This window comes from Nyctibius grandis, chromosome 32, assembly GCF_013368605.1.
Source record: "Nyctibius grandis isolate bNycGra1 chromosome 32, bNycGra1.pri, whole genome shotgun sequence".
NCBI classification, from domain to species: Eukaryota; Metazoa; Chordata; class Aves; order Nyctibiiformes; family Nyctibiidae; genus Nyctibius; species Nyctibius grandis.
Window position 1 is genome coordinate 3,438,182 of NC_090689.1, and position 244,358 is coordinate 3,682,539.

Sequence of the window (244,358 nt, forward strand, 5' to 3'; positions counted from 1 at the left end):
CAGGGCAGCGCTGCTGCCTCCAAGGCACACGCACCAGCTGCCTCATAGAGCCCAGGCGGCTGGGGAGCAGTGCCAGCACTGTGCACCCCAGGGCCCCGTGTGCCCAGTGTGCTCGCTCGCTTCCCACCAGCATTAACAACTGGAGCCCCAGACAGATGTTTCCAGCCTGCAGCCCCATGTGAGCCTGGTCAGAGGTAAGTCGGGGGGCTGCAGCCAGCCAAGTGCTGCCAGATGCCAGCCTGGGCTTGCAGCTCTTTTCCCTGCTGTGCTCCCCCCTGACTGGGGCAGCTCTTTCCCAGGTGAGTGCGAACTGGGCTGCGAGGTTGCCCACCAGCCCCAGTACTTACCAGGTGCCCAAACCCAGTGGGGCTGAGCCTGGTGCGCTCCACCGGGTTATTACATGTCTCTGCCTAGCGCTGGGTGCGTGTTTCGGGTGCTGCCATCTGAAGCTGTAACTGACCCTTCCTTTGCTCAAGTATCAGAATGTTTCGCTCTGGTGTGGAAAACACACAGTGAGTTAGGACAAGCAGAAGGTCAGTCGTTGAGTATTTTATTAAAGAGGAAATATACACACCTCTCCCTGGCAGAGCAGAGCAACGAGCCCGGGGCACGTCTCTTACAGCGTGACTGCACCGGCGTTTGTGCAAAGGAAAGGAACCGCGTTTCTGCGAGGAGCGTGTTTGTGAGCTGGGGCACGCGATGGGAGCGCAGCGAGGAGCCTGCTGCTGCGCTGGCTGCCAAAACGCTCTCCCCAGCTAGCCCTGTCCCACGCCAGGCTGCTCCGCCACCGCTTCACGGGTACTACGCCAGAAGGAAGAGGCACCTTATTGTGCTTAAGACATCTGAACAAATCCTGGGTAGGAGACACTCACAGCTTGTGAATATTGCTAATTACTTACAGTTAAGAAAGAACGTATCCTGACGACAGTGATATGAACCTGCAAGACCACAGGACCTCACGGTAAGCCTTGGCCATAAACACCCAACTGAATTTCACTGCACTCATGGCTGGCGTCCCCACGCAGCCGGAGGCAGCACCTCCCGCCTGCTTGCCAACAAGGTGAGCTCGTGCCAAGTCAGAGGGTCCTGATGACCTTCCCTGGCTGGGGGAAAGGCCCCGGTGCCACGTGTCCCTGGGGAGGATGTGGCTGCCAGCCCACCCCGTCCTCCCGGGAAGGAGAAGCCGCCCCTGGGAAGCGAGCTCAGGCAGGGCAGGCACCGGCGTGAGCTGTTTCAGCTCTCCCCGCAGATTACAATTGAAAGGTTAAATATGAATAAATGCTTGTAGGTTTATACATAATGCTTCCTTCTACCTATGGAATGTGTCTGAATGGTTGAGAGACACTAAAACGTTGTTAGAAACCTTAGTTAACCAAGAAAGACAACCCCACCCTTAAAAAATAAATAAATCCTATTTAGTTTTACTACGGCCTTTTTAAATGCCCTCAGAAACCCAGAGTATTTTCAGGTGCCTTGTGAGAGGGTATCTCTTCATGCAATGGCCCAGGTTCCTCATTTAACAAGCATTGCGCTTCATGTAAGTCATCAAAACTATAAAACCTAGTATTTGTGTCTGAAAGTGTTAGTCTAAAAAGTACAGCGTTACTTTATAACCACGTAGGGTAAACTCCTAGCACACGCGCATGTGCACACACACACACACACTGCTGCCTAAACGCTTCCTAAAGATACCGATTACAAAGTGTATAAAATCAGTAACACATTGTCAGGGTACAGTGAGAGGGATGAGCCACCCCATAACACGGACTAGAACCTAGTACCAACCACTAAACTGTACACGTTTATACCGCCGTAGAGTCACCGACGACTTGTGGAACGTAAACAGCAAATACACAAAGAAATTCAGTAACGCTGTTGGAAACACAGTTATTACTGACTCCAACTGGCTCGAGCCGACTGAAATCTTCTGAGAACGACACTTGTGCTCCGTCAAGCAGGGCTGAAACCAAACCACCGGCGAGACGGCTCGCTCTGCCCAGCTCTTCGAGGAACCCCCTGGTCCGAACCCGCCCTCCAGCTGGGTGCGAAGGAGCAGGAGCCGCAGCTTCCCCTCTCCAAGAATGACCTCGGGCTGGATTTTAACAAGCACACGCACTAGCGAGCCCGTGGGCCACCTCCCACCGGTACCTCCGCGCTATCCCCAAGCTCTGCTGACACAGTGGTGTGGCTGATGAACTTTTTTTTTTTAATTTTGTTATTCTTCAGGCAAATGCAGGCCCTGAGGCCGTTTGGTCCTGAGTGCGTGTGTCCGGCACCAGACAACCCGGGAGGAAGCAGCAGGCAAAGCCGAGGGTGGATTTCGTGTGCTTGGAGGTAGTCGCTTCCTTCACCTATCGCTTTACACCCCAGTCTAGTGTGGTATTGGTTAGATGGCTGTGCTTCATCTCTGCCTGCTCCCCCTCCTGCCGAGCTGCAAAAGCCAGATCCCCTTCCCAAGATCCACGTAAAGAAAAAGGACCAGCTGGATCCAGGTGACCGATCCCCCTCCGGAGCAGCAGTCGCCTTCTCAGGAGATCTCAGAGCCTGACCTCACTCAGCAGACGCTTGGTGCATAGCCTGGAGAAAAGTTGGAGGCACTTTGTGCATTCTCTAGCCTGCCCTACCAACCCGCTGGAAGAGAGGTGCCAAGAGCCTTCGAGAAGGGTCGCACCGGCGCTAGAGAAAAGGATGGACAACGCGCAAGGACAGAGACGGGAAGAGCCTCTTGTCGCCGCGCCTCACGTAGCTGTTTGAGAAAGAATAAGGGCAACTCGGTTTTGGTGCCGCACCAGCTCACCCTCTGTGCTTTGAAGGCCCGCTGCGGTCGTCCTGACAGATGGAACCATCTCGAGTGGCACATCCTTGTACGAGAAGTAGTATGTGATGTAACCCAGACCGAGAAAAGGGCCTATTTCAGCTATAAAAGTCTTAAGATTTATCACTACCTTACGTGCAGACGTGGGAGATCTGATCAGGCTGAGAACACGTTAAAATTGCTCAGGCTGCTGCTAGTTCACCAGTATGCCAGTCCTGTGACCGTGCTCCCATAAGGAATCTGAAATATCAAGTGCACTGGAAAAAAGGGATTGTCAGAAAAAAAACAGAAAATATAAATACTACAAAAGCAACATTACTGGACTGATCTGATACCAGCTGGTCGGATCACACAGTGGTTTCTATAGTCTCAATCACTTCCATTTCGCACTGCGAGGGTGACAAGAGCGGGCATTCGTCTGGTTCCCAGCTGCTATCCGGGCTGTAATCTTCCTCTGAACTTAGCTCGGCCACCCCCTCCGTGTCCTCGTCACACGACTCCACGTAGTGAACCCCCACCGCATTGATCCCGGAGTCCTCGGAGCTGGAAGGGGACGAGCAGTGCTCTGGTTTTGGTGTATTGCTCTCTTTCGTGATTAAGGCGTTGCGAACGGGGGCTTCCTCGGGCTTCGCCTTGTGGGGCGCGGGGGGAGGCTGCCTCTGCACGTAGCACATCTTCCCATTGATGCATTTCACGCGGTAGTTGTCAATGAAGAGGTCTGCGATGGTGCAGAACTGCGGGGAGTCGGGGGGCAGAGGGGGCTGGAAGACGGGCGCGAACTTGAGGAAGTGTTCGGTGAGCGAAACGGAGATCTGGATGGTGTTGGGGGCCTCCCGCGGGCGGACGGGTATTTCGGTGCTGGGAAGCTGCTCCACGGGCGTCATGGGCTGATAGACGTATTTACCTGGGGGGCAAACACAAAAGCGGCGTTTAAAGGTGGTTATCGTTAAGTTAGATACAAGCTGATGACACAACACTTGTCCTTGGCCGTTGGCAATACCCAACGGTTCCCTGTGGTCAGCAGCCGCTCTGTCTGCAGTGGCCTCAAGGTGTTCGGTCCCCTCCTGGTACGGACTCTCTGATGCTCCATACGGTAGGTAAGCATCACCTTCCCTCCCCAGTCCTGCTCCTCTCCCTGCCCCTGCTTGAAGGCAGCTGTAGGACGTCGCTAACTCGAGAAAATTAACTCCAGGGGCACAACTCCATAGCTGATAAGGGGGACAGACAGCACGCCTGCCTGCACCCCTTGCTAGGGGCAAGAAAACCAAAAAGATGCTCTGACACTTCTTTTTTTTCCACTAAACAGAGCAGTTCTAGCTTACATCTTCACTACAATGATCTAAATTTTATTGAATTATTATTATTATTCCAAATTACAATGTCTCCCTGCATGCGTTTCCACGTTCTTTTTTTTTTCTGGGGACTAAATCGTGTTTTTCTCTATTACAAACCAGAGGTTCATACATGACTGCAATTAGAATTTTAAGGCAGAAAATAAGGGAAATCCCAAGCCATAAAAATGCTTGTGGCATCTTGATTATCTGGTTAAGTAGTAAGAAAATAGGATTATGTTGGTTATATAGAGCTGAACCAAGTGTGAACTGAAAATCTTGACTAAAAGAAATAAATAAAAGGGCAGAAAATCAGTACTTTGTTAGGGAAAACTGAGAAACCTGAGGCTATGCCTAAGCCTGTAAAATGCTGCATTTTATCTGCATGAAGCCTCTGAAAGATTCATGTCTCCCCAGGGGTTCATACGCTACGAAAGCACAAATTGCCAGAAGAGTCGTGAGTAGCGGGGCTCTCTGAAGGGTTTCGACGCGTGCGTTGCAAGTGCTGCTTTGCGAAGGCAGGCAAGGTACCGAGGCGCTGAAGGGCTGTTTTGCTGCCCATCCTCAGCCTGGGGATCCCTCCCTGCCGCAGGATGAGCTCTGACTGCGATGGGAAGGGCTGAGAGATCCCAGCTCTGGGGTGTTCGGGGGCTCTGAACCCCAGACCCACGCACGGGCTGTCACCGGGGGAACTCTCGAGCGCTGGGGAAGGCTCTTCGTGCTGTGGGTGTCGGATGGGAAACGGCTCGTGGGGAATGAGGCCACGCTCCTCTGCCGGGACTTTGAGGCCCCATCGCCACAGGACAGGGAGAACGGAGCCGAAAGAAGAGCCGAGGGGAGCGCTGGAGCGTGGGAGAGGCACAGCGCGAGGCTAGTGGACGCAGAAAGTGGGCTCAGAGGAGCGAGCACCAGGCACACAGAAGAGAAAAGCCATGGGAGAGAACAGCCAGCCGAGGCAGAGCGAGAGCAGCCAGGGAAAAGAACGTTTTGTGCCTAGACCTGACCAGCTCCCCTCCAATACCTCACCAAGCACTTTTCTCCTACGATCTGTGGAAGGGTTAACAGAGCCCCTGGAATAGCTCAGTGGCAATAAAACAAGCTCTTTTCCCTCCTGTTTGATCACGGCTGGATGGCAGAAAATGCGAAGACATCCTCTCCACTTGCCATCTTTTTAATGTACCGTGGTCTACTTTCTAACCTTGCTGTGCCTCAGAGGAATTAAGCACTAGCAGCAAACAACTGAACACTTCAACCGCAGGCAGAGCAGAGCTCTGACTCCTCCGGTGCCCTTTGAGCAGCAGCACGGATATTTCGGCTCTGGCAGTCGCTGAGGGATGGGGTTTCTCTGGCATTTTTCAGGTCTTGCTGACACGACTTCCCCGGGGCAGGTGGGCAGACCGTACCTTCACAGCCCGTGGCTTCCTGCCATCCGCTCTTCTCCAGAAATCCTTCTTTCAAATTAGTGAACGTTAAACATGCTGCTGCCTTGCAAGGTGATGCAGATGCGCTCATCAAGCAGATGACCAATTAGCATGCTGCTGGTGGGGATAGTGTCTGCTAAAATTCAGCTCACAAACTGAAACGCAGCCTACTTGGGATCAACCCACCCTTGCCTGAAACCCCAACGCTGTATTTATCCATATATTTGGGATGCTTCTGTGTGGGGTCCTATTCCGTACCATTGACAACCACTGACAAAAAACAGATCCTAGTGAAAAAAATTTTTTCAACTCTTATTTTGTGCCACTTCTATTTGAAGTGTCCAGTGAAGGCCCTGGTGAAGATTTAATGGGATCAACAAAAAAGGGTATCTGCACAACAGGACTGTATTTTTCCACTTAATAGCCACCACGTGCTGGCAGAAGGCTGAGGGACATCGGGAGAGGAAAAGCAGGGCATTTAAGCCAAGGTAGCTTATACCACGGACATTGAAAGGAATCAAAGATTCATCAGTTTGCCTTTTTTTTTTTTCCCAAAAGTGGTGGCACGGGGAGATGAGGTGTTACCTGGGAGCTCAGCGGGTTGTTCTGCCATTGCAGCAGCACGTGGTAATTCTCTGCGCGTTTCAAAACTGCCCCGCTGGCACTAATTTCAGGGTAGGAGGAAACAGCGGCTGTTCTATTAACAGAGGGTTTCAGATCTGTTTGTGTGACCCTACATTGGCTGAAAGCATCTCCTCACGTCCCAAGGACAAGCGCTGCCAGGGCAAAGCAGGAATCGCCCAACAGAAAAAAAAAAAAAAAGAGAGTTTTCTACATGAACTCATTTCTACATCTCTTTAGATTTCTGGTACAAATGTGTTAAGTTTCAGCTAATTTCAGGGCCGGGTTTGTTTGTTTTTGATAGATTAAACTTCTGTTTTACAGCCATGATCAGGTCCCTCTGTAAGGGATGCTGGGACTGTCGGAGAGGCTCCTGGACAAAGCTGTGCTTACAGCCTCAGTCACAGCTCCTTACCCTACGTAACGCATGGCAACGCATCCGAGGTGATGCAGCCTATGAAAACAAAATGCAGGAATTGAAAAATAAGATTGCACCTCCCCAGTGCAGCTTGCAGGATCAGCAGGGATGTCTTTTTCACAGAAAGTTACCCCAAAAGCACAAGTCCTGAAGTTCTCTTACACTACATCTCGGTCTGATCGAACTCCCACTGAAATAAACAGCAATATTTTTGCTGACTTTAAACAGCTGGCAAGAGCCTATGATAAAATAGTGTTTTGAGCACCTATTCTGATACATTCCTTTTAATACTCTAGCACGTAATTTATTGCCTATTTATGTCGACCAAGTCAGCTGAAGAACTCTGCAACTGAGCTGCGGTGATGGATGCTCCTGTAAATTACCCTGTTTTGCACAAATACAGATGCCAGACTAGACACTGCAGCGCAAGCTGTTTCCTGGGTCGCTTGCCACCGCTGCCTACGCAGAAGACAGTAATTCAGGGAAGGAAAAATACTGCACGTGCCCTAACGCGTGGGGTTTTGTCCAAAAAACCCAACTGCAGCAGAAGTTTGGGAAGCTCTTGAGCACTGTAATAGCCGCTGTGGAGAAGCGTCGCAGTTCTGGCTCTGCCGTTCCACCGCCGCGGCAAAAGGGCTTGGGGGAAGCAAGAGCCTGCTCCTCTCCTGGGTGTTGAACAGGAAATGTGTGAAACTGGGCTCTGCCAAAATTATTCTCATGATAAGTCCCAATTACCCCTGACAGCCATATGCTAAGAGATGATACGATGAAATGCGAGACAACGAGCGACTTCAGCCGTAGGGACGTGGGCCACACGTCACTGTGTGCCACAGCTGAGAGCCTGCACCCGTACCCACCCTGCCTGCTGCTACGTGTTCTCCGCCACGAACACTGCGCCTCTTTGATCCAGTCACACAGTGACAGCAGTTTGTGCACAGCTAAAAGGACCGATTGTTTTTCCATTTCTTCATTATCCAACTTGTGAAAGCCTAAAAAACAAATCCTCCAGAGAATCAGCGCATCGCAAAGCCCACGCTCATCTATCTGCAAAACAGCTATTCCAAACGCGTCCAAGGAGGTGAGGGCTGGGCAGTGCTCACCTCCCTGCTGCTCTGCTCACAGAAATGTGATTTTTAGTGCCAAATCGGATGTGTGCTGTTCACAATGCCTTGGCTCCACACCACCTCCCGGCAGGTGAAGGCAGAACCCAGCAGAGCAGTGAGCTAGATCATGACCTGCAGATCTCCAGCAAACTCATGCAACTTGGAAAATTTTTTATCCGCAAAAGTAGATGCACACTTCCATATAATATATAATATAAAGTCTGTTTGTGACATTGATTACCAGAACTATGTGCTCGATTGATGGGAAGCTGTATTATGGTGTCTCCTGCTTACAAAAACCAAAGATAAGCCTTTAGAAGCAAGCTGCGACGTGATTTCTTTTTGATTTTTTGCTAATTGAGCAGTCTGCATGCATCCTCAGCAGAGAGACACACAGCAGTAATTTCCATGGCTAACACAAAATAACTTAACCATGAAATAAGCAGAGGTGCTGCTTAAACATTTTATTCTCCACTTCCCTTTGTCCTCGCATTCTAGTTTACCTCTGACACTCATTAGCGTGCTTGGCACATTAAAAAAAAAAAAGGATAAATCCATCTTTCAGCAGTGAGGTTTCTCATAACAAGTTCTCAAGTTTTACTGTCTCAAAACGCTACCTTGAAGGTTTTTTTCTAACAAACAGCAACAAGAATTGCAACGCACTTCAGAAAACAATAGGAGATTGCTGTGGCTCTTCAGTTGTGGCTCTTACGAGTCTTAAGTCAGTGGTAAATACTGTGTAATATTTGCTTGCATGCAAGGCATCTAGACTTGTTTTAATTGAAACATAAAAGCTTTTTTCCTATGTATTCTTCCCCCTGCAGCTGCTTGGGCAAAGATTTCCACACCCTCCAATCTGCCATCTACTCTCCAAAAACCAGCAAGGTTAACGCAGCCCTGCCGGCCGTACGCTGTTTCACCATAACCTGGCCCAGCTGAACCGGTACAGCCCAGGAGCTGCTCCCACGCCCCCGAGCTGGCTGAACGCCTGCGGTGGGAGCACCGAGCCGAGGTGTGCCGGAGGGGAACCGGCTCCGATCTCACCGGAGACATCAGAGCCTTTGGCTGTGCCGTACGGTTCAGAGAGGCTGAAGCAGTGACCGCAGTGGTAAGGCAAAGCACGGGAGCTGCCGTGGAGGCAGCTGGGTGTTCCCTGGGAACAGGGGGATGCAGAGGGTGTGTGCAGTCGGTGTCCGTGGTTTAACAGCACAGAGCTGCTTGTTAAGGGCTGGTGACTTGTTTCTGCTTGAACCTACACCTTTGTAACGGCACCAGTGATCTTTGGTGGCAAAGTCAGCCGGGATTCTCGCTCCAGCCATGCAAGACTCTCTTATTGCCACACACAACCCTGCCAAAAATAATCAGCTTACATGGGAGGGAAATCGGTCCCACTATGAAGAACATTTACAAAAAAATTCTAATTAAATACTGCACAGCTTTGAAGAGTTGAAGGCAAAGCAAGTATTCACAATGCGTGTGTAACAGGAGACAGCATTATCTTGGAGGGATTCGGCATTAGTCCAGGGAGAGTTCACAACAACACGGGGGCTCTTCCATATCTCTCTGTGTCGGGAAACCTTGGAGATCAGCTTCTCAAGCACTGCCTTTCTCCGTAGCAAAAGATGGAGAACTACTAAGCGTTCTTCTAGCAGGACTTGTTTCGTATCTCACCAGCGTGGCCGGAGAGCCAGGCCTGTCTCTTTAGGGAGAGCCGACTGGATGCACACCCCTCTGACGTCTAGATGAAGCTGTCGCACAGGTGATGGCAGCTACAACTTGGAGTAGCGTGTTGCTGCCTGGACTGTCACAGTAGCCAAGGACCATGTATTAACTGTCGAACACCCAGCTCGTTTCCAAGACCCCCGGGCGGTGGGTGCCACAGGCAGCAGACACCTCTGCCGTACCAGCCTGGCCCGTGCTCGGTCCCAGCCCGTGCACGGGAAGGAACCGTGTGTCGTTTCACCACGGCCAAAGCAGAACGCTGGGGCAGACAGAGGGTTTTCCTCCTTTACAGACTAAAGCAAAGCTCGCTGCGCACAGTCTGGAGGTGTATATTGAAGGGCCCTCAGCACCCTAAGCCTGCTTGAGGTACTCACCACACTTTTTTTGAGAAGCATTCAGCAGAGTAGAAGGGTCACCTGAAAGCGTGATGCTGGTCTGAGCCCCTACACGGGGACACTGCCTTCCAACCCCACAAGCTGCAACAGCAGGCAAAGTGATTGCCTCTGGCCTTCCTCCTCCTTCCTCGCTCCGGTTCCATGCACAGCTTGCGACGACAAACCCTTGCAAACAAAGCCTGGCCTAACCATAAATATTCACTAAGGACTATAATAGCCTCAAATTACACTTTGCTCAGAGCACAGTAATAGCTTTTGCAGAGGGGCGAGAACAAATGGAAGGAGAAACACTGAGTATATTTGCAGATGGCACATGTAAAGAAACCACTGCTGACCCAGTTCCCATTTCTTTGTATCGGACGGAACAGTCATCGTGTCGTAGCAAAACACCCTGGGCTGTGCCGGGAACGTGAGACACGGAAAAATCCACTAGAGGAAAAGAAAATCATTTCAGGACACTGAGGCACCATCAGCTTTACAGTACAAGCTCGAGTAGAGCTGGACTGTGACATTGGTGGCTATAACGAAGCATAGCCAAAATGCTTGTCATCGTTGAAGAAGCCTCATGAAGATATGCAACACCTTAATGCAAGTGATGTTTTCGCCCTGTGCTTCTTCCAAAGAACTATGAAAAGCCCTGAGATTGTTCAAACAAATTTCTAGTGCTAGAAATGCAAACAGAGCATCCAGCACACCTCTCGGCATAGATAGAAAGCACACTAAGGGGTGGAAAAAGAGACTCTAAAGTGAACAGGGCAACTGTGCAAAGGAACACCAGTTACCCCAACACCACCAGGAAAGAAAAAGAAGTCATGCAACAGGCCCTTGGCAGTCTGGACGTGAACCAGGAACTGTGTGCAGGCTCCGACCTAACTGAAGGGTGTCATCACAGACAGCACCTTCTCACAGAAGCACCCACACCACAGCACTAACAAAGCCGTCCCATTCCCGACCTCATCCGAGCACAGGACAGACCTGCTCTAGCAAGGTTTCTACAGTGGCTCCCCCAGCAGGGATTTCGTACAGCTGCCGATTCTCTTCTCACGTGAAGGAGAGGTGGTCCCTCGCATCGCTGTATAGGGACAGACAGCCGTGACAGCCCTGACGATGAGCCATAAGCTTTTCCCAGGAAACCAAGAGAGGGGAAAAAAAAATCAGAAAGTTTTTCTTCATCAGATTTGTATTTTAATGCCCATTTGTCTTGATTTTTTTTAAATACAAAAAGGATCGCGATTGCACAAGCTGTGAGCTGTCTAAGCCTTTCAGGGCATGTCCACTGAAGAGCAGGTAACTCTCAAATGCAAACAGACCCTGGAGCTTCCTCCTGTCATCGCTGCTCTTTCCTCTCATTTCTTACATGGATTTACCAGCCTTAAAGAAAAAGCAACCCTGGAGGCTTGAGAAATGTTTCATGCAGCCATAAAACCTCTTAAAAGGGCCAAATTTGCTTACTGACCGTGGTAAGGGAACAGAACATCGACACCCAAAAAAGCAATGAACATCTCTGAAAGGAGCTCCTTACCTGTGAGAAATGCCACTCGTATCACAGTACTACTAACCCCAGCCCTGGCACAGCCCCACGCGGGGTTACAAGAGAACCCATCACAGTGCAGGCATGAAAAGTGTGATGGTCTCGGGTTCCTCCACCAGCCCGGCTTAGCACGAGCACAGCAGCTAAGCGCTGGCATCATGACCCGAGCTCTGAACCCAAGGGTATTTGCCTTCCAACATCCCTTGACAAAGCTACCCCCAAAGGGGCGGAACAGCCACTCTTTGCACATTACCCTGAAAAACTCTATCCCTGACTTCCACTAGATGTTTTTTAAATTCAGTACAGAAAAATAGCAAAAAATGGCTTAGTGCTAAATATTTATTCTATAAACTCATCCCTGTGCACCATCTGCTCAAGCTTCAGCATCCCATCGTCTTCATGCAGCCCGTCAGCGTGCTGATACGGTAACACAGAAGGATAAGCACAGAGCAGTGTCAGAAAACCTAGAAAACGAAGGACTTTCCTGGTATGGAGAAACCAGAGGCACTAGAGAGGCAGGGTACAGTCGCCTTCCAGGTGCGTGGTACATGCTGCAGGGCAGCACCCATCAGCCCCTCTATGCAATGGGAATGTTCTCCTGTGAATTCTCAAATAAGCAGAACAGCTCGTGTGCCTATCTACACACATTTCCATTCATGCTTCATACCAACCCATCTTCGTATTTCTATGACAAGCCTCTACAGAGCCCATTTCTGGAGAACTTAAAGGACAGCTCTCCCTGCTTACACCCAAAATATGTCACCGTGCGGAGCTGATGTGCGCAGGTGTGGGTACCACCCCTTCACTTGGAGGGCTGGGGGATCAGTAATGCTCTGCATGAAAGAATAAAAGACCAAACACCACATCAGAGGCGGAGGACGTGGGCCACCACGTCACACAGTGCCACGGCGGACAAACAGCTCAGAGCAGCTGGACAAGGCAGGTGGGAGCAAACTCAGCGCTTGCTGCTGGGGCACGGTAAGCGAATGCTGGCAGAGAGGTAAAAGCATCGCCCTGGGTTTCACACCAAGAGAGCCGAGATCCCACAGCAGCAGCTGGGGATCGCTGAGGTCTAGTGGCACAGGGTAGGAAAAACAAAGGAAAAGGTGAGTGTCCCCTTTTGCCTGCCCTGCCTACAGCTGGGGTCATGCTGGTGGGCTGCCAAAGACTGCGAGAGCTGCTCAGGCCACCCTGGGACACCTGAAGGTATCCAAGCCTTTCCCCAGGGACAAGTGGCACTTGTGAGTGAGTACAAACACCTGGAATGTGGCTCAGGATCAGCAAGGCACTGAAAACCAACCACCACAGGAGGAAGCGTGAAGCAGCCAAGCACCCTCCCTGAAACGGCCGCAGGTGTCCTCCAGCCCCGGCATCACGTGTCCAGCAGCGAGACGGACGACAGCAGAGCTGGGCACAGCAGGGAGAACCTTCAGGGCTGGGTGCGAGCACACCAGCAAAACAAGCAGTGTTGAGAGCACACGTGTGGGCTCTCAAGCTCCGCAGCCACCCGTGAGAACAAGAATACAAATGTATGCCTCTCGTTGAAACTGTTTTACAACATAGGTTATATATAAATTCCAACTGTTACGTTGCCTAAATTAAAGTATGGGTAGATTAAAAACAAGGCCCAGTTGCCAAGCAATCAGATTTTACTTTCCCAGTAGGTTTTTGACTTTCATCTATGTGAAGATACTCAACTATTGGCAAAAACCTCTCTAAATTGCACCAACTGCGCTTCTTGAATTCTGTGATCCGGCACTACATAAAAATTGATTAGTGGAAGAATCAAAGCCATTATGAAAACATTCTCTGTATCTTGTGGACAGATAAATTCATGAAAGTGCTGGAATAAAAACCACAACGCACTAAACCAGGGTCACTTTATCTGCAGAGAGAGAGAGAGAGAGATATACATATATATACACACTACCTGGAATCCAGTCTCCTGTCAGCCAGCTTTTCACATTAGTATAAGCTCGTGCAATGCATCAACAGCTAAGCCCACACTGTCACAGCTATCACTTGGGAACATCTTACAGGGTTTGTGAGTAAAGCATTTTGCTTTTTGTCCTTTACAGAAACAAAAATTTCTGGTCTAGCCTTATCAATGTGCAGAACTAAGTTACCAAGGCTTGGAGTGAGTCATGAAGTGTAAAGCAGCGTTGGCTAAATTGAGAGCCATTACATAAACCCCCCCGACATGTCCCTTCTCTGCAAGCCCAGCTCTGCTTGTTGCATCAACATGAGCAGTGACAAACCCTACGCTTGATGAGCACAGAACTGTGAGGTCCTGTGCCAACCACCTGAAAGCCCTCTTCAGTGCTCCCAGCAAACCTGAGCACGCAGCTCTGCGGACCTGCAGGATGGAAACCATGAAGGTGACAATCTCGTGACTCGGTTTGTCATAGGGAAATGCATGGATGTGACCATGGGCTGAGGTTTAAGACACATGAAACATCCATCAGCCCCCCCCAGAGTAAGGATAATGTATTAGAGGGCAGTGCAGTCATACACTTCTGCATTTAGGCACTCGGAGTAAGCACGTTTGGAGAATCAAACAGGTTTCCTGACTTGCAGAGTCCAGGAAGGAAGCCACAGCCACTGTAGCTCCAGTGAAGATTTTATCTTCGAGCTGTTACTCTGCAGTGAGATAAGTGCCTGAAGCCTTTTACCAGGAGGGGGACCTCTGAGCAGGGGCAGAAGCTCAGCCTTCACCACGAAGCCATTCAGAATGTCCTGAACTCACAGACATCTGCGCCAAAAGCTGACGGGACCCTTCGGAAGTCCTCGCTTCCGGTAGGAAACATCCACAGCCTCTCATTTCAGGCTGGTCCCGAGCAGGCTTCATGGAAACAGCACGTTAACCCTTCCAGCAGCTACAGAGGTGAGGTGTTGTTTATCTGTGGCTCTCAGAGGCTCCTTCCAGCAGATCACTGGGTTCTGGGCAAGCAGATGTAATCCTTTGTGAATCACGCTCCTCAGACGGACGGACAGATTACAAAACACAGGCTCACTGTCATGCATGACAAAGAATGAGTTTTTGGCTGGCAGAAAACGTTTTGGTGCACAAGGCCTCTTTTTCTCAGGACTTTGGGAGAAAGAAGTGCAGTGGTTTCTATTCAATCCTGTACGAGGTATAGAAGAGTTAGTCCTACAAGATGTACTTACAGTGAGTAACTTGAATTCAAAGCTTTTCCCATGGTCTGATCCTGTGAAGTGGTATCAGGGGTTTGTGCATAATAATAATAACAGAACATGCATGTCTCTAAACATAAGTCTGTGTTGCAGTAAGGATTTGAAAATGAATGCTAGCAGGGTCTTTCAAAGGCGCTGATGTTCCCACGGGGTTTGGGGAATCTACCCAGGTGGGTTCTCTTTCTGAAACGCAGCAGCAATAGTACATTCATACTGTGATTTACAGATTAGAACTAAAACCAGAGCAAAAAACTGCAATCCAGGTCCAGAAGGGTGCACTCATAAAAACTGGTTTTCCCTTGGAGTTACACTTCAGAATATATTATGCTGACATTCTTCCTTTCATTGTGTACAGCTTAGTGAAATGAAGCTCGAACATCACAGCTCTTCAAAACACAGGTGAAGAGGAGATCTTGCACAGCCACAGGCAGCAAATCCTCATTAAAAGTGTTTTCCAAGCTGAAAAATGCACCTTTCTGTGGCTCTTGCCTGGTGCTCAGCATAATGCCTTGCTTCTGCGCAAACATTTTTGTCCACATACGTGGCCTTAAACTGGATGGATGTTCAAATCCTTTTCACAGCAAAAGCAAACAAAAAAATGCCTATTTCTCCTAGGATTTTAATCATCCTCCCACCAAGACAAGCCGTGTTTTCAGAGAACACCCAGCCCCAGAGCTCCTAGCCCACTGCTCCACTCCTCTTCAGAGTTTTCCACAAAGAAAAATGGGCGAGCTACTCCAAATATTGAGTGTCAGAATGTAAAACATAAGCATGTCACAGCTCCCTTTTCACGTTTATCCAAGAAATCAGCCCTCACGATGCAGTTTTGCCCTGTGGAGCAGCACTGCTGGAAATTCAAGTTGCCATCACTGGTGCCTGGCTGGGTCCTTCCAGTAAGCTCTGGTCTGCCACACCTTTCGCAGGCACAGGGTAACTCAAGATAACACATAAAGCGCTGGCACACTGCTGCCCTTGTGCTCTCTCCTGGATGCGGCAGTTTCCTGGCCACTAAAACCAGCGCAAAGAAAGCCCAGCAGAAGGAAAGCGAGGCTTTTGGAGATCTACGATGTACGCAACGCTGCAGAGCACCCCGGGGCTTATTTTGGGATCCCCTCCAGGGCTGCAGCCGCTTCCCTAACATGGAGGGACCAAAGGAAGCAGGTGGGCAGGGGGACACAGCTCCTCTTTAGACCCCTAAGCTCTGTCACAGCGCCCTTGAATACCTTCAGTGGCCATCGAGCTCCCTTACCAGGGGTCTGGTACAGGAAAGGAAGGCTGCTGATTCCCTGCTGACGGCGCTCACAGGCAGACTGGAGTGTGCATAATTACCCGGGCTCCAAAGATTGTCAGAGCCCCTGCTGATAGCTTCTGTCGCTCGAGAGGAGACACCACGGAAATGCTACTCGTGTGCACGGAGCTACTTATATGCTGCACACATCACTGCGCAGCCAGGGAAGATACCAGCACCTGGGGCGCGGGGCCGGGGTGGGTACGCTGCCGGGGGCCAGGCAGGAGATGCCACACGACACACGCCACCACATCTTTCACTCTGGAAGAGGTATAATCAAGGGTGGCCTTGACAGAGAGCTTTCACCACTTTTGTGGGACAGAAAGCAAATGTTTTTATTTAAAAATGATATAGAACACTGGCATTTCACCTAGAGAAAAATGTAAGAAGCAAGTATCTGCTCAGAGTACACACAGGTGCAAGTGATGTACTGATCTGCTCCATTCCCTGGCAGCAGCTGTGGGAGATGGATGATCGCCCCTCCCCGCCCAAGCACCCAGCAGAGACCGACCGCAGAGCCAGAGCTGCGACCGGCTGGCCCACCGCCGGGGACCAGACACCCGCAGGACAGATACAGCGACGAGGCGACGGAGCGGAGAGAAACCCTGGTCTCTGCTCAGCAGGCAGACGAACAAGAAGTGTAAATATACTCTGACTCCGCGTCCCCAGAACATGTGCTGGCACGGCCAAAATCAGAGAAGTCCTTCTCCCCAAAACGACCCAGAAAACACGTGCCCTTCCTGGCGTGCCACCCACCATATCAACCCATTTTCTCCTCTTGGCCGAGGAACGAGAGTTTCTTGGGTTTCCTGCCAAGCTTGCCCGAGCTCGTGCAGAAACTGCCAGGTCTGGATCCAAACTCAGGTACCAGTCCCACGACTACGTGATGCACACCGGGGAGCAGGAAGCTATTTCAAGGCACACCTGCAAGGGTTCCACACCACTCACCAACACGCAAGGGCGGTGGAGCATTTGTGTTTTTAAAGCCAATCCTGCCCCCACAATCTTTTTACTTATGTGAGCCTGGCAACTGGTTTCCCTTTCTGACCACCAAAGGAGGCCTCACAGCTTCCACCATGCTCGGTTTGTTTCCTTGCAAACGGTCCAAACAGCTGCATCTCGCCAAAGTGGGAGAACTGAAATTTATTTGCCGCATCAGTTCTTCAATGTAAGGTAGGCAAGAGGCTTTAAGTAACTAAAAGCTTGCTTTTTTGATGCTGCACTGGGGCAAAAAAATAAATCCTAGAAAGGCTGGTACAAGGTGGCACAGTTACTCTGCATTGATACAACCGCTGTGAAACTGTTATAAGGTATTTTTGATAACTGCAACATAATGTACTGAGAACTTTGCAAGGTGTTTAACATAACGCAAGATATTCAGATTAAAAAATGAACAGAGTTGCAACAGAATACCCTATTTTTGCACTGTCCAGGGATGAAGCCAGTCTTGTATCAAGTGTGGTGCTTTCCCCAGTGAGTTAATTCTTAGGAAGTAAAATTAGTAAACCACAGTTGAAGTGCTGCTGCCTGGCCAGACGTAACCCCCAGGATCTGATCCCTTCTGACAGAGGCAGGTACCACCCCGCAGCCTCACAGACAGCGTCAGCGCAAATCAGAGCGGCGGCGGAAATCCCGAGGTGAGGAAAGGAAGGCGGGCACCGTGCTGCAGACCTGCCTCTGGTACGTGTTTTCTCTGACTCTGGAAAAAGCTGATCTGAGCAATTTAAGGCTCTTGACCTGCATCTAATAACAGAATCCCACAAGGCTGTTGGAGGGGAGGATAGTGAACAGGGGGCTGTCACCCTGGCAAGGGGAATGCCCGCAGGGGTAGACTGAAAGGGTGCAACACAAGCGAGAGAAATGGGTTACGGGACAAACATAGGGGCTGAGGTCACAACACCTCTTGGGCCAACACCTTCTTCCCTGCAGGGAAGAGGACTCCAAAGGCTTGAGCCCTCATCCCGCTCCCACGTGCAGGCGCACAGATGTGTGGCAGCATGCAGGGGAAGGGTGTTGTGGGCATCTACGGCTGCAGGCTACGAGGTGCTGCCTGCTCCCCCGGACCCCCGATGCCCACAGAGCCAGGCGTCTCCAGTGGCACCCAAGGCACCCCACCAGCCCTCCCATCTGCACCCTCCCCAAGCCCATTGGTGCTGCACGTTTTGCATGCGCCTGCTTACGGAGGTTTGATTTGGGTTCAGAGCTCCCCAGGCACAGGGGCACGTTAGAGAACCACCTCCCATCTCACAGGGAAATCTGCTCCCCACCAAACCCAAAGCAGACTGAAAATGACCCGAAATAAACTCTCAGGCTTAGACACAGAAGTCGTACAGAGGTTCTCAGAGCTGTCTGGGTACGCTAAACAGTCTCTGTGATCGCGCCTGCCAGCTATTATTGCCATTTTACGGACAGAGAAACATCGGAGGTAAAGAGAGCGCTTAAATACTACTCACTTCAGAGCGTGCCAACAGAAATGGCTTTGGGGAATTCAGACTAGGTTCTTGCTCAATTATTACTTCTATAGCCAAGTGGCTCTGCAACGCTAAATTGCTTCTGTCACCGAAGTAAGCAGATGTGATCCTGAATACACATGAGGAGACAATCTACTCATTGTAGCGGTGGGGAGGTTTTTGTCATTTTTCAGTGTAAGTGCACTTTAACCGAGTTGACATTCTCCAGGACCTTGGACTGATGGAAAATAACACTTCAAAGGCCATTTTAATTGACGGAGAGCTTCCTGTACCCCCCTACAGCTCTTAACAGTCACAGAAAAACACTTTCAAGAACCCTCTGAGGATTCCCAACTCAGTATTTTGCAGCACTGCGTTTACGGAAGATAATTCCAACACTGTTTAATTACATCTCTGACCTCTGCACAATTTTCCATTATAGGCCTCATTCTTACCCCTTTTAAGTCCAACTCAACTCATTCTGCAGGAGCAGGATACAAAGAGATCGTTAGCGCTGCAATTTGCATTAGGAAATAAGGGAGCAAGAAGGGAGCGCGCTTCTTCACGGCTTCCAGAAGATTAAACAAGAAAATGAGGTACGTGACTTCCTGCATTTAAAATCATAGTTGCATGGGGCAAATATATCTCAAAGTTTCCTTGGCTGTTAAGGGGGAATTAAGAAGAAAATTTGTGCTTCTTACAAAAGCTATAATTATTTTTAAATCCTATGATTGCTACAGGGAAGCTAAGGATGAGATCTCAAGTGGTCCTTCCAAGAGGGAATCAGCTCTGTGTCACTCCTAAGAGACACCAGCCTAAGCCTTCCCTAAAGGCCTTCAGGGAACGTGATCCCTCACCTTCTCAAGTACCTGCTCCCTCACTTCATTTCTCTTCCTAGTTAAAATGTTTTCTAACATCCAAACCTCAACTTCCCTTGCTCCAGGTCAGTGGTAACTGGTTATCCTCCAAGTCTGTGTGGAGGAGTAGAACACAGCTTTCTGTGCAAGGCACTTTGCAAAGCTCCTCTCCCCTCCCTCCATCGATCTTCTACAGCCCAAGCAACCCCTTTGCTTTTGCACCCCCTGTACATCATATTTCCTAAGCCAACCACTGTGACCTCCTGCAGAACCTCCCCGATTCTCCTCCGGCTTTTTAAAGCGCAACGCTCAAAACTAAGCCCCTCAGTCTGGTTGCATCGTTACTGAGCTGAAGGGACTAATTAAATTGCACGCTTGCAAAGCTCCTGTTAATGCATCCCCAAGTGAAGGCGCGGGTTCTGGGTTTGGATTTTCTGCCGCAAAGGCCTCCCGCCGCTGACGCACGCTCGGTTTGCCATCCGTCCGCATCCCCCGATCCTTCTCCACAATGTCACTTCTCCAGGTGTTCCCTGCCCTGCATTCGACTCCCCCTTCCCGGGACCAGCCCCAGCTGATTTCAGGTGACGTCCCCAGTTTATAGACACCATTTTGAGCTCTGACCCTCTCCTCCAGAATGTTTATAAGCTCATGTATCTTGATGCCAGCCACAAATAACTGAGGCCACAGAAATTTTGGAAAAGCAGCATATATGTAGGTCATAACTTGAGGGCCTTTGTGTCATTGATGAAAAGCCAATGGGACATCCCTGTCGCTGTGCAGCAGGTGACCGTGGCACCTTCTCCTGTAGCCTGTTGTGCCACCACACAGTACTCGTGTCAGGGCACAGGCAGGAAAACAACATTGTTCTGAACTGATTTCAAACAAACCCCAAATCAAAGCGAAACTCCTAAAATGAGTGTTTAATTCACATAGAAGCTCTCACCCAAATAAAAGGTGGCTTTCTAGGCACAGCCTTTCTCCCATTAAGCAAAATGTGCAAAAAGTGTGTGCGTGGGGGAATCCACACAGGAGTTTAAATTACAAGGGGAGACGGCGACAGACTGAAAAGGAGAATGGGAGGTCAGGAGTCGAGGGACATCAGCAGCAGCACCAAGCAACCCTCACACAAGTGTCCAGCTTTAACCCCGACCATCCAGGCTTTAAGATCTCCAAAACGCAACACGACCTAAGTACCCATCTCCATCCCCATTTCCTGACCTCCTGCTGACACGCTGTTTGAAACGCCTGCTCTTCAAGGCTCTACGTGATTAATTATTCATCAAACTGTGTTTGGACAACCACAGTTCAATCCCAGCCTCCATGATTATACACATCAGTATCTTGAACACAGATATTAAAGTCGTCGGGCACCTCTGCAACAGAGTTGGATCAACACTGGATTTTGGCACAGTAATATCTGCTAGGGATATCCTAAAGCGGTTACTTCTCTACTCAGAAGATTTTAAGACGGAATGGATGCCTGCAAGAAGAAAATCATTAGAACTGAGAATGAAGTAGCCGGGGAACGCTTCCTCCGGGGAAAAGGACCAGCGGCAGCGGGGTGCGAAGGCAGCAGCCAGCGCCCCGAGCAGCCCACCCACCCTTCGCCTGTCCCCCGGCTCCGAGGGGTGCGTGGCCCCCAGCCCGCCCCCCCCCCCCTCCCCAGCACCGCCCGCCCCTCCGGGAGCAGCCCTCAGGTGCGGGGTCCCACCGCGGCACCTCGGCCCCGGGGCTCGTCCGGAGCGGCTCGCTCACTCACAGTGGCACCATCCCAGGTGGCAGCACCAGTGGAGGCGGAAGCAGCGGCCGTGGCTGTGGGTGGCACAGAGGGAGAGCCCGTCGCAGGGCTGGAAGTCGGGTCTGCCCGCGCAGCTGCGGGCCAGCGCCTGAGCCTCGTCCAGCTTCTCGCTCTTCGCCGCCGCCGCCGCCCCGCTCATGGCGCCGCCGCTCCGCCCGCAGCCCCCGCGCCGCAGCGGCCAGGAGGAGGAGGTGATGGAGGAGGAGGAGATGGAGGAGGAGGAGGAGAAGGCGCCCAGCCGCAGCGGGGAGCGCCCGCCCGCCCAGCGCCGCGGGGGGCAGCGCCGCGGGCAGGGCCCGGCCGCCCGCCCCGCCGGCTCCTCCCCGCTGCCGCCCGGCCCTAGCACCGCCCGCCGCCCGGAGCCGGGGGTGCGGGGGGAGCCGGGGGCAGAGCCGCTTCGGTGGCGGAGGCGGCGTGCCGAGGGCGGGTGGCCGGGGTCGGGTCCCCTCCGGGGACCCCCTGCGCGGCGGTGCTGCGCTGGGCACAGCCGCTCTGCCGCGGGGCGCCTGCCCTAAGTGACCCGTTATGAGATTTAACTCATTTTCAAAGGCATCTCGCAGCGGCAGGAGCTCACGTGCGTGACCAGTCACCGGTCCTGGCTCCCAGCAGTGATGAGCGATGCCAGCGGGCCACGGTGCCAGGCGCTCCTGGGCCAGCCAGCTCCCCGGAGCATCCCCCTCATGCCTCTGCCTCCTCCGTGGACCCCACCAGGCTTGTTAAGTGGGATCCAGGCACCCTCGCATCTGGACGGCAGCCTTCAAGGTGTGCAAGCTGGAGACACGCAGGCTCGATTACGTGATCAGGTGCCAGTGCTCTGGAGCACGCCACGTCTGTGGCTCTTGGCTGTTTTATGAGACAGGTGGACACAGATTGTCCCTGCAGCACCAAAGTCGATGGAGCAGGAGACTGAGCTGCTTGCAGTGTGGTGGCCCGTGGCACAGGCAGTTCTTGTTTAGTGCTCATTTCTTCATGCTACTTATTCTTAGTTGTCTCATCAGCTAAAAACACTTCTGAGTATGCAGCGATTTTAAAAACACCAATAAACTTTGTCTTCCAATCTGTAAAACAATCAGTAGATATAATTTTGGTTAATAATTATATGAAAGCGTGGTGTTATTTTCCAACAATTGTATCTTTAGGCCAAAGTTAAAGTTTGGATTTATCTTGAGCTCTGGCTACATTATTTGGTTTTGTAAGTGTAGTGGTGGGCTTGTTTCCCTGTTTGGAAGTAAATTGTGTTTTTATTGCCCCTCTGCTCAGTCCTAAGAGAGCTGAAGTCAGCTTTCTGTTAGAACAGAAATCAAACTGGTTGTTTTCATAGTCACTTATCTCTGTACAATATTCAATAGCTCTTTGTCAGAAGTCATCAAATACTCCTCGTTTTTCTGTGTTCTCCAGAATATTCCCAGACAGTTCCTTTGGGGTCTGTCCTTGGGAGAGATCCCAGAGGGGTCCCCATGCTGTACACCCTCATTTGCTTCTTGCCAACAAAAAGAGCTTCAGACCAAGCCAGATGCAGGTGTATGGCTGTGATCAGCTATGTGCTTTGTGGGTCAAAACAAGGGTTGTGGGGCATAACTGCAGAGCAGAGAGTTGCACTGAGACTCTGAACCACCTCTGACCATCATCCCTGGCTTGCAGCACAGACCAGCTCCCTGCAGCGCTGCTGGCCCCAGGACGCTTCACTGCTCACACTGAGCCAGGCACAAGGCTGAGACCCACCAAAACACCCGTACAGGTGAGCAGCTCCCACCCCGTGCACTGCCCTGTCCCCTGGTCAGGCAGCCAAACCCATTTGCCATATGCATTTACACAACACTCCCCACCTGCACACCCACAGCCCCCTGCCCCGCAAAGGCGCTGGAGGATGGAGTTTAACCGGCAGGATGGTGCAGGGCTCGTTGGGGAAACCTCTGGCCTGTGTTATGATGGAGGCTGAATAAAATGGTCCTGCTGGTCCCTTCTGAACTGCACCCTCCCCTGTTGCTCGGAGCAGGGATGAGCGCTTTGCCTGGCGGATGGGGAGGGCTGGATGCTCACCCGCGGGACACCCGGCTCCTTTCAATGCAACGCACATGCCTGCGCTGCTGCTGCCCTTCCTGTCCTTACGTGGGCCCGGGCAGTCTTTCACTCCCTCTTGCAGCATCCCAGTGCCAGGTGAGCCCCGGGCACACACGGCTGCGTGCCAGCTTATGCCCTTGCCTCCTGGGATGTGCAAGCAGGGGCTACAAGTTCTCCCCCTCAGCAGGTGGGTTGCCCACGGCTTGAGGAAGAGCTTTTCACCAGGCTGAAGGGATGTTTCTGGGGCTGGTTTTGATCGCTGGGACAAAAGCTAGCAGAGCTGGCTGAGGGTGGCAGGGAGGTTTACACCATGTCTCAAGGACAGGGCCCTTCAAACTCAGCCTAACTGGGCAGGAGGTGGGTGCCCGGCTGCGTCAAGCAGGTGGCTTTGAGCCTTCCTGGGCACTGGTCATCAGGACTGAGGGAGCTTCACAGGCCTGGAGATTTTAACTGCCTCCAGGGTTAACTGCACTGGGAAGTGAGCTTTCTGAGCCCCTGCTCAAGGCTTACCTGCCTGTGGTTTGCCGAAATCCCACTGAATTCTGCAGACATTCAGGACCTTGGTCAGTTGTTTGCAAGCAGAGGAGAAACTGACTGCAAAATCAGGTGTTTCTTTGACACTGTCCTGGTGTCCTCCTGTTCCCTGGAGCCCACCAGCAGCAAACAGGACATGCAGCTCAGCTCCCACGAGACCCCTGGCCCAAGGAGAACTGCTGCTTCTACCTGCTGGCACGAAGCCCGCCCTCTCCACTGCTGTTTCACCTCCAGAGCTGCTCTCAGCCCCAGCCTGGGCTGTAACTTTCTGTTAAAAAGAAGGAAAGGGAAGGGAGGTGAACTATGGGTTACAGAAAGGGGTGTAGGTGCTTCTGACAAGACTCCAGTGCCCCGTGCAATTCGGACACGCGCTGCAGGACAGCGCTTCTCAGCACGCCATAAGGCAGGGAGCTTTTTGCCTCCCTTTGAAGGCCCAGTGCTGCCGGGGATGCTGATCAAAGCTAAAGCAATTCTCTCCTTTGGTGCACTCCCATTCTTTACTGTTTTGCAAAATGCCTGTGGCTGAGCAGTTAATGGAGGCATCTGCTGCACTGGCAGAGTTCACGGACTTAATTAAAGACTTCTAACAATTCTGCTGCTGCATGCGAGAGAGTACGCGTCCTCGCAGGGCTGAAACCGAATATCCTCAGCGCTGAAAGCAGGAGTCCCCACTGTGCAGAAAGCACAGATCTGCAGCCAGACACTCACATGAAAGTAGAAGCAGGGCCCAAAGATTAAGGATGGACTCGAGCCAGCTTGCAATGTGTGTCGCCAAGGCCTCACTGTGCTGGAGAACTGTACAGCCGCAGCTCACGCTCACATAGCTTAGAAGGGTCAGACTTGCAACAAGTGAGCAGAGCCGGGGACGTTCCTCGCCAGTAGGGATGGTTTTACCTGGAAAACAGTTTTAACAGATATTTTCTGACTGAGTGAAAGTAGTTAGCTGGTTTAAAAAGACAGGTGGGAAAACTAATCCTGTACCAAGTGGTTATCGAGTTCTCCTCTGTGTGGGGCCATGTTCTCTCCCTGTTAAAGGAAGAAACGTTTCACTCCTGGGCATATTTCTGGTATCAATGCATTTTTGAGCTGATCAGGGACGTTGCAAGGCTGTTATTTTAACAACTTACCAAAGAGGCTCACAGAACAGGCTGGTGCTCTCTGATGAGCTGCGTGTCAGCAGACACCAAGGGCTTCGCATGAGGCTGCCGAGCAGGGGCCGCTGCCCTGCGGGGCTGGGGGCCTGCGGCTGCCCTGCGGGGAGCAGAGCAGGCGGGAGGCAGGGACTCCCACGCACCCCGGCCAGCTGCGGGGAGCCTCACGCCCGCCCTCTCGGAGTGTGAGTGCAACCTCTCAGCGCCAGCAATGTCACTGCTGGCTGGGACGTAAAGCAGACAGATCAATGCTGTGCTGCCTTGGTCGATATGAATTTACAAATGAACTTCTGTGAGGACAGACATGCCTAGTGTGGACAGCCTCTGTCCTCTGTCGTTTCTATGAGGGGAGATGAGAAGGGGAATGGGCACGTCAAATGCACCAGCACAAAAGTGCTGCAGGTGAGGAGAGGCATTTTGGCTACAGGGTAGACGCTGGTGGGTCTCGATACCCTGAGACCAGCATCCCTCCCACAGAGGAGGGGCATGCCCTCTCCTCCGCAGCCCGCTCCCGCTGCAAGGGGAATTGCCCTTTCCCAACTCATCTCCAGTACGGGTGAACCCCACGGCGCGAGGCACGGGAGAGGGGATGTTAGCCCTGGAGCGCATCATGTCCAGAGCTGTCCTGCGGCTGACACGACAGCCGCCAGCACCAGCCCGGGCTGTTGTGTAACGTGTCACGCGGAGTCTGCTCGCGTGGAAGCAGAGCTTCACCTCCGAGCAACGATGGAGTGCTCTGCTGTGGCACACAAGTGATTCGGGGGAAACTGCAGCAGTTTGCCGGGCCTAGAGTTAGCTCGTTCTCTGGTCCTGGAGGAACATCCTCCCTGGAACCAGGCACTTGGGTTGGCTTGTGACTTCTGCAGGGTTTCCTGCCCTTGGTTTTGCACCCTCACCCACTGAAGGACGGGGGTAGGTAAAGGGCAAAATAAGATATATTTAGAAAAAAGAAGCATGCAGCCTTTTCAAACACAAACCCCTCCACAAACAGGAAAATGATCTAATTCTGCTGTGTAGAGAAGCGATGGAGGTAGGTACAAAGAAAGAACAAGCACATTTTCCTTTTTCTGCTCTCCATATGATATCCCATAATCTGTCATTAGATAATCCAAGCACTTTTATTAAACAAAAAGCAAAAGTTAGACATCCAATGGTAATCTTCCTGAGAAGGGAACCCAGAACAACCTATTCCCCACACCAGACTGGAAGATACATGCACTAGACATAAGAAATGGGAGACTTTGTCCCAAAGCATCAAGCCTGGAGCAAGTTTGGCTCACTCTCCCCCCCAGCTCCACTCTCTGCTAGCGATCTGCTGCCTCCCTGCCTGCTTGCAGCAACGTTCCTGCCTTCAACATCAACTCAGTGTGCCCTCTGCCCATGTGAAAACCCGGTAAGTGCCAGGCCAGGCTTCAATCTGGTCAATTAGAGCACGCTGAGCCCCAAGACCTGGTAGCTGTTGGCAGGCAAAATAGGGAGAGTGATGGCAACACGTATCCACACTTAAGAGATGCCAGAAGATGTTTCTGCTTGGACAAAGCCATGTGGGAATAATGATGCTGGAGCCTGGATGCAGATGGCCTGTCGTGAGCCAACACCACAGGGCAGGTTAGTCAGGTCAGCGCATTTGTGGCTTTTCTGTCATTTATTAGAATTTCTTCTGCAGCAGGGAGGAGGGGCGGTACCAGCCCTGCCCCTTGCTCTCTGCCCAAACCTGCTCTCTCCAATCCATTCAGCACCTCTGAAAGGTGCTGTGCTCCTTGCGCCATCCCTTCCCAGCAGCGGGAAGGCAGCAGGCTGCAGCTGGCTGTCCTGGGGAGGGCCAGGGAATCCAGTGGAGGTGGGCTGCACAGGAAAGACCTGACCAAACTGGGAAATAGGGCAGGATCTGGTAGATCCAGTCAGTCTCAGGTGAATTGTGACCATCTCTCTCTTGCCTCCTACCCTGATTTGCTTTGGGGGCTGTGGATGCTGCTCCCTCTGTTCCACAAAGACAGACTGGAAGAGATGGACAGCTGTGAAGAGCTGAAGGCAGATAAAAATGAGACGAGCCTTTACACAGCAATGTCCAAAGCAGGTGGGTAAAGCTGGTGGTGGGAAGGAAGGGTGGGTGATGGCAGTGGTTACCTGCACCAAGAGGGAGATTCAGATCACTCTTTGCCCAAAGTTATTCTCTGCAAAGGCCCAGGAAGGTCAGTGACATTGCATCCTGGCTTGTATCAGCACTAGTGTGGCCAGCAGGACCAGGCAAGTGATCGTTCCCCTGTACTTGGCACTGGTGAGGCCACACCTCGAATCCTGGGTGCAGTTTTGGGCCCCTCACTACAAGAAAGACCTTGAGGTGCTGGAGCAAGTCCAGAGAAGGGCAACAGAGCTGGTGAAGGGGCTGGAGAACAAGTGTGATGAGGAGCAGCTGAGAGACCTGGGGGTGTTTAGCCTGGAGAAAAGGAGGCTGAGGGGAGACCTTATCGTGCTCTGCAACCACCTGAAAGGAGGGTGTAGCGAGGGGGGGTGTTGGTCTCTTCTCCCAAGTAACAAATGATAGGACGAGAGGAAATGGCCTCAAGTTGTGCCAGGGGAGGTTTAGATTGGAGATCAGGGACAATTTCTTCACCAAAAGGGTTGTCAAGCACTGGCACAGGCTGCCCAGGGCAGTGGTGGAGTCCCCATCCCTGGAGGGATTTAAAAGCCGTGTAGATGTGGTGCTGAGGGACATGGGTTAGTGGTGGGCTTGGCAGTGCTGGGTTAATGGTTGGACTTGATGGTCTTAAAGGTCCTTCCCAACCTAAATGATCCTGTGATTTTATGATTGTTTACGAGCCTGTAGCACTTCGGTTTTGATTGGAAAAGCCAGTGCAATTACAGCACCTCTTTCATGAGATCAGCCTCCATTGAATGCACATGGCAGGCATCAAGGAAATCACAGCTTGTTGCTCTGCCGGCTGAGGCAGGACATCCACTCTTTGAGGGGAGGGCTCCCCATAGCCACCAGCTTTTTCAGAAAGGCACTGGGCCGTAGCCGAGGAACATCAGGATGGGCCTCGGAGTATTTCTGCAGTTTAGCCAGAACATGAGGGAGCCCGACGGTGGAAGCATAGAACATGGGGCCACCCCTGTGCTTTGGCCACCCATAGCCATTGATATAAATGACATCCAGGTGTTCTGGGGCAGATGCTATTCCCTCAGCCAGGATGTCAAACCCTTCATTGATGAGGGAAAACAAACACCGCTCCAGGATTTCCTCCTGGTCTATAAAGCGGGTCTTGATGCGATGGGTGTCTCTGTACTGGGCCAGAAAGTTGTGAAGCCACGGATCTGGCTTGGCTGCCCTGCCCCCAGCCTTCTCGTACTGATACCAGCCTTTCCCAGTTTTCTGGCCGAACCTGCCACTCTCACACAGAAGATCAGGCAGTGGGCTGTAGCGATGGCCATGCCGCTGGCGGGCAGGTGTGCCTGGAGGTAGTGAGGCCCCAGTGAGGCCCTGGTCCTTTCGAGACCTCCAGCCTACATCCAGCCCAGCAAGATCAGACATTCGGAAAGGTCCTATCTTAAACCCAAAATCTTCAAGAACCTGATCTACGGCTTCTGGTCTGCTTCCTTCCTCTAAAAGGAAAACCGCCTGTTGTGCGTACGGAAACATCATTCGATTCCCAACAAACCCAAAACAATTCCCTACCACCACTCCAACTTTCTTCAGCGCTTTGGCTAGCTGCATAGCAGTGGCAATGGCGGTGGGGGATGTGTGGTGGCCATAGATTATTTCTAATAGCCTCATCACATGAGCAGGGGAGAAGAAGTGTGTGCCAATGACCTGCTGTGGGCGGCTCGTGGCAGAAGCTATTTCATCGATGTTCAGGGCTGATGTGTTTGTACACAGAAAGGCTTCTGGCTTGCAGGTTCTTGATAGCTTGTCGAATATTTCCTTCTTTAGTGCCATGTTCTCAAACACAGCCTCAATAACTAGATCTACATCCCGCAACACATCAAAGTCCACAGCGAACTGGAGACGTGCAGGGTTATGAAAATCCAGGGTTTGGGCACCCTGCTCCATTTTCATAGCCTCACGTTCCAAAAGGAGCATCACAGCTTTTCTTCCCGTGTTCAGATACTCCAGATTCTGCTCCAGGGCTACCACAGGTATGTTGGCCTTAACCAGAGAAGTCACAATGCCTCGGCCCATTGTTCCCAGCCCTAGGGATAAAAGTGAGACAGAATCAGAGACTATGAATAGAAATGTTACAATTAATCACTTGACAGTAGCACTTCCTTTGTATCTCCAGGATAAAAAGCGGAAGCCTATGCAAAATGAGTGGTGCATAGGCAGAAAAAAAGAATTGCAGGCTAGGAAAAAGGAAGGTGAATTCTCCCTTTCAGTGAGCCTAAATGTCTGAAAAGCAGTAGCATAAAGGCAAGTTAATGTCCTCTCAAGCTTACAAAATATCAGTGGGATTCACTCCAGTGTGTGCTGACCACGTGATTCATGTCTTCGCCCTGCAAAGTTTTATACCTATGGAGACCAGCATCACTTAAGAGTTAGAACCTGGGGATCAAAGCCAGGAGAGCTGAGTTTCAGCTTCAACCCTGGTAACTACTTGTAGCAGGCAGTTTCATAACCAGACTTCACCCTGAGGATACCAGTGCCTCGCTGTTCCTGTGAGATGGTCCTTTGTGGGCACTCATAGAAGAATATTAGTGTAAGCAAACACACTGCATGCAGAGATTTTAACACTAGCAAAGCTCAGAGAATTGGTTTCTCCCTCCTTCCAACCTTCCTCTTTGTCCCCTTCCTCTTCTCCCTCCACACTTGACTGTGTAATCTTTGAAGCAAACAAAATTCAGCTGATCTTGGACACTGATCTTCTCTAAACTTTGTCTCTAATGTCTTGTATGTCTCTTGTCACCAGGTCAAACAGGATGGAACTAACACAGTGTCCTTAATCCCGTTTTCACAATCTTCTGTCTCCTTTTTAATCACTCTGAAACATCAGTAGCCTTTTGCTTGCTGTTCGCACTTTACATCAGGCATCTCTGCCCACTGGGAACTCTCCAAGCCCTCCAACACAGGCCATTCCTAACTTCTGAAGGTTCTCGAAGACACAGTCTTCCTTGTCCAACCATACAGTTAAAACGCTTGCCCAGAATTCCTGTAACAATACATTCAAGCTGTATTTTTTTTCTCCCAGATCCATAAATGCGTTACTACCAGCTCATACCCCCAGCAACACCAGTGTAGAGATTACTGGCTTGATCCCTTCGCTCTTCTGAGCCCTTCCACCGGCTCTGCCCTCTATCACATTAAACGAAGCTGCACGCTTACGCTTTCCTGTGACACAAAACCCCACACTATTCATCCTGCTCTCCCACGATGGACACTTTTTGGACTAAGTTAATACAAACTAGTAAGAGAAGGCCAGCACAATTTTACCAGCTTTAAAGGTGCGAAGCATCTGAATGGGAGGATTATTAATATCCTAAATGAAGCAACAACCAGATGAAGGTACAGGTTTGTTATAATTCTGTAAAAATGATTTTTTTAATCCCAGGTTTACAAATGAAAGCTAAACAAATAAACAGAAACTAAGGGATTAAAAAATTTGTCTAAAGCAGCTTTGTAAAGGAGAGCTGAAATTATGTCATCAGTTAAACAGGTTTCAACAATCAAGGTCAAACAAGGTAGTATGTTTTTCCTGCAAGATATACACCCATGGTTTAGTTCTGTCCACCCTCAGCTTGTGTGCACACAAGACATTTAAAACATTCCCTGCTTAGCCACAAGAAGATAGTTTTTACAGCCATGACTATCTGGCAGCCTGCTTATAAACCATTACACTCCCAAATGCTGAATTTCCTTTCTAGGAAATTAGATTGCTGCTTTGTAATCAAGTACTGCTCTAAACTAATTTGAAAATAAAACTAGAATAACATGAATCAGTTCTTAGTATTTCAGTGTCCATGGTTTGCTGACTGAAAAAACCCAAATACAACCAGCTCACCCCGCTGTGCTCAGTACTCAGGAGCTTGGATGTGGTAGCAGGGACAGTTTTTTCACTGTCTTTGGTGAGCTACATGGACTGCTTTCTTCTCGGACAGCTCAGGAGGGTAACTCACCCCCTCATGCATACCCACCAAACCCAGCCCCATCTTTAAGGCTCTCTTTAGACATCAAGGGTTTGCAGTTCCACATCTGGGTTCTTCATGGCTCTCTCTTGAAGTCTCTTCTTTCTTTCCAGAAGAATTCTGAATTCTAATTTCTAGAATTCTCCCTAGAATTTCCAAGCTCTACTAAAGAAATAACGCTCACATCCTGGGCTTTATGAACTCCTGTTCCTCTCAGCTTCAGGCTCATGACTGAAATTTTATCAGTTCTCTCACAATATGAACACGCTGCTTCTTCCTGAATCAAAACCTCTTCCACGAGCAGAGGTTCTCCAGCCTGCTTTTCAAGGGACGTTCTGCTGTGGTGTTAGCTGGGTCCCCTGTTTGCTTTTGTCCACATGTAGTATGAGTTCCCCATCTAGGTGTTAGCCATCCCATGACAGACAGGCACGCATGCTTGCAGTACTTCACTTTCTAGGCCACAGGAATAGGCTTATAGATAAGATATGAGCTTGCCAAGTTTGTTTCTGACCTAGAAAAGCTGTCTCTCAACTCACTACATAACTCTTCAGTGGCCTGTATGAAATGATGTTTAATGAAGCTGGCAGAGAGAGTAATGAAAGCCCCAAGGGTTTCGTTACATTAGAGCTCACACAGCATGACTCCCCTGGAAATATTTTATAAAATTGGGCTATAAACCCAAAGAGAGATTTGGCTATCTAGCAGGGAAAGAAGCATTTCCGAGGACTCCTCTTTTAATAGAGCCTAGTGATCTTGGGGAGGAATATATTAGAGCTGAAAAAAATGGTAGGGAGTCATTGGGCCTTACATGTGTAGAAGGCTGTGGAAGAAAGAGAAAGGGAAATGTCGCACGCTCAGCTCAGCGCATACAGACCAAAACACGGCTAGGAACTACTCCAGAATTTCTACTGTGTGTTCCATTTTCTTTCTCAATAATGCTCTCACTTTCCCCAAACCATGAAAAAAACCCCTTACATTCTTTTTTTCCATGCAGGGGACTGTTTTCAGAGCTGTGTTACCGCCCAAGGCACATCTTTCAAAAGAAGACTGAAATCTGCTTCAGGAAAAAGAACAGTGTCTAGCCATCTTGCTTCTGGTCTTTTGTTGTGAAATGTAGCTTTGACATATAAATAAAATGACACTTGAACCCATGTAATTTCAGGCCAAGTATGGATATGACAAATCCATTTGCTGGGCAAGCTGAGTGAATAATGGCTGTTAATTATTGATCTGTCACACGAGGTACTTAGAATATGAAAAATCATGCAAAATTAATTGAAGGACTTTAAAAACAAATTTCAAAACAAATGAACTCGAAATATGTACAAAGCAACTTATGTACAGTCACACACACTGGAGAAATACAGATCAGTGGAAAATATTCTGAACTGTAATGAATATTTGGACTTATAAATGCCAGGCAATGGAAATAATACTTTATAGATAGCTAAAAATATGCAAAGACTGTTCCAGTTTTCCTGTTAAAAACAACAATGAGCAATGGGCAGTGGTGGACTGCTGCAGACTGGAGCTGCTTCTTTCCCTGTTTCAAGGTATTAATTTCAAGCAGAAATAATGTGATATTCAAGGCAAGTGGGGAGCTATGGAAAGATTGCAGAAGGGACAGAAGTTTCTGCATGACGAGGAACCAGAGAAAGTGGAAAGAGATGGCAGCCAAGAGTTCAGAACAAGCAGAAACAAATGAAATAGGTGATAGTGCATGTGGCTGAAGACAGGCAAGGAGAGCTAGGCCAAGAGCAGGAGGGATCCCACATAGCTGGGTGTTACCCACTTATCGGTCGTTCAGCCAGCAAACTGCAGACAAAAGCAGCTGATGGGAAGCCAGTACTGCACAGGAATGGTTGCCAGTTCATCAGCAATGCTACCTGTCAAGAGGGCCCACAAAAATGATAGATCATCCTTGATGCTGAATCTACATTAAGACATGGTCAGGAAGCGATGTGCCAGCTCCAGCAAGTTCCTGCTAATATGGGACAGAGAGGGGAGCCACAAAGCCAGGCTCCTCTAGCATTCGTGGCACTGCTTTCACACTCTAAAGGTCCTCTGTGCCTACGGAAAAGGCACTGAAGGAGGAGGAAGTCAGAGGGATCTTCTCAGTTGCTTCCCATCGTGCAGCAAAGAGGGAAGCAGCAGCAAAATGCAACATGGTTTTAGTGTGTGAAACAGCACAGCACTGTCTATTGGAAAATAGGGTCTGCGTGATTTCTGACCATCCAAAATGGTTGCAACATCCTGCTCTGACTGCCCTCCTCTCTGCAGTGAAAACAGAGAGACCCCAGATCACCTAGGTAGACTCAATACTTACATGGATGAGCAGCACTTTTTTAAAAGGTGTCAGTCTCTCAAAAATCATCCCTAAGATTTTGATTTCTGGTGCTGCAAGAATGTAGTTAAGATCAATAATGAGAAATTATGAGATACTGTACAGCATGGTACTGGCTGGAGAATGCCTTTTTGTTACAGCAGCCTGAAAGAAAGAATACAATTGTGTTGGCATGTTCTACGCCTGTCTCTAACGGACTTGCAGTTTCACTGATATCAAAAGGCAAAATAGGAGGCAAACCTTCCAGAGGAAGGAGAAAAAGCACAGTGGGGTGGCAGAAAGAAGCAATGGAAAGCGGTGACACTTAATATAGTGTGGGAATCAGAGTTAAAAGGAGATGATCAATAACCTCCAAAATAGGACACGTCACTTATCGAATGTATAACATGAACAACTCGCGTAAACAAAGCGGCTGTAATTGTGGGCTGTGGGGGCTGTGTTGATAGAAGTGGTGATTCAGAAAAAGCCTTAGGAGTCTTGTAAGCATCAAGGCCCTGAGTGCACTGATAAGCTTTAATGACCCTGACCAGCTACACCTGGAGCCTCCACCCACACGCACTGCCCATGGGCCTCTGAGCCCTATTTAAGCTCAGACCTGGGTCTTCAGTCCCTTCCTAAGCTATGTTGGAGGAGTTCTGGTGTCTTACTGTGGCTGTGCCAGGCTATGGACACTGTTGATCCAGACCTCAGCCTGCAGACTGGCTTCCCAACTTTACCTCAGACCTGCATCATCATGTGGACTTTGCCTGATCATCTGTACTTCTAGAAGATCCTGGCCATGATCTCTGGGTCTGCCCTGCTTGCCTTGCTCAGGTACTGTAAATGATTGATACAGCAATAGGTTGTGCTGCCATCCAGGGGGAGAAATGGGTTGATAGGAACTTCATGAAGTTCAGCAAGGGGAAGTGCAAAATCCTGCACTTGGGGAGGAACAGCGTATGCACCAGTATATGCTGGTGGCTGGCTGGCTGGAAAGTAGCCCTGCAGAGAAGGATATGGGCGTTCTGGTGGACACCAAGTTGACTATGAGCAGCAATATGACCTTGTGGTGAAGAAGGCTAATGGTATACTGGGCTGCATTAGGAGGAGTCTTGCTGGCAGGTTGAGGGAGGTGATCCTTCCCCCCTACTTAGAGTATGGTCTCTTAGATGAGACCATACCTGGAGTACTGTGTCAAGTTCTGGGCTCCCCAGCACAAGAGTGATATTGAGCTATTGGAGTGAGTTCAGTGAAGGGGTGACTGACCACTGGCACAGGTTGCCCAGAGAGGTTGTAGAGTCTTCATCCTTGGAGATATTCAAAAGCTGTCTGAGTGCGGTCCTGGGCAACTGGCTCTAGGTGGCCCTGTTTGAGCAGGGGGCTTGGACAAGATGACATTCCGAGGTCCCTTCCAGCCTCAAAGATTCTGTTGTTCTGTCCCCCTGGGAAGTGTTATTGCCATTGGCTCCCCATCCCCGGGGTGCAGCTGCTCCCTGCCAGCAGATGATTAACAGGATGTGTTGAACATGGCTAATAGGAAAGTTGTCTGTTACCTTGAGCATACTAAGTAGGAGCAAGGAAGAAATATCTCGGTACCTGGTCTTAGCATAATTACTCCTAGAATACTGTTCCCACTTCAGCTGTGCATGCTTTATGAAGTGTTGGAAAATTAGGGGAAGTTTAGAGTCATGAAAAGGAGCGGAGTGTGACAGACTGTGCTCTGCAGCAGAAGTATCTTAAAAGCATTTAGTTTATTTATTCTGCAAAAAGTATGTGTGAACTTCAGCATTGTCTGTAACCAGCTATGAAAACCACTGAAACTCGGGGGTAGAGGTTGGGGCGATTTCAGACCAGAATTCAGAAACCTGTCTGGAGATGAGATGCAAATACTTAACCCAATGGATGGGAGATGTAGCCCAGCCAGTTCAGTTTGCAAATAAGATACAGATTATGTTTCTACTAGAAACTTTCAAATACAGATTGCATTTGTTGTTAGAATTCCCTCTAGCTCAGTTACAGCACCAAAATAAGCAGATCAGATCTAAACAGCCCTTCTGGCTAAACCGTCGTTGCGATTGGGACTTTGCAAATGTATTATTTATTCTGGCATAATTTATCAGTATGTAGCAAAGACTGCCCATTCTAGTCACTTTATTATTCCTACAACACTTCCACACAAGCCCTTCCTGCCAAAGCACACATTGCAGGACTGACCTGTCAGGGATTGCATGTGTACAAAGCACTGTGTTCCTCAAGTCACATGAGAAACTGGGCAATAATTCACGCCTCTTTACCTGACTGCTGTAACAGCCACAGATTCTTCTCACAAGGTTTGTGGACCAATGTTTAAAACCCATTTTCATTAAAAATATGGCATGGCAGCTAAGGAAGAGAAGGAAACTTCCACAAAAAAAGTGTTTCTGTGGCCTGAAATGAGCTTTCAGAGAGCTCGTATTGCAGAGCACAAGAGGCCTGAGCAGTACCCAGGAAAGAGCAGTGTTGATCTGGTGAGCTTTCTCTGAAACACAATGGATATTTCCCAAGTGCTCCATTACTTGTCTAACCATTTTCTGAGTGCTACTATCAACAGGCAGAGCTGAAAGATACTTTTTTTTTAAATCTCAGCAGTGCATCAAAGGTTTTATTTAAATTGCTCTTATAAAAAATTAATGAAGGCATTATCTTGCTGGGCTACAAAATAGCAGGAGTGGATCCCAGTGAGATGAAATCTTCTTAAAATACAGCTGTCAAAACATTTGTGTATTAATGTATCCCTGAGTGATGCTGTGCACATGCACTTGCAGTACAGAACTAGACCAGGAGGAGGAGAATTTCGTGCAAACCTGCTTATAACATGGAACAAAGCCAGGACTCAACATAGCAGTATTTAAAAGGGAGCAGGCTGCTCATGGGCCATAGATGAAGCTGTCTCCAAAGTGAGAGGAAGTTATTCTTCTGAAGAAAGAGGTGGCATCAGGTGACAATCTAGTGGGATGTGACTTATCTGAATTTCTGAGCTTACTGATGCAGTGACAACTTCCTTCCTCACGTCACCTGTGGGTGTGGAGTGTCTTTGCACCGCCATGGGTACCAGCGACTTTGGTGAGTGATGGCTAGGGAATCCCACTTCAGCCTTCTGCCATGAGTAAAGCCTGATCATACCTGATTATACTCATCCCACTCCCTTTCAGCTCTGCTATTAGCTGCACAGTCAGCAACCACAACAGCTTTTTCATTCCCTTACCTATCACAGCGGCTTTGCGGATGGGCTGAGGGGAAGCACTTTTCCACGAAGCTCCACTGGGTGTTGTCCACTTCTGCACCGCTCTCTCTGCGAAGAAAGCGTACTGCAGTGCTTGGGCCTGGCCTGAAGTCAGCAGGACGTTAAACAGCTCTCGCTCCTTCCGGATTCCATCTGCAAAGGGCTGCTCTGTGGCGGCTTTGACTGCCTGGAAGCACAGCTCTGGAGCCAGGAACCCACGGGCCTGTTTCTTTATCTTCACAAGAGCCTCGCTGAGAAATGCTTCTGTGTTGGGCAGTTTTGGAACTGGCTTCAGGCTGAGCCTGCGGGGTTCCAATGGCTGGCCTGGGGGTAGAAAAACAGAGTTGCAGAACAAAGCATCTACATCTGGAAAACTACAGATTTTTACCCCTTTCTACGTAGACTGGAACTACAGTCTACCTCTTTTCCTCCTAAGCTCAGTGCATTAGGGCTTGCATGGCACAGTGATCTGGGTCTAGAACTAAAGTGTCTGACATTTCTCTTTAGCTTTGTTTGCTCTGACAATTACAGTTTTTCAAGTCAAGTCCTTTCTCAGACTTGAAAAAGGCAAGATTTCAATTTCAAAGAAGTAATTCTCTCCTTCCTTTTCTCAGCTACACAGTGCCTTGACTTCTCCAGTTCTTACTCTCCAGTCCCAGTGGCCACATTCATATGGCTCTTTCTATAAGCTTCAGTACTAAAGTTTTCCTCCAGTGTTGTTTAGTACTCAGTGCCAATCAACTTTGCCAGCCAGATGCATTCCAGCCAAGGTCCTGACCCAAGCATTTGTAAGAGAGACAGAGAAAATATACCCTGACTTCAATTCTAGTTGACCAAGGGAAGCCAGTCGATGTAATCCTTTTGGATTTCAGTAAAGCTTTTGAATGCTGTCTCTCACAGTATCCTCCTGGGCAAAATGTCCAGCATGCAGCTGGATAAACACCTAATGCAATGGGTGAACAGTTGGCTGATGGGTAGGGCTCAAAGAGTTACAGTAAATGGGGTTTATCGGGCTGGTGACTGGTCACTAGTGGGGTTCCCCAGGGATCCATCTTGGGGCCAGTGCTCTTCAATATCTTCATTAATGATTTGGACGCAGGACTTGAAGGACTGCTATCCAAGTTCGCTGATGACACAAAATTGGGAGGAGCTGTTGACACCCCTGAGGGCAGAGAGGCCCTGCAGAGAGACCTAGATAAATTAAAAAGGTGGGAGAACACCAACTGCATGAAGTTTAACAAGGGCAAGTGCCAGATTTTGCACCTGGGACAGGGCAACCCTAGATGTACATACAGACTGGGGAACGAGAGGCTGGAGAGCAGCCCTCCAGAAAGGGATCTGGGGGTTCTGGTCGATGGCAGGTTGAGCATGAGCCAACAGCATGCCCTGGCAGCCAAGAGGGCCAACTATGTCCTGGGGTGCATCAAGCATAGTATTGCTAGCCGGTTGAGGGAGGTGATTGTCGCACTCTGCTCTGCCCTGGTGTGGCCTCACCTGGAGTACTGCCTGCAGTTTTGGGCGCCACAGGATAAAAAGGATATGAAGATACTAGAGAGTGTCCAGAAGAGAGCCACAAAGATGGTGAAGGGTTTAGAGGGGAAGCTGTATGAGGAGCGGCTGAAGTCACTAGGTCTGTTCAGCTTGGAGAAGAGAAGACTGAGGGGAGACCTCATTGCGGTCTATAACTTCCTCAGAAGGGGAAGTGGAGGAGTAGGTGTTGACCTCTTCACCCTGGTGACCAGTGACAGAACTTGAGGGAACGGCAGGAAGATATGCCAGGGGAGGTTTAGATTGGATATTAGGAAAAGGTTCTTCACCCAGAGGGTGGTGGAGCACTGGAACAGGCTCCCCAGGGAAGCAGTCATGGCACCAAGCCTGACAGCATTCAAGAAGCATTTGGACAATGCCCTCAGACACATGGTGTGAATTCTAGGGTTGTCCTATGCTGGGAGAGGCGTTGGAGTCGATGATCGCTGTGGGTCCCTTCCAACGCAGGACATTCTGTGATTCTACCCTGACAGCAGGAGTCCTTATGTTCACTTTGGGACTAACCAAGAGGACAGCTCACACAGCATGAGCTGGGGAGCAAATGAATAACAAGGGAGAGTTCATGGTTTTGTGTCAGCAAGGGGTGAATCAAGCAGACACACAAATACCTGAGGCTCATTACAGACAGAGGTTGCTATGGTGATACCTAGAAAGGATTTTAATTGAGAGAAGTTAGTTACATTTCACAGGCCCAAATCCTCTCCATCTTCTTCAGAAGATCAAACCTGGGTGCCTGCTGGGAGACCTCTGATCTGTCCATACTCAGGCTGTTCCTATGCTCTTACTGGCAACTTGCCTCAGTAAAGACCATGGAGGAACAAGATCAGAAATTCAGGATGCATCCCCTTAATATTCCAACATTTTCACAAAGACCCTTTTGTCATCATAGCCACATCCAGATCGTTAACTGTGTAGCAATGTTACTGCACTGACTGCTGCAGTGCTGTTCCCTGAAGCACCCAGGACTGCCACCAAAGCAGGGTGGTGGGTGGGCCCCCTCTAATGAGAACCTTATGCTGAGCAGCTCTCTGCCATACAGTCTCATTGCCCTAGCTTCTCTTACATGAACTCTGCCATAGGAGCACACTTCCTTCAGAGGTGGCATAGTGCATCCAGCTCCCCTTTTTCTTTCTGTTGTCTGAGATGGGAAAGCGCCAGTGCATCAGCAGAAGACTCAAGGAGCAGGAAATCATACACAGGATGCTGAAGAGCAGGAGTAACGGCAGCACTGCAATCATGGTTGCCCAAAGCACATGTCCTGACTCTCGCTGTTCCTTCAAGACTGAGGAATGTTTAAGAGAAATAGGAGTTTGGAGGATGAGTTAAGATACTGATTTCCTGAAATAATGGTCTTCAGAGCCCAGGCTTTTTAATTAAGCCTTTTAGGGAACACAAAAAGATGAACACTTGCTGTGTAAGTAGCTTCCCTTGTAATCAGTTCATAAAAATAATGTTTTCACATTGACAGTGAATATAATTTGTATCTGCCAGTATTGTAGGATTTAGTCAGGATAATGTTCCTCTATTTTGAAATCCTTTGTTTCTTCCCTAAATACATTTGTGTTTAATCCAGAAATGCTCTTTATCCATAGCCCTTTGTTTAGGACTTAAATAGTGGGTTTCATTTCATCACTAGAGGGGAACCTGAGGATTGTCCCAGAAAGCAGCTCTGATGGCTGAAAGGCCACTTAAGACTGGGCAGATCAAGGGACTTCATATGACATCTCTGATGCGGAAAGGAGTGGTAAAAAAAGAATGCTACTGGGAGCCCTTAAGCACGGTCTTCAGATAGCAAGCAGTACTTGTAAGCACAAATACTGATGGGGAACATGAGACAGTCCCTCAGAGTAAAAAAGAAAAGTAACTCTCCTCAGGGTCCTGTAATAAAACTGTTATTTAGCTGTAAGCTAAATAGGTTTTGCTAAGTGTTTCTGCAGCATCTCCATGCAGTGTCTTTGCTTCTGCAATGCTAATAAGAATCAAAGGCGTATTTATGAACAGGAAAAAATGATCTGAATCCAAATCTGGGAAGAAGGGATCAGTGTGGCACACTTGCGGCTTGATTTCTGAAATCAAAGCAGCAGGAACATGATGAACAGTATCAGACATCAGTGCTGTAGGGAGACGTGTCATCCATGTACAGGAGCTAGCACAGATACCTGCTTTGGTGTACTAGGGTTTGTAGTCCAGCTGGCACAAAGGACAGATCAAGTCTGTAAAATTTCTATCAGCAAAAGCAACATGCAAGCATGCAGTACCAAATATTGTGCTACTTAAAGCCATGAAAAAAAAAAATCATCCCAGAGTTGTAACCCCTTGGGATATTACAGGTCTCCCCATGCAAGAGGCAGGGCTAGCCCAACAGTCTTCCTGGTGCAGTGAACTGCTTGTGAATATCTGAGAAACAAAGCTGAAACTGGACCCCTGCTCCTCAGGCTTGCAGTGGTCTCAGGCCTGCCAGAGGCCAGTCCAGCTTATGGCAGACCTTCCCCAAACTCTGGTTGTGTCAAAGGGGCCCTTTGCTAGACCTTCTGCCTAAAGAAGGCGGCAGCCAGAATCACGAGCCCTGGAGAGAGATTAAAATGTCTTTATATTGTACATTTTCCCAGAGATGACGCACTAAAGGCTCTTGCAGCTGTAACTAAAAGCCTTTCTCCATCAGTCTCCATTTCAAGCATGCAATTACCCAACAGCAGTATCTGTTACTCCTTTGGGTTTTATGAGACTCAGAAGAAACATGTTCCCCCCGCAGTAACTCCTAGCAGCTTACAGTCAGAAACTCACCACCATCTTTCCACGCAGAGTTTAATACCTGCGGGGCCTGAGCTAATCTAAATTGAACTGATTTTGCTTGGCTTTTTGGTGCAAGCCATTGACACTTTTGTGCTCTGAGAAGATGATAAAGGTCAATCAGCAGATGTGGTCAGAAAGCAAGGGATGATTACGTACGGAGGGAGAGCTTCAAAGAAGTCTGCTGTGCAGAGGATCAGCAGCCATCTCCTCCAGCCGAGGAAGACTACAGCAGACCAGCAAGAGGTGGGCAGGAGAAACTGCAAGCTACTGCTGGCCACAAGCAATTACAGCAATTTTTCAATTTTGTGATGCCATCAGGTGGACAAATTATGTAACGCAGCTTTGAATTAGTGCAGTGATTATCAAGCACATTCAATGAAAGAACATTCTTCTTGTCTCCAAGGATTTAGCTCCTGTCTATTCCTTCTAAAAAATGCCTTCAAAAGTGAAGATACTTTCTTTTGCTTGAAGAGGCCAGGAACATCTACTCACTTCCTATCTGCGATATATAATTACTGTTTTTCAATGAAAAATTTAACTTAGAATCAACAATTGTCTCTGTGTATTCCTACAGCCACTTATTCAGGACTGTTTCAGAAGTCCTTTTGAATCAGGAATAATCCATAAAAATGTATGGATGAAGAAGCTTTCCAACATACCTACCATAAAGATAGCTCTGTCAACTGCATATCGAAACAACAATCAAGGACCCTTGCTTCTGTAAGGCCAGTCATTTGAGACTGATCTCTTGCCATGAGATACTGCAGCTCTAGCGCTGAGAAAGCTTTAGAAGATAATTTCTGAATTGATTCTTTGAGACTTATCTCACAGTACAGCCTTCCCAGGAACAGAAATTCCAGCAGTGACAAAACTAGTTATTTAGGCAAACTGCTCTGTAAGAAGCCAACAGTTGTTAGCCTCATGTTCTTTAATCTCATCAGAAACAAAATGCTGTGTGCCATACAAAGATGGTAGACTTCTGTGATGGCATTTTTTTTGTGCAGCTCTGCCTCTGGTTTTATTAAGATTATCTGCAAAATGTTCACTGAAAATAGAACTCAATGCGAACAAAAACCAGACCAGCTATGCAAGTCTGTCATCTCTTCTGCAGCCCTGAGTTAGTGCTTGATGTAGAGAAATAAAAGTGCTGGTTTGCCTTTGGCAGGAGAATTATATTAACTTCAGGCAAAGGCCAAAGCCAGGAATGACTCAAAAGGAACGTATGGACTCTGGGTACAGCATTCTTTCAAATTATCAGGTAACCTGAGGTTAAATGGTACATCAAAACTTTTCATGGTCTTCTGCAAGGTCTAATGAGAAATTTTCCAAGCAGGAAATAAATAAAGATTAGCATGACTTGACAGTACTTTCACTGTTAAAGCGCAAACTGTAAATGCCAGTAAAGCTGTTGGAAAGAGCCCGAAAGCATTTTTAAAGTCCTGTTGGAGTTGGTGTATAGTGTGATGTGAAAGACCTTCAATGACATTACTCATTTTTGCTGTGGTAACTCAAACCAGCAATAAACAGAAAATCTACCACTAATCATGAGTAAGACCGGGACAGGTTACCTGCTGAACACCCAGCTAGGATCCTTGTACGCTTATACAATTCTCAAAAAAAATTTTCTTGGAGGTAACAATTTCCAATGAAGATGAAGCTACAGAAGAGGAATTTGCCAGTAGTGATAGTGGACTTAAGTTCCAGAAAGCAAGTTACACCAAGGAATAGTGTGCTCAATGATTCATTTCTGAGGTTCTCCTCTAAGGTCAAGCTGACTTTCACAACTGTCAACCACTGCACAATGTCTGTCACAGAAGAAATAAGCATACAAATATCTAAATTTCACCCAATTTCACACAGCATTTGTTGACATCCAGAATGCTTGCTGGTTTGCCAGTTCTAGCAATGTTCTCTATTACTCATTTTATGATGCACTGCTGCTGCCATCAATACTGGTATAGATCTTATGCAGGGCATCACTCAGAAGCCCAGAGGGTACATCAAAGGGAACACTGCTGGGTTAATTTGCCTAGAAGAGTAGGAATATTTCACTGCTCTCCCAGCAGATGAAGAAACAGAGTTCTCTTTCAAACCAGACAAAATGGGTGAGCCAAAGTATCTTTGTTTTTCTTGGAAGCCATAGTACATCACCCATCTATTTCTAAAGAATTATAAATGGTCTGATTACATATAGGGAAAGAGAAAAGAGGACTGCTTATGTCATCAATTCTGCACTAAAAGCAAAGTCCCAAAATACCATACAGGGAAGGAAGGGCATCTCTCACAGAAAACCTAGCCAAAGAACACCCTTTTGCACATATCTGGTAAATCTCAAGTTGTAGGGAAGTAAAAGAGACACTGATCTTTAAGAATAGCCCATTCATTGAACTAGCTTAAAAATACAGTGCACTGTCATCTAGGACAAAGCTTAGGCTGCTTCAACTTCCAGCCCAGGAGAAGTGCTCCTGCAGAGAAGAAAGGGCCTTGTTTGTAGTGGAGAGAACTGCAGGAACAAAAGCAGCACCCCAGCCTGGAAAAGTATTGCCTATGAAGGCCATGGGATCAAAGCAGAAAGGGTTTTTTGTGTCCTTGCATGCATCTCATCATGACAGAGCTCCAGATGAAATCCTGATGGAAGTCAATGGTCTGTTTCCAAAGGTACAAGAAGGTTAATAGTGGGAAAATACCCCGTTTTCTCTCAAGGTGATGCTCCTCATGCTGCACAAGGAATGTTCCTCTTTGTGTGTAACTCCAGTGAATTTGATTTTATTATTTCTAAGGTGGGGAAAAAAAAGTCTCTCCACATCCCTCCCATCTCCATAGGCCATTTTCTTACATAGCAGCTAAAGGATTAGGGACAGAGTCACTTCCAGACTCATGGAACATTAAGTTGGGCGGAGGTTGCGCCAGCCCCTCCACTATGTGAAAGCTATTTTTGATGGGCCTTTATTGATGGTGCAACCAGAATACTTGCAGTACCAGCTGTGATCCAAAACTATATTTGGGAAGAGCACACACTCCCCAATATCAGTGGAGTGCAGCAGCCCAGAGTAATCTGTGAGTTGGGATATATAATTAAGAAGCAGGAGGACTTGATATGTATTTATTCCTCAAATCCTCACTTGAATTTCTGCAGCTCTCCAGCATCTGAATTTTTCACTTCAGACAACAGAAAACAAATTCTGCAATTAATTCTATCTTATATGGATGCCAAAACCCAATGAATGGAGCATACAAATTGGAACAAACTGTTGGGCTTTGTTCTGACTCTCTCCAGCCCTGAAACATCACCAATTATTTCTCGGCACTGCTACAATTCTTTCCTCACCAATCACTTTGTTTGCCAAGCGAATTGCTGCCTCAACTGTGTTTTCTTCCACAACTTCATCAACCAAGCCCAGCTTCAGCGCTTCAGTTGCTGAAACGTGTCTTCCTGTGATAAAAAGAGAAATAAGGTGACTACAGTGAGGCATGATGGGCAATTTCATTCTTTTCAATCTGGTGAAATGACTTGTGTGTAGCTATAGCTTCAAATATGAGACAAAGGAACGTAAAATGCATTACTAACTACATGCCTCAGAAGCAATATGTCCCTTTCTTAGCCCATCATTAGTGGAAGCAAGCTGAATTTCAACCCAAGCAGCTACAGAGGTCAAAGAAATGAATGTTTCTTGGGCCAAGCTGGTGGTATGACTCAATGCCCCATTCCTATGTACAGAGCAATGCCAAGGCACAGTACTTTACCTGTAGTGATTATATCCAGAGCAGCTGGTACCCCAACCAGTCGGGGTAGTCGCTGAGTGCCTTCAGCACCTGGAAGTAACCCAATGGTGACTTCTGGAAAACCCATCCGTGCCTAAAATGAAGTCAGATTCAACAACAAATCTGATTAGAAAGAGTGATAATTACAAACCGAGCAGAACAGAGGAAAGACAAGCAGACCTAATTCAGGCATTGCTCCTCTAAGAAGCCTCAAAACTTCTACCTAGAAACTTCATCCTTGTTTTTTGCCACGTAAGACATTTAAGACAAAAGCCCACTCAACCATTTCAAGAGCTTGTGTACAAATGCACAGGAACAACATCACCTTTCAGTGGATGTATGTGTGCTAGCACAGCACTGGAGGAGAGCTGTGGGGCCAACAGCATCCCCCAGACTGACATATGTAAACTAATGCTTTCAAGCAGTTGTTACCAAATGCTGGAGGGCACTCTGTGACCTGTTACCTCCCTGCTCTAATTGTTGGAAGTTTAGTAAAGGAGAATTGGTACTGAACTCTTCCCTAATCTTCTTTCAAAGGTGCTTCCTTCAAATGGCTCTTGGTGCACTTGACATTTAGTAGGGTTATGGCAGAGAAGCCTGGGGCAGCAGGAAGGGGAGTCCTGTCTTCTCTTAAAAATCTATCTAGATTTTGTTGCCTTGTTTTAAAAAAAAATAGTTTGCACATTTCTCATTGAGCTCTTGAAGAGATCTGGAGTCATTTTAAGACCACTACTTATGGTACCCACCTTAGGTGGCATATAGGGTGATGTAGAATACCTCTTTGTGCTGTTACAGCAACCCACACTGTCATGGAGAAACAGTGATTCTATAAGGAGATGAGGTACTGCTAAAAGGCGGCTCAGCATTCCTGAGTCTTGAAGGAAGGGGTTCAAGACAAAACCTGATCACTCCTTAAAAGACTCTTAAAGCTGTCTTTTGGTCAGAGTGCTCCCTGAGGAACCAGAGCTCATGGGGAATCAAACTGTAAATGCTCCATGCTAGCTGAGTTTCAACTGCCTGTTGAAACTAGGCCACTACCAGAAAGAAATGGAAAATTCACAGGGCTGGGAAAACAAATAAGAGAAAATCATGCTGTGTGAGCCAGTAAGATAGAGCCATCTACATCAGAATATCAATAATGACTACTGAGACCTAGGGCAAATTAACACTGGGTTACTGAAGTTTCTGTGCAGCCATCTTATTCTACTAATTACATATCAATTTTATATTTAGAAATGACTAGACATTAGTTATTTAATAAGCCTTATGAAAGCATGTCAAGGGTGGTGTTGCAGGTGAAGAATGTCTGAGCATACATACCTGTACCCTGTAGCTGTAAAGCCCCCCTCCTCCTTTGTGCAGATGATCCCAGGAAAGGCATGCTGTCCCACTGCTCTGCAGGAGCAGCCTCCCGCCCTGCCCATGGCCATATGTACACGGCTTGTGATGCCTTCACCAGCCTCTCTAGTTCACAGCATGTGTTACCTTCACATGTGCAATCCGATAGTGACAGCCAAGTGCCACCTCCAGGCCTCCTCCCAAGGCAATGCCCTCAATGGCAGCCACCACAGGCTTCTCGCTCCTTTCTATGAGAGAGACGATGGGGCCCAAGGCAATTCCACGTCTCTTCGGAGAAGAAAACCCTCGAATGTCAGCTCCTGAGTTAGCACAAAGAGATGAAAAGGAATTAGTGGGCAAGGCAGTGATTGGAATGATCCTTCCCTCTGTGCCATTGAATGTAGCTGCTCACGGATGATCAAGTTGCGCACAGCGTGCTGCTGGCAGGAGAGTGGTTAACAGGAATCAACTCCTTTTGGGACCACCTTCAAGAGACCCTGGCTCCTTGAGCCTATTCAGAGAGCTCAGGGGAAGGCAAACTGTAATGGTTGTGGATTTACTACAGAAATCTGCAGACACCTGTAGTTTAATAAGAAAAAGTTGTGCTTTCAATAGTTAAGTGCAAGTTACTACTAACAAGTAATGTAGAGCTCCACAGAAATTCCCTGGCTTCCCAGGCTTCTCCAACTGCAGCAGATCTGTTATTCACCACTGCCTCACCTCAGGCACATTCCATACACTGGACCAGTTGATGGTCCAGAGATTTTATACAAACAAAACCATGAAGAGTAAGGAGGCACCAGTACATTAGGGAGATGAGCAGATGTCCCTCATTTCAGCATGAACATACCAGCTTATTTCTGGCCTGGACAGTCCAACTTGTCATGTGCCCTACGTCAATTGTGGCACAGCAGAACAGCAAAACCTCACTGTCTTGTGGCCATTTTCAGCCAAATCAGGATTTTTATCAGCAGCGTTACAAGGCAGAGAATCTTCAGACATGGTGGGTGGAGAGAGTTTCCTCTTTTTCTTGGGCTGTTTGATGAAAAATGTCTTACCTGCACTGAATTTCCCATTTTCGCCACAAATCATAACAGCTTTCACTGAAGGATCTGCATCTGCTCTCTTCAGTCCATCCTCTAATGCCTGGAGAACTGTCAAACTGAAATAAATTAGAGATTCAGTGAGTAACAATCAACTACATTACCATTCCAAGAGGTCTGTGTTATAAACAGCAAGCGTCCCAGTGAAAATGAGCAGTGTGTCCAAGCAGGTCTCTCCCCCAGCCTGTCTTCTGCCACAGCCTCTCCAGGTGAAACCTTTTGTTAGTCTCCCTCTTACTTCAAGGGCAAGTGCCAAAATCCAACAAGCTTATGAGCGCTGACCTGTCATTCACTCACTGGAGAGTCTTCTTGTGGCTATGACATTGCTGTTTCCAAAGCAAGCAGCTCTTTGGAAAATGCCTCTATGAATTAAACATCCAGATTTTTCAGGAAAACAGTTTAGCATAATTTCAAAGTAATTAATGCTAAACCACTGACAATCTAAGAACTTCTTAGAAGGGAAAGGAGCTCCAGGGATAAAAAGCTATCTTTCAAACACCTGCCACAGTGTTGGAGCTGTGCTGATAATTATAATACTTCTTGCGAAAATCTGTATATAGGTCCAGACTTAAACTCGTGTGGGATCGTGTCAAAGTAAATTGGGGCCTAAAACACTAAGCAGAATTTCTTCTTTTGTCTCATCTGAATATATTTCCACAGATACAAGCAGTAAATATGGCCAGCAAAGAATTAACAAAGAATTTCAAAACAGAACAGTAAAAGTATAAATAGTGGTTTTACAAAGCAGATATTGAAAAAAATCTGGCCTGACTGTATGTGTACTTGGCATTTGAGGCTTAGAAGCTAATTATATATATACACATGTGTGTGTGTGTGTGGATGGACATGGAGACTATAGTCTGGTTTAGAAGACAGTGACAATAAAGAAGATGGTAGGTAAAAATAGAAGCATTAACACCTAACACTTTATTAACAGAAATATTAATACAAATTGTGTGTATATGTATGTTAGATACTAAAATATATTCATATACACACACTTGCAAGTATGTAAGTGTATATATAGCTTGTGAGAGACACTTTTTTGTGTGCACGTATGTATACATACTGCATGTGTAGATAATGGCTCTAATTCAGAAACTCTGAGCCCCGAGTGGTTGGAGGCTGGAGGAATACTCAAAGGAGTATCATCTATGCTCGCCCAGTCCTTTATAAATACGGTTTCTGTTCCTAGACCTTCTCCAAACTGGAAGCTCAGTTTCACGTGTAAGCTCAGTGGCTGATGAAAAGGGAGCAGAGCTCTGTTGATGCCCAGTGGAGAGGAGGAGTGTGAATTAAAAAGAATGGTTAAAAGGGCTGATGCGTGCTCCATTTGTGCATGTTTTTCAATGTATCTGAGGGCATTTCACTTAAAAAGGAAGCTTGTCATAAAATAGATGAAAAATGTATCACTGTTCTCGTGTAACGGTTCTCGGTGTGTCCAGGGCGGGTGATCACGTACTTCGATAAGGCAGCAGCTTGGAGCAATAAAGTGGAAATCCAAAGACTGAAAAGGAAAACCAGAGGAGTGCAAGAAGTTTGCTGTAAGCCAGCTGTGTGAAGCCCTGCCAGCCAAGCTCTGCATATTCCTCCTTCAAAATATGCAATTAAGAGAAGCTATTAGCAAAGTCTTATTAATCAGGGCTGTTGTACTGAGTGGAGAGTTGGGGGGCTGCCTAGGGGGGGTCTCCAGGATCAGCTGCTGCCTGGATAAGGCTGTGCTACACAGCAGGATCAGTGAGAGCCCTGAGACCTGCCAACCAGAGCCGAGAGAAAGGTTATTTTTGGAGAGAGAACTGCCAGTTATGTACCAATTGCCTCATCCAGACATCAAAGACAGCTCTGAAGTCTGACATTAGTAATGGTTCTGGAAGCTGAAACTTAAAATGAGAATAATTTGGCCATGACAAAGAAAAACTATTAGGTGACCCTGTAAAGGCCCTTCCAGTGCATAAAGTTCCATGCAGCAGAATACGAAAGCCTTTTCAATTTTAATAAATTGTTTCATATTATGTAGGAAAAAATACATATTAAAAATTTGGTTTTTATGTCACTCCTTCTGGACTATCAAGTGCTGTTTGAGGAGGACCCACAGGCTGCACGAAATGCTCGCTGTTCTTAGTGCTCTGGTTTTGCATCAGTGGAGAGCCAGGCCACAGAAATACCAAATTTACCCAGCGGCTGGAAGATTAAAGGGAAAACCATGATGAAATGTCATTATACTTTGCAAACCATGGTGCAAAGAGGGGGGGTAAAAATACATACCAGGATTCTGAACAAATGTTAAATGACTAATTTAAAAATATTGTATAGAGAAATGGCACAATTCTGCCAGGAACAAAGAAGCAATCAAAGCATTTCCGTGTCTCTTGCAGGCACAAGACCTGCAGATGCAAAACGCCCATGTAAAAGGTTTGTCTGCATTAAATGGAAAGGTTCAGGATTTTATGTAGGAAATTAGTTACAAGCCCTTAGCTCTTACAACAACATACTCCTACCAGAAGAAAAATTAGTCATCAAGGCTGCCACAAAATAACAGTTCAATACCTACAAGACCTGTATTAACCCAACAGAACTAGTTTTGCCAGAGAATAACTTGACCTTGTACTTGCATAAATATTTCTTCTCCCTCTGTACGACTTTTTCCCAGTGGGAATTTTTTTGTGGGACAAAAAGGAAGAAAGATCAGACTTTTTGCAGTTTCTTATTCTCCAACACACAGGCTGCACTGCTTTGTAACTCACATATTATAACTGGTACTAAAGGATGTAATTTTCGATGAAAGCGTCGTAGTAAAATGTATGACAATACAACTATGAAAATACTCAAGAGTACCACAACTCCAAACAGCTAGAGCATTAAAGAAGCAAAAAGTCACCATAATTTGCATAAGGATTTCATTACTGTGACAGTGTCATTCATTTAACAGCAACAATGCAAAAATGCACTCCAGGCATTCCAGTCGACACTTCATCCCACCCTACATAGTCAGCTCCACCATGTATACTATTTTGACTGCAAGAAAAGTGATTCTGCCAAGATGATTCAGCGTTACGGGTTTCAGAAACGCAGCACAGGTGTTGTTAAAGAGTTCGTGCACACCAGGGTAAGAGAATATTCTTGTAGGTGACCACACCAGGTTATTTTTATTTTGTATAAAACTCATTGCAGCGATGATGTGCTGGATTTGTAACAAGGTTTTACTATTTACCTTAAGAATCACAGGTTTTAGCAAGGGTTTGTGAATGTGAACTTCTTTCATTTAAAAAAAAAGTGATTTAAGGGAATCCTGAAAATTTACTTAGTCACCTTTAAAGAAGTGAGACAGGAATCCAACAATAGAAAGTGCTGTTTATGGAAACATGCGGGTCTGGTCCTTGCACTTCCCCCAACATCCACAATCCCCACATTGGGGATGTTGCTGTGTACGTTTACACACATTCTTTTTGGCATCCCTTACACACCTGCTGTCTGTGAATTTGCCTAATCCCTTTCTGATTCTGCTGATCCATCTGCCTCCACAGGCTCCTGTGGCAGCAAGCTCGGTATTATCTGTTTTAAACCAATCTCCTACTAGTTTAATCAAATGCCCCTAGTTCAACTGTTCCAGGATTTGGTAAAGGGTTTAATTTATTTACTTTATTTAGTCTTTTAGCCATGCAGGGCTTTTACTGGATCACTTGCTGGCTGAGCAGTTTACCTGGGTTTCTAATGAACTTAAAAAGTCAAAAACCTCAAACCCAAACAACAACAATCCAGCCTCCACCCTTGTTGCAGGCTTCTTGCCTTTGGATAGCTTCTTGCAGTGTTTTTGTTTGAACTAACTGCTGGGTATTTACATAATTCCCTTCTTGAAACTGAGTGCTCGTGTGCTGGATTTACCTGGTCTGCTCTCTCTTGCCTCGGTGTCAGATCCAGCTGTGCAGTAGTTGCTGTCACACAACAGCTAATACAGCTTGAACAGAGTCATGCACCTAAATTAAGGCCAAACCAGGACGGGCATCCTTTCTGTGGGGTTTTAGAATAGCTGTTTTAGGAAGCAGACACATTGCATCCAGAATTTTCTCTCTGCTTCTCATCCTGACGAGGTGCTGATCCAGTCCAACACAGGTAATCACACTCTCCTGTCATTGCTACCTATCCGAAGTTGCACCCGCTCTAATCTCCTTTACATTTTCTGATCATTGTGCTGATCTGGGGTCAGAAGGACAATCCCAGCAGCTCGGGAGAGCCTTTTCCAGTCACGACTGTTACACTGTTGAACTTCATACAATCCCACGCTTACTTATATGTTGCAACAAAAGAGTGAGCATTGCAGTGTTAGTGCAGGGCAATGTACCTTGCTACAGAAGAACAGCAGGTTACATTTTCTATCCATGCTCTTACTTGCCTCTTTCAGCTTCTTTTTAACAAATGTTCTGGTTTACAAGGCGAGCGTAACTGCAGTGGATTTTTTGGCTTGTGAATATATACTGAATAGACACTATGGTCACTGTTACAGAACAGCTCTTCAACTACAGCTGCTGAAAAAGGGTCTATGTGCAACTCACAACTAAAGGAACTGAAGTACACATAACAGATTATGTAGAGCCAAAAAGGATGTATGTCTGTCTCAAAACACATGAACAACTAAAATTTCAGGGGCTCCTACAGATTAGTGTTTGCCTTTGTTTTTCACTGGCTCCTGCTGGAGATCACCTGGGGCCCTTCTGGACCAAGATCAGTATTTACAGGTCAATTCCTTAATCACTGTTAAAAGGCAAACGAACTGCCTTTGCTTCAGACAGCCCTGGCTGTGGTTCCATCCTGGTGCCAGCTCCTCTTGTTTGCTATCTGCAAAGCCCTTTGCCCTAAGCCCTGCGCTCACTTGGAGAGCACAGGGACTCACCAAGCCAGCACTGCGGAGTGCACGGAGCAGGCAGCTAAACCAGTAGCAGATCTGAGAGGAAAAGCTGGTTTTCACCTAGAGCTCTGGCGCTGCAGGAACTCCAGGGTGAAATGGCTGAACTGCTAAGGACAATTTCTTGCTGGAAGCAGCATCTTGATGCTTAAAGACTGGAAGGTGACAAGAAACACACAAAGTTTTTAAACGGCTTCCAGAGGAGATGACAGAAAGTACAGACTGAGAAGCCTGATACCTCTCCTGTGGAAAAAAAAACACTAGAAATTACAGTAAAGAGCAGAAGGCATGGAAAGGATTAGCACGTTTTTTGCCGAGGCTGGTGCAGGTGCAGGAGCGGCGTTTGGAGAGGTCCCTCGGCAGAGGCTCTTACCGGGCAGCCTGCCCTGGGACCAGGAGCGGCCTCACCCGGGCACGGCGGCGAGAATGAGGTGCAAGGGAAGGCAAGCAGAGACCCCCCGTGCCGCTCACCAAGGGAGGGCCAGCGCCGGGGACCGAGCCGCGGGGGGGCCCCGGCCGCGCCCGGCGTTACCTCAGCGCGTTGACGGGCGGGTTGCGGAGCCGGATGACGGCCACGGCGGCGGCGCCCCTCGCGTAGTGCGCCATGCCCAGCGCCTGCTGCTCTGCACGGTACGGCACGGCACGGCCCCCGCGCCGCCCCGCCCGCAGCGCGGGGGCTGGCCCCGGCCTGCCTGGGCCTTAACGTGCGCTCCCCGCCCTATGCCCTCTGTCTCCTGGGGTGTTACTCACCCCTTAGCTCAGCGCTGCGGTACCGAGGGTAGCCCCTGCTCGGGAAGGGTGGGGGGCGACGTGCTCCTGGGGTGTGAATGGAAAACATCTCCCAAGGGCTGTCCTGCTTAAAGGCTGCAGGAGGCTCAGGCTCAGGGTTTTTTAAATTACCCCAGGGAAGCTGGCGAGGTGAGGACGTGGTAAGCTTTGCCACACTGTACGATCCTACGTAGAAAATTATCAGTGTAAAAAAAAAGCTAAATGGTAGACATAAAAAAGAAAGTAATTTCTAATATTACAAAATGTCTCCTTTGCGCTAAAATGTGATTCAAAGGAAAGAAAAGGTTCTTCAGAGGGGAAGTTCCTGGACGCTGAAGAACTGATGACTCCTTACGTGGATGTGTTGGTGCCTGCCACCGGCCCTGGTGCAGCTATTCAAGCAGCAACGCAGAAAACACCACGAGGATGCTTCAGGGGCATCGCCTCGCAGCGCCGGGTAAGACATGGCAGAGCTGACCCCCAGACCAGGGTGACCGACCCCCCGGTAACTCTGGCAGAATAAAACCCAGCGACCACCCATGCTTCTCCCAGGTACCGGTGTTTAACGAGGCCTGGCTTTCTCTGGGGGTGTCGGGTGTTGGTTTCACCTATGGGATGAGGTAGTTTCTCCTAATTAGCTCACTGTGGAAAGTTAACTTTGCTCGAGATGTTTTTGTATCTCTATAATCTTTATATCTCTTGGCCTTTGAAAGTCAGCCGCTGGGCAGAATGGCTGCAGCTCCTTCCCCTGGTCTGGAACAGGTACAGATAATTTTATAACGTGATACATGTGTACAGAAAGGTCTGTGCACAGACTGCTGCCAGCACTGTTATTGCTGTTGTGGTGGATCACTACAGCTCTTCTGTCATTTGGTAAGTAATGTAAAAAATAAAAACCATGAAACCAAGGGTAACACTCTGCAATTTGCTTGTAAAACAGTGTGTTTTGGGAGTTTATAAAAATGCTGTAAACTATGCCTTGGAGGGCTAACTGATCAGTTGTGTTTTTATTAACCAGAATGAAACCAAAGATCACTCTGAGTTGTACTTTCTGTTTATAATTTACAGGTCTAGTTTACCTGTCCTAACGTAAACTGCTGTAGTTGTGACAAAACAGGCCGCTCCTGAGCATGAATGGACACTGAAGAAAACAGTTCTCAGGAAAAGAAAGCTCAGTGACTCTACAGAGTCATGGAAAGGCTCCAGTAAATGTTTAAGGTTTATTGTTGTAAGCTTTATGTTTGTCTTTTTTTTTTTTCCCCTCCTTAAAGATAAATAGAGTTTGGTAGTGAGAAGAGGAAGCGCATGTAAGTGTATAAGCCAGAGGAAATTAAAGTCTTCGGAGCTTTGTTTTGCTCTGAGTTGTACAAGGACCAAGCACAAAGGCCTGAGCTTAAATGCAGCTCCCAAACCAGTGGAGGAAGACGAGTGCATGGGCATGGGCCCTACATGAGGCTTCTTGCTGTTTTTTTTCTCTCGCAGCTTAGCTGTTCTCACACAGTCTGCTCCAAGGCAGAGCTGATGGAGGCAGCTGTGGGAGGGGCTCGAGGCTGCAGAGCCTGTTGGTGCACTTGACCTTGACAAAATGTAATCAAGATGCTCCAGTCGCATTCTGGAAGCTTTTGAGAAATTCACCAAAAGCCTGTACAGGTCTCCAGCGCTTCTGTTTCTAAGGCTGTTCGGCGAGGAGCAGGGCTCTTCCCTGCAGACTGCCTGGCAGTTTATACTTTGATGAAAACCAGTTGTTGACTATGAACCCACAAGACCCCGTGGCAGCTTTCTCTAGCCCTAGGCCTGCCAAAAGAAAAGACACCTTGCTGTACGAAGAGAAATACAGCTAAAATTGCATACCTAAAATTGCTCATGTCTTCATCCTCTGCTAGGGGACAGCTCTACTCTTGGTTGTCTGTGGCACCCGATGCCATTTCAGAAGTAAACTATGATTATGGTAGAGGCTTAACTTTGTGTAAGAAAGTTGGAGTCATAATGGAAGGTTTTCTTTCACCAGGACAAGGCAGGCAGTGAGGTCGGTTGTAGATATTCCTCTGGGTGTTGTTAAGTTTTGTCATCGCTTTGATTACTGGTCTTTTGACTACATAGTAGAGGATAATGCTCAGAAAATACAGCTGGCGCCCATTCCAGCTCTGGAGAAAGGAAAGGCTTCTGGAAATGGGAATATTAAATCCTTAGAGACTCCATTACTAGAAATGGAGGGGAGGGCTGTTCACCAAAGGATGGATTTCAGTGAATGTGAATGCTGTGCTTTGTCTTCCAACCCCACAGCGTGTGCTGTGGTAAAAGAAAAAGAATGCTGTTTTTTCCCAAGCCAGAGCAACATGAATCTGTCAAGTCTCCTACAACCTCCTGGGATCATCAGCCTTGTTCAGGAAGTGCTGAGTGATACAAACAAGTGTGTTATTTATAGGAGGCTCGGGTTAAGTTTTCTTCCAGTATATCATTAATGCAAGGTACTTCAGAAGATGCAGCTTGATTTGCTATAAACTTATTCCCACAGAACAAAAATTCCTGGAAAATTATTATTTGACTAGTTGCACAAACCATGTCCGTTTCTGACCCCAGAGGTGTTTGAAAAGGAGGGTCTGCAGAGGTGTTCCAGCTGCAGGAGTAGAGTATTTCCACTGAAACTACCTCTGAGGAATATGGAAGCTCCAACAAGCTGTATTGTACAATCTGAGCTGAGGTTTTGTGGTAAAACCCGTGGTCACAGTGCTGAAGAGGGGTAAGAGCTCTGAAAACTTACTTGTTCTTGACAGTAGCTGGTCTAAACATCAGGCTTGAATTACACCCTGGTGTTGAAAAGACGGCTCAGGGGACAGCTAAATTCACCAACTGTTCTCTGCTTTCCCTTTTACAGCTGCTGCTTTTCCAAAGGTTTTTTTGGCTTTAAAAAAAATTACTTGGTGTAAAAAGAGCTGTTGATCTCCTCAACTTTATAATCTTTTGTCTGGTACACTGTTCTCTGATCCTGGCTAATACCTTCATCTCTGGTAAAAACCAATATTGGTAAACATCTGATCATAACACAGTTTTCAGAGGTTCCTTTGGTTATTCACACCCTTAGGTGACCTCCTTGGCTAACTGTGAGGTCCTTTTCTAAACTGCCTCCAAAAACAGCCTTCCAGAGCCTCAGTGAGCTGTTTATTGCCCCAGGGCTGGTATATATAGCTCTTTGAAAGGCACAGCTGGAGTAAGTGTGGTAACTACAGCTACACCAGGCATATTGTGGGCTCTGAAGTATCAGCCTAGTCTAGGGTTTAAATTTCTGCTGAAGAGCCTCAGCTTGTTTTAGCAATGGAGGTTGTTTTAGCTTGATGTGATAGAGACATATTTAAAAACTTTTCCTCCTTGCTGGGTATCGTTTGAGGCGTTTTTTCCTTTAGCAAAAACGGTTTTAAATGTCTTGGAAACTTTGCCTCCTGTTTTGTCTTCTAGACCAAGGCTGGGCATAATTAAATGCATAATTAAATTTGTCACTGTTAATATGTATTTAAAAACAGGGCTGTAGGTGGAGAACAGTTGTATACCCAACACTGCGCTCCCCCTTAGAAACAGCTCAGCTTCTTTTAAAATGTCTGTGTGCAGGTGTGGGGAGCACAGCGACACAGCTCTCCGAGCAGGACAGCTGTTTGTCTTACTGAGGCTTCACTCTGCTCCTTGGCTTCTTGAAACCAAGAGTTAGCCCTCTAAAATGCCCCACTGCATCAGGGCTGTAATGTATATGTATATATATGTGTATATATATATATATATATTTTTTTTTTAACATCCAGACCTGCAAAGACAAACCCATTGACAATATTGCACACATAAAGCTGGTCTAACATATATGTTAGCAATATACAAACAGTATTTCCCATCGAGTGAGTCCCTGTTCAGCATTTATTTCCCTCTGTACTAGTCTGCGCATTTCAGATTTAAATGGTCTTAAACAAACTTACCATTTCAAATGGAGGATCTTGAGTTCTCCCTGCCAGAACAAAGTATCTGTCAGTTATTTTTAATAGTCCAAGCCTAGTTCTTGATTTTTAAGCTCTGATATTTGCGTGGTTTCAAAGCAACACCTCCTGGCAAGCCGTGGTATTGCTTGTGCAAGCAGAGTGGCCTTCCTCTTGGATTGATACATGAGAAAACAGCAAGACAGAAGAGTGCTCTTCAGCCATAGTCCCTTGTTGCTCAGCGTGCAGATCACAGCGTGAGTGATGTGGCTGTCACTTCCACTGGGGGAGAAATAAAAATGGGGAGCATATCTCAGAATTTTTTAAAATGAGAGCAAACACAAGCGCTTAGTGCTGTCCTACAGGATTTGCTGCCTTTTTTTTTTTTTGTTATTTATACTGAGGTGCCAGTTTACAGTGGACAATAGCACCAAAAGCAATGCAGGACTTTATCTGAAAACCCGTGAAGCCTGCGAACAAAGGGTGCTTGCTATCATCCCCGTAAACGGTAATATGGACATTAGTGTTCATCTTTTCCCTCTTATTTTACTCCCTTCTCCAGCAGAGTGTAAATCTGACTGGCAGAAAACAGAAGTGTGGAAATTCAGAAGTTTCAGAAAGCTTCATTAATGTTCGAAGCATCACATTTCCTTAGCGCCGAAGCAATGAGGCTGTCCTTATGAGCAAACAAAAATGCTACGAAAGACGTGGAAGCATCACAGAAAACCACTAAAGAACAAGAATACAGTCCCCTGATTCACAGCATCTACGCGTAGTTTAAGGTAATATTGTGCTGTATTAGCGTCACCACGGAACAATCCAACACACTGGGACAACTTGAGGAATCGGACGTGAAGAACACCAGGCAATTTATACAGCAGACTGAGATACGATGTAAATGTTCATATAATGAATAAAAGCAACACAAACCATTGTAAAGGGCCATTTCTTGAAGGAGACAGTATAAAAAGATGCATGTAGCCAGTGTTTCTGCTCTCCATTCCAGATTGCTGGTTGATTTCTTGATGTCCCACTCATGAAACTCTTTTCTGTCCGGTAGTAAAATACGATGTTAAAAGCGTCTGGCAAAGTTTGGCATGTGAATATCCAGTTTGGCTGTGGAAGCTGCATCCTAGGGATGGTTTTTTTTGAGAGAACTAGTGGAAAAACTCCTTAAGAGCCGAGGTGCCCCGGGGATGCCGGTGGCCACCTCAGCCTTCCCGCCCAAGCCTTCCCGCCTCAGCGGCCCCCTCAGCCTTCCCGCCCAAGCCTTCCCGCCCAAGCTTTCCCGCCCAAGCGCCGCCCGCGCGCCTCTGCGCCTGCGCGCCCCCCTACCCGCGGAGGGAGGGAGGGAGCGCGGCCGCGGAAGTGACGCGCAGGAGGCGGTGCCGGTGCCGAGCGGGGCGGTGCTGCCGGCGGCGGACGCGGTGCCCAGGTAACGCGGCGGGGGCTGCCGGGCCGCGGCCCCCCGGGCTTTCAGCGGCCGAGGGTGGGCGCGGGCAGGGCCCCTGCTCCGGGGGTGGGGGCGCGCCTGAGGTGAGCGGCTCCGGCGGCCCCTCAGCGCCCGGGCGCTGTCCGAGCCTCGGGACGGCCGGCGGTGCTTCCCGGGGAGCCCCGGGCGCGCAGGGGTGCGAGCTGCCGCCCGCCGCCTTGCTGAGCGCGTCCCGGTGCTCCCTGGTGCCGCTTATGCTTTGCACGGGCCGGGGCAGGATTTCTCCGCTCCTGTTTTGAGGCGCGTAGCTTGACGCTTGCGTATTTTTTTAAAAAAGGGAGTTTTATGTATTTTTTTTAAAAAAAGAAATTAGAGTTGTATCCGTGGCTCTGGCTGTTTCTCAGCCCTCTGACGAAGCCAGGTGTTGGTAATACCTATTTTGAGGCAGATGAACCATCGCAGGGTATTATCTCCCCTTCCCGGGAAGGAGGAAGCGTTTAAGTAAATCTCCAGACAGGCTCTGAAGCAGCTCATTCCTGGGCTAAGGCTGTGCTGTCTGTCCTGATCCTGTCTGGCAAAACGTACCAGAGGCTCTTGACATGAAAAAAAATGAGCACAGGCTTCTGTGGTTTTGTGCCCTATTCAGTAAAATGAAGGAAAGTGTAGTAATTTTGGTGCTTCTCTCATCTGACAGAAGTTTGGAGGAGTGAAAGGGATGGCTTTAGCAGAGACTTCGCTTGGACTATCTTTGGCTTAGCCCAATAAAGTGAAACAAGGTGGCAGCTGGTAAGAAATGCAGCATTTAAAATGGTGAAGGAAAACAGCATCTTGCCTCCTAATAGGGAAAGGCAGTTCCCAGGGCAGAATCTAGTACCTCTATCTTATTTTTGCTAAATGGATAGAGAGGGATATAGGTAACACTTGCAAGCACAGTACAATGAAAGTAAAACCTTTAGAGAAAATGGGTAGGAACCTGTCAGCCTCCTTTCTCATCTGGGCTTTGTGGGAGTCTTGCTGCTGGAAACAGTCGACTAAGACGTTGTGACTTCATTTGCAGTTGTTCTTTATGCTCCAGTTTTGCTAGTTCAGAGAGAGACTGGTCTTAACATACTGATCTCATTCTCAAAGCAGAGTGAAAAAACAAAGATATACTTTCTGCATTCACTCTGAGATGGATTTGATTCTTGATCTGATTGCTCCTAGCAGGCATTTGGGTTGTGAAAGGTGACGTTTCTGGTAAGCGTGGAATTTCAAGAGAGCAGGTTTAAGATGATGTTACTGCTGAAAAGGGTGGCCCTGTGCACCTCTTCTCCATCCCTCTGACTGTCCGTTTTCATTGCCTCTCGTGTGCAGGTGTAAGTGGTTGTGTGGTCAGCTGGATTCATCTGCCAAACCCACGAGCAGTTAGCACCACACGGGAAGTGAGCTGACGAGCTGGCTGGGTGTCTGTACTAACGCTAGTTAGTACACCAGGGAGTGTACTAACCAGTTAGTACACCAGGGAGAGGCAGGGCCGCCCTTTAGGCAGTGTGGTGGATCAGAATCAGTTAAGCTGCTTGTGAAAGTGTTCCCTGAGGCTGCACTTCCCCGGACAGGTGAGCTGGCCTAGTGTTTGTGGTTTGTTTTTTTTTGTTTGGTTTGTTTTGGTGTTTTTTTAGGTGAAAGCTGTGCAATACTGTCTGTCTCCTTATTTCATGATGTGGCTAATATTTTCAGCCCCCTCCCTCCATTCTTTCACAGTAGAAATATTTTTTTTGTTATTTCCTGAAAAAGTTGTCATTTGGGTGATGACCAAACTGGTACATGTGGAGGGTTAGAAATGTAGAACTGGAGAATTTTCAGAAATTTACCTGTGGTGATTATCACTGCTGGAATCATTGCTAAAACAGATGTTCAGTTTTAGAGAACAAACACAGTTTCTGCTAATGTAAAGATGGGAGTACTAAGAGTAAATAAAGGAATCGCATTTAGACACAGAAAACATGTGGGTAAAGAGTTGAAACAGATGTAGTAAACAAGAAATTACTCTCAGTTGCTCAGTTTTGGTCTGAGCTGTATTTTAACAGCTGTTTCTGACGTCAGAAATATCTCTGTCCAAAAAGATGATAAAAGATGAGACTGTTAGCAAAACTCTACATCAGAGGCATGCAAAGAATTTTTTTGGGATATAAACAATTTGATTAGCTTCACTAAGACTAAGAACAATCGACCTGAAAAAAAAATCAGTCTTTTGTTTATGGTTTTATTTTAAAGTCTGTGTTAGTACAGCAGCTCATAGATTTTATTCAGCTATTTAGTGGAGAATATACTTTTCCTTGTGATGTCCAAGAGCTTATATAAGCCTTTGTGGCATAGTTTAATGGCTTAAGTGGAATGTTAAAATACTACTTCTTGAAAAAGTGCTGAATTTCCATAACTTGGTGTGGTTTGGTTTTAAATGATTTTTGCCCTGTGGCTCCTTGAACCTGTTCTGTGGCGTACACGTCGTATTGCTTAGATCTCCTTTCATGGAAACATTTTCTTTTAGATCTCTTATTAAAATTATTAAAGCTGAATCTAACTGCTGTCCTTGTAGAATTTATCTTTACAACTTCTCATAAAGAAGATAAATTGCACTTTAGTATTCTTTGTTAGAATGATAGTGTAAGATTTAATAAGTTACTATATCAAGTACTCTAGGTGGGTCTCAACAGTACAGTGCTTAAGTTAAATATTGACTTGCTGTATAGGACTTTGGTCTTGTGTAACCCTTGCTGAAGCTGCAGCCAGGAGAAAGGTATCGTGGCAAAGATAATGACAACTTAAAATTACCCCCTACCAAACTGAAGCCAGTCTAGCTGTGCACAGAAGCAGCTAATGATCGCAGAGGAGGCTCAGCTCAGTGATGCTTGTAACCAGTTAAATGTAGAGTTAATTCCTCTGTCTCTTTCTCCTCTCTGTGGAAGATAAAAATTAATTAAAACACCATTTAAAGAAAAATGTGAAATAAGGATGTAAATAATGTGTTTTTTGCAGTGTAGTCTTTAACTACATAAACAGAAACCTTCCTGTAGCACACTCATGCCCAGCGTTGGTAGTCTCTGCTGCATGATGTGAGTAGGTAATTAAGCTTGTACCTGGGGGTGGTGACAGTCCTTCTCTGTCTCTCCGTAGATAGTGAAATGACTAGAATTTGGGGTCTCATCGCTGGTGCCAAGTCTGGTGGTCCTTTCTAATCTTGCTCTTATTTATACTTAAACAAACCTTCAGCTGGAAGAAATTCTGTGTGCCAGCTGTCAGGCGGTCTGGTCTTCGGGGCCGTGCCTCCCCGTATAGAAGGCTCTTTGTGTTTTATATGCACGTGATCACTTGAAAAAATAAACATTTCTCATTCTTGCAAAGATTCACGTTCAAATATGAACTAAGCGTAACTGGCTCAGTATTTCCAGCCTGCTCCATGCCTCTTTCCTTGCTGTTGTGGGCTTTCTTACAAAGGTCTAAAATCTGATTGCTAAACTGCATTGAAAATAGAAGAATTCCTCTGGAACTGATGAGAAGATTTTTTTTTTTTCCTTGGTGATGTGGTGTGTAACATTCTTGAATGCTTTGCTGTGCGGAGCTCAGCGTGCAGTACAGAGCTGTATATTGAAGAAAACCCGTTTTTCTCGAGCTAAGAGGCTTTGTAGGTGGGAGGCATCTTAGACTTTCTTATTTGCCAGTGGGGAATAGAAGTTTCAAGCTAATCAGCAGGTTGTTAGCAAAAAAAAAAAAAGAGCCGGTCATCTAAGGTGCTTTAGGTGAAGGAATTTATGCATCCTTTAATAGTAAGATATTTTGAGCTGTTTATTCGTGGGTGGGGGAATAAGTTATTTTATATGTTTGGTAAGTCTGGTTTATTGTCAGAATCTGGTTCTAGGAAGATCTTCCTCCTGTGTTATTGGAAGAAGGTTGGGTATGTCATGTGTCAACTTTATTTGCTATAAACTCAGGTTTATATGGAGGAAACATTTTGTTTTAGATGTAGGATCAGGTTGATAAATCCTGCCTTTTTACTTACTCATTTTGAAACCATTTCCCTAACTGCGACGGGCATGAATTGCTCCTTGCTCACTCTCTGGATATTCTGGAACGTGCATTTATAGAGCTGTCTGTGAAGAGCCTGTGGAGTAAAAGGTGGTTCAGGTTTTTAGCATTCCTGTCAACGTTTTCCACTTTGTGAATTTGTGATTCATTTTCAGGTGTGTTTCAAAGATGCATGGGTGTTTGGTGTGACTGAGGTGAAGATTTAGGCTGAACTCCAGATGGTGGTCAGGGATTACTTCGAGAGCTAATTACGAGTGTTCTTTGTATAAGTCTGAATAGTTACATCACAAAGATTTTTAATGATTCATCGGGCAATTTAGTGGGGAAAAAAACCCCAACCTTTCTAACTTTCTGGTGAAGTGTGTTTTTCCCTTAGCCCATCTGGCTCATATTGAGCTGTACCCCAGCACTTGCAGGCTATTTTAATGGGTGTTCATTTCTTGACTCTGAAAATGAGATCTGTGATGTCTTTGAAGTCTGGATATCTCTTTTTCTCTGCAGGCATGGCCTACATTTCTTCTTGCATCCATCTACTGAGTAAGCGTTCTGCGGTGGTGTGAGCTGTGAACAAAGACCTCTGCCCGTGGTGTGTTCAGGCGTAGACTCCATTGAGTTAGTGTGCGCTATTTTTGGAGTTCCCTCGGGGAGGAGATGGTCAGCCCATCTAGAACCTCAGAGCCAAGCAGCAATGTCAGCTTTGGTGTCACTGTGCTGGATCAGCTGTTGGTGGCAGTTCTGTCAGAGAGGATCCTGTCTCCTGTAAAGGGGTGTTAGCGGGGTCGTTCAGCAGCAAGTTGGTGAGAAAACATTCATTTTACTCCGTTGCTTTGTTATTGTTGCCAGGAAGCACCTTGTCCACCTTTCAGAGATTTGTGAGCTGTGTCAGCTCCTATCTTAGCTCGACAGATTGGCCCTGCGACTCATAAAGGTCAATGCCCCTGACATCTGCAGCTCCAGATCACTGTGCCAGCCTGTCTTGTCAGGTTGCATTGTCACTGTTTTGTTTGGTGCCTGGTGCTTTGGCCACTACAGTTTTGGCCTTTGGTCTGTGACAGGACAGCTTAGTGCTAAAGGGGATGAAATTCCTCTCAATTATATACCTCCCTATTTGCAGAATCCCAGCCTGGTTGGGGTTGGAAGGGACCTCTGGAGATCACCCAGCCCAACCCCTGCCCAACCAGGGTCACCCAGAGCACGTTGCACAGGGTCGTGTCCAGGCGGGTTTGAATATCTCCAGAGAAGGAGACTCCCCCCCCTCCCTGGGCAGCCTGTGCCAGTGCTCTGGCACCCTCACAGCAAAGAAGTTTTTCCTCATGTTTAGATGGAACTTCCTGCGTTTCAGTTTGTGCTGTTGCCCCTTGTCCTGTCGCTGGGCACCACTGAGAAGAGTCTGGCCCCATCCTCTTGACAGCCGCCCCTAAGGTATTTGTAAGTGTTGATAAGATCCCTGCTCAGTCTGCTCTTCTCTAGACTAAACAGACCCAGCTCCCTCAGCCTCTCCTCATAAGGGAGATGCTCCAGGCCTCTAATCATCTTTGTAGCACTCCGCTGGACCTCTCTCATAGTTCCTTATCTTTCTTGAACTGGACTGAACTACTTGAGTATCCCTCGAAGAGCAGTTTCCCACTGGTGCTGTGTATCCAGCGCTGCTGCTGGCTTCAGGTCAGCCAAGCACCTGAATGTTGGTGGAGATGGAGAAAACTTAGTGCTGGGGTCTCATGCTGGTGGTGCCGTGGACCTCAGCAGGTACCAGATTGGTTTCTGAGTTTTCCTTAATATCATTTGTTTTCTGCCTGTTTTCCTTATAACAACCTGAAAGCTGAAGTGTGCGGTGTTGCTCGGTGGCATTAGGACACCCCTTTGGGAACGAGAATGTTTAAAAGCTGCGTTAGTCATGGGATTGCTGGGAGGGCTTCTCTGTCTTTGTATCTTCTGAAGTGAAGCTTAGTATGTCATACAGCTGACACAGAGTACTTTGACCTTCCTGGTTCACTTACAAATAGAGCGCTCTTTTAATGGGTTATTTACATTCCTGAAGGTACAGTGTCGTGTAGTTTCGATGCACCTGCCTGTCTGTAATGGAGGAAATACTGGTGCTGGTTAACTGATTTGTTGTGTTCTCGTGATTAGTGCAGTCAAGTTCAGGAGCTCAGTAAGATGACCAGGCAGGGAGTCAACTGAGGAGATACCTGCATCAGAGCCATAGAGAATGTTTGCAGAGTCATTTTTTCCCCTGTATGTAGGACCAGAACGTACGAGTTGCAACAGAAAGAGTCGTCATGATGTCCCTAAGAGATGAAAGGATTTGCACGGGTTTTCCTTTGCTGTGTCAGGGAACAGTTGATCTTGGGACCAGTGCCTTGAGCTTGCTGGTGAGCTGACTGCTTCCCTGTGGTTCTGAACCCACTGAAGCAACAAAGATCGGTCCCCAGACTCTGAGTATGAGATTTGGTCAGTGCCCTCTTCAGAAACTGGATTACCTTGAAGGTGATCTCTTTGCCTTCATTTCTAACAGAAACTGTCAGTTCTCTTTTAAAAAATCTAAATCTAAGCCCAGTCTTCCTGATTCATGGAGCGGGAGGCCGTTGTGTGTCTGACCCCAAATTGGCTGCTACTCAAGGTTCTGCAGCACGTGATGCCTCGTGTTGCATCACATGATGGATGGGTAATTTTGTTGATTCCCTCTTGGCCAAGGCAGCCTTGAACCTTCTGTCTGTTTTGTGGGAGGCCCTTATGGTTGCAGGACCGAAACAAAACTTCAGATTTGTGTTGCATCGCACAGGTTGGGTGCTGGGTAGTTCTTGACACAACAACCCGCTCTTCTCCACTATGAGACTGCCATAAGTACCAGGGAAGATGGTAGTAAAGAGCCTGCTCAGCCAAATGGCCAGTTTCACCTCTCTGTGCTCAATGAGTTGTTTTCTTTGGAGGTCACAGTACTTTGTACTCCTTAATTTCTCTTCTTTCCTGGTAAGTCATGCTTTTTCTTTCCTGGTGAGTCATGCTTTTTCCAGGTTGCTCCCTAAGATTTAATTTCAATCTTTTTTTCTGAAAACTCACATCTCCAAGGCAGAGGTGCTACACTACACTTGTGTGTTGAGAAGACTTTTTTTTTTTGCATAATTAGAGGATTAAATCTTCCAGATGTTGTTTGAAGCTGCTACTGAGAGAGCAAGGCTATTGCCAGAGTCACTTGGATGTGCATTAGAGACTCTTAGGAGCTTGTTTATGCTTTGTGTGATGAGAGATATTCCTCATCCTCTTTTCCCCCTGGGCTAGCTCAGATTATGCTGATAGTATTAGTGAAGAACACTTCCAAGTCTGATGTCACTCTACAGCAAAAACCTGGAGGTTTGTGGAGATACTCACCAAGCACTGGGACTTTGCAGAGTCATCCAGGAATGAAACTCTATCTTGTGGAGCAAAACGTACCAAGATTGCTGTTTGCGTGGAGGACTCTGATGCCTGTTTTCAGATAGCTGCGAAAGAGTAGCTCCAAGCAGAGCTCTACACGCACGTTGTGCATGCACAAAGTTACCTGAAGTGACAGGGGAGTTGCTTTTAAGTGGCTGGTGTTCTTTAATTTATATTGTCTGTATTACACTCTACTCCTCCTCTCTTTGTAGTTCTTTCAAACTCCAGCAGCAAGTTGACAAGAACCATGAGTTTGGGATATAGGCAAAACCTCTATACCCGTGAGCCTGCAAAGAGATGTGGGACTTGCCCTGCAGATATGGGCAAAGGGGGGAAAAAAGTCTTAGGGAGACTCTGCGCCTCAAGCAGTTGAGTGTGAAAGCAAAAATGGATAATATAGACTGAGCTGTAATTACTGGGAAGTAGCTGTGTTTTCGTAGACCTCCTGCCTAGTGGGAACCTTGAGAGTGTGACCTGAGTAACCTGAAAGAGGTGGAGGGTTTCACTGCCTTGAGTAGCATTGTGACTCTTTCACAGACACTTCCAGAAGGACAGAATATTGGTAACAAGAACTGCAGGACATGCTGCGTTGAAATTTTATCTGCCTAAGTAGCTGCTAGTCCAATTCCATTAATGTTTGCATATTTAATAAACTTTTAATGTTGGATTTTAATGAGTTGGCAGTTATCTCTGAACATCCAGCAGCAACAGTCAGAGTCTAGGTGGCTCTCAAATGCGGATTTCTCTCACTTAGACGGCGTGTGGCCTTTCGTTGGGCAGTCACCACTTGAGAGGCTATAGCATGCTTTGATTCAGCTTGTACTGATGTACGTCAACGATGAAGTCTTAATTTGGATGGAGCACTAGGGTTAAGATTTTAGGGGAGGAATTTTTTTAAAAAGCTCAATATAAGAGAACATGACCTTGGTTAATCTCGTAACACACCACTTATCTGCTTGGGATGATTCTTGCTAGTGATCTAATTATTTTGGCTGCAAAATGGGCCTCCTAGGGACTTTGTTTCTAATGTGGCATTTGCTCATTTACAATCCCAGTGCTTTTGCTTTGCCTTATTTTCCAAACCTATATCAAACTCCTCAGAATCCCAAGCAGGCCAAGAAGTGCCCTGGTTGTGCTGCATGGTTGGAACCAAATGTCTCTAATGAGGCTAAGGAAGCTAATTATTATTGAGGGAACCTTGGCAAAATTCAGCAGAAAAGTTCAGTGTTTGTGCTTTTGAGATAAACCTAAGTGTAGTAAATGTATGTCAGTATGTAAAATGTGAAAAGGGACTTTTGGTAACACAGTGTAGTTCTCAGTTCCTGCACCAGTGTGACTTTAAATGTCACTTCCCCATTCCCAGCCTTTAGGATAAATTCTCAATATGCTACTGTAGTGTAGAGAGTAAATAGCTAAGATAGTAATGTAGATATAATTAGTAGATAGATAGCTGTGAGGGTCACAGGGGTGAAGAAAGAAGCCCTTACCGCTGCCTTCGAGATAAGACAACGTAGTAACTCAGTGACTGGACCCATCAGATTGGCTTCAGGTGACCTTTCCGTGTGCCTGGTAAAAAGCAGGAAAAATGTAATGTTCATGTAACATAGTATCTTTATCAGAGAGAGCTGTATTTTAAATTGGAGTTCTTTTTGTATCTCCAGAATACCACTTTCTGAGAGGAAGAGCAGAGAGTTAACGACAAAAGCTGATGGACCATTGCATCTTCCAAAATGAGCCTATTCACACTTTTCTACTGGAAACTAACGTGTCTTGAAGGTGAGTAGGTTTTGTACGTGACAGATGAGCTGCCCGATGTGTTGGGCCTTGACCATCTGTCTTCTCAAAGATAGATCTGTCCTCATCTCAGCTTAGTGTCCAGCTGCCCTTCTGGGCTGGCACAGCCCATAGAAGCAAGCTTGTGAAAATATGGATTTTATCACTGGGAGAACTATGTAGGAAGTAGGTAATATTTTCCACTATATCAATTAATTATTAATTTGGAAGTTCTTGAAAAAGCTAGAGTGCTTAGTGAAAGAGGTGAGCCAATGGGAACACGGATATTTTTTGATGAGTGGAGGAAATGCAGGTGGTTTTTTTTGCAGGATAAAAAACTAAACTTTTGTTTAGTTTGGTCAATGTATTAAATTAGGGAAGGAATTTTCAAGTTCTGTTCTCGTTGTACCTCAAATGATTATCAGCATTCAGAGCAGCTGAAGAAGAATGATTGCTATCAAAGATGGTAAATTGATTTCCCCAAAGTAAAGAATATAATGCTTGAATGAAATTAAATCAAAATTATATTTTGTAGAGTTTGTGATATCTTTTATGCTATTTTTATACTCAGCCCCTTAGGACTGTAGGCAGTGACTATACAGTATTGTTTTAAAATCCTTTAATAACAGAAATCAAAATGGGAAATGTCATGTAGGCCCTGCACTCAACATTGAAATAAAACCAGAATTTCTGAGACAAACAGTTAAGGTTTAAAATATGTTGTAGACTTTACTTTCACTATAATAAATAACATATAAGGAAGCCATGAGCCTATGTAAGCCTAAGTTTGCCTGCTTAGCAGCATTAATTCTGAATTTTAGTTAGGCTAAGAAATTTGCTTTTGTGTTGGTTACTTTATTGATAATTTTTCTATTTTTTGGTATGAGCAACCTAGCATCTATGAACTCAAAGCTAATAGTGGAGTGTAAGAGGTGAAAAGTAGGTCTAGCTGGTTGTCAATTGTCATTCTGTCTGCACAGAAATCGTTCTCAAGTGTTCAGCATTGGAGTCACAGGCCTCTTGTGCATAAATGCTTTTCGGTGTGAGGAAAAAGGCCTGGTGGAAATTCAGCCTACACTGAACTTGGTTTTCCTGTGTTTTTGCAGATTTGAAGCTGTGTCTTATTATCCATGTGAGTTTCTTAAATATTTGTATATTTGGTAGTGCTGATGAGCCTCTCATGAGCGTAGTGCTTGACAGAGGTAGGAGGGGATGCAGTGTCGGGGGGCCTTACTACTCGAAGAAAAGGCTTGTAGCTGGAGAGAGAAATATTGTTCACATTAATTTGTGCTAGTTGATCTCTGGTATAATCTGCACAATTCTGCACAAAAGGGTGGAAACCTGAAACCCCCAAACCAAAAGGTATTACCAAATTCTAAAAGGTTCTCTTGTATTAACTAGTTGCCTGTGTTTTGCAAGCGTCCACTTCGGAGTCAAGGATGAGCTGTGGAAAGTTTTGGGAACATGTATGAGTAACTTAATTTATATACATTAGAGCCATGGGACTTTGTATGGAAGATTAGTCCTGGAGGAAAGTGATTTGCAGTACTGGGTGCATGTTCCTGAATCAGCAGCTTTGATTCTGATCCGTTTTTCATTAATTGTGTGTTGCCCTGGGTGTTCCTTGTAGCTACGTGTGGGGAAAAGTAATATTGAAGTGCTCAAAAGTACAAACTGAGGTCAACTGAGTATTTTTTTGTCAGCTGGGACAACTGGAGTTTGAGTTTCTTTTGTTATATGTAATTAGACACTGAGAACTCCTGGAAGACTTTAAATAGGAACTTGCTATTGATGTTTCACACTTTCTACCTAATAATGTGGAAGCTAATCTAATGCTATGGAAAAGTAGGATGTGTTCCAGGATCTGTAAGTAAGTGTTTTGCATGTATATGGAAAAAATAACAATTTTTAGCTGTACAGTGTTTGCAGTCTAAACATTCAAAACGTGTGTAGATCTTGGAGTGCCATAGTTTTTTCTACATTATGCATTCCTTACACGTAAAGAGGCTGTGAATGGTTACATATTTGTATAATGATTTTCAGTTGTGTTTTGAGGGAAGGATATTTCAAGTGCAGTCCATGAATTCTGCACAAACAACTATCTGTACAATAATCTCCAATATTAAAAAGTTCTTATGATGTTTGAGTGATTGCAGAAGTCTGCAGTTATACCACGTGCTGTTCATGTGTGGATGAAGGATGTTTTGAAGGTAAAGGTGTTATCTGTGAATCCTTTTGCCAAAAAAAATCTTGATAACTAGGGAAACGCACTTGGAAATATTTATTCTGGTGTAGTCTGTGCTTTTCATTGGTGTGGATGAACAGAAATACCTCTTTTTCCTTTTGCTCTCTCCTCTTTCTTCTGCTTTCGTATCTTGTGAAAAGTCTGGCTTTAGTCTGTGGAGAAAGGTTGGGCAACAGGATAAACAGAGAGTGAAAAGAGGATATTTTGCTGTTATAAGGCTTCTTTGTTCTCTGAGGTCAGGAAGAGCTGAGCTCACATGATTTCATAAGCTCTTCTATTACTTGTTCACGTACTGGCCGGTAAGCCTAAACGGATGGATCCTCCTCGGTGTGAGTCATTAAGTAAATATCAGGCAGTGCTGGTATTCCTGATACTGTCTGCTCCGAGTACTCGCTCCTATTTCTTGCTTATTGTTGACTTGCTAATTTCTTAGCTGCTATCACAACCCCAGCAGATTTTGTCAGCACAAGATCTCACAGTGTGCAGTTGTAGAGAGACACCTCCATTGGAGCTAGTAGCTGTTCCAGCCTTGTTAGAGGATGTATTTTCAACGGTAGCTGGAAAATATTTGGAGATGTTTCCAGTAAAACAGTTGGTAGTGATTCTTGGCTCAAAGCCTCCCCTTGATCAGAGGCGGCGGCGTGGTTTGCCAGATGGCCTGCAAGCTGGATCTGGTGCTGCTCTGATTGCATCCCTCCTGCAGGACAGGGCGCCGGAGGAAGTGCATCGCTGGCCTCCCGTGGGAGCACCGGAGCACGCTGCGTTCAGGGCTGTTGCTGGAGCAGGAGGTGTCAGCAGTTCATTCCTGCTTGGCTTGCCTTTAAGGACAGCTGGCTGCTGCAGATAGGGCTCCAGGACTGGAGGGCTGTGCTTCTCCAGCAGCTGCTGCAGCCAAAGGGTGGCTGAGTAACGATGGTGGGTTGCTGGCTCCTTGAAGAGGTGATTTGCAGCGTAGATGGGGGGACAGGGCACTTCAAGTATTTGTGCCCACTGGGGAGCTCTACTAGGGAGGGAATAGGGCATGTTATCCACTGGCCCACCCAGGTACTGTAAGACTGGCTTCCAGTGTGCACACAGTCTGGTACTGGATAACCACTGGGTTCTACCAAGACTCTGGATTTGTGTCTGTTTTTCGTATGGATGAGACTGTAGCAGGCTTTTATCCTAAGTGTCAGACCTTGGATAGGTATAGGGGTCCCTGTTAGCTTTTCTCCCTTGCCTGTCTGTCTCTGCTATGTCATCACTTGTGGCCTTATGGGATTTGAAAATGCCTCAGTGTTTCTGGATTAAATTCTCATCTCGTCAGGAGAAAAATTTGCCACCAATTTAACCTGAATCCTGACGAAAGAGGGACAGTTTGAACCTTGGGTGAAGATTCACAAACTGGGTGATGCTGCCCAACCAGAATCAGTTGCCTTCCTTACTTTCTCTGGGAGAGGGAACGTTTCCAGTGCTGGAAGGCTGAGACCATTTTGGGGGAGCTATCCAGGCCACTAGAGACAAGAGCTGTGGAGGAGAACTGCATAAACTTCTAGATACTCCTTTGCTTTTACTGGTGCTGTCTTCAGGGCATTGCTTATCCCCTTCTGCCCAGGGGAGCTCTTCCAGCCATCTCTAGAGATGCTTAAAGAAGTCCAGCTAATCATGGGGTTATCTCGTTTTTTCTGGAGATCTTGAGGGTTTCACATTATAAACTGAAAGCACAATAGATGCAACTCAGTTTTGGTACAAGTAGTGTAAGCAGCCTTAGACACCCCAAGTTTCTTAGAGGAAGATCCATCACATTCATCCCCACATTGAATTTGTAGCTGTTGTCAGTGTTTCAGCGGTGGATTTGACAGCTTGGTTGCTAGATGTACCTAGGCTTTTTTGGGTGTTTCATTTGCTGTGTTGGGAACCGTTTGTTTTGCTTCAACTGGACATGAAATATTACCACTGGGGACTGATAGGCTTCACTTAATGGCAAAGGAGGCTGTACTATCAACATCAGCTTTGGGCTGTCTGTTCTTAGACCTGTTTTACACAGCCGCTGCACTGTGATTAACTTTCCATGACCAAAACTTCAGGAATTCCTAATCTGGGACCTCACTGTGGCAGGAGGAGTCTGCAGCCCAGTTTAGTTAGAGAATAAGTGTCCAGACTGAAAGCCACAGCATGCCTTTCTTTTATTGAGATCTGATATTAAGAAAATCAGTTTTGGTAAGCAGAGCACATTAAGCTGTCATTTAGTTAAGGGAATAAATTGTAAAAATCTTTTATCACACTGGAGGGGAAAAGGACGTATTGCTTCAGATTCCTGTGGTGTTTCTTCCAGCTTCCTGAGTAAAACAATTCTCTTTTTCTGGTATATCCTACATTTAAATATTGTGTGGATGTATTTAAAAATGTTTGATTACATTATGATCATGTGTAATAATTAGATACTGATGAGTATGAAAGAGGTTCAGCATTCAGTTCATTGTAAATTTGCCAGGTAGCGTTACCCGTCTGCGTGTTGCCTTATCAAATAAGAAGATATTGTTTCTCGAGCACATTGTACTTGCCATCTGGAAAGAGAATTACATTTCTATTAAAATAATGTTTGCTCAGTGCTCCCAATTAAAGGAGAAGTTTAGAATTACTGATAAGGTCGACGGTAAACTTTTAGGTAGTTCATTTAGCACGTGGTCTCCATTCTCTGGTGCGTGAGCGTTGCATTGTCTGTTATTCTGAAATAGCTCTGTTGGGAAAGGTGCTCGACTCGTGTGTTCAGGTGTCAACACAATTTATTGTTCCTTGAAATCTAAACGCTGTCTTTGAGCTGATGCATCTTTTTAATCTCAAGCAAAGTGGAGCACTGGTTTTATCTTCTTAATTTACGCAACCTTGATAAGAGTGGCCAGGTTATGCTGGAGTCAATTTGATGGTAATAAATTCCTTCTGTTCTGCCTTAAGCCACAGTGAAAATGAAATAAGCTAAATTTACTGGCTGTTCTTCATGCCGTTTTGTCCAGTGCAGAAGAAAATTAAGCTGTTTTGACCTTTCTCTGACATGTGTAGTGAGTGAAGATGAGGGCAGAGAAAGGCTTTGTAAGAATAAATGAGGGTGATATTGGTCTTTCTAAAATGGTTATTAATGCAGTCCTGTGTGCTCCAACGAAGGTCACAGCCTGTGAAGGCAAGTGCAGGCAATCTCAGCTGCTGTTTCATCTACCAACACGTTACTTGGTTCAAGTTTTTGTTCCTGTCTTTGAAGCTCTCTGTCACAGTGGGTTTGAGGTGGTGCCGTGCACCTGATGGTGAGCTCTGTGTTGCACTTCACCGAGAACATCCTTGCACTGCCAGAAAACTGCCTTTGACTGGCTGTGCCGAGTCTGACCAGGGCTGGCTGAAACCAGGAGCATAACGCTGCCAGTGATATACATGCATGGATCAAAAAAAGGCTTGCGGTAAACCGGAGGGTTTCAGACTTCAACACTGTGTATGTACCTTTGCAAATACAGTTGTGTACCTTTTTTGCAAGGGGATATAATTCTCTGTGAAAGTGGAGAGAAATGACGTCTCCTGTAAACATTACTAGACACAATGCTGCTGAGATTAAAAAAGAAAAAAAAAAAGCCAACCCCCCTCACACAAACCCCAAACCCACTTGCTGATCCAATGGAGGTACCAGTGTGTTTTGCTGTGTGTTTGCTAAAGGCAAGGGAGGCTGGGGAGAGCTTCAGCTGCCAGTTCTCCTCTGTGTTTAAGTTGTGCTGACCTGGTCTTTATTGCAGCAAAGGCTGCGAATTTGTTCTCCCAAAGGGGTTTTGTAGAGGAGGTGATGGGTATGGCAGCTCACGGTGCTGGGGACTGTTTCAGTAGCTCCTGACAGGGATCTGCACGCAAAGCCTGCTGCTGGCCGGTACCTAAGAGTGTTGCTCTGTTCCTGTGCTGATGCTGGGGGAGTTGGGAGAGATGCAGGTGCATCAAATGGATTGTGCATTTGCTTTCTCCATCGTAGCTGTAACGTATGAAGTAAAAGCTGAGTGCACAGAGTTTAACACCCAAAACCTGATAGCGCGTGCTGCTGCTTTGTAGTGGTTCTGTTGTAGTTGAACTGAGCTGGGTGCTTTTAAATTGGTTGTGTTTTCTCCCGAGATGGCAATTAGGAGGATGCTTTAATGTTTGCTTGGCAAAACGTGGCGGCAGTAGCAGAGGATATTGTATTCTCAGTCCGTGTAATTTCAGGTCTAACAGAACTCCTACTTATGCTTTGGTACATTCCTGCTTCTTTGCTATATATTTTCTAGACAGCTGTGCTTGCACTGGCTGACTTATCGAAAAAATTATTATACTGGTATCTTTATTTGCTCTGCCCTGTGCTGATATCAGCCTTCAGCCAGCGCTCTCCATTTCCAGCGTCAGGATGGGGAAAGTGGAGATGGCAAAATGAGCTGGTGCTTAATTCCTTGCTTGTGGATGGGGGAGTATTGTACACACAGAACCTGAACAGCATAACTTAGTGGTGAATTCAAATCGTAGTGGGTTGTTTCAGGCATAGACTCCACGAAACTGAAACCAGCCCTGATTTTGTCTGATAGAAGAGTTTCAAAACTTGGGTAATGTGACTCAAAGGAAAGGTTTTTCTGGATGCACTTTTCTTCTAGAAAGTTGTGGTACTTTTATCTAGCATGCTGTTTCTTGCGTTTAAAATGTTTGGCCGTTCATGGGAAGTGCCATCTGAAAAACCAAGGGATTTGCTTTCTCACAGTCTATAAAAGAAAGCTTCACTTTGTTGTTTCTGCACCAGAAATGGCAAGGCTCTGTAACAGAGTTTACGATTTCTGCCATTGCAGGTTTTCGTTTTGATTTGCTCTGAAAAGAGCTCATATATTCAGGGGTACACTTGTAGTTTGAAAATTGCTACTGCTATAGATGAGCCAAACCCAATTCTTAATTACATCGCTGTGAAAAATGGGGTTGTACAGAAACACTTTGCATCCCTTAAAAACAAATCAGTGTTGGCACAGTGGTATTGATATTGGGCATTGGATGATACAAAACTAAGGTCAGAGTTTGAGAAGAGTATACCCTGCCTACTTAAAAATTCCTTCCCTCCATTTCTGGGGAGCTGGATGTCCTAGCCTAGATGAAACCAGGCCGAGGGAGCAGCAGCATAGTCAGCTTGTGAAAGTCAGGTCTTTCAGCTGCATGCCTAAACTAGTGGATACAATTCTACGTTTTGTTAGTGTGTAATATTTACTAACACTTCGGTTCTTAAGTATTACAAAGGCTTCTGTATGTTGCTTAAAAAGATGAGAATAAACCACCTTGCCTAAGCAATAGCTATGTTTTAACGTTGGGTAGAAATTTAGCTTATTAAAACCTCTTGGAATGACCTTTGCTATGTGTAGCAGTGAAGAGAATTTTCTGAATTTTATTAGCACTGAAGGATTTTCATGCAAAAAGAAAGTACATCTATATATGGCTATAGACATGTCCAGTAAAATGGGCAATGTTATTAAACCATGAATTTAAGGGACTGTTAGAATGGTTGCCTGGGGCTTCCAGTATGATTTTGCAGTGCTCTGGATGGTTAATACAGAATAGCCTAACTGCTAGGGCAGAGAAGCCCAGAATAATTTTCCTTGTCCCAGTTAAGTCAAGAACTATTAGAGCAGTGGAAATAAGGTTTCAACAAGAGGGGGGAAAAAAGGGTGAGGGAAGTGTCAGCTCTCACTCTTGCTAGTGAGAGGGGAGAGTATGCAAATATACCAGAAGTTGGAACGGAAGAAGAGTGAGTAGCAGTTACCAGTGAGAACAGGAAATAGGCTGATGTTGCCAAAGCATGGAGGTGGATAGGGAATGATTTTTACTCTTCCTGGTGCTTTTTTTTTTAAAAAAAAAAAGGCAAACTGCATGAGTGTTTGCAGTAAGACGTGCAGGTCAAAGGAATATGTGATTTTCTTTGACCTGCATGTTTGTCAAGAAAGGCTGCTTCTCTGTTATCAAGCCTGATGCTTGAGCCATTACGAGTCATTTTTCTCCAACCTAATACCACCGAATCGCACTACACTGGCTACACAGGAGACCTGCCGTGATCCCATGGCTTTGCTTCCCCTGATGCTGGGAGCAGGGAAGGCACAGCAGCTAAGAAACTCTAGTAAACCCCTTTCCCTGTCCAGCTGATATTTCAATGTTTCGAGGAGTGATATCAAGTGCTTCTTAACGTACTTTCTTACCTCCTTTTCGTAAGGTATTATATTTTTCTCCTGCCATGTCTTGAGATACTTGATTATGGTACTGCAATAGAAGTAACATTTCTGAGCAGCATATTCAAGGACCAGGAGCTTGAAAGGTGGGCTTGTGTGAGAGGTGTCTTTAACTTTCTCATTGCAACAACTTCTAGTGACTTACTGGGAGTTATTCAGTAAGCAGAATTTCTAGTCTCTTTTTGAAGTGTGAGTGTAACAAGACAACTGGAAGGAATGAAAGGGTGTGATGTAGAAGGCCAGGTATTAGACAACAGCCCCACATGCGACTGCGTATGTGAAGGCTGTTTGCTTAGTAGCCATGACCAGTCACCATTACACTTCTTGGCTGTCAGCCTTCTAGTCCAAGTCAACAATCAATAGACTACCTGTTAGAAGAAATGATGGGGCTCTTTGCTAAAGGAAAAGATGTTCTGCTCTACTCTTCTTTGCAAGGAACTCAGCATTGTGCTTGAGGATTTATCTTCAGGAATCATTTCTGATAGTGATGTGTCTGTATTTTCCCATCAGCAGTCTGCTGATATTTGAAGCCATGATTTTGAAAAAAAATCACTAAATCCTGGCATGGCTTCATGGGTAATCAGTAGCAATACCTTCACAGCTAGCTCTTGTCTCTTACCTGTGCAGACTGTTGATGTGGCAGGATCCACACAAAGAGGGATGAGGAACTCAACTGCCGTCTTCAGAAACCACCATGCCTCATCCCATCATTTGGTGGTTCCCTTTGGCAAATGGATTTTCAATGTAATAGTCCTGAGCGACTCATTGGCTTGTTCTGTCCTGCTCTTAGCCCATTTTAGGGATTTTCTGTGTCATGCTCTTACCAGAACAAGAAGATGCACCAGTGTGTTTAGGCTTGCAGGAGGTATTACAGGGCCTAGGGAACAGACTTCCACTGCCTGTGTTCCCTCGCTCTGAACTGGTGATCTGTCTGGCCGTGAGAGACTGCTCTCACACTTGGGTAAAGATACAGTCCTCTCTCTCACTCTCCCTGGTCTACATTTTTCAGCATCAAGGTTAGTTTCTATGGTTCTCAGATTAAAATACGTGTCTTCCTGTGTAGTTGAGATTAATTATCTGTACAACACATTTGCTCTGGAAACGTTCAGAACAATGAGGCTATTTCTGTAATGCATCCCAATGAAGCATGTGGGAAGGAAGAAGTTTGATCAACCTCTTTCTAACACAGAAGATACAAGGCAAGCCCAAAGGGGAGGCAGAAGTGAGCGTTAAGTGTTCTTTTCTTCTCAGCAAGCTCGTCTAATGTGCTGAAGAAAGTTGTCTTTCATGTCATCTCAGATGATTATATTCATAAAAGCCAACCTAGAAAAATCATACCTGTATTAGGCACTAACCATCTACAGTCAAAGTCCTGTTTTGTGCCTTTATCTTGATTACCTTTGTTACCTTGGGCACTTGGCAGGAGAAAAAACTGCATCATTCTGTTTGCTTCCCATTTTCAAGATGTTTTTTGAGAGAAAATGTTTCCTGAGCTTCATTCAATCTCTGAAGTAGCATTTGGTCTTTCTGGGAATCATGTGAGATCAGGTGATTGCCTAGAGCAAGAGAATATGTACTGAAGCTGCAATAGCAAAGACCTCGATAGCAAAGGCTACCTGCTATTGCTCTCTATCTCTTCAGCCTTAAAGTTGTACCAGGTTATAAATTCAGCTTGTTGTCTTCCTGGATAATGGCTAGCAGTTCTTCAGCAGATGAACAGGACAGTGTCTCAAGGATTATTTCATATTTATATCCCAGCCAGAAATCTCCTTCTGTGGAAACCTCAGTGTAGTCTTCACAAGGTGGACTGAGTTGTCTTTCAGCCTTCTTTCTGGATGCTCCTTTTGCTATTTTCTTGGTCTTCCTGAGGACAGTCAACAAATCCATGTCAGCATGTAGCTTTGACCTTCAGATTTGCAACCCAGCTTACACAGATACCTGATAGGAGTAGAAAAAATGTTCCACAATAGAACTTTAATATTTTTTTTTTCCAAAAATTGCTTTATATCGATGAGCTCGTGTGAAGAATTTCTTATGAAAAACTTAAACAAATTCATGAGCGCTTTGTGGTTGAAGAAAATGGGGAAAAATATCTAACAGTCCATATTGATGTGGCTGAACTTCACACACACACAGAGCATTGTTTAACCTGTATTTCCTGTTCATGGTGTGTATTTTATTAAGTGTCAGTCAGAAATACATTTCTAGCATCTGGGATTGTAGTTACGGAGTGAACTTTGAGTGTTGTAAAACTGATAGAAAAAATCTGGGCTAGGATTGCTGTCCATGTGCAGGTCTGCAGGCCTGCGGTTCACCTCTGATGTGTTGGTCACATACCCTTATGTGGTATTTCCTCACCCTTGAATCTGTGACATAAAATACCGAGCATCTTTTCAGCCATTTTCCTTTTAAGTGGCTTTGGTAGTTGAGTATAGCTGTTCTGCAACATTTTCTCCCTTTCAGCCTATTTTCTTCAGCCTAAACACAAACCCAGTGGCCCCTTCAAGGCTATGTAGATTCAGGTATTGTGGTATATGCAAGGTGCAATCATTTTTTAATTTGTTTTGTTTTGTCTGCTGTTTGGCACAAGAGAGACTCCCCTGGCCCCCAAGTGCTGCCAACAATTAAAGACAGTTACCAGTCCGCAGCGGGAATAAATGTTTCCAGCCAATATTTACAGCCAGTTCTGTCCTGGAAGAATGGAGCTACTGCTGCTATTGTCAGCTGGAGATGTAAGGAGGCTTCCTTCTGGCTCTTCAGTGAGAAATAAGATGTAAAATATAGCTCTGGTGGTGGCTGTTAGCTTCACTGGTTGCCCAAGAAACACTGCAGACGGTTTTCTGTCCTTTCTTTCATGGCAGAGGGTCCTGATCTGGGGAGTAACTGCAGTCACCTTGATCTGAGTAAGGAGGGATCCTCTCTGTAGTTAAATGTCACAAAGTATGACTAAGGCTGAGTCTCCTGGAGGTGTTTTGTGAGTGTCCATGGACTGCTTCCATGGAGGGCTCTCCCTTCTGCAGCTTCTGTATGTGAGTGAGGTCGTCAACCAGTGTTTGACAAGACACAGGACAACTGTTTTGCTTACTCGCTACCATCTACTATTCAGAGTAAAAGAGAGTTTCTTATAAGAAAAAATAGCATGATTGTGTCACAGGAGATTGCAATTCCAGTAGAATCATATCATAACGTATCAATGTAAATATTTAATGTTTTCTGTCATTTGAGTAGTGTGGCACACAAGCATTTTGGTTGTCATCTGTATCTTTTTAATATTGGATTTGGCTTCTTTCTCCAGAGGCCTGCAAAGGCTGCTGTTCAGCAAGGAGAAATGCCATGTGACATCAGCTTTCAGGAAGCTGAAAATTCAAAGCAGCCAGCAGTGAAAATTGAGATCCTGCTTTATCAGTAGTGATTCGTTCCTACCAAAGGTGTGTGTAGAAGAGCCCAAGGTGCTGTCTTGGCTTTGCAAGTTTGTTGCTAGCAGCTAATTGCAGTGAGAAAGAGGCTTCTGATGTGGGTGTACTTGCAACATTTAATTGTGTCCTTGTAGGTTAATTGAGGCTGTGCTGGGGCTTTCTGTTCTTTCTTCATTTTTTTTACACCTGAGGAGAGAAGAAAACCACTTGTTGAAACTGCTTCTGAAACTCATGGTCACTTTCTAAAATATACTCCCAACCTTGAGCATATTTCTAAAATATACTCTCCTTGAGGAGAGCGCAAAATATGAGAATATCAGTGTATGTGTGTTTAAATCTGTTCGTACTTTTAAGAGAAAACCTGTAGTCATTGATGAGCTACATTGGAGACAGGGAGGAAGAACAGATATGCTGGTGGAGATGGCAGAGGAGAGAGAGGTAGCTGTATGAATTTCAGCAGGTGGACACAGAAGCAGGAAAAAGAATTAAGTTTGAGACGAGAAAGATATAAACAGGGAAAGGAAATGGGCTCCTCTGTGAAGCTGGAGGGGAAAGAAGCAGATAATGGTGATCAGGTGACAGTCTGGGGGAGGTAAAGAGCAGGAAAGGGAAGAAAAATGGAGGTGCAGATCTCATAGGGGTCATGGAATGCATTAAGTTCTTTTTTAGGATCTTCTTGCATTTTAGGCAGGAAGAAACAGGAATTAGCAACTTTTCTTCTTTCTAAATAAAGAAATTTATTTAACCAGTCTGAGCTTGCTGTTTAGAGTGGGATGGGAGTAACTCAAGGAAATGATGGGGAAGGAGTGATCCTTGCTGATGGGTTTTATTTGCAAGGGAAACAGCACAGAGAGAAAACCAACCCTTCTTTTAGGGGAAGTGTTGCAAGAGGAACAGTTCCAGGTGGGTCCCTTTTCTGCTCCCAGGGCTCTATGGATTCATTTTCTTCGGTATTTCCACATGCATCTTCATTCACTGGTTCTACAGTTTCACAGTTTTCTTAGCAGGCAACATGCTGCCTTCAGTCAGAGGTTTGCAGCACACACAGTTTCCTAAGGTGCGGCGCAATAGCTCTTGTTCTCAGGTGATGTTATCCCCAGCACCGTGTCGAAGTGTCAGAGCTGTGAAAATGAGGTACCTACTCCAGAGCTCTGTGTATGTTGCTACCCCTTGTGCTGCTGCCTTGTGCAGTAGTGAAGGGAGAGAGCTGAGTAGGTTACTGGCTTGTGCACGCTGCATCTGTAGTGCCAGGTATAAAAATCTCGCTGTTCTTTTTCTCCTGTTTTATTTTTATACTTATGTTTTCACTTTGTGTCATTTAGAAATCAAAGCAGGAGTGTGCGGTTCAGCAGCAGCAGAACTATGCTTGCTACAAATCTGCTGCTTTGCTCAAATTAAACATTTATGGGGCCAGGGACGACTCAGTGCTCCATCTCAAGCCTTTCAGCCTCCTACAGTGTGATGATTTTTTTCTTTGCACTTTGACACAGCTCCTGCAAGAAACACAGCAAAATTATCCTCCCTTGGCCTCTCTTCCTTCCAGCCCGTCTTTCCTTTGTGTGTCCAGTTTGTTTTTTCCTTAACCATAGCTTATGGGGAGCAGCTGTCGGTATAAGCGATGCTTAATGTTCCCTGTGAGTTGGAATATTTCATCCTAGTCTGATGGGCAGAGATCTGGCCTCAGTTATTTGTACGTTATTCTGCTTTCAGCAGGTCTGTACAGAGGTGGTGTAATTGGGTGGGAGCTCATTATTCATCAAACCAGGTAACACAATGCTGCAGCATATTACCTGCTGACGCTGTAAGCTGTGTTGAGTGGCTTGGTTTCTGCAGAGAGAAGTCGGGTACCTTCAAAGGCCTGGACCTTATCTGCAGGCTCTTCTGTGGCCTGAAGCCTGGAGCGAAACCTGGGCAACGGTTCTGTTTCTTGGTCACGCTGGGAGCGAAGATAACTTTTCCAGAAGAGAGGGTTGTTTTTGAGCCTAGTCAGACTTTTACAGGACCTAAAGGATGTTGCAAATGCTCAATCTTCCCTGCAAGAGCATGGTCTGCTTCTTTGGTTTAACTTTTTTAGCTTAAAACAGTACTACAGGGATGCTAAAAGCCCACGCTCCTAAAATAGATCGAGTAGAACAAGCACTTATGACTCCTCTTCAGGAGAGGAGAGAAGGTAACAATGAACAGATGGCAGGTATTAGTCATGTCACCTAATATATCTGAAGACCTCAGACACTGTCGGCACAAAGGTGGTGAAGGAACCTAGAAGGAATGAGTCCTCCTAACAAACCAGACTGGATATTAGTGTTGCACAGGATGCAGATAGAGGGGACTTGAGAGAATGAGGGGGCGCTTGCAGCCAAATGAGCCAGACCAAGAAGAGTGTGCTCGCAGAGGCTCAGAAAGTCCTGGCCAGATCCTGAGCCGACTTTTACCTGCCCAGTTTGCAAAGCCATTCCCTTGTATGGTTGACATGGCCCTCAGAGCATCACTCCTTGGAGCTCTCATGCTTATAATGCAGTTGCCTCTGCAGAAGGACTAGTGTAAAGGGCCAATACCTCAGAAATAACTGAGTTCTTCCAATTTCAATGTCAGTTTGAATGGCATTATTCTAGCTTTTGCTATAATAAATGCAGTACAGAAGCTGCTTGATCTTTTCACATAGTATCTAAATTGCCAGTGTGCACCTTGCAGTCTAATTTAACTGGCTCAGCATCCCTTGTCTTCTCCAGGTCGCTGGTACCTACACATTGGCCCTGGCCCAGCTGGCAGTAAGCTCACAGGAGAGCCTCTGAGATGCTGTGCCTGCTGATTTGCTGGGAACACGTCGTGTAAATGAAATATAAAATGTGTACGATCATTTGTACGTAAGTGGCTTCCAGCAAACTTGACACCACAGAGCAAGGAGGCCACTGAAGTACCTGCGGAGGCACTGTGGGAGAAGCGCATCGTTCCCAGTTGCTTGCTCTGGTTGCATTGTTGGTATAATCATTTGCTTTAAAACCCTTCTGTCCAAAAGGCAGCGTGGCTGTGGGCACACGAGAGGGTAGGAAGGCAGGGTGCAAATGTGGGCTCTTGTCTTCCCTGCACAGAGATGGGGTCATCAGGAATCACAGCATCGGACTGATCTTCCTGCAGAATGGCTGTATCTTGATTTTTTTTTTTTTCATTTGTTTTGTGTTTTTTTGTTTTAAAATCTTCAGCAACGGAGGCTGAATGTGTGGTCTCCTCCTTTCTCTCCTCTTTTGTTTCATCTTTTTGGCATTCATTTATGAAGAGAGCTGCTCTGCTGGAGATACTCCCATCATTTTTCACACTCGTGCTCAGCCCTCTGCGGAAGCCAAGCACCCTGTGGGCCTCTGGATTACAAGTACTGTTTTTGGTGGCACCTTGCATCTATGGGCTTCAGTGATTGCCAAACACCTAATGAACGTGTGAAGTGAGTAAAGTACTTCTGCTGTGAACTCTGCTGATACGTAAGGGGTTAAACGAAGCTCTGTTTATTAATGTTGCTGCTTTAAATTGTGCCAGAACGCTTTGAAAATGTGACAGCGGACAGGGCAGCAGGCAGTAAACACCGTTAAATGACAATACTGTTCAATATTTGCTGTTAATTGAGAGGCAGCAGCTGCTGGTATGCAGCTTCAGCCAGGATGAATTAGTAATGAGTCTGTAACTTTGGATTTTTTTCTGGTTTAAAGTTGCATCAGCCCTTTATGGTTCAGTAGTGTGTTTGGGATAGAAATAAAAAATCATAGCAGGCCCTAAACTGATTTTATTTTGTTTTCGTTTTCCAGTGAGTTGTCATGGAGCTGTGGTGTCAGTGATAAATTTGGTAACAGTAATAAAATTGCCTTGTATTTAAGGACCAAACTTAAAGATTTTGGGTTAGCTTTTCCATCTGTGTGGCAGACAAAGCAAGCTCCTCCTTTGAAAGAAAGCACTTTTGTTGCTCTCTCACTGGCTTCCAAAGATGTTTTCAGTTACAGTTTCTCTGAACAGGAGTTTTGGTTTAACTTTCTTTGCTGGCCTGCACTGCAGGTTGTGGTGTACGAGAGAGTTCTGGCCTTGCTGGAGGGACCCGCCGCAGCAGGAGAGAGAACACTAATTCAACATTTTCCTTGTGCCTTCTTTGCACTTTTGCCGTGCGAGTGTGTTGAGTTTAACCTTTGAAAACTTGCTGATAAGCTGTTATCAGCCAACAGTTAAAATAACAAACCCTCCCACCTTGCTGAGTTGGGATAGGAACTTCCCAAGGCTTCGAGGCCGGGGTATGGTACAGGAACAGCATTAATCCAGGCAGAGCAGCCAGCCTGGGGACAAAGTTTGCTCTCGGAAGGAATCAGCCCCAGCTGCTAGTTTCATGCCGTTCATGCAACCTTCCCTGTAAGTATTTATTTTGCACCAAACATTGTATTTTGAACTATAGGTGTGATCATGAGAGTGCAAACCCGTGTTATGGTGGTTAGCAGCATCTTTAACAGATCTGAAGTTAAATCTGAAACTCTAGCTCTGTTGAAAACAATGCTAACAGGGCTATTGATTTCAGTGCAGCTCGGCTTTCACCACAAGTAGAAGAATTTCGAAGCAAATAATGTTTTGTTTGTTCAGTTCTTTAAACAAAATCCGTCTGCAGGGGTTAGCGTTCGAATCCAAATACTCAGAATTCTGCTGATATTTTGTTAGGATGAGAAATACTAGATTGGAAAAATTCCTTAGGTCCATGATGATTATGTTAAAGAGGAAAAAAAAATCCAATCAGCAGGTACGTTTTGTAACCCTGCTTCCAGTTTGGATGATTTCTGTATTACGTACCTTTGGGTTTTGTATTTGTTCTATTCACATTAATAGTATTTACCAAGTGGGTAAGTGCATTTATGCATTTTTAAGAGCTTAAATCTGCGATACACCACGCTGTCTTCTATATTGGCTTATAGATCCATAAAATCTTTCAGGTTGAATCTGGAAAGCAAGTGTTAAAAGCCAATAGAATATTATAAAAGGTGGTGGTAAATGGAAGTGCAGAAAGAGCTAAACTCGTCTGGTGATAGAAGTTCTTCGGCCCTAGAAGCTCCTTCTTGTCCAGGGTACTGACAATTCCTACCTTTGCCAGTGGTTATCAAATGATGTTTTAATAGCTGTCCTTAGAAGACAGTATTTTCTTCATGTGAAATTCAATAATTTATTCCAGTGGCATTCTGCCAATGTTTGGGCATTCAGTGTCTGATGAGAAGGTGACTTAGGGGAGACCCTATCACCATGTTCCAGTGTTTAAAGGATGGCTACAAAGAAGATGGGAGACTCCCTTTTTACAAGGAGTCACATGGAAAAGACGAGGGGTAATGGGTACAAGTTACTCCTGGGGAGATTCCAGTTGGACACAAGAGGAAAATTTTTCACGACAAGAACAATCAGCCGCTGGAATAACCTCCCCAGTGCAGTGGTGGATTCCCCAACACCGGACACTTTTTTAAGGGTGCTGGACCCTCTTGTCTAGACCATGCTTTTGCCAAGAAGGGTTGGACCAGTTGATCCTTGAGGTCCCTGCCAACCTGGGATTCTATGGTTCTATGAACATCTCTCCAATTTTATGTGCTGTTTTCTATATATGTGAATTGTGATTAAAACTGTGATGTTATCAAATACAATCTTTCCATTTTTGTGTGGTTTTGATTCTCTCAAGTCTGTATTATTGTTTCATCTGCAGTATCTACTTACGATGTTTAGTTTTTTTTTAAGCAAGAAAATAAACCTTGCTGTGTTTACACGCACCATTTCTGTCTTAAAAATTGTAATTACTAGCTTTTGGGGCTTTTTTTCATTGATTTAATAGAACCACCATGTAATTTTCTTGTAAAGAAAGGCTAATATTTACATTTTTAATATACACAAAAATATAAACTCTAAAGTTTGTCTAATAAACCTGTTAAAATGTATGTGTATTTACTCTAGTTTTTATCTTAAAGTATCCTTCCTTACCTCTGTTGGAAGGAGTTATTAACTACTTAATAAACATTGTTCTCAGCAGTGTGCTAATTAGGAATTAAACTATCTATCTATGTGGTATGTTCCCAGTTTCTAGAAGGGTTTTTGCTGGGTGTTTGACATGGTCTGTAACAAGGTGTGTACACGTTCATCCGCTTTGGAGTGGTCAAATGTCTGCGTTTTAAGGAATTTGGATGCCGTGTCTCACTCTTGCTTGTGTTGTGTCCCCACCTCGCTCTCAGGACTTGCCCGTGTGGCCGCTGTACTGGTGCCAGTGAGTTGCTGACTGGGTGCATTTGTAAAACTACTCAGGCACCAGCTCCTACTAGAATAATGCTGGTATTGGTGACCAGTTGCTTTAACTTGAGGTAGCGTACAGCAGGGCTCTGCTGACTTATCTGATTTGGGGGTTTATTTTTCTCTGCAAACTGTTGAGTGAAGCCCTCCGTGAGGAGCGTTGGCACTTGCTTAAATAACACAACGTGAAAGCACAGCAAGAGGCTTTGGTGCAGTGGTAGAATGACCTGCTGCTGCTGAGGGTGGGGGGGTGTAAATGGATGAACAGATTCACTACAGTTGTGTGTCTGTCATTGCCAATATCTTCGTACTGCCTCCAGGAAGGTGGTTGACCTGGGAATTATTCTGTAAATAAATGGTTAATACAGGGCTGGTACAGGGCAGAAGTAGTGGAAAATTGGTACTTCCTTGTGCAAGAACATTGCTGTATTATCATTCGTCTGTCTATTAACCTAATATAGTCTCTGAACGTAGCCTAACCTTGACTTCACAAGCTTTCTCGTGTTAGAATGTGGAATTACCTCTCCTGGTTTTACGGCAAATTAGAGGAGATAAGGAGAGAGCTGATACAGAGCTAAAATGAAATGACAGTGGCGGCAAGACTTACAGTGGTGTTGGTGAAAGACCAGTTGAGCTATCAGCGCTGGGCATTTGTTTTGCAGGACTTGTTTTTGCTACTCCTTGGTCAGTAGGTTTTAAGGCATATGCAATAGAAATTATTCAGCTTCTCTAATTGTGAACTGTTTCTCTCAAAGACAAGATTTTCATGTTTCTTTCCTGTAACACAGCGTAACCATTATTCTCAAGTTGTATGTGTATTTGTAATGACCAATTCACCACTGTCCTTCTGAGATTGTTTGTCTGATGTTACCATCGAAAGTGACTGTTTCAGAATATGCGACTGCCAGGAACTAAGTGGGTGAGAATATCAATGTCCAACTAGCAGAAAAGGTTGTGAACAGTGTGGGGTGAATTGCTCTGGGGGGGGACACCCCTAGAAAACAAACAGCTCCTGCTGATAGTCATCACTGTCTCCTGTACAAGGGTGCTGGTGGCACCTTCCTTCTCTCTAAGGGTGGTTGTTATAGATCTCATTATTGTGTTTCCTACATAATTTTTAAAATAATCATGAAAGTTCATCTTGGGTTAAATTGAAGTATGCAGGTTTGACATGGGAGGGGAATACTTGATGCTTACTCCTACTTCTGCAAAAAAATTAGGAATATGCTGAACTTCCCAAACTTTGGGAGTGGTCTTGAGACCAGCTGAATCACACGTGGTGCATCACATGAGGCAGATGGTGCCTATGTTTTTGCAAGGCCAGCTAGCTTTTGTGGTCTAAAGTCTCTTAATTCTGGCAAAACAGTTGTGCTGGTATTATTGAATCCCTTCTTCAGTGTTGTAGTAGCCTTGTTGTGTCGGCGATGATTAAGGATAGAAGGAAAACCATGTTTGCAGCTAGCGCTAATCTCTTTTTTAGACCAGTTAGTTTAGTCTTTGCATTAAAGGCTCAGTTCTGTAATCAAGGGACTGATTATTTTTAATTTTATGAAGAAGTGGGCTAAGTTTTGCAGCCTTTTACATTTTTGTGGGGTGGGAAGAAGATGCAGTAGGCTCAGGGTTGAAAGCCTCAGTATTTGTTGTCTCTTTGCTTGTATGTTTCTGATAGCAAGAGGAACAATTATATTATGAGTTGTATATCTGTAGGAGGACTGTAACAATTGATGTTTCTACTAAAGTTTTCTTAAAATTAGAAAACAAATATCTTGGAGTTTAGGTATAAAATTAAGTGTAAAAAGTTATTAATAGATTCTCTTGAAGTACGTGATTTTAAAATCTAATCCAATCCTGAATTATGTAATTTTGTAATATGGAAAGCTGTGAGCTCTTTTACTGGAGCTGCTTGCTTAATTTAGATTAAAATTGTACCGTAAAAGGATTATAGAGTGTATGCCTGTGCTAAGAAAGGATGTACTAAATGCGCTGAGGTCTTTTTCTACTCCCAGCCTCTTTTGGAAAGTGCATGCTTAATTTTGGATGTTTTCTGCTGCATTTGAATGTGCGATGTAACCTCAGGATGTGCTAACGGGATGTTTCGGATGGATCGTGGGAGCATTTATTTAAATACATTTTTGTTCAGTAGTGTTCTGAGTTTTCTTCTTCTTCATTCTAGAGAGAAGAATTCAGTGCTGGGTTGTCCTAAACATTACTCGTGGTGCAACTTCAGAGAACAGCTTGATTCATCTGACTTGAAGAGGAGGCGCATGTGCAGTAAGCCAAGAGGACATGGGCTTTCAGTGCGTCTGCAAAAATGATCAGGTATCAGCAGTTGTTGATGTTTCAACCGTAGTAACTAGTCAGAAACTTGAGAAGACGTGAAGCAATAACACACTGCAGTTGTCCTTAAATTTTAGGTGTGTTTTCCTTTCAGTGGTAGGGATGAGGTAAGTTTACCATCTTATTTTATATTGTGTCCGTAGCCGTTTCACTGCTGGACTTGCTCAGCTGCAGACACCTAATGGGATCCAGTTCAGATGTGGGTGAACAGGAAGGGACAGCTGCCAAAGGGGTGTTTGCATAGACTGAGTTAAGTTAATCTCACAGTGTTTAGATTTTTCCAATATAACTTGAACTCTGAAAGCATTTGAATCTATTAATTCAGGTTTATTGATTTTGTGAGGGGATAACTTTGATATAGTATTTTTCTATTGTTATAAGTTCTTTTTCATTGTACTTCCTCTGGTGATTGGTTGGAGAATGCAGATGTCCTCACAGGGATCCAGGCTGCTGTAAGTGGGGTTAGAGACACCAGCAGAGTTCCAGAAAACGCAGAGAGTGGTGGTTCACTTTGAAATCTGAGCAGGATATAGGCTCAATAATGTAAGAACCTATGTTTTTAGCTATCTATTTGTTTTCAAGCAGCTGTTCATCAGTTCTAAAATAATGTCAAATGTCTAAAGTAGTGTCAAACTTTACTATTGGAGGTAACTGCTCTGCAGAGGTACTTGGAGGAGCTGGCTCACTCGTTGCTGTCTAACGTCCGTTGCCGTAGGTAGTGCAGAGCTTGTGCACCTCTCATGTCCTGCCTCTGATACTTCCCTTTGGCAAGTATCAGCCATGATCAGGGACTTGCTTTAGCAAGCTCACAGCCCATTGTGTTACAGTGAAGGGGGATTGATTAAAAAGTAACTTGTCACTTCTGCAGTAGACAGCACTTGTTTGTTTTGTACTTGTGTTCACAGTTGTGCTGCGTGTCTTTGAGAAGGCAGAGCCTGCACCACGGAGGAGGTGACTGCTGTCTGGGGACAGCCGGGTTCAGCTCAGGGAGAGAAGCTTTGGGAGGCTGAGCAGGGCAGGGGAGGAGGGAGTGAGAGATGCAGCAGGCAGCCAGGAGCCTGCAGCTCGTGCAGGGAGAATAAGGTACCACCAAGAAGCAGATGGTCCTCGGAGGTGATGAGAAACTTCCCTAGGGACCAGACAGCACTGTGCAGAGTTTGCTGCAGTTTGGGCATTGAGGGCTGAAGGGCAGCCTGGAAACAAGGCAGAGCAGGCAGGGAAGGGCTGTACATAAACCATTCCTATTGCTAGTCCAACTGACCTGGTCTCTCCGAGTTTCCCTTACTGAAAACCTTCTAGTTCATATTCTAAGAAAACGGCTTTTTTCTTCAGGGAGCTCCCTGCGAGGCAAAGGTCTCTGCGTAGTTGGCAAAGAGCTCTGGCTGACAAGGAGTCCAGTCTCAGACAGGCTGGTCCCATTGACTAATTACAATTAATTTTCTGAGGAGTGGCCAGCCATGTAAGAACACCTTTGGACACGATAGAGACCACTTAGGACCCAGGGTTAGGAGCTTTAAGATGGCTTTTGGTCTTCAAGTGTACTATTCTTCCCCTCTGTCCTCAAAGTGAGTCTTTAGGTCTGCTGTCACCTTTGAAATGTGACGTAAGTGGCAGGAGGTTTCTTTGTTTGCGTCTTATATTCTCTAATCTTCTAATGCATCTGTGTGAGCTTGCGATGTTTTTTGTAATGTATCTCCCCTTTGATGTGAAGAACTGAAAGGGAGCAAATTGTATAAAAATTCAGTAATCTTTTGGGAATTAAGTTGAGAGGAATGTTTTTTAAATTGTTTCTTGTTTTCTTTATAGATGCTAGCTGAAAAAAATAACTTATTATTGTCTCTAGCTGTAAAATTATCTAAAGTTTTCTTCGATTAGTGGACGGATATATGCATAATGCAAGAAAACGTGTAGTTGCTTCACTCAAGGAGACTGAAAATGGTCTTGCTCTGTACATTTTCTTTACGTTTGTATGCTCTTTGTCACAAGGAGATACTTCATGCAGAGCAAGCTACAGATATGTAAGTTTTAGGAGGTGCCTGAGCCACCTCTGAGTGGGATTGCAGGAAGATGTGAGATGGAGCTACATTTTGGGATTAGTTTCTTAATATGAAAGCTGTCAGTGTTTACCTGTTCTATGAGGAATGGTGGGTACCGTAAAGGCAGAGCATCCATATATTTAGACTCTAGCTGTCTCTTGTTACGAGTTATAATTAAGGTCAAGTATTTTACTGAAGAATTAAATTCTCTCTTGATTTGAACCTGTTTTCATCTCAATGAAAGCAATTAGTTGCGTGAACTACCCTGTCCTTGCTTCATCAACAATTCATCAGTTGCTTCATCAACATTGTTGCTTCTTCTTTATCTTATTTTTTGCAGTTAATAGCCAAGGCAGTCTGTATTGGAGTGCTGTGTGGTAGTAGTGGCTTAAGGATAGAAAGTACGGCTCGTAAGGGGGACTGTGATATTTAGTAGATGGCAAGTAATGGGGGAGCAAGTGAGCCAGGCAAGCTTCTAATCGTGTAGTTTGTCTTGGTTTTTTCCTCAGGTATATTATATCATTTATGAAAAGTATACAAGCACTTCCTGTAAACCTTTCCTTATTAATAAGGGGAAAACTGGAGTTTGAGCAGGCTCAGATCTCTCTGCTTGAAGGGAAGTGCAGTCACCTTTTTTACTCTGCTTGTTGGAGGACTGTGGGTTATAAAACACTCTTGTGAAAGCGTTGTCCTGGAAGGGCCCAGGGTTAATGCTTCAGCTGACGTGTTTTTGAACATGGCTGTCGTTCTTTCTCTCTTAGTCATGACTTGAATTTACTAACGTGCTACTTATTTGACCTGGATGGGCAAATCCTGTGCAATATCAAGCTGATGGTTTGATAGAATTGGAGTATTAGGACATTGGCTAACTTTTATGTGCCCTTATGGTGAAGGCTGTTTAATTTTTGGTTGTCCCTTAAAGGCAGCTCTATGACTTAATTCAGAAAGCAACGATTTGGTATGACATACAGCATCTCCTGAGAGTGTCCTGCTTTGGGTGCCTTCTACATCATACTGCGTTGTCCAACACTGTGCTTGAAAACAAGGATCAAAATCACGACTGCTGACGAGTTTAGTGCTCTCAATCCAGATATTCTGGATCAAAAATCTGGTAATGATTGTAACTGTTTAAAGTATTGTCATAACTCTTCATGAAGTGAGTAACTCATGTCGTGATACTTCAGACAAATCAAGAGGACTCTTCTAGGGTCTGCGTTTAGCAGCGGGGGAACAGAAGAAGTCTCTTGGGAGAGCAGGAAAAAAAAGCAGTAAGCTCTGGAGCAAAAGCTACTGGTAGCTTAATGACTGATGCTAGTCTGGGAGGAAGATGCTGAGCAGGTTTTATTTGGCTTGAGAGTATTTACATAGGGCTGATCCACTGTTCCTGAAGGAACCTTATCACAGTACTACAGAGAAAACTGTTAGTACTAAATATAGTGCCTTATTCTGCCAGTCTCTGACTTATAAATGCTTGAATTCTGCTGTCTTAATGGGCTTTTAGCAGTTCTTGTAGTTTCTTTTGGTAGAAATTTGAATAATATTCCTCAGAGAGGTTGTATAACAGTAGCAAGGATGGAAGGATTTAATTTGGCAATTCCTCGTGCTGCAAAAGATCAGATTAATTTTTTAGCTTCTGGTCTTGCTGCAAAGCTTTCAGTACTTCGATATCTTCGTGTGAGAAGAGGCCTGAAAGGTTCCAAAAGATGATCGTGTCCCTTTGCATCAAAGCATTATCACTATTGCTGGACAGTTCTTCTGAGACAATTTTTTTTTCCTTTACCTCCTAATATAGGAGGCAACATGAGTTCCTTGGGCTGATGCTTCACTATGTGTCTACCATTTAGAAAAATTCTTCTAATGGCCTAAGTATCTTAATCTTACCTTCTCTTTTTACTCTGTTTGGATTGAGCAACCTCAATGAGTTAGCTCACTCAGCCCTCGTAGCCCACCTTATTAAATGTCTTTTCGTGTAGTTCTGTCATGGTTTCTCTCCTTCTTGACAAGCCTGACCCAAAAACGGACTTTACCAACGGCTTTATCAAAACTGAATAGATTGGAGATTTGTGCTGCTGTCAATGGACAGAAGTTGCCTTGTTTGTGACAACTTGACATTTATAATTTGTGCTCAGTCTGTGATCCTCTCTGTCCCCAATCCTTATCTACAGAACAGCTGCTCAGCAGTTGTTTCTATATTTGTGCAGGTGATTTTTTTCCTCTGAACAACACTTGACCTTGGGGAATTATACTGCATTTTTTAATCACCTCTCCAGTTTCGTTAGTTTGTCCCCCCAGTAGCTCCCATTTGTGCATGCCTTTTGGTGGGAATATGCCTTTTTGTGGAAATAACATAAGTTATAGGACTTTTCTTTCCACATGGCACTAATACTGAGGTTTCATTGTCAGGTCTCTCATATCTTTTGCAGGCTCCTAACCTAGGAGAGGAAAGGTGCCTGTAGCTCAGTTGGCTTTAAAAGTGTCCCTTATAACTGCTAATTAGAAAGACTTATTTTTACTTCTTTTTGCAGTATTTCTCACCGCTGGCAATTCTGTTAGAGTTAATTATTGTTATGGAAGGCTTCATTTTGGCATGTTCCCTGGGAGGAACGTTATTTTGTGACTGTTTCCCTGAATAAATAGATCTTCTTTTCACACAGGGCCTCTGCTAAGGGTTTCAGCAAATGATTTCTAGGGGAAAAAATGAGCAAATAAACACATTTTCACCTCTTCAGTTGTATTACCCCACTCCTGACTATCTGTATTTAGGCTGACTTCCTGTTTGTTCATCCTCTCCTTGATAATTTTACAACCCATTGTCTGATTTCAACCACATGTTAGAGATGGAGGTTTTAAGATAACGAAATTCCTACAGGTTTTGTACAAACAGATGGGCAGCTTGGAAAGAGATAACCGTAAGTGCCCTCACATACCCCTGACCAAGGGAAAGGACGTGGCCTGAGTCCACGTAGTTTCAGGTGTCAGAGAGTTCCCCCAAGGAGGAAGACCTTAGTTAGCAGCTTTCCCAGCCACAGGAGTGGTGTCTATGTGCACGTTCTGCTTCACGTGTCTCCTCTGCGCTTCCTGCCAGCTGGCCACGACCACTGTAAATCTGGGAAAACCGTTGTTCGCTTGTTGTCTCATATGTAGCAGTGTTTTCTTTCCTGGTGGAGTTCCAGAGCTTCTTGTTATGTCTGAGGAACTGGGCAGTCTTCCTTCAGGAAGATAAAAATCTGCAAAGGTAATCTTTTGAACTTCCCCACCCTCATCAGTGCATGTTCTTAGCATTGGAGTGGTATGCCTTCTCCTAAAACAACACAGGCTTTATCATGGTGAGGAACGTGAAAGGCAGGGCTCATCTGGAAAGAGCAGGCTTCCTGGGAGAACCACCCAGAAACTCCTTTAAAAAGAATCCATACCAGCCTCAGCCTTAAACAAGGGAAGACATAATGCATTTTGTCTTGTCCTTGTCTTTCAGTGCCTTTAGTGTCTTATTTGTTGTGGTTTTTTGTTTTGTTTTGTTTTTTTTAGTTCCTGGAGTATTGCTAAACGCAATACAAGGTTAAAGGAAGTAATCATATAGTCTTATGTATTCCCACTCATCATATCCTGCAGAGTACTCTCAGTCAAAAAAACAACTGTCAACTGTATGGAAGATGGTTTTGCTGTAAGAAACCTCACTTTGGTAACAGAAGCTGGTAGCACTTTCGTTTGAAGACTGTACGGTGGTGGTACAAGTGTCCGTGAGTTTGAATAGCTTTTGTGTAGACACTTGACGATATGAGTAGCTTCTCTCAGGGTCTTGCGTGTCTATGAGTTTGTTGCCATCTCCAGCTCTCTGCTTTCATTTTTAAGCAAGACTTTAACGTCTCACCGTGGCTCACTAATGAGGCTGTTTTTTTGAGCAGAAGCAGCTCTGATCTGAAAGGGTCCGAGCCTTGTTCCAGGGATAGCCCTATTGCCTGTGTAGCAGAAATGTGGTCAGCGAAATGTACACCCTAGCTTCATCCTACCCCAAAGGCAACCCCTTAATCGGTGTGGGGCTCATCTTCCAGCTGCAGACTGGGCTGCGGTGGCTCAGCAGCTGCCCCAAGAGCAGCGAGGCAGGAGTGGGGTCTGAGATCCCTGTGGATGTCCCGTTGTAAACAGGCTCCCTTTCAAAACAGAGCTTGTAATTAGGGCCCCGACTCAAATTGCAGCTCACCTGTTCTCATGGCATTGCACGTGTCCCACTTTGGGGCTTTTTCTCTTTGAGTGACTGTTGTTCTTTTGGTCATGCTTCTTGGCCCCTTAGCTCTTGGCTCGACTCCTGTCAAATTGCAGTCCTGTTCACCTGCCTCTGCAGGAAGGACTTCTCAAAGTCTCAGACCTGGGGAGATTCTGGTTAAAAGCCTGAAGATCTGATGGTTTAAGTATGATTTTTTTTCCCTCTTTCCTGTCACCCACGCCACTGCTGAAGACTGGGACATTCAGAAGAGGAATGTATGCCTACAGGGTTGGAAGAGTGGATCAAAGATTTCACAGATCTTAGAACTTGACAATAAAATGTCCCTCTGACCATCTTATTTATGCAAATATTTACCTAGGCTCCTGTTAGAGAATCATTTGCTGTTTCACTTCGCCTATTTATTCATCCAGGTAGAAAGTTTTCACAGTGGAGTCTGTCTTCTATCTCCAAGCGTGTACTGAGTGGTTTTATAAAGAGCTTTATTGATGTATAATTATGAAATTAGCCTTTAGGTCACTTTCATCTCTTTTCTAATTTTCTGCTTTTGTTAGTGGAATATGTCACAAGAAGTGTTAGGCATTTGCTTTCATTTTCTGCCTCCCTGGGTGTCTGTTGCTGGCCACGGTCAGAGGTGGGACACTGGGATGAACGGGCCCTTGGTCTGATGCAGCAGAACCATCCTTTCCAATCAAAGGTTGCATTAGGATTTTTGCCCAAGACCAGCGTCGTGTTACCAAGGCCTATAAATAACAAGTGTAAGCTATTTTTGAGTATTGGCATAATATTGTTATTCTCAGTCTTCTGCAATTTTAGTAGTTTTCCAATTTATTAAAAGTGAAGGTCACAGGATTGGAGAACTTGTTAAATGATTATTTTAGGACCGGGCTCAAATTAATACGATGTGCCAACTTGAAATGTTATGCCTAGCAGATGCTGTGGAACATTCCTATTAGTTACTAATTGGCTTGAAAGTACTTAATTATCGTGTCTCTTTCAAATATGGCGAACAGATTTTTTTAGATATTTGTAGCTTTCCTTTCTGCACCCGTTACCACCAGTTTTGCCTGCTCTGTCTCCTAACTGTCTAGGTACTTGGTTACTCACATATCCTTTCAGAAATCCTGCTGCCTGTGAACTTTTCACTAGCACATGCTCCCTTATGAACATTGGTTTTTAAATATCTTATGCCCTTGGTGTACTTTGTACATTTTGGTTTTTTTCTATTTTCACATTAATACTGAACTAAACTGATCTGTAGAATCGTGTTTGGGCAGCTGATGTTTTGCAGAGTTCCCTGATTTTACCAGTGTTTTTGTCTGAATGAGAAGGAGGAAAATAATTTCTCTTTCTAATATTGATCAACATAGGTCCTCACCACTGATGCATCAGTAGAGCTGTGCAATGGGTACTATTAAAGCAGGTAACTGGTTGCACCCATCCTCCTTTCTAATGCTGTTATTTGGCTACCAACACAATCTTGTTACAGCCATCAATTTTAGGCTGATGATTGTTTTTTCTTTTTCATAATGAGTTAAGGTAGTTGTCTTGCATTACATTCAGGACCTTTCTGTTCGAAAATTTTAGCCTGAGCTTTTGAGATGTAGATGAAGCTGCGTGTTGGTGTGCTGAACCAAGTCACCATGGAGAAGAAAATCTGAAGTTGTATGTGCAAGCTCTTTTCCCCTACTGGACTCTTCCTGGGGTTTTGTTCCCACTTATTTTCCCTGCTGGGTGTTTTTTTTTTAAATGTCACTGCAATTAGCCCTTGGAAACCTCTGAATTTCCCTTTCTATTTTTATTCTGACTTTTCTCATGCTATAGCAATATTTCTCCTTTTCTTCTGCTTCTTGCATGTGGTACTGTGCTCCCCCTCCTAGTTCCTGATTTTATTCCTTTTTGCTTTAGCCTAAGAGAGTAAATTAACAGTTTTGTTTCCATTTTGAAAATGCCAGGGGAATCTGGAAGCTGTTGTTTTCGTACCATGGTGGCGAGGTCGGCTGTAAAGCAGAGTGTTGGGCTCTGAAGGGGAAGGGAGGGCAGGGAGTCAGAGCAGGTCTAAGTATTAAGTAACTTGATGCAACTGGGGTTTGAAATCGTGACACGAAATGATCCCTTTGAAGCAGAGATGTCTCTCACCATACCCCTGCTCCTGCTCCTCCTGTGTCCTTGCTCAGTCTGCAGCGGTTGCATTGTCTGGGTAGAAATCTCATGCTTTGTGTTTTGTAACTTTTAGCTCTTAAAGAATAGATATTTCTTCAGCAAAAGTTAACTTGCGCTTTCTTTGATCTTGAAAGTAGGTAACAAGAAATTTGCATTCATTATAATTTTCTCTGGCCAGCTTTCTAAAGCTCAATTCAAAGACCGAAGTCCAAAATCAAAGCTCAATTTATTGTGGCTGCTGTTGAACTCAGAGCATACTAATACATTCCTATCATTGCAACTCTTTGGTGGAGTGGGAGTGATAGTATCTAATAATACACTGTGGTACAGCTAAGAGATGAAGATGTGCTGAGAAGCAGATGTAGAAGTCCAGTGGCTCCCAAACAGTGTGTTTTGGCATAACAGAACTGGAGAAGAGAAGAACTGGATGTACTGCCCTGGCTGTTCGTTCCTTGCTCCGTATCAAAGATGCATAAAAAAATAAACTACTGTCTTAATACATGCAAAAACCTACCTATTCCCTCATAAAAGTTCATTTTTAGAGAAGTTGTCCTTGTAGGTGTGGCTGTATTAGCCTCCAGGAGGGCTGTTGCATCCTGCCCTTCTCCTCCCTCCACACAAGCTGGTGTCGGTGGTGCTGGCTCACATGATATCAAGTGGCACAAAATCCTTGTTTTCTAAACCCTGATCTGCATTGTTGTTACATCCAGTCCTGGTTTGTTTGGGGATGTTACTCAGTCTCCATAAGGAAAGGTGAGATTCTCTCAGACATTCTCTTAAGATGTGCTCCACCAGAGTAAGTTTTGGGACATCCTATTTTGGCATAATTGCTTCCTACTTGCTAGGAAAAGGAGTGGTGAAAATATGGAAGTTCTGGCTCTTAATCATTTGGAGGCTAAAATTGTTTAGAATGAGTTTTAGAGACCAAACTGATAAGTTCTGGTAAACCCTGAGATGTATTGCTGTGCTAATTGCATAGCTCACAGCCTAGGTATTCCCTCAAACCTTGACCTTAACTCCTGGTTAGGCACATCCCTCCACTCTTTGATATTTTAAAGATACAAAAATAAACCAAAACCTGTGCTCTTCCCATGTCCAGATCCAAGTTGATCTCAGCTGCCCTTGCGGGCGTTCACCAGGACATTGCCATCTATTTGGGCATCCAAAATGACGCGCCCTGGCATCTGGTATGCAGAATTAAGTGTGATCATTGGCATGGAATTGAAAACGAAACGAAAATGGCTGGTGGGCTGTGATAGGTGGATGTGGTGCCCCCCATTCGTTAGGTAGCCTCAAGTGTGAAACTCTGCACGCTCCGATTTTTGTTTCTGAACGTTTCTGACGCTGTGAGCTTGGCTGCCCGCTGTTGGGAATGGTTGGTGAGAGCTGAATGCGTGATGTTGTTAGAGCTCCTATTTTTATTTTTTTGGTGCTTTTGCATCACTAATCAAATACAAGCCTCCTATTGTTCTCCCTGCAGCTTCCCTCCAGCACGGGCTTATATTTAGTTATTTTAATAATAATACTCTGGCTTCTTTCAGGATTACAAATCCAGAGAGATGATAAACTCCTTTTCTGATTACTGAATACGTTTGATTCGTATGACAGATGGCTGTTATTTGATACGCTGTTGTTATCCAAGCTGCACGGAGGGGCAGAGACTCGCCGGAGCGATGACTTGAAGGCATTAGAGGATGTCCTCGCCCGCTCCTCTCCGCGCAATGGCAGCAGCGATGCCATTTTACCCAACAGCTTCGCTTCAGTCACGAACAAACTGTTGTCGTGTCCTCTCCCCTCCTCGCACCCGCAGGACAGAGGGGCGCAGCCCTCCCCGCTGCCGGGCAGCCCCGCGGTTCGGTGCCCAGATCTGTGCTGGCAGGAGGCGGCCGTGCCGGCGCGGATTGGCTGCCCCCCTGCTCCCCTCTGCCTCTCGCAGCCCCAGCCAGCGCCGCCGAAGCTCGAACCAGCCCGATTTCCATCCATTCATGAATCCGTGACGTCAGCACGCTTCTGTGCTTCTTTGCAGCAGGCTGCAGGATTGTGTGGGTGGAATTTCCTTTTATTTTGCAACACTTCCTTTTTTTTTTTTATTTTTTTTGCCTTCCATCTTTTTAAAACCAGAAAATGGAGCATCACATAGGAAATCTTAATCCTTGTAAGTATGTACTAGAAAATGTCTTTTCTGAAGCCTCTGTGTTTGTGTGTGTGTGTAATGGTCAGCGTTACCCTTTCGCCATTTATTTCAGGACAGATGGATGTTGCATTTGTGATGTGAAAGGGCTGAAAAAAAAATGATGCTGAGAGAAGGGAAGAGGAAACGTGAAACCTTAATTTATCCATCACTGCACATAAATCTGGTAGCTGGCCTGTCCTTTTGCTTGTCGGTGTGCTAGACATTTTTCAGTTGCAATTTTGCACGTTATCTTCTTGTGCCCCCCTTTTAAAGGGGAAGGGAATGGCAGCGGAGGATGGATAGATATGGAATATACAGGGAATGACCTAAGAATTACTAGAGATAGTACAAAGAAGCACAATTGTATTTTTTGCCTTCTAGGCAACTGTCTTTTTTTTTTTTTCCTTGTGGGCTAATCAAACAATTCTTCTGTTGTGTTACAGTAATAAATAATTCAATTTTATTTTTGAGATGAAGAGATGTGTTTTTCTTTCTATCAGCCGGGTAGGAATTTTCTCCTTTATTATTGAAAATAGTAGTTTGAACTGTCTCTGTTGTGCTGAACACAAGATTTTTACCCCTCATTTACCTAATAAATGAGGAAGCTGGGAGTACCGTTGCAGTTAACGATACTATTCACTGGGGCAAGATCTGTCATATTCTTGCTTACCTGAATGGGGCATGATGTCATGTTTCCTCCCAATGAAATGAGTGGAGCTGCTCTTTATTTTTGTTTGGGGGAGGTGGTTTAGGTTCTGCAATAGCTTAATCATATCAAGCTACGTGTCTCAAGTAAATGAGAAATCGGGTGTTTTAAGTTGGTCTGGAGAAAGATGACATCAGGCCCGTGTGTTTGGATATACTGATTTTATCACTAGGCAGTCTGTTCAGTAGAAGAAACTGAAGGAATGTATTTCGAGGGAGAAAATATTAAAATTGAAATAAAAACCAAAGGGATGAGTGAAATGAGAGAGAGATTGAGCCGGTCGGACTCGCAGATGTGGGCACTCTTCACAGCAAGCGCTGTGCGTGCAGCCACAGACACCTTGGGGTATCCTGGAAGGCGGAGGTTAAAGTTGTCATGGCTTTAAAAGTTTTTGTTACGATCCTTTTTGTTGCATCCCCAAATGTGTGCAGGTTTTTATTTCTAGAGAGAGACAACCCTTTGAACCTCTGTTTCCGTAACAGACTCGGCTGTGAAAAACAAATAAATCCTTATTTTGATGTAGTGGGGTTGGTTTGTTTGTTTTGCTTTAACACCAGTTTTGTTGCCTGTATTTTGGGCCTCGGGTCTGATTCTTTGCACTAGAATGGTCCTGTCATTCCGATTTGTCTTTGTCCCCTGCTGTGCCTGATAGTTAAATTTATAGCTGGCATTCATTTTGACCCCTGTGCCTGGAATTAGCAAATAACTTCTGGCACAGAATATATGGTAGGGACTCTTACTGCTTCTCAGCTATATGTGAACTTGTCTTTAAAAGTGTGTGGGTGGTTGGTTGTTTTTTTTCCTGGTTGCATTACTAACCTTCCTCTTTTGTCCCCTGTTGTAAAGAGTTGGTAAGTGGCTTATCTCCAGTGGATCAGAAAATTGACTAATGATTTATTTGAAAGTCTCTTCATGGGTAAGCTGTTTCACAATTAGTAGTTATTAAAATATGGTTCTGCTCTAAGCAGAGGCAGGATAAGAAAGGTTTTACAGTATTCCCTGTTTTCTTATGACTTTTTTACAGCAAACATGAGATGGTGACTGATTAGACTGGAGCTGTTCATATCTGGTACCTGTTCCAGGCTTTCTACAGTCGAGATGTGTGGAGTGGATTTCAAATAGTAGGACTTCTCAAAATGGCAGAGTCTGTAAATAAAGCTTTCATACATAAAAAATAAAAGAAGTCTGACATTAGTCGTGTGAACAGATGTAAAATCAGTGCAGGTTCCTCTCCAGCTCTGGTCCTTGGGGCCAGGGTGGGCAGGGGAAGGCACCTGAACCTTGCCGTGCACAGAGCATTTTAGCCAAGCTCTCACCTGAGATCCTGTGTTTGGAGGCAGGCAGCAGCAGACTTCTTGCTTTTACAACTTCAGGGAGTTCCTTAGCCATAACTGAATGAAAATGAGTCAACTGAGGCAAATGTTACCTCTGCAGCTGCAGAGGAGGCTGAAGCTCTCAGGGGTTTGGCACTTCAGCCAGCCCTGGCCAGCTTATGGGACTTTCATCCCTGCTTGGCAAATATGTCCCGTGCATGGGCTTTAGTCTTTGTAAGCTGCTGTTTCTGTGATATTACAGTAAATCGCTCTTGCTTCTTGGGGAAGAGGGAGTAAATATTTCACCTAAACCACATACTCCTTTGGATTGAACAGCAATTTGGCAGCTGCGGCAGAAATACCGAGGTGGGCCGGGAGCAGAAACACTGTGTGTACTTACTCCCACCCCTATAAATACTCAACGTGTATTTTGACCTCTGTCCTCTTTCCCTGTTTACAACTTCAACTGTCGTCGGTCGTTGGAGTGGGTTCAAAGGCGTTCGCAACAGTTGGGTGTAGGCCAGGGTGAAGAGCAGATTTTTCTGGGTAAAGTACGCGGGTTTTATAACCCTCCAGTGAACCTGTAATTGTTTGTGCTGTTTCTTCTGGAGCAGTCGCTGGCTCAGCGTGAGAGGTGGTGTAGGGGAAGGAAGGAGAAAGTCCTGGCTGGGTGTGGGTGGGAGGCTGGACTTTTTCCAGCGTAGTGGGCTTGAGGAATGGAGGTCTCTCTGTGTGGACATTTTCTTCATTCCGAGGATGTTTGTCCTTTCCTGCCCCCAACCCGTTACTCTGTTACCTTCTGGAGGATGCCAAACTCAGTAATGCAGCTGTACAACCGTGGCTCTGAAACACAGAAAACCTAACCTCACCATACTTACGTGCCTGAGGAGATTCTCAAATGTTGGTTTATCAGCTGTAGCCCAGAAGTGATGTGGTAGGGATGAGCCAAGGGGTCAAGTGCTGCTTTGGAAGGTCTCTGCAGGGTGTTAGGTGGCATGTGTCTTGTCAGGCCTCTGGAGGCTCCTCTGTGGTTCTTCAGTCCGTGATTGTGTGTTGTGCGTGCTGTCTTGATCGCGTTACCATCACGTAAGGCTCTAGTGGCCTAAGAATAGGATCACACCTCTCAGATGTTTCTCTAACCCCTTACGCTGTGTTGGTAATACAGGCTTAATAGAGGCTCTCGAGCAAGTCATTCTGCTTGCTTCTCTGTCAAGGAGTAATCCTCTTTGCTCGTGGAAGTGTTATGGTGCTTACTAAATACAACTCAGTACTACTGTCATTTCTCATCTGAGACGTGTACCAGCTGAATTTCAAGTGTCCCCATCCCCTTCCCATCAGGTGCACACGCTCTGGTACCTATTGTAGTGTTGGTGGAGGCCAGAGCATTGCACGTTACCCCAGTAATTTTTGTACTTTCATGAGTAGTTGTTTAGTTACTTTAATACTGGGTATGAAGCATGTAAGCTGTTAGTTCTGAGAAGTTTGAGTGTAGAGCTTTTACATGTCCAATGTGCTTTGCGAATATTGAATAATTCATATCTACTACAAAAATACAAACAAGTGTGGGAGTGAATTTACCTGAGACCAGTCTGATGCCTCACACGAATTAAAGTGAGAATTTGATTCATTCACTGAATTTCTGAAAATAGCACTTTGGTCTTGATCTTCATCCTTAAAGATCTTTCAGACAGTAATTAATCTTAATGCTACTTCTTAGAGGAAAATATGATGTTTCAGTTCTGCAAGTGGGGGAAATTACAAGATACTGTTTGTTGGTAGTACTGGAACATTTTAATAGCTTTGTGTGGCAACGTCAAGGTGTCTGTGAACTGAACTTTAGGTTGTCCTGGTTTTTGTAGTTGTAAAATATTTGAATTTAAATCCGTTAATCTCTTATTGTTATTTAGTAATATAACCTGGATCTTTAATTAGGTAAGAAAAAAGTGCAGTATTCTGAAGGATGAGGAGAGAAAAGGAGTAGAGAAACGCCTGAAGTCTGTGACTGGGTTTTAAAAGTTGTTTCGTACTATGCAGAGAGCTGGAAAGATGAAAGAGAAGAGTGTAACTTAAGGTCACTTCTAAATTTTGATCTAAGACAGATTCCAATAGTAATTCAGTAGTATAAAAGGCTAATCAGCGTTTAGTCTGTGCTTTATACCAGCTAAATGTTTTACAATAGTATTGATGAGCCTGCGATGGAGGGTAGCAATGGTCAATTAGACATCAGAACGTTGTATGTGAAACTGCTGGTGTTTGGTGTACGCACGTAGCTCAAGACACGCGAACCACCAGAGTGAGGGAACACAGGAGTAGCAAATGGGCCTACAAAGTGAAAACTGCTTGTTGTGAAGTGCAATTCTTGTACAAGTACGGTACAAGATGGTGCCTGGTTTGTTCCCCCCCGCCCCTACTCCCCAAAGGCAGGGGGCTGATAGATCATCCTTCCAAGGACCTCAATGCCGAAGCACGGAGAAGGGCTGCTTTGCACCAGAAACGTGGAGTACCCAAATCCTGCAAAAATCATTATGCAACATCGCTTATTTCCTATGGCATCAGATTATGCAATTTCTGAGCAGAAGAATGCAAAGCCCTGGAAGAACAGAGTAGCATTTGAGCAGATCCAAAAATACCTTATAGAGGCTAGAGGAAGCGTTTATGTATGTAGTGCTGAAAATACGCAGTTATGTAAGCTGCTTATTTCACCAACCGCGCTCTGCAAAGCTGGCTGGCAGGTGGAACAGGAATCAATCTCGCTTTCATGGAAATCAGCTGAAGAGGTCTCCCTGAATACAAGGGGGGGTGGATTGGCTCTTTGTCTGCCCCGTTCGCAAAGATGATTTATTATTGTTTTGCTTTGTTTGTTCCTCGTGCCAAAAAACAAGCAGTGGATGCTTGATTTCTTTTTCCAAATCAAGCACTTCTTCTCCACCCCCAACAAATTTGTGACCTTATGTTGAAGGAGTTCCTAGTTAAATATTTGTCTAGTGTTTGTGGAGGTGGAAATTCATTCCTAAGCTGGGATCCAGGGCAGATGCACAAATTTCAGGTTGGGATAAGGGTCAACACGGTTCTTTTAAGGTGAAGTAGCGCCTTGGGAATCTGTTAAATTTCTTTGGAGGAGTCAAGAGCATGTCAGAAAAAGGGATCTGGTTGGTAGAATCTGTTGGGATTTTTGCAAGAATATTTACCGGAGACTCTTAAAGAAACTAAACAGCTATAAAATAACAGGGATGCCCATCTCACAGACAATGATTTGTTAAATGATATGAAATAAGAGCAGGATAAAGAGATAGTAATGTTGAAACATTTTCCTCTAAAAGGAGTTGTCATATGACTCTGCTTTGGAGATTGCACTACTCATACTTTCCACCCTTTCTTCCTTTATCCAGATCATTTAGGAATACTCTGAAGCAAGAGAATTTAGGCTGTGAGACTACAGAAGATAGATGTTCAGGACAATAAACATGTAAGCTCATTGTAGAGAGTACTGGAAGGCTCTTGTGAACTTGGATGATCAGAAGTCAGTCAAATTTAGTGTTGATTAAATACAATTTAATCTTAACATCTTGTACCTAGGAATTAGGCTCTGACCTAGCTTTTACTGCTCAAGAATGAGATCTTAAGGATGTAAGAGACCCATGGAAGTTAGCTCAGCATCCTGAAGCATGCTTAGACACTGGGTAGCGTGAGAGGAATAGTTAGGAAAGCAACAAAGAACAAAAATGGCCATTTTGCCTTTGTACATTTCTGTGGTGTGCCCACACAGGGGATTCTGTCTGTGGTCTTATTCCCCCAGCTCTGAGGTGATACAGGAGAAATGGAAAAGATGTAGAGAGGTGATCAAAGGTACAGAGCAGCTTTCATACAGTCGGTGAGAAGGTAGAGTGGGAATTTTTAGACTTGAAAGGAGATGTTGGAGTAAAGGGTGAGAGAGTTCATAAAATTACAGCTGGCATTAAGCAGATAAATAGGGTTCAGGTGTCACTGGAACAGTGAATAACGGGTTGTTCGGAGAAAGGAATTAGATAAGAGATGCAAAGAATAGTTTGTGTTACCTTATGCACCATACAGTTAAGCTACAAAACTTGCCACAGCATAGTGGTTGCCAAAGTCTTCTGGATAAAAAGATTATTTGACACATTTGCAGAGGAAAAATACTTTGTGGGTTATGGAATAGAAAATACTGCTGTGTGCTGCTGATGGAGACAGTCAGTGAGCTGCAGGCCACGGGGAGCTGGGTGGCACTGCACTGGGAGGTTTCGCTGCCTGCAGATCCTTTTCTGGGGTTTTCTGGAATAGATGAACCTGTCATTCTGGTGTGCTATGGTTTCTTCTTATGCTGTAGTCTAGGTGCCACTAATTTCTCCCCTGACAGGCTTAGTTGGAATCTATGAGGTGCACAGCAGACCTCCAGCTGGCTCTCTGCACAGAGCTTGAATTCAGCCATTATGAATGTCTCTTGGCTGGTACACTGTACTATTTTTGTCATTGTCAGAAAGGGTTCAGACCAGAAAGCCAGACAGAGTTCTCTTTCTCACCAATGCAGTGACAGACAAAAGTATATTACAACTGTAAAATCACCTTTGCCAAAAATGATGCGTCCCTGTTTTAGGATAGACTGAATATATTGAATAAAGGCTAACTAAAATCAGCGGACACGTGAGTTCAAGCTTCTGTTGTGACAATATGGACATAGCTACGTACAACATAATTATATGTGTGTGGTCTCAGGTGCTTGATGCCCACGGCTGTGTTAACATATTCTGTTAACATTTTACAAAGATCATGAGAGTTGTGAACCCTGAGCAATTGCTGCCATATAGCTCAGGTGATGATTATGGTGTCTGCAAAAGTCAGTTGTCTTATGTTGAGGTGGCATCCAACTATTTACTGGAGAGTGGAATTAAAAGTACCTACTCCAGTCAGTATTCTGCAGGAGGTACAGAAGTAGTGTAGTATTTATCTGACAACTGGAAAGAACACAGCAAAGCACATAAAAGCCAGTGTTACAACACTTGTTTCCCCAGATAAATCTGCTGTTTTCTTGTAGAGAAGTTAGGGTACATGCATCAAGGTGTTCAGAGCTGCCACAGTGGCAGTCAGAAAATCTCAGGTGGGTCAGATGAAGAATTTTCAACTGTTTTATCAGCAATTAATTATGTTTTGCCAATGTCATAATTATAATATTTAAAAACAAGGCTGGATTGTGGCTGAGCATTCATGCGGGTGTGTGTGAGGTGGGACGTATGTTGTGATGTGGAAGAAACGTGATTCCTTGAAGGAGCAGCATGTCTGGAGAAAGAGATTGATTGCTTAAAAAACCCAGCTTTTGCCTTGGGCTGCTCCGTAGTTAGCGTTAAGATTTGCCCATGATGTGGGCTAGACTGCACCAAGTTAATATGGGCTAGCTTAAAAGTGTATTTTTTTTTTTGAATACCTAACAAAAAAGAGCCTGGGTTTTTTTTTTCCTTCTCCTGGAGAAGGGAAAGAAAGGCAGAACAATTCTGGATGAAGCTTCAGGATATGTTCGTTTGCAATTCCTTCTTCTGAATAATGTGACTTCAGAAAAACCACCCGAACCCAAACCCTGAAATCGAAGAGGTTGCACTTTGATGTGTAACTCATTCTCTATTAATACACCTGCTATTACAGCTTGTGTTCAAAACAACCATACAAAACACAACCATATATTCCAAGTAAGGTAAAACCATAAAAGTGCAGCCTAAGAGGAGCATCTGATCCACTCATACAGCATTTTCCTCACCAGGAGACCAGGAAAAGAAAGTTTGTTGGAATCCTGAATAATACAATCATGTGATTTCAAACCCCAAAGGTCAGAAGTGACAGCCAAAGCTCTGGTACTTGCCAGCTCAGCAGCCCTTAGTGCTTTCCTGTGCTGAAGTTGTACAGTGTGGAAGGTCAGGAGATGGGAGAGGACTGTGTATCAACCTGTTGTAAAAATGCCATGTAGAAATTGAGAGATAATCAAAAGGGGCAGGATAACTCAGCTGCAAGATATGTGTAGTGAGATAACTCTACTTTATAAGCATGCTTTTTGTGGGTTTGTTAGATTTTAGAACATTTTAAAGTATTGTCCCAAACCAGGAGTATTGCACTAGTCTTGAGATGGCACACACATAAATTGTAGTCGTGTTACCAGTGCAGAAAGGTGTTACCTTGCTGTACCTAATGTAGCCAGAAGGGAATCACACTGAGTACCAGGAAGATGCAAGAGAACTCCAGGGCTTGAGTGTAAGTAGTGACATGGTCAGGAATCTCTTCTGTCCTTGATATTTGCCGTGTATCAGCCGGCTGGTTTCTGCCAGCTGCTCTTTTTCAGCCTGTGAACGTGGATCAGACAGTTGCTTTTATTTCCTTTGTGTATTGGAAGTGCAAGCACAGAATGTGCTTGAGTGGGTAATATAAGAAATAGCGCTTCAAGGAAACTAACTTAATATTACTGGATGTTTGTCTTGTACTTATGCAACCTTTACAAAACCTAACGTTTTGTTTGTGTGCTCTATCTGGAGTTGTGATTTGCTGCTCTATTTTTAGCACAGCTCTTTACAGGAGAAACTTCCATTGTGGTCTGTGCAAGGCGTTTGTGTAACTCTGCTCTCTCTTCAAACCTGACCGTTGCTTTGACACTCTCATAAATATCAGGCTTGTACGGGTGGCCACGTGCTTTGGCTGCTCGGTGTGTGTGAGAACACTTACTGGAGGGGTGTTTCCAGGAGCAGACACAGTGTTGGGCAACGTGAGAGTGTGCCTTGTGATAACCAATTCAGCCACTCCGGTGCTGCTTCGGGTGAACTGTCGCTTTTCTAATAGCTGTAAACCCCAGTTTGGGCTGTCTGACGTGTCGCAGGGCAGTCTCGCTCTTCCCAGAAGAGGTGCAATTTGTGCTCCTTTTGTCTGGGCAAGGTGGGATTTTGCCTGGAAAAAATGCTTTGCCTGGAAATGGCATCATTTCCAAGAAGCTGTGATGGTACGAAATTACACTGAGCCTCAAATTTCCTTCTAGACGTGAAATAAATTTTGTTAGCTGCAGAGCGCATGAGCTCATCAAAATAGTTCAAATCAGGGTCTGCCTTGAAGTCTGCTTCTGCAGCAGCACTTTATGAAATCTGAATATCTTAAATGTGCACACAGTCCTCCTACACACACAGCTTTCAGCTCTGGACTTGAACGCTGCTACAGCAGAAGCATCGCTAAGAGAGAAACAGAGCACTGCTTGACTGTGCTCTTCACTGGAAAAGTTAAGGAGGCACATACAGATCAGAAACATCCCAAATGGCAAATAGTCTCTGTATCATGAAACTTTAAAATGTCAAGAAATTGTTTTTTTTTGCATTGAAGGAAACTAAGATTTCTTTTATTGGGAAGAGTTCAACAGCAACAATCTCAGCCATATCTTTGGTACTCTGACCAAAAGAATAGGGGAGGCATGATGATAAAGCTTGAAAAATGCTCTTCATCCCTTGTTTGAAGAGATGGCAAGGTCAAAGACAACCTGATTTATCTGTGTTAAATCAAATTTTTCTAAGGAAAGAGGTTGCACATTGCAGAATTTACTGTAATATAAAATAATTTTAAAAACTCATTTCCCCAACAAGTCAGGATTGACGCATTGTGGCATAAACTGCCTTCTGCCCCCCACCAATGTATCTGGACCACTTCAAGTTGACTTGATACAGAGTTGTTTTAAAATAAATGCTGCTGTCTCGTGCTCTCAAAACAGTGAGTTCACTAAACCTCTGAAAAATCAGGCTGCTTATGTAAGTACCTAAATCAGGCTGTATCATGCCAGTTGGAAAATAATTTTGTAACTTTTGCATGCCTCCTCTCCCCAGGAAGCAGATACAGTGGCATGAAGATGGCAGGGCACTGTGCTTGAAGGCTTTTTTTTTTTTTATTTGAAAGAGCTAAGCCTTCAAGAAGGTGATTTGCTCTGCTAAGACAGACCTGATGTCCCCAAGTCTGGGGGTTTGTTCTTGGCTGGGTTATTGTAGCCATGGCTGAGCTGTGCTGTGATAGCCCTGCTGCAGGTAGGAGAGAGGTTGAATGTGGTAACTTCCAGGGGTCCTCTCCAGCCAACACGCCTGTGATTCCGTGATCAGCCTACTGTACAGCACAGAAAATGCACAGGACTTGCCTAAACTCTGTCTTTTTATTGAGATCCAAACCTGGATTCCCTGGGTACACTTGTGCTGTCTGCTGTATTGAGTCCTGGTCTCGGTGGGAGGCTGCACGTGTCTGTAGGACAAATAATACCAGAGTGGAAGTGACCTGAGGGTCGGGGCGGTCTGGTAGCTACTAGCAGCATAATCACAGAATCAGAATCACAGAATTGACTAGGTTGGAAGAGACCTCTGGGATCATCAAGTCCAACCATTGATAATGTTGTGGTGCTTCAGCAGCAGGATGGAAGAGAGAGGCTTAACTTCCCAAGCAATACTGAGAAATACATGGAGGGAGGAGGAGGCACATCCATTGGTAATCCATTTAAAAACTAAGAAAATATGAAATATGTGCAGGAAAAGCAGTTCTTTCTCTGTTCAGTCTTACACGATCATACATTGTGAAGTCAGAAAGCTACATAGAAAGGTAAAAGCAAAATCTTAGGCTTGATTAGATAATGTATTTTGAGAGTCATCTACCAGCAAGACAATTTTGTCCTCCAAGTGTGATTTAATCCTTAATGCACTTCCCAGTGTTTAAATCTGAGGTACTTTTGGGATGTGCTTACCCCAAATTCTTGTTTTGGCTCTTACTCTAGGGTTTCTTGCAGGGGAAGCTGACTGATGTTTTATTTACATTGCTTAATATGCTGTGTTATGAAAAGCAGATTCCTCTGTAGGAACACTGCTCACATTTTGCTTTCTCTTAAAGCATCCCTTGTCTCTCTCAGACCTTTGGACATGAGCAGGGGCAGTGCCCAGGAGCGCTGAACTGGAGTCGTTTTGGTATTTTTCTGAAATTCTGTTCAGGTCTGAAACTTTTCCCCTTTCTTCTTTATATTGACAACAAAAGCTGTGATCATATACCAACTACTACTAGTAGTAAACATACTACTGCAGTCACCCTACAGCTTCAGTCATTGTAACGCCGGTCGCAGGGGGGTCAGGGATAACCAACTCTTGAGCTTCCCGTACAAGTCTAATTCAGCTCCTTTACTGGTATGGGCTGTGCTGCAATTTCTGCCTCACTTGCTGTTTTGCTTTCTTCTAAAGAACAAAGTTTACAACCAAAATGATGTTCTCCTAATAAAGCTTTTCTGCACACCCCGTGTGATCAGGCAGAAACATGGGATTGTAGAGCAGGCTCCTGGCTGTTCCCACGTGCTGCTTCTGCTGTTGGAGAGGGACTGAAGCCCAGGGCAGGAGCTTCTCCTACACCAAGGTGAAGGTCTTATCTCTGATCTCTGTGATGACCTCGTCTTGAGACGTTCTGGGACTGAGCTGTTCCCTTTCAATTGGCTGTGTGCTACCTCACCACCTCTCTCTTCCTTTCAGTGGCTGTTTGCAGAGCCCGGGACTTTGCACCCAGTTTAACTGATCTTACTTTTTAACAAAATAGTTTCTGTTAATGCCATTTCCCCCCCCCCTCCCCCCCCACTTCCTATGGAATTTAAAATCAGACTTTGTTCTGTGTTACAGCCTGAATGTGCTTAATTACTTCAAGTTAGAGACTCTTGTTTCTGAAGTGGCTCTACCCCAGGGAAGTGCTGTGGCAGTGGGCAGCTAATGGCAGCGCGACCCACGGCTATCGGCCCGGCTCTGTAGAAGGGTGGCACTGCCCTGGGCTGTGGCAAAAGGGTCTTTCAGTGGAGCATGGAGCAAGAGATGGGGGGTACTTTTTAAATGGGACACCAGCTCTGGATTTGTATGCAACCTACCAGGAACTTTGTGCAGGGAGAAAGCAGAGAGCGGTGGGAGGAGGTACTCTTCAGGCTTGTGGAAGGAGGGAGATCAGAGAGGAGGGTCTACTGTTCCCCTGAAGCTCTCTAAGTCTTAGTTGTTTATGAGGGTGACACCTACATGGTTAAAGAATGCAACATATATTGCTACATTGAACTGGAAAGGATTAAACTAAAGGTCCAGGATGATCCTAACGAGGTGGAGCTCTGAGGGAGCAGCTACAAACCACCCCTTGGTGGATGTATCACTGTGCTTTGTTTCTCCAACGCCTTGTCTCAAGGGATTGCAGAGGAGTCCTGAGCTTGTGAGTGTGCCAGACCCAGAAGCAGTGACTGACCTCAAACCGTACCTGAGCTGGGAAACACCTGGGGGTCAGCTTCAGCCTGGCAAATGCTGGAGTAACAGCTCTTTGCTGCAAAGTCTTTCACGGTTTTGACCTTTAGGCTTTTGTTTAAAACTTGTGGTGTTTGTTTACTGGGGAATTCCTGCAGTAGGTCACCGAGAGTACTCTGTGAGTGGAGTTTCTGTTGGAATAAGTTCTTTGCTTCTTTTAGGGCAGTAATTATTTACGAAGTATCAGCACTTGTCTGGAATGGCTAGTTAATGATCAGCTCGCCTGTGTGAAAGTGTAGGTAGTGAAAATACTTAAATAAAAATTTGAAAGTTGTTCTTTTTCCTCTCGTTTCAGGTACTGGGCCCATGTGTCACATCTGATTTGTGTTGTTCTAATTCTCTAAGTACCAACTCAGACCATCTCCTTGATGCACACTCACGGCATCATGGCCAGTACTCAGGAGCGCCTGAGCTTGTCTTCCTCTCCAAACTCGATGGGCAAAGCTTTCTGTGAAGATAAAGACTTTAGTAGGTTACATGATGAACACGCACCTACTGGAAACCACCCGTCCCCCGAGCTCATAGAGGACGTGCGTGAAAAGGGCTTGCTGCAGGCAGACCTCATCGAGAACATGAGCAGCCCGGTCACTGCAGCGGTGCTGACCACCATCAGCGAGGACTCTAGGGACCAATTTGAGAACAGCGTGCTACAGCTGCGAGAGCAGGATGAGTCTGAAACAGCCATTCCTCAGGGCAACAGGAACACTATGGACGGAGAGAGCAACAGTGGAGCGGATGATGTTAAAGTCCAGTTCAACAGATCGGGCAGTGGGAGCGGTGGGTTTCTTGAGGGACTTTTCGGTTGTCTGAGGCCCGTGTGGAACATCATAGGCAAGGCATATTCCACAGACTACAAACTGCAACAGCAAGGTAAGTAGGGAAGCAAACCTTTATTGCTTCTGGGGGAATGTGTGAAGATGAGGAAAGCAACCCAGGGCTTTTCCCCAGCTTTCCATGTGACCACTTCTGTCTCATGCAGCCCTACTGTGGGTTTGCAAAGAGAAATCCTGCCCTGTACAGCCAACAGCTAGCATTTGTAGAGAAGGCAGCTCGTGATGGAGTCAAACAATTGTCTGTTCTGACACATGCCTTGGACTGTTGTGACAAGGTCTGAATCTGAACCGAGTATTTGTGTAAGTGAGGGTCAGAAAGAATTGTGTTGAACACAGGGATTGTACCAACTACTTCATTTCTGCAGTTTTTTCATGCCAGATGGAAAACACAGGCCAGGTGAAAAGCGTTGACACAGGCATTTCTGCTCCTGTATGTGTATGTGAAGGCTGTCTCCTGTTGACCACCAAATAGCAGAAGTATTGCTTCTCTGTGGGGATATTACATGAACTTTTATGCCTTTTTGTTCAGGAGTGATTTTACCCTTTAAAATATCATTCAGTACTTATCTTTCCAGAAATATGTCCTTTACTGTTTATACCTTTTTTGTTTAGATGTATAAATGTAAGAGTGTGTGTGAGTATAAATATATATATAAAAAATACGTAGTTTGGGAATAAGTAATGTCCCAGTCAGTCACATACACGTATCTTTAGGGGTTACTGAGAGCTAAAGAGCAGAGTATGCTCTGCCTTTGGTGTCTGATTTCTCCCCCAGCACAGGGGGAGGGAGTGGCAGATGGCAAAAGAACAAGCTGTCATTAGAATTAAGGAGCTGCCATGGTTGAGGCTTATCGAAAATGGGAACAGCCTGGCCACCACAGCGTACCGTGGGGTAGAAGGCTTCTGTGTTGCTGTGATCGTGACTCAGTATTCATCAAAAGGTTTTCTGGCACAGACAAATTATAAGATAAGTGGTCAGAAAACCCATCTGGGTGGTTCATATCTAAACCCCAGAGGTGGGTTGGGCAACAGCTCCTAATATGAGGGAACAGAGCTGTTAAATAACATGTTGGGTGAATCTGCCTTGAAATAAACTTACTCCTTCTTCCTGGAGTCAATCGTTTCCAGTTCATAACTCTGAGCAGGGAGATGCACCTTTGCTTTACAGAGTGGCAGGTGCCTCCTAAGCAGCAGCCTCTTGTCTGTCAGACCTACGTGCTCAGCAAGAGTTGTTTTTGAAATCCTTTGGCCAAGTTGGTTCTAAGTTTTGTCTGTGTGTTGTAAACTCAGTGTATCACACATGGTTGAGTCTATAAATAAAAAGGGGACTGAAAATCCCTTGGGGAATTAGCGCTGTGGGGGTGATTGCACAATACGTGGAGTGGGATGTGGTGAGGTTTGGAAGAGGCTGCGTCTGTCTGGGCAAACTCCCTTGGGAAGGAAAATAAGCTTTGGAGCAGTGGGGTAACATCCAGAGGAGGCCTGGTGGCAGTGTGTCCGTGTTGTGCTGCTTTGGTTCGTACGCTCGGGTTTTTTCAAGAGAAACTGAAACTTTCCAGGGAAAGGACGGAGATGCGGAGTTACATGGGCTGCTTCAGCAATTCTGTGACTGTCCCATGCAAGTGCTCTCTCACCGGGTCAGGCTTCTCCCATCACCGAGAGCCGCTGAGCCATCACGGGCGTGCCTGTAAGCTCGGACGGGAAGCGTCAGGAGAGCTACCGGTGAGACGAAGAGGTCGCATTTCGCGTATAATTGGGACAGCAGATGCGCTGGAGACCACAGTTTAATATGTGCTTTGATGGCCCACAGGGACACTTTCTTTTGTGTGAAAGTCACTAATAAAAAAGATTGAAGCGCTAACTAATGAAAATGAGCAGCTGAGCGCGGTGTTGTGTTTGGGGGGTGCACGCAGAGCTCCTCGTCGTACGCACAGAAGGCTCTTGCTGTTCTCAGGGTCATGGGCACGTTCAGAGCCATAGATTCACGGACGCTTTGCAGTTTGCTGTTGGCATTAGGGCCCTTCCTAAAAGGGCAGTTTTGAAATGGCTGCAGATGTGGTAAGGCTGAAGATGAACTGGGATCTGCTGTATGTGGCCTGTGTGGTTTAGTTGCATCTTCAATCTCTTTACTGTCATAAATGAGCGAAAAGGGGTTTTTTTTTAATTTTTTTTTCCTCTGAAGCTGATCCGATGGTAGTAATATGGTTCTGTTATCCAAGGATAGCTCTTTTTAAACTGCTCTGTGCTAAAACTTGAGGATTTTGTCAGAATATTCATGTTCTGGTTTCCAGATGAGATCATTCTTGCTTCTTGCCACCAGAAAAATCTTCTTTGTCTGCCTTTCATCAGCTACATACAAGCCAGCAGTTTAGTAACTGATGTATGTGATTGCTTTTATTTTTTGCTGTCTTTTAGCAAGAGCGCAGAGGATGGAAGGTTTGTGTTTCTGCAAGTGTTACACGTTTGGAGAAGGCAGGCTGAGGAAATGTCTCTGGCCCTTCCAGCAGTAGAGAGGCTTGTGGTGGCCTTTCATTCCCCTGGGAGCTTATTTACAGCTTTGGGCTGGTGCCACAGATCTGTGCAAATGATCTTCCCCCTCTTCATGACACAACTGCTTTAATCCAGAGGAGTATTTGGTCGCTAATCCAGGAGCAATCCTTTGTGTTGGGTGGAGTCAACAACCGGGGTGGGGGTCTGGTTTGGACCTGCACCCACAGGGGACTCCATGTTGCCTGCAGAAGCTGCATAGTACTTTTGGCCACTCATCAGTATCCCTGCCTGCCCGCTTTGGGTCTTCTTCAGGCAACTGCTCCTCTTCTATGAACAAAAGTTGCCCAAACACACACAGTGGTGGTGGTGTGATGTGGTTGCAAGTAGTAAAATATCAAGAGGTTTCACGCCCTTTGCAAATGCCTGATACTTGAGTCCTTATTGCCTACGAAGGCTGGGCTGGTGACTTGGTGAACGGGGAAAAAGATGAGAACAACTTTTACGTGAATCCACATTATCTTGGCAGTTCTAGATTAATGGTTAGACTTGCTGATCTTAAAGGTCCTTTCCCACCAAAACGATTCTATGATTAATTCTGTGATGATCTTGTTGAAATTACTCCTTGAGTTTCCTTCTCAGCACCTGAGATGGTCATCAAGAGGAGTGCGTTTCTGTGCTTCCCTTGAGGACCCATGCTGGGCAGAGCTTCAGTCAGCTGGAAGTCGCTCTAGAGTAGTCTGCTGGTTGACTAAGCAGTGTCAATTGCTGTTGTTAAATCCTGTACCTGCTTGGTGAATAGTCCTTCCTCCAGGAAGCATCTGCTTTTGTATTGTTCAGTGGCTGCTAGTTGGTTATCTGAGGTTGAAGTATTTTGGGTTTGACCCATAAAATCACTCCTCACTCTTTTTCCAGTTGTTTGCCCTGGTTTCTAAAGGCTGTTGGTGACTGCTTTCAGCGAGATATACTTAGTTCTTTAATTTGTGTCTACCAGTTATTTAATTTGGATCACTGGGACTCTAGCACTTCGTAGTAAGGCTCGCTTGTGTTTTCTACAGACTCATTAGACTTACGAGCCATTTCCTTTGGATTGTCTTCAGGAGTTGCTTTCACCTTCCCTTTCACAAGTTGTGTTTATTGTCATCGTGCGCATTTTTGTGTAAACCTGGAGAGCAAGGTGCTTCATGAAGCGTGCTTGTGTTTGTAGGTTTTTTTTCTCTAGCAACCTAGAGATGTTTCTTGTCATAATGCCAATGCTGGCGAGCAGCCGGCGCTGGCAAACGGCAAAAATTTGTTTCAAATAGATTGACTCAATGGCTGAGACTGCTCCTGCCTTTCTTCCCCATGGGAAACAGCTTCCCATCATTCTGCTCAAATGGTTCTTAATCACCTTAGAAACTCAAGCTCTTGCGTAATTCCTGCTGCTATTACACTTTAATTTATTTAGGGGAAGTATCCCACAGGTTTCTTTAGGCCCAGAAGAGTCTGGAATAAAAACTGCTCCATCCTGGTTGGAGATCACAGAATCGCAGAATCAATCAGGTTGGAAGAGCCCTCTGGGATCATCAAGTCCAACCATTGCCCTGACACCACCATGGCAACTAGACCGTGGCACTAAGTACCATGTCCAGTCTTTTCTTAAACCCCTCCAGAGATGGTGACTCCACCACCTCCCTGAGCAGCCCCTTCCAATGGCTAATGACCCTTGCTGAGAAGAAATGCTTCCTAATGTCCAACCTGAACCTCCCCTGGTGAAGCTTGAGGCTGTGTCCTCTTGTCTATCGCTGGTTGCCTGGGAGAAGAGGCCGACTCCCACTCCACTGCAACCTCCCTTCAGGTAGGTGATATCCTCATCTCTCTTCAGCTGGAGGAGTGGGGAGTGCTAGGAGAGCTGTAGCAAGCCCTGAAGTGTGGGCAATCTCAAGGGATGTTTAGCTGAGCAGTGTTAGTGGACTTGTTGAGCCAGACCTGCAGTACAGTCTAGTCTTGTTTAGTGTGTCCAGATGTGTTTTCTAGCCACACTGCTGATCATCTGAGGTGTTACTCTTCTGGACAGGCACTTTGACTTAACTATGGTTAATCACAGCCACGCACCCAAGTTCTTGCAGCTGGTTTGTTCAAGCCCTTTTCTCTTTCAAGCTGTTGGTTGAGATGACAGAGATCTCGGCATCACCTCTTGCGTGCTGTGTTTCTCACTGTACCTGCTGTGTAGGTGTGCCGTAGCTGGGACAGCCGTAATTCACCGCTCTGTGCTTCAAGGTGTTGTGGGCTGTTGAGGATGGGTCTGTGGGGAGAGCTTTACAACCTGCTGTCGGGGTGACGTGCACGGTCTCAGCTTTCAGCTGTATTCAGCTGGCGCTGTGCTGAGTCCTCCCCTTTCCAGCCTTGCCCATTGCCCCTCTGCAGAACTGATCAGACTAACCTTGTACTACGGACCCTTGTCAGCCTGTTGGCCTCGAGGTGCTCCCAGGGAGCCCTGGGGAGCACTTACACAGGGTAATTTAGATGTATTTTTTACTCGGTGGGTTTGGGTTGTAGTAGAAGATGCAGGTTTGCACCACTAATGCCAGCAAATGCTGGTTTTCAACTGAGTGTAGTCCAGTGCTTTTTTCCACCAGCATCACTTGCTTTGGGAAGCTTTTCAGCTTTTGAAATGTTATGGGAGCCAGCTGAATTGTAGCATGTGTAAAGGGGATTTGGGCATTTTTATCTTCCTGTTGCATTATACGTTATCTATGGTTTGGCTCTTCACTCTTCTTGAAATTCCCAAAGATGCAGGATGTTTCGCTGATTGTTGCTGCGCTGAAGCCTCTTCCCTGAATCGTGCCCTTGGTGGTCAGGGTGCAAGTGGGCTATGGGAAAGGACAGATCTTCCCAAATAAACACGAGATGACTTTGCAGGAGGAAGGTTAATGCCTTTGCCATCGCGGAGGTTAATGAGTAATATTAAGAGCAAATTAGGGCTCCTAGGTGTTGGCAATATGGTTACCCATTACTGCTCACAAACCTGGGGTGCTTCAGGGAAATAAAGGACGACGTTGCGTGCCTTGTACAGAACAGGTGGGCTTCTCACGTGTAAAGAAACAGCCATTTCAGTACAACGGAATAGTTTCGGTGTTGCCCACGTAAAAATACTGTTCGTCAAGACAAAAATCAACCTTCTTTCAGAAACAATGCATTTGTGGATTCAGTAGAAACACAGATCTTCTCAATTTATTTATGTATTTCCGTATTTTAATTTCCTTATTTAAAGAGATGTCTTTAAATATCTCAAGAATTAAATACTGATTATAAGTATTTGGTGAAGAAGAACACTTCTTATTTTAAAATACTTGAATGTCCTGTGGTCAAGATAGTGGTCACAGCACGTTTCACGCCTCTATTTCTGTTAGGTTCTTACACAGACAGGCGTTTCTTGCTTCGATACCACAGGACACAGTCGCTGGTAGGTGATACCACCTTCACAGTGTCACAGCATTCTTGAAAATCGAGGGCAGGGATTGTCTGCTGCAAAGCCATGGTTCCTGGGCTTCCCTCGTTATAACGCACTTCAGTTGAGAGCTGCGTGCGCTGTCTTAGTATTTTTGTACAGCGTGAGGTTGCAAGTGGATGTATCGGTATGAAAAATATGAAAAATAGACTTGTGTCCATGAAGAAACATGAGCTGAGGATTGGACTTTGCCCTGCCAAGTCGAAGGAAATTTTTGCTGCAGATTAACAGGGTTTTTTTTTTTCTAGTTCAGTGAGCAGAAGGAGCGCTGGGGTCTGGCTCGGGGTGGGAGCTGGCTTTCCTTGGCCGCGCCTGGAGAGCAGTCATTGGGCAGGGGACATCCAGCTAGTGCCTGACCATCGCAGGAATGATTTGAGGGAAGGATTTGAATCAGGATCAGTCCAGAGGCAGTTTGGGTATATAAGTTTCCCTTCAGTGGTGACAGTATCTAAAATGAACAGTTTTGCATAATCCCAGTTGCAGCTCTGGGAACACCCCAGCGGCTCGGAGGCTGGGTGACAGCAGACACATCTTTGTAATGATCTGTAATAGGGATCTGTACAGGCTTGAGTTTCTTCTATTTCAGAAATCAGTGGGTTTCTTGTTGGTTTTGCCGCTAAATAATTTATCTTCTAAACTTACACATTTATCGAGTTACAGTAAATAAATTATTGCCTGCTGTTATCTTGCTGTTTGTGGGATGTTAAGGTAGTTTCAAGGTGACTCACAGACAACAAGGCTTTTTGTTCTGATGGGCACAACTGCCTTGAAACAGTTTGTACAATGCTACTGGACCTCTCTGGCAGCGTCCCTACGAGATGCCTGCAGGTACCTAAGAGGAGGAATCACTTAAGATTTTTGTGCCTGTTTTTGTGGCTGCTGGTGGTGGTGAATGTGCTTCGTGTTGGGTAACTTGGTGGTTGCTAGTCTGCGTTTTACAACCTGCCACCTCTGACTTACCCTTTTCTTCCCTATTTTTGCCCTGTTTTGGGAGAAAAAACCCTCAATTTTTTTTGGCAGTTGTCAATGTTAAATGTTTTTTTTCTCATCTGTGCTTTTTGGTGGAGTCATGTACTTTATAAGAGATACCATCATCATTCAGTTTTGGAGTACAGGGCCTGCTCCTGAAATTTCCAATGCAGTGTCCCTGGTATGTGAAACTGCAGCCTGCCAAGCCGAAGCGGCTCACCCGAGTGGGTAGCAGTGGTGGTGAGCTCTGCTGAAGAAGCAGCTGGGAGGATGAGAAGGAACAGGGTGGAGGCGACTGTGATGGGGGAGAGGAGCTGGATGAAAGGGAAGCTGGGGCTGAGCATGTGTGCTGTGTGCCTCAGCTGTGCCTGTGCTGGGAGGAGATGCCATCGACCACCCCCAGAAAAGTCCACCTCGAGACAGAGCAAGGGAGATGGCAGTGCTGTCCTGGTGTGACCTTGCAGCAGAACATTTTTGTGGGCTTGATCTTTGATGTTGTTTCCTTTGCTTGCCTGTGCCTAGACACCTGGGAGGTCCCGTTCGAGGAGATCTCGGAGCTGCAGTGGCTGGGCAGCGGCGCGCAGGGAGCCGTCTTCCTGGGCAAATTCCGGGCGGAGGAGGTGGCCATCAAGAAAGTGAGAGATCAGAACGAAACGGATATCAAGCACTTGCGGAAACTCAAACATCCTAACATCATTGCGTTCAAGTAGGTTGTGAAACTTGTTAGAAACATACCTGTGTCCAGGGGAGAGCCATTCACATATGTACCCTGGCCAAGTTTTTAAAATCCAGGGACTAAGCTGTCTGTAGGACAAAAGGGGTGGTCATCCTTCCTCTCAAATTGTCACGTTCTTGTGAAAACAAAGCTCTGGACGCCATTCCCAGCCAGTGCTGCACTTTGCAGGCAGGCTCACAAAACGCCTGCTGTGAACCCTGCAGGTGTGGAAGTTGAAGGAAACCCACCCCTGTGCAGGGAGGTTCCTCCTGTGCAAAGCATGCAGGAAACATCCCCTTCCTGCTCAGTAAGGTGGCATTAGCAGGGGCTTGCCCAGGCAGAGTAAACAGGTACTCTCCCACCCCTTGATTGCCACCTTTGAGAGTTGCTCTGGGACTTTCCCTCTCCTGATCCTCACTAGCTGTGTGTTTTCTTTGACAGGGGAGTTTGCACTCAAGCCCCGTGCTACTGTATTATCATGGAGTACTGTGCGCACGGGCAGCTCTACGAAGTCCTGCGAGCGGGGCGGAAGGTCACCCCTCGGCTGCTCGTGGATTGGTCCACGGGGATTGCGAGTGGGATGAATTATCTGCACCTTCACAAGATCATCCATCGAGACCTCAAGTCACCAAAGTGAGTCTCTAGCTACTTAAACAGCCCCCAGTTGTGATTGTCTTTTTTTTATTCCTTGAGGAATAGTTTAAAGTTAGGTCAAAAGCCCTATTTTTTTCCATGTTGACTCAAAACTAATGAGAATGAAACTAATGAAACTTATTGGCAGTCCCCTCCTGTGCTGCAATTTAACAAGACTGGAAGTTTTACCAGCATCTTACATGATCAATAGCAGTCAGGAAGTATTTCTAATGATTTGATGGTGTCTTGTCCTTTTTGAAAGTGGGATATTCTCCTGCCTTCTGCTTTTTTTTTTATTTTTCCTCCTTATTTGTTCTTTTGTTACTTCCCTGGTTTTCTGGAATGTGCCTTTCTCATTTCTCCGTTGCTTTCTGACTAAAACTATTTGGCTGCACTCCTTTAGCCTGTGACATGACTGTGACAGTGCATTAAGATAATACTTTTAGATGGTTTGCAGATGGTTTAGATTGAGTTTTGACTTGTAACATTTAGAAATGCAGTTGAGGCACAAAACACAAGCACCCCAAAGAAAGGGAGTGCTTTCATTGATGAAAATGTGTCATCTTTTTTCTTGCACTGCAGTTGTGAACAGCGTGGCCTCATCAAGTGCTTGTGTTGATTAAGGGATTAACTCCCAGTGGCTGTTGTGGTACAAGAAAAATTGCAAAATGCTGATTTCTTTCTTTTGTTTTTTTCCTCCAGTGTTTTAGTTACACACACAGATGCAGTAAAAATTTCAGATTTTGGTACATCTAAAGAACTCAGTGATAAAAGTACCAAAATGTCTTTTGCGGGAACTGTGGCTTGGATGGCCCCAGAGGTGATACGCAACGAGCCTGTCTCTGAAAAGGTGGATATCTGGTGAGTAGCATTAATGTTTAAGTATCTCCACCTTCTGTTTAGCCACTTGGTTTCCCAGCACTTTACAAACTAAGCACTCTTTTTGCATCCTAGGCATGGGGATAGTTTGCTCTGTGGTGGACTATTCCTTTCTCCATCTGCCTAGTGCCCTGAACTTTGTTACTGAACTGTGGGCTGTAGTGGAAAGAGAAATGACATACATGTTTAGAAGTTGTGTGTTGAGATCTGAAGGGACCTAATGAGACTCGGTGCAGAATATCAGTGTCTTGCAGTAAGCAAATGCAACAGTTCTTCCCTGTGTCATTATTCAGGGCAGAGCTTTCTTCCACTCCTGGTGCTCAGGGCCCCCTCAGCAACTTCTGCAGCCAGGGTATTCTCTTCAGAGCCACGCTTGAGCTGTAGGGAGGCCTCTGCTCTGCTGGCTTGAAGGGTCTGACCACCTTTTGCTTTCTGCATGCTGGGCTTGGCTGTGAACAGCCACAGGATTATAGTCCAGTGAATCTAACCCCGGATCCAAGAGGTTTGAATGCCTGTTTCCATCCCGTGTGAAATGTACTCTGTGTCCAAAGGAACACAGGCAAAGGTTCAGATCTCTGTGCTATTAAAAATGCCTGAGAGAGGACTCAGCCTTGGAGCTCCTTTGGGATGCCTCTCCACAGGTTTCAGGGTCCTCAAGGGAACCGCATCTCTGTTTCTGCCTTGTTATTTCTGCACATTAAATGTCAGGAGCCAGGAGAGGTGCCCTTCTCCCTGCTTTACAGCCAGGATGAGTTTTCCTTCTTGTATTTTTTCAGCTTCCAATGCTGTCACCTCCCTTAGGCAGTGTGAAGCTGCAGGTCAGAGCTGCGGGTGGTTCAGAGTGCGAGTGGAGTCAGCCAGCAGCCTGCTGCTGGTGTTTTAGCTCGGAGCTGGGTCATGACTTTAAGTCAAGATTTCCTGCAGGGAAAGGGAAAGTCTTGTAACGTGTGGTGTACAGCTCTCCTTGTGCCTGCAGTGTTTTGCATGTTCATTTTGTGTGGATGTAGCAGGCCGTGGCACAGCCAGCTCTTCTGGGAGAAACTCTTGGGTTGTTTTGGAAAGGAAATACACTCACCGTTTGTCTTCTGAGCTCCTCCCTTTGAGTCACACGTTCATGAGGAGGAACGGTGCTGGATTTCCACCCTCAGCTTTCTGTCATGTAGAGGGGCTTAGGTTCAGGAATATTGTGTGGAGCATCATGTCCAACAAAAACTAGCTGCTAGCTCTGCTGAGATCTGTGGGCACTCCTTTACTCCTTTCCTCCGTGACTTAAGAGATGTTGCTCTTTGGTGCAAACCTAGAGGTGCCTTTGGTGCAAGTTTCTCTTCACTCTGCTGCAGTGGTGATTGCTCAAACTCCTCCTTGACATCCATTCCTCCCCTAGAGGAGTAAAAGCGATGTTCATGACAACAAATGAGAACAGTTCCTAAGCTGCTTATATGTCTGCTCTCTGTCATCTTTAACAGCATGCTAAAAAAAAAATCTATAATCTTATCAGGAGTCTTGAAAATCCTTTGTCAGTTCTTAACCATAACCAAGCTGAAACCAGATGAGGTTTCCTGGTAGTTTGTCCAACCACCTGGATCCCTGCTTTCCTGCAGCCCACACAAAAAAATTACGAGAGAAAAAATGTTTAAATGCTGCTTGTTTTGTTTCTTTTGTTTTTTTCCCCCACGTGATTTGAAGCCAGTGGGCTTTAAACTTTTTCACATGAAGTTCTGTTTCCTGACTGATGGTTGTTCAGACCCAGGTAGTTTGTCCCTTAGATGTTCTTCTGTACTTGATAAAAGCAACTTGATCCTAGTACAAGCCAGAAGCACGCTTCTCACTTTTCACCTGGTTTGACTTGCCAGCAGCTTGGCAGGGTCAGTGTCCCAGATGGGATGGGGCGTGCGAGTAAGGCGATACGTCTGGGGTTGAAATGGAGATGGTTGTACCTCACCTCATATCACAGCCTGGTTGTAACGGGCAGTAAGAGCAGTGTTGGTTCTCAGCAGAGTTTGGTTTACCTCTGTATTGACTGGTTTGGTGTTTCATTGGGTGAAGATTGTAAATAAAACAAGTAGCTGTTTGCTGTTTAAAGTTAAGGTTTTGGTCCTTACTGAGCATTTCACTAAGGAAGAGAAGCAAAGTGAGTTTTCTTACTCCTATTTTTCAGTTCTTGTAATAGGAGGTTCTTTTCCAGGCAAAGTTCTCTTAATTTTTTCTTTCCTTTGCCTTCCTTTCTTCAGCACAAAAGAGATCTCGGATGAGACTGCCTGTACTTTTCATACTAACATTTCTGCATGTTGCATTTCTTTCTTCATTTCTGTGTTGCAGCAGTTGTAGCAATGAGTCTCAGACCTATGAAACTCTTACCTAGGAGTACACGGAACAGCAGAGGGAGCTTTTGGCTAGAGGAAAAAAAAAGAAAGTGAAATGAAATGTAAAACCTGACCCCCGAAACACAACCTTTGTTCTGTTGTCTCTAAGACACTAACCAGTTCAGTCTGTCCTGTAGACTTTTGACTGTTCTTATTGGTCAAAACAGATCATCTGCTATCTCAGAAAAGCTCTTTCCTCTTCATTTAACAGGAGTAAGAGTTCATCTATACAGAAAAGCTTCTAATGTGCCTTCAGGATTTTTGAAATCTCACAAAAAAATAGGGAAGGGTGGGTGAAAACCAGTGTGGCTTGGTGTTCAGCTCAGTGCTGGGGTAGAGAAGTTATCTCGTGTATGAAATAGTTATTCTTGGTTAAAAACTAGTATGTAAACACTGTTGCACCTACTTGGAATTTCAGATCAGACATACCTGACAAGAACAGTGATTATTTTTTTTTTTTTTTTCCAAGCTTCAGATGTTCCTGTTAAATTGAATTCACACAGAAGTTTGTCTCCTGCTTTATTTCTTTATCAGGTCGTTTGGGGTAGTTTTGTGGGAGCTGCTTACAGGAGAGATTCCCTACAAGGATGTGGACTCTTCGGCCATCATTTGGGGAGTGGGCAGTAACAGCCTGCACCTTCCTGTCCCTTCCACGTGCCCAGATGGCTTCAAAATCCTCATGAAGCAGACTTGGTAAGAGCCTGAACCCCTGCACTGCACAGACCTAGGGCTGGCTCCCAGCTCTTGCCAGACTCCCAGTAAAACCAACAAAACCAGAGTCAGGGTGAGATCATTGAGCCCAGAGCAGAGAGCTCTTAAATACTCTCACACTCATCACGAGAGCAATAAGTTTTAACAGTTTGGATTCTGCTTCCTTGTGGCAGCAGGCCCAGGCCCCAGAAGGTTGTTTGGAGCTTAGAGGAAGTCAGAAGGGACCTGTCTGGTTTGCTGGGTGGATGGGGCAGGGGAGGGACCGGGCGGACACTGTTGAGACGGGCTAGTGAGGGGGAAGGAGTTGAGCAGAAGTGGGGGAGTAGAGCTTGATGGCAGCCCCAGCAGGGTGACAGTTACCCGTGAGTTGCCTGTCCAGTGTGAGTCAGGAACGGGCAGCATGAAGGTCATCTTCAGTAGCCTTCACAGAGGTGGTTGCTTTGGTGTAGCAAAGTAGGTGATAAAAGGTAGCTCTGTGGGAAGAGAAAAGAAGCTGGAAGGAAAGTAGGGGTAAAATTTCTTGAGGCTGGCTCCAGAGTGGAAAAAAAAAAGATTTTTCACTCTGAAACTTCCTTGTAAGTGACTGACTTTTGAGCTGGACAAAGAGAAATAGGAGCTTTCTGTGTGAAACCTGGATTTTACAGATATAGCTATGGCAAATGCTTTCGGTTTCCTCCACATGCCAGATTAGAGTTGGAATTCTTTGTCCTGGGTTATGCATTAATGCTTTGTCTTTGTAATTACATCTTGACACAGAGTGTAAGTGGTCTTCCAGCATTTTCCCACCCCACGAGTTTTGCCAGCCATCCTCCTGATGGCACAAAGGGCAAAACAGGCCAGAGCATCTATGGATCTTTTCAAGTGGCTGTTTACCCCCCTGACCCTGAGCTCCATCAGTCTCTGTGCTGAGGTGTGCTCTGCCTGGCTGTGCTTCTACACATGGCTTCAAGAGGCAGGGAGCAGTTTGTGCAGCTCTGAACACCAGTACGCACACTTGCATCCCCACCTAGTGGAAGGAGGTGCTTTGTAGGGGAGAGGGGGCTGAAGAAGCTGTTTCTTGGCCTGAGCACTGCATCCATGCAGCGAGTCTGGTGGGTTCAGTCCTGAAGCTCGAGTGCTGGTGTGTTTTCTCAGAGATACAAATGGTTTTGTACTTGAGCGTGATCTTAGGGAGATGTTCAGTGCATTACAAGACTGTGTAGGCTCAGGCATGTACTATGTGGCAACTTAGATACGTTTGGTGTTTATAGACAACCTGTTTTGCTGAATGTAAATTAGCATTTCTGCTAGATTATTTTCCTATTTTAAATGGTTTTAATGTCTTTTTGTTTCTTCAGAATAAATCATCACAAACCAAAAACTGAACACAAAACAACTCTAGCACAATAAACTCATATTCAGCAAAAGAGAAAACCAGAAAAGCTCCTTTTCTCTCATCTACACGTGTCAGCTACATGATTCAGAGAGTAGGTTCTAGTGAGAAACCCTTTCAGAAGGGGAGGAGAAGCTAGCAGTGGTAACCTCATCTCATGCTTGGGTATTTGTCTGTTTTGCTCCAGGCAGAGCAAGCCCCGGAATCGTCCCTCCTTCCGGCAGACACTGATGCACCTGGACATTGCATCTGCTGACGTGCTGGCTACTCCTCAGGAAACCTATTTCAAATCACAGGTAACTGGAGAGTGGCTGTAGCCCGTGAGTACTAGAGTTAGCTCCGAGGATCTGATTTCAGAGGCTGCATCGAGTACAGCAGCAAAAGTCTGGATCCATGGTTTCAGTTTGATTCCTGGGGAGAAGCAAAGTGATGGGTATTTGTAAATGTTTTACCCACGCTTTCACAAACTGAGACATCTGCTGACTTTAGTCAGAAACTCAGCGTTGTCTCATTCACTTCTCCCTGAGACTGCTGACTTCAGATGTTCTGCTCCCAGCTGTTCTCCCAGTGCTGTTGTACGGGAGACCATGAGACTGCTGAGAGCGGAACCATTGCATTTATAGTGAAGATGAGCAGGGCAGCCAGTGGGACGAAGAGCCTTTCTGTTTACTTTAAATGGCAAAAGGGAAGAAAATGTTGTCTTAGGACGAAAAGAGCTTTAGGAGTTTTCAAAAGTATTTTTTAGAAAACACAGATATGTTTTAAATTATCTAATCAGAGCACAAAATTGGAAATAGCATTTGAAAATGCTTAAACTAAACATGCTATCACCCAAAATAACTCAGCTAGCAGAAACACGTTTTCAACCCACACCTGTAATTTTCTGCAGACACAAAGAATTTTGCCCAAGTGTTTTTCTTTGGTGCAACTAGGGATTCCAATTCTTTGTAAATACTGAAAAGTAAATTGCTTTCCTAGGCTGAATGGAGAGAAGAAGTGAAGAAACATTTTGAGAAAATTAAAAGTGAAGGAACTTGTATCCACCGGCTAGATGAAGAATTGATTCGTCGTCGAAGAGAAGAACTGAGGTCTGTTGACAGTCTTTTATGTTTACTGCTCACTTTCCCCACCCAGCCTTCTCTTCTCCAGCTAAATGAGCCCAGCTCCCTCAGCTTCTCTTCACAGGGCATGTGCTCCAGCCTCTGTTTTCTTGCTGCTCTTGTACTGAGGACCCCAAAACAGCACTCAGTATTCCTGGTGGCGTAGATTTCGGCAGCCTAAATTCCTTGTGAGTCCAGAAACTGCAGTTTCCACAGGCATGCCCTAGGGCTTGAGCGCTGCTTGGCTGAGGGAAAGCTGTAGAGAGAGAAACAGTGGAAACTCTCCCTGCTGTTGGGCAGTCTGGACAGTTTGCTCCAGGCAAGAGGGGCACAGGCTTGTGTGTTTACCAGGGAATATTTCTGCCTGAGTTTTGGTGTTTGTGATAACAGCACTGAAGCAGGTACATCCATCTCAGCTGGAAAATGCGTCTTGCAGTTTGCTGTGAGCTTTCGGTGCCCTGATACTTTCTTTGGATTAGTTATTTCCAGAGAAGTGAACATGCTCCCAGCCCACTGGGAGCAAACACACTATCAGCCCACTGAAATTCATTTTGAATTTTAGACCAACTTAAAAATGAAAACAGAATGTTTATTTAGAAAGGAAAGTGCTACCTTCTGTGATACAAATTTGCAAATATAGTTATGACGGAGAAACATCAAGCAGCAAGTAGCAGTTCTGTGTCAAACCTGAGAAACCTTGTTCAGCCAGTCTGATGTAGCTGTTGATCAGTGTTCCCTAGCCCCAGGGAGCTTTTGATGGTCACATCTTTCAGCTGTGGTTCAAGATGTCTTCTGCAACTATACTGTAGCTGGAGGGGCATATTGCTCTTTATGAGATACAAACAGATGACTTTTTTCCCTGTTTTTTTGGAAGCTGACGTAGCCCCTTCTCTGTGCAAACAGGATGATCAGGGCTTGGCCAGAGGGCTTGTGGATGCATGTGAGGCATTTGCAGCTTCTCTAGTGAGATGCATTGCCACTCTTTCAAGACTATTAAACGCCTTCTAAATCATATCATGATTCATTGCTGTATCAAGCTCTTAATCATCGTTCACTGTTAGCTCTGTCTGGGATTCAGTGCAATACAACTGGCAAAATTGACTTTTAGAAGGCCTTTTCCTAAAGCTTTCCTTATTCTCCTCTCATGGTCCACAGACATCAGACTGGAGTAATGACTTTCCTGTTTTTCAGACACGCATTGGACATCCGCGAACACTACGAGAGGAAGCTGGAGCGAGCCAATAACTTATACATGGAGCTCAGTGCTATCATGCTGCAGCTGGAGGTCCGTGAGAAGGAGCTCATAAAGTATGTATCTCAGGGCACACTGGCATGCCATGCATGTGGCAATATGCATATAGGAGGGGAAAAAAACCCCACAGCGCTTCATTTCTCAACAGCAGAGTGGTACCTGTAGATTTAGTGTCCCCTGACAAACTTCCAGGGTAAAGAAAAAGCTGGCAAGCAGAGAGAGGCCCCTTCAGAGTAGATTGCTGCGGACCACTTAGTGCTCATATCTTTGCCCAGTGTTTACTGACTGGGAGAAAGGCACCTTTCCCATTTGGCGTTGGCATCCTTTGGCCCTTTGTAAAGAGAAGAGCAGTGCTGCTTCTGGACTGTGCACCAGGGCCCTGCTCCAACTGCCTGATCTCTGCAGAGGGGATTTAGAAAATGACTATGTCTTTTCCCAGAACAGCACGTTGTGTTGCCCCCAGCCATAGCTGAGGCACAGGCACGCAGTGAGCTCGCAGTGGAGCTGTGCTTCTGTCCAACAGGAGCTGCAGTTGGATAAAGAAAGAACTGATCTGGGTTTTGCTTTTTCTTCCCCAATGTTTCAGGAGGGAACAAGCAGTGGAAAAGAAATACCCTGGGACTTACAAACGCCACCCAGTCAGACCAATAATCCACCCCAATACAGTGGAGAAGCTCATGAAGCGGAAAGGGGTCTCCCATAAACCAGGCAGCCAGACTAAACGGTAAGAAGTAACAACCTAGTTCTGTGCCAGGAACCAGTGGCAGATCCCCATTGAAATGAGCAGGCAGCTTGCTTCCCTCTGAGTCTGATGACAACACAATTGTTTAATTATCTTAAGGTAAAAGGGATGAATCCTGCCATCCCTTCTACCTGGGCAGCTCTCTGGAACTGTTTGGTCCATATGATTTTTTCACAGATGATGGTGCTTTAATAGGAGGTATCTAATGTGTGTTTCGAACTCCTAACTGCCCAAGCAGAGAGCAGTTAGATCATCCTTGACTTGAATGGTAACAAGCAGGGTGAGGGATTGTGGAAATCAGCCAGTCCTCAGGGAGGATGTATTCATTGTCGAGGAATTAAATTGGGATTTGAGATTTGGGAATTCATGCTGTCCTTTCAGTTCTTTCTCTTCTGCATGACTTTCAGAAAGTGAGATTTTTTTTTTTCAGAGAAGTTGTCTATTTTATTCTTCACTTTTCTGGAATTTCCAGGAGTTAGAGAGTCCTGATAAACAGTGAATAATCACTTCTGAATTAATATCCACATATGCTTCTGAAATGGGCAGGCTGATAACCTGCAGCAAATTGGGACCCTCTTGTGCTGAGCATTGTATATGCACGTAGTAAGAGACATGCCTTACACCAAGGTCTTAGGAGGGAGCTGTTTTGGGAGCAGAACATCAAAACAAGAGAGGAAAAAGGAGGGTGAGTGGCAGATATTGGAAAAAAACAGCAAGAAAGGAGTGTAGAGCATGATGGGCTGAAAGGAAAGGACATTGAGTGGGAGAATCAAAGGAAACTAAATGCAGAAGTCAAACAGCTGAAGGGGAGGGAAGCCTGGAGATTTTAGAAAGCAGAGTGTGCTTATGGCTGCAGCTGCCTCTTCATCCTTGCTCTGGGCCGGCGTCAGTTCTTAGTTTGGGGTTTAATGTGTAACTTCTGCTGACTGTCTCTCAGGCCAGATCTACTGAAGTCAGAGGGCATACCCAGCACAGAAGCAGCATCTAATGGCTCACCAGTCTCAGGAAGTCCCAAAATGTCAACACCGAGTGGCAAAAGCCGCTACCGCTGCAAGCCACGTCACCGCCGAGGGAACAGCAAAGGCAGCTACAACGATTTTGCAGGGATCTTGAAAAACCAGCCCGTGCAAGATGATGCACCCCCACCTCCACCTCCTAATCATTCTCATCATCCCGGCCTACCGCAGCAACCCGGCCACAGCCATCCCCATGGCCATCACTCACGGCTTCATGCCCACGGACAAGATATTGCCAACTGCGCAAACAACCTGAGGTACTTTGGCCCTGCAGCGGCGCTGCGGAGCCCTCTCAGCAACCACGCGCAGAGGCGGATGTCTGGGTCCAGCCCCGACCTCATCTCCGCTGCCATGGAAGCAGATTCCCGAAGGAACCTGGAGAGCAAAGAAGGCAAAGCTGATCATTGGGAGTGTTGCAAAACAGATCCCTATAATTCCTGTCTTCAGTGCAGGGAAGAGGACAGTGGTCAGGTGCAGATGTCATCTGTTGAGACAGGGATGAGCCGTTCTCAATCACCAACGTCTGCTTCCCTGTACGAAAACGCGCAGTTCATGGAGAACATGGAGGAAGAGGGCTTCAGCAACGGTCAGTCAGCGTCCGCCCGCGGCACTCCCCAGCACATGGCTTCCTCAGTGCTACCTTGCAAAGCAAGACCCCTTCAGAAGGTAAGGAGAGAGCACAGTGATCTGAAAAAAAACAAAGCTTGCTCCTCTCTTCCCTCTCCACCGAAAGAAGGTGTGTAGCACAGGCTAGTGTCTGGATACAGGACAGCAGCAAAGCCATATTTCCCACACACGTAGCAGTAGAGTTATATGTACAACTTTATCTTAAAGATATCATGCCTGTCTGAACTTTGCTTCGTGATCTGGACGTACTTTTAGAATCGATTTTATTGAGAAGTACTGTGGGCATATTGGAGCACGCTGCTAATAATGAGGGCTGTCAGGTGTGGTTTTGCTAGGGCCTAGCTCTGTTACTTGCAATTCAGCCAGTTTTTGTTTGCGCTGAAACTTGGTCTACTGAATTTTTGTTGTTGAAACAGTCTCAAAATGTTTTCAAGCCTTTCTCAAAACAAAGGAAGGGGTAAATGCATTCTTTTGGTGATGTGAAATATCATGTAACGGTTTCATTGAGAATCTGTAGCGCTGCTGTGCCTCGGAACAGAAATTCAACGTTTGCCATGGTCTTGGGGACGTGCCTTTTGCTGCACCGGCCAGAACCTGGTCCCCTTGACTGAAAGTCATAGTTCTCACGTATTTTGTGAAGATTTTGCAAGAGTCAAAAAGATGTTACGCCACAGTTGTACAGAAACAGTTTATCTTCATTCCTCCTGCTTCCATCCAGGTGGTGAGGGAAGTAGGAACCAGTCTGAGGGGAGTTCAATGAGTAAGAAAACTGGGCCAGGGTGGAACAGTGAAGGAGAAGAGGATGAGTACCAGACCAAGAGTGTGGTTTGGGCCCAGAATGAAGGGAGGAGGAAGACCTCATGTAACAAGGGGATGGGATGAGATAGAAGCTGAGTCTGAACCAGGGGTTGGCAGGTTGGATGGGATAGAAAGAGGCTGTAAAAAACAAGAGTGCAGGGGATGGATTTGGACGGAAAAAGGAGGATAAAAGGCTCTGTGCTCACTGAGGTAGAGAATGGAACAAAACTCAAGTTTTCCTAGTTGGTGAAACCCACAGCAAAGGCTGTGTCATCCCCCATCCTGCTCTGTGATGGGCTTGTGTCAAAGAGAGTCGAAGTCATAAAGCCAAGAGTGCCAGATCAGCTCAATAATTTATGAGGATTTCAGTGTAATACTAATTACTTGATTTGCTTCTGTAAAAATCCAGAACGTTGTGTACTCAGTGCCTCTAAAGTACTGCAGTGTATTTCAGAGTCAGTCACTCCAAATTCAGAAACGGCAGCATTAAGACTGCCTGAGATCATCTCCTGGTAAGATGTCCGAGTTGGTTTTCACTGTCAGTTTTCTTTTCATGTCAAGATTGTTGCAGCCCATTGACATAGTGACTTTGTCCTGGAGGAGCAAGGGACAACACTGTAGTTGCATGTTTGTTCTTTCACAAATGTGACACCATTCTTGTCCTTGTTTCCTGCCAGAGCGGTGATGACTCTTCGGAAGAGGAAGAGGGTGAAGTAGACAGTGAAGTGGAGTTTCCTCGTAGGCAAAGGTAAAAGGTGAATTCACTCTAATCTCTCTTTGATGGGACAAAACTCAGGAGGAGAACTGTCATAGCAGCTGCACACCAGCATTGACACTGTGGAAGGTGCTGGCAAAAGAACAGAATCGCATTCAGTGCTTCCCATCCACCCTCAGCTGATCCTTCATGTTCACTCACTGTTTTCAGCCTGTCTGAGATGTTATAATAGAATCACAGACTGGTTTGGGTTGGAAGGGACCTTAAAGACCATCCAGTTCCAACCCCCCTGCCACGGGCAGGGACACCTTCCACCAGGCCAGGTTGCTCCAAGCCCCATCCAGCCTGGCCTTGAACACTGCCAGGGAGGGGGCAGCCACAGCTGCTCTGGGCAACCTGGGCCAGTGTCCAGTTATCTCCAGCATGGCTTTCTGTTGCATGCTGTTTGTAGCACAACTTGATCACACTTGATAACATTATTCAGCCTATAAAAATAAGCTGCTGCATGTTTCACCAGAATCAGACTTAGTGGATGTTGGGACCCTTTGTGAACTCTTTCAAATGTTGTTTATTAATTGTTGCTGCAGTGGGGCTGAGTCCAGCACCTTTGTAGTTTAATTCAAATAGGATTGAAGGACTAGGTGACAACACGGCAGATCAAATTTGATGGTGTTGCCTCTAAAATAAGACTGGAGGGGGCGTTCCTGCCTCAGCCTGTGTGATAGAGGGCTTTACAGTCCTGTGCTCAGGAAGGAGATCATGGAATTGGAGCCGCAGCTTTATGAAGTGCAGAAGTGATCCAGTGGGCACATAGGTTAAAGGTTGTTAGGAAAGGAGCAGGGAAGAAAATAAAAGCTTGTCTGCTGTTGTATACATCCACGGCACACCTGCAGCTTGAATCCTAAATGCCACCTTCATTGCCCCAGCTCAAAGACCGTGGTAAAATTTGAAAAGGTGCTGAGAAGTGTGACAAGAATGGTTAGAGATGGTTTCTGTAGAAGAAGAGATTAAATCCATGAGAAATGTTTGTCTAGCAGGAGGAGAGGTGATATTGGAGGTGCATGAAATTGTGGAGAAAATAGACAAGGAATGATTCCTCCCATTCATGGTAGGACACCTAGTGAAGCAAATGGGGTTTAAAACGAACAAAAGGAAGTGCTTTTTCCATCCAAACCATTTTCAGATGCGGAGCTCATTGTCAAGGTATGCTGTGGAAATCAAAGCATAAACAAGTCCTAAGTGTTAAAATGCTGGAGTGCAGATCCATCAGTGGCTGTGAAGCCCTGCCATCCAGGTGTGATCTTCAGCTCAGAAGGCTGATTGGTGAATGGTCCAAACCAGGGAGGTACGCCAGGAGAAAGCAGGCTCTGTCTGCACACCCTGTTCTCGTACTTCTCCCAGATTATCTCTTCCTGCCTAGGGCTGGAGACAGAACGCTGGGCTAGATGAGTTTTCTGACTCATCCTTTTCTTGTGTGTGTGATTGTTGCTTCTCCTGTGATTTACTAACTTGGAAGACAAATTGCCTTCCCTGAATTCGGTGTGATGACCTGTTGTGGGTCTCCTGGCACGTTCAGTCAACTGATATTTTTTATCATTACTGTTGAATCCTGGCATGAGGCCATTTCCACATTCAAGTAACCGTGAGCTTATTTTGAGCACACATACCTAAAATCCTAGCCTGGCTGTTGGGATCACTGCCAGGTGATGCAGATATTCCCAGTTGAATTAGCTTGAACCCTACAGTACAGCCTTTCTTAAGGAAAAAAGGACTGTTAAAGAGAAGTATGTTCCAGGGCAGATCAGCTAATGTGAACATGTAGCAGACAAGACCAAATAACAACAGATGAATTTAAAGATGCAGATCTTGAACTAAATCATTCAGAAGGTGGTAGATTTCCATGGCTCTGAGATGTGACAGGCAGCCCGACGCTTTGCAGAGCTCTTGCTGCCAGCCTTGCAGAGCAGTTATGACTCAGCTGGAGATGTGTTCTCAGGGTGGGAAGAGCTGATGTAAAGCCTTTTCTAGGGATAGTACCTGGTTTGCTCAAAGACGTTTTTGGAAGGATCAGGCCGTTAGCCCAGTGTGGAGAAGGAACCAGGCAGTATGGAGTGCGCTGTACCTGGGTGGTGTCTGCCAGGGAGAGCAGGACTGAGCGGCCTGGGCTGCCTGCTACGGTGAGCGAGCCCTGTTCTTGTTGTGCTGAAGATGCCAGTTGAAAGTACAGATGCAAAAACCCGCTCTGCGTTGCGTGCTTTGGAAAGAAAGATGAGGGGTTTGCTGGGGAGACCTGGGTAAGGATGTGGCAGCCGCTCTGCATTCACCGCACTACTGATGTTGTGAGGGTTTTGATTGTGATCTCATTTTGTTAATGTACCCTTGCTACACGTCAGAAACAAGAGTTCCTTGTGTTCAACCTGTAACACTCGCTGGCTCGCCAGCCTGTTCTTACTCTGTCCACTGAGAGGCTGTACCTTCTCTAGCTGGCAGTGGGCTCAGGACTGAGTGCGGTCTGTCAAGGCCAGTTGTAGCCAGGTAGCCGAACACAGCCCCCAGAAAATTGCTTTTCCTCTGCAATTCGAGGCACTGTGATACAAGCTGAACTACTCTCCTGGTTTGCAGGCCTCACCGCTGCATTAGTAGCTGCCAGTCCTACTCAACCTTCAGCTCGGAGAACTTCTCTGTGTCAGATGGAGAGGAAGGGAACACGAGCGATCATTCGAACAGCCCGGATGAGCTGGCCACCAAGCTGGAGGATGAGCTGGCTGAGAAGCTGGAGGACATGTTGTCCCAGACTCCAGAGATCCCCATTGAAATCTCCACCCAGTCTGACGGGCTTTCAGACAAAGAGTGTGCTGTGCGGAGGGTCAAGACTCAGATGTCTCTGGGCAAACTTTGTGCGGATGAACACAGCTGTGAGGTGAGTTGTAAGTTTAGCAATCCCCTCTTCTATTGAGTAAAAAAAATACTGTTACAGAAAGGAATCCAAGGGTCAGAGGTTGGATGACTCCTAGGATATGCTGTGGTGGAGGTACTACAGCAAAGCAACTCCTTAAAGACCCAGTCTTTCTCATACTGGGCCAGATGAGTAGATGGGGGTAAACAGCACGAACAAAGCTGAATATAATTTGCCTGTCAAGATGAGTGTGATATTGGGAGGCCATCGGATTTGCAGTTGTATTAAATGGGATGAAGAATAGCACAAGGGATATAAACTGTCTGCCTCAAACTTATCCATTGGCAGCCTTGCTGACGAAGCTGGAATGATTTTCTTCCTTTTACTGTCTTTCAAGTGTTTGGGAGGGGTACGGCAGAGCCTGCTGCACCACCTTCTCATAACTCCATCTGTGTTTGTGGTGCTCTGACCAGATATTTTTCTGCTGTCCCCTCGTTGAGGGGAGACGAGTGACCTTTGGTAGGGTGCTTGTGTATTGTTGCTATCTCCTGTGTGCTGCCAGTCTCTCCTTCTCTGCTGGTGGCGACTTTGCCTGTCTGCTGTCACAGACTGGGATGGGGTGGGGTGGATCTCCACTGCAGGAACGTTGCTCAAGTCTCCCCCTTTCCTTTTGCTTTGCAGAACCCAGCACAGTTTGGAGAATCAGACTGTGACTCTTCTGAAGGGGAGTGTTCTGATGCCACGGTCAGGACCAATAAGCCCTGCAGCTCTGCTACTTGGTAATACAGATCTCCCAAGAAGCTTCCTGATACTGGCATTTTGATTTCCCCGAGATTCCACTTCATTCCCCTTCATCACACTTTACAGGAAGAGAAGATGCTTCTCCTTCCCACCCCAGGAGTGATTTGCAATAACCCGAATCTCTGGAAAATGTCCAAATGAAATTAATTCTCTTTGAGCATTTCAATCAAGAATGGCAGGGATGTATTTTATTGAATAATCTAGTTACTGTAACATGGATATTTATTTTTTTGACATTTTAACACTTTTTACTGTAAAGAGTGGATTGTATTTATAGACACACAGACTTGTTGCAAAAAAAAAACGTTCAGAAAGCAAGCACATGTCAGAGAAACATCCTGGGAGTCCTGCCTGGACAGCTTTGTGTACAAACACAGGGGGATTCTCTTGCTGCTTTCACAGGGGACCAGGCCTCGTGGCCCTGAAGATTGGAGAACAGATCAAGCAAACTAAACCACTCAGTCTTATCAAGTGAGGAAGCATAAAAAGACCTTACTATAGGGTAACCTGTGAACAAAGCGTATTCAGTATAACCAGCTGGGTCATTTTTAATCAGAAGGTGGACACGTTCCTGGAAAAAATTGGTACCGAGGTGCTAACATCCAGGGTCTTCTGAGTCGATACATCCCCAGGAATGTAATAGTGGGTTTTATTTTACGGATTTTTAGTTTCTTTTTTTAATCAGCATTTTGTTGTGAGATCCTGCAAATGTATTCTAACCTCGTCCTCTCGAGAATTGGTATAAGAGCACTTCTTAATGTCATCCTTGCTTCACTCTGGCAGTGTCGATCTCCAGTTGAGCAGGGAAACCTCTTTCAGATGCAGTGTGCCATTTCCCAGTTTACTTCCTCCTCTTACCTCCTGTCTGTTTCAGTCAGTCAAAGAAATCAATCAAAATCAGTGTTGGAAAAGCAAGAACTTGCAAAGCGTGGAAAGCACATTCTGCAGAGCCTGAGCACTCGTCTGGGGAGGAAACTGGAGATGCCTGGACTGGACTTGGAGAAGCAGTCTCTCACCTACAACGGCACTGGTAACCAGCAGAGAGCTGTCTGTTGAGGGGGAAGACTGGGAATCGCTGGCCTAGACAAGAGCATCAGCCCTGCTCTGTCTCCTTGTTCACTGTACGTTCTTGAAAGCATTAGCAGCTGCCTGCCCTTCACGTCAGGCTTTGTGCAAAACAGGTTGCACAAGGACTCTTGATGGTGGCTGTGGCACAACTGGGTCTCGGGTGTACCCTGAGGCCTCTGTTTCTCCTTCAAGCTGAAACTCTGCAGGTGAAAGTGAGGATAGTACTGGTAGGTGACAGGCCGAGGCATTGGCAGATGAGAAAAATTTGTTTTCTGATAGAACTCATAGTGCCTTCCCTTCAAACACTACTCTTCTAAATCAATATTTAAAGAGAACAAAACGATAGAGCACGTTCCCCCCCCTCCTTAGTTGATGTCCCCCTGCAAGAGCTTTCGCTCTGCCCTTCCTAGCGTGCTGGCTGGCGCGGCTGTGCCACGTGAGCGTGGGTGCTGCCCTGCAGACTGGCACGCAGCCTGAGATGAAGGGCAGGAATGGACCATGGACAGGTACTTCTGTTGCTTTGTTTGTTTACATTTTATGTTAAAATATTGGTTTGAATTGAACTGTGGTAATTTATAGCCTCATGGCAAAATGAAGGAAAATGTCTTACTTATACAGAGAGCAGTATTGTATGAGTTAAATTATCCCATATTTTTAAATTTTTGTAGCTGGACTACACACAGATCTTAAGTTATGATGTTATTTTATTATTTATTATCATTTCTGTAGATCAGAAGGTTGGCTTCACCGCTAGCACAACTGTAATCTGTTTGCGTGATGTTCCCTTCTCCCCGGTCGCTGGTGGGGATGGGAGCAGAGCTGGGCTCAGCAGCCGGCAGTAGTTGCTGCCTCTCGTGGTCTCCAAGGATGATGTTATACCGGGGCAGAGAACCTGTCAGGGCTGGTCCGAGAGGGATGGATGCAGTCAGCCCCGTGGGCCCTGTGATATTCCTCGTGGTCGATGCTGCAATTTGCTCGCGTCGCTGGTTGAGCTGGCAGCCCCTGAGCTGGTGGGGAATGGTGATCGGGGAGCGAGTGGCTTTTGAATTGATCATGAAGGGAATAACCATCACAAGATCCCCTGGTAGGAGCATCCAAAAGGACAAGCAGAGAGGAGGGCGACTGCTCCGGGCAGCGGGTAGGAGATCAGGAGTGAGTGGCCAGCAGTGGATCCACGTGGTGGATCGCCCGTGCAGGACCAAACAGGCTGCTGGAGACGCAGCGACCGGCTCGCCCCTGCCTGCAGCAGCAATACTCAGCTCTGGGTGGAGGCAGAACGCCGTGGGCAGTGAAGCTCTTTCCTGGCTTGTTTCTTGTTTCCTCTCTCTTCCCAGCCCTCATTTCTCCTCCCAAATGTTCTCTGTCTCTTGGCCGGTGGCAGGGCCAGAGCTGGCTTTGCTGTTGTGGCGTGAGAGGGGTTTTGGTGTGAAAGAGGTGGTGCAGATGGTTACTCAGGAGACTGGGGTGCAGGAATTTAGCAGTGGAGAACTGTGTGCGCGTAACATACGCACATGAAGAGGAAGAGCAAACTATTCCATGAAGAGAGGTTGAGAACTACCATCAGGTGTACCTGTGGTCTCTGCTTAGAGCTCCTCCACCATGTGATGAAGCTTGTCTGGGCTTGCAGAGAAGTGTAGAAGCTTTGATGTGTGGGATTTTGGGACCCTTCTGGGCCAGCTGTCCCGGGTGTGTGCTGATTCCTCCCCATCCTTGCCCAGGGACACGCAGGCCCATTCTGCAGCCTGGAGAAGCAGAGCTGAACCCTTCAGGCTGTCCGCTGCCACACTCAGCTCTGCTTTCTTTACACGCCCGGGTCATTGCACTGTTGCGGTCCAGCGTCACCCCTCCTAACCGCTGCCTACTATGCAGCATCCCTCTGGGACTGCCCGCCCTTGCCTAACGCGTATCCCTGTAGCCATGGAGGTGTCGTCCCCGCCTCCTCCTGCACACACGCCCTGTGCCCTCGGCTGTGTGCAGGCAGGGGTGGCTCAGCAGCCCCCCGCGCTCCCGGGACGGTCGCTGTCAGTTCTGCAGGGGGTTATATAGGCATTTTCCTTAGTGAACCCTCCCCAGAAATGCACACAGACGTGATCTCCTCATTGCTGTGTGGGCACTTTCTCTCCTAGCAGGGTGTGGGGCTGAGAGGCGTAAACCCACCTGCTTCCTCCTCGCAGCAACGCCGCACTTGCAGAACAGCAGCAAACCGCGGGCTCCCTCCTCAGCATCCCCACTGCCCCGATCCAGTTCTCACGGCTGCTGACAGCTCCTGAACACTAGCCTAGATTTTTCTCCCAGAGCTGAATGTTGCCTTCCCCACTGTCGTGTTAAGTAACCATTTCATCTTGGCCCTGTCCAGTAGTGTTCATCTCTCTCCTCCCTGCTCGGTGGATTCCTGATACAAACTTGATTTTTTTTTTTGGTTTTTTTTTGTATTGAACAGTGTACAGTGATGGAAACAAGAATGACTATCAAAGCAAACAATGCATGGAATAAAAAGCCAGTGTACTTCAATGCTTCTCAGGCTGGTCTGGTGATCTGGGAATGGTTTCTTTGGGATAATGTCATGAAGCCTTTTAATAACTAACACAGTGTTAGCGAGCAGCTGCTTGTTACCTGTCTCTGAACGCAGCTGAACTGGAGCTACTGGGAGCTCCAAGTAGCAGGGCAGAGGCTTGGTCAGACACTTGTGGTATACCAAGCACCCAGGTGGCCCTGAGCATTGGCTTTTGCTCTGGTCAAATGAGTGGTTTTTGCAATGTGAGCTGGGGGCTTGAATCTGCAACCATGACACCCTGGGAACCTTACTGTCCCCCTCGGTTCCAAGCCTGCTGGTGGGGAAGGTGCTAACATGGATGAAGCATTCACTCTGTCAGCTTCCTGACTGCTCCAGGGTCTCCCATCTGCCCCCTTCCAGGCCAGAAATTTTCCTTTATCCTCTGAGTGGAGGGCAAACTCGTGGAGAGTAGAGCAAGGAGGTGCAAATACCAAAAACCCAGGAGCATAGAATCATCGCTGGGGGCTACTGCTCTCTAGCAACTGGGACAGAGCCTACCTGCTTATTTGGAAACCTTGCAGTTATACAGGAGCAAATGTGTAGGGTTAAAGGTGCTTCTCAAGGACAAATCACTGCAGCCAGGCACATCCATTCCTTCCCCCCACTCCCCTTTAGTCTTTGTGGGGAGCAGCAAGCCACTGACAGACCTTGGAAGCGATCTCAGCGTGTGCTGACATAGGAATGATAAATACAGGCAGCTCATAGCTGGCCCCAAAACCTGAATGATTGCACTGCAGGGTGTGCCTGCTTAACATCTGAATGGCAGAGTCTTCTCCATCTATGCCAGCAGCGCTCCTACAGAAGGCGCAGGGACCCTGAAAGATCATTATTTTTTTCTCAACTTGGTACTGGCACTACTGCACCTGACAGTACAGAAATGTGTGGTTTGTCATTTTAGGCCAAAACTGCTCAGTATGGGTTTGGAGAGGGCAGGGGGAGGGTGAAATGCTGCTGCTGGAGTGGTGGTGACAAATAGCTGCTCAGCCCAGCCCCGTGTGCTGTGGACTCCGTGGTGCCAAGGGATGAGGCTGGGCAGCAAACCAGCCTGCCTCGCCCTCAGAGCAGGCAGCACCTGTCTGCTGCCACCTCAGTCACACCATCGAGACTAGCTGGGCTCGCAGAGCTGGCCTTGGTGGGAACTGCGGGAGCCCACGGGAAGCTGGTGACTTGGGCTGGGGGGAGAGACCCCGGGGAGTGTGGTGCTTGGCCCCCATGTTCAAGAGCTGGGAGGGACTAAGGGGTTCTGATTTTCCTTCCTCATGGGATGCTAATACTCCTGATTTGTTTTTTCCATTTGCCGTGGGCTGGCAGCACCCTCAGGCACACGAGAGTCACAGGCTGATGTAAAGGAAACAGGCAAGTGAAGGAGGTGTTCACAAAGCCCCTGTATAGTGCTCTCCATGCAGATACATGCACAGTTAAACATTCATTAAAAAGAAGAACCTTACACCTCCTCTTAGATGAGAAGAACGATTAAAAACTGCAATTGTCCTTGGTCCACGGTGGCACAGAGCATGCAGAACATAACCCACAGGAACAGAGACCTGCAGTCCCCCAGCCTCTGGGGCACCTGAGCCATCACAAGCTCTTTCTGCCATTGAGTAACTGCATGTGCTTGTCTTCACCCAGCTTCAAGTGCTTCTTGCTGTATTTCTTGATGAGGGTCCCTGGTATCAGTGCTGCCACAGCCATCGCAAGCAGTTCGAGCAGCGTGTCCCAGGAGAAGATGGCATCCAAAGAGGTGATTTGTGACAGAATGGCTCCTGTCTGCACACAGATGAAATTATATGGTGTAAGACCTAAAAGAATCAGAGCAAAAAAAAGCCTGTTAGCATCCCCTCCATGTAAAATTAGCTCAAGTATGTCCTTGCCCAAGGCCAGATGCAGGGGTCTGCATTTGTAATGGGAAGGACGGGGTGTGATTCAAAACTTGGCTGCATTGGTGACACACACGTATTTGCAAAGTGCTCCGAGACCTCTGAGTGTAAGGGCAGCACAAAGGCAAACGGTTAAATGGGGCACAGCCACGACCCTGCCGCGCTGCCTTCTGCAGCTCAGCACGCTACCCAAGGCTCGGTGATGAGAGAGGCAATGTCACACTGCCCCCTCAGACAGTCTCCCTAGGCCTTACCGATGAGAACGGAGAAGAAGAACTGGGACACAGGGATGTTTAAAATGGGAGCCGAGAGATTCAGGAACCAGTTTGGCGTCATGGGGAACAGCCTCAGGAACAACAAGAAGAAAAACAAGCAGCTCCTGTTCTCTTCTACCTGCCAAGATAAATGTTCCAAATTACTTCTGCTCTTCAGACAGCAGGAACATCTAATGGCCACGGTACTAAAGTGAAGGTAAGTTTTATTCTAACATGCCGCAACGTCACATCAGTCCAGAACTGATGAAAAGCGGCAGCTTTATGTATGTATGGGAGCCTAAGGGTGAGCCAGCCCCTTCCCTGCGAGCAGTGAAAATGGGATCTAACCTGAATGAGAGTTTGGGAAGTCAACAGCAGAACCTGTTCCAGCTGTACAGCGCAGCACAGGATGGGTGGAGGCAGTTCTGGAGCACAGGGGTTTCCCAATCAACCCACTATCTTCCTTCTGATTTTCCTTGGGATCGGGGATTTTCCATGCACCCCCTTTGCAAACAGGCTTGCTCCCAAGACAGCAGTCTGCTTGTGTCAGAGGCGGCCCTGAACTGACCCCATGCATCCCCTGCACATGTTCTTTTTTTAACTAAAGTCATCCCAAAAGGCAGCCTCATCCAGGGAGTGTCCTGGGTGTCTCCAGGACCACAGCTGCTTACCTTTCTTTGCAGCAGAGCCACTTTATCCGGAAAGTAGTGGATGACGAACTGCTTTCCGAACGCGCCAGACAGCAGGTAGCAGAAGGTCGCTCCCACCGACGTCAGGGCCGAGCACAGCACCAGCCCCATCCACGGCCCAAAGAGGGCTCCAGCCAGCACGTTCTGCCAGGGCACAGCACCCGGTGAGAGCTCGGGGGACACAGGCCTGTCCCCTCGGTCCCTCTGCCTGCTCCAGGGCAGGGCACAGGCCCGTCTCCTCCTGGCAGAGCCGGGACTCGCCCAGCAAGGCACCGACCTTGCACCTTGCCCCAGGAGGCAGCGCCTGGGCCGGGGCTGGGGGCAAAGGGCCGCCCTGAGGGGTTCGTACCAGCTCCCGCCCTGCCTCCCCCAGCCCGGCCCGGCCCCGCCGCCCCCGCCCGTACCAGGAGGCTGGAGCCGGGGATGGCGAAGCTCTGCTTGTAGAGGTACGCGGCGCAGAAGAGGGCCAGCGCCGCGCCCCGGTGCTGCCGCTCGTAGTCCCGCAGCGCCTCGGCCAGCTCCCGCAGCTCCTCCAGGTCCGACGGGAACCGCAGCGGCCTGCGGAGGGGGGTGTGTGTGTGGGGGGGAAGCACACGGGGAGCGCCGGAGCGCCGGCCCGCCTCACCCCCCGCCACAGCCCCCCGCGCCCGCACCCACCTGCGCGCCTGCCCCGCGCTCAGCCGGGCCGACAGCAGCCAGAGGGCGGCCGTGGCGGCCGCGAAGACGAGCAGGAGCCCGGGCAGCCGCCGCCACATCCCGCGATGGGGCCGATGGGGCCGCCGCCCCCGCTGCCCGGCGCAGCGCAGGCGCGGGGCCGTGAGGGCGGGACGCGATCGTGAGGGCGGGATGGGGCCGGGCCGTGAGGGCCGGGCGGAGCCGCTCCCCTCAGCCCGGGCGGGCCCCGCCGCCGCAGCGTGCCCCGCACACACCCAACACCATCGGGTTTGTGTCACTCCCGAAGCCCCTTTATAACTCGGCGTTGACAAGACGGCCCCGCCGCGCTGCCGCTTGGCCTCCACGGAAGGTGCTGAGGAGCTTTCAGGTGAGTCCCCGTACGGCTGTGACAACGTCTGCCGTGTTCAGAGGGATCGTTGAGGAACAACACATGCGGGCCTTAGCTCCTGCTCTAACACGGGATGGGCTTGAAGGTTGTTTTGGTGTCCTCCATCAGGACGAGGTCGTATCTGCACAGCTGCGGTCTGCGTAAAAACAGCACAAACCAAAAGTGAAAAACCTGCCTTTTGTGTCATCCCCCCAGTCCAGTCTCCCAGCGCGCTGGAGGCTTACATAAAATAACTCATGTTTACAAGACAACTGGTTTGAAGTCGCCCTAAAGTGAGGTGAACTTCAAGTGTTACCGAGGTCGGGGATACCTTGAGCGTATTTTCATTCTGGTCTAGATTATCTTCTGCTTTGCCTTGTGGAAAAACAAAGCAGCAAGCAAACTGAGGTGTTGTCTACAGAGTTCATGGTTCCCTTTAAGCCAGTCTACACCTGAATGGGGTGGTTCTTCCACCTCACCCGTGTATTCCTGCTGTCAGCATTAGGGATTGTGCCACCTCTCTGAGCTGGGCCCAGGCTAGAGCTGGCCCAGCTGGAGAACAGAGAGAATGCTTAATCTTTCACCTGGGGCCAGGTGAGCCTTGGAACAGGGAAGGAGAGAGGGCAGGACATCCCTCCCTGTGGCAGATTACTGAATGGTGTTAAAATAGTCATGAACAACTCGTAGCCTCTAGCAGACCCTCCTAGGGGAGGGTGGACAGCCTCTGGTGAAGTGTTTGGGCATTTGCATCTGCTTTTTAAAAGACTGAATGTGGATCTGGGGCTGGAAGTGACTGTGGAGATGTAGGACAGGAGAAAGGGAGTGTCAGCGAGTGGGAGCTGCAGAAGGACTTTGCTTATTAGACATACAGAATCTTTTCCTTATTCCAAGGCTAAGATAAGGGTAGCAGACCTTCACAAACTGCAAAGAAACCGGTTCTGCAGCTCGGGCCTTCTTTTCCTTCACCCTTCTCCCTCTGTGGCATGCAATTCTTGTTTTAACCCACATTTAAAGCATGATGTGGCTTGATGTCCACATTCTGTCTTTGCACACAAGGTCAGCCTAAGAGACTCTGTACTCACTGAGCTCAGGCAGAGATCCCGTCCTCCAAAGGTGCCCTAAAAATCGGGGAAGCTTAAGGGTAGGACCGCAGAGCGGACAGAGCTTAACAAGGTGGGTGAAATGGCTGTAGAAATCTCATCAGCAAATGACCTGGTAGGCACACCATGATGTTGTGGGCAGGAGTCAGTGCTTTGGGGCATGGCGGCCAGCAGCTCCCAGTTACTGGAATTCCAAGAGTAAATTAATCTCCCTACTTGACTGCACATAGAAATTGACTGGGATAGACTGTGTATTTGGGGCTGGACATCCGTATTTCCCTGAGAGATGCATTTACCTTCAGCACAGAGTTCAGGCCTGGGCAGCTTCTCAAAGGTAATTTTCCTGGCCAAAGTTACAATGTGAGACCACATCAAGAGTCAGACCACTAACTACATGCTTTCAGTGCAATAAGACAACATCTGTGTTCAAGTAGGTATTCAGCTGTGGGATTTGCGTGCACTAAAGGCAGCATTTATTCCCAAGATATGTGTACAAGGATTATTAAATGTGAAATAAATCTAATTCTTCTGGACAAACTCAGCCAGGCCAGGAATGTGGGAGATTCATTTACATCTGTCCTGTCTGCAACAATAGAAGTGGTTTGTAAACCTCTGCTTACCTTTCTGGATTTGTAAGTGACCGGAACCTCATTTGGAGAATCCTGAGTTTGAATTTTGGGCCAATGACAGATCCTGTGGAAAATGTCAAGGAAATTTTTTCTACGTTTTCAAAATCCTGGTCGAATCCAATTAGCAAAGTGATTTGGTTGTACTGCTGAAAGGCTGCAGCTTCTCTAAAGATAAAGCAGACAAGGTGTCAGAGAGTCACCGAGGGAATAGCTCTGGTTTTAATATATTCAGTACAATATTAGAAACAGTGCTGGGGGAGGAGGACTGAATTTAGGATTAGTTTCTGATTTACAGAAAATGGGTATGGATTCGGGTCTCCAGGTGTGAACCTGCTCAGCCACTTTAGCACTCAGTTACTTGGGGTGGGAGCCGGGACACAGAGGCCTGATGCCGTTTGCTCTGGTCCCAAACCAGAGTCCTCACTGTGATTCTGCTTTGAACCTGACTGGACTAGACCCAAATGATGTTCGTACATGGCTGGCTGTGCCGACCTGAGCACCGGGTCGTCCGTGGAGTTTGCAGAATATGGTGCTGTGTATAAAAATCTGGTTGTAACAGCGCTGTAAGGCTGAGGTAGCTCTGCAAGAGCGTACCTTGGGGGTGTTAATGCCCCTAACTAAACTTCTGGTAGTTCTCTTCTGGCAAACGCAGCAGAAGTGTCTGTGAAACAAGTGCTGGAACAGAACACTCCCAGGAAAGGGAAGGAAAGAGAGGGAGACGTGTTTTCACTCCTGCTTTAGTGGGAGCCTAGGACAGCTGTGCCGCTGGCTGAGATTGTCCGCTTCAGGCCTTAAGATGACTGAGAAGGGTCCAAACCAAAGGCCGGGCTGTCAGCTGGTGTGCACTGGGGCAGTCTGTGAAAATCACATAGGGCCAGGAAAGCCTGAAGGCACGTAGGCTATCAAGTACCAGTAGAGAAATGAGAGGAGGATATCTTGCCTCCTCCCAGATCCAGTTGTACCAAGTGATTTGCTAACATTCACAGATCATCACATCGGTAAGACTTACGGATTAACTTTAGATTCTGCCTTCTTCCCAGTTTCATCAGCTAATACAATGCTGAAGGTGCCTCTTCTGGTGTCTTTGTTCCATGTAATAATATCCACAAAGTAGTGATAAACTGAGGTGAGAGAAAGTGAGCGGGGTTAGACTCTGCACACTCGCTCTGCTTTCCAGCCCAGCCGTGTGCCTGGCTGGGAGCTGAGCTGCAGGTGGAGCACGTCTTTCTCCCATTTGCTTGTTTGACACAACCCGTTCAATTTAACTCTTAACATTTTGTTCCCCTTCCTGCTTGCCATCTTCCTTTGCAGAGATATCTAGTAGAAATATTAACTGGGAAAGCACTGGAGCCAGGGTTACACCAGTGGCATGCAAGATGGTCTCTCTGTACAGCTTTCAGCACATTGCCTTTCACCATTCGTTTTCAGATTGCCTTTTCTTTCCCCTGTCCGCCTCTCATCCCCTTCATTTCTGTTCTCAGCATCTTTCATTTGTCTTCTCTGTCACGGAGCACAATCAGCTGCTCTTTACTCTGATCTGTAAGTCACTGAATTCACTTGCTGAGCAGCCCTGGATGGAGCTCAGGCCATAATCCTGGCCCATGGCTTGGTATGTTGCTGGTCATGAGGGTGACACCTTTTTACACCGATTCCCCCTCGCCTGGGCCCTTCCCCTGTGCCTTTCACTTTTGTCCAGGGTGGCTTTTTTTACCTGTTGACCTCAGAGCACATCTTTGACTCTCATCGTTCCCACACACCTCTTACTTGTACAAGAGTGGTGCCTTGTTTTGAAACACAGTTTAGGAACTACCCTTTTATGCTTCGTTTGCATGTTCTCCACACCTTTCCTAGCACTGTGAGCAAGGTGAGCCTGTTCTTGCACATCTCCAGTGAGTAGTTGGCTTTCCCAGCACCAGGCAGGTTTGCAGGTAAGGAATGCAACGGCCAGACTGCAGATGGACACGATTCTATCCAGCAGCCACTGGCTTTGTTTCCAGAACGCTGGCTATAATAGTGATAGCAACTAACCATCTCTGCTTGGCTGTTGCTGGAGGAGGCAAGACACAAAGAAAAATAATCTCAGAAATCTTAGTCACTTACTACAAAACGGCTCTTTGTCTGCTGTGTCAAAAAACATCGTTGTCACTGGATGGCTCTGTTGTGTTAAATAGCTTTTCCACTTATGGGCATCATAACCTGTAGATGACAGTTTGAAAATGAAACAGAGGGTTACTGCACAGGTATGTAAGCAACTAAATTGCTGCAAATAACAAAGCAAGTATTTAAGAAATAATAGATTGCTTTCCAGCTGCAAGGTGTTACTGAGACACATGCTCCCCTTCTCTGTAGACTCGTACCAGGGCTTAATTTTACCTGTGTAACTAAAGCCAGCTGGGTGTCTAAATACGCCTGGTTACTGTTCAGCACTTAAGATCGATCTTTCTCCACATCTCGTAGCCATGGTCAAAAAGGATTTCATTTTGCAGTGCAGAATGAAAGTCGTCCCCTCAGCTTTGAAAGCTCATTTCTGGAAGTGTCAAAGCATTGGAATTTCAGAAGTGGCAGCCTGAAGCCGGGTGTCACATCCAGGCTGGGACATCTCTGTGGGTCAGTTACAAGAAAGCAGAATACCCTTTGTTCACCCCTCTGCCACTCCTTTTAGAGTCAAAAGGGCTTGTGGTGCTCCAAGTTTCTTATAAAAGATTCTGTTTCAGCAACACCTTGCCCCTATCCCTCAATCTCCACAGCTCATGGACTTTAATTCATTGTTTCTCTGCCTTCAGTGTGAACATCCCAAGCCTTGTTTTGGCTTTTCTAGCTCTGGATCCTTTACATGTGGATTTCTGTTCTAGATCATAACATGATGTGACCATGCAAAGGGCGGGGAAATTTCTTGGGCCTCTTTTTGCCTGCAGCAGAGGCTTGTACCTCTGCAGAAGTCAAGGAGAGACCATCTCAAAAACCTCAGTGGAAATAACTTATGTGCTTTTGCAAAGCACCGTGCTGTGTTAGTCCTTCAGCAAACCGTTTGTCATGCACAAAGTTACAGTAACGATGGGCAGCTCTGTCAGACACGTGTGTTCAGGATGTATTTATGTTCCCTGGATCCTTACCTAGGATGGGGCATGGCATAGGCCGGAAAGTTTCGCAGCTGGTGCACTTGCCATTCCTGTAATTCCTGTAGGAGTCGCAGGGGTACGCCGTGATATTGCAGCTCCGTTGCAGGGATGCCATGAACAGGAGAACAGATCTCTGGTGGTCACATTTAAAATACTGCAGTCCTTGATCACACACAGGGAAGAAATATTTTGTTAGCAGTCCTCGTGCTGCAGGAAAACAGTATTAATGCCCTAGCAAAAAAGGGGAGCACTGGGCCGTGGCAGAACAGTAAGTGGGCACTAGCCTTTGAGTGCCCTCAGCTCTGCCTATGTCTGCTTTACTTTTCTTCTTGTCTTTTTTAGTTTTAAAAACATATTCGTTTGTGTTGTTACTGCAGTTCCAGAGCATCCAGCTATGGATCCTATTCCGGCTCAGGTGTTCTCCTTTTCTCCCTGAGCTCAGGCCTGACAGCTGAATATTGCATTTTTTTGCACATGGCTTTACCATTTTAGTTTAAAAAACTCTTTAAAAAAGACGTAACTACTAAAATGAGTTGTTGCATGAGCAGCAAAATGAGTGAAGCTTCATTTCCTATGGATTTTTGTTTCAGGCTGGTTTCCGATGTAGATTCCCTTGGGTCCGATAAGGGTTGAGTTCACATTACTGCCGTTCCTCCTGTAAGGTATCTTCTTCCCCCAACTTTCACAAAACCAGTGCTGCTGCTGGGCTGGAAAGGAAAAAAGCTTTCTTGCATTCAAGACTAGGGCTCTACCTGCCAGAGTGTGCTGTCTGTCACTGCCAAGAAAGGCACGTTGGATTCGGTGTAACAGCCTACCCCACATTCGTCTTGAACCTGTTTTCTGGACAGGTTCTTGCCATTGCTACTCCTTGTGTGTGTTCTAAGTAATTTTAAAAAAAAAAAACAAATCCCACCAGTTTTCTAAATGTAGTCACAAAATGAAGGCACAAATCTACCTGATGTCATTTTGCTTGGAAATTTAATCCCGTCTGCATTTGTGACGGGGAGCAGAAGGATCACCCCTGACTCCTGTGTCTGCCTGGTACCCATCAGCTAGACTCCTGTTACACCAGTGTGCCACACCAGTGCTGGGGAAGAGGTTGCTTTCAGGGCTTTCCCACAATATGGTGGTCGTGGATTTTCTAAGCAGTGGTGATGTTTCTCTGGCCTTCTCCTCTTTTCTGCTTGGAAACGTTTTGTCGGTGTTTGTGCAATTCAAGGCAGAATTAATTACCAGAAAATATTGTCAGTGGACAGCCAGGCTGGTCGGTCCCACCGTTGGGGTAGAAGTCTATGTGACCTAATGCTTCTCTGTAACCTAGTCCTGACAAGAGAAAATATCGAGGGTGAGGGGGGGGAATATTAAATCGTAAAATGCAGAAGAAGGAAACATAAGAAAAATAGTTATTTAGTTCTAGGATGCCTGCCTGTGCAGGAATATTAATGTCATTCATCTATTTAGGCAGCAGGCCAAACAGTTGTGACCCAGCTGTGTCATTTTAGCAAATTTAGGTATGAAATACCTAAAATAAGTCTGTGCGTGTGACACTACAACATCTGGCTTTTTGTGTCACTGCCTGGGGGAGAGGAAGAGGGCTGTGAAACACTGGGTATTGCTGTACTGCTGAAGTCCGAGTTCTTGGAAGGGCTGGGAGAAGACGAGAGGCAGCAATGAGGTGGGAAAGCCGAGTGCTGGGGGTCGGGTGCTAGCGGGATCAGAGTGGGGAGGGTTTGCATCACGCTGCCAGCCTGGCTGGCGGACATGAAGACGTGCTGGGAAAGGAGAGCGCCGAGGGAGATGCCAGGTTTGTCCCAGGGGAAGGTTTAGCCCACAGGAGGTGGGATGAAGACTGGCAGCATCATGCAAGGAGTCACGGGGTTGGGGGTAACTGATCTGCTGTGCAAGGCCTTGAGCTGTGTGACTAGCTTTGGAGGTGCTGCAGGCATGGCGCAGCCTGACCCCGCAGTGCGGCGTTGGGGTGGAACTGCTGTGGCAGCAACAGGGCCCTCCTGCACCAGTGCCTCAGCCCTCGTACTTCATGGGCCACGAGGCTATAATTGCTATAAAACAGCATCATGCTTTGAAATGCAAATAAACCAGCAGCTCCCGAGGGAGTGCTGATGACAGCATGGGCCACGCAGGACCACAGAGCCCTTCGCAGCACCAGTGAAGGAGACTGCTGTCCTCCTGGGCCATAGGAGCGAGGATCCCCCCAGCACTGCTGCCTGCCAGAGCCCCTGCTTCCTTTGCTCCCCATCAGTCTCTAGGTTTCCTTGTAATGGAAAAGAGGAGAAATGTCACGTACCGTCGGTGTCCGAATGAATGACGTCAACAAACTGTGCATCTGTAGGGTCCAGCCTCTCGCTTGACGGCTGTCCTCTGTACAAGGGGCCTGCGGGGTCAAGGCCTGCAACGCAAAACCACGTGCGTGGGGTCACTGCAGCAGTGTGCGGCTCGTGGTGAACAGCTGCCCTCGAAGCACAAGGCCTGGCGGGAGGAAGGGCTTACCTGTGATTCTTCCAAGCGTCCCATCAAACATCTGTCCCACAAAGCCAGAGATGTGTGCTCCCAGGCTCACTCCTATCATGTGCAAGGAGTCAAGGGATGCTCCATCAATCTGAGATTTAAAAGTACTCGTGGTCACAGATTTGAGGCACACGAAAGGCATAAAAAATATCAGGAGGAGGAATGTAAATGCATCTCCCTACTTTTCCCACATTTTCCCTTGGTGTGTCCCACTCTGTGTAAATATTCCCCCTTTGATAGTCCCACAGTACAACCAGCACTCCTGTTAAAGGCTCATATCTGAGAGCTGCCATGAGAACAGTTCAGGCAATGGTTGTATTTTCCTGGGGCAGTGACTACAAGTGTGGACAGGAATGAGTATTCCTGGGCCCCATGAGTACAGCTCCAGTTGCCCACATGTGGTTCCTGCAAGGCGTTAGCAGACACAGCCATCCTAATGACCCAGTGTCATCATGGATTGTGCCTGTGCAACAGTTTAGAGGAGCTGCAGACTGTAGTTGATCCCCAGAAGCTGACTTTTGGATATCCAGAAAGTGGAAATAGATTTTCTGTGTATGGGAAAACATATCTATAGCATTTTGTATCCAGAAATGTAGAAGCTTAGAGTGTAAACTGAGTATTGCAACAAAATACCATCATACCAAGTCCCAGGGTAGAATTTGGCACTGTGGTATAGCTGCACTTCCAAAAATGAATGCATTCTGTTTTAGGAGTTTCTTTTCCCAGACATCCTGCTGTGTTTAAACAGTTCCTTTGTGCCCTTTACATACTGTGCATTAATGACTATATCGTAGTGTGAACGTTCAACTTACCAGCATTTCATCAATAAGTTTCTTCAGGATCTCAGCAACTTTCTTGCAGTTTCTGGAAGCATTACTGTAGATGAGAGTTGTTGCCCCCCGGTTCCAGTCCACAAGGATGATGTTCATGTCTTCTACAGAAAGCAGAAGATGTACCAAGTCAGGGAGCCAGACTGGGGCAGAGCCTGTGAGTCGGTACCCGTGGATGATGAAGGTGATTTTCTTTGTCACATCTAGATACTTGGAGGCTGTTGAATCGAGCTCTTCAGCACAGTCTGGGTTCTGTCTGGTGTAGAGCAGCAGCTTCACTTTCAGGTCTGTCCCTATCAGAGCGTTGCCGATGCTGAGCGCTGTGAATGCAGGGCATGTCTCCCTGGGATCTGAAAAGAGCACAGTGTGGCCATCCTGAGGTTAGCACCAATGTGTTTGCTTTGACCTTTTCTACCTGCCAGCCCTGCGCAGGCACAGGAACTTATGTTGTGAGCTGTTGTGAGCTGGGGCTGCTCCTTTCCTCTCCATCATGGTCGTGACTGGAGTTACCCTGAAACGTAGGTTTTCTTGCTATGTTGGAACAAAGACAGCAAGTGTACCTTCTGGGAGCAGCGTTCCCTGAAACGGCACAGTCCTGCTCCCACTAGCAGCTGGGAGGTGGCATGGACTCTCTCCAAAATGCCCCTAGTGTGAGGGAGGTATTAGAGACTGAAACTAGGATGGCTGCTGTATTGGTTTGAGAGCACACCCAGATGCTCCGGGCGGGTTCTAGGGTGAGGAGATATCCCCGTGGTTTGTTTGTAACTCCAGGCTGGAGCTGACAAGCTGCAGAGGATCTTGCTGTTGTGAGGGGCAACTCAGCGCTTCATTTGTATTGGCAGATGCAGCCTGCTATTTCAGACTGCAAAATGGGACACCCTTTGACTGCATGAGATGTGTTACTGATACTGCTTTATACACAGCAGAAGAGGAACTGAATTTTATGTAAGTGCTGCTTTCTGGGATGGTCTCTGCTGTTTGAAAGCCTTTGTTCCTCCCTTTTCCAGCAGAACACAGGCTGAGCCTTCAGAGTCCAATACAATCTCCAACAGGGCGCTGGCAGGGAATGGAATAACTGTCTCCAGACAGGCACTGATTATGAAGGCCCTCCCTGGTTTTGTAGCCTCTTCCTGGCTCACAATCCCTTTCCCCAAATCCCCTTAATCCTATTGAAGAACCGTGTGGGAGAGAGTGTCTCTCACACACATACGCCCTGGGCTGCAATAATTGTTCAGGCTGCAGTTGCTAGAGAAATCTTCCTGATCTTTGTTGCTTATAGGCCTGGGCAGTAGGTAGAAGGGTTTGGAAAACCTGCAGCTGTAAGCTAATTGTGCTCTAGCAATTCTCCAATACTCTGTGCATTTTAATTTCTAAATGATGAAACTCTCAGTTTCTGTGAGCAACTTTGCCTTTTCTCCTCCTATGGAAATCAGCAGCATGAGGGTGATATAAATGCTATGCACATAAAATAATCTGCTCAGTTGCCATAGTTGTGCTAATTAGTTTGTAGAAGCCCCAGGAGCTCCAGAAATAAAAGTTAATAGGCTAAAAGGATGTTGCAGTTAAGTCCAACTGGATATTTTAAATTGCTACCATAAATTCAGAAATAAATTTTAACATTTGAAATCCATGGAGTCCTTCCTGTGTAAAGCCTATGGTAAAATACAAATAGCAGAACAGGAGCAGTGGAAAATGAGCCCTCAGCCAGGCCCAGTGAACGCTGGTTGAAATCAGTGGCCTTTGAATCGAGGGTGTTCTGCCTCTGTAAGGCTTCCATCAGGGCTCCCAGGGGTGGTGCGACTCTGGGCCCTGCTTACAAGAGTGAAGGTGACGTGGGTGGCTGTCTCCTGACCAGCTTGCTCTTACCGCCTTGTTACAGTGCCAAGATGCTCCAGAGAAACAGCAGCAAGAGTTCTCCTACGACACTGCTCATGTGGAGATGTCAAAGTAACGAGCAGAGAAAAGTTACCATTTTTTTGTTGATATACCCCAGCATACACAGTGATACTTAAGGACTGTCCTCTAGGTGCTACTGCAACATAAAAAAATACAACTATATTTATTTTTTGCTAATAACTAGAAATTGGTTTAGTTATTGTATAGTCTTACATAGTATCATTAATCATCTTTACTGCCACTGAAGCTGTAATAATAGAGGCAGAAGTGCCAGGCAAGAATTACTTCTATACGGTGCAAGATTGCATTGATTGCTTAATTTATTTCTGTATCTCCTGCATTGTGCTGAGACTTGCCTAGAGGAGCACCGTGTTTGTCACCAGATCAGCCCAAACCCTCTCGTAAAGAAGAGCTTTTAAAGAGCTGATCGGCATTTGCTAATACCTAACACAGGAACTGTTTACAAAGCCTTGGTATATCTGCACCAAGTCTGTTAGGTTTGTTCTGTTTTGATTAACAAAATCAGATCAGTGCTAATAGTGGGGGGAAACCTGCCAGCTTCTCTTCTGGCAGGCTGGTGCACATCCCAGCCTCATCCACCGTGTGTTACAAAAGCTGACACAGGAGGACAGCCGGTTATCCTGGCTTTGCTCTTCATTCTGATAAGCACAGCGAATCCTACCCAAAGGGCTGGAAGTGTCCTTGAAACTCCAACGTGGTCTCTCTGATGGGGAAAGAGGCTTAATGAGATTAACTCTGCAAGCAAATAAGTGAGGTGGAAACTCGCACCCTGGCACTGTACTTAACCCGTGTCCAGCAGACCGCTTCCCTCCAGGAAAGGTGAATAAATGTGGCAATTAACCCAGCGTCCCATGAACTTGCTCCCAGCCCTGTCTTGGCCATTAGCTTGCTGAACAACCACGGGCAATTCACTTTTCTCCCTCTGCTCCGTTTTCTGACATGTAAAACAGGAGGGGAAACAGCAGTTTCCTGGGCAAGGCCTCTGACAGCTCAGCCCCTCTAGCAGGGGCCATACCAATCTGTTACACCCAGTTCCCACGTGGGAGCTGGATGGCTTTTGTCTTGAGCTGGAGATCGGCCTCTGAGGTGCAATAGCAGCAGGAGGGGCACCTCCAGAATAACTTGGTTCTGAAGTTATATATGGAGATATTTTCTGAAGTTATATACTGCCAGGTGGGAGCATTGCAGTCGTGAGAATAGTCCCAGGCAGACTCCGTGGTATTTACTGCAGTCAGTGCTACTGAAGGCCTGCCTTCCCCTCTTCTCTCTCATTCTTTTCTTGGCCACAGTGTTCGGAGGCTTTGTCTTCCTTCAGTCCTGGATGTTCATCCTATGGACAAGCAGGGTTTGCAACAGTGGCTGTGATCTTGAGGCTGTCTGCGTGAACAGAATAGCAGCTGAGTGTTTTAACTCCACCGCTCTGTCCTCTTGCAAAGTGAGGTTCCAACAGAACTTCACTTCAATGGTCAGTGGTCGCTTGGTCAGGTTGGTAGTTGTCCTAGCTGTGGCCCTCAGGCTACTCACCTGGTCAACACCTCATGTGGACCTCAGATAACTGTGTTGCTGCTTCTGCGTCTGTCTGCAGTTTCACTGACACTCCAAACACTGTCACCTTGCCTGGGCTTTTTACAGCGTGTTTCAACAGACTGGTCTTACGTGTCAAGAATGAGTCTTCAGCTTTAAAGCTTCCACCCAGCAAATCTGAGTAGCATTTTCGAAGAATCCCATCACTTTTCCACAGCGAGCGTGCCCTCTACCTCTTAAACTCTCTTCAATATCTCACTGCCTTTCCTTGGTGCCTTTTCACACAATTCTCTTTTTCTACTTCTTACAACTACGTTTCCTACAGCATATTTACAGACTAAGCAAAATGCCACCCCAAGATTACTCCAGAGAACCTGATGAAATACAACTTAGTATTTATAAGAATACTTTTTTTTAAAAAAAAATCCTATTTGTTTTCCCTACAAAGCAGAGAGCCATAACTCGACTTGCTCCCTTGTGTATGCTAACACGAGGCAGTACATTTGTTTATCGTTACACAGGTTGATTCTTGATAGGGCTGTGAGGATATCAAATGCAGTTTATTGTTCATAAATGGTAATTCATCCTTTGCGTCTGTCATATCAGACACTGCGGAAAAGACATCATTCTTCTCTGAAGATTTCAAATGACATTTTCAGTGTCGATGGGTAGTACTTATGTAAGAGAAATGTTCGCAAAGTGAGGAAAAGATACTAAAAATGACTTCTGGGTTTACATTTGGAACTCTTGGAGCTGACTACATTCACATAACCAGGATAATTTGCTTTGCCAAAATAAATAATGCCAGTGAAAAACCCTACGCAGTAGCTATGATGGAGAGGGTAGATATATATTCATGTTTCTGCAAAGCAGAGAAAGCCTGTTATATTTGACAAAAACATGCAGAACAAAGGGTTGATTTCTTACCTGTTTTCACCCCGTACAAAAGGCAGATGAACACGACGCACAGCCTCAGCATATGGACTTCCACATGGAACTTGTACAGGTAAAAGATTTTAGGGATCCCACAATTTCTTTGGCATGTATCTGCTGTCTCTGACAACAGTTTGCTCTCTCTTTCTGCCAGTAACAGTAGGTGTGGTGAAAGGAGGAAGTTACCAGCCAAGAAATTAAGACCAGGCTTCAGTTATACAACTAAAGCTGCTTCTTAAAAGGTGGGGCACCTTCTATTCTACCAGGTTCCCTTATTTTAAATGTAGTTTGCCCTGGGGAATGACTAATCAAAGACACAAATGGTTTGGTATCACGCTGTGAGCAGCAGTTTGACTACACCTGTTGAAACTAAGGAAATTATTGCATGTTTATTTGCCTTTTGCAAAGAATGTCAAAAGGCAGCAAAGAACGTAGGTGTCACTGCAAGTCTGATAAGCATCTGGGCAGGGCCTGCACTTGGTTTCACAGGGAATGCTGGTAGCATTCATGAGGATCCCGACTCTCCCACGTCCCAGCATCCCTTCTAACCTAGGAGACCCTGTCAGCACAGGCAGGAGGCGGATGCACAGCACTGTGTTGTGACAAAGGGAAGGTACCTGTTCGAGTCAGGCTGGGTCTCCATTGCGTGGCCAAGCAACTGCTGTCTTGGATGACACTCGTACGTCTGGTGTCCCCACCGCGCTTTCTTGCAGACCTGCTGGAACCTCATGAATTCTGCTCTAATTCAAATAAAAAGCTTCCCCCCGCCTCCCCGCCGCTGGATGGAAGGAAGAAGATGGCAGATGCAAAGGCAACTGTCAGGGGCATGAAAGGAAGTCTGAAATCAGAGTTGGAAGATCTAGTGGGAAAATTGGAAAGATGAGAGTGGTGGGTGGGGAGTGTGTAAAGGAGTGAGAGAGGGGAGGGGAAGAGAGAACAGGAAGCTGTGGTAGCTTTGCCTAATGGTTTCTTAGCAAATTCTTCTAATGTAGGTCAGGGAAAATGAACGTGGGGAAGATCAGAAACACCTCATCGAGTGCAGGCTCCGTTTTTTCCCCCTGGTGATGATCCAATGAGGAGCTGAACTGTTACAGTTCCCAGCTGCACAGCTCTTTCTTTGGTCCATGCTGTAGCTATTAAGCTTTTTGACTTTGCTAATTCTTGGGTTAATCCTTAACTCTGCCTGCTGGCTGTCTGCAGCTCCTTCTTGTTCAGACAAGTGCGTGCTGCTTGTCTGGTGCAGGCAGGGCTGACACCTCAGACAGAGGAGCGCACCCAGCAACATGGGGGCTTTTTTTCACAAGCACCTTGAGCTCTCCATCCTCACGCAGCTCAGCAATCAGTCTCACAAGACACGTGCCATGCTGCGATTCCACTCAGTAATCACAGAGGCAAAAGCTGGGTTTTGTTATTTTGAGGAGGATAAACATTGAGAAAAGACACCAAAAAACTTCTGTGGAGTCTGGAAGCTGCAAGCTCCAGGAAAGTGCTTTTTCTGATGCACTGGCAAAAGAAAATCATCTGAAACATTGTTTTCCTTCCAGTTCCTTTCTCACCTCTACCAGTAATCCTAAACTCTGTCAAAATATTTTCTCCTTAGCAAATTCTGCCAATGGTGCGAAGGAATCGGTCCAACAGTGAAACATGCAAGATGAACAGAAGGCTTTTACCTATTGCAAAAGACATTTGAGAATCAGAGATAAAATGAGATAAAGACATCAAGAGGGCCTTGCCTGTCTTCTCGGCACAACAAGAGGTAATGATTTATTGCCTGCAGCTAAGCCCCACTCGTTTCTTCTCCCCATCCCTCTCCTCAGATTTCCCTTTCCCACCTGAGACAGCTCACCCAAGTGGCTCTCAGTTCAACAGGTGGTACCCTGGGACTGGCAGGCTCTTCCTTGTCACTCTGTCATCCCTCAAAAGACAATGATTTTGAGTAACCACCATTTTAGCATAAATTAGACTGTTTACAGTACACGTATTGGCGAACATACCCAGCATGTCAGCACTGGAAATGCTGCCCACCGCCACCATCAAGTCCTGAGATGAGGAGTTCAAATAACCACCTGTGTTTATGGATTACTTGAATCCCAGTGACCAGTCTTTCACTCCTGCCCCACACAACCTTCCTCAGCCACACACCAGTTAAAGGTGGTAACAACTGACTTAACGGTTTTTTGATTTTTGGGCACTGAACTCTAACCACGGAATACACAGGAATACTTCTTGGCACATAAGCCTTCAGAGTCAGAAATGATCCCATCATGAGCTTTGAAATCAGTAACAACTTGAGACAGTAAAAACTACTTCTTTTATCACAGGTAGAAAACATTTAAGATCACAATGGGCACCAACTTAAGAACAATTTAACAGAAGATGTGAAATAATTTTACATAAGAGAAACATTCTGCTATTAGCTCTGAGGTATCAGACAGCCATTGTTATTTCACACTCATTACAGAAGCATTTTAAACTGTGTTTGGTCACTGTGAGATTGTTTGAATCAGAGTTTGAATTTTCAGAAATGTTGTTTTCTCCTTAGAGAAGCTTATGACAGTGACAGTCAGCTGAAAAATATTTTTTTATATTGCATTTAAGCATCCGCTGCATGAAGTTTCACTGATTCACTAGTTTCCAGTGGGTGGAACGTTTTCGTGGAGATACTGGAGAGCCAAATCTGTCCACTTCATTTCTTGCTCTTTCACAGACTCTGTTGTGCCACCGTTGTCTTGCTCTGGTTCAGGAAGCTCATTCTGAGAACAAAACAGAGGTACAATGCATTCCACATGTAATATGCTTCCTGCAAGGAGCAGGTTACTAAGACTTCATAGGGATAAATACAAAAATCCACAAACAAGACCGGCAGGTGCGTCTGAACAATACAGATCACACGTACTGATCCACTTAAAACTAGTACTAAGCTCAGTTATGAACAATATTCTTTTCACATGAATGTCGTGCTTAATCTGAAAGGTAAATTGGTTTTCCAGGATCCTGGGGCCTTGCTATACACTCCGACTGCACATGCAGTGAAGAAGAAGAATACATAGCAAATGTGAAATAAGTAAATCATAGTATGATGCAATTATTCCGTTGCTTGTTTGCAATGTGTTTCTTTTGCTGTTGCCAAGAATACAGATACTGCATTCATGATAGCTGTCAGTAAGACAACTGGTTCTGTAACATGTTACTTTCCTCTGGCAGGTGAGAAATCCCTCCTCTTGCTACATGCTGAACTCAGGTGTGGCTGTGCAGTATCAACAGGAGAAGTCAGAAACCTCCACCAGGTGCAACGTAGAGCTGCTCACGACACAGTAAGGAGGAAGTATAGTTTAACTGAGATCTCATTTTCTCTCCTTACATTATTTCTTCTCTGTGTTGCTGCATTGGTGCAGTCACAGAGAGTGTGTGTTATTCTGCCAGAAACCACTTGGGCAAGAATTCTGAGTTCTGCATCTATGGAAATCCCAGCATGAGCTAAATAAAATTTTTCAGCTTTGAAAACAGCCTATGATTTGAGCCCATTTGAGTTCACAGGAACGTCTCGAGTGAGCACTGGATCAGCTGCTCAGGACAGGCTCAAATACCACTTTACAGCCATTCTGTTTGCTCCTTCACAATGCCGCTGAGTAAGCCTCCTGTGAACTTGGGCTGGTTTTTCTGTGTGATCAGAGCCAATCCCATCCCTGGGGATCTTTATAGCCACAGCCAGGCCTTTCTTTCTGTTAGTTGATGAGGCTTCCTGCTCTGTGGCTCCCATCTGTATGTGACTGTAAGTAGCTCAAGAGATGGCTGCAAGGCAAGAAACAGTAATGTTTCTTGACTTGGACACAGGGTAAAGGGAAATGTCAGCAAGGAACTAGTTTATAATATTTGACCTGCCTAGTAAAGGTTATCCCAAGGAAAGCGGGGTTTGGGCTCTCATATCTGAGAATCACAGTTCTGCAAAATCATTGCCTCAAGCCCAGATCTTGTCAGGAAAACTTGTGTGCCGCATATATGGATTTTGGAGGTGTGTAGCTGCTCCTTGCCCGCTCTGAAAAGACAGTGGTGTGAGGGCTAAAGCTTGAGCCACGTCACTGGCACTTTGGGAATGTCTCTGTGCTAAAAGAAGCTAGCAGCCTATCAGTCCCTGCTTTGTCAGTACCAGCCAGGGTGAAGCTTGTGTACCAGAGAGAACAAGGAAAGGGAAAATCCTCAGATACCTCTCACTTCCCTGGTAGCTTCAGAATGGCAAAGGAAGGCATCAGCGTGTGAGATGTGAAGCTTCAACTCTGGCCTTTGTGGCTGCATCTCTCTGGGCTCACAGCCGTACACCAAGTTGTACGTGGCATGAGAAGATCGCTCTCATGTGCTGGGTGCAGCGCTACGAGCAAGAGTCCCACTGCAGATGCCAGTTTGTTCACTGCTGTCCTTGAACTGGCAACAGCAACAGTGTACTTGGAAAAGACTGATTAGGAAGAGATTTGAAAAATTTTCAGCTTCTTTTAATGGCATTTCAGAAAGTGGAAATAAAGTATAACCAAGACTGCAACTGTCAGCATGAGACTGATCCTCTCCATTCTACAAATGAACTGGGAAACCCCTTCAAATACCAATAACATGAAAGGGAAGCACAGAGAAAGGACGGTTCTACTTCTCCCTGCTGGCAGACCCAGAACTGTGCAATGGGAAGGGCACTCCAGTTCTGAGGAGATCTGGCACCTGGTCAGGGGAAGGGGGAGAGAAACATCCACGTCCTTGTATGCACGCAGGAACGACTGGCATATAGGGCAGAAAAAGAGTGAGCTGGATCCATCCAAGGAACCTTTTGTACAAATTAGCTGCACCACAAGCCATACTGTCTGGGAAGGGGCTGTGATAAACACACCAGTCTTAGCTCAGATTGATAAGTAGCAATTCACCTACCAGAGGGATAGCCACATCCTCATACGGCAATTTATCTTCCCTCCATGCATCATCGATCAGATCCAGGATTCTGCCATCCCTTTGCACTTCGCTGTCCATCGTTGTAGCAGGCGAGTACAGCTAAACCTGTGACACAAAGCAGATCCTGGCTCTAACATCCACGTCCCCGACCACGCAGCTGGAGTTTGGACTACGGGCTTGCTCTGGTATTGATCCAATTCCTATTAAGCTTAAACTTTTATGGAAAACCTTGATGTCCCTAATCCACTAAAAAAAGGGTTATAACCACGGAAGAACTACTTCATCTGAAAAGAACGCTATCAAACTGAATTGCAGATTGATGAACGTGTAAAACTAGCCTGTTATTACTAATTATAGAGATTTATATGTGTTTATAGCTACTGACCTTTAGAAATCTCTTGAGATGAGCTTGTGACCTACAGCTCCCCCGTCCCCTCTACCTCTGCACTGAACTGTTGCTCACTGTTTGCTGCCTACTCGCTTCCACCCCCCTGATCAGTGCCGTGACTCGCCCACACCTTCACGCCTCTGGGAAAAAAGTCAGAACAAAGCATTTAATGGCATGCAACAGGCTGCCACAACCTGGAGTCCAGGAAACTGGTGAAAGAGGAGAAAAATAAGACCTGTCTTCCACTCTCAGCTACTGTGTGCATCCCAGGGGTTTCCTGTGATCGTTTGAGGAGTACTCTGCCCTCCTTGAAATGAAATGTCACCTCAGGAACTCAGTCACCGTGTGACTCCCACAGGACAGCAGCCAGCGGCTCGGTTGTGCCAGGGTTGGAGACTACCGGTATTTATTTAAAACCAAACCGGCCTTGGGACTGTCGGGAGGGTGCAGGAGCCAGCTGGCCACGCCTGGCTCGGGAGCTACACGGCGGACAGGCCTAGCCTTTCCCCCCCGAGCTGTGGAGCGCTCCCGCCGAACCCCGCAGGCGGCCCTGCGGCGGGGGTCGGGCCTAGGCGCACCCCAGCCCCGCTAACCGGGGCGCTGCGGCCCGGTGCTCCCCCCCCCCCGGCCCACGCAGCCCCGCGGCCCCGCCGGTGCCCGCCCCGGGGGCCGCGGCCCGCTCCCCGCGCCCTACCCTGCCCATCGCCGGGAGGCAGCCTCGGTGCCCGCGGTGCGCAGGCGCGGTGCGTGCGCAGGCGCAGCGCGCTCCCGCTATGGCGGGCCCGGTCGTGCTGCGCCGGTAGGTTGGCAGCGGCGGGGGGCGGGAGGAAGGACCGACTGAGCGAGCGGTGGCGGGGGGTGTTCGGGGGGAGCCGAGGGGGGCCCGGCCCGGCCCGGTCCGGTCCGGTCGCTGCTGGCCTTCTGCCGCGGGGAGCTCGGAGCGCAGGTCGGCCCCGGGAGCGGGGGGAAACGCTCCCCGCCGGGGGGGAGGGGGGGGGGGGTGTCCGTAACCACCGTGAGGGGCCGTTCTGTGGAGGCTCCCGTCGGGGAGGAGTTAAAACACCGTAGGGTGAGGGTGCGGCTTGCGGGGGGCTGTTGTGGAGAGGCTTTAGGGTGGGCAGTGCTGAGGGGACGCTGGCCCGGGCCACTTCTTGCCCCGGCGGAGCAGCCCCTGTGTCGGGGAGGGTCCCCCCGGGCTCCTGCCTGGCCTTCGGGCAGCCGGGGCTGGCATTGCCAGCGGCTGGCGAGTCGGGCGCCTGCTTAGTTGGTACTTTTGGGAAGTTCTTGCTGCGGCGTGGGTCGGGCTTGTCTGTTCATTGTGAGGTTACTTCCAGCAGCACCTCAGAACTGTACCCTGATGAACCCATTGTTTAAGTGCAAAGTATTCCCAGTCTCTTTTCACGGGCAATATTCTTAAGCCCTCCTGCATATTGTCAAAATGTCTCCACTTGACTCTACTGCTGCAATACTTTCTTGAGTTGGGATGCTAAACCTTGTTGATTTATTAAATATTTTAGCTTTTTTTTTTTTGAAATACTTTTTCTTCAATTTCAGCAGTGGCAGGCCAGCTCTAACTGCTTCAGCTGTAGTTAATGGCAGAGATTGTTTCCTCTTGTGGTATTTGTGCAGGTCTTTACTCAGTTGCCTGTAACTTGCACATGGTGACTTGCAAGCTTGAGAGGTCAAAATATAATACTGAATCAACAAACCTGATGTAGCATAAAACGGGCTAGAGGTGCCTGGTTGTAAGGCTCTTCCCTCAAACCTGGGTAAGCTGGCAGGTGTGCAAAGCTGGCAGATTCGGGCATCTTACCGTGGGGGCTCTGCATAAATCCTAACAGGAGCAGCGTGGATGCTGTCTGGGTCATCATGGCACTGGAGCTTTCAGTGTTGGACTGATTGCAGCCTCTAACAGAAGGAGCTGCTGCTGAGGGGCCTGGGTTGCTCTCTGGATTTTGTTTGAATTTTAGCAGGCGTTCTCTGTGGTGGACAATGAAAACTCTCTGTTACCCACTGAAAATCGATTCTGTGTAGGTGTGATTAGAATGAAACAGAAGAGCAGCTGCTGGCTAATGTCTGCTCTTGCCACCTGGAGAACTCTCTTGGAGTGCTGTCAGCAGCTCTGGGGATCTGCTCACCTGCTCTCCTCAGCAGCTCTGCCATTAGCAGTACAGCAAAGATGCTCTGCATACTGATTGGATTTTGTTAAGCACAGACAGGACCGAAGAGAGACAAAACACTGTATCAGAATAGCGATAGGAATTTTTTTTTTTCCCCCTCAGTGAAATACATATTTTCTGTATGTGTGTGGTTTAAAATACAGCTGAACTCCAAGGGACAGGCTTTAATCTCTGGATGGCGTTTTAAAACGCTGTAGGAGCACGATAGAAGCTCTGATGGAAGTGAAAGAGAGCAAAGCTGAGTCTGCGTTTCTGAAAGTCTCTGTGACCTACTCCCCCTTTTGTTGATTGCTTAATAATACTATATTAATCTTTGAGGAAAGGTGTTGTGAGGATCTCTAAATGCTTGAGAAAGTGCATAGCTGCTTTGGAAGCAGAAGATTGTGTGAATACCTCCACAGAGTGAAACTGAAGTGTAGTTTTGTATCCTCAGGATGAGTTTAACCATTTTTCTGTTAGAGAGCCACAGTTTCATGGAAATAAATTCTAGCATTCTGGGTGTGGTTCCTTTTTTTTTATTCTCCGTTTTTGCCTTTAATGTAAACCCTTCTTGCCTCACAAATACGTGAAACTTCTATGTGTATGCATACATGTGTTTGTGACTTAAAGGATGTCATTTTTAACTAAAACAATGTACTTCTACTGTAAATCTGTGCAACTTATTTTCATAGCTTAAGGCACCAGAGGAATTTTTAAAGAGTTAGTGCTATCTTAAAAGAAAATTCTCAGAACCACATGAACTAGCAATGTGTCCTGAATGTGATTGTAGACTGTGTGATCTCTTTAACCTAGTCTGTAATAGAGACCTGGGAGAGACCTAATTTATTGATAGATTCTTACTACTACTTGCTACAAGGTGCTTATGGTGACAAACACCCTGTGGGAGGCTGGCCCGTTTGGAAGTCCCCGAGTGTGGCTGATCCTCTGCCGTTTGGTGCACGCAGGAGACGGGAGATCTGCCAGTCCCAGTGTGTTGAGTTCGCCCGTTTGCTGAAGTGCAGATTCTCTTCCACTGCTGCTGTTTGCGTTCAGTTTATTAGATCACATGGTTGTATTACCACAATTTGATAGTTCAAAATTTGGTGACCATTGTTTTCCTCACCTGTAATTGTCTGCTAATTGTATTTTTTTTTAACTTCTTTTCTCTGTGGACTTCTGCTTGCTCTGCAGCTACATGGAGAAGTAGCCTTGTTGGTACCTTGCCATGGGCGACCGCTGCTTTTGTGTACTTTCCTAGCTGCTAAAGCCACCAGGATTTGGTGATGATGGAAGCTTTGCTGGAAGGAGTGCAAAGAAGTGTACAGGGGAGGTATGTATGCAACAGTCATTCAAAGCAGTTTAAGTACTAACCTTCCCTCTTATTCAGACTCAAATCCTCTGGTATCAGACAAAGCTTCTGTTGCTGAAATAAGGGCTTTGGAGTTTGTCCACTAGTGCACGCTGGTGGACAGATGCAGTGTGCAGTGGCCTTCAGCTGGTGCAGAAGCGGTCACTGGGTAAGCTGGCTTTGCAACAATCCCGTGTCGGGTATTATAGTCTTATGTTAGACATTGTTTTAAATCTTCCTGAAAACCTTACCTCTTTTTTTTTTTGTTGTTGTTGTTGTAAACCTTTCTGACTGTCTGACATCAGGAGCAGTAGTAATTAAAGGTGTGAATAAGTATTTTTTTTATAACAGCCTTGCAAGGTTAGTGAGGCATGACTTTGTTATCTGTTTTGACTGAAAACATCTGATTATTCCCTGCTCGTGTTGAAACTGCCGAGTCCCATTCGTCCCTGAAGAATCCTTAATGCTCTGTCTTAGGTGAAAGTATCCAGGCTTTTGGATCCCCCAGAGAGGCTGCAGTGCCAATAATGGAAGAAAATGTTTTATGTGTTAAACAAGTGTGAAGCAAAAGTCACTGATGCCATTTTCATAGTTGTCTTGGAGATTGTGACTCAAGTTTGCTGATACCCGATCTTCTACAGAGAACTGGTTGCAGAAATCAAGTTTAGACTTGGCTTTATATTAGCAGATGCTGCGAAGGAAATGTTCTTGCTCTGCATAATAGCTGCTAATTTTTGGTTAACTCGCAGGGCAGGGCGAACTTCAAATTTAACTGATTTTGGCTCCTTTAAGAAGTATTTCTTTCCCTATAGAAATCTGCCAAGTTGTGAAGTGTGCATATGCTCTGGGGGAACAGAGAAATTTCAATCCCTTAACCTATTGATTTCCATTTCTTTTCAGCGCCTCCTGTTTGACAGGCAAATTAAAGGGGTGAAGATCATCATGGAGTTCACTGCCCTCTAGGGCTGTATCTTGCAAGCCGTAATATTGTCCCTAGCTTAGCAGCTTGTGAAGTTTTAGAGGAGTTAGTTGAATTGGCTTCAATAATTGCTGCACCAAATTAGAAATCGCAGCGTCGCTAGGGAGCATGCTCTCCCCGATGGATTGCGAATGTTTTATTCTTCATTATCGTCTTGTCATCCAGCCCCCTCTGCTTAGGGGATTGTCTGCATTTGTGATAAACTTCTGTTTTCAGGAGCTGATAGCTTGGCTGTAAGATTTCTCTGGTGACTGAAACTTGGTATAAATTGCCTCTGCCTGGAGAGCAATTAAGGCAAATACAAAATACAGATAAAACATGCTCCGGTTTGCTTAGATAATGCATAGTAGCGAGACAAAGGGATAAGTGTTTATAGGTGCTTGTGATGGTTCTCTGAATGGAAGACAAACCCCTCCATTTAAAGTGTGTAGGTCATTTGTTCTCACTGGGATTTCACAAGTATTCTTCGTTGGTCATTGCCAAGTTTAGATCTGTGCCCAGTGGTACGAGCACACCACTTGTGAGATACTGCATTAGACAATGGGATGAACGTGTAAGTATTAAGTGTATTTTTCAAGCTAACTTGCAGAGAGTTCAAAGCACTGTGTGTGCAGAGTTGGTCCCTTGGTGCAAGTCAGTTTGTTCTGCTGGCGTTGTTGGTAGGGGACACTGTACCTGGGTTGGGTGGCGCCTGCTTTTGTCACTTCAAGCTCTTTCCCTTCCAGCGGTGGATTCTTGACTTGCTGTGAGGCTGAGCTGCAGGAGCTGATGAAGCAGATCGACATTATGGTGGCCCACAAGAAATCTGAATGGGAAGGACAGACCGAGGCTCTGGAAGCTTGCCTGAGTGTTCGAGAGCAGGAACTTTCCTCTGCCAGGGCTGCTCTGCAGGAAAAACATAAGGAGGTACTGCCTCATGTTCATAATTTCCTCATCAGTGTCGACCTGTGTGTTTTATGTGTTGCAATACGATATAAAGACTGAACCTGAATTTCAGAGTTTCGTTTTCCATGGACATGTGTTTTGGGTATTGTTTCATCAGTTTTGATTTTTGTTTGCTTAATGTTTAAATGCTAAGCCAAAACAAGGGGCTAACTTTAGCAAATAGCTGTGCTAGGCAAACAGGAGCCTGTCTCATAACTGGAAATCAGGAATAGAATTTACAAAGGAGCCTGTTAGAACAAGGTGTCTGATTCATAATTTAGTCAAATTCAGGGGATCAACTCCCTAAGGGTTGGTGGAAGTCCACAGACTGAATTGTCAGAGTTTCTAGAGAGAGCCCAAAGATGCTGAATCCGGATACAACAGTAATCGACAGCCCATCAACGTGTGATCGTTGGTAGGAAGAACATTTAGCGGTGTAAACTACACCAAGGCGTTGCTGGCAGATTCTCCAAGGGCTATTTTATGCACCTGAGGTTTTGTAGCCTTTAAAGGTGTGGGGGAAGTGCACCAAATTTCTGTATCAGTGGAGAAGTATCAGTAAGTGAAGTTTTTGTGTAGGATGTGGACCATAAACTTCCCTTTGTGCAAATGAATTGAGGTATCTTTTCTCAGATCCGAGGAAACCAGCAGGGCTCTGGGTGGCTGTATCTTAAGATCTAGCCACACTGACTTTTTTGGGAAGTGTTTGTCCTGGCTTTGTGGGGATAAAATTATAGAACCAATTTTCTGTTACATTTTGTTTCATTTTGTGGCCAGCTGTGGGATGGTGATCAAGGCCATCAGCAGTGAGAGCCAGGGCAGCTGCCCCAGGCTGGCCCTCAGGTGTATTCTATAACATTAATGTCACGTTCACTATAAATGGGAAAGCTGGTGGGGAGGGGGGGGGGCTCTTTTCTCTGGTCTTCTTTTCTTTCTCCCACCCCTCAATGCTTGTCATCCCTGGAGAGTTTCACCACTACTATATGGGCTAAGTATAACTTTGTGTCTTCTGTATTAGTATCGATATTGGTTTTCTTGTTTTATTAAATCTGTTTAAATTTCAACCCAGGAGTCTCCCTCCTTTTCCCAGTTCCCTTTCTCGGCTGGGGAGGGGTCTTGGGTGACAGAACAGCTGGTTATTGTTTAGCCCTGGGCTGAGCTAAACAGAGCCAGTGTTTAAAATTTGTCCTCATATCTACAACTGCTGTGTCCTATCTTTCAGCAGACTCTTCGCTACAAAGTGTGTTTGGGCAGCTCTGAGGAAGTTGCTTTGACTTCTTGGGTCGAAAGCCAGCTGATAACTGCCCAAGTAATTAGTTTTTTTGGGTGCTTGTACAGCTATACTACAGCTGTTCTTATATCCTCAGCATTACCCAAGTACTGCTGTAGCTTTTAGTAATTTGGTGTGGAATCTAGTGAAACAGGGAGAAACGTGACAGGCTGTAGCAACAGTGGGTTAAGAACTCGGTGGTTTCTTGTCAATATGGTCAGGTGCTTCTGCTGGTCCACATGGCAAGTGTTGGAATTAATGTCTTTGTTCCAGAGTTATTAAATCTGGGGTCATGCCACAGGATTTTCGTTTGCAAGAACCATCATTTTTATCATACAGGTTAACATTGTTATTATCAATTGTGTTTTCTCAAGACACTTTTGAAATATTTCTTACCACCAAAAGCAAACAGTGATTGCAAAACTGAACTGTAAACTATGGTTAAAGTCACTACTGGAGCATATTCATGCTTTTGGTTTACTCATATGAATGTTGTGTGATGATTTCTTTTAATTTAATTTGTTGGCTTGCTGTCCTGCAGTTAGAAAGGTGGCCACTTTGGGTTGTGGGTGGGAAAGAGTTGGGGCGGGGGGGGGAAAGGCAAAAATGAGTCACAGGAGAATTTGAATCCGTGTAAGGGAAGTCTTCCCTGTGAGTTTCAAAGGCGCCTTTCTTTCTTTCTACCCCTGATCTCCTTGTATTGTTGGGAATCTCTGCTTCACCTGAGCATTGTAAGATAATGACATGGCCATCTTTTCTCTTGGTAGACAGGTTGAAATCATAATGCATGTTTATGAAGAATTTGATGAAAATGCCAGATAAAAATAGCCTTTTGACACAAGCCAAAACTGCCGGTTCCATCCCCAAAAATGAAAGCCAAAAACTGGCTCAAAACAAGAGGCCAGAACAGAAACAGTTCTGGCCCCGGCCTACCAAAGATTTAGGCATAGGCTTAATCTGATTCATGGTGAGTGACCCATTGAACGGTCACTGGTGTTAACGTGCAGTTGTTAACAGAATTAGCATCTTTTAGTAGTCATTTACCACTCCTACTGTAATGTGTATTTAGGAAATGAAAACTAACCCCAGTACCTACTGACAATGAAGTCCCTTCCTGTTGTTTTATTTGTTTGCTTTTTAACTCTTCATTCAGGTTGGCATGTTGCGTCACCAGGTAGAAGACGTGGAAAAAGCCAAACAGGACATGGTTAGAGAATATGAACAACAGCTGAAGAAATTTCAAGAGGAGGTGAGTTGCAACAAGAGAAGATTGGTTTTTAGTTCCCAGCTGATATATGATCTGATAGGTGAAATACTTTGTGTCATTGCTTTTGCTTAAATGCCGTGGTTTAAAGCTTCCCATTCTTGTATTGTTTATGTTCTTACAAAAAAGAGTGTTGAGTGTAGACCAAGTAATATTTTTATGCTTCATTAGGCCTGGTTTTTGCACTTTGGAGGAACTTGGTGACGAACAGAAAACTGTTGGAGTGGAAACGTGTAGTAAATATATTGGTGCAGTTTTCATATGTTGGACATCTGCATAAGTTTACGGCAAAAATGTCCTGTGTCTGCCCATCCTGGTCACCGTACTTCTTGTTCTGAAGTTGCCATGGGTACAGGCAGCAGCAGTTTGCTCCTTCAGCATTTTGTGACATTAAAAAAGGGTGGTGGTGTAACTGGCCTTGATTGTATGAGGCTGAGAGATGAGAACGGTATGGAGTCTCGTCTCCTTTTTGCCTCCATTGACTCTGATCTTGTTGGTAAAGATTTTGTTCTCTCAAGGTGTATTAGTCTTAATAAAAATGAAGTATGCTTAGAAAACATTTTTTGAAAATAATTTGGGAGCTTTCATCTCAAAAAGCTTCATACTGCAAGGTGGTACACGTGGAATGTCCTGCAGGTGGTCTAACAGCGTTCCATGTTTGCGCCTTAACTCTCTGCCCGTCTCCACTTGCTTGTCAGTAACGAGTTAAATGGCGTGAACAGCTAGTGGAACACTGACCTGTTTTCTCTGGAGGGTTGGGCCTAGTTCATGCTCACTGTGAGCCATAAGTTAAATTAATTTGGTAGCCTCTGCTTTGTCGACAGAAGGCATCTGTCCTCATTTAAAACACCTTACTCTTCAGGGTGACTAACAGTCCTCGCTCACTAGATGTTCCCACTGGAGTTGTGGATAAGCTGCAAAGCAAAGCTGAGGTGCGTTGGCAGATCTGCCTGAACTGCCAAGACTAAAATACAGTGTGTGTGTGTTGTGGCCAAAATTGCAATGTGTTGGTATTTTACCCACACAGTATTAGTGCAGATGACATTAAGCTCCAGTATTCCTCAGTCTTCTGTTCTTAGGACTGTTTGGGGAAATTTTCTGTCTCGGTTTGTCACCATTACCAGTAAAATTACAGGTACAGTGTCTGTATGCTGAGATTGTTGAAAGAATAAACCTGTAATCTCCTGATGTGTTTGGCAAAAGATGTTTGTACATCAACTCGGGGCCTGTACATCTGTCCATTCCCACTGAACGTGCCAAAGTACTTTGCTCTCTCAGGGCTCTGGAGAACCTTTTGTGACCAGTGCATGAGGCCTTGATTCAGATGTGTTTTCTTCTCGTGGTCCCTCTGTTCATCCATGGGCTTAGCTTTCTCCATCAGTAAAATGGGAGTGATGACTTCTCAAATTTGTGTGGCTATTTGGAAAGTTTGTATTTAATAGTTGAGTTGGGGGAGCTCATCAGATGGAAAATTCCCTGCAAGTTGACAGTGATTATTTGCACAGAGGGTCATTTAAATGTCAAGAGTTTTATCCTCGTTCCTGCTTCTGATATGACTTTAGCATTCTAGCAGTAGGCGTAGGAGTGATATTTTCTGTTGGCATTCCCCACTCATTGTGAAATACATAGTGTATCTAAGCAGAAAATGACAGATGAGATAGTGTTGATGTTATGTATGATGGCAATTCTTAAATCTTCCTTCTCCCACTAAGCGGGAGAGTTCCAGTTCCCACCTGAGCTTCACAAGTGTATTTTAATCACATCAGAAACTGTACATCTGTGTAGACCTGCCCTGCACCCCGTGTGCGGTGTGGGGTGCCCCTCTGTATGAGGGCATCAACCGCAGGTACTGCCTCCTGTTACTGTGGCTGGGAGTCACCTGTAGAGAGAGGGGTACCCTGCTCTTCCTGCATTCACAGCTACAAGTAAACCTCTGTCTGATCAGTATTTTAGTTGTGTTTTAATAGTGGTAAGACAGAGGTCTAATTAGAGCTGCTGATCACAGAATCACAGACTGGTTTGGGTTGGAAGGGACCTTAAAGATCATCTAGTTCCAACCCCTCTACCATGGGCAGGGACATCTTCCACCAGACCAGGTTGCTCCAAGCCCCATCCAACCTGGCCTTGAACACTGCCAGGGAGGGGGCAGCCACAGCTTCTCTGGGCAACCTGGGCCAGGGTCTCACCACCCTCACAGCAAAGAATTTCTTCCTCATATCTCATCTAAATCTCCCCTCTTTCAGTTTAAAACCGTTCCCCCTCGTCCTGTCACTCCATGCCCTTGTAAAAAGCCCCTCTCCAGCTTTCCTGTAGCTCCTTCAGGCACTGGAAGGTGCTAGAAGGTCTCCCTGGAGCCTTCTCTTCTCCAGGCTGAACAGCCCCAACTCTCTCAGCCTATCTCCATAGCAGAGGTGCTCCAGCCCTCTGATCACCTTTGTGGCCTCCTCTGGACTCGCTCCAACAGCTCCATGTCCTTCTGATGTTGGTGCCCCCAGAGCTGGACGCAGCACTGCAGGGGGGTCTCCCGAGAGCGGAGCAGAGGGGCAGAATCCCCTCCCTCGACCTGCTGGCCACGCTGCTGGGGATGCAGCCCAGGACACGGTTGGCCTTCTGGGCTGCGAGCGCACGTGTCAGCTCATGGTGAGCTTCTCATCACCCATCACCCCCAAGTCCTTCTCCCCAGGGCTGCTCTCAACCCATTCTCCACCCAGTCTGTGTTTGTGCTTGGGATTGCCCCGACCCACGTGCAGGACCTTGCACTTGGCCTTGTTGGGCTCCATGCGGTTCGCACAGGCCCAGCTCTCAAGCCTATCAAGGTCCCTCTGGATGCCATCCCTTCCCTCCAGCGTGTCGACTGCACCACACAGCTTGTTGTTGTCAGCAGACTTGCCGAGGGTGCACTCAATCCCACTGTCCATGTCGCTGACAAAGATGTTAAACAGCACCGGTCCCGATACCGACCCCTGAGGAACGCCACTCATCACTGGTGTCCACTTGGACATTGAGCCGTTGACCGTAACTCTTTGAGTGCGACCATCCAGCCAATTCCTTATCCACCAAGTGGTCCATCCATCAAGTCCATGTCTCTCCAATTTAGAGACAAAGATGTCATGCAGGACAGTGTCAAACACTTTGCACAAGTCCAGGTAGATGACGTCAGTCACTTTTCCCCTATTGACCAGCGCTGTAACCCCGTCGTAGAAGGCCACCAAATTTGTCAGGCATGACTTGCCCTTGGTGAAGCCATGTTGGCTGTCACCAATCACCTCCTTGATTTCCGTGTGCCTCAGTATAGTTTCCAGGAGGATCTGCTCCATGATCTTGCCAGGCACAGAGGTGAGACAGACTGGCCTGTAGTTCCCCAGGTCTTTCTTTTTTCCCTTCTTGAGAATGGGGGTTATGTTTCCCCTTTTCCAGTCAGTGGGAACTTCACCAGACTGCCACGACTTCTCAAAAATGACGGATAGCGGCTTAGCAAATGTCTGATGATGTCACGACTTCAGTGGCATTGTGCTACTCTGATACAATTTGGCATATTTTGCAATCCTGTTGGTATAATAGGCTCGTTGTACAAATAGAAGTCTTCACTTGCAGGCTGTGTGGCTTTGATTAGGGGAGTTGTTTGTGTGAAGGCATTTGGTGTGCCTCCTTTCAAAGGGCTGTTTAATTCTTGCCTTGGGGCCTTCAACAAAGTTGTCTCTTTCACTGAATCCCTTGCAGTTGTCCAGGCTGAGGAGGAGCTATGAGAAGCTGCGGAAGAAACAAGTAAGAGAAACCAGGGAAGAAGCTAACAGGACACAAGGGGAGGACCAGTTTGAAATGAGCCAACTGACCAGGAAGCTGGAGGTATGTAGTGAAAAAGCAAATGCTAGTCAGAGTTTGTATGTATTAACTGACTTTCTGGGCTTTGTTGATGAAAGAGTAGTCAAATAGGAAGTAGACTATAAATCATGCTTAAAAAGTACTCTCCATCTACTCTTCAAGTGTAGCTCTTCTCAACTGCTTGTGTAATAAAGGCAGTTTACTGTGTTCGGGCCTCTGAGTACACAGGATAAACTGTGCCGCTGTTCTTAGACTAAATAAAAGGAAGAAGGTGCTGGAAGGGTAATTAGTGATGTGAACGGGATGAATTCCAGTGTGGTGAGGTTGTCATCTCAGTTCTTTGAGGAGGAGGGAGCTACATGCCAAACTTCTTCTCAACCCTGTCTCATCTTTTAATCTCTCTGCTGTGCTGAGCTCAACCACGCTCAGTTTTCTTCTGCTGTACCCTGAAGATGTGGCTTAACAAGCACATCTGACTGATGTAGTGTCCAATTTCTGGAGCAGAGATTAGCATTAAAATTCTGTAGTTCATACTTGCCATCTTAGCGATTTCAATAGCAGCATGTTTTGGAAGCTAAAGACAGCCTGAATTGTTAAACATCTGACAGCAAATCCATGCAACTAGCCATGAATCTGTTAGCACTTCACATTTGTAAACAGCAATAATTGACACAGACGTTTTAACTCAGGAGGGAAAGAAATAGAGCAAGCACAGTATGTGAGGGGTTTTATACTGCTGAGCTGGTGCATCAAATGACTGGCTAATGGTTCCCCTGCTGTGGGGAAAGGTGCGTGAGGGTCTGGTGGAGAGAGAAAGCAAACATGGATATGAACTAGAAGGGGGCCTTCTTGTCAACTGCATGGACGTACTGCTCCAAGCCACCCCTGCTGTCCTTGCAGGAGTTCCGTCAAAAGTCACTTGACTGGGAGAAGCAGCGCTTGCTGTACCAGCAGCAGGTGGCATCGCTGGAAGCACAGAGGAAGGCTTTGGCTGAGCAGTCTGAGCTCATTCAGGTACAATTAGTATGTGCTGAAAGTTTTTGTTTTGTTTGTGGCAGCAGGTGGGAGGGGAGGGAGGGGGGAAGAGGGAGAGGCTAATGAAATCTTTCAGGCTTGAATCCAGTTTAAGTTGCCATTGAAATGACTTTTAATGTCCCGGTGGAATAAGTGCTGTATGGAAAAAAGATCTGGAGTCTGTCAACAGAGGTTAGATAAACCTCGTGCAGCTCTCCCTGTTACCTCACCACCCCTCCACTTAGTAGAGAAGATAGTAGGATGGAGCTTTCCCTAGGAGACCACAGCATATGACACTTTAAAATAGCTGTTACATCATGTCGTCTAGTTCAAAGCTGCGTACCTGCCAGTAGCTAAATATGTACCTTGTAGGTCCAGCTCAGAGGATGATGGTGGAAAATAGTCTTCCCCTATGACAGATCCTTCTGCAAAGTACTGAAGTAACAGTGGTTTTCAGCTCCCCCCCCCTTTTTTTTTTTTTCAGTCTCTTAAAGGCAAGAAGTAGTGGGGCTGCTGCTCCTGAAAAGCTCAGTTCAGCGAGTCAGTGGTGCTGCAGCAGAGCAAGATGAATTGACCTAGAGCACAGCTGTGAAGTCACACTGACACAATCACAGCAGACACTGATAAGAAGCTCTTGCTGGGGGCTTCACACTTAATGGGCCTCCTGAGTTGCTCTTGAGTGGAAGCTCCTGCCAGGAGGAAGCTTGTGATGACAGGATTGAAGCTGGTTCTGACAGGGCCTTTGTGAGAGGCTGACACTAGTAGATCTACAAATGCAGAAAGAGTCGTTGAGCAGAAGGTCTTGCTGCTCTGCGGTCTTTGTGTCATTGATAGCTCAATTGTCTGGGAACAGATGTGTCCTTGGAGTGCAGGCTGGTGTACTGGAGCACAGAGGAACTCTTCTCACTGTGCAGCAGAAAAACAGGAACTTGGGGAGATTTTTCCTACGCGGTGTTGATGAGTTAGGTGCATAGGTACTGTGAAGGGACCGCCTGAATCCTCAATGTCTTTGAAAAGCCCAGCATGAAATTGCCTTGGATGTTTGTATGTGTTTTGTATGCTTTTTCTCCTGGCCAAGGTCGAGCTGAGATCTGTGACCGTGGGGTACTTCCCCTTTCTCTTTCAGCTGGCTTCCCCTCATATCTTTCAGTGCAGCTTAGGGGGCCCAGCATTCTTACCCAGTGATGAGCACCTTCCCGTAACACCTGCAACCTTTAAAGGCAACAGGGGAAACCTGGAATTCTGTGCTGTCCTGCGTGTTCTGTGGCTGGAAATAAGAGATAGCTTAAATGTTTTCTTAACGCGGAAATAAATAGTCAGGTAGTCTGGTACTCCTGTTCCTTGAGTGGAGAAAGGCTGTGTTATACACTCTTGCACTCCTGATTACCTTTTCTGTCATGACTATTCAAACAATGAAAAGACTGTAATCAAAATTACACCATAGTCTTCCAAAAGCACAGTTCCTGTAGTTTCTCAGTTATGAGCCATTATGTGTCAGGCAATAAATCAAGGCATGTGGTGATTCTGAAGCTGGCAGGAATTGCTACTCTTGGAAATGGGGGCTAAAGGACTACTCAAATATTTTGTTTCAGCTTTTAAAAATTATAAGGTACTGTACAAAAAGGCAATATATGAAGTGAATATTCTTAGAAGCTTACATGAGAGCTGGCTTGTTAAATTGCACCAGCTAGTGACATGGAAAGAAATGCTATGAAATAAAGTATTGTGCCTATAAATAATAGAGCATGTATTGTTTGCTAGTCATATGTTCCTTGTAACTTTGTCTGCCATTAAAACAATGAAACACTCAAAGTGAGCATTCTCGCAAGCTGTTAGAACCAGATATTTAGTGCATAAGGCGAAACATAGTTGACTGTTACACCCGGTTCGGTTTTTGATCTGTTTGGTGGTTGGTTTTTTACATTGTGCACCAAGAGCTGCTTTCTGTCCTGGTGTGGGATTAACAATTGGGTAATCACAGAATTGACAAGGTTGGAAGAGCCCTCTGGGCTCATCGAGTCCAACCATTGCCGTGACACCACCCTGTCAACTAGACCAGGGCACTAAGTGCCATGTCCAGATTTTTCTTAAACCCCTCCAGAGATGGTGACTCCACCACCTCCCTGGGCAGCCCCTTCCAATGGCTAATGACCCTTGCTGAGAAGAAATGCTTCCTAATGTCCAACCTGAACCTCCCCTGGTGAAGCTTGAGGCTGTGTCCTCTTGTCCTATTGCTGGTTGCCTGGGAGAAGAGGCCGACTCCCACTCCGCTACAACCTCCCTTCAGGTAGTTGTAGACTGCACTAAGGTCACCTCTGAGCCTCCTCTTCTCCAGGCTAAACACCCCCAGCTCCCTCAGCCGTTCCTTATGGGTCAGACCCTCCAGACCCTTCCCCAGCTTGGTCGCCCTCCTCTGGACTTGCTAGCTTGTGTATGGTACTTGCAAACTTTCTTACATGCTGCCATTTCTCCTGGTCTAGCCTTAGGTTTATGAGCAAAGAATAGTAGGCAGCTTTGTTCTTAGGTTGTGAGTGATTTGAGATCTTCTTTTCCCAGATTCTCTTTGAACCCCTTTTGGAATCAGAGGGCCCCCTCATTTTGTTTTTTATTCTGTTTGCCTTCAGAAGTTTTACCCATCGTGTAACCCTGGAACAATACTTCCCCTCATTCCCTGAAAGGTAGTGTTGCTTACTTTGAGAATGTGACTTGTTACACGAAGAAATCAGTAGTTGTTTTGAGTGTGGTTTTGATACACTGTGTTTTTTATAATTCAGCTTTAACGCAAACCAGTTGCTCTTAGCAGACTCAGCTTGCCAGTCGGAGGCAGATTCTGGAGTCGGTGGAGCTGGCTAGCCAGTCGGAAATCCAGCTTCTAACCAGCAAGCTGGAGAGGGCCAACGATGCTATCTGTGCCAACAAGTTGGAGGTGGAGAGGCTTAACATGAGAGTGGATGAGCTGACTGAAAACAATCGGATGATTCTGGAAGATCGGCAAAGAGTTCAAGAAGAATTAAGGCAATCCAAGAAAATGTTAGAGGTCAGTGGAGGAAGCTGAATATAAAGTGGTGCTTGTGGGAAGTGGCAGGAAGGCACTTCATCCCTGAGCTCCCGTCTCTTTCTAGGGTCTTTGTGAAGTTCCTGATTGGCCTCAAAGCTGGCTTGGTACCCCTGTGGTGTGCTGCAGTATTTCCAAGGGTTCCTTAAAAATCTGATCAGCCTCTCGTTGCCTTGCAACAAATTGATTTGTTCCATCTTGCAACAGTCATTCCTTCTCCCTCCCGTGCAGGTGCTACAGGATGAGAAGATGGAACTTAGAGCCACCTTGCAGTCTCAGGAAGATTTCATTGACAGCTCCAAGCTGCACCAGGAACAGTTACAGAAAGAGCTGGCCAGGGTGACTGAAACTCTTCGCACAAAAGAACTCCTCATCAGGTAGCATCTGTTCCTCACTGGTACTTATGCTCTTGAATCCAGATCTATATTCCAGGTTCTCCCACTGAGGGTGGTGGAAGCATTTTCATGCAGCTGGATCTGTGTTGGTTGATACACTGAATGATGTGCTGTAGTTTCTCACAAGTGCTGTGCTTCCTGGCAGCGTTTGCCCAAGTGTGTTGCTTTTGAAATCAGCTGATACTCAGTGAAGAGTGTGGAAGGAATGGGCTTTCTGCTGAGCTGGGTTTCTGGAGGCAGCACAGGGCTTTTGAGCTTTGCAGCTTTTTTTTTGTCCCCAGGCATTTTCAGTCAAGTGCTCGAGGCCTTTTAGGATTTGATACTGTGCTTATTGATGTAGGTGAAAGTTTTCACTGATATAATGATGTCTGATTAGGGTCTTGGTAAAGTAACTACATATGTGACAAGGTCATCTTGGCCTTCCCCTTCTGCACTGGCTACATGCAAAAGCTAAAGGGTTCTGATGGCCATGTCAGAATGTTTTGGTGTATCTTACTTAAGCAGCCACACTGTTGCACGCTGGATGTCTGCTAATGGCAGGGAGACTGTCTGGATCAGGGAGGCCAACAGCAAAATAGGACGTAGTCTTTTTTAATCAGCCTGGACTCCAACAGGGGGCTGTCACCCAGCTGGTGTGTTTGCTTATTCCCAATGCACACAGGTGTCACCTGGTGTTGGGTTTTGGATATTTTTCAGAGCATTCCAAATAAATGGTGGTTATGGTCCCCACATTAGTGAAGTCAGACATGACATTGCTGTGCTGTGATTAAAGTTCATGTTTCTGCTTAGGGCCTTGGAGGACCACTTGCAAGAGAAACAGTTGTCTTTGCCGGGGCTGGAGCTGGAGCATATACTACTGCAGCTGGATGTTGCCCAGAAGAAGGAACAGCACTTAAAGGCAGAAGTGACTCATCTTGAGAACAGGTGCCTGACTGCTTGCTTCCCCTGGATGTGAAATGAAACTTGGATTATAATTTACTACCTAATATATTGCGTTCATCAAATTAACTGATCCCACTGATTTTTGTAGGCTTACTTTAAATATCAAAGGGCGGAAGAAATCAAATGGTATTCATTTTGCAGTTTAATAGTGAGACTGTTCTGCTAATTGGTTGGCTGCTTTTTACTGCACACTGTGGGTGTTTTCAGTGTTTTAGCTTGTTTAGGCTTAGCACCTTCACTGATAATAGGTTAAGGAGTCTTTGTTAGTCAGCTGGTAAGAACCGGATCTAGACCTTACTGTGAAATGAGTTATAAACAAGTTTTCCTCTCTGAGTTTGTGGTTTTCAGACTAATGTTTGCATGGGAAGTTTGTAACCTTAGTATGGTACAGAAACAAGCAAGAAACAGCTATTATCTGTTAGATCAGCTTCCTGATCTCTTTTGAAATTATTTTGGTAAGCAAAACCAAAGGATTGGTAAGGAACTTCTAGGTTAAGAGTTCAGTTTCTGTTATGACGGACATAAGAGACTGCCTGGAAGATCAAAGTTTCTCTGCTCATCTTGGGGTATTCTAATCTGTAGTTTTACATTTGGCACCCAGCCTGGTGTCTTCAAATGCAAGGTGTGTACAGCTGAGCGAAGAGCTGGAGGAGAATATCAAAGAGCTGCAGTCAATGGAAGAACACCGTACCGAGTTAAAGGCAGAGATTAAAAAGGTAATGTCGCTTTGTTCCTGAGAGTGGGAGAGGTGCTTGTGGAGTCAGCAGTTCCCGTGGGTGTCGTGTGCCTCAGCAGAGCTCTGAAGGGGACCAAAGGCTGGGAGTGTTGTGGAGGCAGCGATACGCTGCAGGGTAAGGAGCAGATCTGACGAAGGAGGAGTTGAGAGGATAGGTTTGCAGGTGTCTGTACGTGGCTGTGCGTTACTTTGGGTCTTAGGCCTACCCCTACATCACACAGTACTTCTCTGCAGTGTGGAGATATTTGAATTAGTGCTGGAGGGGCAAGTATGCAAAGAGATTAAGGCCTGGAATCCTGAGTTTAAGCCTAATACAGGCTCCCAACGGGATGAAGAGCAGAGAGGGCATGGGTTTTGCTGTACTACGTCCTAGCACACTTGAGGCAGGGCTTCAAATGCGTTCTAGTCCGTATGTGAATAAGGGAGTTTGTTTCAGGCTTGATACCTCGGCATGAACTCAGGGGCTGGAAGAAATGGAGAGCTCATCTGCCATGAGGACCTCAGCCTCGTGCTATGTGCACCCAGGGGAGGCAAGCCCTCCAAAAGGCTTTTGATAATGGTCTAGTTAGTGTGAGAGCTTTCACTGGAGTCTGCTTAGAGTAGAAACCTTATTGGACTTGAGTGAAAAACCTCACTTCTGTGAAAATCTTTCATCCTTGATTCTGAATGTACAGAGGTGCAGATCTTGCCAGAGATGCGTGCTTGGTTACACGTTTAAAGAGCCAAACTACAAATGAATCTCCTACAGGCTGCTGGGGAGGAAAGAGAGATTTATTCTTGTTGTTTCTGTTTTATATACTTGGGAGGCATTGAGGTGACATGGAGATAAATCACCATATGTATAGTGTTTACGTGGCTAGGCAGAGATCATCTGGTTCAATTTTCTAAAATGCTTGTAATTCTCAGAAGAATCCTAGAGGTTTGGGTGCCTAATATTTCTGGCGAATAGAATGGAATACCAGGGAAGAAATTATGCTGTGTTGTTGTTCTGTTATGTCACTGAATAAATATACAGTGTACCTACCAGAATATTGTATGCAGTTAGGTCTGCCATCTCAAAAAGGATTGAATAAAACAAGATAAAGTATGGAAAAAGATGACCAGAAGGATGGAGTGTTGTTTATCCAAGGAACAGCTGAATGGAATAGGGCTTACCAAACTGGAAAAGAGAGAGATGAGCTTGAACGTACTAAAAATAAAATCCTGCCTGTCATGTGGAAAGTAAATAGGGAATGATTATTCTCTCATAATGCAGGGACTAGTGGTCATCAAATGGAGTTATGAAAACAAAGAGGTATATTTTTACCCTGTGCATAGCTAGCTTGTGGAAGTTTGCCATGGGTAGCTTTAGTTGCTGCGAGCTAATATTGATTCAAAAGACTTAGGACAAATTCATGGCACAAAAGTCTGCCTAGAGCTGTTTGAAGATACCCTCTCTGCCTCGGGAAGGTGGAGTGGCAAATTGCAAGGTTATATTATGAAAGTGTTACTGTGCTTTCAGTGATGGTAAACCTTTGGGTGTCTGCTGTTGGCCACGGAGGTAGAATGGTGAGCTAAAGAGACAGTGATTTGATCAATTGGATCTTCTCAAGTACTCCACAGCGTGTAACTTGTCTTGTCCCAGTTGGCAGTTTATAGTGTGGAAAAGGATTGGGATGAGGTGGTTTTCAATCAAGACGGACAAGCATGCACAGAGGGCTTGTTACGTAGAGCTTTTTGTTTTCCAGTACTTAGATTTCACGTTACCATGTGCAATACTTTTGCTTTTTTGCTGAAACATCTTTTAAAAGCTCGTGGGTGGTGTGTGCATATCTTCCTCCAGCTGAAAGAGCAGCTCTCTCGAGCTGAACAAACTCACAGCAGTGAGCTAGAAGGGATGAAACGGGAAATCTCCAGGTTGACACAAGAGTTACACCAGCGGGACATCACAATTGCGTCTGCAAGCAGCTCCACATCCGACCTAGAACAACGGCTGAGAACAGAGATCGAAAGAGCAGAGAGGAAAGCGGTGGAGCACAGGGTAAAAAAGGCAGAAGACTCTTATGCTGTCTCTTTGAGGGATCTGAAAGCTTGGAATACCACCCTTGTTTTTAGCTATGTTAATAGTTTCCTTCTTTCTTCAACCTTTGAACAAAGATGTTGAGACCCTTCTGATGAAATCTTCGAATTTATAGTGTTCCCTGAATCTGTCTTGCTGCTTCTTTTCAAACCAGTAACTGACAGTCCCACAGAATTCTTTGAGATCACTCCTCCTAACTAGGCCTGGATGATGACATCTTTGAAAACTAAAATAAATGACTCTGCATGGTTATTTGTATGGCCTTCTCTATAGGGTCCCTGCAGAACTAATGGCCCAAGCCTTGCTCTGTACTCATGCTTGAGTTAAGGGTGGAAAACGCCTGTAGGGTGTTGTGGGCACGTGTTGCGTTGTGGTTTTTTTTCTGAGCTTGTTTGCCTCTGTCTCCTCAGGTAATTCTGGTCCAGCTGGAAACCTTGAGGCTGGAAAACCGTCATCTCTCAGAGATGTTGGAAAAGACAGAGTGTGGTGTGCTAGAGGTATGCATTAGGGAACGGAGGTGGGAAGGGGCTGGCGTTGTGTGTCCCCTACCTGGGAACAGTAACAGTCTTTGCCCAGGCCTCTCAAAATGCTTGGTAGAGTTCAGGGAACTTAAAACCCAAGCGAAAGGGGCAGTTTGTGAGGAAATAAGGCCCAGAAATACTGAGCATCTTGTTCAGTCACAGAGCAGTGAGGAGAACTGCAGAAACAGAGCCCTCATCTCAGTTTCTTCTCCGTGGGGTCTGGCCCATGTATTTTAGTACATTTTGTTACGTTTCCATTTTATGCCAGTGTATCTCAAACCTCTGTTTCTAAATCTGTGCCGTCCTTTTGCCCTGTCTGAGAGCTGTAACTGCTCTGGTCCTTGCAATTTCTGGGGTGAGAGCATCTTCCCCTCCTGGTGAGGAGCCATTCAGCAGGCCTGTCCCTTGCATCCCACAGGCAGGTTGCAACCTGGGAATATGGGCTGGTTGCCTTGGGGCAACGCGCCAGGGAGGGCTCTTGCTGATGTGGCACTCTTGAGGCTAGGTGAGGCCACCTTGTCTAGAGGGGAAAAGGGGAGCCTGCATGGAAGAGGTGCATTCTTGGCAGGAATAATACCATGAAGGTGGTTCATTTTAGTGCCACGTGAAGGAAGAAATGGCGAGTTTGCGAGTTCTGTCTCACATAAACCAGAGTGGATGCCTCACGGGGGGCAAGGGCTGGATTTGGACAGCTGAAAACCTAATGAGAATGTATCATCTGAGCTTTTATCCTGTCAGATCGGTGGGAAAGAAATACTTGGCTCTTAGTAGGAGTTTGGGGTGATTGTCAAACGTGCAAAGCTCTTGGGAAAGTGTGGAACAGAAGCTTGTGGCTGGCAAGATGGAGGAAAAACAAAGCTTTGTGGAGGGCTGATTTGAGACTGAAATGACCTAGGGTCCTGTCCTGGTTTCATTGGGATTTTGTTTCAGTCTGTGGCCAGCCATGGTGGTCAGGGCCATTAGCAGTTAAATGCAGGGCAGCTGCCCCAGGCTGGCCCTCAGGTGTGTTCTGTATCATTAACAATCAAGCTCACTATAAAAGGGAGGGCTTGGTAGGGAGGGGGGAGGCTCTTTTTGCTCTCCTCTCTTCTGGCCTCCTTTTTTTCCCCTCACTGCTGACGATTGCTATTCCTGGACAACCTGCTGCAACCTGTAGCTAAGTATACTTTTGTGTGTTTTGTGTTAGCATTTATATTGGTTTCTTTATTTTATTAAATCTGTTTAATTTTAACCCACAAGTCTCCCTCTTTTTCCCAATTTCCTTCCTCAGTTGGGAAAGGGACATTGGGTGAGAGAAAAACTGTTATTGTTTAGCCCCGGGTGCGGGCTAAATGAAGACAGGTCCATTACTTGAAGTGTCTGGTGGGCTTTTGCCTGCCTGACTTACCAAAAACTTGATAGCAAACTGCAAAGCAAGAAACCTGTTGTTTTTTTTATTTTTTAGAAAAAAGCTACACAGCCCCATGGCACAGGAGCTACCGATCTTGGCCAGGATCATCTAATGCATGTTTGGAAAGTCCTTAGATACAGCAGTGATGAGAATGAATTAAGCATCTAAATTGAATAGAATTGGCAAAAAAAAAGTGGGAATGTCACAGGAGTAGAAACAATGGAAATTATACCCACCTGGCCTAGTGAGGAGGAGATGGGGAGAAGTAAGTTGTCTGGAGTTTCAAAAATTAAAAAATAATTCGCTTCTACCAGTGAAAGTTTCTAAAGGGCCATGTGTCATCCCAGGTGGGGAGGTGTATGCACAGCCTGTCATAATTATTGCCATAAGCCTTTGCTAATTTGAGTGAGGGGATCTAGAAGTGTTCTTGCCAACAACTTTGCTGGTAGATCCCATGGAAGGTAGTTTCTCCCTAGGTGTGGCTACTTCTCATCACCAGCTAAGCCAAGGGCTGTGTGTTTCTTCACACCCACAGGAGGTATCTGGCAGAGCCTGCTGCTCTGATACCTGAGAGTTGCTCGGACTGAGACAGCTTACTCGGGTGCCACCTGAGTGTTCCCAGCTTTGGCTGAGAGGCTTGCATCTGAGCTGGGATAAGTGAGGGAATCCTAGAATATACAGCTGGAGGAGAACTCAGTGTCGTGTAGTCCTTCCCATTACCCCAAGGCCAGAGGCAGATACATCTGAACTATTCTTGGTCTATATTTTTCCTGTTTCCAAAAGCAGCCGGTGGTGAGAGCGCCTTCCTTTCCTAGGCAGGTCGGCGCAGCTTGTCTGGATGCAGCCTCAATAAGGCATATATAATTGATCTGCTTTTATGAAAGCCTTGAAAATTCTGCCAGTCAAAATTGGGATTAGAGGATAAGCCTTAAGGAATTTCTTGCCAGCCTTTGCTCTGGATTTGTCCATGGTGTCTTGCAAATCAGAAGTTTTGACTTCAGCCTTTGTCCGTTAGGAAAAAGATGTCACCCTAAGAGCACTCAGTGAAGACTATGCTGTTGAGCTAAATAAATTAAAATCTGAGAACCAGCAATTGCGGAAGGATCTAGCAGAGGCCAGAGCAAAACTGGAGCTCACTCGGCAGGTCTGCCAGGACGAACCCGAGGGCACGGCTCAGCAGGTGCAGGACGAAGAGCCTGAGGCCAGGGATGTGCAGTACAGGTGAGTGTTGCATGACCCCAAGGATGCTGCTTCCTTATTATGGAGAACAGAAGGCGTGGAGACGTGTGGGTTTTTATTGACGTGCGTCCAGTTCTGGGCCCCATGCTTCAAGAAAGATGTTGAGGTGTTGGAGCGAGTCCAGAGGAGGGCGACCAAGCTGGTGAAGGGTCTGGAGGGTCTGACCTATGAGGAACGGCTGAGGGAGCTGGGGGTGTTTAGCCTGGAGAAGAGGAGGCTCAGAGGTGACCTTATTGCAGTCTACAACTACCTGAAGGGAGGTTGTAGCGCAGTGGGAGTCGGCCTCTTCTCCCGGGCAACCAGCGATAGGACAAGAGGACACAGCCTCAAGCTTGGCCAGGGGAGGGTCAGGTTGGACATTAGGAAGCATTTCTTCTCAGCGAGGGTCATTAGCCATTGGAAGGGGCTGCCCAGGGAGGTGGTGGAGTCACCATCTCTGGAGGGGTTTAAGAAAAGACTGGACATGGCACTTAGTGCCCTGGTCTAGTTGCCATGGTGGTGTGAGGGCAATGGTTGGACTTGATGATCCCAGAGGGCTCTTCCCACCTCATTCATTCTGTGATTCTGTTATGTATAGTATCTGTCTCCAGCACATAGTACCCGTGGGAGAACACAAAGGACTGTTTTGGAATCTGCCTTTATGCTTTAAGTAGTGCAGTAGCTTTTAGTCCCAGCTGGTTTGCATTCTGCAAAGCAGCTACTATTTGTCTGTCTTTGGAGTGCCTTTGCCTTTTCCTTTGAGAAGCAGGATGTGCTCTCTTTGGTGAAGGGATCAGATGTGGCCCAGGTGGATGTGCTCGTTTCGTTTGCAGCAGTAGGATGTGCAGAATGTAGTTCTTGGTGTCTGCAATAGCAGGAGAGTGAGAAGGAATTCCCTAGAGACTGTCTGTGCATCTGGAAGTCCTGTGGAAACGAGCCAGTTTGGATTGCCAGGGCTGTTAGTAACCTCTGTGTTCATTGTTATCTCAGTGCAAGTTTTTGCTAAAGTTCAGCTATCAAACAGTTGTGTGTTCAAACCTGCCTTCTAGGACAACGTGGGAAACACAGCACAAACACGATGAACAAGCAGAGAGAATACCTCACACGCCTGATGGGACTGTTCAGCATCATCAAGGGGAACCCCAGAGATGGGGGGCTGCTGAAATAGGGACTGTGACCCCTGAGACGGCTGAGCTACCCACCCAGAGCAGCAGGAAGAACTGCGTGGAGTCACTTGCTTTGGGCACCTTTCTGGGAATGGATTCTTTGCTCCATGAGCTGGATGGAAACAAAGACTTTGCAGCTGAAGCATCTAAGAGGTCCATCTCAAATGATCAGAGAGAATCTGTGCCTTTGGTAAGCAGCTGTATAGAAGCTGGTTGCTATTCAATGACTGAGGATATAGCTTGCCTGTGGTGTTTAAGACCATATATCCCAGTCCCCACTGTAGCGACCAGGCTGTAGCCTGACTTGAGCAGGGAGGGGACTGGAAGAGGAATGCTGAGAGCAGTTGTCATACCCTGGGTCAGACAGGGCTGTAGTAGTTCAGGGAGGGGAGAGCCCTGGGTACTGATCCTTGTTCCAGACGTGTTGCCACTAGCAGTCTTTGGAGTATTTTCTCTTCTGGTTGTGTGTTGTTAGCAGTGACAACAGCTATTTTTATTTTGGGGGAGCCCAGAGAAGAGTCTCTAAGGCTGATGCACAGATAAGTAGAGGCTTGTCAGGTTTGTAGATCTTGATGAGGTTTATTACCAGGAATAGGTCTTGATTGTTTCAAGACTAAAGTAGCTTGTGGGCATGTCCAGAAAACAAATGTTGGGAGCTTAGGGAACTGTAATATTCTAGCTAGAAACTCTTCAGACTGCAGGATTGGAACTGAAGTGTGAACAGTTCCTCTTCAGGGTCTGAGAAGCTCTAGGGCTTGATGTTTAGTACCTCCAGTGTCTTTAAATCAGTTCCTTTACCATTAAGAGAGGAGAATTCTCATCAGTAGGCAATAGTGGGATCGGAGAGATTTGCCTCTTATCTGCAGCCTTTTTTCCTGCTTCCCTTTGTTCCTGGCTGTTGATAAAAGACCAGAAAACCGTGAGACTGCAGGATTTGGCAATAACCGGTTACATTCTCTTGCCAAGACACCGGGGCAAGTTTTCCGTAATGGAAAGGAGCCCCTTAGTAACTATAATTCACCTGCCAGCCCCTGTACAGGAAGCTTCTCTTCATCAACTCGTAAGTTAAGCCTAGTTTACAATGTTATTTTTGTAAGTTAAGAACTTGTGGGTAAGTGATGTGAGTAGCAGGACTAGTTCTTGACTGTAAAGGAAAAGATCTGGGGTATTTTATTGACCGTTGCTGGGTGAACTGGTGTTCAGTGAGCTGTGATGGGAGTTTGGTCTGTCCTTCCCCTAGGAGACTGTAGCAGGAACCCATTATTTCAGGGACGCAGAGGCGGTGTATAAAAGCAAGCAGAGATATCCCTAGTGCTGGTCTGGCAGTTCTTTCCCTTCCCTGGAACCCATGAGATGATACTGCTTACTGAGATTTTCATGAAGACAAGGAACAAAATGTAGACCTTAAGTATAAGGCAGGACTAACACACCCAGGAGAAAACCCTTGGTATTTTGTAGGGCCTTCTCTAGAGTTACGCTATGATTGCACATGCCACATCATTCCCTCTTGTTATTTGAAGTGGAGAGGCTGGTAATTGAAGTGAAAGTCCAGTTCCCCTAAGTAAACAGTCAATTCCTATTGATACCTCTGGGGTCAGGGTTCCGCCTGTGAAGTGCAACAGTTATGCAGGCACAAGGAGAGTTTGTTTCTGTTCAGCTCTGGTCCCGCAGTGCCTTAGAGAGGGGAACTACTGGAATGGAAAAGTTGTGTGCTGAGGTACTGATTTTACTCCCCGCAGGTTTGGCAAAGGCTTGGGAGGCTTTCACGGTTGGTTGGAGACTGTTCAGAGGGACATTCATGACACAAGCATGAGAGCTGAGCGCTTAGTCTGCCCAATAAGATAGAAATGACGCAAGGGCCCTTTAGAAGCATGTTTAGTTGGGTGGTTTGTGGATCAGAAGCGTTTCTGACTGAAACTCAGGATGAAAGAATACCTGATCTATCCCTTTGTTTCCCTTTAGTGCCCACTGCCTGCAGCTTCAGTTGGATCGATAGCTGAGAGATACCTGGAAGAGGAAGAACGGAGATCCCAGCACGTCCTGGAGTGCCTAAATGCTCACATCGAGGAACTGAAAAAGGAGAGTGAAAAGACTGTGAGAAAATTTGGACACCAGGAGTAATGTTTCTTATTGCATTTGAACACTGGTTTACTTCCGAACTGTGACTGGGGAGGTACCTATAAACCAGTTGCTGCTGGAGCTTGAGTGAGAGGCTGTGTCTCCCACTTTGAGCTGAATCAGTGGGATGGGGATTGAGGAAAGGAAGCTCCTCTCTAACCTGTGTGATCTGATGGAGGGCCTTACACTGCAGACACTTCAGTCAGCTTGCTGTAGGTCAGAAAGCTGCATCAGAGGTATGTCTTTGTGTACTCACTCACAAAGAGATTTTTTAGAAGCAAACCATTTGCTAATTTTAATGTAAAGTATTTTAAATATATTTTATACATGTAAAAGCATTGAAATAAAACAAAATGGAAAAACATCTCTTTTCTTGTTCATACGAATATACAGAGTAAACCTCTTGTGGCTTATCTGCCTTCTCATCAGGAACTTTGATCAACACCTTTTCCATCCTTTCCTGCCCAGAGTCGTTATGAACAAAGAATATAATTCCTCTTTCCTTTAGGCTACCTGTATTTTCTCCAGTTAATTTTCCCTTAGTGGAATTTCTTAATATTTCCTGGTTCTTGCAACTTCTGCCCTTCACTGTTTGTGTAGTATCTGGTGTCTTTAGCTTGCCTTGCACATTGCTCAAAGTACTGCAGAATAGCTCAGGAATAAATGGCTGAGTTCTGATTGTGGTCACAGCTCTTCTAAAAGAAAGGAGAGTAGTTGGAACTGGAAATGAAATAGTGTGGGAGGAGAACCCACAAGCAAGTGAGATCCCTCTGTAGGGCAGATGTAATTGCAGCTGCTGGGTAAGCTGGTGTCAGCCAGTTACGAATCTAGGCAGTCTCAGACACTGTCCAGTCCAGTTGAACTGCTGCACTAAAATATGTCTGTGACCTGTTTTGAGGAATATATTCAGTTCTTCCTCAAGGAAAGTAAGTTGTTAATGAATGGACAGAACCATTTTCCTATGGATTTGCCTTTCTTCCAGGGGCACTCTGCAGGTCTTCTGTGGCTGAGCTTTTACAACCTTTGTACAGGCAAACCTACAGATGGAGACATCCCTTGTCCATCTCTGAAAGTTCCCTCTTCCTTTTCATCAGCTTCAGCTTGTCTTAGAGCAGCTTAAGGCTGTATCAGATTAGGCAGGTGAGTTCAGCAAAGGTGATTCCTGCCTGCAGAACGCAGCCTCTTCGTCATGCTGTCAAATGAGACTGCATTTGGTCAAGCAATTCTGCATTCCAGGGTTGAAAAACATTTGAATCAACAAGTCCTTTTATCTTGGCTTTCTTCTGGGGTTCTTTGAACAAGGATAAAACCTTCAGATCCATTCTGGGTTCTCATTGTGCAGTCTCTGTAATGTGTTTAACTGCCCACGACTGGGGATAGACTGTGGCCGTGCATTTCACACACAGTCAGTGTGGGCCTGGGCTCCTGTGCAGGGCTGTCCACAGGTAAGCATTTTGGGAGCATCCACCTTAACTATCCAGATCTCAAGTAAGGACTCGTTGATCGTGGGGCATTTTGACAAAAACTGAACGGCTAAATAGAACAAACTTGTTTCCCCTTCCTGCATGAAGCTATAGATCCCCTGAGTACGTGGTACGCCAGGACTCCTAGGGATTCCTCACGTCCTTCAGTGGTGACAGCAGTGCCGGTTTTTAAATGATAAGTTACAAACCATTTTAGATTTCCTGGAGATTTGGTAAGTAAGCTACATCATTCACTACCTGTTTTCAGAAGTGTAGAAGATGTTTTGGCCTCATCAGTGATGTTTGCTTCCATATCCCTTTCTTTTAGAGAGATTTGGCTGTTCATGTTGGCAGAAGCGAAGAGCGAAACTGAAGATGATCCGTTTGTTTGATTAGCAGCTATAATCCTACAGTATTTATCAATTTCTAATAAGCAGCTTCCTTCAGGGAGTGGGCTGTAGGAATTTGATCTAAAGAGCAAAATTTGCGACAGGAGAACTGCTAAATTACTCCTCTGTGCTGGTGTATGTGCTCGTGTCTTTCCCACCTTCTCTCTTCGCAGGTATACGCTGCCATGGGCTCTCGTGTGGCTGCTGCTTCTGGAGCTGCTGTGCACGGACAACAGGAGAGGAGGGCAGAGGCTGAGCAAGGCAGTGTGATGAGTTGAACAGTTTCCTGCTCTCACTGCACTGCTCGTTTTTAAGCATGTGCCTTTCTCATGGCCAGCACGGAAATAGTAGATCATCTGATGGTATGCTAACTGTGTTTGTTCCACAGGTGAGGAAGCTAACTCGTGAGTAGATGGAAGTGCAGAGATACACTTGCCAGAGATAAAAACTTGTTCTACGCATATTTAATTTACCTTCACTGAGAAACAAGATGTTTGCACAAGTGAGTGATCTGAATTCATAGTGCTAAGTAATTTCACCTCTTGGTGGTGTAGGGATAACAAGAACTGCTCAGTCCTAAGGCCTGCCGAGGGGAACTCTGCCTGAAATGGGGAGCTTGTAGTCCTGAGATAACAGAGAAGTCTGTTCCAGAGATGTTCTCCTGGTGTTAGAGTCTTGGCTGCGCTGAAGAATGTGCATTTTTTATGAGGGGGAAGAGAAAAAGACTTGTTTATCCTGGAGGGAGATGTCACTGCAAGTACAGACTTCTGAGGTGCTTTTATCTGGGGCTGCAGGGTTTCTCAGGCATTCGCTGCCTTTGCAGTGTCAAACATCCCTTGGAATAATCACCTGGCTCTGGAAGCTTTATAATTAATGAAGCTGGAGAGGGTTTTTTTTGTGTCTTTGAACTCATGCCTTCGATAGCACTAAAGAATTTCTTACACATTTGCAGGGCTGAGCCAGATGTTTGTTTTTGGTTTGAAACAAAAATGTGGGAATTTATTTGCAAAAGTTCTGTTTGCACCAGCCTAGCGTCTCAAAAGTGGGAAGCTCTTGCAGGCTCTGTCTGTCTTTAGTGTGCTACAGAAGTTCTTCTGTGGGTGTGACAGTGCTTTGGGTCACTCTTTACTTTCAGGGGTTAAATGAGTCTGTCTGTGCCTGTACACACGTGTGTAATTGCAGGTGCCTGGGTTTTGCAGTGTTGTGTAGGGGGATGAGGGAATACTCATCGAGATCGTGTTAGGGAGGGAGCAATAGTGTATCAGCTCTGCTCCCTTGGGATAATCATTTTCCTCCCCTACTGTCTTGAGACAAAAATAGAGCATGTGGGGTTAGAGAGAGACCTTGTGGAAGGGAGTGTTTGAGGTGAGGAGCGGGGACTGCGTTTGTGCTGGTGTCACCCTGCGGGGAGGCTTTGCCTTGGCTCCCCCCTCGTTGTGCCTGTTTATATACCTGTAAGTGAACATCAAGTATTTGGTTGTGTAAAGGCTCTATGTAGTTTGGTATCCTTGACCCTGTTACGTGGAAAAAAGTAGTTTTCTTTAGTTCCTAAGCTCTCTGGCGTGCCTCCTTATCCTCCCATTGTAAGAAGTGACGTATTTGACTGGATCAGCTTGACCTGTAAAATGAAAGCTACTGAAACGTGTCCTCCTTGATCTGAAAAATGTCATCTAAGAGAAAAGAATTCTGCTAGGCTCCAAAATAAACCAGGGCTGTCTGTGCCTACAGACAAGGCTCGCTTTAGCCTTCGAGCTCCTAGGCAATCAAAACATCCCCGAGTCTTTCTTCCATCTGCATCTGTGCAGTTCAGTCTGTGGCGCTGCCCAGGGAGCAGATGCCTGCTGGGCTACAAGGCTTGTTAGCGTTCCTGCAGGGAGGAGCTCCTACTGCCAGTTTTTGAGGGCAAAGACACTGAGGTGTTTGGGGGAGGACTTAAAACCTGCTTTTAAGTCACGTATGGAGCCTCCTTGTCTCCAAGTACAAAGACCCCAAAGCACTGCTGTACTCCTGGCATCCTGGAGTAAGCTTTGTTAGCTTACACATGGTGTTTGTACTTGCAGCTTGTGTCTGCGGGAGCCTGTGTCCTCACTGAGAGTTCAGCTACTTGACTATGGCTCCAGGTACCCTGTGCACTCAACTTGCTTAAAAGACTCCAACCTGGTTGCTGGGGGAGAGGGAGTAATGTAGGAGGGATCGGAGCAGTGAGCCTGCTGCAGGCGGGCAACCCTTTGCTATCGTGTGTAACTTCTGCCACCCAGTCCCTGAGGAGGAGGGGAGTGTAGGAATAACCCACGCGTTTTGGGTGGGAAATACAGCAGCTTTGTGAAAAGGAATTCATGTCGTTTGCTCAATGAAATAGAATGCAAAACCATAACAGATTTATTTTAAATTCAAGCTCAAACATAATATCTCTCGGGTCACGCTAACACTCACGGACATCTGAATTTTTTTTGAAAATGTTGCTTGATCTTATGACGTGTGTTGGTGGTGAGATTCACTAGACCACCTCTGCCTTGAGCATGTTGGGGTTTTCCAAGAGTACAGCACCAAATAGTTTTTTACATGGTAATAACATCACTCAGCCTGCTATTCCACATAACCCTGAAGTTCTTTAGTTGAGGTATTGCATAGACAAGTTGGAGTAAGGAGTGATTTTTGAGAACTTTATTGTCCATTTTACTGTAGTTTCAGTTATGGAAACACCTATATGCTTGAGATACGAGTACAGTGTTAACATAGCAGAAAAAGTGTTTACAATTGAAATACTCTAATATAAAAAGGTAAAAATGATTTTGTTTATTGTATTTAAGAGTCAGTGTAAAAAGTCCTTTCGCAGTATCACTTAAATTTGTAAGACAATGAAGTGCACAAGAAAACTTCACACTGTATATTCTTCCTAACAGTTCTCTCTCCTGGGATGTTTGGTGCAACTTGACTAAAGATATACAGAAACTCGGTTTAAATATCCTGAAGTTCCTCATGTCCGATATTGCTGCTGAAAACCAGGGTGTACTTTCTTCATCCTGCCCCAACTAGGTGGATTCTTTGTGGAGTAGCCATTGTAAGACTTTCCTTATGGTCCATAACTTGGAAACCAGCAATCACTGCTGGCACAGAATGACCTATGGCCAGACAGTCAAAATGCTTGTCTGGACGGTATTACTGAAACATAGGTGAGGGTTTTATTGAATTTCTTCCACTGCTGCTCCCTTTATAACAGGATTTTCTGCTTCTTTGAACTCCTTTGAGCCCGTGGTCTTGCAAAAGCCTGCAAGTGTTGTCCTGCATTCTTTGAAAGAACAGATTTGATTGAGAGAATGAGCGATCTCCTAAAGCTGCGTTGGTTGTGGGCACGTTGGACAAGCTGGTTCGTGCAGGTGAGTGAAAGAACAAGGAGGGGGTGTTACTGGGACTCAACTTCGTATTTCAGGACGTGTGAGTAAAAGCTGTGGTTGGCGTTCTCGTGCACCATCACAAACACCTCTCTGCATCCCGAAGTGTTGCAGGTTCCCTCCCAGCAGCCTCTGCTCTGGGTGAGAGGGTAAGCGTTCTCAGCCTGAACTAGCACCTTTGCGATCCCGTGCATTTTGAGTTTGAACTGGACGTTGCGATTGGCCGGCAGCAAGCCGGAGAGCGGCTCCAGTATCTCATAGTCTTCCACCCACTTGCTGTAACTCTGAGGGAAAGCCGGCCACTTCACTTCAGTGTTGAGGCAAGTGATGAGGTAGTTGAAGATGTAGTCGTAATTGCCAGGATCCGACTTCTTCTTGGCGTAGATTTTCAGAACAAAGTTCCCCGCGTGGGGCAGGTGGATCTTCAACTCGATTTGGTTCCCACGATGGATTTGCATGATGTGCCGCCTTCTCATGTCCTCTGTCAGGCTGCTGTTGTCGCAGTGCAGCGAGGCCAAGATGCTGATGTCTTTGCCCAGGGTGAAGGTGACTGAACACCGCCCGTCGTTGGTGTGGATGACGGGGTCGGGGTGTGACGGCCTGAGGAACCCTTGCCGCTCCGTGAACCAGCTTGGCCCAACAGGCTGGTGCAGGTCCTTTGGGAAGCGCATGGCCTTGTCCACAGACTCGCACTCTACGACGTATTCTAACACGCACTTGTAGACATCATCCGAGGCTTTGGAGGGCTTGGCAAAGATCTGCAGCTTGTGACTCCCTGTCTTCTGCGGGTAGACATCCAGCTTCATGCCGTGTTTTTTCAAAGTCATTAAACCGTGTTCATCTGTTCCCTTCAGCTTGAACGTAAATAACGTGGCAGAACGGCAATCCACTGATACAGAGGCTTTCCCGTTTACTATGAGATACAAAAGAAAAGGAATTGCGTAGGAATTTCAGTACATTTTTAGCATGTACACCCTGTTCTGGGAAGACTGATCTGTCCCAATAAATTGCTGCTTCTCTAATAGTGAAATAAAGAGTGGCAATTGACAGGTCATAGCTTGATAGCTGTCTGCTTAGACCAGTGTCCCTCAGAAGGAATGAAGGGAAGAGTGGCCTTTGTTTTGGAGATGTGCATTTATCCTATGTTGATATACACTGAAATGGAGCTATGATCCTATGGAATAGGAAAGCCTGCGGGAAATACAACTGGAAGTACCATCAGCCCCATGTGCTCAAGAAGGGCTTAATTAGCTGTGATGAGACCTGATTGCTAGTCCAGTAGCTGTTCCAAGAAGCTTCACAGAGAAGTGCAGGAACCCTCCAGTACGTAGACAGGAGATAATCTACCTCCCTATGAGCCTGTCCCCAAACAGCTTGAAGACAACATTAAGTCCTAAAATGTTGTTGCCTTAAAGTTCTAACTCTGTGTTCTTAGCATTCATAAATCAGCTGTCTGGTCAAATTCCTGCCGCTCTCTTAGAATCTGAGGGAGGTGATCTTAAACGTGGGCCCTGTAGTTCAGTGGTGGTACCTGGATAGTTTTACATTAAAAGAGCTGCTGGACTTACTCAGGGTGCTCAGTATTGCATAAAGAAGTGCCTGTTCAGTAATTCAAACTTTTGGAACATCATAAAAGGTTTTAATCTCATTTTCAAGCCAGACTTGCTAAGATATAATAGCAATACTTCTAATTCTGCACCACTGATGCTGGATGATAGAGTAACTCATCTTCAGCTGCTGACTGAGCCTTTCTTTTAGACCCAGGGGCTACAACAATTCTTCACAGCTTGAAAAAAAAAAGAAGGGGAAAAAAGAAAGAAAGAAAAAAGACCCTCCTCTGCCCCAAGAGCTTTGAGTGCACTCTGCTTGCCAGAACCGAGCTGGAAATGTAATTCACTGCACGCACGCCGGTGTGTGGTGGCTGTGGGGCTGCATAAAGAAGGATGCTCTGCAGCTTCCCCTCCGCGGGGTGTTACCTGTCCGGATGACAGCTGTCTCCGGGTGTGCCGTCAGCAGGCCCAACATGTAAAAATTACTGTTGTGCAGCATGTTGCTCTCAAAATCTTTCAGCGTCACGGTCGGTTTAAGAAGCTGCCAGTTACTGTTATCAGGGAAGTGGTTGTTAATGAACAGAGCGGGGTGAGTCAGAAAATAAAACTCATTGTACCTGGAAGGAGAAGGAAGAGATTAAAGGAAAATGAGTAATTATAAACAGTTAATTCTTCCCCTGCACAGGGGTGGTGGTTTCAGCAGGAGGAAGTCGGAGTGTTTTGGGCTGCTGGGAAACTGAGGTCGGTGGGTTTGAAATTTTCTAGGCAGAGAAGGAACCTGAGCTTTGGTCTTCTATTTCCAGGGCACACGCTGAGCTTTTGGACAAAACCCCCTGCAACCATGGGCTCCTGAAGAAAGAGGGAGGCACTGCTGCCTGTTTGGAAGTGTGGAGGCACCCCCTCTCAGGCAGCTGGAAGCTATCAATCAAGTGCCATGTAGTCCTGCATAAACTGAAGATGTGATAAGCAAAACAAGTTCACTTCTAGCAGTTACGCGGCTTGCTGCCAGGGCTGCTGCCTTTCTACAGGTACGTGCTCCATCCCTTGTATAGGCAGCTCAGGTACCTTGTTTGGGGCTTTGGGTCTTGCTGTGGGACCTAAAATTTGTCACTCTTGTTTCTTATCACACCCATCAGCTTTCTTCTGCCTATGGGGTAGGTTTCTGTATTCACATAGAGGATGGTTCTTTACCTGAAGGTGAACTTGGTGAAAGAATCGTCAACAGCACCACTTCCCCAGGTGCTATCGAGTAAATGCCACCTTCCATCAAGGTAGACGGCGTTCCAGGCATGGTCAGAGTCCCCTGTAAAGGTCTGCCCCATCTTGTACCCGTACCCCTTAGAGTATCCCGATAGCTTCATGCACTGGATTCCTGCAATACTAAAAGGAAACAATAAGATGCAGCAGGAAACTTCAGTTTTAAACATTTCGGTGTGCTTTTGTGGAAGGACATGAGGAACAAAGTCCAGCATGTCTGCAGAACTTCAATCCTGTAGTCAAGTGGACCATCTCTTCAGGTGCCTCGTTGCAGCTGAGTCCTAATGGCCAAGTGTGCAAGTGTACCTCTCTCTGAAAACTCCCAACTTCTGACCCTGGTGACAGACTATGGTGGTAAAGGTCTAGGTTATTGCATCTAGAGACAGGCAAGTTCTCCCCTTTGACCATGGACATCATATAGAGACTGTATTTTGCTGGGCTATGCTAGTGAATGGCTTCCTATGGGGTGGGCATGCGAGAGGAACCCAAGGTAACCCCCTGCCTGAGGGGTTGGGTAGGGGCTGGTTTTTCTCGTAGTCTCTGCACGGGCGCTTGGAGAGAGCGTCCCACTGGAGGAAGGGTCTTCGCTCTGCCCGTTTTCGCACGTTCCCTCTCTTTTTGCCTGATGCACCATCAATTCAGCGTTGATAGAGGAGGATGACAAAGATGAAGTGTGCTTAATTGCTCTGTCTTGTTACTCGGTGGAATCCCTTTGATGCTGTCCACAATTAGCCCGTGTAATTAGAAATTAAAAGTGCGTCTGTTCATGCTTGTGTTCTCTCTGTAACAGTAGACCCAGTGTTTGACACCAACTAAGACATCTTAGACCTCACAGGATTGTGGATGCTGGTTTAGTGTCCTGAAAGAGTGAGCTTATGCTTGCCCAGGGTACAAATGATTTAAAAACATTTAAAAACTCTTTTAAAAAACGTAATGAATACCTGTGTTGATGTGTAAATAAGATTTAAATAAGCAGTGTGTTAATAAGCTCTCTGCTGTTGATAGCAATGGATTCTAACATTGGCATCTTATTTCAGCATTAATCTGAAATTGCTTCACTTAGATTCACTCAGAGGATTGTCTTTTCTGGAGGATGGTATCGACATTTTTCTTCTTCATTGGAAAGCACGTTAAATGGAACAGCTACCTCAAGTAATAAACTGTGCATGCTGCAAGAGCAAGATTGTCTGCGTAATGTGGGTTTAACTCAGAAGAAAAGTGATATTTATGGGGAAGATAATTAGCCTGGTTGTTAAGATGTCGAGGTCTGATAACAGATACTGGCTGGTAATTGGCAGTGCAGTAGTGCTTATAGGGAGGACTGCTTCTTTCACGGAGATGATGCTGGTTTAAAGGGAAGGTGGTCACTTCAGCTTCTTATACACACTTACTGAACTCAAACCTGGACGTCTTTGTGTTCCTTAGTTATTTCCTACTCTTTCTTTAAGAGTATCAAATTAAATTCTTACATTCTTTAAGAAAGAGTATCAAAAATAGAATCACAACTGCAAAGGGCTGATTGAGAGCCAGCTGGGAGCTCACGCTGGCTCAGCTGGGAGCCTGCAGAGAGAAGGCAGTTATAGGGAGAGGAGAAACGTGGCAGCACCTCATCCCTGCTAAAGATGGTCAGAAGAGGAGGGAGTGTGCAAGCCAGCTCCTGTTTAGCGTGGTCACTGCCCGTCACACGAGGTATTCGAAGCGAGCGTGGCGAGCCTGGAAGGAATGCCATTGAGAAACCCGGTGTCGCAGGGGGTCTGTACAGCCTTTGCCAGCCCGCAGTCGCCCGTGAGCCAAATTCTAACGTGGAGCTGGGCAGTAAATCTGGAGCAACTCCACTGACAAGACTGGTGAGAGCTTGGATTTACATGGTGTAACTGAGACTAGGAGCTGGCCAGGGAACTTTAAGGAATATTTGATCCTTGGAGTTTCAAAGGGGCCTAACAGGAGCTAAGTACCAAATTCCCACTAATTTCATGGGGATTGGCATCTAATCCTTCTAGGCTTCTCTAGACATTCTTGTTAGCTGGGATATTCGGAGAGAACATTAAGGGACAGGTTCTGCTCTTTGTTCTCTCTGTGCTCTCGCTTACAGCGAATGTCAGCAAAGCAGCAAGAAGAGTTTGTGCTTGGATGTGTTCAAAGTTCCCAAAAGAAAGGTCAGAGCATTTAAACAGTGGTCTCTAGTAATGGACACACTAAAAAGTGGGCTAAAACATCCTGTAAAAGAACAATCCTATATTGATGAAAGACTGATTGTGTCTCTGTTCTTCTGTAAATGACTTTGTACAGGCAGAGAGAAGATCGAGCGGATCTCCAGAAATTCTTGAAGTGGCAATGTGATGGCAGGAGATGACCTAAATACAAGGTGGACTGGAAGAACTGAATTAAGAAACAGTTGGCAACATCTGCTTGGCGCAGCAAGGAGGTTAAAAGCTAAATTGCTTTTCTGCTTTAAAAAGAGTAGGAAATAATCTGGATCTTGCTATGGGTGTCACTGAAAGTCAGTGGCACCTCCTTCCCTTTGATTTCAGGTTGACTTTGATGATTTAATCTAAAAAAGCAGCAAATCTGGCTTCTCCAGAGGGAGACAGAATGGTTTATACTTGTGGTAGGTAGGTGTACGCTCCTGTGCCTGAAAGGAGGGAACAGCTACTGACTGTAGAAAAAGCACGAGGATGTGAAATCTGGATTGTTTGCAGACTAATTACGAATAAGGAAGAGCTAAGTCAGACCCACTGTAGGGAGTGAGGTCAGCTTTGCTCCCAAAGGTGGTGCTGAAACCTCTCAAGAGCAAATAATGGCTTTGCCTTCATTGTTAATTCTGGTAAGCGAGTTTCTACCCAAGTGCAGACTGCTAGGTTTTGCCCTAAATTGAATTCATGAATTTACACTCCCTGATTCTCTCGACCACGCTACCTCCTTGAGTTGATTGTCAGCTGAGAAGCCAGTTCTTGATAAATGCTGCTGAAATATTGGTCAGAAGCCTGTGTTTACGTTCACTGCTATTACGCCTGATGTTTGGAAGCTGGTGTTTTGTGGCCAGTTTCCCACTGTCTGTGCCCACCTTTCCTCTGTGACAGGAGCCTCAGCTAATGGGAGAAAGCCTGGCTGCCAAAGCTGTGGTCGGAGGTGACAGCGGTGTGTCTACAACAAGGATCCTTCTCCCTGCTGGCACTGGGACAAGTGGGATTCAATCAGTGTCAGCCGTTGCCTTCAGCAGGACCTTTGGGGGGACTCCTGGTGACTGGCAAATTGGGTTGTTTGTTAAAGTTGCCTCAAAAGGAGCTAGGAAAAAAAGGCACGTTAAAAGACCTTTTTTCCCCTCAAAACTCGGCTCTGAAAAACCTTTATATACGAAGATGCTCTTTGCCTCTTGCCTTTGTGCTCAGACTCAGCCTAAGGCTTGAACAGTGCACAGGAAGAAGGGATGAGGAGATCCCCTTGCAAGAGAGGGGTGTTGTCTTTGGTTAGAGTTTTTTTCAGGAAAGGAACTAAACCTTTACCTAATATTTGACTCTGTCAAATATAATATCATATCATATCTAATTATAATATCCAAACATAATATCCAGTAATAGGCTGGATGACTGGGAGGTTTCCCGAACCACGAAATGAATAAACCTGGAACTGAGGAATTAAGAGTAAATCAAGAGAGCTTTTAAATAGCAAAAGATATCCTTGGAAGGATTAATATTTTTAATGAACTAACCATATGCTTTTTATTGAACAGGTGCAAATTTCCCCCCCTTTTATCTGCTATTAACTGTTCCGTAAGATGCAGTTATAAATTCATACTTTGTCATCCTCTTTCTTTATTTTACTCTTTAGAAAGTAAGATCCAATATCGTGGGATATGTTAGTGGTTGGAAGCATTCACCGCTTTAGTATCTGGCACAGTATTTTTTTTTTTAAATCTGTCCTTTTCCCCGTAGATTTTGTGTGTTTCATGGTGAAAACCTTCCCAAATCTTTTTTTGGATGGTGCGAAAAGCCAATTGTTACTTACACATGGCAATTAATAACTGGTCTTTAATTTTTTTCCAAAGCCATCTTGTAAATGGAAGCTGCTCTGCTGCCTCAGCGGTGATGGACCTTGAGACTGACTGCAGAAAGCGGTGTGGTAAGGGGGAGGCAGTGTCCCCATGGGGCTTCTGTGGTGGAGAGGTGAGGGCATCTCCAGAAGGTTTTGGGCAATCTCCTTCTGGGACTGTGCCTGCCTCTTGCGTGGGAGCGTGTTGGAGGCAACACTCCTCCTTGTTTAAGCCTTGCCATGCTTTTAACCTTCACACACAGATACTCCAAGGAAAAACCTGGCTCCTTCTAACCAAATTAGCCCTGTGTTTTCATCTGCCATTATGTTAATGCAACGCGAAGCTCAGCAGATGGCACAAAGTAAATTATGCTGGGTGGAGGGGGTGGAGGAGGAGGCAAAATTGACCTTTCTGGGACTTGCTGTTTTTCCACAGCATGGTTTGAAAGCTCAAGTTCCACATCCTGCTTAAAGTCACATCAGTCAATGCAAAGGCAGACAGAATAGGCACAGAGATGACAATGAATGTTAACTCTCCCTGGCATTGAACGTTCCTGAGCTTAATTTACCTGCACATTTGTTCAAAGAGCCCAGCGTATCCCTCACAAATGCTCTTCCCCGTCTGAAGCACATCTATGGGTCTGCTCGACAGCTGGCTCTTGTTATGGTAGCCCACCACGTCGTATTCTGCGGGAGGGAACACAGAGGAAAAGTTCATCCAAAAGCCTGAGGCAATGGGATCGCCGGGCAGCAGGAGCGACGCTTGGATGGCTTTTCATCTCCGTGAGCAAAGAGAAACGAGCCGTGGCACCTCCTGCACGAGGATGTCGTGGGTGACTGGTGGGGGGAGAGGGATGAGGTCTATCTCAAGAGCTCCTGGTGAAAAACAGAGCCCTGCATTTGGAGGAGTCGGACTCGTGCTGCTGTCAAAGGAAAACCATTGAGCTTTTTGCACTCTTTACAAGCAATTAGTATTAAAAATACCTGGAGAGTAGCTTGTTGGGAAATACGTGAAACGAACTGGTCCAAGTGAGTCATATTAATACCTGGAAGCGTAGGAAATCTTAACGTGTTTAATGAATGCAGAAAAGCGGCACAGCAGGGTTCCTTCAGACAGAGCTTGAGGAACTGGTCTGGGAAGGTTAATTCAATACCAACCAACCTTGGTCACGTCCATAACCTCTTTCTTAAAATAAGAACATGTTTTTTCTGACAAAGCTCCTAAGGAATGCTGCGTCAGCTGATTCACCCTCCCTTTAATGCTGTGCAAGAGGGGGAAAAAAAGCTGGCAACACGCTGGATCGGTGCTTTGATGAAATGCTGCAACTGCTGGTCTTTTATCTGAGGGGCTCAGCTGACGGTTGGCTCGGGGGGCTCTGGGGAAAGGCTGGCTCTGTGGTCCTGGGCCGTTCACTGGGCCACCAGCAGAGCTGCAGAGCACTTTGAGGGGTATGGAGAGCTAGCTGGCTGCGCGTGGCTTTGTATTTATGCTAGAAATAATAGCTAAAATAATTTATTGTAGTGCTACAGCTGCATGGAGGTAGCAGTCCAGCGCAGGCAGGGATTGAATTGGGTGGGAAGAGGTGCCCAAGGAGCAGCTTTTTCACTTGAAATCCAAACAAGGAGTTTATATCGTCAGTGCTCTTCCAGGAGAGATACATTGCGTTTTTGTGAGCCGATTTCAATTCATAGCACTGTGTTTATTTCTCATGCATGTAAACAGGGGCCAAAGATGGTGTCAAAAAATCTTCTGAGGAGATCACAGCGTGCCTGTCGGGGATCAGAGACGTCCCATGGAGGCGTGTGAGGTGAATGGACCAGCTCAAACCAGGCCGTTCGGCCAGCGATCGCACCGCGCCAGTGCCCGTCAGGGTGCACGAGAGGTGAGGGAAGGTGTAGCTGTACTTCTGCCCCTCTGCCCCCAAGAGTTAACGGGAAAGAAACATTTTGGCATATGCCATGCAAAATGCAATCTGGTTTCCCCCCACCAAGGAGCCTGGGGTGACAAGAAGCCTTTTGCCCCCTCTGAGGTGCCAGACTGGAGAGGCTACAAATGATGCTGCCTCCTCCTGTCTTGTCCTCCTCACATCTCTTGGTTATTTATTTCTGAGAGGCCAGTGGTGCCTGGGTTGGGGCTGGGTAGGAAGGGGCAGGGGAAAGAGAGTGATTGCAGCTCTCATGAAGGGTGCATGCACAGGCAGGGGTGGCAATCGCGCAGGTGCCAGCGTGTTGTATGAAAACTGGCCTCTCTGGTGGGCTGCGCTGGTGTGGCTGGTGGACGTGTCAATGGGATGAAGGCGGTTAGGTAGCGGCTAGAAGCTGGAGCACGGGAGGTATCCACAAAACACAGGGGCAAAGCTGGTAGCGAAACAGCCAAGGGAGTGTGGGAGGCAAGAGGGCACCTCGCCCAGGACAGGCTGTGCTCAGCACCGGGCTGTCCAGGCTGCTCCTTGCGAGGGGTGGGCTCCTGCCCAGAGGAGCTGCAGAAGCAGCTGTGATGACACTGAGCTGGGCAAGGCAGCTTGGTGGTCCCTGGTGGAACCTCCTCAACTGAAGATCTCAACCTACCTATGTGATGGCATATCCACATCCATATGGCTCGGACTTTCTCCAGATCAGTCCGGGCTTGTTTGAGCAGGGCTTTAACGAGCTCCTCTACGCTGTTCTTGACGTTTACCTGTTTGTGAGGAGGAAGAATTGCATGATCGTAGTGAAGAAAATTGCTATGGTAGTTCCCTCTTCCTCCCTGCTCCCTTGTTTTTCGAAAGCTAGTGAGATCCCACCTGCCAGGAGACTGCTCGAGCTTCATTAAAAACAGAAACACAAAGCTGGGGTTCCACGTTTCGAGCAAGTATTTTTGGTCGTAGTTTCCCTCCTAGAGTGGGATCTCTGTTGCTGATGTTTGCAGGGAGATGGTTTTTCAATTTTTTGGGAGATGTTGAGGCACTTGCCCCAGACTAAGCCGGTATTAATGCCGGTAGCTCGGTTTCAAGGAACGTCCCAGCAGGGGAGCTGGGAGGAGGACAGAGGCAAAAGCAAGACTTACTTTTAACGCGTAGGCATCCAGCTTCTCAAATTGCTGCAGATCTACTGGCATGGATTTCAAAGAGGATTTGTCCCATGGATATGCTGGGAAGAAATGAGTTGTCATTGTCTCGGGAAGGGAGGGGGTATTTTTCCTGGCTGTACCCTTGGACAAGGGGACATTGCGGAGCTCCTGCCCGACCCGTGGAGGCATCCATCAGCGGGTGCTTAGGGAGCAGAGGACACGAGGGCCCTGCCAGCTGCGGGGAAGGCAGGAGCCATCCTGTCTAGTCTGGTGTAATTTGGGTATTGCTGGAGCGGGAGGTGCCCCTGCATCCTTGGCACTGTGTAACAGCACAGAAAATCCCAGGATATTGTGTGGAGGAGCACGGGATACAACGCAGGAGCATCAGGGAAAAATCTGTGCTGGGGAAACCCTGGCAAAAACGTGGCTTTTTAAAAAAAAAAACCACCAAAGAGCTGCACGTCTTCAGCAGTTTTGCTGAAAGCGGTGACTGTTTTGCACGGCAAAGGGCCACGATGCTGCAAGAATTCAAGCCCATGAGAAACGTCACGTGGGGAGCGACTGGCGTGGAGCTGGTGTGCCTGCCCCTCTGGGTCTTTGCAGGCTCTAGGTTCCTGGTTCTACCCAGTGTGAATACAGGGTTAATAACTTGCCCTAATTAATCAGGTAACTTGTTTTTTAACAGCCTCTGAATGAGCTGACGCTGTTCTCTCTCCTCAGCGAGCCACCCGAGTGATCCAGCTACAGCTCCGTATCGGATGGACGTCTCCCCTGGCCCGTCGTCTGCTCAACGCTCCCTTTTCTCCTGAGCTGGGGAGAGAAGAATTGGGCTCTACAGCAATTTCTGCCCCATCATGTGCTGTCAAAGCCATTCAGGACTAAAGAGATTCTTCTAGCTATCTCGGTAGGATTGCTATTTCTCTGAAAAAAAAAAAAGGATTTAGAAGAGCTCACAAGGTGAAAATGCTGTTGCGTGACTCCCGAGTGCTGGGAGAGGGGAATCGGTGGTGCCGTAGAGCTGCTGGTGCCAAGGAGAAGCGAATGGCCTTGGGCTGTGCGTGGGGGCACGGAGGCTTGGCCTGGTTGTGGGCTGGTTTATTTGTGCCCCTTGCTAAGCAAGCGGGACGCCCCTCCGCTGCCCGCTGGGCAAATGCCGTGGGAGCGGGATGCACCAGAGGCTCCGAGAGCATCCTGCCCTAGCTGAGAAGCCAGCACTGCTGCTGAAATCCATGTTTGTCACCTGCTCCTTCTCCATCTCCCCAAAATGTGGCTGTGGCCCCTTTGCCACCAGCTCCAGGTGGCCAGAAGTGGTTCCTGACTTGCAAAGGGGTTTTGTTAACGTGAACCCTGCTCTTCTCCGAAACCCTCTGCCCCAGGGAGGGGTTATGGGGCATCCCGGTGACGGGGTGGGTGGGATGCAGCACCCATCTGCCAAAACCAGCACGTACACACACGGCATCTGTTTCTTCACCAGCCTTGTTTGTTTGTCTCTGTTTTCCCTGAAAAGGGCTGTTGGGCTGACCTAGAGAGCGATAAAGCAGATTTACGCACGTAAAGGTTCCCACTCTTTACAGCTCTGAAAATTACTTTTTGCCTCTTGGGAACGGGATGGCTTTTTTTTAAAATGAATTATCAGTTCTGGGCTTTGCCAGGTTATAGATCCCGCCGTGGGATCCCACGTTAGCCTGCCTCAGGTGTGGAGCCTCAGGGGGAAGATCTTGGGAACGTGGGACGTTCCCAAAGCCATCCCCATCCGCCACCCCGACCAACGGGGGGGGGTGGGAAGCTGGATGTTACTGGTGGTAACAGGAATTAAATCCCTTGTCTGTGTGCTTCAGTCGAGGCTTGCAGCAGGGTAAGCCCTGTTTGTAGGACTGAAGGGCTTTCTATGTGGGGCTGCCCGCATTGTGCCCCACCGTGCTGCTGGCATGGGGCGAGGGGATGGCTGATGGTTACCGTGCAGGTCTTTTCCTCCCGGGGGCCGTGGGGCTTCGGTCCGCTGGAAACCTGGAAAATTGGGAGAAGGGAGCGCGAGGTGAGCAGGTGTCGGCAGGAGAAAAGAGACAAACAGAAAGAAGCGATTTTGGGGAGCAGAACTGGGTGGGAGAAGAGGAAATGGAGGCGTTTGCCCGTTCCCTTGCATTCGGACAGGGGTGTCAGCACCCTGCAGAGCGTGGGTGCTGAGGGCAGAGGGATGGAGCAAGCTGCCCTGACGGCTGCTGCGCCCTGCATCCCCTCCCCGCTGCCCTGCAGCCCTGCAGAGGCCGCATTCCCCGGCAGCCAGGCATCTCCTGTTCCAGCCCGAGGGCTGGGGACACCTAACCCCTGCCCACCACCAGGCCAAACCCCCCGGGCGTGGAAGAAGGGAGAGCTGAGCGCCAGAGCTGTTAGGTGATAACCCTGCAGAGAGCTCTACGGCAGCTGGAGGATTTCTGAGGGATGCTGCAGCCCCAGCCTGTCACCACCCGCCTTATCCTGGAGCCTGTGGAGGAGGAGACTCCCCTTGCCCCAGGAGCAGGAGGATTTTTCTCCTCAAGCCCCAGGGGCTGGCAGGGTCCAGCAGCATCTGCCTGGCAGGGAGAGCCAGCTCAGGGGTTGGCATCCTCTCCTGGGCGAGGGCTACCTTGGAGATGCGCGCGTGGCAGAGCAGAGCCTCACCTTTGTTGTCCTGACCCGTCAGGCTGGGCAGCCTCTGGGGACCTGCAACAACCCATGGTTAGTGCAATCATGGCAAGCCCTACCCCAGCTTGAGGGGTGCAGCATCTCCCCGAGCTCCCCAAGGGCTTCTTGCCCTCCCTGCTCCCTCAAAGGGAAGGATGCGGCCCCTTCGCCCTCCTGCCTGGACCCGCTCAGCCAGGATCCAAAGCTGTACCTTTGCCAAAGGAGAGCTTCTTGAAGAGCTGCGGGGCACTGTCCTTGGGATGAACCTCCACCGTCACTTGGGTTCCTGCAAGAAATGATGACAAACTCCCTAAGAAAGGGAAAACTAACCAGGGCGTGGAGAAGGGCAGGATTCCCTGCCGAGGCATCGGTTCTTAACTTTAGCTCTGGCGATTGCGAAGGTACCGAAGCGCTCGGCTTTCCTGGCAAAACAGCACCCTTGAGATAAACCATATGGCCAGAAAGCTTCTGGTCACCTCCGGCGTGATTTGTAATTCTCAAAAAAATCAAAGCCAGCCCGTTATAGCCTAATGGGTGATAAAGTGGATCGTAAATAAAACAGGGGTCCTCAGCGAGGATTAGGTGGCAGCTTAAGAAAAAGGTTTATCACCACATTAAACAGCTCTTGATGGAGATACGGTAAGCAGAGAATCAATTTCATTCATTGATTTTTCTTGGAATCAAACAGAAAAAGGCTCAGAGCTGTGAAAATGGTTTGACTTGTGATATTAAAATCCTTGGCAGAGGCCGTTGCGTGTGAGAGGCAGCGTCCTGGCAGAGCTGGGAGTGGGACTTGCGCTCTGCGTGCCCTGATGCTCCAGAACCCCCTCGGATGGAAATCTGGGGGGCTTGTGTTGAGAGTTTCATAGTGAGAAGTGCAAGGAAAAAAATTAGGGAGTGTCTTGTAAGAATTACCTGAACTTTTTCAGAGACACTGCATTATTTTTTTTTTTTTAGCAACTATTTCAGAAGGTTTTGCAACCACTGAGGTTCCTTGGAGGCCCTCAGTGTGCCCGTGGGCTCCCCGTTCCCGATCAGACTGAGGTTACTTTGGAGACTGAAGGTCAAGATGTTACTGCGCCTCGGGGCTGCCATCCAACTGCACGTGCCACCTCCTCCGGCTTTATCAAGAGTCTCAGGACATCTGGGGTTTTCCTTGAAAGCCAGCTCTTGAAACCAGCTAATTAGGTAGGAATCTGCACGTTCCTCAAAGAATAAGTTTTTCCTCAGAGTTTAACTTTAGAAAGAAGTTGGTTTTTTATCTCCTGTGATTATGCAGAAAAGTTTGATGTCCTTTAAAGCCCCAAAAGCAGAAAAACCTTAAAAAGCACTTTTAAATCCTAGAGTTGTACTCCAGTTCTGGGATGCTTGCATGTATCGGGGTGTCAGGATTGGAGCTGGTTGGTGTATCTCATCAGTTAATGCAAAGGTAAAATGAAGTTGTTTCTCAGGGACATCACTCTGTGCAAACAGTATCATTTCATTACGATTTCTATATTTTCAGGGCTCCTTTTTTATTTCTAAAGATAAAAATAATCTTTGGGTTTCTGTGAGTTTTCTTGCCAGCTTCCACTTTCTCAATTTTCCCCCATAAATTAAAATTCTTTGCTTTCCAAGAAGCAAATTTAACGATGAGGAATGCCTTCTTCCAGTAAGTTTAAAAGGCATTTAACAAATGAAAAAACGTAATTCCACAGAAATTTTTCAAAGTGCTGCATCTATCGCTTTAAAAACTAATGGTCTGAAATGGTTGCTGATGTCTTTATGATGTTTTTTTACTGTTCCTCATCAAGACATCCTTCATAAAGAATTTCTCCTTGTTCTTCGTGTCCAGACAAGTCCTTGGCCAGGGGTGCTTTGGGGTGCAGCTGGCCCAGCCCTGCCCCTGCTGTGGTGCAGGGATGGCTCCTTGCAAGGATCTACCCTATGAAAGGGCTTCTGCACCCAGCTGTCTTAAGCTAAACTCCTGCCAATATGATTTCATCCAGCCCTTGCACCCTTCCGTCAGCACTGGCAGAGCTGACCTTGGCAGGAGTGTGTTGTTATTGTGCTTTCTGGTTGCATCTGTGCTACGTCCTGGTGGTCAGGGGGATGGTGGGAACCCAGGTGCTCCAGGACCCACGTCCACGCACCCACGCTGAAAGACCCAAGGATTCTCCAGGCTCCCCTGGGATTTTTAATTCTTTATGCTCAAGATGACAAAATTGTCAGGGTGGGGCTTTTTTGGGGTGTTCTGAGGTTATTTTATTACAGAAAAATCTTGAGCGGGAGCTCACTGAGGAACCGGTATCCCTTGGGTCACCACTTACCTTCGTTAGAGTACGAAGTAACGGCTTGTGTCTGCTTGCAGGGCTCCCTGGAGACTCGCCGGCCTGGTTGCACAAAGAAAAACATCTCAGTGTGTTGAAGAGAGCGGAGTTGCCCGGCGCGGAGGAGGACTAAATCTGTGCCTTTGCTCAGCAGCAAAGTAAGTAACGACACAAGAAGCCCGACCCCGTTCTCTGGCTTCAAAGCCCGATTGCTCGTGGTCCAGGGGCGCCTGGCCCCGCTCCAGAGGGATGCTCCAGCCTGGGGAAGGGCTGGGGCCAGGGTGGGGGGTTAGGGTGCTTGGGCCAGCGGGTGCGTGTTCGGAGAGGTGGGTGGGTGGGAAGGGCAGCATGGGGGGCTTGGAGGAGATGAGGTCCCTGAGGGGGAGTGCTGGTGTGGTTGTCAGCATCTCATCCTCAGCTTCATCTCTCTCCCCTGCGCTCTGGGAAACCCTGACCGGGTCAGTGATGCCGGCTGCACCTTGGGGCAGAGGGAGGTGTGGGGAGCACCCGGGGACCACGCAGTTGTGTGCAGCGTAAATCCGCCTCCCTGGGGTGCCCTGACAGCGAGCCAGGGCACTCGGCAAGTGCCAGGCGACACCGAGCCCCGGCTCCTGCGTGGCTCTGGGGGCTCGAGCCTGGCCGGCGGCGGGGTGGATGTTGGCCAGGGCCATTCTCGCTCTCTTTCAAGGCGTCACAGGATCGCTGTCCTGCAGGGGACAGAGCCCTGCGCAAGGAGCCTGGTGCTCCCGGCTCATCCCGAGGGCCGGATACCATTCGCACCCCGCGGCCCGTGACGGATGGGATTTTGCGGCGCGGCATGGGGCCGCGGCCCGCGCGCCTCGGTGGGGCTGGGGCTCGGCTTATGTCACACAGTTTGTAAATATTGCGGCGGCACCAGCTGCTGCACAGTGTCGGAGGCTTCATCAAGATGCTAACGCGGCTGATGGAGGGGGAATTCATTAACCCCTGCGGCGCTCGAGGAGCGAAAGCTCTGCCCGCTCCTCTGGCGTCTGAATTCCTTAGTCACCCTCACGGGGGTTTAAAATGTGCCTAAGGTAGAGCTGCAGGGAATGTGCATGCTAAGTACTCCTGCCATTAGTTCGGGGTGGCGAGTGATCGATACAGTCTTCCCACTCCTAATGGAGGCTCCGACTTGTGCTCTGCAGCTCCTGTCGCAGACCCTCTTGAGCATGACGGAAGAGTGAGAGCGTGTTGAATATTTATCTGCTTCCTGGGGTGGAGGCTTTTGTTATCTGGTCTCTGAGACTGTCAGATTTGTAAAAAAACAAATCTCCAGAGTTGTATCTTGGCATGAAATATTGCGCTCACAGCCTGCGCGCACCGTCCGGCCACCACTGATTTCAGAGGGGCTTGGACCAGGGCTCCTACCGAGCATCGTGCTGGGCACCGCCGGGGCTTTTGCGTGCTGCTCTTGCTTGGCCTGTGGAAGGAAAGGTTCCCTGTGCACCCCAGAGCCTGCTTAGGCTGTGGGAGTGCTGGGGAAGTCTCTGGAAGCTCAATCTGCAACCTGAGCAATTCGGGGCACTGAATTTCCCCTGCCATCAGCTGGCTGCGAAACGTAAGAGCTCCGTGCACCTGAAATATGACCGAGCTGCACAGCAGCTCGCAGGAGAGTCACCTGCAGATGGCCGTGTGCGGGCTCTGTCGTGAGCATGGACGAGAGGAAACAGCCTCAAGTTGTGCCAGGGGAAGTTTAGATTAGAGATCAGGAAACGTTTCTTCACCGAAAGGGTTGTCAAGCACTGTAACAGGCTGCCCAGGGCAGTGGTGGAGTCCCCATCCCTGGAGGGATTTAAAAGCCGTGTAGATGAGCAGGAATGGGACATGGGTTAGTGGTGGCCTTGGCAGTGCTGGGTTAATGGTTGGACTCGATGGTCTTAAAGGTCTTTTCCAACCAAAACGATTCTGTGGTTCTATGTGGAGGGGACACTTCCCGTGGCACATGGCCTCCATCGGAGCCCCCCAAAGTGCTGGAGAGGGATGGGTTGTTGCTCAAGAGGCACAGCTGGGTGCTAAAAGCTTGTGAAGGGGTTTGGCGTACTGGGTTAGTCTGTCAGCAGAGCGAGAAGGTGACGTACCGTTAAGGTCTCTCCCCTGAGGTGGCTGTGACCTGCCGTTCCCATTTCCATCGTCCTGCAAACCTGTAAAATATAAACACGAGGTTGGCAGGCTGTCCTCCTGCAATGATGTTCTGGCACTGCCTGGAGGCCAAGCACCCCAAAACCTTCCGTGTAACCAGGGTGCCATCGGGATCCACCTTCCCTGCCTCGTCTGCAGCGGTTGTTGCAGCCCCTGTTGCTAGAGCATAAGATACCAGGAGGAAGAAAGTGCAATAGTCCACGTCCAGGTTGCTTCCATAGGGCTTGCTTGTATTTGGGGAGGTGCTGGATGCCGTGTTAGATGGAGCGCAAACACAACTTCTGTGTTAGCTCTGCCTATCCTTGCTAGCCTGGAACGGGTTGTCTGAAAATGTGTCTTTCCCCCAAGATTTTAGAGCAGGAATACTCCTTTTTGTCCTGTTACTTCTGCAGGGAGGGTCCCCTTGCAGAGCACAGCCTTTGCTTTTTGGAAGATCCCCTGAAGGATAGGAGCTGGGCCAGGGAGACCGTCCCAAACTGTAGCTATAAATGGCTCGGGGTAGTCATCCTTGGAGACAAAGCTTAGACACGCTTCAAACAAAACAGTTTTGCCCCTGTGCTCCGTTGTAGTAGGCGCTGGTCTGGGGTGAAACTGCCGAGCTCTTGCCCTGCTCCCTGGAGACAATGCCTAGAGAGCCCACGGAGGCATCTCGGGGCCACCGCAGGGACAGAGCGAGGTGCAAACGTGGTCCTGGGATTAGTGTGTGTGTGCGTGTGACCTCCTGGTGCACCAGAGCCAGACACTGACGGCACGCGGCACGCACCGTGCACGGGCTCTGCTGCACCGGGAGCACTGTCTTCTGCAACAAAAAGCCTCGAGTTTGGGATTTTTGCAAAGGAAAAAAGGAGAGAGAAAGGGTGGGGGGAAAGCCTAAACCCTGCTCCCAAGCTGCTGCACCTGCAGCCCTCCCCTCCCTCGCACCCGCGGCGGCCAGACGGTACCTGCGCCGCGGCCGCCTCCCGGCTGCCTCTCCCGCTGCCCTTTCTGCTTGCTTGCTGTCTCCTCAGGGTGGACGATGAGCAGCAAATTGATGGTTACGGTGCTGGGGTCTGCCTTAAAGTCCATGGTACCCATCAGAGCATGGCCGGGGCGCCGGCCGTCCCGCGGAGCTGCAGCCGCTGCGTGTGTTTCCCCCCCAGGGAAAGGCGACGCGCGCTCCCCGCCGAGCCAACTGCACCATGAGCGCTCGGCCAAAGCCCACCCTAATGAAGAGGTTACGAGTCACCTTGGAAAGGAAATCGCGGGAGGGATCCGGTTCCTAAAGCAGAGGAAGGAGCTGCGCTGCGGCCAGGGCGGGGGTCTGGTTTCAGAGCGTGGCCCCAGCTCCCCCTCCCCTCTCTCTGCCCTTTTCAGCTTTAAGCACTTGTCTACACTCAAATCCCCCAGCAGCACTGTTCGCTGGGGAGGGGGGGGATCCGCTTCCTGGCGCTGGCAGAAATCCTTAAAAGGCTTTCTCTTTTGATCCTCTCCCCTGGCAGAAACTTAAAGGATGCTTAGGAGTATAAATAATAACAATAACTGCTGCAGGAGGAGGGCAGCAGCTGCGGCGGGGAGAAAGGGGCTGGAAGCGGGGCACGAGCAGCCATTTGCGGTGGGGAGGATCGGTCTCCGCAGGGCCGCTCGGTGTGCGGAGGGACAGCAGCGAGGGGAAGGGCAGGGTGCGAGCCAGCCTGTCCCAAAGGAGCCAAAAAATACCCACCTCCCTCTGTCCCCATCAGCCTGCGAGCCCGGGTAGCTGGGGGCTGCGAATCAAAAAGGAAAGCTGTGCAAATCCCCAGCTTTCTAGAGCCTCTCCTGGCCCTACAAAATGGGGGACAAGCAGGGTTACAGTGTGGGTTAGCAACTGGGCTCGGCGGGCCCCTGCAGCTCGGAGAAGGGGCTGGCAGGGAGACGCTGTCTAATTTTACCGCTGGCCCCCATCCCGGCCGCAGGGCCAGCCCCGGGCGGCTTGGCCGGGGGTCCCGGGGGAGCGACGGCACCTGTGGGCTCAAGGGCTCTCCGGCAGCGTTGGGAAGGGCTGCGGGAGGCACCGGCTGGCAGAGGGGGGGTCCGGGAGCTCGGCACGGGCAAGGTGCCTTTTTGTGGGTGTCGCGAGGGGTTTTCAGGCAGGTTCCTCTGGGGAGTTGTCCTGGATCCGCAGGCAGGAGCTGGTACTACTGCCCGGTGTTGGGTTACTCGTGTTTGGAGACACGGGTTTTCCCCGTGGATCTCTATATAAATCCTGTTCCCTCCCAATCTCCTGCCCCTTCTCTGTTCCTGAGCCCCTTCCAAAGCACGGACAGCCGATACACCCCCATGCCTGCCTGCAAATCCAGCCCTGAGCAGCTCCTCAGCATATCCAGAAATAGCGTACGTGGTTGTGGGGAACCTTCCTCCTCCCAGCTTTGCACGGTCCTCCACCCTCCGGGACCCCTTGGCTGTGCCCGCAGCACCCCTGCCAAGAGGGGAGCGTCAGGGATGGGACATTGCATGTAACCACCCGTAATGCAGAGAGAGTCCCATGTTGGGAGTGGATAACATTTTTGGGGTCCAGGCAGTGGTTTTGCTCTGTGGTTCGTGCATTGGAGCAGCTTTAGGTTCAGGGGTCTGCGGTTCGGCTGTGAGGAGCTGGCTGGAGGTGGTTAAACGTGAGGAGGAGGAGGAGGGAGGCACAGATGCGTGCGAGGCGCTGGGCTCCACCAGGCAGGCTTTCCAAGCCATCTGGGGCTTGCCCGTCTCCGGTTCAGGTCTCTGAGATTTATGGCTGGAGTGACTTTCTAATCACAGTTTCGCCATCTGCCTGGTGGCCTTTAGCACCCCCCTGTCACCTGTCACCGAGCCCTGCCGCTCCTGCCCGTGCCACCCGGCGAGGAGCACCCTTTCCTCCCCGCTGCCCCAGCCGCTCGTCTGAGGTGCAGCCCCTGTTCCTGTGGGTCCCTTCTCTCGCATCTTCCCGGGTGGGGATCTCCTGAACTACTCATCGGCACTGCCAAACCCTAATTCTGGTGTCATCCAGATCCTGCACCAAACTGCTCCAGCCAATGCATCATCCCACCAACCCACTTTGCGCCGCTGCTGCCTCCCATCACCAGTGATTTCCCTGCACGTCCTGGCTTGCTCCTCCAGCACAGCAGCTCCTCTCCAGGCCTGCTCTTAACCTCGTTCCTCTCTGGCTCCAGAAGGGTGATGGCTCAGTGACAAGAAGGAAAGAAGTCATAGAATTACAGACTGGTTTGGGTTGGAAGGGACCTTAAAGACCATCTAGTTCCAAGCCCCTGCCACGGGCAGGGACACCTTCCACCAGACCAGGTTGCTCCCAGCCCCATCCAACCTGGCCTTGAACACTGCCAGGGAGGGGGCAGCCACAGCTTCTCTGGGCAACCTGGGCCAGGGTCTCACCACCCTCGCAGCAAAGAATTTCTTCCTCATATCTCATCTCAATCTCCCCTCTTTCAGTTTAAAACCGTTCCCCCTCATCCTGTCACTCTGTGCCCTTGTAAAAAGCCCCTCTCCTGCTTTCCTGTAGCTCCTTCAGGCACTGGAAGGTGCTAGAAGGTCTCCCTGGAGCCTTCTCTTCTCCAGGCTGAACAGCCCCAGCTCTCTCATCCTGTCTCCTTAGCGGAGGGGCTCCAGCCCTCTGAGCATCTTCGTGGCCTCGCTCCAAATGTGGCTGGAGATATCGGTAAAAGCAGGTTTCAGTGGCGCAACCCAAGTCACACCAAGAACACGAGCTGAACTGGGTGCGGACGCCCAGATGAACGTTGTGGTGGCACTCGCTGATGTGGAGCTGATGGTTTTGTTCCCTGGCAGCTCTGAGCTGGAGCCTGCGCAGCTGAGCACGTGGCGGCCGCTGCTTCGGTCGCTGCTGGCGCTTTCCTTCCTGGTGGGCTGTAAAAATTAGTAGAGTCTGATTTTGTTCCTGTTGATGGTGAGCTGGCCCCGCCGCCACAGGCAGCAGCACCGCGGGCTGAGCACTGCTCCGCGCTCCTTCCTCCGACGGCCCCAGCTGCCTTCAGCCAAAACGTGTTTCCAGCATGATTAAAGCATCTGCGGGAAGTTTCTGCTTCCCTAGAAAAAATGATCGTTCAGGGAGAAGGGAGTTGTTTTTGGAGGGCTCTCTTGCACTTCCTTTTCTTCTCTGTTTTCCCAACAAACGGATACCTTGAGAGGGGCAAGGGGAAGGTTTCTGATCGTGTTTTTAGGGCAGTGCCATGAGAACGAAGGCAAAGGCTTTCCTCGAGGTGGGTGCTGCTGCCTGTCCCCCTTGTCCAGGAGGTCTATAGAGCCGTGCGATTTCTCGTGCACAGGGACCCCCCATCATTGGCCTGAGATAAGGTCGCAACCAGCAACATCTGCCTGTGTGCCAGGATATTTTTGAAGCTAAAAAAAAAAAAAGGAAAATTTACATTTTGAGGAGGGAAAGGAGAAAGCCTTTTATTGCTGTGTTGATTTTAAAATAAAAGCAGCTCTTTGGATCTGCTGCAGGATTCAAAATGTTCACCTGAGTCCCAGGGAGATGAATTAATGACCAGAGAACAAGAGAAGCTATCAGAGTGGCGTGATTACGTGTATTTACCACACGGCTGTCGTTTCTCCAGGGGTGAGCCGGCAGAGAGAGAGACCGTGCAAATGTAGAGCAAGAATTAGGTTATTTGAATTCCGTTGGGTAGAACGGAAAATTGCAGGCTGCGTTCCCCGGGAAAGCGGTTTTAACTCTTCTGCAGGCGCCCTGCCTGCGCTGCGGCCCTGAAGGCTCCGGCCCGAGGTGTGGGGGGAAGGTTCCCTGATGAATGGTGGCTGCTGGAGACCTCGGTCCTGCTAGGGCTGTGCTTGAGGGTGCCCAAGTGCTTTCCCAAGACCGTTGTAGATGCCTGCACCTGGAAAAAGGGCTAGGGCTGCCCTCCTCCTCGGTGCAGAGACACGGGGCATGTTCTCCTCACCTGCTCTAGGTGTCCACCCTGGGAGATGGCTTACACCTCGGTGGAACAGGGTCTTCGCTGTCTGGAGAGGAAGCCTGGGCATGTAACTCCAGTGGAGGCAATGCCAATGCCGCCTGTAGATGAATCCCAGCCCCTTTAATTTAGTTTGGGACTAACATGCCCTTGATGAGACCTTTAGTAAATGCTAATACTCATTGCTTTAAAACTTCTGCCTTTCACTTGGTGCTTACTGGTCCTTGTGTTCCGACAAACACCACCCCTGTTTCTCCCACCTGCGCCGTCCATGGAGGCATCAGCAGTAGGCACCTCCAAGCTGTAGAGACGTTGTGCAGGAGTTGTTCCCCGCTGCTGCTCCTCGTGCCCTTGTAAGCTCTACCGTACCCCTCTTGAGACGGGGGACCGGGGCCGGACACGTGTGATTTCTGTCTCCTTCTCCGTGCCCTTCCCGTTCAAGCCCTGTCCCAGCGCTGGCTTGGCTTTGTTCGCCCGCCACCGAGCGGGTGTTTTCACAGAGCTGTCCACAAAGACTCCCGAGATCTGTCTCCCGACTCAGCGTAGCTCATTTACAGCCCATTATTGTGTGTGTATATATTTGGAGTTTGTTTTTTTCTTTTTTTCCCCCAGTGTTACTTTGCATTTGCAGACACTGAATCTCCGCTGCCCTTTTCTCCCTCAATTACGAGTTCACTTTGGAGCGTCCGTGTTGGATAACTCATTACAATTGCGCTCTGATGAGTTTTAATCTCCTCTTTTGGCCTGTCCTTCCTCCCTCCCTCCAACAGAGCTGCGAGTCGCTGCCCTCCTCCTCCTCCCAGCGGCTCCCAACCCACAGCCGCTCTGTTCGGTTTGCGGCTTCTGCCGCGTCAGCAGCTGTGCTTTATGATTTAAGACGGCAGCAGAACTTTCCACTGAACTATACACCCGTGTATTCAGTTTCCTGCTATCCACAGAACCGGCGAGCTAATTGAGGGCTGGGGAAGTCCTGCGAGGAGAGGTCAGGACGTATTTAGATTGCGGGGAGACAATGAGGGCTGGTGCAGAGCTGAATCGAACGCCACGACCCCCAGGAGGAGGCGCGCTGGGAGCGATGCTTTGAAGCTGGGGTCCACCTGCCTTGGGGAAGTAGCTGTCCCCAGGTGGGCGAGCCCCTGGCAGGAGGTGATGCATCTCGGAGGGGATTGCTGGTCCATAAAAGCCACGCCTGGCTGGCCCCTGGCTAGTGATACGGCACAGGAGTCGTTCCCCTGGGGACCGTGTGGCCACCCTCGCCCGGGCTGCCTGCGCGGAGATGCTGGAAGCAGCCATACACTGAGTGCAGGGCTGGGTGAGGAGCGGAGCTGTGGCTCAGGGAGTACGAGTGTCACCTCTCTGTGCTCAGAGAGAGGACTGCAAATATTTCTGCAGGTTTCTGCTGCTTCCTTTTTTTTTTTTCAGTGAAAAACAACGTCGCCGTGATGATGGCTGCTCTTCATTCCTTGAAGAGCGAGCTTTCAGCAACTGAAGGTTCACCAGATGTTTTGCTAAGGTGTCTTAAAAGTTGAAAATACCAACGTTGATGCCCTGTGGCAGAGACCTGCAGGAGTGGCCTTGTGTCCTCAGCCACTTTGGGTAGCTCTGGCAGGATGGTCCCCATCCACACATGCCGTGGCAGCCCGAGGCAGGGCTGCCTTTGTCCCCAGCACACAGGGCTGCTGGAGGGAGGGAGGGGGCCATTGGCAGGACGTTGGCCACCAGAGGTTGACAGGGCAGGAGAGCTGTGCTGCCTTGTCTCCCAGAGCACAGAGCTGTTGACCTTCAGTGTGCTGCTTGGCTTACTTTTTGTTGCTGGCCTTTGTAGATGAGGAGAGTGGTTCTGGCCAGGCTGCGTGCGGTCATTAAGGCATTAATCTGTTTATAATCTCCAGATAGCTCATCCTTTGAAGGCAGTGAGGGCACGTGTGACAGACTCACTGCCCTGACCTCTCCAGTGAGCTCTCCGGGCTGGTCCCTGGAAGAGGTTTCATCCTCTCCCAACCATCACCAGACCAGCTCTCCAGATGGCTCGTTTGGCTTTTCCAGGGACAATATATCTGCCCCCTGAGCAGACGGGCTTTCTGGACATACCCCTTCTCCAGAACTCTGGCTCTTGTGCTGTGCAGGTCTGGGGGGAGCTTTTGTGTAGCTCTTCTTTCCGAGAGTCCTCCAGAATACCCAGGCAGGTTTATTTTTTCCCTGGAAGGCTGTTTCTGGTTTATTCAGGAGGGAGCCTTGCCCCCTCTAATTAAATGAGCAACATGTCACTTCCTGGGGGATGCAGAAGGCACTTTGCTAGACCGAGTGTTGTCTTTTGTGTTTTATCAACACCTCTGTGCTGCAGTGATGAGCAAAGCCCTTCCTCTTGTTGACCCAGGAGATGAATGAGTTATCTCCTCTGCTCAATCAGCCTGGTACTTTATAATACAATGACAAACATAAATAGAAAGCAAGTTTGGAAGAAACACGTGCAGCTCGGTAGTGGTGTTTAAGGGAAAGCAGACATGGTAGTAATCAACACTCTGGAGTGATAGTGACCTTGTGGGGGACTAAACCCCCGAAGAGTGGGTTGGTTGTTCCTTGGGAGCTTTCTCTGCAGATGGGCACGCTCCCTGGTTGCATTTACCTGGAGCTAGAGGACCTGAACAGTTATTTGGAGGCAAGGTCGTGAAACCATTCTCACTGAGGCTATTTCTTCTTAACCCAAGGTACCACGATGCTGTGGAAGGAGCCGGATGCTCTGCGTGGTGGTCATGGACACCTGAGCTATTGGAGGAGCTGGTGACACAACGGTTGCAACAGAAGCAAGTATGCTGATGACTTAGAGAAGCTATTGAGGAAACTATCTCTTGTCTTTGAGGTGGTCTATGCATATCTGCTGCTGGTGGGACAAAGCAGCATCAGGAGTAAGGGCTGAACAGTTTGAATTTGCTGTGAGATCTGTGTTCAGAGGAGTAACCCTGGTGTGTCAGTGGGTACCGCGCTGAACTGCGTCTACCAAAACATGATCTCAGGTGCCCTTGCATGAGGAATGTGGTGCTTGTCAGGGCTGAAGGAGCTGTTATGATGCCAATAGGGGATGGGTAAACTTAATTTGTGGTGAGTTGGGCCTGGCTTTGCTACAAAAGGGTCCTTGAACCAGGAGTACTGCTGACTCCGTGTGTTCCCAGGACTAGGAGTGACACGAAGGAGGTCTGCTGTGTCCCTGAGAACACGTGAAGCTGGCTGGCAGGAATAATGTGTCCAAAGGGAGGCAGGGTTATTTCTTCCACACATAAACTCTTTCCTTTTGGTCAAGGACCAGAAGGGAAGTGCTGCCTGGAGCTGCCCCTGCCTTGCACTGTGCTGCGGGCAGTTGCTGGGAGCAGACACATGGGTTTGCTCTATCAAGCACCAAAATGGGGTGCTTGCTGGAGGCACGGGCCGTTTGCCAACTCCGGGCTGCCTGCGCTCGCTGCCGTCCACCCTGGCCGTGAGAGAAGTCCAAACCACCGAAGCGTTTTTGCACCGGCCAAACCTTCATGCTTTGCCAGGTGTTTTGTTACCAGCTTGGATGAGCGGGTTGGCCGGTTCCCCAGGTCAAAACCCCGAGGTGTGCTGCTCCCCAGCAGCCTGGTAATGCATCGAGAGGAGCCAGACACCCTTTCGGTTCCCGTTGCTGGTCCAAAAGGCGGTAGGAGATGAACCCGACAGCCTGCCGCTCCGACACGGACACTGTGCCCGGTGGAAGGAGCATCGAGGGTTGCCATGGAGATGCCTGCTGGGCATCTCTAACTTTGCAGAAACCTGGCAGGATGCTGGGGCATCCTGGGCAACATGAGCAGTGTTGAAATAGATCCCTTCTGCTCCGGGAGACTGGAGAGTAGGCAGGAGAGACTTATCTGCTCAGAAGGGAACGAGCTCACCTGTGGAGCTGGGCTGGCTGTCTTGTCCGGTCACCGCTACCACCTCCACGTGGGCTGTTGGAAATAGGAGAAAATGTTATTAGACTCTATCCTCGAGCAGCTGACCAAAAACCACGTTATGCTTTTTGTTCTGCTTGCGTGGTTTGAGGAAGCTGAGTGCTGCGTGGCATGATGTTGTGGGTCGAAATGGGGAAAAAAAGGGGAGGAAAGCACAGGCAGCAGCACAGCTCATTGGCCTGAGTGTTGGAGCCAGACCCAGCGGGTCAAAGCAACCCCGAAAGCCTGAGGGGGTCCCTCAGGATAGCTCCCGAGTAATGAATTTTCACGTCTGTACTTCCATTGTCATTGTTCTTAGCTGGAGATTTACCATTTGCCCCCCTTAGCTCTGCGGCACTTTATTGGTGTCATTGAGACAGTGGCAAGGACAGCGCTGCTCGCTCGGCTTCCCTGTTGGAAACGTGATGGGCTCCGTTCCTGCCGGCTCCTGAGGAGCTTTGGGGGAGGAGGAGCGTGCATGGACCGTTACCCCAGGAACGACGCTCTGCTTTGCCTTCCCTTGCCCGCCGGCTCCTTCAGATTGCCCAGAGAAGTCCCAGGTTTACCGTAGCGCTGGAACAGCCACTGTGCTCAGCAGAGCCTGTAATTTGGTTCTGTCGGAGATGAGCCGGTGGCTACCAGCCGCCCTCCCTTCCCTGCTCATCCAGCCAAGCACACATCATCGCGATCAAAGGCAAGAGTGGACGTGCTTAGGTTCAGCGCAGCCAGACTGGGTGGGAAGGACTATCAGTCACTTCATTGCTAGCAAGAGTAAGCTTTTTTTTTTTCCTTTCCAAAAATATTGTGTTACATCGTGTAAAATATTGACATCGTCATCGTGTAAAATATTGACATCGTCATTGTGTAAAATATTGACATACTTCTAGGGAGGTAAAAGAGCAGCAAATTCAGAAGTGAGCTACACCACCATACTGGAACACCAGCAGCAAAGCTTTGTGGCTTCAATCATTCACACTATTTAAAATTTCCCTGGAGATTAGGGAACTGGGGTGGTGATGCTGGTAATTTGTGTGTCACATCCTGGTACAACATCACTTGGAGTTTATCCCTCCTGGTTGGTAAGATCAGTGAAAGCTGTTTTATTTTTCCCAAGGCCCTCAGAAAGCAGAAGAGCAGGAGAGGTGAGGTGGTGCCCTCCGTGAGCCCCAGCGCGCTGTCCTTCAGGTGCCACCTAATCTGCTGCTAGTGCTGACTTACTGAGCTCGTCGGCTTTGCCTTCCTCTTCGCCTCCACAGCACCGGCAGAGCCTGCAAGGACAACGCGACCGTCAGTTCGCAGTCTCAAGCGACCAAGAGTAGTGAGTAGAGCGGCCTGGCAGTGAGTAGTTCTCCCTCACCTCTGTGTTTTGCTTCTCTCACGCGGTTTATCCCAAGGGGGAGCCATTGGCGACACGCACGTGGCAGCACCTTCTGCCTTCTCCCTACCCCGGGGAGCCAGTGCCTTTGGTCTGGGTGCATGTCTGGCTCTCCTCATTTGTGTCCCTCTCTGCTTTAGGGTTATTCAAGCAAAAGACCCAACCCCTGTGACCACAGAGCCGAGGCAATGAGGACCGGTCCCCGTTCGACAAAAAAAACACTGTACTGAAGAGACAAAGCATCTCCATCGCTCTGGAAGTGTTCCTGAAATAAACACCCATCAAAGAGGTAAGATAAGGGCTCCTGGGCGTTGCGTGCGTGGAGCACTCGGTGTTTGGAGCGCGGCCGCTTGAGTGGTTGGCACCAGTGAAGCCTGGCCGTGCGGGTCCTGGTGCCAGCAAGGCTCCAGTGTGCCGTGGCAGCCCACCCCATCGCCCTCGGGCCCGCGGTCGAGCTGCCCGCGGCCGCTCCCCTGCGAAACAACTGTCAGCCCTTCCCGCCCGCAGCCAAATGTCAGCAGATTCGGATCGGATCGCTGGCGCGGGCAGCCAGCTCTGTGCTCTTTCCCCGGCGCTGGGTCAGATGACAGACCCCCCCTGCCCTGCCCCGAGTATTATTATCGTTATTTATTTGTATCGCGGCAGTGCCTAGGAACATCCCCCCGTGGACCCGGAGCCTTTCGTGCTGCGCACTAAGACCGTGCAGGTCGTGACACGCATCACCAGCGGGGTAAACCCCGAGGGGCATTGCCCTGACAGCCTCCCCGCCGTCCTCGTCCCCCTGCTTCCGTGTCAGCTTGGAGGTGGCATCCAGCTGTCACCACTCGGCACTGGTGAGGCCACACCTCAAATCCTGTGTTCAGTTCTGGGCCCCTCACTACAAGAAAGACTTTGAGGTGCTGGAATGAGTCTAGAGAAGGGCAACGAAGCTGGTGAGGGGTCTGGAGCACAAGTGTGATGAGGAGTGGCTGAGGGACCTGGGGGGGTTTAGCCTGGAGAAAAGGAGGCTGAGGGGAGACCTTCTCGCTCTCTACAACTGCCTGAAAGGAGGGTGTAGCGAGGGGGGGTCGGTCTCTTCTCCCAGGTAACAAGTGACAGGATGGGAGGAAATGGCCTCAAGTTGTGCCAGGGGAGGTTTAGATCGGAGATCAGGGAAAATGTCTCACCACAAGGGCTGTCAAGCACTGGAACAGGCTGCCCAGGGCAGTGGTGGAGTCCCCATCCCTGGAGGGATTTAAAAGCTGTATAGATGTGGTGCTGAGGGACATGGGTTAGTGGTGGCCTTGGCAGTGCTGGGTTAATGGTTGGACTCGGTGATCTTAAAGGTCCTTTCCAACCAAAACGATTCCGTGGTTCTATGATTAACACCTTCTGGTTAATTTGATGAGCCCAAATGGTGGGGAACTGGCCGCTCCTTGGGGCCGTGTTGTAGAGCAGCCTGACGGGAGGCAGCAGGGCTGCGAACACAGGCTGGTTCGGTTAAACCCCCCGCTCTCCAGTGAAGCACAGCGGGCAGGAGCTGTTTCCCTGGGTTCCTCTCCGTGAGCCCCGCTGGCTCGATTAACTGGCTCCCCTTACAGTGTTTTTCAACTGTACAGAGATGAGCCAAGGACACACGGACGTAAGGGGATCCGGGAAGATTCCCCGAGCGCCAGGAAGTTGGAGCGGTGCTGCCTCTCCTCGTTATGGCCCTGCGGGCTCCTCGGTGGGAGCTGGGGCAGGCGCTCGCGTGCTCGTGGCTGTTAGTGCTGCGGTAACTCCCTCACCAACACATCACCGAGCCCCCGCTGTGCCAGCACCACGGGGGCTCTCGTGTGCCTGGAGCCGCTGTTGCTCTTGGCAAAACCCCCCCAGTTTAGGGGTGGTGATGCAAACCCTGTAATTTGTGGGGGAAACACCCGAGCGATGCACACCGCTGCCTCTGCACAGGCCTTCTCTCCTGCCTCAGGCTCCCCAGCCCATGTCCCCAGACCCGCGGGGACGGTGCGTGGTGGCCGTGCCCAGGCTCCCCACTGGCTCCTCACCCCTTTTGGGGGAGGCTGGCCGGGCATGGGATGAGCTTTCTGCCCCTGCTATTGCCACCTCTCTCCCTGCTCCTCCCACAGCCCTGGCCACGTGCCCCACTCTGGTGTTTTCTGCCCCTTGTGCCCTTGTTTTGGGGGCAGACAGCAGCAGCGGGTGCGTCCTGGGACCTGGGGGTAGCTGCAGCAGCAGGACGGAGCTGCATCAGCAATGGCCAGCAAGAGGAGGGACTCACTGGGTGATAACAAGGCTTTGGAGGGTTTGCCTGAGGTCCTGCATCCTTCTGCCACTCAGTGTTGCTTGGGGGGTCTCTCCTTGCTGACTTGTGCCCACAGCTACCCCAGCCCATTGCTCAGGAGCAGCAGCATCCCTGGCAGATGGAGATGCTGGGGCACCATGAGCTGGCGATTTTTGGGACTGCTCAGTGTTAACCCCTGCCATGCCAGCAGCTGCTCCGGCTTTGCCCCCGGGTGTGCTGTGTCCAGCCCCGCAGGAGGCCCAGGTGGCACGGTGGACATCATGTGAGGCCAGGAGCTGGGGGCTGACAGCGGCCCCGGGCCAAGTCGTTATGACCATCTGCTTTGCGCTTGTGCCAGGCTGAGGGCTGCTATAAAGAGCGTGCGTGCCACGGGGCGCTGGGGATCTGGCCGTAACAGGAGCTGAAGGACTTCAGAGAGGAGCTGACTCCGTCTTTTCAGCTCTGCCTCGTGTATATTTATCTGCACATACAAATAGAGCGAGCTGGCGGAGGTGGCTGGGCGTTGCCAAGCCGTGCCGGCGCACACCGAGCTGGCTGCCAGCGTCCCCGGCTCCATCCAGCCTCGGTGCGACGTGGAGCAGCCGAGAGGTTTGCGGGGCAGCGGCCAGCAAGGCAGAAGGCTGGGGCTGGCTGAACGTGGGCAGCAGGATTTGGTGGCTTCCTGTGTCTGTTTGAAATCTGGAGGAGGGGATGTCGGGGGGTCCCTGCCTGCGGGGTGACTCAGGACCGCAGGGAGGGGAGAGGCTCATGGCAGCAGGTAGAGCCGAGGGCCAGGAGCCACGTGTGATGGTGAGAAAGATGGGGAGAGCAGGAGCAGACCCTGTCCTCTCGCTTCTGAGTGCCTCAGTCAGAAATGGGGCTTTTATCTAAAACACACACCTTGGCCATGCAGAAGACAAGCAGGAAAGGGCTTTCACTCGGTGCTGTGGAGCAGCCATCAAACACCTGACTCTACAGTTTGATTTCAGCCAACAGAATCTCTGCAGCCCCGTGCAAGGCTTTCTCTGAGGGGAGCTTTGATTTTTCAGGAAAATGTGTTATCGAAGGCAGAAACGTGGCCAAAGGATTGAGTAAGGACTGCTCGGGTGTTGTGCACCCAGGGCTGTGCTTTGGGACCTCGGCCTTCACAATTTTCTAATATTCTGTCTTTGAATCTTAGTCCTCTCCTTTCAACTTGTGAAAGGCATAAGGCCGTTCCTAGCGCGGTGGAAAGAGATTTTTCTTTGTGAGATGACTTGGACAAACTTCAGGACCTGCTTAATGTTGGTTCTGGTCAGGCTGAGCTTCAAAAGGAGATTAATTTCAACCGAGCTTTAAAATCTTTCACGAATTGGCTTAAAAACAAGGATTAGCAAAATGCGTCAGCACTGAAAAGAACTATTTAAAAATAAATCAGTGCTTACAATAACGGAATTTAGGGGACCAGAAATGTAAACGTGGGGAAAAAATGGGTGAAGGTGACTCCCTGCAACATTGCCTAAACCTAACAAGGTCTTTTATCTCCATCCCAAAAGCACAGTGAGAGTCAAAGAAAAAGAAACCTGAATCTACTTGACTTAAAGGTCATGAGACTTAGCGTCGTGATATTTGAGGGTCTCGTGATTTTTTAAATGTTAATACCCCAAGCCCTGCGTCGGGAAACTCGCTGCCACTGGTTATCAGCTCTGCCTTGAAGAGTCAAGTTGTTTCTGCTCTGCTCGAACAGAGGTTGATGACAGAGTTATCGTGTTACCTGTAGGAAAGGTCTTTCAGTAAGAAACTGGAGAGTTTTTTCTAAATCCTGTAACATTTCTGCTATTTGCTGTCCGGCCCAAAGAGTGTTTAGGTTTTTTTAGGATTTTGGCAGCTAAAAGTCACCATTTCATCTCCAGTTTTTGTCCTCAGGGACCTCAAAGAGGTCATCTGAACTCCTGCCTGCATCTCGGAGAGTGAGGACCGAGGTCTGGGGATGAAGCGTCTCGTGAACCCGATGCAGAGCTGGGGTTAAAGCACATTTCTCTTTAGTGCTTGATTTTCTGAGCCTGCCTCTTCTCTACCTCCCCCAGCCCTGAATTTTACCCACATTGTCATCTTGACGCTGTTGGTTGAAATATTTCATATTGGGTTTATATGTGATGCTCAACAAGTACACAGGGCAGCTCTTAAAAGGTCAAGTTTATACAAATATATAATGCATACGTATAGAATATGTCATCCTAGAATAAATCCTGAGCCCCTGTAAAACATGGGCAGGGTTTCTTAGGGTAACCCGTTCTAGCGTTAGGTCAGAGGGCCCCTGGACACACTATATTTTGATTTATAAGGTTTTCCAGCAAGAAATAAAAAAAAGGAGCTGAAATTGTTGGTGCTCAAGCTCTGCCTGGGGCTGTTGGACCCTGGCAATGCTCACACGCTGCGAAGGCTCGCGAGCTCCCAGCAAAACCCCTGCCCCGGTTATATCCCATATTGTGCTGCTTAAAGTGATACCAGATGGTTATGGGGTTGTCAGGAAACATAACTCATCGTGCTGGTGGTGTCAGAGCTGTTGTGTGTTTGAATTCTGACCCCGTAACGAAGTATTGATTGTGCTTTACCATAAAGGCCCCCGATGCAGCCATCCCTCACTCGGGTTTTTGGCTCACAGAAATGTCATTTTTGTTTTTCCAGTAAACGGCCCGAGCGTGTTTCCCAATCAGACCAACAAACCGGCAGCGTTAATTCCGCCGCAGCGCTGGCACGACACGAGGGAGCCCCGAACGCAGCGGGTTGTGCGGCGCCAGGCGCAGCGATCGGAGCTGTGGCAAGGCCGGCATGCCCATCACCGTGGCCTCCCAGCGGTGCAGCACCTCTGCGCTCGGCTGGGAGCTTCTGCCTGTGAGTTGTTCCGTACAGACACGTGTGTGGGTGCGTGTGGATGTTGGCACGCTCCGGCATCGTGCTACTGCAATGGTTTTTGCAGTTCTTATTTCGTTTACAGCCCCTCTACGGTCTGTGACTTGTGAAGCGTGAAGCTTCATGTGGAGCATCTTATCCCAGCCTGGCTGGGGTTGGGAGGGACCTCTGGAGATCATCTAGTCCAACCCCTTGCCAAAGCAGGGTCACCCAGAGCAGGTTCATCCTCCCTCCCTGGCCTCATCCAGCTTGTAGCACCGGTACAGCTCAACCTCGGCAGCCCTGGCTCTCCAGCCCCTGGCACCGAGGATGCCGATGTTGCGCTGTGGGGCTGAAACAGGCACCGAGGGTGGGCATGGGTGTCCCCTGCCACAAATCTCCGGCCCCTCCTCGAGGGTGACACTTCCCCCCCCTGCAACCGCACGTGATGCTCACACAGATCCCAGGGCACAAACCCCTCAGCAGCTCTTCACTGGGGCTGTTTAACCACGGATGGGTGTTTTCCCACCCGGAGTTACTCCGTGTGTAAAAGAAAAGGAGGTGAAATACAATTAAGGTACCAGCAGAAGGGCTGTGATTCACAGGGCTGATGACATCACGGGGCTGGACGCTTCCTTTTCAGCAGGAATCACCGAGGGTGCCGGTTAGCTGGGAAGAGGCATCCTCAGTAACTCCTCACAAACAAATATCGGTGATTAAACATGGCCATATATTACTTAGGTGAGGTGAATTCTTGTTCCGCACTTAAATATAGCGGGGCCGGCGCTCGGCGGGTGCAAACCCATCTGCCTCAGCGTAAATCAATCCCCGTGAGGCGGGGAGCTGTGGTATTTACACCAGTGGGTTACTAACTCTTGACGCGTACGCGCAGCCGGGACGCCTCGCCGGTGGTTGCCCGCATTATGCCGGTGCCTGCCAGCCCCTGACCGCCGGGAACACCTCATTAATTCCCGTGCTTTTAAGGAAATGAAGCCATAGAGAAATATGCCACCAGTAACAAATTACACAGTGCTGATGCCACCAATTAATGCTGCAGGGTATGATACTATATTTCAGATGCCAAATGGCTTTTTTTTTTCCCTTAAATTAATATGTCACCGTAGAATAAAACAAAGCTACTGTCCTGCCTGGAAGTTGCTAAATTAACATTCAGACATCATCCAAAGTGCTAGAAGGGGAAAGAATACAAGGGCTGTAGGTCTGTATTTTCTGTTTTCACTCTGTCCGAGAGCAAACAGCCAAATAAGCAGGTAGGTGTGCCCAGGGATGGCGGTGCCTGCCCCGGTGCTCCCAGCCTCCCCCTGCACACCTCCCGTCCCAGCGCTCCCGTCTCGCCCCTCCGGGAGCCGACGCTGCCCTCGGCACGGAGTATTTTCCAAAAATACTGCAGTATTTTCCAAAAGCCAGTGGCTGCTCAGAGGGCATCGGTCCCTCACACGAGGGGCCTGCCGAGTTATTACCTCCTTGCCCAGGCGATACAGAAGCTTCTGACGTTTCCCATGGAGGCGAGGATGCGAGTGAGACCTCTGGGACTCTGTGGAGCAGGTTGTGCCGTCGCTTTCCTTGGAGTAAGTAGGATGAGTAGTGCCAAAAGGAGGAAATGAGCTAAGGTACTCCCGGCAGGGCTGATCTTTGTACCTGCGAGCTCGAGTCACGGTGGCAGTACCATGCACGCGAGCTCGCCGAGGAGACGGTCCCTTTCCTTGGCCAGGCGTGGTGCAAACGCGTGGGCTGAGGTGGTTTTTTCAACTGAAGGCACCTCTGTGAATGCATCGGGAAAGGCCGATGCAAGCAGGTGCCATAGCACAGAGAGGCATCGGGGAAACAAGCTGGGACAAGTGCCCTGCTCCTTCCCGGCTGCCCCGGGAGGGCGCAGGAATGGGAGGCAGAAGGGACAGCGGGTTCGCTGGGCGGTGGCACCTGCAATTGTGCAGGGAGGGGGTGTTTACCCAGGTAGGCTGGGGCTGCCTTTAGAGCACTCTGCGGTTATCACCAGGGCGCTCCACGCAAACACCGAACCGCTGCTCCAGGAGCACTGACAGGATTAACAACCACCTTAATCTCATTTCAGTCGGGCAGCAGAGACGGGAGGCAGCGCCGGTCCAGCAGGGCTGGCGTGCGGAGCGTGGCCTACCTCTGGTCGCAAGGGTTAGCTCAAAAGGAGCCAGGCTATCGTTGTTGATGTTTTATTTATTTATGTATCATTTAGAACCTTTCTAAGTGTATAATTAAGAAAAAGTGGTGTCTTGAGGCATTCGCCACTGCTGCTGGGTTGCTGCATGGCTCTGATGAGTGCTGGGTGGTGGTCAGCGTGCTGAGTGGGTGCTGGCATCGTTCTTGTAGGGCCATCAGCAACGGTCTCCAGACCATCAGTCAAGGAAGTATCTCACGCTGGGGGAGAAACGAGGCCTAGAACAGAAACTGGGTGTCCAGTTAATGAGCAGGAGGAGAGAGCTGGCTGGGTGCAGCAGCTCTGGAGCAGGGTGCCGTGTAGCAGCTCCTGAAGTCAGAAATGGCAGCGCTTCCCCCTCCTCTCCCCTGTCTTAATGCTCTGTCCTGCCAAGACATAAAGTTAGTTAAAAAGAGGTTTTCTTTAAATACCGCAGCCCCTCACCTGGGTGTATTCTCAGCGGGCTGGCAGCAGCTTGGCTGTCTGGAGGGAGCGTTACGCAGCGACGTCGAGGTGATCCACTGAAACCCCACCTGCCCTCGTGGGTAATTTGGTCATGTGGAGAACCTGGGCGTTAGCGAGAAGTTAGAGCAGTCTCCAGCTGGATTAATTCACTGCTGGTAGTTGGAAAAATTAATAAAGTGCAGCTCAATCATCCAGGTGATTTGTCCGTAAAGCCCTGAAGTATGGACATTATCCATCGCACGCTGCTGGAGCAGCAGCTGAGGCTCAGGCCAGCAGGAGGCTTTGTGCGCTGGGATGCTCACAGTGCACCCCGGAGAGTGTCGGGAAGGGGCTGGGAGGGATGTCCTGGCTTCCAGCCCCTCCACCAAGGCTGGCTGGACGCGTGGCTGGGTCCCCCCATCGCCAGCTCCCTGCCCGGGTGGCCCTGCTCCCGTCACGGTGTCTTTCTCGTCCAAGAAGTGGAGCAGCGTCGCGGGTGCGCTTTTCTCCTGCTGTGCCTGGCGCCTTTGCCGTGCTGGCCTGAACGTGGAGCTGTACATTTTAATCCCTTTGGGTACCAAAAGCACCAACACCCCCAATACCAGCTTCAGGATGCGGCTCTCAGAAAAGAAAGCTGGATGAGTTGAGCTCTGACTTGTGACTGCGATGAGCGCGGTGGAAATCTATTAAATGCGCTTCTGGGGAATAATTTCCTGGCTTGTACTGGCCTGATCACAGACGAGGTTTGAATTTGGGCTAGAGACTTAAAAAAATGCACAAATGAAGCAGGTTTTGTTTTTTTTTTTGCACCTGGCGAGAGGAAAGCATCCAAAAGTTAAACTGGCCTTGGCTTGTGCTAAGAGGAGTTATCTGTGCTGGCCGTAAATCGAACCGCGACGGCTTAATTGCTCTCTCACAGTAAATAAAGCTATAACCGAGATGTCTATAGCATAGGGGGGATCTCCCGGGCTCTGGAGGATGATAGCTAGCCAGAGCAATCCCTTTGGAGGCTCTTTGGGATCGATAAGCAGTTAAGGGGGCTGCGGGAAGATGACATTGCCTGTCTTTGTGCACAGACACCTGGAGAAGTGCCGGGCTGTTAAAGCACAAAGGGCAACACCCAGGCTCTGATCCAGCAGGGTTAAAACAGGGATTTCTAGCTGCTTTTCCACTCGGTATCCAAATACACCAGAGTAGGTGGCTCCCACCCTCACCTGGGGCGGTGTCCAAAGCCAGGGTGATGGGCTTATTAATAAACCACCAGGTTTATTAATATTAGTGAGGGCTCTGTGGCTCGGAGAAATATTACAGCTGCCTTCTAGCCCCGGTACTCCTCACCTGGCCCATGTTTGATTATTAATTCCCCCACGCCCTGGGAGAGCCAGTGGGACTGCAACAGGAGCTGGAGCAAGCTGCTGCCCCTCCAGCCCCAAATCCAGCTGAGGTTCAGAATAGACCAGGCAGAACCGAACTGTGAAGCGGTTGCTGCTGTGATTGTGCTTAGTGATACGCAGGGGTTTCACCCAGCATCTCTCCCCTCGGGTACACACACCTTCCTCGCTCTGGCAATGCAGGATGCTGGAGTCCACAGGTGATATCAGACTCCTGTGGCCTCAGAAGGAGTTAGAAAACCCTTCCGTCCTCTGAACTAGGTCCTTTTAGAAAGAGGAACGTTCTCCCTGTCTGTCTCGGAGCGGACACACCCAGGGCCATGGTTTGCCAGCAGACACTTGGGAAGATCTGGGATCAGGTCATGGTGTGGAAAATGGTATGTTATATTTTCCCTAGTGAACACGTGAGAAAATGGACTGCTCACAATCACTTCACGAGGATGGAAAGATGTGAGGCTCACCAGAGCTGTCATTTCCAAGGACTGATCTGCTCAGCCTTATTTAATAGCTCTCCTTGAGCCAATCTGCTTAAGTGGCAGTGAGCTTACCCCGATGCAAAGCAGAGACTCGTAAAACTAGGGCTGGACGAGGCGTCCGGTGTGCCAAGGCACCACCAGCTTTTGCCTTGAGTATTTCCAGCAGATAGCTGTCTGAGCTGGCCTCAGAAATGCTAATGCTCATGATTTTTTGGGGTGGAAGGTGGGGTACACCCAGGCTAGGTGCTTGGAGATCTGGGCTGTTCAAGCTGGACAAGCTTGATGGTAGGGTTTGAAATACAAATCAGAGTGCACTCTGTGAGCTTGGCTGGCGTTGGGCCATTCAGCTACACCAGTGGAAATACTTTTAATTTTCTTTCTTTGCCAAAAGGATATTATATGCGTTTGAGCAAGTAGTAGTGCCACGTTTTTCCAAAAAATGGGGAGGTTGAACTGGGGAGAAAATACTGCCTAGCTAACTGCGTGCTGTGGGGAAGCTGGCTGGGAACTGGGACGTTTGATCTGCACACTGGAGTATCGACCACAGCAAAAGGTGTGCTGTGCCCTGCGGAGGGGGACCTGGGCTCCGTGCCCTCCTTGGGGAGCGAAGGAGGAGAGGCTTTGCTGGGTACCTCGCTGGGAGGAGGAGCAGGATTAGTGTTTAGCCATTTCTACTTGGTTTTCCCTTGAACCTGGAGTAGACAGGGGTATAAAGGACGAGTGCTGAGCAGCTACTAGCCAGAGGGGACGAGTGGATTTTGTGCCCCGGGGTAGCAGACACCCCGCAACATCTCTCCCACGGGGCTCGTTAGCGGGGTTGTCCGTGACCTGGGTGTCTCTGCTTCCTAGAAAGCGTAGGAGCAGAAGTCCCTGAGACATCCCCTGCTCCGACCTGCTACAATAAACCAACAGGTTCTGAAGTGGTGGGGTGGGGAAGGGGGGCACGGATGCAGATGTGCTGCGTTTCCTCAGGGAGGGCGGCTGCAAAACCTGCCCTCTGGAAAAAGGAAATACATGCTTCATCCTTTGCCAATGGGAATGTTTTCCCCCTCGTGGTACCCATTAAAATGGGACTTTAACTGTTTAAAATGATCCTGCCCTTCCCTCCGTGACCTTATTTAGATGTGCCCGCTGCCTCGCATCCCCCCCTCCCTCCGCGAGCCGCCTCGGTGCCCTCTGCGCTGCCAGCCGGGTGCCAGCCCTGTCACCGCGGCGTGGAGCTCGGGGTGTTGCACATGTGCAGGTGGCGTTTCCAAAAGCATCTGTGTGGACAGGCGCTTGGGTCCTGGGCTGTCAGCGAGGATGGGGCTGGCTGTCCCATGGGAGCATCAGGCTACCGTCCCCTAGAATATAACCCCTTCACAACACCATCCTCCAGCGCTCTCCTGCCAAAAGCCCTTCTTTGCCCTCGTTCCTCCTCTGCTCTGGCCTCAGGATTATGGTTTTTTTTTTTCAGAAATAGCAAATGCTGAGATATCCCTGGGCTTGGAGGCATTGCACGGACACGTGTGAGCTGGGGGAGGGATGGGAGCTTTCTCCCTGCCCTTGGCCACGCCGTAAAACGTGCTGCAGGCACTGAAAAAGCAAAGGCAGGGGTATTGCTGACGCCTGCAGTGGCACGGGAATTGTTCTCCAAATTCAAGATATTCCCTGTATTTATTTTTCTGTCTGGCTCCGTTTGCTGACAGCGAACAACCCATGGCTTCGGGTAGCCAGCGCCTGCGCTACATATTTCTGTTCATCCGTCCCTCCCTGCCAAATGCTGAAGTCAGACAACTGGCTCCGGCTGGTGCCAGCTCTGGTTGCTCACACTGGGATTAGCACGTAAACTGGTTCAGTCCCCCCGCGGAGGCCGAGCGTGGCCTTCTCTCTTACCCCGCCGGCTGCAGTTGCCTCTGTAAAAGAGGTCTGTTATGACTTTGCTTTTGACTTTCTGCAAGAGGCTGCTGTTAATAACGTGGTTTTTTTTTTTTCCTGGTTTTTGCAGATGGCTTTTCACCCTGTGTGCACGTGGGAGAGCATGAACACCTCTCGGTCTGCCGTGTCTCAGGCTGGCCCTATGCTGGACACCTCTTTAGAAGGGATTAAGGGGAAGTGTTGGACCTCAGGATCTCCAGGGAACCGAGGAGTAATCTTCAAAGCACTGGGAGACCTAAAGCAAGCAAACCCTCCCCAGGACGGCAAATGAGACTGAACTCAGCTAAAAGTAAAGCTGTTCTGGTCCAGTCTTCTGCTTGCAGCGTTCACCCTCTCCCCAGGACTCTGCAAACAGAACTAAAATAAGCTGAAAAATAAAAGAGTCTAGTATCTTTTAAGAATTGTGAACTAAATGTTCAGCCTCCCTGTTCACTTAGAGCAATGAGGGATGGATTAGCTGAATGGATGGGGTTGCATTCTGCTTTTTAATCCACGGAGGAAAGCGTAGAGCCCAGGCAGGCGCTGCCACGGCGCAGGGCAGGAGCTGCCCTCGCACGTGCTGCCGGCCGTGTCCTGCTGCAGCCGCTCACCAGCTCTGCTCAACCCCCCAACAAGGAGCTCGCTCCTCGTTATCACTTCTAAAAGCCTCCCCGTTACCCTGCGTCTGAGCTGAGCTGGCTCCAGAGAGCCGGGGGATGCTCGGCGTGTGGCTAGCAGAGGGCTGGGCACCCAGCAAAGCACCGCCTGCTTCGGCACATCTGCTCCCTTTTCTCCTCTCTCTGAGCCCTGTTCACGCTTTGTTTTAGCCTCAGTCTGTGCCTCCTGGTGGGATTCCTTTCCGAAGGCAAACTTCAGCAAGAGGCCCTGAAATGGGAACCGGGCAGATGGTGGCAGAAGGCAGTAAAGCCAATACAGAGATCCTGGGCCACCTCATCAAATAGCAGAAGCTGGCGTAGGGGTATTGATTTCAGCAGAGCTGAGCCAGTTCCCACAAGTTAGGGCTTTGACCTCAGTAATTCACTGTAATAAAGATATCCAAATTCTGGAAAACTTCCAGGAAAACCATCTTCTTTGATCACGTCGGTTTTGGGTGTATGTGTGTATTGATATACCTGCATTAACGTCGCGTGGGGCTGTAAAATCCCGTTTTGAAGGCGAGTTGTAGCTAGATTTCAGCTGCGCTGGGTGATTACCTGCACAACCTGCCAGAGCGAGGTGTTGTCCTTGGCAGGAGCGAACGCTATTCCTGTTCTCCGGTGCACAGGGAAACTTGAGCTTTGCTCTTCCCGTCACTCCGGGGGGTAGCTGGGGGGGCCCAGGCGCTGGCTTTCTGCGAACCCGCGGGCGAGCAGGCGTGAGGGGGGTTGTCGGGGCCGTGGTGCAGCTGGGGGGACGTGCAGGCTCAGTCTGACCTGGGCACTTGTCCTCGGAAAAGCCAGGGGAGTGCTGCTGGCGAGGAGGGGGCTCGGTTCGGGGTCCCTGGGCTCTAACCCTGCCCACCTGCTGCTCAGCGGCGGTGTGTCTTATTGCAGGGAGTGGTGCTGGCCAGAGCCTGTCTGCAGCTCCCTGGGGGATCCCAGTGCCCCAGTGTGGCACCGCTGAGAGATGCTGGTTATGCTGGTCCTGCCTGGGGTGATGGTGGATGCTGCACCCTTCATCCCCACCCCAGCTGCTGGCTCAAGGCACCCAAGGAGATGCTTTCACAGCATGAGCGTGGACCTGAGAGCAGTCTGGGAGTCCCAGGACTATCCTCTGACGCCTATTTAGGTTTGGCCACCAACAAAATAAAGCCAGGTCTAAGCCTTTATGTTTCCCGTTCTTCAGACGGGTCCCTGCAAATACTGAGCAGGATGCTCAGGGGTCACTCGAGCGGCTGTGATTTACTTCCATAGAATATTACACCTATTTTGAGCTGCCTTCTCGCTACTTTTTACGTAAAGCCCCCTCCCCCTGGAGCAAAGCGTCTGCTTAGGTCTAATTTCTTTCAATGGGACTTCAGCGTGTGCTCAAGGACTTTGCTGATTTGGGGCCCGAGTCATTAGCTTTACAGTTGATTACTCAAGTGGATTTTACGTGGAGGAAAGGGAATACTAACTTCCAGTGAAAAAAGTTGAGCCAACGCTCAGGCTTAAATACATCCCAGCCTCAAAGTGTCAGCGTCATCCCATCATGACCATTGGTCAGACCGAGGTCCTGGTGTCGCTTCTCACCACCTCCATCTCCCCGCGCCGCCTGGGTGTCCTCCCGGCCGAAGGGAGCATCCACCGTGGTGTCTGGGCTCGGCAGCAGCCCTCCCCTGCTCCATTTAACAGTTTAATGGTGTTTGTCAGCTTTAAAATTACAGCCTGAGCGGCTTCACCCACAACAGAGCGGCGACCGCTGCAGCGCTGATTGCGTGCGCTGGAGGAGCTGATTGCCTCCTCGGCGTTCCGGATCATCAGAAATGCAAACAAGCTGGCACTGTAAATATACATACATTTTAAGGCAACCAGATCAGCAGCGCATACGTGTTCTCAGGGCCTCATCAATTACCCAAATTGGTACGTTCCCCTCGTCGAATCGGCGTATTCGGATATCATGTATTATATAAAAATCAACGGCTCACAGCTAAGGTTGTCTGTTGTACTGTGGTTCTCAACTTGTTGATTTCTTTTTTTAAAAAAATAAGTAGATTATTTTATACACACACTTATGAAATGTATAAAATTATAAGTACGGTTAGGGCTGGCGGGCATCAGCCCCAAGGCTCTGCCTGGCCCCGGGGCAGCAGCATCGTGCCTGTCCCCATGCTCTGGTAAGCGTTGGCCTGGCTCGCTGGTGGCACGGGGCAGCAAAGGGGTTATTTTTTTCTTTTTAAATCGTGAATGATGGATGATTTACAACCAACCGTGGGGGCCTGGATTCCAGCAAGATGTCAACATTCAGTGAAAATGGGGAAAAAAAAAACCCAAACTATGTATTTTTGTCCCAGCACCCTCAGTTCAGTCTAGCCTGCGTGGTGCAGCCTCTGCTGCCAGCCGTGTGGGCTGGAGCAGAAGAAGTGGGGCAAAGCCTGTGTTTTACAGAGCTGACGGGGCTCGGGCACGAGGTGAGCACAGGGCATGCTTACTTCTAGCTGAGAAGAGAAATGTCCCTGTGCAGCATCTCCCCTCCGGTGCTTCCAAGCCAGCACATCTCCCGTTCTTCATCTTTTTTTTTCCCAGCTGTGGGTTCTCTGTGGTGAGACTGCCCTTGGGATGGCACAGCAGGGCTTTGCTGGTGGCTTTGGGTCAGCCCTCGGCATCCTTGACTCTGCCGAAAGCCTTGGCTGTCCTTGAGAAGGGGGAGGCAGGCAGCTGAGGATTGAGGGAGGCTGGTGTTAGTTTGGGGGCCTTCTGGTGATGCCGTTGGGCACCAGGAACAATGAAACGGTTAAAAAAAATAGTTTCAGTGAACAGTTTGGTTTTGAGCGCGACAGATTTTAAAGATTTTTTTCCAAATTATTTAAACAGAGATGAATGGAATGAACTAAACGTAACAGTGAATCAGCCTCATAAAGGGGTCAGTGTTTTGCTTCAAACACACACACACACACACACACACACACACAAACCTGCACAGATGTTCTGACCTTTGGAAAAAACCCAGAGAGACAAACATCAGCTCATCTGAAATGAAAGGACGATTTCGCTGTTGCCAAAGAGGCTGAAAATCATCACTTTGCTCAAGCTGTTATCTCTCCTCCCTCGCCTGGGTCTCCGCACCCCGACTGTGGGAGCATCGCACCTGTAATCTGGAGATAACCTTTGAGCCTCCGCCTGGGCCTGCCCGGCCAGCCCAGGGGAGCTTTGTCTGACACCGGTGCAATTTCCCTGTTCCTTTCTTTAGCGTTTAGGCTCGCTGCTCCTCGCTGTGCTGGCGGGACCCGAGCACCTTCGTGCGTGCGTAGGCTCCTGCGAATTAAACGCTGCATTTTGAGCCTGTGCTGTGTTGTCCTTTTTCTACGTACGTGCTTGCCTGATGGACGCAGACACCTAATCCCACGTAACTGTTGTAACTCTTTGCGGGTTTTGTGGGGAGATCATGAGGCTTAGGGGGGCTTTGAGCTGCGCCGGTGCTGGTGTTTGCTCCCCCTGGGAGGGCACCACGTCAGCGCCCGCTCCCCACCTCCGCGCTGGGCGTGAAGCCCTTCCCAGCACAGCGGCGTGGCTCTGCGGGCTGCTGAGATGTGAACAATGACCCCCCCCGAAGCAAGGAGGCGGGAGGTGAAGTGAAACTTTGAGGAGAGAAATGAAAGAGCAGGGAGAGGAAGGGGGTGTAGCGCGATGTCACCAGGAGGTGCTTGAAGCTCCCGGGGAGAAAGCGGGAGCAATACTATGGGTGAGCACAAGCTGCTGGGTCTTAAGGAGATGCTGATGGGTGGGAGCAGTGCAGGTGCTGGTGGCAGCCCTGGAGCTTCCTGGAGCAGCAAGTTGGGTTGGGAGCATGTCACACCCTATCAACCCAGCCCCATCGCCCTTCCTGCTGCTTTTGAAGCATCTCCCTCAGCTTGGGCAGCCCAGGAGCTCCTCTGCAGCTGGTAGTCTCCGGGGACTGTCCCCTGGTGAGGGAGAGCTGAAGGTGGGGTGATACAGAGAGGTTTTGCCCACTGCTTGTGAGTTGAAGCCCAGCTGGGCTCTCCAGTCCTGGTAGGAGCCCTGTTAGGAAGAAATGAGTAGCAGCTGGGATGTGGTCACGGGATAAATAAGGAGCCAGGTGCACTGCAGAAGGTTCTGGCTGTCTGTTGTGGTGCTCAGGAGTGCAAGCAGCTCTAGAGATGTTATTGGGACTATGTGCAGGAGCAAAGCACCCGCAGTGGGTGAGTGTTTGAGGAAGCTGCCCTTGGTGTGGGAAATCTGGGTGCCTGATTTGTGCTGTTCTGTAACACAGAATACCCATCGTGCCTGTCCTCTCCCTGTGGGTACCATGTTAGTGTTGCTTCCCAGTAAAGCTGGTGTGCTGCTGCAGAGGCTGAGGTCCTGTATGGGGTGCTTCAGAGAGGGATGGTGCTACGGGTGGGCAGGGCAGGCCTGCTGCTGGCCAGGGCTGCCTCCTGGCACGGTGGCAGAGGCTCTGGATGGGTGAAGTGCTTATTTTCTCCTCTGGCAAAGCAGGAGCTGTTTGTTCCTTCTGCTGGGGTGGTGGCTTGACCTGAGCATCTGTGTCTTATCACTCTGAGACTGAGTTACGTGACTGAGCCGCCTGGGAGGCTGCAGTGTGGGACCACTTTGGATGTGGAAGGTAAGTCCAGTTGTTTGCTTGCGAAGAGGAACCTGTGTGTCAGTGGTGGGCTGGACCCTGCGTCCCATAGCCTGTGCCAACTGTCAGTGAGCTTTTGGGGTGCCATAGCCCTCCCTTGATGGGGAGAGGAGGGAGCGGTTGGCTGTCTTCTGCCAAACGTCCTCCGTTTCTCCTCTTTGATCCTCCCAGTCCCAGACTCATTACCTTTCATCTCCTTCCACTCATTTTAGGGAGTGAGCTCGTATCAGCGCGTGATGGACCCGTCCTCTTGTTTGTGCTTCTGCCATAAGCCCGGAGCTTTGAGAACACACCTAGAAATGTCATCTAAAAATAATGAGATTAACGATCTTCACCCAAAAGCAAGACTTTTGCTTTCCTAGAGAGCTGGATGAAAACCAGCAATGAAAACTCTTTCCCAGTGGGCAGGAAAGCTTGTTTCCAGCTAGCAGAGAGCGGGTTGTAGCCCAGCCAGGAGCCCTCATGCCCTGCCACAGCCCCATTGAGGGGGTTTCCTCCTTTTTGGGTTAATATTTAGCTTCTGGCACACAGCAGAGCTGTGGCTTTGAGGGGTGCTGGCCGGTGGCTTTCCTGCTGATGCCCAAGGAAACGTGTCCCTGGGAGATGTCTGCCTTGCCCTGGCAGAGCTGCTGCCTTTCTGGGTGTGGCTGGGGAAAGCAGGAGGATTTCTTCCACTTTCCTCCCTCAGTATTTACCTTTCTGGAGCAGGTGAGGGAGGTGTTTCCCTTTCCTGCTCTGCACAGTGGGTTTTGCTGGGGGTTTCTAACGGGTCTGGATGTGATCTATGCCCTGCTTCCCCTCCATACCAAGTAACCCTCCAGTTCGCTTGCCTATGCTCTTGTTGGTGTCTTTCCTTTACTGGAAATCTTTGTATTTACCAGGAACGCTGAGATTTATGCGGGACGATGTCAGATTCTAGGTAATAAATTTACCAAGAGTGTTTTTTTTTACATTACCAGCTTCTCCTAACCTCTGTAAATTCAGTAATGATTTAGCTGTAAAGGGTTTGCTCTCGTGTCCTTCAGATGCGAAATGAGAAAACGACATTGGAGGTTGGCAAAGTGAGATGTGGATTCATTCCTGTTACCAGAAATGGGGCTTACTTGTGGACAAATTGGCACGAGACCTGTCGCTTTTAAATGGGTAAAGCAGGCTTTAGAAATTAGTCATTTCCTATTAACGAGAAAGGCCCTGCGTGCCTGAAGGGAAGGAGAGCAGTGCAGGGGGGATGTGTGCCTGGCCCCTGCAAGTATCTGAGGTCACCTGTGGTATGGAGGGAGCATCTTGGAAGGACCACTGGGTCCTTCCTCGCATTGTGTTGCTTTCCTGGGTCTTGTTTTTTTTTTTTTTTAACGGCAGCTGCTAATGCAGAGCCCCAGCGCTGCTGGTTGCTGACCTCCAGAGGTTGGTGGGAGAAAACCTCGGTCACCTGCGTGGCTGGAGGGGACTCGGGGTGCTGGCCCCCAGCCTGGGGTGCAGCACAGGCAGCAGCAAAATGGGGTGTCTGGACTCAGCCTAACACTGCTGCTTGTCGATGAATAACTGGGGAGAGGAGAGCGCTGGCCTGGGTGGAGCCCAGAGCAGCTCTCCTTGCTCGGGTGCTCCCCAGGGAGTCTCAACCAGCAAGGAGCCCCATCTCTGGTCTGAGGGGTCTCTGCACAGGCCCACCCACGGCTGGGGCTGGCAGCTGCTGCTCAGGCTGGGGGATCTCAGGGCATGACTTTGTTAGGACAATTTCCTCTGTAATTGAAAAGACTGCCTCGTTGCTCTATCACCCCTTCCCGGTGAAGACCGTCACTTTCCCAGGCTGGGCTGGGTCATCTTTTCTTCTCAGCAAGGGTCATTAGCCATTGGAAGGGGCTGCCCAGGGAGGTGGTGGAGTCACCATCTCTGGAGGGGTTTAAGAAAAGCCTGGACATGGCACTTAGTGCCCTGGTCTAGTTGCCATGGTGGTGTCAGGGCAATGGTTGGACTCGATGATCCCAGAGGGCTCTTCCAACCTGGTTGATTCTGTGATCTCAAGTGCAAAGCTGGCAGACAGGCAGGGAGCACCGGATGCTGCTCGGGTGGAGATTATCCTTTTGCCCACAATGAAATAATCTGGTTGCAAGTGATGGTCTTGCACAAGCCATTATAGGACAGGCTTGCTAGTTTTCAGAATTACCCCTGAATAAGTTCCAAGTTTTGGCTGAAGGATCAGAGCAGGCTTGGCTTTCTTTTTATCTAAAACCAGAGTTTTCTATTGGTTTTCTTTAATCAAACCTTGGTATTTTTAAAAGGAAATGACTTGGTTTCCTTGATGGCTTTTTTAAAATGGAAATATAGGTAACAGTTAAAAGCTTTCTTTGCAGACTTTGATCAAAAGTCTTTACAGGTTTTGATCAGAAAGCTGTGATTTTGGTCACAAAAGCTGTTGTCTGCGTTTTCCCTTTCCCCTACCTGTATCTCCCTCTTGGATCTCCTCCCCCTTCCACTTAGACAAAAAAAAAAATTTCCACAGGCTCAATCAGCATCGAAGAGTCACTTATTGAAAGGGAGGAAGAATATCATGACGTTTGACTGCCTGTTTTGGATTCTGTGAAGGAATTTCAACCCCTCCCGGTTGCTGTGTCTCTGGCATCCCTCCCAGATCCGAACTCTCTGGAGGATGGAGGCAGAATTATCTCTGAGCTTTGCAGCTGCCAGATGTTAACCGATGAAACGGCAGCCTTGCTGCTTCCCTCTTTGCTCTGGGTAAACCTCTCTCTGCCTGCCCTGTTTGAAATGCAAAACTTCCTCAACCCCCCTCTTGCAGGGTTCTTGATGTCTCTTGCCAATCAAGCCTGACAAAGACTCGCTTCATTCCTCTTCCAGCTACTTGCCTGAAGAATTGCACTCTACTGTGGCTGCGTAAAGTGCCTGGGCATCGTGAGCTGTGGTGTGGAGGGATGAGAGCTGAGAACTGTGCAGTTGTCACATCCCTTGGAGATAAGTGTCCTTTCCTGCTTGTCAGAGTAACGAGACTAAGTCTTTCTCCCCTCCTCATTGCTGGCACGAAGTGGAGCTGGGAATGTGCAGGTCACTAGCAGGGTTATGACCGTGTAGACCCTGGCTGCCCAAGCAGGAGGCTGTGCATGACAGGAGCCAGGCCGTGGCACCTCATGGTCTTTGCAGCTGGTCCCCCAGGAGAGGCCGAGGAAAGGGCAGCCTGAAGGTTGTCACCCAGCTCTGTGGTTCCCATCATCCCCGTTTGAAAGGGCCCGTGAGTGCTGCTGGGGCAGTTGGAATGTGTGCCTGGGGATACACGAAGGGGTAGCTTTGTAAAGACCTTGTTGAGATGGAAGTTTCTCTCGCAAGCAGTCAAGTGATCATGGCAAAACTCGCTGGGTGAGGTTTAGTGCCTACGCAGTCAGGTTGGGGGGTGCAGTAGGACCTTCTGGCCTTCATGCCCATCCTTCTGTGAGATGGATGATAAATACAGCAGGCAGGCTACAGTGCCTGCAGTGACGTTCACTTGCTTGTCTATGTGTCTAGCACATAGTTTGAATATTCCTGTTCTTGTTCCCTTTACCTGGGGAAAAAACTCGTGTTGTTTTGCCCTGGTGAAGCCAGTAGCACCAGGTGCCACGTGCATGCTGGTGTGTTGTGCTCTGTGCAAGGGTGCAGGACACATGCTCTTGCCCTTGAGTGCAATCATCCGTGTAATTACCCTGTGAGTGGTAAGAAAGGGGAAAAAAAAATCATATTACCTTTATGATAGTGTTCATGGGACCATTGATCAAGGTGACAATTGGAAATTCATCACGATCTAGTAGTAAAAATGGGAACTTCCCTGTGCATGAGATGGGAAGCGGATATAAATCAGCCCACACAGCCAGCTTTTGGCACCCTAATGGGCGATTTCAGTAGAAAAAACCCCTCTGAACAGGACCCTGAAGCAGCAGATACGGAGCAAGCTGGACCATCCTCCCTCCTCCCTGCTGCTTTAGATAGCCTGGCACCTTAAAAGCTTCCCATCTCTTGTTTGTTTCCAGAAGCAGAACCACAGTTCAGACTGCAACAAGCCAAATGCTGTGATAAAGTGAAACTCCTGTGGCAGGTTCCCCTCCCCACTTTTTTATTTTTTTTTTTAAAGCTTCCAAAGATAAATTGCATTTTGCTTCAAGATAATGAAATTTCCTTGGAGGAGAGACATATTTTTCTGTAGCTTTTGCATCTGGAACATGAGAAGAGGTTTTTATTTTAAATCTCCATTGAAAGTGTTTGTCTGTCTACATTTTACTTTCTTCACCGTGAATGCGCTGACTTCACAGAGCCAGAAGAGACCCCGAGACAGAGCGTTTCTGTCACTTATTATAGCTTGCCTTGGCATAAAATTTAATCTTCAGATTTTTTTCATCCTGAAGAAATGAAAGTCGAAACCAGATTAGATACAGATAAAAAGAAGTCATCCATCCTCAGACAAAGGAGATTTTGTTTTTCTCTTTCACATTTGCCTTTGTTAATCCTCTGCCTTCAAAGGGAACAAAGAGATCCTTCCACCTGGAAAGGCTGGGAAAAAAAGGGAAAACGCAGAGCAAGGAGCATGCCTGATCCATGCTTGTGTTGTCCTGCGGTCGGCATGTTCACTGGGACTTGCAACCATCCAAAAAAGCCCAATTAAAGGGAAAACCTGGGAAGCAGAAATTGCAGCATCTATGAAATCAAAGTGAATTTTTTGTGTTCCTACGGGGGGAACTCGCTGATCTTTACCTCGTCCTGCAGAGAAAGGTTGTCCTGCTGCCCATCGCTAGAGGAGCAGGTGCCTTCCCTGCCTCTGTAGCTGGTGGCAATGTGGAGCGGAGAAAGTTGTGGGTCCGTTGCGTTGTACGACGCCTGGTGTTACACCAGCGCCTGCCTTAATACCGCGCTCATCTTTTGTTCAATCATCTGTAGTGATTAATGTGCTCTCGGGCACTGAGAGACTCGAGGCACTTGGCACTTGGCTGTCTTCTATTTCTGTACTTAATAAACAGAATATTCCACAAGAAGAACTTGCAATTTATCTTTCGCTACTGTGCAGGGAGTCACTCCGAGTCCTGGCTCTGACTGCATCTCTTTTGCCCAGGGAATTAATAGACTCTTCCATACCCTAGCTCCCTCTGTTCTCACTCCGGTTGCCAAATTAACCTTCATCTCACCTACTTTTTCTTCGCGTCTCGCTTCAATTTAGTCCTCAAATTGTTCACATGACAAAGGAGTCGTCCTTCCTGCATCTTCTACTTCTGCTCTGATAAGATACTTGAATTTTCTGTGAATGCCTGAAGAGGAGAATAACTTCTCTCCCTCTCTTTAGTTTCCTTATGGTATTTTAAGTCCAGAAGTCTCCCTGAGGTTATTTCTTCTGGGAGTACAGTAAGCAGTTTGGACTGCACTGTGCCAAGTGACTGAGTCGTGCCCTGAATACACTGAGCATTTACTGGTGCTAATTAATATTATTACATCATATTACATTTATTTGGACTCGCAGGAGGGGGTTCAACTGCACAGGCGGTGCTGCAGGGGCTGGATGCTGCTCACCAGCGTTGCCCGTACTTACCTGTCTCACCCAGCTCGCGTGTTGCGGCACATTAGACAAGTCTGAAATGCTGGAAAATTGAAGGAATCTGCTTTTCTTATCAGGGAGAGGATTTATCAGCTCCTCAGGCTTTGACTTCGGGGAGGACGCTGTAGGTGCGTGCTTTTTCCTTGCAATTAATGCACGGGCAAGTTGGTAGGAGCAGCCCGCGCCACCTTGTCAGGATTAGGGATGTGAGGGCACTGCTGAGGACGGCTCCTGTGCTGTGTGGAAATCTTCCTGCCCTCCCGCAGGCCTGGCCTCCGCTCGGAAAATAAACCAGGAGCGTCACGGCTGCTTTAGCGCCTGTGCTTATTCTGGCTGGGGGAGGCTCCCGTGTCCTCTGCCAGCTCCTCCGCTCTGCGGGGCTGGTGCAGGGGAAGGGTTGTTTGACCTTGGTGCAGGACAGGAGCCTTGGTCACCATCTGGGTGATGCACCTAATGTTGTCAGGCTCCCAGTGCTTGCCGCTTCACAGCTCAAAGGGTTTGGGGTGAGCCCTCCCAAACCCCCCTTGCAGCGTCGTTGCCACCACCACAGGGATGGCCGGGGGGGATTCATAGCAGGGGAGGATGGGGACAGTCACAGGCTGTGACACTTTTGGTCCTGAAAGCGGTTTCAAGGGATTTTTGAGGAGGAGATCTGTGCCGCAGCGTTCGATAACTCTTGATGTTTCCTTTTCGCTGGGATCCCAGATCTTCGTCCTCCAGAAAGGGTTTGGCGTTGCCTGAAGCATCATCAGAGAACAAAGGCAAAGCTGTTAATTAAGACAGAGCTAATTCTGGCAGCCGACTGCCGCCATCTCGATGTGCTGCTGGCTGCGCGCCGCGGGAACAGAGGGACCGGCTGTGCGCACTGGGCGTGGGGCTGCCAAAAGCCTTCCTGGAGGCTGTTCGTGCTCTTAGTAGGTCTTTGCCCCGTGTCCTTCCTGCACAGGTGCCTGGTGGGCAGAACTGGAGGTTACTCATGTCTCAGAGGGGCGGTTTCATCTTCTGCGGGGTGCTTGCTGAGAACTGTGGCATACTGCTGCCACTGCTTGGGGTTTGGGGCCTTTGGGGCCCTGGTGGCAGCTCTGGGACATGGGGTCCTGAGGAGAAGCAAGTGAGGTGGGACCTTGCTGGTGGCCTTCTGGTGCTGGGGTGGGGATCAGGTGATGGATGGGGCGCTGTGGGAGAGGCCTCCCACTGATAGCCAGCTCAGAGGGGGGAAACAGAGCAAAACATGCCAAAAAAGGGCCAGCTTCAATGTCTTTGGAACTTCCTCCAAAGGGATGATGATGGGCACAGCTCTGGGGTGGCCAGTGGCCACGAGCCCATCGGGTGAGCAAGAAAGGGTGGCCCTGCGGCGCAGTGCTGCTGCATTCCCGCGCCTGCTGCTCGTGTTGGCCGTCTGTGGTGAAGAGGCTTTTTTCTGAGCTGCTTCCTCCAGGAGAAGCGAAGTGTTGGTGTTCAGAGACCGGGAGCAAGGCTGACAGAAGAGAAAGCTTTTTGAACAAACACAGCTGGCTTTTACCCAGCGCAGCCAACTCTTTGGCCAGCTGAAAAGAAATCAGGATAATATTGACGTATTATTTTTTTTTCCCCATACAAAAATTGTCAGGCTTTTTTTGGTCAAACGTTAGCTTCTGAATGCAAGTTTTTTCAGTTGATAACAATTATTTGGGGAAAAAAAAATCCCAACTGAGGCAGTTCTCTGGATAACTCACAGGCTCAGCTCTTCGCCTCTTGTATTTTCAAACGATTAACATTTTTTTGCTTTGCACATCATGAATATTCTATACTTGAGCTGTTACTGAGTTGTGCTAGATCAGATAAAGAGCATGGTGTTGCTTTTGTGGCAGACTGGATAAAGATGCAAATAATACTGACATTTACTTCACAGTTTTCTTTCTGTGATCCTCTGAGTGAGTAAACTGGATTGCTGAGATATTCATGGGAAGGAAATGAAGAAGGGTTGTCAAGATGAAAGCAAATTTTCTTAAAACTTAGCCAGAATGTTCTTGGCAATTTTTTCTGTTATTTGCTCAGCTGAATAAGAGCTGCTTGAAATATATTTTGTGCAACCGCAGAAGAAAACTCTTGTTCCTGTGGCACCGCTGAATATTTTTTGCGCTCTCTCTCACTGAAAAGCTGGTGATTTTTCCAGTGCTCGATACCCCTGCGGGGTTGCTGGTCCCAGTGCGGTAGCAGGCCTGAGCCCTGGCTGCAGGCAGGTGCCTGACCCCAACGAGCCCTCGCTGCCTTCCCTGCCCTCACTTTTCTTCCTCTCCTGTGTGCGCTGCGATGCACAAACCCGGGAGGAAGGAGGGACGGGGTCAGCTTTGTGCCAGGTTGGCTGCCTGGCTGCGGAGAGGAGCTGAGGGGGATGCTGAGCCCTGGGAAGGGCAAGGAGAGCTGGCTTGGTGCGGTGTGAGGGGTGAGTCTCCTTTTGGAGGGCTCCTTTGAGCGGCCACAGGTATAAATCGCCCCAGGCCACGCAGGGGTGACATCCCACGCTGCCCTGAGGATGTCGCCCTGCGTGCGGGTGGCCTTGGGGGCAGGAGCCTTGGGCTGGTCGAGGGACACCGGGTGTGTCCTGAGCAAGGGAGGGCGGCCTCCTGCTCCCCTGTGCCTGGGCACC

The 244,358-nt window shown here is 47.6% G+C and overlaps 8 protein-coding genes and 1 long non-coding RNA gene across 14 annotated transcripts; 3 read left to right on the top strand and 6 right to left on the bottom strand.

Annotated features, from left to right (window-relative positions):
• Nucleotides 1-548: 548 nt before the first annotated feature.
• Nucleotides 549-21,084, bottom strand: C32H3orf70 (chromosome 32 C3orf70 homolog). Its single transcript, XM_068421146.1, has 2 exons — nucleotides 20,907-21,084; nucleotides 549-3,719 (listed from the first exon to the last, which is right to left on the bottom strand). Exons 1-2 carry the CDS (start codon nucleotides 21,082-21,084, stop codon nucleotides 3,163-3,165), a joined length of 735 nt encoding a protein of 244 aa, XP_068277247.1. The 3' UTR covers nucleotides 549-3,162.
• Nucleotides 21,085-25,779: 4,695 nt separating this feature from the next.
• EHHADH (enoyl-CoA hydratase and 3-hydroxyacyl CoA dehydrogenase) lies at nucleotides 25,780-52,462 on the bottom strand. Of its 2 annotated transcripts, none has more exons than XM_068421091.1 (7): nucleotides 52,370-52,462; nucleotides 46,893-46,996; nucleotides 45,982-46,154; nucleotides 44,479-44,590; nucleotides 44,063-44,167; nucleotides 36,376-36,717; nucleotides 25,780-28,882 (listed from the first exon to the last, which is right to left on the bottom strand). In XM_068421091.1, exons 1-7 carry the CDS (start codon nucleotides 52,441-52,443, stop codon nucleotides 27,612-27,614), a joined length of 2,181 nt encoding a protein of 726 aa, XP_068277192.1. In that variant the 5' UTR covers nucleotides 52,444-52,462; the 3' UTR covers nucleotides 25,780-27,611. The 2 variants fall into 2 exon arrangements, with proteins under 2 accessions (XP_068277192.1, XP_068277193.1); XM_068421092.1 differs by lacking the exon at nucleotides 52,370-52,462 and adding an exon at nucleotides 52,211-52,291.
• Nucleotides 52,463-57,945: 5,483 nt separating this feature from the next.
• On the top strand, nucleotides 57,946-138,653 carry MAP3K13 (mitogen-activated protein kinase kinase kinase 13). The gene is made up of 16 exons (XM_068421178.1): nucleotides 57,946-57,996; nucleotides 67,131-67,245; nucleotides 87,589-87,734; nucleotides 110,971-111,545; nucleotides 118,977-119,160; nucleotides 119,611-119,802; nucleotides 120,505-120,663; nucleotides 123,579-123,737; nucleotides 125,315-125,423; nucleotides 126,106-126,215; nucleotides 127,419-127,535; nucleotides 128,066-128,203; nucleotides 129,159-129,903; nucleotides 131,340-131,410; nucleotides 134,000-134,297; nucleotides 134,955-138,653. Exons 4-16 carry the CDS (start codon nucleotides 111,044-111,046, stop codon nucleotides 135,054-135,056), a joined length of 2,886 nt encoding a protein of 961 aa, XP_068277279.1. The 5' UTR covers nucleotides 57,946-57,996; nucleotides 67,131-67,245; nucleotides 87,589-87,734; nucleotides 110,971-111,043; the 3' UTR covers nucleotides 135,057-138,653.
• Nucleotides 138,654-140,062: 1,409 nt separating this feature from the next.
• On the bottom strand, nucleotides 140,063-142,287 carry TMEM41A (transmembrane protein 41A). Of its 2 annotated transcripts, XM_068421183.1 has the most exons (5): nucleotides 142,174-142,287; nucleotides 141,921-142,074; nucleotides 141,499-141,660; nucleotides 140,828-140,966; nucleotides 140,063-140,495 (listed from the first exon to the last, which is right to left on the bottom strand). In XM_068421183.1, the coding sequence occupies exons 1-5, from the start codon at nucleotides 142,269-142,271 to the stop codon at nucleotides 140,275-140,277; spliced, it is 774 nt and encodes a 257-aa protein (XP_068277284.1). In that variant the 5' UTR covers nucleotides 142,272-142,287; the 3' UTR covers nucleotides 140,063-140,274. The 2 variants fall into 2 exon arrangements, with proteins under 2 accessions (XP_068277284.1, XP_068277285.1); XM_068421184.1 differs by lacking the exon at nucleotides 140,828-140,966 and having other exon boundaries at nucleotides 140,281-140,495.
• A 133-nt stretch (nucleotides 142,288-142,420) lies between these two features.
• LOC137675182 (uncharacterized) lies at nucleotides 142,421-158,608 on the top strand. Its single transcript, XR_011049901.1, has 3 exons — nucleotides 142,421-142,558; nucleotides 156,737-156,892; nucleotides 158,341-158,608. It is a non-coding gene; the product is annotated as an uncharacterized lncRNA (long non-coding RNA).
• On the bottom strand, nucleotides 142,643-155,182 carry LIPH (lipase H). The gene is made up of 10 exons (XM_068421172.1): nucleotides 155,131-155,182; nucleotides 150,745-151,112; nucleotides 149,915-150,023; nucleotides 149,712-149,813; nucleotides 148,640-148,729; nucleotides 147,401-147,568; nucleotides 146,388-146,483; nucleotides 145,297-145,408; nucleotides 144,279-144,452; nucleotides 142,643-142,715 (listed from the first exon to the last, which is right to left on the bottom strand). Exons 1-10 carry the CDS (start codon nucleotides 155,180-155,182, stop codon nucleotides 142,643-142,645), a joined length of 1,344 nt encoding a protein of 447 aa, XP_068277273.1.
• On the bottom strand, nucleotides 157,429-161,224 carry ANAPC13 (anaphase promoting complex subunit 13). The gene is made up of 3 exons (XM_068421167.1): nucleotides 161,148-161,224; nucleotides 160,045-160,170; nucleotides 157,429-157,889 (listed from the first exon to the last, which is right to left on the bottom strand). The coding sequence occupies exons 2-3, from the start codon at nucleotides 160,141-160,143 to the stop codon at nucleotides 157,764-157,766; spliced, it is 225 nt and encodes a 74-aa protein (XP_068277268.1). The 5' UTR covers nucleotides 160,144-160,170; nucleotides 161,148-161,224; the 3' UTR covers nucleotides 157,429-157,763.
• On the top strand, nucleotides 161,212-187,197 carry CEP63 (centrosomal protein 63). 4 transcript variants are annotated; one of them, XM_068421162.1, is made up of 15 exons: nucleotides 161,212-161,252; nucleotides 163,804-163,942; nucleotides 165,665-165,845; nucleotides 168,287-168,382; nucleotides 172,118-172,243; nucleotides 173,120-173,233; nucleotides 176,034-176,270; nucleotides 176,520-176,665; nucleotides 177,473-177,607; nucleotides 178,227-178,341; nucleotides 180,184-180,381; nucleotides 180,831-180,917; nucleotides 183,347-183,552; nucleotides 184,599-184,905; nucleotides 186,678-187,197. In XM_068421162.1, exons 2-15 carry the CDS (start codon nucleotides 163,896-163,898, stop codon nucleotides 186,834-186,836), a joined length of 2,154 nt encoding a protein of 717 aa, XP_068277263.1. In that variant the 5' UTR covers nucleotides 161,212-161,252; nucleotides 163,804-163,895; the 3' UTR covers nucleotides 186,837-187,197. The 4 variants fall into 4 exon arrangements, with proteins under 4 accessions (XP_068277263.1, XP_068277265.1, XP_068277266.1 ...); XM_068421164.1 differs by lacking the exon at nucleotides 161,212-161,252 and having other exon boundaries at nucleotides 163,800-163,942; nucleotides 176,037-176,270; XM_068421165.1 differs by lacking the exons at nucleotides 161,212-161,252; nucleotides 180,184-180,381 and having other exon boundaries at nucleotides 163,800-163,942.
• Nucleotides 187,198-191,334: 4,137 nt separating this feature from the next.
• On the bottom strand, nucleotides 191,335-210,326 carry KY (kyphoscoliosis peptidase). The gene is made up of 12 exons (XM_068421131.1): nucleotides 210,034-210,326; nucleotides 209,032-209,094; nucleotides 206,933-206,995; nucleotides 204,835-204,909; nucleotides 204,621-204,662; nucleotides 203,919-203,969; nucleotides 201,960-202,042; nucleotides 201,482-201,590; nucleotides 199,483-199,600; nucleotides 194,819-195,007; nucleotides 194,054-194,244; nucleotides 191,335-192,990 (listed from the first exon to the last, which is right to left on the bottom strand). The coding sequence occupies exons 1-12, from the start codon at nucleotides 210,164-210,166 to the stop codon at nucleotides 192,089-192,091; spliced, it is 2,019 nt and encodes a 672-aa protein (XP_068277232.1). The 5' UTR covers nucleotides 210,167-210,326; the 3' UTR covers nucleotides 191,335-192,088.
• Between the last annotated feature and the right edge of the window lie 34,032 nt (nucleotides 210,327-244,358).

Bases quoted from the DNA above. Each gene is read 5' to 3' on its own strand.
- C32H3orf70 (XM_068421146.1), bottom strand. From the start codon at position 21,084: ATGAGCGGGGCGGCGGCGGCGGCGAAGAGCGAGAAGCTGGACGAGGCT. The intron at 3,720-20,906 runs GTGAGTGAGCGA...TTTGCCCCCCAG, and splicing joins CCACCTGGGATGGTGCCACT to GTAAATACGTCTATCAGCCC.
- EHHADH (XM_068421091.1), bottom strand. From the start codon at position 52,443: ATGGCGCACTACGCGAGGGGCGCCGCCGCCGTGGCCGTCATCCGGCTC. The intron at 44,591-45,981 runs GTAACACATGCT...ACTTCATTTTAG, and splicing joins ATCGGATTGCACATGTGAAG to GCACGGATGGGTTTTCCAGA. The intron at 28,883-36,375 runs GTAAGGGAATGA...TTTTATCCCTAG, and splicing joins CCGCAAAGCCGCTGTGATAG to GGCTGGGAACAATGGGCCGA.
- MAP3K13 (XM_068421178.1), top strand. From the start codon at position 111,044: ATGCACACTCACGGCATCATGGCCAGTACTCAGGAGCGCCTGAGCTTG. The intron at 120,664-123,578 runs GTGAGTAGCATT...TTTCTTTATCAG, and splicing joins TCTGAAAAGGTGGATATCTG to GTCGTTTGGGGTAGTTTTGT. The intron at 129,904-131,339 runs GTAAGGAGAGAG...GTTTCCTGCCAG, and splicing joins AAGCAAGACCCCTTCAGAAG to AGCGGTGATGACTCTTCGGA.
- TMEM41A (XM_068421183.1), bottom strand. From the start codon at position 142,271: ATGTGGCGGCGGCTGCCCGGGCTCCTGCTCGTCTTCGCGGCCGCCACG. The intron at 142,075-142,173 runs GTGGGTGCGGGC...CCCCCTCCGCAG, and splicing joins AGCGCGGGGCAGGCGCGCAG to GCCGCTGCGGTTCCCGTCGG. The intron at 140,967-141,498 runs GTAAGCAGCTGT...TTATCTTGGCAG, and splicing joins TGGCTCTGCTGCAAAGAAAG to GTAGAAGAGAACAGGAGCTG.
- LIPH (XM_068421172.1), bottom strand. From the start codon at position 155,182: ATGCTGAGGCTGTGCGTCGTGTTCATCTGCCTTTTGTACGGGGTGAAA. The intron at 151,113-155,130 runs GTAAGAAATCAA...TGCTCTTTTCAG, and splicing joins TTTGTACGGGGTGAAAACAG to ATCCCAGGGAGACATGCCCT. The intron at 148,730-149,711 runs GTACGTGACATT...TTCTCTTGTCAG, and splicing joins CATTCATTCGGACACCGACG to GACTAGGTTACAGAGAAGCA.
- ANAPC13 (XM_068421167.1), bottom strand. From the start codon at position 160,143: ATGGACAGCGAAGTGCAAAGGGATGGCAGAATCCTGGATCTGATCGAT. The intron at 157,890-160,044 runs GTAGGTGAATTG...TTTTGTTCTCAG, and splicing joins AGGATGTGGCTATCCCTCTG to AATGAGCTTCCTGAACCAGA.
- CEP63 (XM_068421162.1), top strand. From the start codon at position 163,896: ATGATGGAAGCTTTGCTGGAAGGAGTGCAAAGAAGTGTACAGGGGAG. The intron at 165,846-168,286 runs GTACTGCCTCAT...CTCTTCATTCAG, and splicing joins TGCAGGAAAAACATAAGGAG to GTTGGCATGTTGCGTCACCA. The intron at 183,553-184,598 runs GTGAGTGTTGCA...CCTGCCTTCTAG, and splicing joins GCCAGGGATGTGCAGTACAG to GACAACGTGGGAAACACAGC.
- KY (XM_068421131.1), bottom strand. From the start codon at position 210,166: ATGGGTACCATGGACTTTAAGGCAGACCCCAGCACCGTAACCATCAAT. The intron at 201,591-201,959 runs GTAAGTCTTGCT...CCTCACAAACAG, and splicing joins TGGATGCCTACGCGTTAAAA to GTAAACGTCAAGAACAGCGT. The intron at 194,245-194,818 runs GTAAAGAACCAT...TTCTCCTTCCAG, and splicing joins TTCACCAAGTTCACCTTCAG to GTACAATGAGTTTTATTTTC.